Source organism: Podarcis melisellensis, assembly GCF_964234715.1.
Source record: "Podarcis melisellensis genome assembly, chromosome: 5".
NCBI lineage: Eukaryota > Metazoa > Chordata > Lepidosauria > Squamata > Lacertidae > Podarcis > Podarcis melisellensis.
This window is the reverse complement of record NC_138537.1, coordinates 76,519,522-76,807,879: the sequence shown is the minus strand read 5'-3', so window position 1 is coordinate 76,807,879 and position 288,358 is coordinate 76,519,522. Positions and strand designations below refer to the sequence as shown.

The window sequence follows — 288,358 nt, the reverse complement described above, 5'->3', positions numbered from 1 at the left end:
GTATTTCCAAGGTTGTACAATGTAATTCATATAACCCAACTAATGTGTGCATTGTGAGGGTGGGTGGACTGTCCAAACTGTACACATAGGTCTCGCCTTTTGAAAACAGCAGTACACAAAGAGAAAACAAAGCCTTTGACTGCCACCAAGCTTTCCCATCAGCAAACGTTGCTGCCACAAAGAGTTTACATTTCTAAAGAGCAGATGCTTCTTTTAATAATTAAAAAAACCCCAAAGAATTTCATTTCCTAAGTTCTACTTGACGCATTTGGTTTCAGGTAATGACATTCACCCATGTTGGGTGGGAGAAATATTTAAAAAGGTCACAAACAAGGAAGATTGTGGGGGGCAGCTTGACTGAGGAGCAACTACTGACATCCTGCTGTTAGTGGAGCTACACCAGGGGGCACCCACTTCAACCTGCCTCTGATGTTATCCAGGGTTTGAAAAGAACCATTGTGCATGAATATTTATGTACACAAAACAAAAGGTAAATTGATGAGCAACAAGCTGAAGACAGGACACACACAAAAAGGTTGCTTTCCATTATAATTGATAATGTGTAATCCTCTCACATCATTTTAAAGACAGGAAAATGCTTTTTCTGTTTGCCTCAAATTAAAGGGTCATCCCACCCACCCCGGCTTGGCATTTTAAAAAGTTAACTATAGAGAAGGGTGACTTAACTATGTCTCTCCAGATGTTATGGAACTACATCCCCCATCAGTCCCAACCAGCATAGTCAACGCTCAGGGCTAAGGAGGAGTTGTAGTTGTTCCTTGTTCTCCTTCCACCATCTTATTCCAACAGGCTGTTGGGAACTGACTGCTTTTAATGAAAGGGCTGGTGCCATGCTGTTTTATGGTAATTATCCATGTTTTTAATAGATAGAATATAAAAGGTAAGGAAAGAAAAAGGTAAAGGACCCCTGGACGGTTAAGTCCAGTCAAAGGCAACTATGGGGTTGCAGCGCTCATCTCACTTTCAGGCTGAGGGAGCCGGCATTTGTCCACAGACAGCTTTCTGGGTCATGTGGTCAGCATGACTAAACCACTTCTGGTGCAACAGGACACCGTGACGGAAACTAGAGCACACGGAAATGCAGTTTACCTTCCCGACGCAGCAGTACCTATTTATCTACTTGCACTGATGTGCTTTTAAACTGCTAGGTTGGCAGGAGCTGGCACAGAGCAATGGGAGCTCACCCCATTGCAGGGATTCGACCCTGCCGACCACCTGATCGGCAAGCCCAAGGGGCTCAGTGGTTTAGATAGAATATATTCTATTACTCTTAAATGTTTTTAAATTATTGCCTCAACCCATGTTTTTCAGCTGTTCCTATTTAATTTGTAAACCACCTGTCAGGGCATGCATATACACACACACCGTATTTTTTGCTCTATAAGACTCACTTTTTCCCTCCCAAAAAGTAAGGGGAAATGTGTGTGCGTCTTATGGAGCGAATACAGGCTGCACAGCTATCCCAGAAGCCAGAACAGCAAGAGGGATTGATGCTCAGCAATCCCTCTTGCTGTTCTGGCTTCTGAGATTCAGATTATTATTTTTTCTTGTTTTCCTCCTCCAAAAACTAGGTGTGTCTTATGGTCTTGTGCGTCTTATAGAGCAAAAAATATCTATATAAATATATAGATAGTGGTGGTCTCCTAAGATGGTTGGATGGCACCTTGTATGCCTGCTTCCGGCAACTCCTGCAGCCAAGCCGGTGCCAAACGTATTAGCTCTGCTTTCTTTTGGATCACGAGGCTGAGGGGGCAGGGTCTTGTCACCTGGGAAGTCCAGCCCCAGAGAGGTCATGTTGGTGCTGCTAACGTAGCAAAAACAATGTAGGAGGTAGCAATTAGGAGTTTCTCCAGTGGTTTGGCTTCAACCCTGGAGGTGCGCTGACAGGTCAGCTGCTCCTGCTGTAGAGAACACTTTTGAAAGTTATCAACTGCAGTCCAAAGGGACCCAGACACAATAAAGGCTTCTTATTCTGAAATCCCTCTCCCCAACCCCAACTAGCAAAACCAGAATAAATTAAAATAGCAAAAATTCCACAATAAGTTATAGGAAATATATGTATATGTACTTTTGTTTAATTTGTACATATTTCAATTGTACTGTTCAGTTTCTTCAGCTGCATAGTTTGAATAGTTTGGCTGCAGAACTTTAATTATTTTTGCATGGAATAGTAGGCAGGAGATAGGTCTGTGGCATTGCTCATAAAAAACGTATGTCAATTTTTTTTAAAAAAAAAAAAATGAACACACCAAAAGCCAAATGTGGAGAAAAATGTTTATCGGGTTTATTATTTTCCTTTACAAAAGAAATCATGTAAATGTAGCATACTGATTTTTCACCGCCCCAATCCAAAAATAACAAACGCACAACCTGCAAGTTTAAAGAACGATATACTTCAGCTTTTTATAAATTATTATATACAGCCATGGGTGACTATAATTGCATGTTTTGTCACTGCAGAATTTAGAGATATTGGTCAAGAGATAAAAGCACTCTATTACACAGCTGTATGTGATGGCACATTCCCATCTAATGGATCATTGGCCCATCAGCTCTCTCAGTATTCAAGATTGCAGCACCAGAAGTTCTCTCTTGCTAAAAATAGAGAGTATACCACATAGTTAAGAAAGAAGATACTGAATAGCTGTGAAAGAAATTAAGACAAAGGGAAAATATTGAATCGACCTGGAATTATGCCTTTTGGCTTTGATGCAGCATCCTGGACAGTTTAGTTTTCTCTTTAATTAGGAAGCTGTTGGGACCATACGGCTCTTATTAACCTATTCACCCTGTGCTAGTTTGTTTCAAAGCTGGAGAGAAAAGTCAGTGCAGCATTATGCTGCAATCAGCATTAAGCAGCAAGCTTTCCTTAATGCTGCTTTTCCATTAGCCAACAGAGAACTGGTTTTGGCAACGTTTCTACCAATGTCCCTCCTGTGAATTTTTATTTCCTTCCTTTTTTTAGAGCACATTCCCCTGAAGGGCAAAATCAAGCAATAGGGTTATTTTCAGTGTCCCACTGAAATGATGAATTGTGAACGCACAACTCCCATTTGGGGCTGTCTTGGAGATGTTTCCTTCGGCTTGTGCATTTACCAAAGCAAAGTTTCAACGATATTGTCCATACTTAGGAAGGCATGCCTTACAGGGTTGTATATTATATAACTGAAATCCTAGTATAATAGTCTAGGTTTCACTGTACATTAAATAACATGTAGATATATTTATCCATCAGAATTGCAAGAATATCAGAAAACTGCAACAAAGAAACTGGTGCAATTTAAAACCATTTTAAAAAGCTGTTTCATCCTATCATAAATATATGGCCCTTGCTATAGTCCCCCCCCTTCTTCTTCTAAATAATATAAATCCCTTTGCCATCTCTTACTTTTGATCCTGGCTTTTTTGTAACCAGGATCCATCATGCTGCTTTCCGTCTGCTGCTCATGCTTTGCCTCATCCTGCCTCCATCAAAAGGGATGCAATCTCGGGATACGCTTGCCATTATTGTTTCTAGGGCAGCTTTGCTTACAGCAAGTCCTACTCAGAGTAGACCTACTGAAATTAATGGACCCAAGTTAATCATGTCCATTCACTTAAATGGATCTACTCTGAGAGTAGGCCTAGCACTGGATCCAACCCAATGTCTTTAATTAAAATTATTAGTGGGACGTTAAGGGTGGTTTGTTTATGAAACTATATGTCCAATAGAACAGATCATTACAAGGCTTCCCCACTGCCTCTCATAAATTATACTACCAAAGGGAGTGCTAAGAAACTGGTTTATATAGGAAATCTCTATTATATATGAGCATCTCTATAAAAAATGGAAGAAAGGGTAGGCAAGTACAAATCTGCTGCTTTCAAATAAGCCCATAAAGAAAAGAGATCAAAAACTCAACCTTGAACCGAGGGGGAGGGGGGAGATAAATATGTTTACCAAACATTTCGTTCTATTATGCAATGATTAGGATTTACATTCTACACTGGAAAGAAAATTGGTTTCTTTCCAAGATTGGTCTTCAGATATAATGCATAAAACAATAATTATATACATAGATATATTAAGCTACTCTGTATGCTACATCCAGCAATTCAATTAATATGCTACATGGAGAAGACAAGAAGGGATATTCATCTTGAAAATTTAATTTTTAGTCATCAAAACATAATCCTCTTTCGTCATCAGTGGAATCCGCATAGGACTCTACTGCACTGTATATGAAAGGGTAGAGTTTGATTTCTGGTCTTGGAGTAGAGCAACACCTGCATTCCTCATTGTAATATCTGAGCAACAGCCTGTAGACATCCCCTGGAAAATGAAAAAAAAATCAAAATCAAAAGTTATTCATTTTGAAACAGCCAATTTTTAACAGCCTGCTCATAAACGTTTGAATTGTAAACACCACAGCTCAATTTCTTCATTTCCCAAAAATCTTTTCCTTGATTTAGGCCAGTAGTATAATAGCGGCCATGACCCTGCCTTGTTTATCATCACACGTTCTTCCAAAGTCAGTTGATGCTTACCAACAGTTTGTCCTCTCTCGATTAGGAAAGTGTGCATGCTGTAAATGTCTCTCATCAACTCAGCATCTCCAAAGGTAAAATAAACAACGTCTCGCCCAGCCTCTGCAGCTGCCAAGATTTGTATTAAGGCTGAAATAAATTGATACAAGAGAAACGGGTGAATACAGAATGAAGGAGTTCACTAGTGTCAATAGTGGAAAAGTCTTGGAGGGGGTGGTTGGACCCTCAGGATGAATGGAAGGAACTCAGGGGACTGGATCAGGATGACCCTGGGGAGTTACAAGTGGTGGTGGCGTGGTGGATTCTAAGCCCCATTTGGTGCCTGATCCTAAGGAGGGTCCCAGTGGGAGAGGGGACGGAGATCCACGCTCTGTAGATGGGTCACACAACTTGACGGAACTGTCGCCAGTTACTTTCCTGCCAGAAAAGCTCACTCCAGCTTCTGCAGCCAAGGAGCTGGCTCTGGCATCTTCCCCAGCTGCACAGGAGCCTCCCGACTTCAGGATAGATGATGGAGAGTACATCTGATGCTGAGCTTGCACCCACCTGCCTCTGCCACTTAGGGCATAGAGATGCCAGGGCACGCAGACCTCACCTAGCCAGCCCACTAGGACTGCCCATTTGCTTGCACAGTCCTGAGACCCACAGCCACTTGCTGTGTTAAATACTGTGCCCACTCCGTCCTTCAAAAGTAAGTTGCACTTATTGGTTCAACAACTTAGCTCAAAGTTAGTCATGCCTTTGCTTTCATGCAACCACTGTTCCTAGAATTCTGTGACCTCATTTATGTACTGCTCTAATCTAAAAATTAAAGACTGGAATTATGAGTTCCAGTTTGTCACCAGAAAAGGAGAGCTAGGACAACTATGGAACACCAAACAATCCTATTTTAACAGTGCAATTTTCCTAAATGATACAAACACTTGTTTGCTGTAACAGAGTCAACGTGGCATTAGCATTTTTGCACCGCGAACACATCTACCAAGCAGCCAATGAATGCAAAGGCTGTCTAATTTGTATACTTGCACTGCAAAACTGACTCATCCCACACTCGTCACACATCATGCAAAAGGCAAGTTTTCCTACTGGGAAGTTTACTACTAGTACAGCAGGACACAATTTAAAAGAGTAAGAGAGATTGTCCAGGTGTTATAAAACCAAGCAGCCTGTTTGAAGAGGCCAGGGGTTGCCAACTTTTTTAAGCAAGACAACATGTTTGGAATGGTTGCCCATCCTAAAATGGCTGACTCGGAGGCATGGCAAAATGGCTGCCATGTCCAAAGGAGCGGAAGTAGAGGCAGAACCACAAAATGGTGTGGGCATATCCCCCAATCAGCTACCTCGCCAGTGAGAAAAAGGCCTCTACATCAGCCACTGCCACACTCGAGAAGCTCTTTGCTCAGATCCTCTGTTCAAAATGGACAGGAGGATGAGTGTCCAATCTTGGTATCCGGTGAAATGGGGAAAAGCTTAAGGGCATGTGTGTTCAATGTAGGAAAAGCTGAGCAAGTGCAAACAGGAACACAGCAGGAAGAGCAAACAGTCTCTTGTGAATTGTGGATTTCTGAGGGAATATTTACTGAGATCTTTTGCAAGCGCTGCAGGAGGCACATGCGGGTATATTATTATTATTATTATTATTATTATTATTATTATTATTATTAATAATAATAATACCCCACCCATCTGGCTGGGCTTCCCCAGTTGGGTACCACACTTGCAATCCCTGCAGTATGGGAATGAAGAGCGGGAGCTAAGTTGTCGCCATGCTTTTTCCTAGTACAATATACTGCCTCCTCTGAGTAGGGAAGAATGAGCAAACTCAAAATTAAAGCAAAAACAAAATTAAACCTCCCATCTCCCTGCAGCAATGTAACTTCTTAACGTAGCTCCTTTATTTAGGGTTTGATTGTATTAAAGTAAAGTGGCATGAAGATAAGAGGACCCCTAATGCCATGGGATAAACAGTGCAATAGTTGCAGGCTTTCTATATTTCTAGCTTTACTCACTACTGCACCATCATACTATCCCTGACCTTGAACAAAAAATACATTACATTGGCCTTTATTTCCCTAGCTTAATTTATGAAAGAAAAGGTCACTTTGCAAGCTTTAATTACTCAGAATTTCAGCTAAGGTTGGCAATGTTTCAACTGGAAGACATAAGAAATAACTGGTGGGCAAGGAATTGCTATAGTGTGTTCAATTTCTGCACATTTTCCTGTGGTACAACGGCTGTACTTATAGGTGAATTTTATCTGCTTTCTAATTACTAAGAAAAAGTGGCAGACTTTATTTGGAGAGTGATTTTTATATTGTCATTATTACTGTTAATCCAAGCAATCATGTTAGCAGATGCTAACATTTCAGTCTTCCATCAATTCTGTGTACCGTATTTCCCCGTGTATAAGACAATGCATTTTGCTTTAAAAAAAAAAAAGGCAAAAATTGGGTGTCATCTTATACACGGATAGTGAACGCAAAGGGGGGACGTGCGATTAATGGCAGCAGCAAGCAAAAGATTGGCAGCGGCGATTGGGCATGTGATTGGTGGCTGTGGCAAGGCCTGTTGGCGATTGGCTGTGGCTGCAGCAATTGGGCAGGTGATTGGCTGCTGTGGCGAGGCAGGCAGGCAACTGGCGGCTATGGCAAGTGGGCGGCGAGGTGTGCGATCGGCAGTGGCTGTGGCAAGCGATCAACAGTGGTGGGCAGGTGAGTGAGCGATTGGCGGAAGTGACCTCCCCACCCCCACCCCAAAAAGCTAAACAACTTCCTTTCGGGGTCGTCTTATACAAGGGGGCATCTTATACACAAACAAATACAGTAAACAAAGCCAGTTCAACAAGTTTAGGTTAGGTAGAGCTCCGGGATTTGTGAAGAATTTTTCTGTATAACACATCATCTCAGCCACAGAATAGAATGATTCTGTTTGTCCCTAAGCCTTCAAGTGCCTGTAAAAGCTAAGGGTTCTAACAGCTACTGCATGCACTTATGGCTTTAACATCCCCCTTCCAAACTTCCCTTTGCCCCCAAAGTGCACCACTGCCAGTCATCCAGGGAATAAGTGTTACATTTGCATTTTAGCTTTGCGATTGTTTGTTACTTTGCAAACTTCTCAGAGGTTTGGGTTTTGTAAATTTTAGATTAAGTAGTTACAAATTGGGTAAATAAAAACACCTCACATTTTCTTGCACAAAACAAGGAAGCTGATTTCAGCAATTATCCCTTCTTGCCCACCCTGCTCTCAGGTACTCTGTTACATGTGATTCTAGTTACACGTAATTCGTTACAATATTTCTAACCTTTACCTTTCAATCTTGAATCGCCTCCAAAAGCACCACAGCCCCAGTTTCCAGTAGCCACTGCAGAAAGGTGATGTGGTGGAATACCAGGTCGAGAGAAACCACAGTAAGCCTGAAGAAAGAAAAATAGCTCATAGCACTTTGCCATTGGGATTTCTCAGCTGTTATTCTATCAACACCACAAAGAACTGTATTTAGTGAATCACTGCAATAAAGATTGTGTATGAAATCAAAATTCTTCATGTGTATTTCGTTTACGTTTCTTTCATGCTATCTAAACCTACCTAGCCCCTATGGCTCTTCTTCCATCCATTCCCACTAGCCCCAAACTTTCATGAATCTTAGGAAAAAAATACTTAAAACCAGCCTTTGGTAAATTCAACCCATTCGGAATATATTGTTTTGACTGAAGCGATTAAATTTCCTTGGCAATTTCAGTTCCTTTGGTGATGAATATGCACAACCTTGTATGGTCTGGGTCTGAAAATCCCAAGGAAAGCACTTTCTTTTTCATGGAAGGTGTCTGCTTTTCTTGGCTTCTTTGAATGCATCTTCTCTGCCCCTTCCCCTAGAAGGGTAAGTGTAGTGGTTAGAGTATTGGGCTAGGACCCAGGAGGCCAGGGTTCAAATGCTGACTTGGCCATGAAGGGTGACGTTGGGCCAGTCATTGCCTCTCAGCCTAACATACCTCACAGTGTTGCTGTGGTGATTAAATGAGGCCAGAGAGAACCACGTACAGTGGTACCTCGAGTTACAGACGCTTCAGGTTACAGACACTTCAGGTTACAGACTCCACTAACCCAGAAATAGTACCTCGGGTTAAGAACTTTGCTTCAGGATGAGAACAGAAATTGCACGGCGATGGTGCAGCAGCAGCTGGAGGCCCCATTAGCTAAAGTTGTACCTCAGAACAGTTTCAGATTTAGAACGGACCTCCGGAACGAATTAAGTTCTTAACCCGAGGTACCACTGTATGCCACTTTGAGAAAAAGGTGGGATATCAACGCAACAAACAGACAATAATTAAAAATTAAAGTGGGAAGAGAGCTGATACCCTCTTAGTCTTGGAAGGGAGAAGCTCAGCCTGTCACTTTCCTAGTTGCCCAGCCACCCAGATCACTCACAGGTTAAGGCATGTTTATGCTGATGCAAAGTTGTTGCAAAGAACTAGTATCACAGCTTGCCAGCCTCTCCTAGGTGGGTGGGTTTTCTTGGTCTCACAAGCTGGCAGGTGGAGACAGTGGCGTAGCGTGGGGGGTGCAGGGGGGGCCGGCCGCACCGGGCGCAACATCTGGGGGTTAGGGTTAGGGGGCGCAAATCCACAGGTTAGGGGGCACAAATTACTTGCCTTGCCCCGGGTGCTGACAACCCACGCTACGCCACTGGGTGGAGATAAATGCATATGATGCTTTAAAAAAAAATGGCAGAAGAAAAGAAGAAAAAATAACCTGGAAAGGCACTGAGAGTGGTGCCCCCCCTGCCCACCCCCCTCTCCTGTTCTCTGAAGCGAAGAAGCTGTAGACCAAACTGCTATACTGAGACTGTGGCTTAACAGGGGAAATCAAGTGAATTGGTCAAGCCAGGTTTGTGTGTGGGGATACAATGGAGGGAGTCAGGGACAAGGCAGCCACTGGCACTGCCCAAGATTCCTGACAATGGTTAAGCAAAAATTTGTTCAAACAACCTGAAATCACCTCACAAACAACCTGAAATTAATACATGACAGGTGGAATTGCAAGCACCTACAAGCAACCAGCATCCTAAAAGAAACATGCCTTGAGATTCTTAGTCTACAGTGTAACATAGTTTACATATTCCTCATAAATCTGTGTTTGATTTAGTTAATGAAATGCAAAATATGTCGCTCAGCAGTTGCTTCAAGTATGATCCACCACTTTAAAATCACCCCTATTCAAGGAGGAAGAATTGTGTACAGCATGAAAATGTATAAAATCTATCCTAATATATAACTTGTATCTTTCCTATCAACATGATGGAATGCATCAAGTCTGATGTCAGATGCTTAGAGCAGGTGATTTAGTTTTCCAATTAAGATGTCAGTAAAAGTTTACTAATTTTATAGGCTACTATCTATTGCAGTAGCCTATTTTATTCCTATCCGTGATAGTGCCTAATGCTACTTTTAATATGAAATACTAGTTTTACTCTCTTATTTAAAAAGTAAAATAAGTCTTAATTATGCTAGGCATTTTTGAAACCATAATCTTAAAGGGTATGGATCTTTCTTAGATGGAAAATATTAATTATTAAGAAATGCCTGTCACGTTAAATTGAACATGCTTAAGCATATATGGCTGTGTCATATCAAAACCCCTCAAGATTATTAGACAAATTCATATGCTAGCAATGAAGATATATTACAAAGGGTAGAAATAGCTTATGTATTTGTATTTTTGCTGCTTTAGACAAACAGCTGTGGCTAACAAGTGGAACCAATATTTTGCAGGGATTTAATATTTTGTTGCATGCTATTAAAAACTGTGTAAGGTGATTTAAGAAAAAATATATATCTAGAAATGGCTTTAAAGATTTATTATTTATTTAAAAGACATTTTAATGTGATGCTACCACAGTGGATTCAGGCAAACTGTTTTAACCAGACAAGAAAGCACTTCTGCAGTCATTTAGTGTTGGATTTTGGTGGGATCACTTTGTCTAAATTTCACTGCAACCTCAAATTTGGCAAGTTACACTTCTGGAGTTGGGTTAAAATGCCTTTAATTGATGGGTCAAGTCCCACAAGGGAAGCACATCCTAACTGTAGGTCACACAAGTAGCACTTCCCATAATTTCCAAACACCCCAAGCCTTTACATTGGTTTTTAAAAAGTATTTCACAAAAGAAAAGTGAGCACAGGTGAAAAAATGAAGACACATATGGCTAAAATTAGTGAGCACCATACTGGTACTTTTTAAGTAGAATTTATTTTTTAAATTAGGAAGCTACCTAGGAGTTGACCCATCACAACAACACATTGCATAAGGAATCGGTAAGCATGACTGCTTTGCAACCATTTCTGTGGATATTTGGATAAAGCTCCAAGAACGCAACTATTGAGTTCATTTTTTTTCAAAATGAAAGGAGGTATTTCAAGAGAGAACCACTTACCAACTTGATTTAACCTGGCAAGGTTCGATTTTAATCTTACTGTTGAAAATATGAATAACGCCTTGTGTGAACTGACACTGCAATTAAGCAGGAAGTCTCCCTTCAAGGAGTTGTTGACACTGCAAAAATTATTGGACAGCACAACTCAAACACTAATGAAATGGCTGCAAATAAATGATGGGCTTAAGGCTGCAGGATGGATTAAGGAGTTACTGGCCTTGTTGAGCTCTCTTCTAATTTTCTCAGGAGCAAACTGATCAAGGAAACGTCTGAAATGAAATGCATCTATGGCTACAATTTCTGTGCAGCGCCTCTGCCATTCATCCCTGCATTGGGTGGAGGGGGGAGGAGAAGGGAGAGAGAAAAAAGGGCAGTAAAATTAACTGTGCGATAATACTGCTCATATAAACAAGACTGAAAATGAGTTCATCTCTCCAGGGCTTTACCAGGGGTGAAAAAGCACAGAAATAATGTCAAAGAAAAGCAATGCTGTAATAGATCATAGGTGAACTCCGATCAAAGAGGGAGGGAGTGGATGTGGGAGGACACCTAAAGTTTCCCCACAGATTTAGAAATACATTAATTCTACAATGTGAATGTCAGATCCCAAATGTTAAATAATGGACATTATGTGATTTAACCACTAAGATTCCCTGGATGGCCAAGAAAAATAGACAACATTCGTTTTGTTTGCTGTACTGGTGCATGTTTCAAACACAGTCCTTTTCTTCTTGCCTTTCCTCAGCATAAACAGGCACTTTAAGTCTCAACTAGGTGACAGAAATTAGCAAAGCCTTTGTCCAGACACTTGGGCCTCTGTATCAAACACATGCTCCCTCCTAATAACTCTCTTGGGTTAATCTAATCTTAGGAGCAGTGCCAGAAAGTGCCCTCCCCGCCCCGCAAAAGGCAGAATTTTTGGAGAACGAACCATGAGACATCACAGAACCAGTTTCAGTGGGAGTTAAGACTTCTTTGCAAGTAGCAAGATCAAATATTCTTTGTTAAGACTGAAGCCAGAAACAGTATTACTGTCGTATAGAAAAACTAAATACACCAAGTAAAGGTTACTTCTTATCATCCTCTGAAGAGAGATTTGGGGACACGTTCTGGAAAACATGACACTGGTCATCTCTTTACTTGTGAGGAAAAGGTTGTTTAACTCTGAAATGCTCCAGATTTTCTCTTTAAACGTGCACCATCTCTGACTGCATGTATGTTTCCATGGTACTTTGCACTTCCAATATGCCTCAGAAGTGCCCCAAGTCTTTCCAAAGTAAAGAGGAAACATGGTTCTAAGTGGCCTGAGCGGTTTCACACACTGAGTCAGAGAACAAAAACTCAAGGTGTGAAGACATAGTAGAATCCCAAGCATAATTCTTCCTAAGAACAAGCTGGGCTTGTCTTGATAGGATGGTAGTCAAAATGGGGCAACTGAGAAAGAAGAGGGAGATGATTGTGTCCTTGAGTCACCCCTCCCCCCCAGCCCCGCAAAAAAACCCAAAAAAACTTAAGAGGGCTACCCTCCTGAAAAAAACAGCACAATGAGGACTAAACATGCTAAGTATCTATGGGATGACTACTGGAAAAGAAAAATGGAACACACAGGAAGGGAATAGCTAGCTGCCATCCTAAACAGAAGCACTCCTTTTATAAGAGAAAATGCGCTGTAACTTTTTGTTGCAGGTCCTCTGTATTGCGCAACGGTCAATTGCAGTCACGGAAAATGAGATCACAGCAATGTACCGCCCTGAGGATCTATTTTCAACTTTCACAATGTCAAAGCCACTCTTTTGCAAGAACATTACCTGGGTGTTTGATCTTCATGGCTCCTGGCCCACTGGTACGTTTCTGCATAGCCAGTATATTCACTATATTGCTCTGTACCTGGGAGGGAAAAGGTCACATTTTAAAAGCCATCAGCAACTGAGATTTTCCTCTCCTCTGTACAGTCATTCCCCTTCTGAACATGTGTGCATTAAGGATGATAGGAAATGTCATTTGAATAAGCAAAAGCAATGTAGTTTGGATCCAGAAAAGCCACATGCACAAATAAATCTATGCAAGAGAGCTGTCCCAGAATGTGTATCCCAACTGTTGAACAAGTTGCCAAACTTTGTTACCAACCATCTTTCTCTGTCTCTGCTAAACAAATCATTTTACTGGTATTACGGTTATATGCTGAAAAGGAAGTCTGAATGCCTTGCACATGGGAAATCAGCTTGTCAAAATCCAAAGTGAATAAAACAAGTTTGCAAAATTCTAGTGTAGCGGGGGGCGGGGGAGAGAGAGGAGGATAAAATTGTTTGGTTAGCAGTATTGTAATTCGCTGACTGCCTTGTTGAAACTGAAGGAGGTTGTCATGCTTGATCGGTATAGAAGGCCAGGAAAGGTTGCACTGTCTTGGGGCCTGAAACTGTCTGATGAGCTTAGAATAATCATCTATCCTTTCATATAACATAGTCAGGGAAGTGAGTTTCAGTCTGATTTTAAGAACCTTCTCACAATTTCTAAGCCATGGATTAGAAAGTTCATCAAAACCAAATAACGATGGTACCATACATATTATTATTCACAATACACTTGGATTTAATACTGGAATATGAAACCAGACAGATGATGAACAGCAATGCCTCCACTAAAGCATATGGAAAGGAAAACCTTCTCCTTTGTTAAGATGAATCAATTCATCTTTATTTTAAAAGGCTTTAAAATAATTGTAATTGTTCTTTTCCTCCGTTACTGTTTCTGTGCCTTCTACTTGGGACTACTTTTTATGTTCACCACAGCTACATAAGTGAGAACTGGGGAAGGGTATAAGAGGGAGGCATGAAAAAATGACAACTTTGGTGTCTTCCTCACCATTTGTGAGAAAATCTTTTTAAAGAAAACTGTAATAAATGCAACATGCCTATCAAATTGCAGTTTAGTGATATCGACCATGTTCATACGAACACAAAGTATGTTAATTTTCATTTTAGCAAGGTGTAATTACCTACAGCTGTCAGACTCATAATACATTTTCAAATTGCCTATGCAACATAACCTGTATTTAACCACTCTGAGATCTTATGATGAAGGGCAGAATATAAATAAAATATAAATAAATGAAGGTATTAAAGCAAAACATCAGACTTCAACTATTCCCTCTGACAACTCAGTAGGTGGGAAAAGCCTCTGCTCTGTGTTTCATATTTGCTACTGTGATGATCTCAAACAGATGCTGGACAATTGCAACAAATCTAATTTCTTTCCAATCTCTCCGTCTCTTCTGCAAATTTCAGAGGCCAGTTGCATCCATTAGGCCACTGAGTCAAGATGCATCATCGAAAGACTGTAATTTATTGGACAGATAGCTGCACACAGCAGAGACTCGCCTAAGCACAGATATGGAAGTAAGCCAAGGATCAAATGAGGATGATGAAATGGCTGTTTCCATTAAGGGAGAAGAACATTGCATCACAGATATTAATTAGAAAGTACTGTAATAAAGTAAAGTGCACAAAAAACCCCTGAGAAATAATGCTTCCTTTGTTTGTTTGGCTGCCCCTCAGAAATAAAAGCATCCATTTTGGATTCAGAAGCCCTAAAAACTATTTGCCTTTGCCCTCCAAACAGATTATATATTATATAAATATAACAGATTTATATATTTTTCAAGATTTAATTTAGTACATAGCAATCAACTAAGTTTCAACCTTCAGCAACAATCCATATAGCTCAAATCATGCTTAGTTGCTCTCTTCGTTTGGGAAAATATAACAAAGGGCCATAGTAAATACATATACAATCGCAATTTTTGGATTCAGTTGGAAACCTCTAACATCATATCTGGTACCTGGATCATATGTTTTTGCTGTTAACAGTAAAGGATCACATATATCCAAGTTGCCAGTTGTCTTTGTATTGTACTTTCCTCTAGGCTGGGTAACACTCAAGAGTTCCCATGCATCTAACCAGCTGCATCATTTGATTTATGGCTCATTTTTAACTCCCCCCACCCCAAGGAGCTCAAAGTGGCATAAATTGTTCTCCCTGCACCCCCATTTTATCCTCAGCCTAAGATATAGTGACTAGCCTAATTTCACACACTGAGGCTAAGTAGGGATTTGAATCTGAATCTCCCCGATTCTAAAATGAGTCTAAACACATTGGCTCAGTTCCATTGAATACATATCCTAGATTGCTGCCTTTTGCCCAGTGATACGAACTGGGAGTAAGTTTCTGGAGTTGTTTGGCACCAGGTTCACATGAGGTATGTGAATATTTCTCAAGTGTGAGGCTTACAAAAACTAACCTGTGATAATTAGACATTCATTGTGATCCAGGACTTCAGTAATGAGACGAGATACAATCAGTTCTGGATTGATTAAGAAGCGAATTTCTTCTTGCACCAGTCCTGCCCCAGTGACGCCACCTCCAACAAAGCGATTAGCAAAATCAACCTGACAGAGGTATAATTTTTGTGGTTACGGCACATTCAAACACATTTCCAACAGCCACAATAATGTAAACATCTGTTATACATGCTCATTTTTCATGTTCAGGTGGGGTTCTCTTGATCTTAACCACAAAATATTTAAGCAATGCTACCATCTAGCCTGAGCCATTTTATCATGCTCCTTTTTTGTTAGTTAGTGCTTGCTTGTTGTTTTATAATTCAGAACTCAGAATTACATGGCTACAAACATTTAAACCCTGATTTTTTTAATTTTTTGGGGGAAAAGTTTTTATTGTTAAAATAATTCAGCATTAATACACACATATTGCGAATATACAAGCATACAAACATACATTTCATACAATCCTTAAAAATATTCAAACATACCTACATTCAGTCCCACAGAAAATTCCTTTTCCCATCACCATCCCCAAACCCTGATTTTTTTTAAGATGACAAGTATACACAGAAAAGGTTACACCTAGCAGATTTCAATGAACTTCTTTCACTAGCACAAGGGTTATTAGCACTAGCACAAGATAACTGCCCCTCTCTCCTCCCCCATGTCATCCTTCATTCTGCTCTGGAGGGTTGGAGGACTCCGGCAGATTTAGGAGGCACATAGGACAGAAGAGGGAAATAATATTCTGTTGTGTGATGAAAAATCCTTGAACTGATGGAACCTTAGCTGTGGTGCTACACTGAATAGAACCCAATGAACTTAGGATCCAAAGGCGTCTTCACACATTATAACCGTACCTTGGATTCCGAATGCCTTGGCTCCCAAACAAATCGTCTCCCAGACAACTGAAACCCAGTAGTGAATGTTCCGGTTTTCGAACGATTTTCAGAAGCCGGATGTCCACCACGGCTTCTGTGGCTTCCAACTGGCTGCAGGATGCTCCTGCAGCCAATCAGAAGCCACGCCTTGGTTTGCAAATGGTTCCGGGAGTCGGATGGACTCCCGGAATGCATTTTTTTTCGAGAACCAAGGAACAACTGTATATTATTTACAGGTACACCAAAACATTTTTCAATGCCTGTAAATTTTAACCTGTGCACATAATAATAAATGCATGTTTCTTCCACATGATGATACACACAAAGTAGGGAAGTGGAACTGGCTGCAACCTCCTGCCACTTGGGCACACAATAGCAAACATGTAACACATGAAGTGGCCTAAGGAGATTTGTGTGTTTTATTTGCATTTCAGATGACTGCAATTATTTGTGTTTTAAAGGACTGATGAAATATTATTTGATACACTACATCCTTGGCCATCTGCAGCCTACCCTGGGGCACATTTAAGTTCTGTAATTAAATTCTATCAGCACTTTTCAGTCTAGGGAGATCTAAGTAAATGTATGACAGAAGACACCTGAAAGGAATGAGAGCTCACATTCACAGTGAAAGGAACAAATTGCCAGATGATAACAAGCTATACACTCTTGGCTTTTTTGTACAAAAAAACATGTGGGATACACATATAATCAGTGCCTTGTTATCTCTTTCAAGTAATGTTCCTCTACTTTATGAGTCCCTGGGGTCTCTGTCACTAGTCTGATTAAAGAGAAAAGTAGATCAGCCTGTTCATACAATTGGTCATTGCCAGAGGCTCTTCTCTGAGTGCCCCTGCCAAATAACACACAGTAGACATGGCTGAAGAGATAGCTTTCTCGATGGTGGTGTCCCACCTATGGAATGGTCTTCTACAAGAGACTGACTCGGCATTTATGTAGCCATCCTTTCAGGACCAGGCAGAAATCTTTTTGTATTTTCCCAGGGTTTCTAAGATTTGTGGTTTTTTTAGAAACGTTTGCTTGGAATTTGATCTGGTTTTAGATTGTGTCTGTTGTTTTACATTTCATGCTACTATTTTAATCTGGAGTTTTATAAATTGCCCTGATCAAAACATACTGAAAGGCAGGATATAAATTTATTAACTAACAACTGAATTGTTTAAAAAATAATGAGTTACAATAAAAATGCTGAAAGGCATTCGTGGTTGAACTATTGCTCAAAATATAATGCATAAACCTCCCAAGAGACCTCATTCTAATATTTAGTCTGAGTCTGGCCAAATAGAGGGATTTGTTCTGTTTATGCAGAATCAGAAAGCTACACAGCTGAAATGGGACTGACAATAACATTGCCGAGGTGAAATTGGGTGCATTCAATGCAAATTTGTACGGAACAACAAATGCATTATTAAATATTTTCCTGCCTCCAAGGCTACAGTTTTAAGTGTCTTGGGAGAAAATTTAATATTGCTTTGCAATGTTAAAACACACCTTGGTTTTAATGTATTTTCTGGCTCTTCAAGTGTAACAAAAGCTATAAAGCTTTATGCTTCAGAAGAAAATAATCACGACATTAGAGAATGGCCTCATGTTTCAAGAAGTATGAAAGAAAATCTGCCAGAATGGAGTGACCATCATAGGCTCCTTACCTATGTTTTTTGCTAGAACTACCCACTCCAGAGACATGGGAATGAAAAATGGATTGCCCAAGGTCTCACACAGACACAAATGAGAAGTTAAGAACTCAAAGCTTTTGAACAATTCCCAAATTAAAATACTATAGCTTCCTCCACTGTACAACAGCTATTACCTGAGCCAAATTATCATCAACTATAATTATATGAACCATTGTCTTATTATATTCATTCTGCATACTGTAACAGTGCTCAAAGATTATAATCAGGGTCAAACCCCATAAAATAAGGGGCTGTATGAGGGCTAACAGTCTCTCTTCTCAGAACCACACTAATCTAATTCATGATAATAAGCCAGTGAACTAGATCAGTAAATGGTAGAAGAGACAATATAATGAACACAATAATGAGATCATGTAATTTTGCCAGCTACTAACAATACACAAACAACACTATGCACATTCTACTTTTTGGGAGTTTTTTTAAATTCCAAATTGTAACTTATGCTACTCCATGCGTTTTCTTAGCACTACAAAATGTATTATGGACACAATTTTTCATTAGCTCTTAAAGTTGAGACTTTCCTCTCCCCCCTCCCCATCTGGCCTTCATTTGCCCTGCTCCTGATTATGTGTGTCTCAGGCACATTGTTTTTATATGCTCAAACGCCTTGCCAAAGTGCAGGAAATAGTTATTTTGTCTTGTCTGCTCTTGCTAAGTAGTGGCTGCTAGCTATGTTTTTCCCCTGGAGGCTTTCTAGAGCATGCTTTGTGATGAGGATCGGAAATCTGTGGCCCTCCAGATTTCAATGAACTCTCATCAGCCCTAGCCAACACAACAAATTGTCATGGATGATGGTAGCTGTAGTACAACATCTAGAAGGCCACGAGACACCCCCCCCCATATTATATGGGCATTCCCCCGTTATGTACCCCAGATTTCTGCAATCCACAACTACATTTGGAAAATGGAGTTCCCACCCTTTCTGCATTGCATAATAATTACTGATCCAAGTTTTCCTGCCCCATTTTACCCTAACAGGTCTAAAAAAGGATGATGGTCTGTAACATTTTCCTTTTTTATTCAGAAGTGAGAAACAAGTTTTAAACAGGAAGACAGTGAGACACAAGACCCAGAAAACATACGGAGATATGGGACACATAAGAGGTTCATTCAAATTTGTAATAGCAGTCCAGAGTTAGGAGATGTTACTTTTAAGAATGGCCTAAATATCAGAGAAATACCAAAATATGATATACCGTAGATTTTCTTCTCCTGGAATTTAATGCTATAACGCATCTAACTATAGTGTTCAGATAGGTTTATGACATATATGTTATTTTGGAATATCATTTGTAGAATAAAGACCGTTTTTTAAAAAAAGAAGTGAAAAACAAGGGTGCAAACTGGATTTAAGTAGATTTTGTTCCATTAATGGTCTACTATGGGAATAATCTTCTAGGAACTTCTCCCAGGCAAGCCTCATTACAGTGAAGGGAAACAGAACGAGAGCACATTAATGGACTTGTGCATCTCCCTGTGATTGCAATGAGGCTTGTACAGAAGAACAACCCACAATTAGTTTGGTGTAAATCCTATTACTCTGGCATCCTAAGGCTGCTGAATGGGTTTTTAAGTCTAAAATCAACTGTTATTAATGAAACAGGTACCAGCCACCCATACCACACTTCAGAATTCATTTCCCTCTTAGCTAAAACAACATCAAAATGCTTGTAGATATGGACAAGACGAAATCGTTATCAATCTGTTTTAGCTGACTGGCTCTCAGACCAAAGCAATTCCACTAGCAACAGACAATGCCTCTTGAACTACTGAACTGGTCATCTGCTGGGGCACTTCCAAAATAAAGGAAACAAAAAACAAAACTGTCAGCCTGTCACTTTCATACCCTGGAACCACCCCTCTCTTGTCGCTCTTCAATCTCTGTGTGACCTGAAGAACCTGGTATTCCGATTGTCAATCAAAAGGTTATTCACAGAGTACACATGTGGAAAACAAGGTGAGCTGGAGACAATAGATAAAGTTAAGGCTGTCAGAATAATCAATTCTGCTGTGTCTGTTATACTGCACACTAGTTTGGTACTTTCACATACAACCTAGGGCACAGCTGAATGATTCTGCTAAAATGCCCAATAGAACAAAAGTTTTGTTAGAGCACAGCACAAGCCAATATATTATGCTGCTTTTACCTGTAGCATCCCATGCCCGTTGCTCTCAATAGTGCCTTCATATGTGACATGCAACCTGGACAGCTTTTTCTGGGTTCTGTAATTAAATACAGAAATGAGGAATGAAACAATACCTTATAGAGAGAAAATACATTTTTTTTAAAAATCAATGTTATCATGTTGCAAATTTATAAGAAAAATGTCTCCTGTCAATCAATCTGTACTGAATTCTATAATAACATAAGATGGGTCGCACTTATGGTTAATTTTGATGAACCAATCCTACACAATATCTGCACAGTGAGAGGAATAGAAATCCAACATTAGTAAAACCATGTTGTTTGCCACAGTGTTGTAAATGTTTGCACTTGGTACAGACCGTGGAGATGACAGTTCCCTTTAATTGGAGCACTATCCCTATACTGAGAGAAATTAAATAAAACTAAAAAGGTTTGGCGGGAGTGTTAGCACAACACACATCATAGCAGTTTTGTGATTAGGCCCTATGGCCTTAATAAGTTTATTCTCTTTAAATACAAGCAAGCAACAAGTCCCATGAGAGAAGGGCAATCAAACTCCATTTTGGAATCCACATTGCTAGCATGTAAAGAATCAACAGCAGCTCTTGTTCCTTTACCATTTATATATCCAATTGAAGCTCTATAAATGCCTATTTGCTGGCACACAAAAACACCTATGGAAAGCATATCCACTGTTAACCTCAGAATGAATGCTGAGGTGAAAGATGAAAAATTGACACATACTGAGGAGCATGGAAAATCTATTTTATTTCTGCTGAAATGGAAAATTTAAAGCTTTCGGGTTTTCATTCAAAATGGCCCCTTTTTGCTTATTTAAAAACAAAAAGAAGCATACTACTATACTGCAAAAAAATTCTATTCTGTTTCCTTTTTTTATAATACTCAAACTTTTTGATTTAATACCCATTCTTTATCTAGACAGAAAATTTTACTCTGCATAAAATGGTATTCCTGGCATATTTAATCATCCTGTAGTGCAATTAAACAGACAAGTTTAAATTAAGCTGCATTAGTCATATCTATCTATTGATTTACTGCTCCTAAAAACCTTTATTTTGGCCCCTACTTGAACAAGATCCAAATGCTAACAGAAGAAATTAATAGGCTTCATAAAGCCATTTCTGGACAAAAGTTGAGTGCCTTGGCATTAATGCAAAGTTACATTAGTCATTTCCAGAAGAAACAAAAATTTAAAAAGCAGCTTTCTCACTGTGAAAGCATTTGACTGCTTAGCCTCACTCAGCTTAATAGGAAGCATGTGATCATTTATCAGCATACCGTTAAAGTCATTTAGAAAATAGCACTGAGACAGATCAATCTAATCTATAGAATGTACAAATATGGCCTTAGACCCTAAAGTGTTCTTGTGCGCGTGGAAAGCACTTCCGCTGATGGCAGGGTGGGCAGTTCCTTCTTCCTGCTGCAGCCCCCTCTGCCACATAGCATCCTGTTTCAGTCGTACCTTGGTTTTCGAGCAGAATGCGTTCTGGAAATCCATTTGACTTGCGAAACGTTCGGAAACCAAGGGACAGCTTCCAATTGGCTCCCAATTGTGCAGGCATATCGGAAACAATAGTTGTTCGGCTTCCAAAAGATTGTTCGAAAACCGGAACACTCACTCCGTTCGACAACAAAGGTACGACTGTATTAGGATTGTTTCCTTCCAACATGAGCCAAAAGGAGCAAAGTAGGTACAAGTTGTGATTCGAGGACCCGATCCCCGCTTGGGGAATAAAGACACGTGGACACAGAATGTAAGGTTAATGGGTAAGGTAAAGGCCACAACTTTATTGATTACAGCATGTGAGAAGGTATTGGCTTAGGCATTGGACCACGGAACATTAGACTCCACCCACTCGTAGAGGGGTGAGTCTGAGGAGGGGTTAACCACCAGTAGGGGAAGCCTGTTGATGCTAATCCAACTATAGGCTCTCTTCCTGATGTCACCGAGGGTCGTGCCATGGCCCCCGCCACACGGGCATCGGACAGAATCCACGACCGCCGGATTCCTTTAGCAGAATACCCAAAATTGTCGGGGAAGGCGATGGCCACACCTTGCCACCCGAAACACCAACAACACATTCCAATGCCTAACAAACACCCCCGACTCCAAACCTCGTGGCTGAGCTCTTCCCTGCGATGACTCCTGACTCGAAGAAAATGTGTGTGCAATGGTGGGGATTGCTGGCGCGGCTGCATTTCAGCAGCAAGACACACCCCCGTCGAGCTTCCCTATTGGGTGCCCAACTGAGGAGGGGCGTGGTGCCAGCCCTGGAGTTGAAGCAGGGGGCGGAGCGCCCCCTGCATGACGCGGGAATCATCTCCCGATCACAACCCCTCCCCTCCTGGGAGGAGGAAAGGCTTTGCTTGTGTTTTGTAAACAATCGTTTATGACCTACTGCGAGGTGCAAACATGGTTGAAACAGAAGTTACAGAGAACTTGATAACTTGAGATATAACAACAACAACTTTGTTTTATATCCCAAAGCCATTTTCTACTCTGTGAAACTGACAGGGATCAGCTTATGCAACCAACCTGGGTTTCCTGACAAACGCCACCCTACCTCACCCCCGGGAGGTCAGGCAAAAGAAAAAAACTGAAACGTTACTGGGATTTAGGTAGACAAGCTCTAATCAAAATGAAACTATTTTAAGAGAGATATTTTACCCTACCTTTCCCAATCTGGAAATTCCTGTAGACACTGTCTTGTAAATGTCACCAGTCCAGTGGGTTCTACAAGAAAACAAACCCAAGCAAGTATATAAAAATGTAGCACTTCATTTCATTTGGAAGATAAATCTACAAAGGATGTACCTCTAGCACAGAAATGTTGCCAGAGAAACAATATGTTGAATATTTGTTTTTTGTCCAAATAATTTTTATTGGCTTTCATGTAAATACAAGAACAACATATAACTAGCTGATTGCCTATATTAAGATGTTCATTCCTTGAAAGGGAGTACTGATGTTTTGATTTTTAAATTCCAAGTGAACAGAGTAGTGCAATCAAATAATAGATCAACAACAAATAATGAACAGAAAATAGAAAATGAATGGTGGTTGTAATCTATTTATATTACCCATCTTACTTCTCAATTCATATTCTTTTGAATTTAAAACTACTAGAGGAGGTGTGTTCTCCACACTTTTTTTGCTTAATTTTACACTCTGTGTGCCTTTATCTTGAGAGTGATTTTGAGGGACAGAAACCTATGAAGTGGTCTCTGGTAAAATAGAAAGACACATTTTATTTATGTAACCTTCCTAGGAAGGGAAAGCTACATCCTTCTGATTTAGGAGTGTTAACCTGATCCTAGCTACCTTTTCTCAATGAAGGAGAATGTACTGTAATGTATGTAAGCCTAAGCAACAATTTGACTTCTTCTAATGGATTAGAAGTGGGACAGTGATGGGCTCCAATAGTGAACCCTGCTAAGGTATGCATTTGAAGGTGCAGGATGAAAATAGGATTGATCTGTATGAGGGTCTGTCTTCTTCAGAAAAAAAGTAGTCACTCCAGTGTTCTCCAAAGGGGAACTCAGAAAGGGAGATAAACCTCATGACTCTGGCTTATTCCCGAAAATAAATCTGTGTGACAGGTAGAACTCAAACTAAACATGTAGATTGTTATGTGCAAGGGAATGGCTGCATCTTAGAAATCTAAAGAGGCATTGATTGCTGGTCTCTGTTAAAAGTTTTGGTGAACATAATTTAAAAAATTAATAGTGCAAACCCAATTAAGGTTGCAATCCTGTGCACACTTTCCTAGGAGCAAGCACCACTGAACACAGTAGGATTTCCTTCTATGCACAGAATTGCATAGAGACTATCTTACCCCCTGGAAATGTTTCATCTCTTGTGGTTTGCTATGATTTGGCTTACTAATTTGCTAACCTAATTCGTAAGGGAAGAAGACATGAAATATCTTAGCAAATGACTTTATGGAAAATGTTTGAAGAGTCTTGTTACCAAGCTAGAAATTCTAAGATATTCAAAAGGTTAAACAGAAGCTTTGTTTGTTTGTTTTCCAAAAGCAGTGATTTCTGCACAAACCTTGTGTTTACTCACAAGAGGACTGTCATATTATGAGATCATGTTTCACAAATTAAATGTTTGCCTTCTGAAAACAAAGCTCTTGGTTTTCAGCAACTCAGGAGAATGTTACAAGTGATTTAATTACTGTTTGTAATAAAATAAGTTTTGGGAATGGAATATTTAATTTCTTTTCATTTGAAAGATGAATTACTGTTGTCTTCTTATTAATTACATGGAAAAAACAAATATGCCATTTTGTCTCCATCAAAAAAGAGGCTACATGTTACTAATAAAAGGCTAATAGTCCCATCATTACCTTTAAACAAACGAAAATGAAAAAAGCACAAAATATTGGTATCATAAAAACTTGGGCAGTATAACAAGATAGTTCCACTGGAAAAATACAGCATGAGGAGGAGATGTGAAACTATTGGGTTACATCCAGTAGTTAGAGTAGACCTTTTGATATTAATGGAGCTAAATTAGTTGTGCCCATTAATTTCAATGGGCCTATTCTGAGTAGGATAGCATTGGAGAGAACTCGCTGTTTTTGCCAGACAACCACATGTATGCCATAATGACTAATTTCAGTTTGATTGCTAGCCTTCTTTTTGTATTTTCAGGTAATTTAGATTAAGGTACTATATATGTGTGTGTGTGTGTGTGTGTGTATACATATGTAAAAGTGTGCATATATAATTAGTATATCCATTTTTTAACTACTGCTCAACTACAGCTATACAGAAGTATTTTGAATATGACTGCATTAGCCATCCTGGGCCCTACAATCAATGGAGGCCCTGTTGGTGGTCATGACCCCATGACAAGGTCTTCATGGTGGTGGTTCCCCATTTGTGAAATGCCCTCCCTGAAGAGGTGCATCTGCCTCCCTCATTAACAAAATTCCGGAGGACTTTAAAAACATGTGTGTTCTCTCAATAATTTGATGGCTGAAAGGTACTGTTCTTGGAAATCTTGAAATTATTATGGGAGAATGTGACTGTTTTAAAATGTTTTACTTTTCTCTGTGACTCTTCTGAAGTAGCAGAAAAGGGTTTTCAGTTTCTCAGGCTTCCTTGGTGAACGCCCTTCAAACAACCTACAAAAAGCAAAGCGGGGGGGGGGAGATTATTATAATTCAGCAATTTACTAACCAACGGAAGCAAGGGATGAATTGAATGAACAATTAATTATGGCAATTCTTCAAATATGGAGGCTCTAGAATAAAATTTAACCTGAGTTAAAGACAGTCCGGTATTAGTACTGTATACATCAGTTCCCGACATATCAAAGAAACCACAAATTTCTTAAGCACTCTATTGTACAAAGATGCCTGAAAATGTGACATGAAGGCTGGCAACGTTAACCTTGCCATATGGGAATCCCTTGCAGACAATTGCAGAGCCTGGAGACTGTCAGGTAATGTATCCATAGCATTGACCAGAGGAAGAATGACCGCTGGGAGGAGCGCAGAGAGAAGAAACCCCATAGTGCACCTGTAGCAGCATGTCCAGATGCCTTCATCTGCTCCAGCTGCAACAAAACATGTCTTTCCTGTATTGGTCTCTACAGCCACAGCAGGTGCTGTAACCCCACAACTGTTTGACTTTATGCCTGAAGGAGTACTACTCCATTGTCTACCAAGATCAATGGACACCACCAACAACAAAATTACTTACAAGTTCCAAAAATTTAAAATGGCCTAGGACGCATAGTGACATTCTGAGCACACATTCTTCATGAACTCATTATAATATATCTGATGGGAATATATTAGATTTGTGAGTATATTTCTCCTGGACCACTCAGACAACTGTTGGGTTTTTTTAAAAAAAAATTATTTCATTTTATAATGTATATAAAGCAGAGAGAACAATTATAAGACGAAATTTAAGAGATGAAAAACAGAACTCTAAAACAGGCATGTAGAAGTAAGCTACACATTAGTTAAAATAACAAAGTCCAAGACTATCAAAATTATCAGATCATCAAGTTTAGTTCCAGATTGTCATGAAAATGATTGTTCGGCAGTATATGTCAAAAAGGAATGCCGTATCATAGAAAATGTGTCTTAAGGTTCCAGTCACACAGCTACTGAGTATTAATTATTTTTCTTCGCCTGATATTTTCCTGAATTGAATTAGAACTATTATGTTTGATTCCTTTCCTTTCAATGAACGGGAAAATGTTGTAATTTTCTTATTCCTGGAAAAGGAGCTACATGAATTACTTTTCCAGGTGCTATGCTGTTCCTGTGCGTAGACCATTTGTGTGAGCAGTTTCATACATAGTTAACCAACTGCAGTGACATCTGCATTGGCTTTAGTGGTAAAGAACTCAGAATCTAATTCTAGAATATCTGAAGAGCTATCTACATCCCCTCAAGTGAAAAGATTACTTTTACTGACTTATACCTCAATGGCGATGTTAGGAAGGAAAAAATTCACTACTCAAGAAACATTCCCAATTCTTCTTCTTCACTGCATTTTAAAGCTTTAGAAAACTGCACTCTAAAAAAACACCTAGTGTTTAAATAAACCCTTTTATGAAAACCAACCTAAGAGACATCCTCTATTTTTAGTCATTAAGGAAGAACATACTTCTACCTCAAATCATCATTTAAAATAAAAATAAAAATGTGTCATCTACCTTCCAGCAACCTGCCCTTACACTGCTTAATCTGATTTTAGAAAGACGAAAAACGTCTTTATGGGTAGCATAATGCAATTTGCCTGGAGAGAGAAATTGTGGGGACTTCAGAAGCAGAATGCCTCTAGTTGCATGTTCACTAAAAGATATCAGATATAGTAAAAGCCCTTTGGGGGATGCAATCTCGTTTTTAAAAACTATTCTTGAAATACTGAAATGTTAACTGGGAATGGAAAGTGACGTAATAGCATCCAACTAATTCCATTTGTTAGAAAGACAGACAAGCTTTTACAGTATACAAAACAAAAAGAACAAAAAGAACCCATTACCCTTCAGGTTTTCAGTACTGAAATGTATTTAGGTTTTTTAGTTTGCAGATGTTAACTTACATGAAAGGTACAATAAGGAAAAAATAAGGGTGGGTTTCAGCTAACAAACTCTGTCGGCAGATGTTCTGCACTTCCTCCCCACTTGTCCCACCCACCACATGTTCTCGCTCTCTCCCCCCCCCCCCAGTAGCTTTCGGGTCTAGGAGAACCCTGTGAGCCACCTGTAGGTGGGAAGAGAAGAGGGTTTGTTCTGCCTGGCAAGCCAAAATGCTTGTACAGACAGAATGTTTGTCACACTGCAATATTGAATTCTACTCTATAATTTTAAAGTAAGACCCACTTTAAAATAATTATGCAAATCAAGACAGCAATTTAAAAAAAGAAAAAGTGATTTCTTGTGGTTTAGATGACCTTGAAAATAACTATATTTCATGCTTTTATTCTCACAGTTTTTACACTGAATTGTTTCATAAATAAATAAAATATCAATTCAATTTCCATTGTGCTTCCTCTCTACTTTAGCTGATTTCTCTATCTCTCTGCCCTTTCAGGGGGAAGGGCTACTTCTTCCTTCTTTGGCCACTGTTGGCCCAAAAGAAGACCGGGGAAGAGGTCCTTTATACTGCTCTTCCATCAGCAGCTCCAAGGACCACCTCGTTGAGCATTCCACAAGACAAGAGTTGTTAATATCATCCATTTGATGAAATCTACATGCTACAATGCATTTCCTGCCAATGAGGAGTGAAGACAAACTCTAGTGAAATCCTTGGAATTGAGATGTTTTGCGTTGTTTTAATTGTTATACCATTTTTTTTAAACCAGGGTCTTTTCTTTGAGAACTTTTTATCCTTGAAAGGCTGTATACCAATAAATATCAATAAATAAAACCAAAGTTTGTGCACAAGACATATAGGTCATACTTGTGCAATCTGCATAGCTCAATTTTGTGGTGTACAACTCCATCAATCCTATTTTGCACATTTTACATTGTTTTAAAGATGGAAAACAGGAACCAGCCTGAACAGGCAAATCATCTTAGATATTATAGTTTCAAGAGAAGTTTACAAACACAAGAAACTGGTTCACTAGTAAGAACTTAATCATGCCTGCGTGTTTGTAACGAATGTCAAAATAAATGAGTCAGGACAGTCATAGTAGCTAGGGATGCTCTAAGCAATTAACACATTGATCCCCACCCCACCCACAACTCTGAATGACAAGAATATATGAGTATGTTTTATTACAGTTTCTCAAGCCACACTGCAGCCCAATCCCAAAGCAATTCCCTGATTGGAATTCAGATAATCAATTTACTAATGCAAGAATCCAGCAGAAAAACAAGTCATTTAAGAAATAAATCTCATTACGGAGCAGTCTAAGTAAAAGACAAAGCTCAGCAAGCCCAGCTTTACATTGCAGTAATTGATAAATTACTTGCAGCTGCATATTTCCCTCCAGTACGCCACTTTTGTCCAGAACAAGATGCTCTGTCAAACTGCCACATGGCTACTTCAATTTAGAAGAGAGATGTAAAACTTGAACAGGGCTGATCATTGCTGCAATCCACAATTTGTCTTTGACCTTCCAGCCTCTGAATAAATACAGCAGCAATATTAATCAAATTGAAGACATTTTAAAGAGAGATTTAAGCATTCTGAAATAATATGGAGACATATGAGAGAATGCCAGAGGTCTTCAAAATGCAGGGTATATTATGAGAAATGCAACCAAGGTTGTCCAGCTACTACTATGGTTCTGATTTGGTTTTGATCATGTTCTGAATATGGTGCTCCTGCTGTTATCCCCCTTATTCATCTGCTACTGGAAGGCTAGGTTTTATGCTGTTTTGTGCTTCTATTGTTACTGGTTTATGGCAAGCTTCCCGTTTCGAAAACTGTTTTTTATTTTATGTCCTGTTAGTCACTTTGACTTTCCTTTGCAAAGAAAAGAGAAAACTGGCATCAATTTCCAGGTAAATTTGTAATATTCTGATGCATAAATTCTGAAAATATTTCCCACAATTTTTTTAGCCCCTGCCTTGCCCAAGTATTAAGTAGGCTTGTCATTCCTTATTTTGCAGTTGATGCATAGGGCTAGCAAGAAAAAACTCCTATTTGTGTGGTTCATATTATGAAAGGAGGATTGCATTCAAGGAAGTCATATACTCAGAGGGGACTCACCAAAATCAATGAACCTGGTCAACGTAAGTCCATTACTTTTGATGAGTCTGCTCTGAGTAGGACTTAGTTGGGTGCAATGCAGAGGACTTATTTTAGAAATCATTTTCCAGCTACATCATAGCAGCACTTTGTCTTTTCCTCCTCTAACAACTAAGTACTGCTTTTCACATCCAGCAGTGAATTAGGCAGTCAATTGAGCATAAAATGGGTGTTTGCAGATTACTTTTTTTTCTTTTTTTACAAAATTGAGAGACATGAGAATTATTCACTACCCAATTAGATTTTATGCTTTCAGATGAGATAGCCTCAAAGCAGCTTGAAATGATGTCACACACAAAGTGATGTAGAAAACAAACCTTTAGTTATGGCTGCAAGTCTTTTCAAGTTAATTAAGTAAATGAGCTTCAATTTCTCTATTTACATAGAAAGTAGCTTAGAGGCTTTAGATTCCCCTGGCTTCAAGCTTAAGGAACACACCTCAACCATTTAACCTCACAGGCAATATCTTCTTCGGTTTATTGCAGTCAAGCAAATGTCAGGTGTAATATCATCTCCACACAATTAAAAATTGTCTTGTTTCATCTAAAAGTGAATTATTTCTTGCACTTTCCACATTGAAGCCATTCCCCCGCCACTGCGCTCCACAATGTGTGATAACCCATACCACACACTGCTGCTCATTGCTGCTTGCCAACACATTCATTACCCCTAACCACTGAGCATGATGGCTGGGTTGATGGGAATTGGAGTTCACAACAGCTGAAGAATACCACGTTGGCAACCTCTGTACTAGCCAATAAAGAACAACAGGCTATTGTATTTTTCATACAATTCACACTTGAGGTAGGTCTTTAGAACCAGTTTTAGGCCTACATACTGGACCACTCTGGCTCCTGAAAACATCCAGGTGTTTGAAACCAGTTTATATGTAGAGGGTAAACAGAATCAATTTTCATAAATATAATATGGAGCTTTATCCCCTAATCAGATTACTCTGAACAAATGAAAAAAAATCCCACAGAGAATACTCATTAATGTTATCAAATGGATGTTTATGGTAAGAGAGAATTACATTACAGCTAAATTAGATTGTCCAATCTCCCTGTATAAACACAATATGCAACATAATAGTTTCCTTTCTTAAAGCTATTCCATAAAGATGCATATATCTTAACTAGTGTACATTTCCCCACTCTCCCATTTTTTAAAAAAGAAGTTAACAAACTTTCCTTGTTGACACTAAAATGATGTCAGGGAGTATTGCTTCTGCTACCTTTAAACAAAAGAAGCATATTCTAGTTTTAAGCTTAATATTTGAATGAAAATTCATATTCAGAATTGTGTTTCAAGAAAAAAAAGAAGGATCGATCAGGAATTTTCTACTTGATGTGAATGCAATTTTGTTAATGAAATTTAAAAATGACTGAATCTAGGGAGTGAGGGCACAAAGGCTCTTCTGCAAGTCTTTTGGATCAAAATAAGCAGGGAGGGGGAAAGAGGCAGTTACAGTAATAATATACTCTCTGATCTCCAGCTGTATTTGGACTACAATTCCCATCATCCATGACTAGCTAAGGATGATGGGAGCTGTAGTCCAAATACAGCTAGAGACCCAAGTTTGGGAAACACTGAGCTAGATTAACAAAGGAAAGTAACCCCTCGCCCATTTCTGGGTTTGCTGCTATGTACAGTGGTGCCCCGCAAGACGAATGCCTCGCAAGACGAAAAACCCGCAAGACGAAAGGGTTTTTCGGTTTTTGCGACGCTTCGCTAGACGATTTTTCCTATGGGCTTGCATCGCAAGACGAAAGCCCATAGGGAAATCTCGGGGACCTTTTTTTAAATGCTGGCGGTGGGGAGCAAAGCCTTTCCCCCCCCCTCCGGACTTCAGAAGAGGTCCAGGAAGGCCGGCGGGGGTGAAAGGCTTTGCTCCCCACCACCAGCATTTTAAAAGCGGTCCGGGATAGCAGGGAAGCGCTTCCCGCTATCCCGGACGGCTTTTGAAGGCAGGCGGGGGGAGCAAAGACTTTTGCCCCCCGCCCGCCTTGGGAAGAGGTCCAGGACCTCTTCCCAAGGCGGGCGGGGGGCAAAAGTCTTTGTCCCCCTGCCTGCCTTCCCGGGGGCTTTTAAATCGCCCCGGGACAGCTGAGAATTCCTCCGCTGTTCCGGGGCGATTTTAAAATGCTGGCGGGCGGCAGCGCTGCCGCCCGCCAGCATTTTAAGATCGCCCAGGGACAGCGGAGGACTTTTCCGCTGTCCCTGGGCGATCTTAAAATGCTGGCGGGTGGCAGCGAAGGCTTCGCTGCCGCCCGCCAGCATTTTAAAAGCCCCCGGGACTGTCCCGGGAAGGCAGGCGGGGGGAGCAAAGACTTTCGCCCCCGCCAGCCTTCAGAAGAGGTCGGGGGACAGACTGTCCCCAGACCTGGTCTGAAGGCGGTTCGGTTTCCATAGGAACGCATTAATTGATTTTTAATGCATTCCTATGGGAAACCGTGCTTCGCAAGACGAAAAACTCGCAAGACGAAAAGACTTGCGGAACGAATTAATTTCGTCTTGCGAGGCACCACTGTACGTTTTGATGTTTTTATACAATAAGTTTGATACAATAAGAGTAGCTGTGCTAACTGATGTTCAATGCTGCCTTGAGCGATTGGGAAAGGTGGGGTATAAATGGTTTGAAAGGATTTTTCAGCCAGAGGTTCTCTCACAGATTCTAAATAGCAGGCCAGTCTTTTGAACTGGCTTTCAATAACTGAAGTTTTTAAAGAAACTACACGGGAGGGGCAACACTACACCCACTTACTCAGGTGTAAGCCCCACTAAAATCAAGAGACTTGCTTTTGAATAGACATGCATAAGATTGCTCTGTGAATTAGCATGATCCCCTTTAATTTATAAGACTTAAAAAAAAAATAAAGCTCCACATGTACACAAACCAAACAATCACCTACATTCCTAAAATAGTTATTTAGGCAAAATATTACACATGTGATATATCACAGGATTTTTTTTTTAAAAAAAACCAGAATACACCCTTCTCAAGTGGCTATTTTTACACCAGCAAATCTTTGATTTGCCTTTCATTCTTCTGCAAAAATCACAGAAGAAAAGCAATATGGAAACATTTTTAGATACTTATTATTGGCAGAAATCTAAGTGAGACTGGTAACAAAGGCCAGAGGTACAATGAAATTTGGAATGTCCCCTTGCAATAAAAGCCTGGTCCTTCACATGTTTACTCAAAAGTAAATCCAATCAAGTTCAATGGGGCTTACTCCCAAGTAAGTGTCCACAGGACTGTAACATAAAGGGGCCTTCCAGGCAAAGTAGCTTGCAAGTGTCATTCATTCTGAGACAGTATGTATGCCTGATTTATGCTCCCTGTTGTACCTCCTGTGTTGTTACCCCCTCACTGCTATTATCTGAAAGCAGTCGAATACAAGAAGAGAGAAAGTCCTTATGTTCCAATTCCAATACATAAAGATTCCTAAAAAATCTGTCAGCTGGATGTTTCAAAGCACCTTGGATCACTTGCTGTCATCAGCATGTAAGAGTACCAAGCAATGGTATACTTGAGAAGATTTAGGGGTAAATAAAATACATAGTGTTCTCAACCTTTTGTACCAAGTGTCTCTTGTTTTGATAAAACAGATTGATGGTCCTGTCAGATCTCAAGACACGCAACTGAGAGCTTTCTGTTTAATATGTACATATTAAATGTGTCATTTCATTTTATTACCTAAAATGGCCAGGCCCTACACAATGTAAAAATGATATTTCCTAAGAGAAGGAATATATCCATCAAAGGAAGGTGTAAACCTAATCTGCCAAGCACATCTTAGCATCCAATTGATTTATTTTTATTTATTTATTGAAAGCAGGTGCAGATATAAACGGAATGGTTGATGTTATTTTACTTAAGTGTTTACAAGCAACAATTTGATGTAACTCTGGGATCTGAGGATAGAACTCTCAGAAGCATCATCCTGGCCACTAATGGAAATAGGATGCTGTGCAAGATGGACCGTCAGTCTGATATAGCAGGGCTGTTCTTATAAATGGGGAAGTGTTGAAGGAAGTGACAAGTGAGGGGAAGGACCACTATTAGAATTGAAGCGGTGAGCATGATTAAATGGAAGGAAATTAGCACTCTAACAATAAAGATTATCTTCACCAATTGTGAACAGTTCTGCTCATTTTAAGCTCCATAACATTTCCATCAATAACTTTAGTCTCAGATCTACTTTTCCATATTTTCCAAATCTCACAAAACAGGTTTGTCAGGAATCTTTTCCTATTTTAATGAGATTCTTTCAGGAATTACCAATACAATATGGACAATTTCTCCCCTAGAGCAAGACACTCCTGAGTATCAGCTACTTAAACTGGCACCATACCTGTTGAAGTTAATATCTGGATAGCTAGAATATTCTGATTTCATCTTGGCATTTCGCCGGGGGAAAGTGCAGAAGAAGGCATTTGCTAGCAAACTAGCAGTCTGCTCCTGTGACATGGTGATGGAGTGGTTCATTTTTTGTTTCAGTAGAGGTACTGGCTAACAAAAGGGCAGAAAGATGGACATAATTAGTTTAGCAATTCAAAAAACAAAAACAGAACCATCACCCAGAACCCAGGAGAACAAAATTACATTTACTAATTTAGAGCAAAAGTAATTTAGGGGCCTTAGTGGGTTCTTAAATCAGCAGCACCATTAAAATCAAGAGCTGTTTATCCAAGATGATTGGGAAGCCTTGTTTGACGAACTGGAGATTTCTAATCAATAACAACAAAAAATGTCAAACAAAGCACCACTCGTCTGAACAAAAAGGAAGCATCCATAGGAACAACAGATGCAATATGATTAATCGTGAAGGGAAAATAAAACATCAGGAGATTGCAACAGCTGTATTTTACAGTCTCCCTGTCATAGATTAAAGAAAATGGGCAATTACAGCAATCACAGCAAAAGAACACGGCAGGATGATACACAGAACAGCATAACTAAGGTATTCTTTGATTTTCTTGCTATAACTGAGAGCAAAAAAATTCAAGCTTCAAGAAAAACCACATAGTCCTTCATTCAAACACTACCATTGTTATATGTTTATTCTATAAATTAGCTCCCAATACTCAAAATAGAGAAGAAAGGGAAATACACGAGCCAGATGCTCTGATTCTGGCTCATGGAGACCATGGTTCAATTTTAAGTGAGAACTGGGCAATTTAAAATTATTTTGTGCAGCTACTTCAAAATGCACAGTTAGAATTAATCAGTAAAGGGATTTCATACCTTTTCTACAGATTTTCCAAATCTCCTTATTCTTCCTTAGCTAAAATTGAGCTTTTCTGATTCATGAGAAATCAATAGTTTCGCCTTTATTCCATTAACTGAAGTGTAGCTATTAAAACTTAACTGTTTGTATCTAGGATGGCTTTTGGAACGACTTCTAGAGATCCATACATGTGAACAACTTTTAGCAGAATTCATAAGCTGTTCCAAGTTAGTAGTCTGAGCTACAACCAAGATTCCTGGATGGATTCAACTTAATGTATCACCTTTGAACAATCTTCAAATATGTATATTTCTAAAGGCAGAGGTGTATATACAAAGGCAGTCTGTGGCTCAATCTTGGTCCTCCGTGGCATCAGGGGTAGAGGTGAGAGGGCAACGTAAGGGCAGGGCAAGGGCAGGGCTTTGAAGGAACTATCAAGATAAGCAGCTGCCTTTGGAAAGATTGCCTGCATTCAGGACTCTTAAAGGAGAAATGATGTTTGAGCAGCTACCTCCCTTTTCCTTAAAACAAGGAAGCACTTTAAGGACTGGACATGGGCCTCCAGAAGGAGGAGAAGGGGCTGTTAGGGAGATCCTGTTGGAGGCAGAGGTGGGGTAGGGGGAGCAAGCCAGCAGAGGGAAGTAGGATGGGGGGGGGTAGAGTCCATGGGTGGCAATATTCAAAAAGGGGCTGGGCCAGAGTTGTCCCTGGCAAGAATAGTGAGAACAACAAGGAAAGACAGAGCTGAAGGCCTGCAGAACTTCCCTGGGTGCTAGGGAGGACGAGCTTTTTGCAGCTTTTTTTATCTGAAGGGGTTCGCATTGTTGCCATCACATGCTACCCCCAACTGAAGGATATAATGTCTAATGGACTTGGAGCTCTGCAGAAAAAGCATGAGGTCCCTGAGAAATATGAAGGTCTCAGCCCTTGTGCAATTTTTATACAGGATGGGGTCCAAGAAGGTACCAATGTTGGACAATCTCTTTCCTGCCATTAAAACTACTGCTTAGAGGTCCTTTGAGGTGACATGGGTTTAGAGGTTAGAAATGAGTCACTCCAGCCAAACAGCTTCTCACTGAATCTAGAATAAATATTGTTTGTTTGCCACAAGGGTTTGTGCCTGTATATAGATCCAAAGGAAACTTGGGGTTTTGAATTTGCCCTCCTTGCAGGAGTATTATCTTCACAACAAAACAGCTTTATATATATAATTATTTGTGGATCTCAGAGCTCTGCTGTTTTTACTTTTTAAAAATAATACAGCTGTCAAAAAGCCGTGTTAAAAAAGGACTAAAAAATATTCTACGTACTTTTTTCCTGAAAATATCTTTGTCAGCATTTAACTAAGCATAAATGTTGTACTCCAATATTTATTTATTTTTAAAGTGTATTACTGGGGGAAGGGGGGGAATGGGCCCCACAATTACACAATTATTACTTGGATACAAAATATTATTATTTAAATTGAAATTAATATGTTCACCTGATCAAATATCACTGTAAAATATTTCCGACTGCAATCCTAACCCCTTACCTTAAAGCCCCATTAAATTCAATGGGGTTTACCCATGAGTAGATATGGTTAGGACTGCAGCCTTACTTGTGCATGAAATGACATACTGTGTGCAAAATACCATCGTTGTGTTACACTTGAGTTTGTACAAAAAGTGACAAATCAATAATTTTCAGAAAGCACGGAGTTGCTTTAAGCAACAACAATGATTTCACAACCAGGTATCCTTCTGTACATTAGAAAGACCTGAACAAAAAGAAGCCACCAGCTTTCTGACTATTCTAGCACATCTCTCTAGTGTATGCAAGATTTTGATATATAGCTCAAATCAAGGTTCAGAAATGGGATAGGGAATTTTTAATGTCCTTTTATATTGTTATGGATGTGTGTTGTCTTCACTATTCCCTATTCCCTAGGCCTCAGCTCAACAAGGCAAGTACCACGTATAAGGACCTTGGCATTTTGACCTCAACCATTCGTGGTGGTGCACAGCAAATTAATCTGCTGCTGAAAGTATACTTAAGATGCGTCTACTAACCTGGGTGCAGATGCTAGGCAAACAGAGTGCAAGCTTCACCATATCGGGCAAAATGGACTGAAACAAATGCTGAGCCTCTGCATCTTCAAGCACCTAGAATGCAAATAAGAGGGTACATTTAGGCCCAGTATTAGGAATATGGTCTGCCAAATTAGTCTCTCTGCACAGCAACTGGCTTTTCAAGACAAAGTCATTTCTCAGTGCAAGCATTTTTAAAAGTCAAATGTACAAACATAAAACTCGGAAGTCCTTACAGTTCAGCCTCTAATGCTAGAGTAGAATCAGTGTTTGGCACCAAGTCAAACCTGAAATGTTTGACACTATATTTTAAAATTTTATTTCTGCAACAAAAGTGCATGGGAATGTACTAAAATGAAAGATTAAGATTCTCAGAATTTAGAAGGGTGCACACATCACAACAATCTCTTTAAGAACCATTCTTGGCATTCAACTCTTCCATCTTCCTGGAGAACATAACCTGGATTTCCATATACAACCTGGAAATCAAGACCAGACATTTTCAATCCTGAATATTTAACAATCCTGAAGTTTAAAAGTAAGGCTATTATTCTAATAACCCGCTCAGATGTTTGGAGTGTGCATCAGTTTGGAAGCAAAACAGGGTTATTCAAAATAAGGAAGTTGACTCCCTGAATATGCAGAAGTTCATAAATTAAAAGGAAAATGATTACAAAAAAACCCAGAAGTGGCCCTGAGAGCTTCTACGAATATGGAATGTTATGGGCAGAGAGATAAGAAAATACTAGTCTTTAACTAATTTCATGTCTTGAAAGGATAGTTCTAGACTCCCAATGAACACCAAAGACAAGAACTCTGACTCATTTTGAAGGAGAGGTGCACACTAGTGCCCCACCACAGTTATGCCCCCCCATCCAAAAGGTTAGGGGGAAGGGAAGCACAGTTCCTAGGTTACAGAGTATTCCCAACTATATTTGCAGATCCTGGAGGCAGTTTGCTTTGGGAAGGGGAAGGCTGTGGAAGGCTTTGCAAAGTAGTCCTGCTACTTTTTCAAATAGGTGTACAGTACACTATCCACCAAGAAAGTGTGGTATCTAGCAGCCAAGACCAAATGACACCAAATGTTTTTGTCCCTAAGGACTGGGGTTCTCTTCACTCAAGCAGACAGCCTGCTGTACTTGGCTCTTCCTTGCAGCCGGGACGGGGGGGGGGGAGAGAAATGGGGAAGGATTGGTGATGGTATTAAGATGCCCCCTCCCCAGTCTTTAAACTTTCATCATCAGCCTTGAAAATCCCTCTTCTCTACAACCCAACTTAACTGGCTTATGCTTACATTGAATAATGTCTATCTATCAAGTACCTTAAAAACAACAACATTCAAGCATGACAAACAATAAAAAGAACAAGGCTCTATTCACAATCTAATCAGACAACATGAACAAAAATAAAAAGGGAAGAAATGGAAGATGATACCATCTAAAAATACCAGTAAAATAAATTGAAAAACAAACAGATTTTTATCTTATGAACATTTCATGCACCACACAATTACAACTTCATATTTTGCAGCTGCATAGCCTAGAAAACTACGCTTTGAATTTTAGGCTTGCAGCAGCTGGTAACCACATAATGTTGAGAAGGAACAGTACTATTAGATTTAAGGTTTCATTTGAGGGTTTTTCTCTTCTCCATTTCACAAATCATCATCTAGACTGCAAGCCAGGAGCTGTATTGCTTTATAATATTTGTAAGATGCTTAGATGATATTAACAATAACATATCCTGCACAAGGCACATAGTTAAGAAAGTCTATTAATTCAAAGTAATTTTAAGTGGGGGAATGCATCTGCATAGAGAAACCATAACAGTTAGGAAAACGAAGAAGCTATCAAACTGGTCCAAAAGCTTTCACAAAATGTAAGAGCACACTAAAATTCCTCATTGCTCTCAACTATAGGCATGGGACACGAGAGTAATTTCAATTGTCAGTTGAGATGAACAAGTGTGGGGAAGTGGTTAGAAATGTCAGATTAGGAGCAGGGAGACTGGAGTTCAAATCCCCACTCTGCTATGAAGCTCACTAGCTAACCCTGAGAAAGCCATTTATCTCTACCTTCAAATCCTGTTTGTGAGGATAAAGTGGAGCTGGGGAAAGAAGAAAAAATATTTATGCCCCCTTAAGCTCCTTGGAGGAAAGGTAAAATACAAACGTGCCAAATAAATAAACGCAATAGATTTCAGATGCCAAAAAGCTATTACTCTCTGTGTGACCAACCCATGCCAATGAATGTTGACTTGAAGGGGGGGGGCTACAAAAAGATCCATGCATTCCTTGGCATCCACATGCATTTTCTTCATGGATGAAGACTTGTAAATTTTATGGCACAGTTCTTGCAATATTCTAATAAGTCTTCTGTTTATTTATGTATGACCTACATACTTCCACAGTGATCCCTATTTTTGGAAACAGATTTCTTTGTTACACAAATCGCATCCAATAAGAGTGTTTAGGCTGTAAAATAGCACTTTAACAGCCCCTAGGCTTTAATTGTAAGAGATAAATTCAAAACTGTGAATGTGTTCTGCCAAAGTAAACATATTCCCAAGTAGTAACATATTGGAATGTTAAAGGTTGAATTTGGATTTCAGGAGGCAATATAAAACAAATACATATAAATTTAATTCAAAGAAAGACATTTAACCTTAAGCATCTATAAGACTGTCAGCTTCTGATAGTTCTTCTCCTTTGGGTAGCACTTCCTGTCTTTTAAAACTGACACATGAATAGTAGCTGCCATGCTTTGTTGACTGCCACAAACTCTATAGTCTCACTCATCTGGTGACAGATTATGGCACTGGACTTTGTCACAGCTGTCAACACTTCAACCTTTCCCTTATGCAGCTCTGGAAGTAAATGCAGTAAGAGCACAGGAGACTTCCCCCTTGAAACAGAACCACAACCAACAATTTCAGAGAACAGGTTTGGAAAACAAATAAGAACTGCACTTGCTCTGTTTAAAATGGGTATTTTATTTCTTTTTAACTCACCTCCATCAAAGGATTCCAGGGCAGTATACGGAATTGCAAATAAAATTAATTCACACCACGTATAAAAAAATTGAAACCAAGAAATAAACATACAAAATACAACAAGACAAAACACTAAAAACGGAACACAATTCCAAAAAAATCAACTACTGTACAATCTAAAATGCCTGGGCAAATAAGGAGGTCTCTTGACACCTGCTTCATCCTGCTTTGGTCTGCCTGAATGTAAAACGGTCTTTCATTTACTTGCAGCAAATAAGTTAATCAATTAGCAAACTAGCACTTCACATTAGAATAAATGCATCAGGTATTAAGAATAAGGACATGTATAGCTTTGTTAAGGACCAGCCTCCAGAGGCTGCTCTTGCAGCATCTACCTAGACAAATATGGCCACCAGTCACTTAAAAATGAAAAGGGTTTATTGTTATTTTATTTTTATTATTTAATGAATTTATATACTGCCATGGAGCTCAGCCAGATCCAAAATAGGAAGTTATGTTGGATCTTGAACCTCTAAACGCAAGGGCTTATTTGGTTTAGACTTGCCACATAGTGCAACAAGCAGGTATCTGAAAGCAAATGTATGATATGGGTACCTTTATCAGAGCACGCTGATGCTACTCAGCTACTGAGTGGATCAATTCAGACTTGATGCATGCATGATAGTAAGAATTGTGTCTCTCCCCTCTCCTCTTGTGGTACAGAAGTTTTAACTGTAAATTGACCACAGTTGAGTATTCTGTCTGAAACCTAAAATGTGGTTATAATCTTAACTATGGTTGGTTGAAGCTAGTCAGCATCAAACACTACAGCTTCAACCCATCATACTTAAGACTAACTAGTGTGTCCAGGTTCAGACAATACTTATTCCAACTCTCAAATTAAAGCAAAAGCTTCCAAATTCCTCACTCAATAAGCAGCTGGAGAGGGATCTGTAACCTGAAGCGTCTGTAACCCGTGGTACCACAGCATAATGTATGAAGCAGTCCTTTGTCACCAATTACTGCTCAAGTTCTACCTTCAGGATTCAATACAGTGGTACCTTAGGTTACATACGCTTCAGGTTACATACGCTTCAGGTTGCAGACTCCGCTAACCCAGAAATATTACCTCGGGTTAAGAACTTTGCTTCAGGATGAGAACAGAAATCGTGCAGCGGCGGCGCAGCAGCGGCAGGAGGCCCCATTAGCTAAAGTGCTTCAGGTTAAGAACGGACCTCCAGAACGAATTAAATTTTTAACCCGAGATACCACTGTATTGAATACTGAAAACAAGAATATGCATTTTTCTTTAATGAAACTGGTATTTTTTTGAAACCTGCAGGAAAAGGGGCTGTTTGTTACTTTTTCTTCACATATAATAACACTACAGTACTGTTCATCACCCACCCCCCAACACACACACTTCCAACCACTTTTTATCCATATCCTATTATAAAACTGTATTGGTTGTCTCATCTTCTGAGCAACCTACACTTTGAAACAAAGTTGTATGATGGTATAAAACCTAGACTATATCTATCTTACCACCTAAGAGATGTCAGAAAACTGACAGATACCATTTTTTAAAACTCTCATTTTAAAGCAAATTTTATTTCTCAGGAAAGGTACCTTGTTTACACAATACCGTGTGCCACTCACCGGAGAAATTACTTGGGTGAGTCTTATCAAGGTTAGTGCATGAGTGATTGCTTACATGAAACCTAGTTTTAGCTCTGATCACCAAAGACCTGTATCAGCAATAGTCCTGCTCATTTTAATGGGAATTTGCTCAGGCAGATTACACTTGAGGACTGTGCTGAGGATTCAAGGAGCTCAGCATATTATAAACAAGAGGTTAACAGCTCTAGGCCGAACAACTGTGACCTGCAGCTTCACAAAAAAAATGTTCCTCGTGCAGTAAAAGTGGGCTTGGTAAGCAGCACCGTAAGTAATGATCTCATAATTTTATAAACTGATCCTCCCAAATGCAAACCCTGAGACACTTGACATCACAAAGGAGAAGCAAGGAAAGATAGCATGGGACAGAAATGCTGGTGTGAGTTTTTAAACTGTACAGTGGTACCTCGGGTTACATACGCTTCAGGTTACATACGCTTCAGGTTACAGACTCCGCTAACCCAGAAATAGTGCTTCAGGTTAAGAACTTTGCTTCAGGATGAGAACAGAAATTGTGCTCCGGCAGCGCAGCAGCAGCAGGAGGCCCCATTAGCTAAAGTGGTGCTTCAGGTTAAGAACAGTTTCAGGTTAAGTACGGACCTCCGGAACGAATTAAGTACTTAACCCGAGGTACCACTGTAATCTTGACAGACTAAACTAAGCACATGATGCACCACACAAAAATGGCTTCACTTTCTCCTCTGTCTGCCCCATTTTAAATCAAAGGATGCTTGCTAACTGATTGATATTCCCCTTAAGAAGATGAATGTCTCCCTCAGACCAGTTGCAATTGCATAAGCTCAAACACACACATTCCGTACTTTTAAAAATAAAAGGGGTTTTGCTTGCTGGACTTTTTATAAACTAAGTGCCATGACTGATTAGGAATTGTCTTTACATGTGGCCATTTACTGCCACAGCATTCTTTAACAAAAGGAAGTTTCTCCTGCTATGTTAAATGAATACAAAGCACAATTCCAGGAAAAAGGCTGTCTGCTGAATTCAAAATGAGTTGCTGTTTTCTGTTTGAAAACTGACTACAGTTTCCCCCAAAACGACAGTCACCTGCTTCTCGGTATAGCATAGCTTTCAAATTACAGTATTTTAAGCCATATGATTATTTCTGCATCAGAAAGACATTCCTTATTTTTAACACATTTCAGAACAGAATCAAACAAAATTAATAGGCATCATAAATGTAATTATAGAAAAGAACTTGATGTAAAAGTGTGTTCTCAGCTAGCACTGTCTCTCCTATCTCAACAGACAACCCCAGACTGTCTTTATTAAGGCAGATTATCTATTCACACAAAATCTGGTTATTTTCCTGTATCTTCTAGCGCAATTATCCCATCAATTTTCTAACTGAAGGAAGTCCAATAAGAAATGTGATGGGAAATTGCACTGGATAGTATGGGGCAACTGTCACCAGCTGCCAATGCCTCATAACTACAACTCAAATGTGTCAGGAAGACTACTCAATGAGCAGATGACGTTGTATAACCTCCGTGCAAGTTTTATATGAATGATCAACAGCCAGCTGGTCTGGAAACTCCCCCAGCAGCCCTTGATGCCCTGATAATCCTCAACCTGGCTTTCAAGCAGTCACTTGACTGGACAGCAAAAAAAGGAAGAAAGGATCAGCTCATTCTAAAAATATTTTTACAGAAGCTTCACTACCTGGTTTCATGGAGAAAATTCTTATTATCCACAGTCAATGAAGTGTCCATTTACAAAGCCTAGTCTACATGACCATGTATTAGCAGAGGCCACTGTGTAAAAAACACTTCAGCCTGGGTTCATTTCTTGAGATTGGAGGCAGAGTCATCAGAGCAAACCAAGAACCATGAAGGTGACTCCAGAAACCTGAATCAAATATCACTTGGTTGTATCCAAGACAGCATGAGTGTAGAGATGGCTTGCCCAAGAGGAGTTTCCTCCTCCCTTCTCTAGACTACACTCTCCTCAGTCCCCTGAAAAGCTTCTCCTGAGTGAACTCTCAGGAAAGTTTTGGGATATGGGGCTACAGTAGGAAGGGTAAATGGAGAAAATTGGTTGCGATTGCTTATATGTGCTTATTGGGCATTGGATGCATTGGCCCACAAATAATGCTAATTCCAATTTCTAACATTTCAGGTTAAGGAAATACTCAAGACTACCAGCACAATACAAATGCAACCTCTAAACCAGGAGCAGCCAGTGTGATGTTCTCCTGATAATGCTGGACTACAACTCCCATAATCTGCCGCCATTGGCAATACAGTGGTACCTCGGGTTACATACGCTTCAGGTTACATATGCTTCAGGTTACAGACTCTAACCCAGAAATATTACTTCAGGTTAAGAACTTTGCTTCAGAATGAGAACAGAAATCGTGCTCCGGCAGCAGGAGGCCCCATTAGCTAAAGTGGTGCTTTAGGTTAAGAACAGTTTCAGGTTAAGAACAGACCCCCGGAACAAATTAAATACTTAACCCGAGGTACCACTGTACTTGCTGAGGCTGGTGGGAGTTATAGTCCAACAAATATCTGAAGGGCACCAATTCCCTGCTCTAAACACTGAAAGTGTGTCAGTAAGCTCAAGTTATTTAGTGTTGTTGTTTCTTTACACATAAATTTTCTATTCTTACAAGTTGTTAAAATGAATTACCAGCACCACAAGAGGAAAATGGCAAGCTGTACCCATTCTCTACTTCAGTTATTGTATGAAATGAATCCACTAGGAAAACATGTACAGCTGTCAAAATGCAGCCACTATCTTAGAATGGTTTTCTGATTAGAAAAAGCAAAGAAAAAGACAAGGTAATCTTCAGAGTAGGGGGAGGAAATCTCATTGGATTATGCAGGAAAGAGCCTTATTTGAGGGGAGGGGGGGAACATTTGACATTTATCAAAACCACAGACTGACACTTGGAAAAGAAAGGAGGAGACAGCTTACACCGACAGAGGTTAATTTGACTCTCTTTAATTGTTTCTGAAAGCTAAAATATGTCTCCTGCCAATCCCAGACTGCAATGATCTCTCAGGTGTATCTTACTTGACAAGCAATGCTTCATTTAAATGATTTCCATAATTTTAAATAAAGTTCAAATGTTTTATGAGAGTGTATAATAAGAATGTATTTTCTTCATTTTAAAATGTAAACTTCTAATTTTTAAATAAAGCATGAAATCGTGCTCCCACCAGCTCCTTTCACAGTTTATATATTTCTCCAAGGCTCATAATGAACTCAGACTTGCAAGAGAGGTGAAAAATAATAATTAAAAAAGGCCTCTTCAGCTATGTTTGGAGAAAGAGAAGGATCAAGCAAGTAGGCTTGTATAGAGAAGACAGAGAAATGCTATTGGGTGACAGAAAAAAGCAGAATTGCTCAACAACTACTCTGCCTCTATCTTCACCCAAAAGGAAAGTAGTGCCCAACCCGGTGATAAGAGAATAAAGGGTGCAAGGAGGGAGATGCAGCTCAAGATAGGGAAAGAGGTGGTAAGGGAACACATAGCTGCTTTAAATGAATTAAAATATCTAGGGCCTGATGAGCTGCACCTAAGGGTACTATAGGAGCTTGCAGGTGTAATATCAGATCCTCTATCTATAATCTTTGAGGATTCTTAGAGAACAGTTGAGGTCCCTGCACACTGGATAAATGCTGACCCCATCTTCAAAAGGCGGGGGGGGGGGAACCGAGGTAACTACGGACTGGTGAGCTTGACATCAGTACCAGAAAAGGTCTTAGAACAGATAATTCAACAATTGCTGCATATAAATGTTAATCTGAGCCCTTTGATATCAGTTTAAAATGAAGTCCATCCTGAGACACTTGAAATCTCGACTTTGAACACATACTTAAATCTTATTGTTGCTTCATCTTTAAAATGCTTAACTCTCATATTCAAAATGCATATAGTCCACAAAGCAACCGTCTTTCAATTCTGGAGTTTAAAGAAGTTTGCAATTTGTTCAATAAAAAAAGGAATGTTTCTGCCCTTCTGCACAGGGGGGAAAAAACCTCCACTCTGCATCTGAAAGTTCAGTTTTATTAATACTGGATTCTGCAACTATAATATGACCTAGTATTTTTAAAGTGTACAAACTAAAATGAAACGGAGCATGGAGTAACAGGATAATATATTCTTGTGCCTTAGGTCATTCATTCCAAGCTTAAAAGCCTATGTTTATAGCACTGACCTCTCTCAGTACAGCTTGTTTCTTTTAGTACTGTCCAGACAATTATAAAAATGATTTATCAAAAAACCAGTCATCGGTACAAAGTGCTTATATATACTAGCTTTGCCATTTATTCTGGTTTTATTAATTGAAGCAACCATTTGATTAAAATTATATATGGGTTTTACATTCTACCTGACACGCCATCTATACATAGTTTGTAAGTCAGGGAACAGGATCTGCCTTATTTTATGTACAACCCATAGTCTTTGAAGGCACTCTAGAAATAATTGCAAAGAAAGCAAAAACACTGCAATAAATATCTGGATTTTAGCTAACAACATATATCAGGCACCATGTCCTACGCCAAACAAGTGAACAGACATGAGGCAGGCATCCAAATATGTATTTTACCTATATAGAGTTTTCTGCAAAAAGGCTATGGCTAATCATCTGTATGTGTTTATAAATACAGTTGTTGTTATTATTAATTATTAATTTATTATTTCTACCCCACACATCTGGTTGGGTTTCCCCAGCCACACTAGGTGGCTTCTAACAAAATATTAAAAATACATTAAAACATCAATCATTCAAAACTTTCCTAAAAAGGGCTGCCTTCAGATGTCTTCTAAATGTCATATAGCTGTTTATTTCTTTGGCATCTGATGGGAGGGCGTTCCACAGGGCGGGTGCCACTACCGAGAAGGCCCTCTGCCTGGTCCATGAAAACAAAAGTATTATAAATTCTCTTAGGACCAAACTCTGAATTACTACAATTGCATGGTTGCTGAAATAAAAATGGGAGGTTTATAAGACCCCCATGTGGTTGGAGGTGAGATTTAACCCTTTCCTGTACAGTCTCTATCCTGATGAATTTGCACCTCCTTTGATTTGCAGTAAGCCTTAAGGCAGGCTTCCTCAAACTCGGCCCTCCAGATGTTTTTGTGACTACAATTCCCATCATCCCTGACCACTGGTCCTACTAGCTAGGGATCATGGGAGTTGTAGGCCAAAAACATCTGGAGGGCCGAGGTTGATGAAGCCTGCCTTAGGGAGAAAAGCTGTCATTGGGGCCCAACACCTGGGGGCGGGGGCAGGATTTTAACCAGGGACGTAGAAAGGGAAGACTCAACCTCACTTCCCTGTGCACTACAGTCCCAATGAAAATTCCCCACAGCACTTTGTATTATGAGTATCTTGTATTATGTTAAGGTGTGCCTTAACATAAGATGAGCCTTCTGGATCATGCTAAGGGCCCATCTAGTCCAGCATCCTGTTCTCACAGCAGCCAACCAGATGCCCGTGGGAAACCCTCATGCAGGATTCAAGCACAAGAACACTCTCCCCTTCTGTGGTCTTCCATAGCTGGTATTCAGAAGTATTACTGATACCAGCTGCAGAGACAGAACATAGCCAACATGGCTAGTAGCCATTGAAAGCCTTGACCTCCATGAATTTGTCACTCCTCTTTTAATCGTCTGCTGACCATATGATTACAGCCTTTTTCTTTCAGGATCTTTGGAATACAGTGGTGCCTTACATACACTTCAGGTTACAGACTCTGCTAACTCAGAAATATTACCTCGGGTTAAGAACTTTGCTTCAGGTTGAGAACAGAAATCGTGCTCTGGCGGCACGGCAGCAGCAGGAAGCCCCATTAGCTAAAGTGATGCTTCAGGTTAAGAACAGTCTCAGGTTAAGAACGGACCTCCGGAACAAATTAAATACTTAACCCGAAGTACCATTGTATCTAGATTAACATTTTTATTAATCAGCTAAAAGCTAAACATTTAGAAGTTTTTGAAAATCTGCCAAACTTAACAAGTAGAAGCTATGGAACAATACAAATTCTCCATCTGGTTTGCTTCAGGAGACTAACTCCACCCAGTTAGTATTCATAAACCTTTCAGTTTCCCCTTAACTTTAAAAACAAAGGCCAAGACCAGTCGTTATTATATGAACTACTTGCATAGGCCTGTAATTGAATTCCAATCTGCCTTTATTGTTTTATCACTTCTTGTTTGCCACCCTAGGCTCCTTTGGGAGGAAGGGAAAGACAGAAGCAAGTAAATAAATAAAATAAATAGCATGCCTGCTCTGGATGGAATGCTTTCACTTCCTTTTGTAATTATAATTGTTTTGTTTTTAGAATTGTGTACTATCCTGCTGTAGTCCCCTTTGGAAGCTTGTGGTGAAGAGAAGGTAAGAAATCTTAAAATAAACATGACTTGTGCACATTTTGGACTATGTCCATCTACAGTGAAAGCAATGCTTTGACTTTTCCTCATTTAAACATGCATCTGAAATTAAAGAAGATTAGCAATATTCAGGTCTAGAGGAATATATTTTTTTTCTGTGGTGGAAGGGCTCCCTCTTCTGTTGGTCTTTTAAAAACATAGTTACGGTAATACATGCAAGCATATTGTACAGAAGTATGCATCTGGAGTGCAAGTTAGCTAACCCAACCTAATAACACATGTGTTTCAACACATTTGCCTCAAAATATAATCAACTTGTTTCAAGGCAAATTAATTTACATAGGTATAGGCCAAGAGCTCAGAACTCAAACCACAACCCTAAAACACCTCCTGAATGTTATGTCGATTCCACAAGAAATATCAAAATTGTGTTATTTTGACTAGAAACCATTCTTATAACCCCAGTAATGCAGACAAGGACCGAGGAAATAGTGACTTGTTTAAATACACCTAGAATCTTAATCGTTAATGTGAGATGTAGCTGGGGGACTTGCATGCTCCCTTCCCAGTTCTATGCCACAAGGTTGGGAGACTTTATATTCGAATAAATTTGGGAACAGCGTGGTTATCATAATCTACAAGTAGTGAAGTAGAGTGCAAGTTGAAAACCTGCATCTGATTTCACTATGTGGGGAGAGAGTAGGCTGGAGCAGCTATAGCATTTAACCAACGAAATGTTGCACCGTGTAATATACTCTTTTCATTCTCACTCCAACCAAATCTCTTATATTGAGCAGTTCCATAGCAGGCACTTGACCTTGTAACTACTAGTAGAAATTAATCCTAAGCTTTACTTCAATGTTAGATCAAGCAGATCTCAACACTCTGTGGAATCAAGAGGAGTAAAAGAGTGGCCTACATGTCAGACACAAGGCTATTTCTGCATATTATAAAACAAGATAGCCATGTCTGGTCATCACAGTAAGCCCAAGTTCTTCCATCTTGGATCTCCAGATGAGAATTCTTATTGCTCTCAGCCAACTTAACCAATAGGAACAAGCCAGCTTGAATCATGGTATCTTAAGCTCTCTTCAGACATTTACAAAAATATCTGAATTATAATCATGAAGTGGGGGCAAGATAAACTGCTTATCACTTCAGTGACAAAAGCAGTAATTTGTGCTCATAAGTGCACAGAGGTACATTAACAATGCTTATTTAGGGCAAGATATTGCTTGTAAAAACATAATATTTAATACATACTGGAAGAAGGACAGAGGGCTCCAGAATTGGTGTGCGGATTTGTTTGAGGTTTTATTAAACTATAACTTTTTTTAATGATTTTGTATGCATCGTGCTTGCTTACCTCAACTAAAGCTCAAAGCTAGCAAGTCTTCATTAGATTATCACACTCAAATTCAGTATGTTAGTGAAACTGGTTGTGTTTTTAAAAACCCACAAAAATACTAAGTAAGTGCTTTCTGAGTATCCAAGCAACTGTTAAATCAACAGAGTCATTTGTCTGATCTAAATATCTACGCAGCACGCGCACACACACACACACACAGATGGTAAGGGGAAACAGATGCACTGATGTGAGCTTGTAGGAATATAAAGGCTGGCTCCCACAGTGACATACAAGAGGGATCGTTCATATTATCCCTTTCAAGTGTGCATCAGCAAACTGAACAGGGTACAGTCCTCTTTAGTTAGGAGATATGGCAACCGTATAGGCAAACCGAATGCATTTCTGCTCTGAAAATAGAGCTTCTCACTTTGGCTATATATACAAATTATAACAGAATGACTATCAATAGCAGTATCATAGAAAAGGCTTAGCTACAACTCAAGACAAGCATTTAACATCCTGGTCTCTCTTCTTGAGATATACATTATTGACATATTGGAAAAATTCCTATCTACAGTTTTTTTCCAGATGGTCATATTATCCCAGCTGTAGCATGCCAGATGTTTTCCGTTTCAGTTCTAATTAAAGATATTAGTCTGAATAGCTTACAATTTTAGGTGTATGTTTAAGTACATTCAGCTAAGATCCTTTTTAAGTTTCTTACAAGATGTGCAAGTCTGAGAAATAGGTTTATTTTGTCCCGTGTTGTCATGTAAGATCAGTCATTTAGTACTGCGCTTTTCTAAAAGCCTTCCTCGTCTAATATTATCATGGTTAAATGAAGTCAACCATTCCACACAGACACAAAAGCAACTCACATGCAGACTAGGAAACAGAAATAGGAAGTAGGAAAAGTGCCGTATTCTCTCTTTCCCATCTAAGAGTCAATTAAATAGTGGAGAGTATATAGAGAGATTTAACCTCTCTCTACTTCAAGCCCATATGTTCTTATCAGAACAGCTGCTGCACAAGATCTGTCTCATAACATCAATGGCCCATTCCCATTGCTTTGCTTTCTGAGAAAAACAAGAAAGGGGTAGAATTATTATTTTTTAAAAAAAATCAAGGATCTTGAATGTCTCACCCATTGATCCTCCTAGCAAACATTCACTTGGAAAGCATACTGCAGCATTATAAACTTGGCATTTGGTTAAGGGGGCATGTCACAAACTTGAATTGCATATGACCTTAATCTTCTCCTAGTGACTCTCAAGGAACTTTAAGCTCGCCCAGTGCTTGTGTAAGGCTACTGTTGGCTCCTTATCACTGTTGACTTATTTCAAGTCAACAATAAATCCTTATGTGTCTCATTAATAGGACCAGCTCTGGGAGCTAAATTAAAATGGAAAGGGATCCTAATAGCATGGAGGCCAAAGGTTCTTCCATCTCTTATTTATGACTAGGGAATAATCAAGGCTGGGCTGTGTACATTCATCAGAAAGAATTAACGGGCAACATAGGCCAACAATGATCATTACTTTTGAAAAGCAATACTACTATAAAATAAGATACACCCTTAAAAAAAACCCAACCAGACACTATTCACTTAATGCTGCTCCTTGTGAATAGCAAAAAAATGCACTATTTCATTAATTTACCTTTCATTTATATAACTGTTAAACATCAGAGAAGAATGAAAAATAAATATTTGATTAAAGATACAGGCTTCTAAAAGCATTCATTAGTACTGATGATCTTTATTCTGTAACTTATTGGAAATCTATTACAATTCCTTTGGGAGGAGAAACAGCCAAATTAAGTGAACTGATACATTAGGAATATAAATTATCGGAGTAAATGTTTGAGATTTAATTTAGTGGAACGTGACACAAGTGAGCCATAAAATACAGCTCATTACTTCCAGCAGCAGGTAAAAGGAAAACCAACATTAGCAGATTAGATTGATTGATTGATAAGATGTCATTTTTACTAAAATAGATTCTCATCTTTAGAGGACTCTACTGAAAGAAAATAGCTGCTAGTACATAGCTACAAAATATCTTGCTCAAATGCTAGTGGAAAGGTTTGCACAATGCTATTATTAGTAAGTTCCACAGCAGTTCTCTTGTTTCCTCAAGCAGAAGTACATATTTGGATTTAGTATCACTTTATCACTCAACATTCTAACTAAGGTATACGTATTACCTTGAGGACAAATATCATTTTGAGGAGCCACTGCCATCACCAGCCTCCTTTCTGCAGTACTGTACATAGGAAGTACCTTAGTTGAATGCGTCTGAGGTGGATTTGTAGTAGACAACACAACTCTAACTCAGTTCTTTACTCTTCACTTCAGACTCCCGTTTCTTATCATAGGCACCTCCATAGTCCACTTACTAGTCCTTCACAAAATAGGCTCAAACAATCCAATGGGCCTCAACTTCAACATAGACAAAATTCCATTCCACCCCTACTACTCATACAAAGACCTCCTGGGCATGACCAGAAGATACCTCCTACTACATAAGAACATCTGTGCCTTCATATATACTTTCCTTGTTTGAGGGCTAACCCCCCACCAAAAAAATACCCAACCCCCCTCTAGCCCTTCATAGTCTAATTACCTAATAAATTGTGGACACTTTAATTGTGCATGTACACACATACAGAGATTCTGCCACCCTAACGTCCTGATGGATTAGATCCAACATTTATCTAGTCCAGCACCCTATTTCCAACAGTGGCCACAAGCAGGACCAAAGCACACTGGTCCTCTTCCTTTCATCTTCTCCAGCAACTGATAATTTAGATACTTCCAGCATCAGAAACAGCATGTAACAAACCATGATACTGAGACTAGGAGCCATCAATATCCTCACCTTCCATTCATTTGTATAATTTTCTTTTAAGGCCATCAAAGTTGGTGGGCATCACCATCTCTTGTGGTAGCAAATTCACAATTTAATTAACTGCTGTGCAAAGTGGTTTCTCTTCCTTTCCTGAATCTTCTGCCACTCAGCTTCATAATATTCTAATATTTGAAGAGGGAAAGGACTTTTCCTAAACCACTTTCCCCACATAATTGTATACACCTCTAATATGTCCCCCACTAACTCACTTTTTTCTGAATTAAAAAGCCCCAAACACTAACTTCTACTCATAGGAGAGCTTCAACAGCCCCCTGATCACTGTGGCTTCTCTTTTCTACTATCATATAAACACTAAACACAAGGGCTAGAAACTTCTTCATTTGTATTAAAAATCAAAAAAAGGTAGTAGATAGAAAATAGACGATAGAAGCTGCCATGGAATCTGGCATTTTGGGGTCACAGTTTATTATCTACAGAATGATCACAGTTACACGGATTTTAAGAATTGTACAGTGGTACTTTACTATTCTCCCTTGTCCCCTGTCCAGCCAGTTCTCTGATTTGAACTATTAGTCCCTCAAGCAAAAGGAAGCTAAGTCTACATGAAACATCTTGCCCTAATAAGAGTAGAAGACGAACAAGTCAAAGCATCAGCTATTGCTGAAGCTCTGTCAGCTTGCAGTATCACTGGGATCAAACTCTGCATTTCACTCCAGCTGGCATGTTCAAGTTAATCGGCAATCATCTCCATTTCCCCAAGGAAACTCTATTTCCATTCAATAGCTAGCATGCTCTGGAACTGCAAAGCTTTTGGCAGCTGCCTTGGTAATTAACAGAATACCTCAAAGCTTTTGCAGTACTTAACTCTTATGCATAAGGTCAATTCTCTTTAAAATACATGCCTGAACAGTCAATATAGTTCTTCAGTTTTTGAAGGATAGTCAGAAGTAATTCAAAGCTGTCAGTTAACTGTGCAAGAGTTTTGTGCATGTGCAAGTATGCAAAAAAAAAGATGGTTAAATAGGTCACCACCTTTTCTTCTAGTTTTAATCATTCAAGTAATGTCATGTGACCCAGTAATCATTTGAATGTGTCACTCTAGCTTCACTCCTTAAATTTCTAAGAAATTTCAAAATAATTCAAAATAATTTACTATTCTAATAAACCAGAAAACATCACCATTCTCTTTTTACTGAACCCTACTGCCTCTTCTGCAAAGGCCACTGAAACCATATACTACTCTCTTTGGATGACATTCTCAATCCAATCCATCATATTCTTGAACTTTTAAGTGTCTCTTGCATGCTTTATTGCCATTTATAAGTGTCTCCTATGCTTAACATTAGTTTAAAATACACAACTGCATTTTTAATAATAGAAAGGGGAAAGATGGTGGTCACATCCTTCTACTTTTCAGTATTAATGAGTGGAATCAAAAACAAAATGAAATATTTTCGAATAGTACAGCCTCCGTCGTTTCTTAGTTTTGTCCAATTTCACTAAGTACTCACTCAGGTGATGGATGTTACTGGAGAAATGTGCTGTATGTTTAACTGAGACATCACACCAAGTATGGTTTATGCTAACCATCGTTTAAAAAGAAAAACTACTGTTTTAGCATCCAAATATAAAGCAGGCAAACCATAGTTTAGGACGTGTCTGCTTCTGTGTTTCACCACCCCAAAACTTAATTCTCTTCTCCATGGTAAAAGAACACCTGGAGGGAAGCAATTGTATTAACTATGACTTGTCAATTCAGGCATCACGTTAATCTGAATTTAGTTAAAACTATGATTTGTAAACCCACTTCAAATCATGGTTTCCAATTCTGGTTTGAGGGCCAATCACAAACTATGGTCTGTCAATTAAGAGCTCATGCCAAACCATACTTAAAATTTGTTTAGCCATTATCGGCTACAAAGTCTTAATTGAGTCACAAAGTCTGTTCCCATTGTTCTATCTATAATTATCGCTTCTGCACATGCTTCACTAAGTGCATTCACTTATTTACTGGTTAACATTACAAATAAATTATATTACAATAATGACAAAGAAACAAATAATGACAAAATATATATTTACTTCATTTTCCAATATGAAAAACACTTGTTACCTTATCACAGAACTCAGTAAGGGCTGTGAAGTCCCATTTCTTGGCATATGCAACATTATATCTGAGAATAGCTTCCTATGAAACAAAAAGTGATAAAAAGGTGATCAGTAGGACAACTTGAATTTTGAGAAATCAGCACCCTCTGCTGGTCCAAGTAGTTCTGGACAATTTTTCAGCAATCCTTAGAAAACATACCCTGTCACAAGAAGATAAAGGAGAAGCAAAATTTCAGCAAACACAGAGTTACAAGAATGGACCCATTGATCCATTCAGACCAATACCTCCCACCCTGGGACAGAATTTCCCAAATTTAATTCATTCCCAGCAAAGGCCAATCCAACCCTTATTCTGGTAAAATCTTACCAATAGTAAATTCAGAATTTTTTTTTCAGTTACATACTTTTTACTGCTATTGATTTTAGTAATGGCACTTATTTTCAAAATCTTTGGTCAGTCTGATTTTCACAATTTGTGCTGATTTCATATCTCTTATTAATTCAGATTTTCTAATTATACACATAATCATACAGAAAGGCTCTTAAACAGGTTCATTACCGCAGTGCATGCAGAATAGTGTAATCAACACGTGGCGGTATTTCCTTTCCAGAAATTCTCTCCATCTCACCCCCAATAACTTTTTTAATTCCATTAAGTTCAAAATCCAGTCTGGGGATTTCGCATGAGAGCTTTTTAAACAGAGAATGCTGCCAGCCTGCATAAGCTTGTCTCCCCACCCCCTCCAATCCACATTGAGCCTTTGATAAGCTTTTGTGCCAAATCTCCAACCAGCTTTTTATGTTATTTGTTTTCTTTTGTTTGTAACTCTGCTATTTCAGGCAAAGAGCTCCAACCAGGTGCCCTGTGACTTGGGAACCAATTCTACTTGGGCTTCAGCCAAGGTGGGAACTGTATGTATTAAAACCTCAATGGTCATCACATCCCAGATTCTGCTCGGATATAAAAATAATGTCATCCCAGAGACTCAGACCTATGTCACTGTCTATTACACTGCTCCCCAATTTTCTTAACTCCCACTATCTCTGCAACATGTCCCTAAGGGTCACTCTTTTGACCCTTTTGAATGAGAACATAAAGTGACCGTCTGCTACATTGTGATAGGAATTTTGAGGTCTTAAAAGGTAAAGGTAAAGGTACCCCTGCCCGTACGGGCCAGTCTTGACAGACTCTGGGGTTGTGCGCCCATCTCACTTAAGAGGCCAGGGGCCAGCGCTGTCCGGAGACACTTCCGGGTCACGTGGCCAGCGTGACATCGCTGCTCTGGCGAGCCAGAGCCGCACACGGAAACGCCGTTTACCTTCCCGCTGGTAAGCGGTCCCTATTTATCTACTTGCACCCGGAGGTGCTTTCAAACTGCTAGGTTGGCAGGCGCTGGGACCGAGCAGCGGGAGCGCACCCCGCCGCGGGGATTCGAACCGCCAACCTTTCGATCAGCAAGCCCTAGGCGCTGAGGCTTTTACCCACAGCGCCACCCACGTCTTAGATATATGTTAAATGTTCATAAGTGTACCAACCAAGCAAAACCATTTAGATTCCCAAACTGAGCAAATGTTTTCTCTGCAAGATCAAAGTGGGAAATCTCCCCATTGTCTCTTTCCTCACAAATCCTTTTAAGATTTAAGACTTAAGATATGAATAGGGTGTGAGCCTGTGACCTGGCCCAGGAACTAAGTATTTATCATTACAAAAGACTGGCCAGGCTCCCCAGGGTATCCAATCAAGTAACCTGCCAGAAAGGAGATAAGACAGGAGAAAAACAACAATCGAATTTCTGTTTTAGACCGCCTTTTCTGTGATGTAGGTAGAGATGTATCTGGGGGGTGGCCTTAGGTTACACCCCTTCTGTGATGTATGTATGATGTATGGAGGGGTGGTCTTGAGCTCCAGGGCAGGGAATTTAAAATGTCTATATAAGGCCTTGCGTGCCATTGTTCTGGGTTCCTCCTCCCTCCTGTGTGTGGTGAGGGAAGACCCTGTTGCAATAGTTTAATAAAGATCAGGCTTACTAGCTGCTTTGCTTCTCAGTATTCTCTGGTTGGCCTCTGTCATTTTCTCCTACTAATAGGGAACCTACGTAAGGACCCTATATGGGCTCTTGGATACCCCATAAGGGAAAAAGGGCAGATTTTTGTTTACAACAAGAGTTTCCTCAGGCAAGATGGGGGGAAAATGCTGACAAAGTATACTATGCAATGCAATAGCATACAGACTGTCCAATAAAACAGTCTATTTGTACCAATCATTCTCAAAGTGCAGCACAGCAATATTACACTGTGCTATCTTTCATGCAGTAGGATCTTGCAAAATTGATGTATGTTCATTTAACTGTGAAGCATGTAGTCATTCATTTGAGTTCCACTTCATCAACATCTTGAACCACCTACCCCTTTTCTAGCAACTGTATCAAGATGGGGTCAAACAGTTATTTCTATAGATGACAGGATAGGGATACAATCATAAATGGAAGGATGCCAGACCGCCTTACAGAGATGTTAGCACAGGTGTGATCATGCTGCCACCTTGCTGAAGCTAAACATGTATGGGTCTTGGCTGTGCCTGCATGGCAGACCACCCTGTTCTGAGAATCTTGGAAGCTCAAATTAAGAATACTTAAAGAAAAAAACTATTTTTTCCATGAGGATTATCAGCTTTAAATTCCACCATAATGGATTACACATTCCAGCATGGTGAATGGCCTACAGCAAGGACGTAACAAGAACCACACATTGCCGTAAAAAACAAAGAGAGAACATGCTCTAATTATAAGCACATACTCGACACACCCAGTTTCTGTTTTTTCCAACAAAAGTAGTATACTGACATACATCTGAAAACAGCAGCACCTACAGGAAATTTATTTAATATACTTTCAGTGATTTTGACCAGTTTGGCTTTCTGAACATGTTCTTAAAAAAGAATCTACCCAAGCTGATGTACACCTTCCAGTTAAAGGTAAAGGTACCCCTGACTGTTAGGTCTAGTTGTGGACGACTCTGGGGTTGCACGCTCATCTCACTCTAGAGGCCGAGGGAGCCGACGTTTGTCCGCAGACAGCTTCCGGGTCATGTGGCTAGCATGAGTAAGCAGCTTCTGGAGAACCAGAGCAGCGTACGGAAATGCCATTTACCTTCCCGCCGGAGCAGTACCTATTTACAGCGGTGCCTTTGGATGCGAATGAGATCCGTTCCGGAGCCCCGTTCGCATCCTGAAGCGAACACAACCTGCCTCTGCGAGTGCGCGGGTTGTGATTCGCTGTGTCTGCACATGGATGTGACGTAATTTTGAGCGTCTGCGCATGTGCAAGTGGCGAAGCCCGGAAGTAAAGCGTTCTGTTACTTCTGGGTCGCCGCAGAGCACAACCCGAAAATGCTCAACCCAAAGTTACTTTAACCTGAGGCATGACTGTATCTATTTGCACTTGACGTGCTTTCGAACTGCTAACACCTTCCAGTTACTTCGTACTAACTCAATAATTTCCTGGTTCAAAAGGCAGCTGACCAATTGCTACTAATACATAGTGTTTTATGTGAAACAACAAGTTATTTGCAAGTATTAGATTTTTCAGTTTCTAAATGGCCTAATATTTTTAGGAGGTAAGAAACCTCTGCACAAAGTGACTATTCTCTACAGATCAGCATAAACATTTCGCTATTCTCTCTATATGTCACTGGTTTCCAGTTAACTGGTGGGTCACATCCTGACCTAAGGTGGGTTGTACTGTGATGTCATACCACTTTTATTATTATGCTTTTAAGACAAAGAGAGACCAGTATTCCTTTACTTTTCATAGTTGTATAGAGGATGGAATTTCAACTATAGCATTTCTCACTACCTGCCAAAATTTCTTCTTCTATACAACACTGGAGGTAAAAGGTTTTTGTCCTTTGCATCTGGAAAAAAGAAGAAAAAAAGATGGACATGTATAATAAAATATTCAACATGTCTCCCCTTTTGCAGATAAAAGACCTAGGTATGAAAAGGAGACTGATAATTAATATAGATATTGAAAATGAGATCAAGCGATATTTCATTCAGTTAAAAGACAAATGAAGCATGACAACAGTTGTGGGCTTGTTTTGGCTTAGATTGCTGTGACACAGGAACAGTATTCTAGCTAAAAAGGACAAAAGGGAAGCAGAATCTTACTCACAGTTCTAATCAGGGCTTTTTTCCACTAAAACTCACCAGAACCCAGTTCCAGCACCTCTCAGATGGGCACCATTGCCATTATAAGAGAACTCACAGTACCATTATAAGAACTCACGGTGAGTTCTGGCACCTCTTTTTTTCTCTTAGAAAAAAAGCACTGGATCCAATGCTTTTGCAGATTCAGATAGTCAACTGGTTGAATTGCTCTACAGGAATTAAAAGTGCTATTGACAGGATCTGTTTATTTTTAAAACCACTGAACTTAAATTTAGTATTTAAAAGTATTTTTCATGGATACTGGTGCCAAGCATTTTATTCATTCTAATGTAAAGAGATATTATTTATCAAAAATACTATATAATCAGACCACACAATTCTACTTGTTATGCATCTGATGCAACTGTAAATAGAAGCCTTAAAAGGTGATTGGTATGGGACACGGGTGGCACTGTGGGTTAAACCACAGAGCCTAGGACTTGCCGATCAGAAGGTCGGCGGTTTGAATCCCCGTGACGGGGTGAGCTCCTGTTGCTCGGTCCGTGCTCCTGCCAACCTAGCAGTTCGAAAGCACGTCAAAGTGCAAGTAGATAAATAGGTACCGCTCCGGCGGGAAGGTAAACGGTGTTTCCGTGCGCTGTTCTGGTTCACCAGAAGCGGCTTAGTCATGCTGGCCACATGACCCGGAAGCTGTACGCTGGCTCCCTCGGCCAATAAAGCAAGATGAGCGCCGCAACCCCAGAGTCGGCCACGACTGGACCTAATGGTCAGGGGCTAAAAGGTGATTGAGTTGAAACATGAGAAATATCATTGTACTTTCACCTGTTCTTAAACAACCTGTTTGGAGGAAACTAGCAGAGGAATATTTGCTCAGTTTTAGAATTTCCCCAAAGAGTTCTAAAGTTTTGATTTTGTTAAGCCACCCAAATCATAGGCTGTGTGTACCTTGCCAGTTGCCAAGATAGGAGGAAATGGTTTGGGTAATCAGCAGTTCAAACATGTCACCTCTCCAAATCATGAAGTCAACTGGATATCCTCACGCTTTGGGGAGTGCAAAAATGTAACCATACTAAATCAGGTCATCCACTCTCTAATATTATTAAGTGGAAACTTCCAACATTTCCAATTTTCTTACTATGCCAATAGATAGAAATCTCTTTGATGAAACCATTATTTCAAACTGGCTTTCAAACCAGTTTGTCAGCTCAGATGATAAGGTAAGTTATGGTTAGGCAAAACTGAAGAGAAAGTTTCCAAATTCCTCTTAGTCACAGTGCCGGAGGAGGAAAGGGGACCTACCTGCATATGTTGGTTCACATCATGCTAAATTATGGTTTAGCATGACAACCAAATGCAGCCAATTATTTTTTTAGAAAGCATACTGTTTTTCCGCCTTACCTTCAAATCACGGGAGCTGGTGAACTTCTTAAGCAGCGAAGTCTGGATTAATTCCCATCGACTCCCAGCAGTTCTTTCACCATTCTTAAGAAAATAATATTTAAGATTCAGCTTAGAAAATTATATTCAGGCTCACAACTAACATAAAAATAATAGTGAATTGGAATAGAATGACTGCCTACTTCGTAATTGTGTCACAATTATGGAGAAAAAGAGGAGAGATCTATTGGTTCAGTTTTAGAATTCACAGGAGTCCATAAACTGAAATTTGATACGGTAGCCAACAATTATTTTCGTTAACTAGTGGGTATACTATAGATGCACTTCTTAGCACATGCAATGTGTCTTACCCTTTGGCCTGAGCAAATATAGCCTGCTGCTCACACAGAATTCAGGATGAAGACTTACAGGGCAAATGGAATACCTCACCTAAAAGCCTGACTCTCTCAAAGGCTCTTTCCAAAAATTAAGACTGCACTCATCTCTCTAGGAGCTGTACATAATTAAGACTCCCACTTTGCAAAATGTAGCCCTTGTTTTCCCCTCAACTCCAACTCAGCAGCAATTCACAATTAATATTGTCTCACACAGACCTTTCCAACTTTCCTGCCATAGGAAGATTCATAGAATCGTAGAGTTGGAAGGGATACCAAGGGTCATCTAGTCCAACCCCCTGCAATGCAGGAATATCCGCTAAAGCATCCATGACAGATGGCCATCTAACCTCTGCTTAAAATCCTCCAAGGAAGAGTCCACAACCTCCAAAGGGAGACTGTTCCATGGCTGAACAGCTCTTACTGTTCTTCATTCTTTACACCAGGGATAGGCAGCCTAAGACCCAGCGGCCGGATGTGGCCCAATCACCTTCTCAATCCGGCACGCGGATGGTCTGGGAATCAGTGTGTTCCCCTGCTTTACACACATCTCACAACATAAAGCTTTATTTATTTCGAGAAACAATACAATATGTTTTCATGGCTAAAAAGACAAGTAGTGAATACCATCCTTTTTCCCACAAAACAAAAAATAAAGTCCACTCCAGGCTTTTCTGCTGAAGACCCTTTCCTATAGCAGCTACAGATAGCTTTTTCTTCAATCAACCTTGGAAGAACAATGCTGAAGGGATAGGTGGAAAATATCTAATTTCGTCCCTCCTCCGGAGGAAAAATTGAGGCCAGTTACAAGTGGACGCTGGTACCTGAATAGGGGCTGAGGGACTGGCGTTCGATTCTGGTAAGGTGGGGGCAAAGAGGAGAGCTGCAGACATAGGTAAGCACAGAAGCAAGAACAAGGACTGAGGAAAATAAAATGCTGCAGCTAGTTCCCATTCAGTCAGTGAATCAGATGAGTATGGGGAGATGTGGCAGAATTAGTGATTCAGCAGCAGAGGTTGATGCAACATCATAGTTTAGCTACTAATAGGGAAAATGCCAGCATGTTTAAACAAACAAAAACAAAGGGGGGAATCAGGAAAGGAGACCACAGACTAATTATAGCGTTAAATTATTGGTCACCAGGATATCAATGTTTGCGGACCCTTGAAATGCTTGGCTTTCACACATTTTTTCTGAAAGCTGTACAAGTACACTCAAGTTGGCTCTAAAGTAAGGTAAAGTAACTCTTCCAAAGATCAGGTATATCAAACAACTCAGTACTCGGCATTTTTTTGCCTTTGTGGACTCTAGAAAAATAAACTGTATTTACATCAGAATGACAACAAAGGTCTTCCATACAGCAAAATAGTATGATTATATGGTGTCTTTGTGTTTATGCTTAGTGAAGTCATTTAGCAGCAGATTCAGGAAGGACAAAAAGGAAGTACTTCTTCACATGCCACATAACTAATCAAGGACTTTACTATCAACAAAACGTGGAGATTTCCAGTAGCTTAATCAAATTAATCGGGAACTGTCCACTATATACAGAAGCAAGTTTGCTGAATATCATATACTAGTGACAAAGGGGGAGAATCAATCTCATGTCCTGCTTTTTGGAGGAATCAAACTGGCCACTGACACAAAGAGAACACTAGATTGTCTACATGACTCATAAAAGCAACGCATATGCTTTTGAAATCTTCCACTGCTCTGTCTGTAATGTTCTATGAACCTCTGCAAATCCTTTCTACGCTGTAAAATCAACTGCCGTGAACCTTTGGGATGGGGAGCTATACTTTAAAAAATGAAAAGTGTGGAATTACAAAAACCAATAATATCACCTCAAATTCTACCATAAGCCCAAGTAGCTAATAAACAGCTTCTAATATTTAGATATAATTATCTGGCTCAAAGTTTGTTCACTTGTTGCCCTGCTGAAATAGAATAGCTTGGAACCATGGATTTTTGTAGCCCATGGAAATTTATTGGCATGCACGTACAGTACTGTGTTAACTTTCTCAATGCAAGCTACAGTAGCGAGAAGTAAGGGTCGTTTATGGCAACTTTATCTTCACACATAATACAAACACTTTATCTTATTTAAGCAATCATATTTAAAAGTAGCAGACAGGAAAATGAGCTGTCATTCTGTCACACAATTATCTGGATTCATACACTATATGTAGTGCAATAAATCACATGCATTACAATAATCATCAAACTTGAACAAATCATCTAAAGCCACAATAATTTATGATTATGAATTTAGAGCATATCTAAGAAAACGTGGTGGAGTTTTTAGCCTGACAAAAGTTTTATCGCCCAAATTTTTAGCATGCCTCACCTCATCTTCTACAGGATATAAATTTTGTTCTGAACAAGGCATCTTAACATGCTTATTGTCCCACAAATCCTTATAATGTGTTGGGAAAGGTTTAGGCACTTCTCCTTCCTTCAAAAGATCTACCTGCAACAGAGAAAATATGTAAGGAGCACTGTATTAAATCTTACAAAAAGGAAGAAATTACCTGTGATCTTATCTGCAAGTACAATGCACATTAAAACTTAATATATACATATCCAAAAATACACAGGCAATAAATGTCCAGTCTATGCAATATGCAAGAATTTGCATTACACCAAAATAAACGTATTCAATACTATGCAAAAGTACAGTGGTACCTTGGTTCTTGAACTTAATCCGTTCCGGGAGTCCATTCTACTCCCGAAACCGTTTGAAAACCAAGGCACAACTTCCGATTGGCTGCAGGAGCTTCCTGCACTCAAGCGAAAGCTGCATCAGATGTTCAGCTTCTGAAAAACGTTTGCAAACCATAACACTTATTTCCGGGTTTGTGGCATTCGGGAGAAGATTTGTTCGACAACTAAGCCATTAGAAAACCAAGGTACTACTGTAGGTAGTTCTAACTTAGGCTGCAATGCTATGCAGAGCTACTTAACAAACAGCTCTCCCTCTAGAAGAACAAAGAGGCAATTTTGAGCTAAGTTACAGGCGGAAACATGTTTAAGTGCCTGCCCTCCACACTTCTGTGATCTCACTCATCCCTTCCTGAAGTGGTCGTCCTTTTAAAACAAAACATGGCAACAGGGCATGAACATTTACACCTGTGTGCAACAGGTAGTGAGCCCCTAAATGCTGCTCTTCTGAATTCTAGGGTCTACTATTCTCAAGGCATGGCGATCTAAAGACCTCCACAACCAGCTGAATCAATACTTAATCCAGACTTTATGAAGAGAACAATAACTGTCTAGCTTTAATTTACAAAGGAAGCTTTGTTGGTAAAGCAACTTGGATTTTCATACTCTGATTGTCACTGTATGATTGGCAGATGGCCTCAAATGTGGCAGACGAGTCCCACACATTGGCATTCTTCTCATCTCTTCAATTGGTGTCCCAAACCACTTTTTATTAGTTGGAAGTGGAGGAGGAGTATATTTAGCAATCTTCCTTCCTGGTCGAGGCGGCTTTAATTCACATTGTTCATTCCTGCCATTAAAATGAAAAATTAAATTATCATCTTAAGCATGCCTTTTTTGCTGAACAGAGACTCTTGGTGTCAAACATATGGTTTTCCCCCTCTAGATGTCTTACTAACATTGAAAACCAGTAATACAGTATGTTTGCATCATGTAAACTAGCCTGATGCTTTTTATCTAACAGAAATAATTTCATTCTCTCCAAAATATAAATAGAGGAACTATTATTACACAGTGGGGGCAAAATATTATATTCTCAGAGGCACTTATGCTCACCCCCTCCATAAAAATCCTTGTATTTTGGAGGGAGAAGCAAAATTTGCACTGCCACACACACAGGCTGAGCATATGAACATGCATATCATCCAGTAATGCATCATTTGGTAATACATTTCTTCTTGTCACATGACATGCAGCTCACAATTGCATGAGTGAACCACCTTTCTTGAAAAGTACTGTGTTTGAGGTGATATCAAGTAATAGGAAACAGCTATGATGTTCAATGATGTTTATGATGTTTAATCTATGATGACTATTTCACATATCCAAGTCATCACTTGAAGTCTTTTTAAAGAAAATTAGTGTTGAGTGGTGGGTAAGGGGATTTGCTGTACACTCAAAATGCTCACCTGCTGTCCTAAAACAATGGACACATGATAAACTCAAGTGAGAATATTAAGTTAATCTTGGGAGATGTTTGCAGGATACACAAAATTTATTCATTTATGAAAATAAGTTATGTACAGCTCTTCAGCAGGTAGCTCCCAAAGCAGCTAACAATTTCACACACACACAACCCATAATGGAACAAATTAGCTCAGTTGGTTAAAGCATGGTGCTGATAACGCCACGTTTGTGTGTACAATCCCCATATTGACAGGCTGCATATTCTTGCATTGCAGCGAGTTTGACTAGATAATTCTCAAGGTCCCTTCCAACTCTATGACTATTGACAATAATAGAATACCAACAGTCAAGCAATAAAAACCAGCAAAAGGGCGAAACATTCCATTCATGTGGAAATAGACAATCCTTTAGATTGTCACAAGCAATTTAGAGCTTTAAACATAAGCACCAACACTTTCACATGCATCAAAATGAAACTGTTTAGGGCCTGTTGAGATACTATGATCCCTGTAATCCAGTGGCGGGAAAACTCCAGATCACAGGTCTAATTAGGCATGGCAGGAGCCCTAGTTTGGCTTGCGGAGCCATTTTTTTCAAGCCAATCCAACCTGTCCTACACCTGACATCCTATAAGACAGATGCAAGGCAGGAAAGGATACGACTCCCTGCCATAAGTGGGATTTGCATGCACCACCAATCAGCAGATTGGTGATGCATGCAAAAACCATGTACCTTTGCCTATATGGTTTGATTTCAAACTGTACAAGCAAAGGAAAACATTCCAGCTGATAACATTGCTTCTGGTGATTGTCAGGTGGGTGGCCCCTTGCACTTGTCAAAATGACCCAAGGTGGGTAGAAGTCTGGATGATCCAATTTACCACCTCTGCTACAGCTGGTTCCATTTAGGCTCACAACTGTATTTTAAACAAACTGAAGTTTCTGATCAATCTTCAAAGGCATCGCACAAAGAAGGCCTTAAGGTAGTCTAACCTGGAAGTTACCAGAGCAGTGATATCTGTCCAGTAGGAGTTGTGGTTGCTGCACAAGCCTTAGCTCATGCAATAGCTCATGTTAAAGTAACACTGAATTAGACATGTTTTTATGTCTGTTTTCATAGATGTAAAGTTTTACTATATAGACAAGAATGAAATTCTAACTGCAGTGCTACTTGAGTGCAATAGTATGGAAAGAAGAAGGGGAGACAGATTACCTTTTCTCCTCTGTCCTGGGAACCCTCATGAAATGGGAAGTAATTTTAGAGTCCTTCCTCCCACAATGTTTGGCACCTTTGCATTCTGATGACACAGCTAGTGATATCCCAGGTGATTCAGTGGGCGTTTCACCCTGTTTGACTTGATTATCCATCCCTTCCAAGTGGAGATTAAATCGAGCACCTTCACCTCTCCGGGACTGTGACTTTCTTGAATCCAGGTCAGCATCTGCCTTTCGAAACCGTGAGGGTTTGTTTGGTGCTTTTGGCACATCAATGTCTTCTCGGTCCTCAAGAAGTGGGCTGGTTTCTTCATCAGCCTCTGAGCCCTGACAGCTGTTTTTGGAATTATCTACATCCATTGGTGAGTCAGGTTCACTCTCTTTCTCAAAAGAAGGAGATTCCCCCCAGCATCCTTGATCTCTTTTCTGAGTGGCATACAAATCAGGTGAGCAAGCATCACAGCCTGCATCTGAAAGTGGGCTCTCAGGCACTACATCCACCTCCTCTGACTCAACAGCTATGCAAGTTACATGCTCAGAGTTGTAGTTCTTAAACGGCTGCAAATTTTGCAAAGTTGCTTGCCTTTCTGGATCATAGTCTTTAGATGGCTGTTTTATATTTGCTACCTTCACAGGGCTGCCTGATGAAAGTTTCCTATGAGTACAGTTTTCCTGATTTTCATTGCAACCCCGGTGGGCCTGACTGCCAGTTTTATGTGTTTGATTAGCATTAGCATTTTTCAACTGGTCTCCAGTTTGGATTCCTTTCAAAGACTCTGCTTCTGAAAGCTGATCCCTACCTAGCTGCTCGGCTTCCCAATTACGCAGGGCGGCAGTCTGAGGCAAGGCCACATGCCTGGTATTCATTTCCACAGGTAATCTGGAACAGCCCTGCTGAAGAACATCCTCAGCATTTTTCACTTCGTGTTCAAAAACATTGTCTTGTTTTACAAATGTCATTTTGGGCTCTGCTTCTGTGCTGCAAGTTTTGTTTTGTGAGCTGCAAAAAGAATAACAACACAAATACAAATAAAATGTTGACCCATAACCAAAGGTAAAACTGATGTTTATCTTCCCACAAATTAACACTATAGTAATGCTTCACTATTTTAATAAAGTTGTTGCAATTCTTTGAGTCCAAGGCCATTTTCTTCAGTAGTGGCCACACCACCTTCTTTAAGGTATCAGGCATTTCCCGAGCGCAGGGCCCACCAGCTCAACACACCCAGTTAAATTTCAGCAGCCATCAGAGGCAGGGCTCAAAAGAGCAAGTTCATGCATTGGTAACCTCAAGACTTGATAATGCAATGCATTCAATGTGGGGCTACCCTTGCGCCTGGTCCAGAAGCTGCAGCTGGAGCAAAATGCTGCGGCTAATAATAATAATAATTTATTATTTATACCCTACCCACCTGGCTGGGTTTCCCCAGCCACTTTGGGTGGCTCCCAGCAGAATTAATGACAATAATAAAAAAAAAGCAATTAAACATCAGACATTAAAAGCTTCCCTAAACAGGGCTGTCTTCAGATGTCTTCTAAAAGATAGATAGTTGTTTATTTCCTTGACATCTGATGGGAGGGTGTTCCACAGGGCAGGTGCCTCTACCTAGAAAACCCTCTGCAGGGTTCCCTGTAACCTCACTTCTTGCAGTGAGGGAACCACCAGAAGGCCCTCAGAGCTGGACCTCGCTGTCTGGGCTGAACGATGGGGGTGGAGACGCAGTAAGTGTAGAATGAACAGAAGCACCATGCATATTTTGATTATGAGTCCTTTTCTCTCCTTTTGTTACATTCTGGATAAATAAATTACCCCTGTGTTCTGTTTTTACCTTTTTGACTCCACTGTTTTGGGTCCTTTATTCTCCATCCAAGAGGTAATCCTCCTTTGTTTGTAAACTAGAGGGGGGAAAGAAGAACCACAGTACAATATATTGCAACAACCAGCTTCCTATTTTAAAACCAAAAGAGCTACAATATTATATTTTATAATTGTCTTGGCATTTGAATTTTCTGCAAACTGCAAACTTGTTTCATGGTGCTTTAGCTAACTCTGGTAAGTCAGTGAGGCATGCTCAAAAGGCATTTTATTTAATAAAAATGTGTACTAGAAATGGCATTTCTTGGGTCATCTCTTCTCCAGTTCTGTTCATGCTTTACTCAATGAAGGTAAAGCAAATTCAGAACTATTAACTCAGATGCTATTTTCAGGTTATTACTAAACAGAAAGTGGGATGAATTTATATGTACAATCAAATAGTTTGTACTATATGAATTATTCAAAAATAAAACTGTCCAGAATTGATACAATGAAAAAGAGACCAGTGCATTTGAAACAATGCCTTGAGAAACTGTTGTACTAAGAAAAGCTAAAAAGAGCACTGCAAACCAAGAGATTTCTTCAGTAACAGAAGCTCCACTTCTGCTTCAAAAGGAAGCTCCACTCAAATTCTCTCGGACTCGCGCCTTACACACCCAAGTGTGTATAATTCTGACACCTTCACTACACTGTATGGATTCCATGAAATATGTATGCTCTTGTCTATGAAAACTCATGCCATAATAACTGGGTCATTTTTCAAATGCCACAAGACAGTTATGCCACTGTATACCAACAATGTATCCCTTCTCAGGCTGAGAATTTTTATTCATAACTTTGAGTTTTACCAAGCAACTTTCTTTGTACAATGGTATCTCGAGTTAAGTACTTAATTCGTTCTGGAGGTCTGTTCTTAACCTGAAACTGTTCTTAACCTGAAGCACCACTTTAGCTAATGGGGCCTCCTGCTGCTGCCGCGCTGCCAAAGCACGATTTCTGTTCTCATCCTGAAGCAAAGTTCTTAACCTGAAGCACTACTTCTGGGTTAGCGGAGTCTGTAATCTGAAGCGTATGTAACCCGAGGTACCACTGTACTAGATAGTTCCTATCTTTCATCAATCTTGATTGATCAAATAATAATTATCTTAATACATTCTGGCCTTCCTAAACACACATTACCAGGGCCTCAACAACTAATCTAAGATGCTAAAACAATCAAATTCAGAAGCATACCCTTTGTTCCAAGTACTCATAAATTGACTAGTCAAATACTGTTGTCAGTTAATTCTTGTCAAATGAACACCAAAGCCAAGAATGCTCTTATATGGCTTCCCTTTTAATTGCAGCATGTTCTGTAAAGTCTCTGTCTTGTCAAACTGTGACATTATAAAAGCAGGACAATGTTTTTCAGTTTTTAAAGGCAATGTGACAAAAGCATCAGAACTTGTTTTAAATTACTGCAAGCGACTATGCCGAATCTGTCTACTTTACAGCCCAATCCTACGCACGTTGAGTAAGAAACGAGCATCACTTTATTCAGAGGGCCTGTTTCCATCAATTGGTAGAGCACAAGACTCTTAAATCCCAGGGCCATGGGTTCGAGTCCCATGCCGGGCAAAAGATTCCGGCATTGCAGGGGGGTGGGCTGGATGACCCTTGGGTTCTCTTCCAAGTTGCAGCACGTCTCGTGGACCACAGCCTTAAACCCAAGCGTGATCCTGACATAAACGGCTTGGAAGGGCCGCAACCTTTCTCCCAAGCAGAGCACAGGGATCAAGGCTGGCACCGTAAACCCAAAAGATCTTGGCTTTTGGGTGGAGAGCGTGATGGCAGGTGTGGCATTGGAACCCCATGCAACTGATGTGCGGGAAATGGAAATGCACACACCCCCTTCCCCACCCCACCCCCAGCAAACCAGATGAGAAAAGCAAGTGAGTAAGAATGGCCTTTCCCCCCTTCTTTTTGTAGAGAAAGGATCCCCACGGCGATGCAAACCTTTGTTCCCCACTGTGACTGCGGGGCTGGCTTTGCTGCTGCTGGACCTTTGCTCCCTGCTGAAGGGAAGAGGCGGCTGCCACTGGGTCACTTTCCTCTTCCAGGAAGGGGGCTGCGCTTCTTCCTCCGAGCCGCTGCTGCTGCTGACGCCGACGGCAGAGGGGGCGAGCGGGGGGTCCGACCTGATCCTTTTCCTGGGGGCGTCAGACCCCGCACTCATGCTTGGGGGGAGCAGCACCCGCCCTCCGACCCTCCTGCGCTCGCCTCACACGCCCCGGTGGATGTGGGGGATGACGACAGGGTCACCACCGGGGGGAAAGCGGGCCCGGGGGCGGCGAAGGGGCTCCGTGAGGGGGAAAGGCGACGGGGAAAGTTCCCTTCCACATTCTCCCGGCTGAGGGGAGCGAGGCGGGCACCCGCACGCACGCACGCACGCACGCCGGCCCTCCCAGCCGTTGTGAGGACTTCTTATGCCGCTCGAGGCTCCGCACCGCTTCTCTCTGTCAACCCCCAACGACCCCCCGCCTCTCTCGGACACGCTCCCCAAGCTGAGGGAACCAGCCTTCGTCGACGGCCTCCCTCTCCGCCCGCCGCTTCCCGTTTCCCGGCCGAGCCGGAAAGCAAGAGAGCGCCGCCGTCGTAAAGCGGAACTAGAGACGCACGCGAAGCGGCCTCGCGCGCCGGCGTCGCGGAGTCGCTTTACGTCAACCGCGGCCTTGGCGCTGAGGAGGTCGTCGCGCTCTCCTTTCCCGCGCCGGCCTTGAGGGAGGAAGGAAAGAGCGAGCGAGCGGGCGCCGAGGGAAAAACGTCCATTAACCGCCGCTGCTGAGCACGAGGAGGGGGAGGGGAGAGGGCTGCTGAAGCCCCCCCGGCAAAAGTTCGTCCTCAATGGAAGGGGGAGCCGGGAACTCGAAGGGCTCCGGGCTTGGCGGCCTCTTCGGCGGCGCGGCGATGGGTGGGCCCGGCTATTCCCACGCGGACCTGGCCGGAGTCCCTCGTGAGTGTTTGGCGAGGGGAGCTTCTTCATTCGTTTCGAGCGTCGGGTTGGGGGTGCCCTATTTTATTCATCCCTCTATTATAACAAGTAATGCGGGGGGGGGGAATAAAATGATGATGACGACGACGATACATTGGCAGGATTATTGTAATAACCTGCAGTTTTATAATAGTATATATTTAAATTAGATGAGTAAATATGCAAATTAAGTTAATTTGGGATATGCAGAAGATAATAAAAATAAATTTAAGGAACCGCAGAAAGAAGGGGAAGGAAGTCAGGCTTTGAAATGTTAAAATTAGTGAAATGTATAAACCTGAAAAGTATAAAGGAAATTTTAAAATCATAATAACCAGCTTTGGCCATAGAATACAATCAGATAAAAGACGTAAAACTGACCGATGTGGGGGCGTAGAAGTCTATGTACCTTGAAAGCTTGGGAGGAATATCACATAGGATTGAACAGAAGGCTGGTGCTGTTTCTTGGAGCTTGTATTAGATCCTTTCTTTTATTTTTTCTACTGTGCAGTTTTGTACAGTTTAAAGTGAAGGAAGTGGGGGGGGGGAATGAAGGTGCTGGCAGGCAGGTTTGTGGGGCTGCAGCTCGTGAAAGTTGTGAAGGAGGGAAAGCAGCTTAACTCTTCCAGGTGTATTTTCAAGGTCATGGAATGGTAGAGTTGGAAGGGGCCACAAGGGTCATCTAGTCCAACCCACTGCAATGCAGTGATCTTATGCCCAATGTGAAGCTTAAACCCACGGCCCTGAGATTGAGTCTCATGCTTTACTGACTGAACTATTCCTGTCCTGTAAGCATCAGTGGTGTTTCCACCAGTCATGAGGCTGAAAGTGGTCCCTGTTTTAATTTGGGTTTGCCAGCATGATCAAATGCCTCCTTTCTTGATGATCAAATGGTCTGAATAACTTTTGAGCATTTCAGAAAAAGTATCTTTTCCTGATGTATTCCTGCATGTGGCTTTTCTACTCTGTTGTAAGTAGAGTTTCAAGGTGATAGTTCTACATTAACACACAGATTTCTTAAGTGTGGCTACTTAGCCTGAAACTCATGTGTACTGGCTTTTCTCTCCTTTCATTCTCCACACTGCTCTCTTCTGTACTGATCAGCTTCATAGGACAGGCATGGCTCACACTATGAATATTATTTCATTGAGTAGGGATTGCTTGGTAGACAAGCTAAGCATGGCTCACGTTGACTTAGCACAAGAACACAGCTGCTTTACTTCTCTCTAGTCCTTTATTTGCTGCTGCATTACCAAGCATTGGTGTGTTGTCTGAATCAGCTCATGTTTTTTTCTGGAAGAGCTCACATGATAGTTCTAAGCCAGTCTGGCTTAGCGTTTTGTGCAACCCAGGCCACAATGTACATTTGAAAGTTAACACTGTTTTAATTTTTCATCTTTTTCTTTCTTAGCCCTTAACTGTCATATGAACTTTTACATCTAGTTATACTGAAATTTATCTTTTGTTTTATATTTTATTTTTTTGCAGTGACTGGAATGAATCCTTTGTCTCCATATTTAAATGTAGATCCCAGATACCTTATACAGGTGAGATGTAAATGCTTGTTCAAATTATATTACTATATAGTTACAACTGATTGCTAAATGTTCATTTAAGAAATTTATGTAAAAGTTATGAGTATGTGTATGTAACGTAAAGGTAAAGGGATGCGGGTGGCGCTGTGGTCTAAACCACTGAGCCTCTTGGGCTTGCCAATCAGAAGGCTGGCAGTTCAAATCTGCTCAACGGGGTGAGCCCCTGTTGCTGTGTCCCAGCTTCTGCCAACTTAGCAGTTCAAAAGCACGCCAGGGCAAGTAGATAAATAGGTACTGCTGCAGCGGGAATGTAAATGGTGTTTCCGGGCGCTCTGACACTTGTCACAGTCCTCTGTGTGCCAGTAGTGGTTTAGTCATGCTGGCCACATGACCCGGAAAGCTGCGGAAAAACACCAGCTCCCTCGGCCTGAAAGCTAGATGATTGCCGCAACCCCATAGTCATCTTTGACTGGATTTAACCACCTAGGGGTCTTTACCTTTTTACCTATACAGTAGTACCTTGCGTAACGTAACCCTCTGGTTACGTAAACTTCAGGATGCAAATGCAGCAAACCTGGAAGTATTTGTCCAGGTTTCGCCCCATGCGCAGAAGTGCTCTATCGCGCCGCACACATGCGCAGAGCAGTCACCTCTGGTAGTGAACACCTCGGAATCTGACCGGAGCTCTGGAATGGATCCCGTCCACAAACGGAGGTACCACTGTACATGTGTAAGTAAATGTTGGCCCAGTTTGCCATGGTTAGCCATGGAAGGTTAAACCGCAAGCACAGATTCTACGAATGTGCTAAGCCAAACCACAACTTTGCACAGGAGCAAATGAGACACTTGTCACTTTGGAATCAACCCATGCGCAAGTGAGGTCATTGTATAGTTCAAAAAAGATTTTGACCAGTTTCCTCATCAAGCGCTCCAAATTGAGGACAGGTCCTCTCATATTTCAGTAAATGAATAAGGATAAATGGATAAACCTTAACAGAAGAGTTAAGGTTCTATGTTAATTTTATTCAGAAAATATCAAATGGCCCATTTTCAAACAGCACCAAACAGTTCAGAAAGATAAATATATCTAGATGTTTAGCCCTTAAGCATGCACCACCCACTCTTATAAGCTAGAAGAGAAGTTGGGAGCTCCCTTTCACGGGGTTCAAACACGCAGTGTCCACTCGAGAGTGCTTACAGTGTTCAATTGTCTTGTTGCCATGCTTGCTCTTAAAGATCTACATCCACACAATCCCAGCTTCTTGCAGCTTCTAGGTCTGTAGGCTAGTATGGGCAGAACTGAAGTGTGAATTCTCTCTAATCTGGGAACCAGTGATACAGAGGGTTTTGTTTCTAAACTCCAGTGGTGGTCAGCTGTCTTTGTCATCTCCATGTCTGTGACAGTGTTACACTGCTGGAAGATAAAAGTACTGTCCATGTTAGCTGTCTGTCAGCTCCTCTGTTCTGGAGGCAGCTGATACCAGTGGGGGACAGTATTGTGCTTCTTTGAGAGTGTGCTAAGCAGTCAATATCCTGCTCAGTGCTAGACTAGAAGCTTACACACATGGTCAACATGCAGTGGCTTGAATTTCTGGTAGATTTATTTACCATGTATTATTCTCTTATGGACCTTGTTATCTAACCTTTCATTTGAGCACCTGATTAGCTCAGAGATAGCAAGGCTTCTTATTTTTCTCTTCAGTAACACTTCGTCATAAATGTCAACGCAGTCAAATGCACCTGTTTTTATAAAGCAAACGAGTTTTTAGCCACAAATGTAATTTAAAAGGATATTTCCATTTCAGGACACAGATGAATTCATTTTACCCACTGGAGCTAGCAAAACTAGGGGCAGGTTTGAGCTGGCATTCTTTACAATTGGAGGATGCTGCATGACAGGTATGGGTAACATTTAATTTATATTGTGATGTTCTGTTTTAAAATGGATAGAATTTGTATGTGTGTGGGTGAGTGTAGTGTATAAAAATATATTTGTAATGTATCAAATTTAGCCAAGTCTCCAGTGACATCTTGTCTAAAGCAACACAAACTTGAGTGCATTATAGTAGCAAATTCTAGAGGGGTAGTGTGTTACTCTTTTGTAGCAAAAAGAGTCCTGCGGCACAACAGAACAGAGTCTTCTAGCACCATTGAGAGTGCCAATGATTTACACTGTTTTCACGGTGATTTCCAGGCCTTGTGATCTAGGTTGTATCTCTCCCCCATTTACACTGTTGATACTTTTTCTGTAAGCTTAGGGCTATTTATTTTTTAAATGCCATTCCCTTTGAAGGCATTTCTGAACATAATCATCAAATTGTAACAACAGTTGCAAGGCCTTCATTGCCAAAAATGAACAAGGAACATTTGAGTGAAGGTTTGGGATGTTTGAGACTGTTGTTGATTCCCTAAATTTCAGCGGTAGTCAGCTGTCCGTGTCATTACCGTACCTGACAGTGTTACACTGCTGGGAGATGAAAATATTGTCCAGTCTGTCTGTCATTGTCACCGTTCTGGAGGCATTTTGGCAGCAGGGTGGGGCAGTGCTGTGCTTCTCTGAGAGTGTGCTGAGCAGTTAATATCCTGCTCAGCACTAGAATGGGAGCATACACATCAGATGTCTATAATGGCATTTATGTCTGCAGTATAGCATATGCTGTTTAAAAATGGCATTTGTGGTTTTTCTGAACATATAAACTTTGCAGTTTTATAACAGGTTATCAAAGATTCTATGCATAGACTAATAGATACTTTTTTCTGATGTGGCATGATTTGGTATTTTTCCATCTCACTTTCCTATATCTTCTAGGGGCTGTTTATTTCCCCTCCACCCCAAGGTAGAGAATATAGTAGGTAATTGCCAATGGGGTGTGATGGTTACAGGAAGAGAGAATGTAAGAACAAAAAATAGAGCAAAGAAGGATTGGGCAAGTGACTCACGCAGGCCACATTCACTATTTTGCCTGTAAAATGCAAATTGCCTTCAATAATACAACATATGCCTGTTATATCTGCTTCAGTAGAAGCGTACCATTATTGTAGTTTATTTTTCCATAGACTTCATGTTTAATTGGTGAGCTGTTTTAATCCTTACTGGCATGTGGGTTCAGTTTTCATTTCCTGTGGTTAATCCTGATGTCCTGCCTTTTAGGAGCTGCATTTGGTGCACTAAATGGCCTGCGACTGGGCTTGAAGGAGACACAGAGCATGGCTTGGTCTAAACCTAGAAATGTACAGTAAGTACATAATTCCAGATACTTTTCAGCTTTCAAGGGTTGCTCATTTTTCATTTTGTTTTCAGAAGAATTCATAAGTATTCATGGTCTTACAGCCTTCCAGATACTTATTTGCTTGCATGCCTTTAATTTTGACTTTCTATAAGTGTAAGTGAGATATCATTAAATTGGCCTTTAGTGCAGTCAGGATAAAATTACACTTCTGTGTAAGTCTTATAAAGCCTTTTGTGCCCATAAAGCTAAAGGACTAAATACCAAATCTGGGGTGTTTTAGTATTCCTGACAGCAGATTGTCACTGCCCTGAGTTGTGTGAGAAGTCTTGAATTAGGATGAGCTCAACGTGTGGTGGTGATCACTTCATTAATCTTAAAAAGAAAGTAATTGAGTTATTTCTGAGGAAACACCTTTTTGTTCTCTTTCTATCCCCTCCTATCAATTTGTGCATGCTTACATTATTAATTAATTATTGATTTTATATACCGCCCTATACCCGGAGGTCTCAGGGTGGTTCACAGACCAGATCACCGTAAAGAACACAATATATATACTGTAATCAAAATAAAAACAACCCAATAACACACACACCCCACCAAAAAAAGCCACATTTTAAAAGGGCATAGGATGTCAATACATGCACATATTCACTTGGTTTCTATAAGCTTTACTTTCAAATGAAATTTCTTGTTCTTTCAGAGAAATCTTGGCCAAAAACAAATTATGCTGGGCATAGAAGATTCAAATTCATGATCCTATGGCATTTAAAAAAAATGTATATTGAACAGATTGTTATGTAGAAAGATAGCAATCATTAAATCCTTTAGACCAGCAGGTGGCAGCAAACTAATATTAATGCTCTACTGGACGTTCAGGAAGATGTGCTGAAGGTCAGTTATCCCAGTCACTCCATTCTTAGCAGTTGCAAGGATAAATATTCTCCACAAAATGTGGCTCATATGTGGCCCTCATTTGTAAAACTGTTTTAAAGGAAAACTATAACAATATAAGATTTATGTATACAGTGGTGCCCCGCAAGACGAATGCCTCGCAAGACGAAAAACCCGCAAGACGAAAGGGTTTTTCGGTTTTTGCGACGCTTCGCTAGACGATTTTCCCTATGGGCTTGCATCGCAAGACGAAAGCCCATAGGGAAATCTCGGGGACCTTTTTTAAAATGCTGGCGGTGGGGAGCAAAGCCTTTTCCCCCCCTCCGGACTTCAGAAGAGGTCCAGGAAGGCCGGCGGGGGCGAAAGGCTTTGCTCCCCACCGCCAGCATTTTAAAAGCGGTCCGGGATAGCAGGAAAGCGCTTCCCGCTATCCCGGACGGCTTTTGAAGGCAGGCGGGGGGAGCAAAGACTTTTGCCCCCCGCCCGCCTTGGGAAGAGGTCCTGGACCTCTTCCGAAGGCGGGCGGGGGGCAAAAGTCTTTGCTCCTCCCTGCCTGCCTTTCCGGGAGAGCGGAAAAGGCAGCGCTGCCTTCCCGCTGTCCCTGGGCGATCCTCCGCTGTCCCTGAGCGATCTTAAAATGCTGGCGGGCGGCAGCGAAGGCTTCGCTGCCGCCCGCCAGCATTTTAAGATCGCCCCGGACAGCGGAAAAGTCTTCGCTGCCGCCCACCAGCATTTTAAGATCGCCCCGGGACAGCGGAAAAGTCTCCGCTGTCCCGGGAAGGCAGGCGGGGGGGAAGCAAAGACTTTCGCCCCCGCCAGCCTTCAGAAGAGGTCGGGGGACAGACTGTCCCCAGACCTGGTCTGAAGGCGGTTCGGTTTCCATAGGAACGCATTAATTGATTTTTAATGCATTCCTATGGGAAACCGTGCTTCGCAAGACGAAAAACTCGCAAGACGAAAAGACTTGCGGAACGAATTAATTTCGTCTTGCGAGGCACCACTGTAATCCTTTAATTATCCATCTGTTAGTACTTCTTATTAACATTTTCTAGAACAATGGGGTACAGAAACTGTTAACATTTTGGTGCGTGATCCCAGATGAAACACATACCTTCAGAAATTATTATTATTATTTATATACTGCAACATTGTCACCGAACTAGTGAAGATAGGTTTCGGAAAAATGGCAAGTGTATCCTACACAATAGGGAAGTTATATGTTCTCTAAACTGGAATAACCCAACTGCCTCTCAGAATCCATGACATACCCTTTTCCTCGAATCATCAGCAATTCCCTTCTGATTCTTTGTGATTCTCAGCACTGTGGAACTGCTGCTGCTATTGGTCTGCCTCCTATAGCATCCATACCGGATATAACAGTTGCCTCCCATGTTTCTTCCATTTACCTCAGTTATAGCAATATTCATTGCTCAGACATCTTAACTACAGATTCTGTTAAAGTATGGTGGATTAAAAAAGGACACCTTGGCCTGCATTAACGCAATTGGCAGCCCACATTACCTGAATGATCAGTTGAAGTATATTCTCCCATAGGATCTCACTAGTCCAAAAATTAAGGCTCTGTGCGAGTATTCAAGCTACAATGACTATACAGGTATGTAGCTCGCATCTTAGGTGGGGGTTACGTTCCTGGCCATTGTGTGTATAAAGAAAATCTCATAAAGCCAGGATCCCATGGAACCAGGGCCTCTGCAAGGTGGAGGTCTGCTTGCCTGGCTATGGGGAAGTGGCACAAGGGCTCTGACAAGGTCCCAGGGCCCAGTAAGTGCTTGCCCAGCTTTGGGAAGGAGGAGGGAGAGCTCTAGGACCCTTCCAGAGCCATAGCACCGCCTTCCCAAAGCCTGACGCCTCACTTACCTGACTTTGGGAAGGAGGCGGAGGACTGCTCCACCTTCCCAATGCCCGGTAAGCCCACAATTGAAGCTTTGCGCAAGAATGTGGGGAGAATAAATAAATAAAGTGTGTTTCCTCTGTGCTCCATTTATTATTCCCCCTCCCCTTCCCCGCAAAGCTGCAATTGCATAAGTAAAATAAATGTAAGACGTAAGTCACCTGTACAGCATTTACTACTATGAGTTAATAATGAATCATTAATTTTATAGCAAGTAGTCCTGAATCTCCTGGGTTAGTAGAACCATAAAAAAGAAACAGAAGGGAAATTGGCATGGATGTTCATTCAGCACATGTGTGTGCAAGTACTAGCAGCTAGCCAGGATTGTAATAAGTAAATTATATGGCAGTTCTGCTTGGGCAGGAGCTTGCACAGTGGGAAGAACATCTTTCGATTTAGTTTCACTTTTCTTGCTCTCTGTAAGGTGCACAGCATGCTGTGAGCAGATGACACCTTGCACGCTCTGAAAGGTACCTTTGTCTCCTGTTCATCATTTGTCCCTAGGTTCCAGCGGTAGTCAGCTGTCTGGGTCAGTATCATGCCTGTGACGGTGTTACACTGCTGGGAGATAAAAGTACTGCCTGTTTTATCTGTCTGTCACTGTCTCTGTTCTGGAGGCAGCTGACACCAGTGTGGGGCAATACTGTGCTTCTCTGAGAGTGTGCTGAGCAGTTAACATTCTACTCAGCACTAGTCTGGGAGCATACACACTTATTCAGCATGTGATTTTAATTTCTATGGTAAAGGATGTTTGATCTCCCCCCCCCCCCCGTTTTTATAAAGTTTATAAGAAGTGATATTTAAGGATGTCCAAATTAAAATGTGTATAATTTAGCACTTGGATTTTTGCATGCTTAATAGTCTTCCAAAGGACAAGCTTCTTAATGCAATCTAAACTATTTAGGCAGTCTTGGTATAATGTCCTCTAATAGCAAACTCTCTTGTTGAGTGCTGACAGAACTGTAGCCAAATCCAGGCTAATGTAGGCGCATCAGCATATTCAGAGGAACTCCCAAGGCTTGTAGAGGTAGGAAAAATGAACAAGAGCACTCCACACTGCGCTGTGATCTCATTCTTAAAATATGTAGAGCAGTGTACTGGTAAAAATTGGTAATCTAGAATTGGCTCAGTTAACATGGTTGCCTTTGATGAAAGCACTTTTCTTTAGAATGTAATAAAATCAGCCTTGCATTTTGATTTAAAGAATTGCTTGATGAATATATTCAAATCAGTTGTCTGTCTTGGACGGGGAAATTATCTAGCTTCAACAGGCTCCCAAAGCTGTTTTCTAAATTCAAGCCATATCTGAAGGGGGGGGAGAAATTGGATTATTAAGGCACTGTACTGCATCTTTAGTAGCTACCTTTGCATAAAAATACTTCTTCATTCCTAGGCAGCACTCACCCCATTCAGAATTTTCAGTCCTGATTTCAGATTCACCCAAATATGGTTGCTTCTGGAATCATGTTCTAATGACCATTTAATTGATATAGTAGAACTAAGAGAAATGTCTATATAAACATGTGCTTTGGGTAGTTCATTTAGTTTGTGTCCCATGGAATCTGTTCAGAAGCTTCAGTTATTCAGACTAATTAATGGGGCAGAAATGATTATATTATGCTTCATAGCCCCAATACAGTGCTCTTCATGCCACAAGGCAAAGCGCTTCTGAACCTGAGGGACTTCCAGGGGCTGTTTTTGAATTAGGTACAAGGCTCTGGTATTTAAAGGGGGCGGGGAGATAAAAAGAAAATTCACTGTGGGTATGATCAAGCCATTATGCACACCTTAACTAATTATTTGGATCACAATCCATGTTATGTGCACTTGCTTTCTCCAGAACCTGAAACATGCTAAGTATGTTGGCCTACAGAAAAATCTATGGATCTACTTCTTTAAAAAAGAAGTGAACAATAAATCTTTTAGCTAGGATGCTTATGGAAATAGAAAACCTGGAAAAAATATTGCATAACACTGAGCTCCAAATTTGCATTTGAGTTACATAACCATTTTAATTAACCTTGGCACGTAGTTCCACCTGCCTTAAAGCAGAGCAGATTTGTTCAAAAATGCAAATGAATTTAACTTGTCCTTTCAAGTTAGGTTCCTATAGTAAAACCTGTATTGCTGGTATGCTAGAGATCAAACGTTTGTAGAGCATTTGATTTCTCCAGGTAGAACAAGTTTCATTTAAGCTTTCCCTTTCTCACTCTTGCCTTATGAAATGCATGGAACAGATTCTAGGACAGAAGGTGTGAGCAGAAGAAACTTAAGTTGTCTTTGGTTCTGTTTAGGCCTTGAAAACAATATAGCCTATGATAAAGCAGTACAGCTCAATCTCTTTCTCTCATTACTTCCTTGTAGGATTTTAAATATGGTGACAAGGCAAGGGGCATTATGGGCCAACACTCTTGGATCTCTAGGTAAGTAAGTTTGTTGTGTAAATCAAATCTACATGGGAAATGTCAATATCATTCTTTGTAACTCAGTTGAATTTTTGAGTAATCTTGGAAGTCTACTAGAATTAGAATGGAAGTTTTGTCAAGGATTCTGCCTTCTTCGGGTTTGGAAAGTCATTGCACTGCATTGCAAAGCATAAAATGAATCTAGGGCCTGCTGACTAGGGTGCTTGCCTTCCCTTAAATGAGACTTAGAGGCCTGAAAAATCTCCCTTTGTCACAGAAGACTTCGGCATCTTCAAGGATTCCCTCCCCGCTTTCTGTCTGCCCCCATCAGCAGAGAAATCATAGATCATGGAAAATTGCCATTTGAGCTCAAAGGTCCTAAAGTTCAAGATTCCACCCTTGCAAGTGATACATTAACAGACACTTCGCAGCTGTGTTTGTTTTCTTGAGTAACATTTCCTTGTTTGTCATAGTCCTTTACCCTGACCTGTCTAGTGACAAGTCTGCAAATATTTTAGAATTCAGTTCCTTTCTGGGAAGAGAATCTTCAGTTGTGGGCTTTAGGATGGGTGGGTGAGTGTGGCTCTACTTCCTAACCAAAAGACAAACTGCCATTCTTAGTTTCCAGTATGATATTAGGAAGTTTAAAAGTCACCCTTTTGAAAAAGTTATAGTGGGCCCTGTTTCAAGTGTGTTGCTCTTTTATGTTCAGTATTTGTAAAACATTGCAGGTCTGCTCATTTGGGCTTGCTGCTGACCACCCTTATATAATACAACTGAATAATGTTGGTAATACTTTTCAAAGCTTTTGGCCCCAATTGATTGATATTTGCATTTGGCACTTGTGTAGAACCATTCAGCTGATCCAGTTGAAACACTTTAGTAGCAAGTTACCTTTCCCTTCAGAAGCTTCAGTGCTTTCATGTCCCCTGGATCTACACATTCTGCCATTTCCTTACGTTACAGGGCTGCATTTTGCCTCTCTGATTAACTTACCTCCTCATTTCATCACCCAAAGTTAACTAAGTTTACAGAAAGGTTTCATGCCCTCTTCTCACCATTGATATTGCTCTGCACATGTTCATACCCTGAAAAGCCTCTCTGGAGGCTTTGCTTAACAACATGGAATGGCACTACTGGGGGTGAGAGGGTAATGGGAAACTTTCCTTCATTGATCTTAAGTCAACTTCCTTAAAATGCAAGCTCAGTTTTGGGCACTTTCCCCAAGAGAGAATGATACTGAGACCAGAATCTTACTGGGTTGTTCTGTGTTGGACATGTGCTGCTGTTGTTGTTGTGTTTGTGTTCTCACTGTTGACTTTAATTCAATTCCAGCACTGCTGTATAGCGCATTTGGAGTCATAATTGAAAAAACACGAGGCGCAGAAGATGATCTGAACACAGTTGCTGCTGGGACCATGACAGGCATGCTGTATAAAAGCACAGGTACGCTGGCAAAATTACCTTTATTCATTTTGGTTCTGCATACAGGAGTTGGGTCAAAAGTAAGCTTATCTGTTCTGTGTGTGCTTAATGTCATGTTTACTGACTTTTGTGATTATATATTCTTAAGAACAAGGCATGAGCCATGTGAAAACTCAGTTTCCCTTTTCCATATGCATTAAACCTTTGTCTGAAATCCTAATACAAGGGCTCTGCCTTTAATGAGTTCTGCCTTCTGATTAATGGTGATAGAAACTGTTAATCCAGAGCTAAAAGAAACAAACAGTTCCTAAAATAGAAATTGGGGGTAAATATGAGAGAATGCTTTGTTTTGTGTGGTAATATTGAGGGTTAAAAAAAAGGCAATTTGTCTTACTGTGATAAGAAAAGACAGAATAAATTTAAGTGTGACAAATATTCTAAATATAGACTTTAGCTTTTCAGTGTTGTAACAGCAGATTACCCAAGTAATTGAGCTGCACAGTGCATATAGTCTGAGAAATGCATTGACAATGAAAATGACACCAGAATTTGGTCATGAACTCCATAACAGTTCTCTGGCAGTTGGCTATAGTTCATCCAGAAACTGTAAGGATTAGTGTAAAAAAAGACATCCTACAATTTTAGCCTGACAGGATAGCACTATATGTAAGATACTGTAAATGATACTGTAAATGATATTTGAAACACAAAAAAACTCTATGCTTCCCTTAGGAACAAAGGAAGGGTTGTGCAGCCTTAGGTTATATACCTCAGAACCCAATGCAAAAATTTATTCCAAATTCTCAAGTGGAAACAAATATGTTAAGAGACATTTGTACTGGCATAATAGATCTGCTCTGTGTGCAACAGTTACAGACAACAAAAGAGCTGAAGAAACTAGGCCATGGTTTTTTACACAGATTTTAACACACTGGAAGCAGTAAATAGGAAACCAGTTTATCAATTGTAGAGCAGGCTCCTTTTTAAAAAGTCTGTCCATCTTTTCTAGCTAGAAATATTTACCTGAACTTCTACCTACTACAGCTGTAATAGATCAGTCTCCAGGTCCAGCCTTGTCCAACATTATCATAAGCAATAAAGCTATTTGTTCTATTTGTTTCAACATTAGTTAACTTTCAGGGCTCCTCCCAATTTTAAATGGCAGATTTATGTTATTGACACATGCTACTGCAAGTCTTATCTTAACAAAGTGCCATTAGATTAAATATGACTAGTATCAGAAAATCAATTGAAATTAGTGATGCATTAGCGAAAAACATGAAAAAGATCTGTCATCATTTCTGAGTGCCAAAAGTACATGGATCTATAGAGAGGAAAAAATGTATTCAAATCTTGGTTTGTGCTTATCGAAAAGTTCGCCACTTTGGTTGCATTTCTATGAACAGTCTTTGCTTTTTCCAGTTAATATTTGCTGCCTGTTGCCTTCTGTCTGCCGTATAAATTAAACTCAGTTAGAGTGGCAGTAGGATTTGGAAGGGTGTGTGGGTGTATTTCAGAAACTAACTCCCCTGGTTTGGAAAATGAGGCATTAAAGCTGAGCAGCCCTCTTCGTCTCCATTCTCCCCCAAAAGATTGAACTGGGAAACCTTGGAAGCTAATTCCCATGCAGCAATAGATTCTTTTGAGCCTGCTTAGAAAGGTTCAGGAGCATCAAGATTTAAAGCTGAGACGCGGTTTGCAGAAGCCTACACCAGGAGGGACAGTTGATGTATCTGAGCTTTCTTAGTATAACTCACAGCTCTTTCTGAGAATTCTGCATGAGAATTTAGAGGAGGAAAGCTAATTATGAGGGAAACCCAACGGAAATTAAATCATCACTACTTGGAAAATATATTTGTGGAACCAGAATGTGTGGTGCTTTATAACTATGCCTGTATAATTGGGGATCTAATGAAATAGTTTGTATTGGTGGTATTATTCTGGATATATGCATGCTAAATAGAAACAAGCAATGGCGCAGGAACCAGCTAGCTTGGGTTTAATGGAGGTATATGGAAACTTCTAGGTTTTGGGAGTTTGATAGCCCTGCACAGCAATTGTTTTTTTATTTTAGAAAGTGGATGGTTCTTGTCTGACATGCTTGGAGCTTTCATCAGGCATGAAACTGGGTGTTTTTAGCTTTCTCGCTTCTTCATCAGTGAAAATGGCATGATTTGTATTGAAAACCATTTGGTTCTATTCACACAGAGAGGGTCCCACCATTGTCAATTGTCCCAATAGATTATAAATTTAAAACATGCTACACCTGTAGGCTAGAGTGACCTGTTTACTAGAACCATTGGAAAACAGCACTTTTTACATTTTTACACAAAACGTTTTACATTAGAAGGCTGATTTATGTAACAAAAACTGCCATGAAATAAGAGCAGATGGCGTGCCACCCACACCTGGTATGAAATGCAGAGGTGTGTGACTTTGCATTTATTTTATTTTTAGCAATCCCATGATTTGGAGGGGGGATTTCCAATGGCAATCAGGAAGCTGTCTTTGTGGAGGTGCCCTATTCTGGCAGAAGTTGGTACTGGATAGGCCTTCCCAGTTGGCAGGCTCTGTAAGTGTCTGCTTTCAAATATTGCAGCCTGCGACTTTTTAAGTCATGTTTTGACATTCTCCTATCTCAACATGTGTATGTAAGAGAAAGATAATGACAGCTGCTTGTTTTGGGGGATTCAGTAAAGTGACTTGCTATCCAAGGCTAGCAGAATTGACTTCAGAGGAGGGACAGGAGTACATTCGCCTATCGCTGAGCAAGCAGAACTGAAAAGGGTCAAGAGTTGTAAGCCCTGTTACTCAAAAGACACTCTTTCTTCTTTTTGCCAAACTTGCTTTTTAAAAAAAACAACAACACATATTCACCTTGATGTGAATATTTTCAGGCAGGAAAGGCAAACACTGCCAGCTGTGCAAATGCAAACTGAATTTCACACAAGTGACTTGGTTGTACGTTGGTGCTTAGTTCTGCTGTTCTCCTTTGGGGTGTTCCATAGCTGGGTATTGGACAACTACATTGCAGTGCAAAGGGTTTCATTGCAGGGCTTTACACATTATCAGAAAAAATGAGAATTGGTTTTCATCTCCATGAGCAAGTTCTTCTGGTGTGTTACACTGGAATTAAGCCCAAACTAGACTAGCTTTTCCCCTCTGTCCTACTTGAAAATGCAACTCTTAAAAGAGTTAAGACTGCATTAAATGTTCTTTTGTAGTTCCTGTTATTTCATGAACTGCTTTTAGCTATATCACATATAAAGTCACGACACAAAAATCCTGTCACATAGCCCGTTGTAGTCTGTATGTATAGATGGGATTTTCTCCCTGCTCAACATATTATTTTTTATCTATCAGTGCAAAACGTATTGGCTTTGCTGCAAACTGCTTTTTTTCTAAGGTACCTCGGTAAAACAAATCTAAACCTATAGAAAGGGGATTCTGGTACCATAAAACTAGCTTTACACTAGCCACTAGTTAAGTATAATTTCCATAGTGGTAATTTTGGTAGTTTATTTTACCAAAAACAACCAAGGTTCTTGTGGCACCTCAAAGCTTAACAAACGTATCACGGCATAAGCCTTCATGGACTACACAGTCCATTAAAAAAAGTCTTTGAAGTGCCACAGAACTATTGTTTTTGTTTTCATATATTCATATTCCAGCTAAGGCTGAAATTTAATATATTTGACCCTTTTCTGTATGTAAGTGGAATTGTTTTTTATTCTTCACACCTTGTGTCATGAACGTAAATGTAGCAGTCATGGGTCTGTGAGTTAAAACACTTAAAATTTCTTACTAATAAGTGGCTGAGCTTGTGAACCTCTGTTTTAAGATGTTGTTCCCATTGAGGTGTGTCAATATTTTCCAAAGCAATGGCAGTTTTTGTGATCTCAGGTAGTGTTTTTACTTGTACAAATGTTCTAGTACGGCACAGCCCATGCAACTAAGCCCCTGACATTTATTGGCTGATCTCTTTTCTTTACCGCTGCTGTTTTCCACAGGTGGACTACGAGGGATAGCGAGAGGTGGCGTTGCAGGACTCATGCTCACTAGTCTCTATGCTCTCTACAACAACTGGGAGCACATGAAGGGCTCAGTGCAGAGGCAATCACTCTGAGCAGCATTGAGAACTGAGAATCTACACATGTAGTGCAATCAGACTTGAAACCTTTCAGTACAGCATGGAGCAGAATGGAAACAAAGACTAGAAAACCTCACTGTGACATGGTTATCAGAACCAGTCTATCCTTCCAGCTGCCAGATGGTAACGTGCTAGTATCTGTGAGGGTGTGATGAAGTTGTCAGCTGAAGATCTTGTTTTGGCAGCATGTTCACTTTTGCCTGGGCTAGTTATTTTACTTTACATAACCCAAGTTAATTGTCTGTCCCGTGGTGAGGTTTATGTACCTATACTGTTGCTTGATTTGGTTCTAATAAAAAGTTTTTGCCCCTACAAGCTTTTGCCACTTCTTTAATCCTCTGTTGGTAATAGGCAACTTGTTCCTTGTAGCAGGTAACTGTGCCTCAGTACATTAGAGTGATTTTACAACTTGCACAACTCAATTCATTTGCTTTATAACTTTTCTGAATTGTGTTGTGTCCAGTATTGGGGAACAAGATTCCACCTTCTGGCCTCTACCTAAATTAATCTGCTGAGTGAGGTTCATTTGACAATGCTACCATAATCTAGTTTTCCTCTATAGAAACATGTAAAAATATAATAAGGAATGAAAAATATAAAGCATCTTGAGTCTGTGTTGTTCTTCTATTTCAGGTTTAACCAAGCTAACAAATTCTTTGTTGGGTTTCATGTTTATATTTTAAGGTATTGTCAGCTAACTGAACCAACCCCTTGACCCATGGCAATTATGGTGCTGGCGCATGAGCTCTATGCTGCCACATAATGCACAACCCTGCTGCTGAGCAGACAGCAGGCCCAACCGTGCCTTACTAGTAGAGTTGGGTGTGGTCTGCAATTCCAAATGATTCAGCTTTCTAAGAAACTTAACTCAGATTGAGTTGTCAGTATTTTCTAGTATACACATGCAAACCATATAATTATACAAAGTCTGCACATGTCAAACTAAGACATTGCCACTGTTTCTGTGTATGTAGCCTGTTTATAACATTTTCACAAAATCTCCCATGAAGAAACAGAAGTATGCAAAGACGAAACTTGGTTTTTGTTCACAGCAATGGTTTAATGGAAAGACTTAATCAGCATCAAGAAATATTGAACTGATGAAGAGAGAGCAATTTTTAGGACTTGATAAAGACAGTAGGCTTGGCCTCCATTTTCATTATTTCAGGTCAACTATCTGAGGTTTGTTAAACATTCAAAAGCCCCACATTTCCATTAAATGGCTCAAACTACTACTGCAATTAAAGGAGTGCACTGGTTAAAGACAGGTGACAATAACCCTTTTGCTACTGAAGGCCTAAGTTTATATAGTTTTCAGTAGTTTAGATCAATCTACTCCACACCAGTCAAAGAGCACTTTAAGATGATTTTTTGACAAGGATCAGAGCTTCTCAGAAATGCCTTAATATCCTGTGATACAAGGCAAGTGGTATTAAGTTGTACTTAAGCAACATTTTCTTTACCCCAAACACCTAAATCTACTTAATCTAAATGTATCAATAATAGTATAAAGTTAAGAAACATGGAAGTTAAATTTGCATTAAATAGCAATGTGCTTTAGAATACCTAGACACCACTTGAATCCTGGTCAATTTCCACAACTTAAGGTTGGCACCAAGTTACTGGGAAGCTTCTGATCTTGTTTGACATAGGATCCATTCCAAGAAAATAAAACATTTTAACCACTTGGTATGAAGCTCTAAAACAATTGTTGCATAAGAGCAGGATCACTTTAAATATATTGGTCTGAAATGTCTAATGTATTTACAACCAGGAGTTGTTTAAAATAAAGGATAGGTTTGCTAAATAAAAGGAGTTTTCCCTCCCTGGGGTCTAAGTTAAGAGTTTACTTCTAAATCCTCTACTCAGCAGTCCTGGAACAGGAAGCAAGAGTCTTTTGTGCCATGTGTACTCCAAATTTAATCAGGAAGATATTTCAAAGCACTGACTTCCATGTGACCAGCCAGGGAAAGATCTTCATTTCACCCCTAGGATGCATACAGTTGCTTCTTTGCGGCATGAGTCAAATCCACAGCCCAAAGTTGACAACCATAACTCAGCTACATACAGCTTTAAAGTGAAGTTTGGAAGAGGCAGATGAATCACCCACATAAATTCGGTAGATTGCAGTCAGTACAAATGTGCGATGATCAGCAAAAAGGTAACTCTTCAAACAGTCCAGGTTTTTCACATCTAGAAATGCAATCCAGAATTGTTACATTAGAACAGAAGCTACACAAAACACAAATCTTTTTTCAAATGCACCTGTATTATTAGATTCAATTACTGGAAACAGTAATATTGCTGGAATTGTGCAACTACACCCATGATATCCTTGGAAGGTTAAACACACTCTGTATCAGCAGATCCTAGTGGGCTATGTACTTTGCAGTGTACATTCCTGAAGCAACTGACCTGGATAAGGGTTCATAGACCAGTGCAACAGTTAGTCTATGCCTACACAATGCCATCATATGCACATTAAACTTTCCCCTCTCCCTTCAAACATGCCATGTGGCTAACAGAAGATAAACCTACAGAAACTCCAGAGCAAGGAAATTCCCTCTTCTGAAGGTCAATGTGGGCAAACTGTCACAGAGCAACTGAGTAGTGGCACCCAGCATTGCAGATGGTTATCACTACCCATTCCATCACAAGAGTATTCAGTTTCGAGAATACGACCACCTTTTTTCATCACAAAAATCTAAACTGTAGGTTGGCCAAATATAGAACTTTAAAAACTAGTCCAAGTCTTGCTTAAAGATCCAAGGAACACAGGGCAAAATGACTGGGTTACAATAATGATTCATAGTTCAAGGAACCAGGGATGGTAATGTTTGATCCCTCATGTTTTTAGGAACTTCGGCTGCTTGAAACCTTGGAGGTGAACAAACAAGCTTATCAAAGGAAAGGTGTTAAAGACTCTTGCTAAAATGAGAAATGGCAGCTGAATTGTTACCTGTAGAGGATTCCGATATAGCCATTTCTCTCTCTCTCCATTCAGCTTCATACATGCAAAGAGGTCACACACTGTAGGAAGGCCGTAGTCCTGGAATAAAAGGCAGATTTCTCATTAAGCTGCACCTAGTGTGGACCACCATGCTAATCCTGTATTTTTGAACAAGCAACAAGTGGCGCTAAAAAATAATCTTAAGATGCTAAGACTGCTCACCAGACTTTCAAGGAACTTGTAGGAGCTATTAAAAAAATGTAATGCTAAAGGAGCCAGAGACAGTTGAGTGTTAATACATACATGTGCCTTCTTGCGTTGCAGCCATTTGTCTTCTGCAGGAGGCTGACTGGAAGAGTCTGTGTTCGCTGAAGACAACACCCAGCTGTTTACATTAAGAGGGAGGTGGAATGGTTCTAGAAGCTCCAGAAGAGAACTCTTGCAACTCACTTCTGCTTTCTCCCTGCTTGCTTTCTCCTCTGCACCCAATGCTATGGCCTCTGGCTTGGCTAGCCAGGCCGATAATGGGGTTTCAAGCAATTCTTTCAGTGGTTTTAGAATATCGGGACAGTCCTGTTCGCTTGCAGAAGGGGCCGGTTCCTCCCCCAGCTGTTGAGAAGGATAGAGCCAGATGTTCAGGGGAGGTTTAGCTTCACCAGGCTCAGTGATGGAGCTAGGTGTTTGTCCTACTGGCACTCCATTTTTATCCTTGCCTTCCTTCTGAAGAAGCCACTTGCACAGAGCTTCCTTCTCACAGTTTCCATCGCACACACACTCTGAAAAGCTAGAACATGGCTCATTGGCTCTGCATACATCTTCGACTTTGAAAGAGGGCTGCAGAAGCCAGGCATCATTGGTGGACAATTTCTTCCCTTCCAGGTGCTCACCGAGGCACCTGAGATTGCCAAGGTTTTCTATTTCTATACCCTTGGCCTGGGTGCCACAACAATTGTTGCAGGAATCTGCTTTGGGGAGCCAATCGCTGATATTGTATTCCTCCCTAAAGGGCTTAAACACACATTCCCACTTCTCCAAGGCATTCATGTTTTCCGATTCAGAAGGCGTAAGCAGCCAGTCGGAAAGATCCATCTCTTCTTGCTCCAGGAGCTCCAACTCATCTATCTTTTCAATGGAAAAAGAGGAACTAACTGTGGAGGTGGAACTTTTGCGCCGGCGTGAATCCATTTTCTCAGGAAATCCTTCTTGTTGGTTCTGCAGGAGCCAATTCTCCAAGTTTCTCAGATTTCCCCAGGCTTGCTCCAAGTAACACATTTTGGGAGACTTTAAATCCTGACAAACAAAATTGATACCAAACGTTAAAAACTTCCAGGAAAAAGTTCAGTTAACAAGATACCATTTGCACCTTGGTGTAATGAAGAAAATGTAAAATGAGACATCCCACCAGTTCTAAAACTTACTTTTTCCCAAGTACTGTAATCAATTAGAATACTTTACCTGGTTGGTCCCTGGTGAATGTGTTTTCAAGAGCCAGTCTTCGTAGTTCTTGCTAGGAACATGTGGACCACAGCAGGCACTGTCAGGTTTACTTCCAAGAAGCCAGTCAGAGAGTGGGCACCCCACAGTTCCAGAAGAAGGCTTCTGCTAACATCACAACAGCAAACTTATTGTTACACATTCAGTTCTGGTTAGAGATCACCAGGAAAAAACTACCACCACCCCAAGGGGCAACCAAACCATCATAGGAGCCTGACAGATTTATGAAGGGATTCTTTCAACATTTGAGCAGGAAACACTTTTGGAATCGGATTTGTTGTGAATTTGCACAGCATGCTCAGTTTAGACCTATTATCAAGTGCCCTAATTGGTGGGTCATGGCATGATAGCTATTCACAGGAAATACATAGAGTTCTAAATACTGTAGCAACTCCCTGCAGATGAAAGGCATGCTCGCTTATGGTGCATGCAAAAGGTAATCACCCTGAGAAGTCAGAATAGGGGTGGGTCTGCTGTCCAGATCCTGAACTTCCCCACCTCCTGCTAGCAATTTTGACGTGGGCACAGCTACCCACAATCACCATGAGTTCGAACTACTTTTCGGGTAGTTTGGATTCAAACAGTGCCTGCACAAGCCCTGCTTTTGGCAGAAATCGGGAACTCTGGAGTTGTAGCCATTCCCAGCAAGGCTTCCATTTGGCACAAAGTTGGAAAGGCACTGAATGCAAGTCCCACTTGCTAAATGGCAATTTGAACTCTTTCTTTGCAGCCACTTCTTTTACCTGCTCCACTTCTGATGTCAGATGTGGGGCAGTTGGGCATGTTCTGGAAGACATTCCCTGTTCCTGGATTGTAAGGTCACAGCAAGCGCACTTGGTCCTATACCTCTAATCAAGCCTTCTGTTAAGTCTCTTAAGTCACAGAACCCACAATGAAATGCTGGTAGATACTTCTGTTCTGCTGCTATCATGCAGTAAAGAACTTTTAACTCTACCTGCTCAAGTTTGGCTGGCACAGGGCAGTTCTTCCCAGAAATCCACGGGGTGTAGTCTTCTTCATCATCAGAGGTTTGCTATTTTTAAATACACAGAGAAAGTCAGAATTATGATAAACTTACTGGTTGTAACTTACTTCTTACTGAGCTTGTCATTTTAAAACTCTGCAATTTTCCAAGCCAATAACATGTTGAAAACCATGAACTTATGCAGCCCTTCAGGATTGTAGCAACTGATTATAGGCTTCCAAGTAGCAGATACACAGAACAGATCCCACACCCTTGAGGAAATCCTCTACTCACCATTGTTGTGATTGAGCCAAAAGATGTGATGGCCTCACGAAGGAATGGCATATTCGCCTCAAAGCTCAGAATGGAATTTTCTTCTGGCTGGAGAGTTAAATTGCCCAGTCTGTCAAAGGGGTGGGGTGGGGGGTGAAGAGAAAATATGCATCAAGCACTCAAGTTGAAAAAGCAAATGACCACGATCATTTTCCATAGTCCCAAAATGAAGCCACTGCTCATTAGATTAAAAAGTTGAGCAGATCCTGCTGAAAACATGGCCTTTGTGACCCATTTTGAACTGTGCCAAGGATATTAGGCCTCTCAGGTGCTTATGAATTTGATCAACAGATCAAAACCAAGACACACATAGGTGAGTCACTTTTCAAGGTCACAATTTTTAAATCTGTAGTTCAATATTTTCAAGACACATTACGAAATTGGAGATTCTATTTTGCAGGAAAATAAATTGTATGCAATCTCATACCACTGATAATGGTGTGAAACACACCTTGTAATTTTAGTAATTCTAAGCCTGGCAGTCAGATGAATTCAATAGATTTGCTTACCTCTCCAAACACGATGAAATTTGATTGGCAAGGTCGTTACTGTGAGGCTGCTCCAGCTGATGGATGAGGCAATTGAATTGTCCTAACAACTGTAAGAGACAAAAGGACTATTCGTGACTTCACTATGAACATCAAGAGCCAACTTCAGAAAGGCTCAATGTGTTCTTATGCCAATCACAATTAGCACACACTCAAGGCTAAATTACTGTAGTTCTGAACCAAGAGTTTCAAGCATAAATTGAACTAAGTGTACGGTTAGGCCTTACCCAACAGAGTTGCTGGGCCTGCTGTTGCAAGGCTTCCTCTTTCAGCTGCTGAATGAGATCCACCTGCTCAAGCAACCAAACTTCACGGCTCCGCAAGCATTCCAGGTGGCGGCTGATGCAGCTGTGAATTTGAGCTTTCACCTGTAAAATAAAAAAATGCTGGATTTGGTCACTGTTCTTATGACTAGTTCTAAGCCACCAGTGTCTGAAGTAGAATCAACCAAAGCCCATTTAATATCATTGTTATGCCAAGTTGTTTGTACTTCATGCAGCGGTGGGCCCCCATTTCAACGTGGAAAGTTTCAAGAGATAGCTAGCACACAAGTGACCCTCCTCCAAGGCTCCCAACACTGCCACAAGATGCATTTATAGTATTCCTCCCTGGCATCGATGAGGAATGATGAAGTATTCGGGTATAGTAAAGCAGGAGGTGCTGCTACATATGTGATGCTTTAGTATACATGGAGCAGCATCAAGATGATAACCTCCAGAATCAGCTATGGGGTTTTTTATTTATTTCTTCCCCTTCCTGTCCCCCAAATACCTCTCTCCAGTTGTCTTTAACTTGCTGTTCAGCCTTGACTACTCCAGCAATTGCTGTCTCCAAGTCCTTCTTAGCCTGAAGACACTTGACAAGGGGTTCCTTGCTGCTGGAGCTTGCACTTGTCTCTTGGGGTAGACTCATCCTTGACATTTCTAAAAAGAGAAACACAAAAAATAATGTGCCAATATGCCCCACTCAAACAAGCAACGGAGGATGAAATGGGCAACAGACTATGCAATATTTTCACTATTATAGATAACTTTGCCACCCACCCAGCATATGCTACCACTTTGTGTTCAAGGTTGCTTGCAACCCAAGTCTGTCTTAATTGTGCTGTTAGTCTTTTCTTTCCCACCCCTGACTATGGTCCTACCTCTGCATTTTCAACAGATCTACACTTCCAGTATTGCAACCCCTAGACAGCCAAACAGAAGAACTCTTGAGACTGAGAGCAGAGGTTTAGTGAACCAGGACTGGATGTGTGTTTTTTGGGTGGAAGCAGCAGCTGCATTATCCAGCTGGCTTCAGAGATGGCTTCTATCATCTTTGCACACTCCTGCCTTGCTCACAACAAGTTTACCTAATGCTCATGACCACAGATTATAAATTCAAGTTGTACATAGGCTTCCCAAAAACTCTTAAAATATTCTTTCAGACACCCACAATACTAGCACATTCCTAGAGTCAAGTTACACAACCAACAAACTCAAATATGTTTTACAGGACTTCAGATTGTAATTGGACAGAATGTTTCAATAAATGTTTTCCCCTATTAAAGGAAATCACCTGCACTTTCCAGAACCCAGCAGGGACCAGTTTTTCAATACTAGCCCCCAGTTCAATTCCACAAGGCCATATTCCATGCCCCTTGAAGCACTGTTGTTGTTGTTGTTCCATTTGGGTGATTAAAGCAGCAGTCCTACACTTACTTAGAAGAAATTCTATTGTCTGCAATAGGCCACGCTTTTGAGGGAACATGCATATTGCACTCACCTTTTTTTAAAAAAGTTTTCAGCCCCATTACTTTTTATTTTATTACATTTTCACCCCTCTTTTCTTCCATCATTGAACTCAAGGTGACACAGATGTGGTTCCCAGCACACAGAACTAAAAATTAGTTCAGTTTAAGATGCCTCAAAGACATGGGCATAGCCAAGGGGAGGCAGGGGCCTGCCCCCTGATATCTTCTTTTTGGAGGAATTTTTACCAGTGATCTCCCCGTAAAAGCTCAACAACTCCCCCTCCCCAACAAAAATCCTGAGCATGCTCACAGCCAGTCTATGCTACTGGCATTCTTTCGAATGTAAATCCAGCAAAGAATTCAGACACCAGCTTTAAGAATAATAGGTGCCACTCGGCCAAGTTTTACTCAGTGAGTATACTCAGAGCTTAACGAGCATGAACCTTGCTCCAAGTAGCAGATCAGCGAAGCAGACGTAGCCTGTAAAGAAATCAAGACTTCTGGCCCCTGCACTCCTGAGGAATGTGGAAACGAGCAGCAGCTTCTGTTAATATTAACCAGCACGCGAAATGAAACCAGGCAACCTCGGCAGCCCAGTGCTACGCTTATTTTCCCGCTAAGATCCAGGAGGCTTGCTCGCGTGTGCAGTTTTCAGAGGCTTCTCTGTTTCGTGGTATCGGAGGCGGCCGGCCCTGTACACATTTCTCCCGGAAGGGGGCTTGATCCCAATTGTGCATCCTTTGCGACCATTTTGGCTGCCTTCGCTTCCCTCCCGCCCTGCAATCCTGCATACCTTATGCACCGGTCTCTCACGTTTCTAGGGAGGACGAGGGCCGCTTCCTCCCGAGCCAGGGGCCGGCGCCTGCAGCACGAGATAACGCTATCCGCCCAGCGCAAGGCTGCTTTAAAAGCGCCTGCTTCCCAGAGCACATTCCGGGCCCGCCCCCCCGGCTCCTCCCCCGCTCCCGCCCTCCTCGCCCACGTGGCCAGAGCCGCCACAGCTGGGACGGAGCCTTGCACGTCTTCGCGAAGGGAGGGAGGGAGGGAGGAGGCTTGAAAACTGCCCAGCAACTCTCGCGGGGAGGGAGCCCGATCCGTCCTGCAGATCGGGGGCGAAAGGCCAAATGCAAATACAAATGGAACCGAGAGGCACGTAGGCTTGTTCCAACGAGGGGTAAATCCGCCTCCTAAAAGAGGATCTGCCACTAGGCGCATGCATGCCTTTATAGATTTACGACTATTATTATTAATAATAAAATCTGTATAGCGCCCTATACCCGCAGGTCTCAGGGTGGTTCACAGGACCATCTCTAAGATGGTTTGGGTGCAGCCAGAGCTATTGCCATATTCCAACCCTAAGGCTTGGTTTAGAGGTTATTATGCATGTTTCCTTTTATTTATACTGTACAATGCTTCTGCACAGTGTTTGAAATATGGGATCCAGCAAAGTGTGCAGAGATAGCCAGCTCTCCTGAGCCGGAGGAGATCTGGCACGAGAGTTGGGCCACAATGGCCACTGTTTGAAAATGATGCGAAAAGCATTTCCCGCAAGCATGTCAAATATAGCCACATTGTTTGTCCAGTAGAGATTCAGAGATTTGAAAAGGTGTCCCTTTTCAAATTATTAAACATTCATGCACAAAACTGTCTTCAAACTATAAAGGTAAGGTAAAGGTACCCCTGCCAGTACGGGCCAGTCATGTCCGACTCTAGGGATGTGTGCCCATCTCACTTAAGAGGCCGGGGGCCAGCGCTGTCCGGAGACACTTCCGGGTCACGTGGCCAGCGTGATGAAGCTGCTCTGGCGAGCCGGCACCAGCGCAGCACACGGAAACTCCGTTTACCTTCCCACTATAAAGCCATACCTATTTATCTACTTGCACTTAGGGGTGCTTTCGAACTGCTAGGTGGGCAGGAGCTGGGACCGGAAGACGGGAGCTCACCCCGCCGCGGGGATTCGAACCGCCGACCATGCGATCGGCAAGCCCTAGGCACTGAGGTTTTACCCAAACTATATTGCTGGCCAAAGGAAGATATGGCCTTACAGCTATGAATGTCCGAAATGTGAAGTAGTGCTTGCATACATGTGCTATAAACAGGATTACCTACGATGATGTTTAATGAAAAGGTTAAAAAATTCAAAGATAGCAGATGCCATCTTTTGGAAGCTTAGAAGGATACTGGTTTCAGTGTTAGAACTTTAGAAACGGCATATCAGGAAAGAAAAGTCTTAACATAGTGTTATAAGAATTATACAGGCTCTCATAAGGGAAAAAGAGCAGATTTTTTTTTACAACAATAGCTAAAGACTACTTACTGCACACACATGCCTTCAACATAATGGGAAGTTATCCACTAAAGAGAGAGACACAGAAATGTGGCATTCTTAATTAGGTTTCAATCTTGAGACTACCAAAAGGTGTGCATTAAAAGAGGCCTGTTTCTTCAAGCCTTTGTTATGCCAAGCGCTTCCACTACGGCCCCCCCAAAATGCAACCACTGGCCTGATCCTATATGCATATTTGAAAGGCATGCAGAGCTTCCTTCCTTCCTCAAGGGCAAAACACATGCTTTGCACGCATGTAGAAAGTGCCACGTTCAAGGCCTGATTGAAAGGATTTCAGGAAGCAGGATTGAGAAATATTTCTGCAGGGATTGGCTAAGGGGGTGGAGGTGGGGTGTTGAGCTGCATCAGTTGCTGTTGGGACTGTAACTTGCACCCCCCCCCAACCATTAGCCAGCTTGGCAGGGGCTGATGGAAGTTGAAGTCCAAGTGTCTAGGTTTCCAAGCACAGGTTTCCTTCTACTGAGCTAGATGGATCTATGGTCCAGCTCGGTATGAGACATCTTTAAATGTTGCGAGAGAACATGCATAGGATTAGGTGTCCAAACCAGCCTAATAAGTGTGGCTATTAGAATTACCATCCAAGGACCAGTGGTACAAAATCGCACATGGTGGTGTGCTCCTGTTCAGCCTTCCAGCCAGCTTGCCAGACCATTTTCCAGGGCACTCCATCCCCCACCAACAGCCAGCCAGCAATCCATGTGCGCAGAGCATACATTGCCCTCACGTAGCTATTAAGAGTCAACCCTAAGGAAGCACACTCTCAAAAGATTCTCTGTTACTTCTGCAAAGCATGGCGCTCCCCCAAAAACTTGCTCCCTGTGTAAGCAGTGCTGTTTTTACTATGGAAGACTCCGTGTTTGGAAGAAGTTCATTTTTAGTAAGGGGTAAAGGGGACCGCTGACCATTAGGTCCAGTCGTGGCTGACTCTGGGGTTGCGGCGCTCATCTCACTTTATTGGCCGAGGGAGCCAGCGTACAGCTTCCGGGTCATGTGGCCAGCATGACTAAGCCGCTTCTGGCAAACCAGAGCAGCACACGGAAATGCCATTTACCTTCCCACCGGAGTGGTACCTATTTATCTACTTGCACTTTGATGTGCTTTCGAACTGCTAGGTGGGCAGGAGGTGGGACCAAGCAACGGGAGCTCACCCTGTCGCAGAGATTTGAACTGCTGACCTTCTGATCGGCAAGCCCTAGACTCTGTGGTTTAACCCACAGCGCCACCTGCGTCTCTAGCACATTTTTAGTATATAATAAATTCTTTTTACACTTATTCACACCTCTTTTCTTCCAAGAACTGAAGGCAATATACGTAGTTCTACCCCAGCCACCCAATTCTATCATCTCAACCAGCCTACAAAGTTAGGCTGTGAGGGCACAAATTTTCTGAGGCCATCAGGTGAACGTTATTGCTGAGCACTCCAGACACAACAACACACCAGCCTTCTCTCAAATCAACAAGTGTAGCATAGCATACATCCAAAAATCAAATATAAACTATTAGCTCAACTTTCACCATTTGTACTTTTGCAGCCAACCCTGGGCATATAAGTGGTTTATACCCCTTCCTATTTCTTTCTTTATTTTACTGCAGCAATGCTTGAATGATCAAACGAAACAAATTAAAATGCTAAGCCAATTAAGGCTGCAGATAACATAAATCTTTTGTAAGTTTGTCTGCTAAGTATTTGTGGGACAAACTACAAGCAGTTTTGTCAAATGTAGTCCTTATTACTCATAATCAGCATTTAAATAGACCTGCATTACTCAAGAATGTTTTTTTTAATTGCTTACAAGATGACAGTCCTTCTTGCCTGTTTAATGCAGGTGTTCAGTTAGATCATTCTAGGTTTAGTTTGTTTTGCCTGAAGAATCATACTAATATCCATCTGCCAGCTTAAACCACAAAATGTTGCAATATATCCCACTGTTATGCCCTACCTGACAAAGCTTACATAATTCAAGCACAGACATGTGTATAATGGAATTATTGCTTGTTTGGTACTACTTGGAAAACAAAATGTGTGCTGCAAGGGGTTGGATTACCCTCAAGGTCCCAACTCTACCATGCTATGATCTCACTGGTATGTGAGGAGATATCAGAGTTCTTGTGATATTTGACTTCAGATAGGGTTACGGTTGACTTCAGTTGTTTTTATTTTGATTCTGTATTTTGTGGTTTTATATTCTGATTTCATCCTGTGAACCGCCCTGAGACCTGTGGGTATAGGGTGGTAATAATAATAATAATAATAATAATAATAATAATAATAATAATAATAATAATGGCAGCATGTTCACACATATCACAAGCAGCATGTAGACTTTAATAATAGGAATGTTACAGATTACCCACTCATCAAGACAAGGAAGCAGATATCCTACCCCAGCCACCTTTCCCAAGTTTCTCCTATTCTAGGGTTGCCATTCGTCCGGAATTCCCAGACATAGCCAGAATACGGCAGTTGGAAATGGTGTCTGAGTGGAAATAGCTTGAGTGTCATATCTGCCAGAAGTCTCCTTAAAAATAGCTCAACTTTTGTGTCCAAATTTTCGCCCTTTGAAATATGGCAACCCTTTTCATTCCAAAACACCTCCCACATATGAGCTCTAAGCTACCTTGCCTTCTGAAATGTATCTTAACTCCATAGTCAACTACAGTCAACAAACTATAGATCCTATAAGTCACGAGACTTCCACAAAAGCTCAAGGACTGTTAATGATTGTAGGACCAAAACACAAGAAGAAGAAGAAGCTGTGTTACATATGCAGACAAAATGGGTCAGGATGTTCCGAAAAGCAACATGGCTTTTCCTTGAAACACACAACTCACTGTGCCAAAGACTGAAAGCAGACGTATACAAGTTAGTTCAAACAACCCTCTATAATGGAACTAGAAGATATTTTAGGTTCATTACAAGAGGAACTGCAACTCTTGCAACATTGTGTTCCTGTTTCATAGAATATATCATTTCTAAAGTAGGTTGTGGAAAGAAGCACTTATTAGCAATACCATAGGCCTCCCGCCTCCTATATTCTGGCACTGTGTTATGTTAGAGAACCTAAATTTCCAGCATAGCTAAGTCCTCCCCTTCCCATCTACATGAGCACAAATAGTTAACCAAGTAGCTGCATGCAACCACAAGGAATACTGTATGGATACAACTGCTTTACATGCACCATTAAGTATCTCTGTGTCAGATATTCCAGTAGCAGCATCATTTTACAAAACCTAATTAATGCTCTGTTCGCTTGAAACTAAAACCAAACACTTCTTCCCATATAACTTTTTCCTGCCCAGCTTCTTAAAAACAAAGAGCACAAGACAAATAAAAACTATGGGTGGAATCCAACTTTGTGAGCTTGGACTGCCCCTCATGCAAAGACTCATGGTGTTCATGAGGGGTTGGAGGAAGGAGGGGAAAGGAAAGACCAAGCCAACTTACCCACACATACCCACACACCCACATAGTATTTATGTCAGTCACTTGGGGCCTACAAGGAAAGGGGGGAACTGCCCAGTGAACCCTATAGTCAAGAGGCTGTTTACAAGCTAAAGACATTCCCTGCTCCATACAACTTGCACACGCCAGACAAAGACTATCAAAGCAAAAGGAAATTAACACTGACATTCTTGACAACTGTCTGTCCTAACACTGATAGTATTTTCTAAGGTTGTAACTAGGAACTGGAGTGTCCCCATCACAGCTAGTACATGCATTGGGTTATATCCTTACTGTGTGTGCAGCAATGGGGGGGGGGGAACCTTTGAAATACAGTGTGAAGTAAAATAAACACAACCACTTCATGTTACCCAGTGCTCCTCTAAGTTATTTTAATAGAAGCATAATGCTCTGTGTGGCTTTCCAACAAATCATTCTGAAGGGACTGCAAATCCAATCCCACCTTCAAAACATGTGGTGCCTGAAAGGTTTTGTGGTCACATTCTTTGCATGCTCGTAAACACAAGATTATATTCTTACAGAATCATCAAGTCACCTACTTTATGACTTGCCAGTTTTCCATTATCTATGTGTTTCTATTAAAAAGAGACCAAAGGGAAAAAACAACTTTGTTCTATTTTGACAACCTTTCCTCTTAATCCAATACAAGAGAGAAAAACATAAAACACATGTAAATAAAAGCTGCAACATAAAGCCTCAGGAATTTCCTCTAAAAACCCAGAAGCTTCAACAAAAAGCCACTTGCCCATGTCTCAACAACAGGACTCAACTTTTAATAAACATATATCACTGAAACCAAGTATACTTCCTTTTACCCCCAACACAGAACATTGGTGGGAAGAAACAAGACAGGTTGAAGATTAATTGGTTCTTGAATTATAGATGTATGGTTTTGTTGTTTCACAAGAAACTAAATCTGCTGGAGCATATACCAGTATTTTAAAGATGCAAACTCCGGAAGGTGTGGTAAGTGGCTTTTATACTAAGACTAAGATTCAGAGACTCTTAAATGCATGCACTTCCCAATTTTCTACACACATCACTTCCAGCATTATGACAAAGACTAGTCCCAATTCTAGCTTTTAGGAGAATAGTAGGCAATAGGGAAGGCTGCTGCTGAAAATAATTACTCCTAACTGCTGTGCAAGTGAAGCTTCCAGAGATGCACACAGGCCACTGTGTCATCACTAAGGCAGAGCTGGGATTTCATGTTCCTTTCCTAAATTTCCTTTACCTTGATACCAGGGTGAGAGAGTATTAAGCAGAGATGAATCTAAATGCCGTTTCACTTAAAGAAATTTATCTCCCTTTTCAAAGCCCAAGATAATCTTATATCCCACAACTCCATTTCCCTCTAGCTTTCAGCATGCAGACACTTAATCGCAAACATTTAAATAGTTCTTGCTGTCATGCAGTTCTACATTCTTGCTTCTTAGCAGGGGCTGAAAGTTCTCCCTGTGCCCAACTGTAGTGATAAGCATATTATATTATTGTTATTATTTATACTCCACCCATCTGGCGGGGTATACAGCCCTGCTGTATCTACCATGGCACTCACATCTGCAACCAAATTATTTTGAAGACAAGAATTGCACCAGCCACTGTAACCTCAAAGCTTTCAGTAATGCACCAGAGAGACTGGTGCTGCAATCATACCACACAAGGAATTGCAAGGTGTGGCTGCACCTGCCAGGGAAGTTCTGGCCTTTTTGAGAGGCAACCCCACCCACTCCATAACAACCGTACTAGACAACGATGGCACTGTGTAGCAACTTTCCCCTATCCACATCAGCTACAGCTTGCCACCACCGCCTCTTAATTCCTAATATAAGTAACCAACTAGAGAAACACTTAACTCTGGCTTGATCATGTCCAATGTTTGGATTTATATATAAAAGGCAGAGATCATGATTCCACCCTTCCTATGTGGTACAGGGCATCATAATTCCAATTTTGCTGATGTGGTGAGGCTAGACTGAGGGATAAGGATAGCTGTATATTCAAAATCATGTACCAAGGTGGGTTGAAGGTTGATTGAGATCTGGGCAATTTATGGTAGACTTGCAAGAGTTGGACTCTCAGATTATTTAACGATAGCAGCAGCAAAGCTCCCACCTCATCCTCAATTAGATGGCTAAAATGAAGAAAACCAGGTGGAGATTGCTATGAACCCAGTTCTGCTACTGAAAAGCAACAGGCTTGTCATTCCTTAATTCTAAATATATAATTTCCCATCCTGTCCCACACAATGTTCCAGTTGCTGGATCAAGCAAAAACAATGACAACGAAGGAAATCCTGTAAGACATAAGTCCGCCCAGCATTGTTTAAGAGCATCAATACTGTGTAGCCAATATATGAATCCAGAACCTCTCGCAGGAAAGAGCACCCAGGAGACCCAGGTTCAAATCCCCCACGGGTCCTGAAACTCACTGGGTGATCTTTGGCCACTTGCTGCCTCTCTGCCTAGCCTACCTCACAAGGTTGTTGTCAGTGCTTTTTTAAAAGGAAAAATATGGTACTGGTACTGACCATGAAGTTGTTACAGTAAGTGCCACACTTTTAAGATGAACTGTTGGGGGAGCTGCTGGTACTGCATACCATTGAGTACCCCAAAAACACTGATTGTTGTGGGGGTTAAATGAGCAGAATGGGGGACAGCTCCATGCATTTTGAGCTGCTTGGGCTATGAATGCGATCGATAAATGGCACTAATACACAGGTGAGAATGTGAGCCACCTCGCCACCGGTTTTCTTAGCCCCCCAACAACACCCAAAACATTTTTTTTAATTTTATTTGGCGGGGGAGGGGCTTATGTTCAATCCCCAACCGCAGAAATACCAGACACTTTCAGGATAAGGAAGCAACGCAGGGCCTAAGCGTTACATTTCACGGTGAACGCCAGGAAAGATTGACACGCGTTGGACTCTTCCCACGTGCAGTTACGTAACCGGCTCCTGGGACGGAAAGCGGAGGGCAATATAGGTCAAGGCGAGCCTCTCCGCCTCACCTCCCTCCACACCCTCATGCCGGACAGCGGCCGAGGCCCTTCCTCCCAACCCGCGGCTCCCACCTTCTGACTCACCGGGCAACCTGCAGGCAGCGGCCGGCGCAAAGGCGAAAATCCCCGACGAGGCGACTTTCCCCTCAAGGAGCTCAGGCCGGAAAAGAGGGTTCGCAGGGTGGAGCGGGGGCAAGATATCGCGAGATTTCCGCGGAGGCCCGGCGCCTTCGGGTGACGGTATTCGGCCGCCCCCTCCCGTTGGTTAGCGGCACCAACGGAAGCGCCCAGGAGAAGGGAGGCATGCGCACTCGCGCCTCCAGAAGCCGCTGACCGGACTCAATTGTGGGCGACGTCGCTTCCACCTCCTCTTTACGTAAAGCAGGCTGGGAGGAGGGAAATAGCGCGTAGCTCAAAGAATTAGACAGGGAGGTTGTTTGGTTCAAGGCTTTCCCTTTGGCCTTGGCCTTACTAAGCTTTTTTAAAAAATGCATAGCTGTCCACTTTTCCCATTTCTTGAGAGGAATCCTATTCGGAGTAAGGGAATTTCCCTTAAAAAAGGGAAACGTTGACAGCTGTGAAAATGTGCCGTGTAGGGGTTGTTATTATTTGTTATTATATGATGTGTTTTGTGTTGTAAACCCCCCTGTGGCCTTTGGATGAAGGGCGGTATACAAATTTAGCAAAATAAAAGCAAACGAACAACCATTTCCTAAGTGCTTGTAGACTGAATTAAATGACAGTTAAATGTACAGTGTTGGAAAAACAAGCTTGCATTTACTCATCATTGCCATGATATATGTGTCAACGCTGCTTTTTAAAAATAATTTTCATTAATTTTCAATTTCAATCCAATAATAGCCTCATTATAACAGTACAAAATTAGAATACAATTACTAATACCAATTGTTCAAATACCGAATTCTGTATATAATTAAGGTGGCCTCCCACATGCTAGAATTGATGGTTTGATGATTTTATTTCTGCGTTCCAAAATCTTACTAATTTCAATTGCATTCCAGTCAAAATAATAAATCCTTATACAACAACTGCAATATTAATAACGTCTGTTCGTGTTGACACATTAAATGATTTATAGAACTACAAGTGAGGCAGTCAAACTATATCCTTGCTCTTCCTGTGTGTGGCAATTATTCTGTCCATGGTGTTCCTGTCCTTGTAAAATGTTACGTCTATCTTTTCCCCCGTTGTTGCTGTTCATCATGACTTGAGTGACATGTCAATGCTGCTTTGTGAATGGTTGCTGTCCTTATTTCAGATGCAGGGTTGTGTGTTGAGTGTTTTTTTGTCTCCCTCTAACCTCTCTTTTTTATTTTTCTCTCTATATATACCCTGAAGGTAATTTTTACTAGCTTGCAATAAGGCCTACTTGCCTGCATTTTTCCTGCCGGTCAAGGAAGAGGGGAAACCCCATTTCTGGAGCCCGTATGCAAACACAAGCTTTCTGCCTTTCATTGACATTTTTTTTTAAAGCCTCCTGTTTGAGGAGGATACTGTTCTGCCTCCGTTCTGTGTTTCCATGGTGGCTGCTGAGAAAGAGGCTTTCCTCCCTCTATTCAGCGCAGAAATCAACAGGCACCTCCAGTCCGTCTCTGGCAAATTCAGGTTACACGATTATAGTTGATGGGGAGCTCTAACACAAGAAACACGCTTCCTCAAAAGACTGGGTGGAGAAATGGACTGGAAAGTATGTGATAACACTTGTTTGGCGCAACATCACCTAATTTCACACACACACACACACACACACACAAATAAAAATGAATGCTCCTTAAATAGCCAACTTCCATCTTAAGGTAAAGGTAAAGGGACCCCTGACCATTAGGTCCAGTCATGGCCGACTCTGGGGTTGCGGCGCTCATCTCGCTTTATTGGCCGAGGGAGCTGGCGTACAGCTTCCAGGTCATGTGGCCAGCATGACTAAGCCGCTTCTGGTAAACCAGAGCAGCACACGGAAACACCGTTTACCTTCCCACCAGAGCGGTACCTATTTATCTACTTGCACTTTGACGTGCTTTCAAACTGCTAGGTTGGCAGAAGCAGGGACCGAGCAACGGGAGCTTGGCAAGTCCTAGGCCTTCCAGTGTGAGCCAGTGTGGTGTAGTGGTTAAGAGCGGTAGTCTCGTAATCTGGGGAACCGGGTTCGCATCTCCGCTCCTCCACATGCAGCTGCTGGGTGACCTTAGGCTAGTCACACGTCTTTGAAGTCTCTCAGCCCCACTCACCTCACAGAGTGTTTGTTGTGGGGGAGGAAGGGAAAGGAGAATGTTAGCCGCTTTGAGACTCCTTAAAGGGAGTGAAAGGCGGGATATCAAATCCAAACTCTTCTTCTAGGCTCTGTGGACGCCACCCCCATCCCATAACTTCCATCTTACCAGCCTGCAAACCAATCAGGATGAAGCGCCCCAAATATTTTTCAGACCTTATTTTCCATACATTTCAGATGTAATGGTAAGTTGCACAATGGTCTGCGGAAGAACTTGCTGGGAGGCATCCCGCCACAAACCAAAATAGAAAAAGGCGTCTTTGGAAAGTCAGCTGTTCTAGTTGGTAGTCTCGTTTGTCAGGATTGCAGGGTTGGCCCTAGGTTCAAATTTCAGCTCAGCCATGAACTCAAATCTCATTTCCCAAATCTCATTTCCAGAATTCCAGTATTAAAATAAGCACACATTCCTACATTTGCAAAGGATTTTATTGATATCTCTGGACTTCCCTTCTCCTTTACAAAAAAAAATCCTGCATTCTGATTGCTTCAATCCAAGGAATATACGCAGATGTCCTAGTAAAGACAGTAGGCTTGTTCTGCACCTGGCACCCAACTGGCCCGAAGCTCACGACCCCATGGACTTCCCATGTCTCTCTCCCAGTTTGGCAAAGAAGTGGGCCACCTGAGTCTCCCTGAAAATAAAATATCGTCCAAGAGTTGAAACATGTTCTTATGCCGGTGAGGGTTCAGTAGTAGACTTGAGTGTCGATTTAGATGGGATGCTAAATATCCAGGAGTAAAATCTTCCAGTTTTTCAGGGTTATTAGCAATGTTTTTAGCATCTCAAGATCACAGTGTTGGCTGCATGAGGTTAACTCTTCCTCTGTGCTATCCTCCCAGTTAAAAACATCCACCCAAAATGTATTTGCCCCACATGGCAAAACATAAAGGTATCCATTTGATACCTGTATGTATTGACCAACGCAGCAAATAGCAATAGGAGGTACAGGAGGAGAGTTAGGCCACAGTGTCCCAGTGCCATAGTTCTGAAACACTCCTCAGCCCCTAGTATTCACCCTCTAAGAAACTATTGGGGATCCTATTCAGAGATCTTCTTTGTCATACATACCTGGCTTGGTCTTGAAACAGTCGTATTCTAATAATAGGGTTGCCATACTTCCAAAAGTGAAAATTTGGACACAACAGTACAGTGGTTCCTCAGGTTACACACGCTTCAGGTTACAGGCACTTCAGGTTACAGACTCCGCTAACCCAGAAATATTACCTCAGGTTAAGAACTTTGCTTCAGGATAAGAATAGAAATCGTGCAGCAGCAGTGCGGCAGCAGCGGGAGGCCCCATTGGCTAAAGTGGTACCTCAGGTTAAGAACAGTTTCAGGTTAAGAACGGACCTCTGGAATGAATTAAGTTCTTAACCCGAGGTACCACTGTAGTGGCATGATAAGCTCTTACATCTTTGGCTATTGAAGTTGCAAATTTTTCAAATCAACAGTGACAGGGAGATTTGTCTACTGATAGCACCTAAAAACAGATTTGTGTGGAAAGGCTCTGCGTGAATAGCCCATTTCTGTACCTGGCAGGCAGCTGAAGACCTTGCTGTATCTTTCAGTCCAGCACAGAGCATTGATGTTTGGATTTTGCTTCCCCAGAACTTCTTGAGGTGGCATGTGTTGAAATCTATGACTGGCAACTTGGCCTGATTCAAAACCTCGGAGAGAGAGAAGTTTTCATCTTGTCCACCTTCAGTGCATAAAATAGAAGAAGAGTAAGAACCAGAACATTTTTGGAACCTTGAAGATTAGCATTTTGTGACTTTGCATTACACTGGAAATGGTAAATACTTCAAATTCTCCATCTTCTACAAGTCCTTAAATTCTAAAGAAAATGATCATGTCAGGCCTCAAACCTGTCTCAGAATAACGACACTTGTGTTAGAAGGCCTGGTGTTTAGTCCTAAGCATGTGTGGCTGATTTGGACTTCTCGGTTGTCAAGGAAATGCACTCTGCACATGTTTAGAAACTCTTTAACATATTCCAAGACTCAACTCAGCTACCAAAAACGGATTCCAGGGCCAAATTCTTCTAACTTTGCACAAATTAAGGCTGCAAAGCTATAGACACTTATTGAAAACAATGTAATTCTTATTGGTGGCACACGACACTCTGAAATACCTCTCGTGCCCCCCCAGCCAGTCACCCAGCAGGAGTGTCCCGGACGGAGAAAACTGCCTCTTTTTGGCAGGCAGGCATAATGGATAAACCTGTTGGCGGTAATCTCTTCCACTGGCTTGACCAAAGCAATGTCATACTCTAGCTCGTTTAGCTGAGGGTACTGAAAACGTTCGTGCCGATAAATTCGCTTCACCCGGTAGCTTCTTTCTGTGGATTCTGGGTAGTTAAGGTGATGCTTGCCGAGAAGAATTCGCCAGTTGGTGACATCTTCTTCCTGTCCCCTGAAAATGATGCACCGTAGAGTTGGGTGTGTTGTCTCACATGCCCCCCACCCCAATCTGCTTTTACCTGCCTTCATACTTAATAATAATAATAATAATAATAATAATAATAATAATAATACAGTGGTGCCTCGCAAGACGAAATTAATCCGTTCCGTGAGGCTCTTCGTATAGCGGTTTTTTCATCTTGCGAAGCAAGCCCATTGACAGCTTAGCGGATTAGCGCTACAGCTGTCAAGCGGCTTCCAGCGATCAGCTGTCAAGCGGCTTATCAGCGGAACAGCTGATAAGCGGCTTAGCGGCTTAAGAAAAGGGCGAAAAAAGCGAAAAAAACCCGCGGGGGGATGCAAGATTTTTTTCGTCTTGCGAAGCAACCCCATAGGGGAATTCGTTTTGCGAAGCGCCTCCAAAACGGAAAACCCTTTCGTCTAGCGGGTTTTTCGTCTTGCGAGGCGTTCGTCTTGCGGGGCACCACTGTATATTATTTGTACCCCGCCCATCTGGCTGGGTTTCCCCAGCCACTCTGGGCAGCTTCCACAGAGACCAAAAATACACTAAAATGTCACACATTAAAAACTTCCCTTAAGATGTCTTCTGAATGTCAGGTAGTTGTTTATCGCTTTGACATCTGATGGGAGGGCATTCCATAGGGCGGGTGCCACTACTGAGAAGGCCCTCTGTCTGGTTCCCTGTAGCTTTGCTTCTCGCAATGAGGGAACCGCCAAAAGGCCCTCGGCGCTGGACCTCAGCGTCCGGGCAGAACAATGGGGGTGGAGACGCTCTGTCAGGTATACTGGGCCGAGGCCCAGAATTAAGTCTAATTCTCTGCCCAGACTAGTATCGCTACCATCAATGAGCAAAACCGCATGGGCACTCAGAAAAAATTGTTCCCACAAGAAGTTCCAAGTATAGTTTTTCACTGGGGGACAAGTTAATAAAACCACTCTGTTTTCCACATGTAGAAAAAATTATATATGAACAATTATACTGGCCAATGCAGGTTCCCAACCCTTTTGCCACATGTGGAGGTGGACATTATACTTAAGGGATAAACAACAGGCAGGAGGAAAGCTGTTTAAGTCTTTCCTCTGCCCACAGCTTCCCACTCCTTCATCTCCTCTCCTCCAATGGCTTTCCCACAAGACAGGCTCAATGACCAGAAAGAAGCTTAGCCAGACAGAAAATAGGGGGAGAAAAAGTGACGGAGAAGAGAAAAGTTAGTGTGTGGATAATGTCATTATATAGTTTAGCCAGCAGGTGGCACTGTACTTAATTGTCTTTGGGTGGGGTTAGGGGTTTCCTGTGAGTGTTCTGTACTTGTGTAAGGAAGTCAATAATGTTCTTCCTGACTGGTGAGTCCTCTAAGCATTGCATGACAGTAGGTACGCCCCACCTGCTTTATCGATGCCAAAAGGCATACCATTTTGCATGAGCCACCCACATTGTTTTGATCTGCCTCCACAAATTCACACACAGTAGGTAACTTACTTCTGGAAGCAGTGGGCAGCAGTGAGAACCCAGTTTTTGTGAATGAGGGTGCCACCACAGACATGGACAAATTTATCGCTTGGTTTGGAACGGACCTGGGAAGGAAAATGGAGGGAGAAAATGCAGAGCTGAATCACAAGAAGGAATTGGAAGTAGGGCAAGAGTAACCTCTGGAACAGCGGTTCCCAAACTTTCCCCTCCACAGACCACTGGAAAACTGCTGAGGATATTGGGGAAAACCTTAATAATTTTTAGAATCAATTGTAAATGGTCACAGGCCAGAGTTTGAGAACCCTGTTGCACAATATATCACATGTGAAATTGATTTTTAAAACAAGGCATTCTTTTTTTCCTACTGCGTACATAAAGCAAGTCGGGTATGTGAAGTCTTTCACAGCAGTCTAGCCATTGAGCCAGGCCCTTTTTCGGGATACTCCATTCCATTGCCCCTCTTTTCCTTTTCTTTCTTTCCCAACTTCAACATTCAACCAAAATGTTGAGATAGCTGAGCATGCTCAATTCGCATTGGGCTGTTTTGGGTTCTCACCCCTAACCCCACCTTAGTTTTTGTTTTTTTAAAAAACACTTTTCTTTTCTTTTCTTTTCTTTTGCAAACTTTGGCATTCCCCTGCTGATAGGTCCCCGTGGTGCAAAGATGACGCAGTTTTCCCTACATGACAACTGGCACTTGGAGAATTCGGAGCACTCTTAGTACATAGGGCAAGTGTGACCTGCAACAAAATATTGCAGTGTGAAGTACAATTTGCTGTGGTGGAGATTAAAGAAGGAAGAAACAGATACAGTGGTACCTCAGGTTACATACGCTTCAGGTTACGTACGCTTCAGGTTACAGACTCCGCTAAACCAGAAATATTACCTCCGGTTAAGAACTTTGCTTCAGGATGAGAACAGAAATCGTGCTCTGGCGGCGCGATGGCAGCGGGGGGCCCATTAGCTAAAGTGGTGCTTCAGGTTAAGAACAGTTTCAAGTTAAGAATGGACCTCTGGAACAAATTAAGTACTTAACCCGAAGTACCACAGTACAGTAGTACCGTACCTTGGAAATCAAACAGCTTAGTTCCCAAACGTTTTGTCTCCCGAACGTCACAAACCCGGAAGTGACTGTTCTGGTTTGTGAACTGTTTTTGGAAGCCAAACGTCCAATGGGGCTTCCACAGCTTCTGATTGGCTGCAGGAGGTTCCTGCAGCCAAGCAGAAGCTGCACTTTGGTTTTCGTTTGTTTTGGAGGTTGAATGGACTTCCGGAATGGATTCCGTTTGACTTCCAAGGTACGACTGTACAAAGAAACCAGTAATTCATGTCCACACCACCCTGGGAGCAAAACAATGGGCAGCTAGCCACTCATCTCCCAGCCATGCTGAACAGGGAAGTAATAAAATTGGCTGAACCTACAAACAGGAAAGTGTCAAGCAAATTTAGAAAGGGCCTTTGCTGATTTGAACTTAGTTTCTGATTGGAACTACTTCTGGTTGGACCTAGCTTCTGAATTGACAGGTTGCAGACCTCTCTTGTAGACCCCAAGCCCTCCTCCAAATTTTGTGCGTGCCCAAGGTTTGAGAATCACTGAAACATTTCGTACCTGTAAGGAGACTTGCCACGGCCAAGAATGAGGCCTCGCTTCATTGCCGGCAATAATCTTAGCAAATATGTTTGGTTGGAAATACGCAACACCGCAGTTTTTAGGCCAGTCTGAAATGCGAAAGAAAAATAATGGGGTCATACAGAAAAAGCAAGGGGGATATTTAAGCCAGTGATAGATAGATAGATAGATAGATAGATAGATAGATAGATAGATAGATAGATGATAGATAGATAGATAGATAGATGATAGATAGATATAGATAGATAGATAGATAGATAGATAGATAGATAGATAGATAGATAGATGATAGATAGATAGATAGATAGATGATAGATGATAGATAGATGATAGATAGATAGATAGATAGATGATAGATAGAAGATAGATGATGATAGATAGATAGATAGATAGATAGATAGATGATAGATAGAGATAGATGATAGATGATAGATAGATGATAGATAGATAGATAGATAGATAGATAGATAGATAGATAGATGATAGATAGATAGATAGATAGATGATAGATAGATAGATAGATAGATAGATAGATAGATAGATAGATGATAGATAGATAGATAGATAGATGATAGATAGATTAGATAGATAGATAGATAGATGATAGATAGATAGGTAGATAGATAGATAGATGATAGATAGATAGATAGATGATAGATAGATAGATAGATAGATAGATAGATATAGATAGATGATAGATAGATATTCACGGTTCCCAACTGTGCAGAGAAGAGTCCTTTGTGTGTACAGAGGGGTTTTTTCAGTACAGTACAATGAATGGGGTATGTGTGCAGGGATAATAATAATACTGTATTTGTATGCCACTCATATTTCCCCAACCACTCTGGGCGGCTCCCGACAGAATATTAAAAACATAATAAAACAAGTCTGATCGTGGTCCTTTCCACATGCGTTAAGACCCCTATTCCCCTCACAGAGTTAACTGTTTTCAAAGTGCCCTGGGAATAGATTGATTGTTAAACCATTCCTTATGCATATCCCGACCTTTTTCTGTGTCTATCTGCAGAAAGAAATTGAGTATGTGTTGGAGGTGTGAAATCTCCCATCTTTTCCAGTGGAATCCCATGCATGTCTACTTCAAAGTAAGCCCTGGTAAGTATTATAGGATAGCATCCCTTATCTTAATGTCACCAAAAGCTCCTCTTGCTTAATTGCTCTGCAAAAGCTTTCTGTTAAAGGTACAAGAGCAAGACTAGGAACAAAACATGGCAATCTTGTTCATAATTTGCACAATGGTAAGAATAAACTGAACTAGATGATGCAACGTTCTGACTCCGTATAAGCAAGTTTCCTGTGCTCCTATGTAATAACCACGACCAAGAAATGACAATCCCATCTTACCTAAATCCAGGCGTCTGGGAAGAAATACCGCCTGTGTCAAAGACACCTTGGTCAAGGAAAGCACAGAAAGCCAAGCAAAGAATCTGTCCAAAATCATCGCCAAAAGAAAAGAAAAAAAGACTTGATCCAGGAATTGTGCAAAGGGAAACTGAGTTTGCATGTGAACAGGATGGCTGGGTCCAGCGTGAGAGAAGAGGGGACTGCTGCTCGTTGTTGCTGTCACTGTTAATGCACTCAGACAAAGCACAGAGGATCAAAACAATGAGGTCTAGATGCTTCTGCATGGACGCGACACTCCTTTCTATGGCTGGCTGCAAGAGAGCCGTTCTCATCAGCAATTTTACACCAAAAGGCCCAAACAGGTCAGGTAGCAGCTGCTGCAAGACATGGGGTATGCACAGAAGGATTGCCAACTGACCAGGAAAAGAAATTAGTCAAGTGTTGACCATAACTCCCACATGCGGAAGTGAATGCAGAGATAATGTTGCTACTTTCTTTATTGGCTCAGCTCTTGCGCTTTTAAGAGCAGATTAATCTGCCCTCATTAGCAGGAGGAAGCTGTTCACTGACTCCAGATAACGCTCATCTCCCTGCAGTGAAAAGCTCCAGCTTGCTACTGCCTGGGCACTGGGTTGCAGTTAAAGGCAGAAGAGCCAAAGCTGAGTTTAAAGTTGGCAACCCTAAGTGTACGCGATCAGTCATACGCAGAGGAGAAAATGATAGGATTTATTGCAGGGATTTTGGAATTAGAGGGGGAGGATGATAAAGAAAATGCCATTGATGCTTTCCCTGTTAAGAGAGGGGACAAACTTTTTTCATACATTAAAATAGGTGTGCTGAGGGAGGAGGGGGATCATGCCCACTAGTTCTGCCTCTAATCTCCATATCTTTATCTGAATGTCAGAACATGCCTCTGTATATGCAATTACATGCGCATAGGCTCTGCATCAGCATCCATGCCTGCAGTCAGGAACCCTGCAAAATTCAGCACCCTAATTGCAGGGGGTGGATCTAAACGCTGGGGGAAAAACATGCTATAAATAAGTCAGAAATTAGATGGTTTTAACGAAAGAAAAAAAATCCTATGGGAAATGTCGTTTTAAACTATTCCTGCTCTCTGGTGCCATCTGGTGTTGAATGCTTAAAGCACATTCATTTTGTCGTTTCTTTACTAATGTAGCTGGGAGCCTGTGTGCATACAACTTATGTGCATATTCAGGATCTGTTCCCACTCTCTCATGGGATTGGGATGAGGACAGCTGGGTACAATTCCATGCCCCTTTGCACCATGGGCATAACCAGAATTTATTTTGGTGGGTGGGCAGGCTTCATGTTAGGTATATTTCAAAAAGTAAAAACCAGGACATCCTGAAAGTTGCTGAGCTGTTTTTAGACAAACACCAAAAAGACACAGAACTTCCATTTGTTATTTCTTATTCATTTAGGGGGCAACTACCCCCATGCCCCTCCTTGGCTATGTCCATGCTTTGCACACATTGAGCCTCCTGCACACTGTTCTTGAAGGAATAAAAAGGGACTGTGTCTAATTTCCTACACCCACATTCAGTGAATAGGAGCACAATCTCCAAACTGTTCAGTTGACGGTGCTTAAAAGCTTTCTTCAAACCTTCCTGCTGAATGTGGGAAGGTCAGGAGTAGCAAAGAGGGGCTGGGTCAGTGAGGGCACAGCTGTTGTACTCGGACTAGGGGAAGCGCTCTGTGTAACTCAAAAGCTTGCACATTGCATTTTCAACAATGCTTGGCTGAAGGTGTATTCTTTTTTACTCACCGTTTGAATTTTGCTCCAGTGGACCAAAACAACTACAGTGGTACCTTGGTTTAAGAACAGCTCAGTTTATGAACAAACTTAGATTAAGAACGCTGCAAACCCAGAAGTAGGTGTTTTCCTTTGTGAACTTTGCCTTGGAAGCAGAACATGTTTCGTTTCCTGTTGAGTGTGTTCCATTTGTAAACTGAGTCCCCCGTTGCTATGGGAAAACCCGCCTTGGTTTAAGAACGCTTTGGTTTAAGGACAGACTTCCAGAACTGATTAAGTTCGTAAACCAAGGTACCACTGTATTTGGAACTATGGAACATTATAGGTCACTTGCTAGAAATTCATGACTGTTCACCAGGTAAACACTAGGTGGCGTGAAGAAGCTTCTTCATATTTCTATGAAGGCGGTAAAGCCAATTTAATGCACTGGCAGCTCTTGACCCAGATTCGTTAAATTACACTGCCTCTAACTGCATCAAGTGTTCGTGTGTAGAGGGAAGGAGGAGGGCTGGTTGCTGGGTGGGGAAGAGCCAGCCTGATTATGCAGCTGAAGAGGCTGCTGTGAAATTGTTGGCAAGCTACAAAGGGTAGCTTCATTTTCTTATTGCCTATGATTTGCCCAGGGACAGTTTTTCCTCATTTCTGTCTCAAAATGCTACAGTTATTTCAAACATTGTTGAAGGTGGAGCACGCTCTGTGATTTATTAGGAGTCTGATAAGCAGACAGGTGACATCTGCTTAGCTCACATATTAGACATGGGATTAATGCATCTAAGACTCGCAAGCTGCAGCCCAGGATTCTGCAACCTCCATCCACCCTTTTTCTGCGTGTGAGTTTTGAAAGGTTGGGAAATAACGACAAAGTGCAGCATATAATCTTCTTCTAACTGGTTGAGCCGGGCCTACGATGGGACATGGTATCTTCAGGGTGACAAAACACCCCATCAGTAAAAATGGGTGGAGATACAGTGGTACCTCGGGTTAAGAACTTAATTCGTTCTGGAGGTCCGTTCTTAACCTGAAACTGTTCTTAACCTGAAGCACCACATTAGCTAATGGGGCCTCCCACTGCCGCCATGCCACTGCTGTGTGATTTCTCATCCTGAAGCAAAGTTCTTAACCCAAGGTACTATTTCTGGGTTAGCGGAGTCTGTAACCTGAAGCGTCTGTAACCACGTCTGCATACAGTACCACTGTATGCAGTGGGATCAAGTTATTCAGCAGTGCTCTGATGTGGTGAAGGCTTCACATCTCTATGTATATAAAAACCAGTTCCTAATATTATCGGGTGACTAAGAAAGGGAATCCTGGGTCAGGATTCACGCAGATGAACGTTCTCGAAAAGTTTCTATAGTTCAAAGTAAATGGGCTGGATGGGAAGACTCTGCCACACACACTCACAAAGTCACATGCCTAGAAGGAAAACTAAAGCGCTGTTCTCGGGTACAGTGTTGCAGTCAGAGCACAATCTTCCACAACAGCCATGAGGCTCAGAATCAACTCTCAGGGGCCTAGCTGAGGATGTTTGCAAGATGTCAGCATGTACAGGTTTCAAATCCCTATAATATGCCCAGCTCCTTTGTACACACTGGTCACAATTTAAAAAGCGATCAAACTTGTACAGTGGTACCTTGGGTTACATACGCTTCAGGTTACAGACTCCGCTAACCCAGAAATAGTACCTCGGGTTAAGAACTTTGCTTCAGGATGAGAACAGAAATTGTGCTCCGGCAGCACGGCAGCAGCGGGAGGCCCCATTAGCTAAAGCGGTGCTTCAAGTTAAGAACAGTTTCAGGTTAAGAACGGACCTCCGGAACGAATTAAGTACTTAACCTGAGGTACCACTGTATCCTGCCTTTTCCTCCGAGGTCAGGTTATATGAGGGCGTTATCCCAATTTTACCCTAAAACAAGCCTGTGAGATAGGTTAGGCAGAGAGAGAATGTCAAGCCTAACAGAGCAACCCAGTGACTTTCAAAAACGTGAGTAGGGAGTTGAATGTTTTCTCCACAGCACAAATATACTTTAACAACTGCATCACATTAGCAGTGGCAGCTGATGGGAATTATGCTTTAGATCCCCAATAGGACTTCCCGCCAATGCGGCAGCTCCTCTGCACGGACCTTGCTGTGCCTTTGCAAAGGCCCACCGTGACAGGCAATGCAGAAGGAAACCCGCTATAGTGCCAGAGGATCAGTATCAGCTGATCCACATGGCTTCCGAGATCTGCCCTACTGAGCAGGTGACACGATTATGGGTGTTATGATCATATGATGCCTGGGCTAAAGCCCTTAATGGCTTAGGACCAAGGAAGGCAAGCTGTCTCCATATCGACCTGCTTGCACAGAAAGATACTTGGGTGGCTGCTAGAGAGAGTGGTGCCCCCCCCAAAAGACCTGTGGAACACTCTCCCATGAGGGGTAGCCCCAGAGCTTATGTTACTGTCCTTTCAGTTGCACCTTTAAATAATTGGCTGGTCTGCCCTAGCTGACGATGAAGGTCTATGACACAGCTAGGCTAGAATGTGAATCAAAAACCGAGAAACCAGAAAGAATAATTACATCCAAAGTAACAGCAGGATGGCAAAGCAACTCCCCATCCAAGTAGAATTGAAGGATTCTGGGAAAAGGTGAATCTACTCATCGAGAACTACTTGTTTAAAAAGATAAAGGGATCCCTGACCATTAGGTCCAGTCGTGGCCGACTCTGGGGTTGCGGCGCTCACCTCGCTTTATTGGCCGAGGGAGCCGATGTACAGCTTCTGGGTCATGTGGCCAGCATGACTAAGCCGCTTCTGTCAAACCAGAGCAGTGCACGGAAACGCCGTTTACCTTCCCGCCAGAGCGGTACCTATTTATCTACTTGCACTTTGATGTGCTTTCGAACTGCTAGGTGGACAGGAGCTGGGACCGAGCAACGGGAGCTCACCCCGTTGCAGGGATTCGAACCGCCAACCTTCTTATCGGCAAGTCCTAGGCTCTGTAGTTTAACCCACAGCACCACCCGCGTCCTTCTGAAAGGTCATCACTTGTTTATCTACATCAAATAATTTCACACATCAGAGGAGACTGAAAAAGTATTAATCCAGTAAGCATCCCAGTTCAGAACATTTATTTTTCTAAAAGGCCATCCTTAGGCTTCAGAAATGCATAAACAGAGCCATGTTTTTATGGGATGGGGCTTTAAAAAGTATCTGCTATTTTCAACATTTAGGTAGCCATGGCTTGGTGGGATGACTGTGAGCCTGTGCAAAATTCAGGCACGTGTATTCCCTCCTTCTGGGAGGGTCATGAAGAGATGGAAAGCTTCCAATTTAACCATAGCTTAGGGTTATGTCTGAACCCTAAATTGTGGTTAATCTTAACTTTGGCCAGCTTTATAAACCACAGTTTGGCGTTTAGTGCATTGTAGTAAACCATAGTTATGACTAAACCACAGTCTGTCTAGGTTCAGACATAACTTTATCTTGTGGTTAGTCAAAAATGGAGGTAAAGGTCTCCCCACCCCCATTCTTCCCCACTGCCAACCTTAGGCCGGTGTGTGTGTAATGGAAGCATGCATGTCTGAGGCTCACCCTCATAAACCATGGTTTAGCGTTATGTACAAATGCAGCCAGCACATAGATGAGTGTCTGGGTGGGTTTTTTGACTTCCTAAATCCCCCCTTGAAAATCCTTTATGCTTTAATGCTTTTCAAAAAGCAGCAGGAACACCCCTGGAGAAACTCTGCTGTACACGTAAGAGCAACACAATTAATAACCAAATGACCTGCAATATGCAAAATAAGGAAACATCTGTTTTATTTACTTTTCCCAATTAGCAGACACATTGCCTTGCTGGCTTTCCTCATCAACTGCCACCTGTTTCAGTCTGGTGGACATCAGCTCAAGAGGACAATTACATTTAATGCCAGGAAAACAAAAGTAGCCATGTCGCATAATGACAGGTTAACCTGAGATTAAAATTCATAGTAAACCAGGCATTTGTGACTCTTCTCTGGTAACACTGGTACAGTTGTGCCTTGGTAACAGTGTAAGCACTGACTCCCCTGTGTATTTAGGATGCAATTCCTCATGGCTGAAGAAACTGGATGTGATGTTCTGCAAAGAGCTGTGCCAACTGCACAATGATCTGCAGTGCATCCGGTCTAGAGGAAAGACTAATTGCACTGAAGTCACAGGTTTTATTGTACACAGCATTGTAATTCAATAAGCTATCTAGTAACAAGGAGTGTACTCAATTATGTGCTTTCATAAATTACTACATGCCATCTGTGTAAAAGGTATAAAATGGAATTCTAGTATTTAAAACTACCTGTACAATGTTGCAGTAAGACAAATGCAGGGACCACTAAGTCAGTATTTTCTCTCTATACATGGTTTTAAAAAGGTTCTTACAATTCATACATGTACAGGGAAATACAATGATGTGCTTCAAGCTGTCGTTCAGAAAAACACAGTATTTGCTTGAAGTATTATTCAGAGCTAGATCACCTGGATAAAGCAATACCATATATAAAATGCAGGTATTTGGGCTTTCTTTTTCTTTTAATAGATCTACAGATTACTCAAAATAAAGTGGTACAATTATTGACCTCTTCAAGCTGAGGGTAGAGGAAGAGAATAATATATTTTAACAATTTATATAATTCTGTAGCACTTTAGGCTACAGGTTGAGGAATAGTAGTATTTTATTTGTTTATTTCACTTAAGCATATTTAAACTATGCAGCAAGGAAGGGGTCAGGAAGACATGAGTCCATAGCTTTAAGACAACTGATTAAACTGAGTGCCCCCCCCTAAAAACAATACACACATCCTCAAAAACACTCTTTAAGTGTAGCAAACTAGCACAGCAGGGAGGAAGATTTAACACAGTTATCTCTCTCTCATGAGCTAGTTCAATGCATGTTGTTAGGGTTTATTCATGTGGAAGAGCATTCAAAAACAAGAGCCCAACCCCACCTGTAATCTGAAATGAAACAGTCCAAAATTCTACTACTTCATTCTGAGTAACATGTAGATCAGGGATATATGTACTAAAAACTGTCCCTGGAGCCTCTGCCTTGCAGAGTTCTATTTTAGACCAGCTCACAGTTTCCAGTTTGATTCCAAAGGGACTCCATATTGTATACCCGTGTTTATCTGCAACTATTTTTTTAAAAAAACAAGCCAGTCTTGCAGTCTGCTGGGAAAGTTTATTCCACTGCTGTGCTGGAACGGGCACAGCAGCCTGGATTTCTTAGGCAATGCATCATTGTTCTGAAAGAGGTTTTCTTTTCCTGTTTAGCCGGCAGCTCCTCAGTACTTTTCCTAGAGATCTCTTCCGGTTCAGTCTGAAACTGTTCTATCTGAATTTCAAGGTGCTTCTGGATGGCCAAGCCAAGGACCTCGGGGTCTACAGCCGCACCATACACTTCCCATGTCATGCCTTCATCGTCCCACCTCACCTCCCTCACCGGAGACTTCTCACCCTCTGCCTCGGGCTCCAGATTAACCTCTGGGAACACGTGAGGGTGGCCTTCTGCTGCGACCGAGGGGCTCGTTGCTGCAGATTTACATTCCTTCGTTGGGATGGTTTGTACCTCTACATCTCTGCACTCAAGAAGGGGCTGCAATCCCCGGGTGAGGTCATTCATGGAGGTCATCGTCCCTGTGTCCTTGGTCTTCAGGACAGTGTTGACGCCGTCCTGGCGGCTATTCAACACCACGTACGTCGTCTTCATTTCCTCTTGGGCCCTGCTTGGTTGCATGCAAGGCTGCATGTGCATCATGTGCTCCCCACGCACACTGCAGCAGCGCAGGATGCGCTTTGCATCCAGACCCGACTCACTCACGGACGACACGAGCTTTGGAAGCGTTGCCGTTTCAGCAGCGGGCAAGGACTGGCAGTACCCGGGGGTCACTTGTCCTTTCCCCGATTCACTAACTGAGCAGACCAACCTTGGGATGAACTGAAGGGAAGGGATGGGCAAGGAATGGCAATAGGCCGGGACAGTGCCCTCCATCTTCATCGAAGACTCCGGCCTCATACCGTAAGGAAGAGCAGTACTATTATGGATGGCCACCATGCCAGGTGGGTACATGCCAGCTGCAAAGTTGCTATACACAATTCCACCCTGGGCGTACATAGCCCTGTTTGAGAAGTGGTCTCCAGGCATATGCGGCCCAAGAACAGCTGAGTGATACGCTCCAGGGTCCGCAAAAACGTTTTGCGATACAGCACCATTGTCAAAGACACTAGTGGGCACATCTTGGTCTCGAGGCAAACTTGGGGCCCGACTCATGTGACTTTGGAAACTGGGGGCATTTTCACACGTGTCTGATCCATATCTCGGTCTTGGGAATGCTACGCTGCCTGCCGCAGCCCCGTAACTGCTGCTGGAGCGCATAGCAGAGTATGTGGCACTTGTCTCCATGTGGGGAGTGGAGCTCTGCTGCTTACAGCTGCACGTTAGGTCAGAAAGGCTTCTCTGGACAGCAGCACCCAGTGCTTCCATCGTGCTCAACTGCTGCGGATTTGCATCACAGGTTGCGGACACATCCTCAGCGGTACTGCTCTTGGTGTGTGTCCTAGGGCCAACCCCTCCCGCAGAAGCTGGGGGTTGCTCCACACCCAGGAAGTGGTTTGTGCTTTTGGTGGTGCTCTGCACACTGTCGCTTGGAGACAGGCTGCTCACAGTTCGGAGAGTGGATGCAATTTCCGAGCGGGTTGAAGACCATGCAGAGCTAGGTGTGCTTCCCAGGTCGTTCTCCCTCGCCTGGGCTTGGCAGGCAGAGCTGCTGAGGCTCTTTCGCAGCTCCTGCCTGCTGTTGTGTCCCTCCTCAGAACCCACTCGCCCAACGCCGGCCAGATTTGTGGAGCTCTTTGAGAGAGGGTGATAGTTCAGGTTGAGAGTGCTGTGGCAAACAGAGTTCAAGGTTTCCTGATGGGGGTGGAGTTGGTGGCTGTTTGTTTCCATGGCACTGGAGAGTTCTAGGGCAAGAAAGGGGGAAAAAGAGACAATTAAAAGCAGCTCACGTGTTAAAACAGCTTTGCGCAGGTTCTAAAATAAAGTCACACCCAAGGCCGTGCATATACTGTACTCACATCCCCTGTCCAAATAGTCCTGGGAACTGTAGTTTATTGGGGATGCTATGAGAGGGGCAAACCACTGTTCCTAGGATTTTGTGGGAGGTGTGGAAAATGTAATATATAGTGTATATACAACCATATATGTATAGTGTATATGCAACCATATATGTATAGTATATTTAAATGTATAGTGTATATGCAACCATACTACAGCTCACATATGTCGTAATCCCTGCTACTTATTTGGCATTTTAACAAGTCAAAAGCTTCTATTTTGCAAGAGACTTTTCTTTTTAGATGCCAGGAAAAACCCACCTGTTTTTTCAGGTTTTAAATTATATTTTAGTGTTCAGCTGTTTTTAATTTTGTTGTTTGTTTTCAGCTGCTTTTTTGATGGTTACAAATTAGTCTGAAAGCCACCTTGACAGCTTTTTAAGTCAAAAGGTAGGATATAATCCCTTAAATATATTAAGGTGGAACTTTCGTGCCATGGAGGCAACATGATAGGAGAATATTCACTTAGGAGTAAGATTAAACGTGTGTGTGTGTGTGTGTGTGTGTGTGTGCACTCCTGTGTGGAGACTACATTTAGTTCCACGGCTGACAGGTTCACAACCAATCGCAGTGTTATGAAACCAGTTTCCAAGCAAAAAATAATAATATTAACATTGAATTCACTCTTAATATGGTACTTATGTTTGGAAATCTGCAACAAATCTGTATTTGGGCACAGCAAACAGGAAACATGCAATTTGAAGTGGACATGTTATGACTTATGAGTACCAAAACATTAGACAAGCAGAAGAAGGATTAGGATAGAAATGGAATTAACATCCACTATTTTTGGCTTAGCTTCAGAAGCGGATCTGAAATGCGTTTGCTAATTGCACTGAACTGCTTTGCTTGAAACCAACAAATGCATGTGTGCGTGTGTGTCTACTCTATGAGTTATGATTAAAGCAGTGACCTATTTAATGTACTAGTAAATATAGAATCTGAATTATTATTAGATTTTCTGTTTTGCTTGCTGATGTTGATCTGGTGGCAAATTACTGAAATCCCTGGACAATCTTGTAAAAAAAAAATTGTTGTTGTTTTTTCAAAGGAACTCTGAATAACCTGCAGGGTCTGAATAGCAATTTGGAAAATGGAAAGTAGGTAGATGAAATACATAAGGATTTAATTAAATTATGGAGAATTGGGAGGAGATTTTTTAGAGCGTGTGTTGCTGTCGACAAAGAGCTTAGGAAAGCCTAGCAATGCACCAGTGCTAATCTTTTATTCAAGAGTAAGCACTGGCAAAGTTCATCTTTAAAGAATTAAACTAAAAGTTGTATTTGACTGACGCTTCAGATAAAGAGCCACGTTTTCCATCTCGACATGAAAGATTAAACACACTGGAACAAAAACAATATCCAGACAGCAGAAACCAATAAAAACCCCTTTTTATTTTCAAGAAATAAATTTGCTGTATATTTTATAAAGTGTATAGCAGGGATTGGAACCTGCTAGTCCGGCTTCCAGGTGTTCAACTCCAACTCCAGTATCAACTTCATTCCAGCATGGCCAATAGAGAGGGATGGGGAGAACTGTAGACCAGCAACACCTGACAGGCCACCATCCATTCTTCACCCCCGTTGTGTAAAGGCTTAGGAAATTTCATAGATAGGCCAAAGTGTTGGGTGGTGATGCCAGAAGGGGTAATAGACGCCCATCTTCTCCTTGCCTTCTCTTCCTCCCAACCTGCCTTCCTTGCTTCAGCTTCTCCTCTACTCAGCATGCCCCTTCATGCTTAATAATAATAATAATAATAATAATAATAATAATAATAATAATATGCTGCCAATCTGGCTGGGTTGCCCCAGCTACTCTGTGTGGCTTCCAACACATACAAAAACACAATAAAACATCAAAGATTCAAAACTTCCCATACAGGGCTGCCTTCATATGCCTTCTAAAAGTTGTATAGTTATTTATCTCCTTGACATCTGGTGGGAGAGCATTCCACAGGGAGGGCACCGCTGCCGAGAAGGCCCTTGTTATGTACTGAAGTTCTCACCCTGGGCCAGCAGGGGGATACTGTAGATAGTTTTCACTCAGGTCCACATATGCAAATAAGGCCCTCTTCCCTGGTTCCCTATCCTATTCACGAGGACAGTTCATCCATCCTGATGCATTTCATACCCAGCTTAGAAGCTGGCTTTGGTAGAGAAGGCTTTGGGCTTGCCCACATCTGAGCGTTTTTCAGCTGTTAATCCACTTTCACTGCATTCAAACAAGACCTGAATACTCCACACCTGTAGATATTTGAATTCATATGTGATTTTAAAAAATTTAACAGCCTGTTTTATTTTTGAAAGAGTGTGTATATACAACAATAAATACAAACAACCCATAAAGCATTTGAGAGATGCTCATAAACAACAACACATGGCTAATCTTTTGAGGTTCTGCCTGTAAGAACAACAGATTGATCAAACTGCAAAGTCGCTGCTTTTTTAATACGTGCAAAGTCAGGCCAACAGGCTACAGACATTGGAGAGCTGGTTGCACAAAGGGAGAGTTACTTTGTGCTCTACGTTCCTTAGTCTTAACTCCCAAGCAGATAGACTGGCCTTAGAGCAGAATCTCCATGGCCATCCCTATAGGATAGTACTTCCCTCTGTATATTGCATGGCACCACAGAAGTAAAATAGGCAAGAGGTCAGAGGCTGGTACAGATATTTAGGACAGAGCTTGGCAGGTCTCAAGAGTTCCCCCTCGTCCCAAGTTCAAGTAACTTACTGCAAGTGTTGTTGCTTTATTCTGGTAAGGTAGGAGGGTTTACTATTCTCACCCCACAAATGGCTTGTCTAAAGTTATTTTTCTCTAGGCATGAGTTTCTTTTAGTCTTGGGAGCCCCACTGGCAGGGACTGGCAGGAGGACACTGACAAGTGTGCCATGGGGGGAAAGGGAGCCGGAGTCTGACTCACTAGAGGGGGGCAATGGTTTGTGGGGAGTCTATACCAGCCAAGAGGCAAGAATCAGAAGCATGGGGCATGTCAGGGCTGGAGGAAGAAAAGACAGGCACACAAGTGAAGGGCTAGGTGCTTCCTCACCCTCCCCTGCACCACTGCCTCCCAGAGCCAAGAGAGAACTGAAGGGGGAAGAGCAGAGGCAGCTTCCATGTAGGCTTAGTCTCCGGCTACATGCGTGCAGCCCATTGGGGGAAGGTATATAAACCAGAGGAGGGGGAGTGGTCCCCAGTTGCTGCAACTGCTCCATAGAGCATGGACCTGGGAATAGCTGTCTAGCCATAAGACTACATACCCTCCAACATTCCTCGGATGAGAATGTCTTTTGGCGCCACACTCGTGTGAGAGCACAGCGGCACTGCAAGCGCTGGCTCATCCTCCTCCTCAAGCTCAGTGGCGGCAGTGCCGGAGGGGGGAAATGGGACATTATGGGATCAAATCAGAAGCTGGGATGGCTTCTGTAATTCCGGGATGTCCCAGGAAAATCGGGATTGAGATTGGGATTGGTGTGTGTAGATATCCAAAGCTGCAGAACTGACTGCAAGTCTTATCTTTGACAATAAATCGTTAACTATCTGCTATGTGCATTGCTTTTGCTGAGAAGCACCCCTGACACCCACAAGCAGAAACACTTGAGCTCTGAAATCTGGTTTCCCATCAAACTCTATGCCAAATCTTCTGGGCTCCATCCAACAAAATGATCCCATTAGCTTGAGTTCTCCTGTGGGGTTTTGGAGTGAGCATCACCTAGCCACCCCATGCAACTGGTAGAAGATTGTGGCTTTAAATGCTGGGAAGCCCTCCAAATTTCAACCAATTGGAAATAAAATTTCCCCATTCCATATGAACCGAAAAAGTGTGGGAAACTCAGGTAAACAAAATGGTGGGCAAAGCCTGCTAGAAGTCAAGAAACCAATACAGTGGTACCTTGGGTTACATACGCTTCAGGTTACAGACTCCGCTAACCCAGAAATAGTCCTTCAGGTTAAGAACTTTGCTTCAGGATGAGAACAGAAATCGTGCTCTGGCGGCATGGCGGCAGCAGGAGGCCCCATTAGCTAAAGTGGTGCTTCAGGTTAAGAACAGTTTCAGGTTAAGAATGGACCTCCGGAACGAATTAAGTACTCAACCCGAGGTACCACCATTTTCAGCATCCACAGAGGATTCACAGGAAACTGTTTGCCTGCCACATCTAAGGAGACTACTGAGACCTCCTTCCAGAAACAATTACTGACTTTATAACAGCAGCATCCATGAGACAGAAGCCTGTGCAGAAATAATAGAGGGCAAGGAGCTCCACTTTTAACACCAAGGCAACCACATGCCTCGTTTTACACCAAGAAGGGCAGTGTGATTTTAATTTGCTTATAAGATTGGCTCTGGTAGAAGGCTGCTGTATCTAGGTTCTTATCTGTTCGTAAGCTCATTACAGACACCCTGATTACAACCAGCAACTTCTGGGAAGCATTGCTTGTGATGAAAGAAGTGTGCAAAAGAATCCACAATTTGTGAACTGCACCGAAATCTCTCGATTATGCAAACCTCAGTTTCACCACTATTTAAATAATACATCTCTTCTAACACAAGTACCGGGGGGGGGGAAGGGGGGACAAGTATTTCTTGTGCTCTGGACCTGAAAATAAGAAAAGTCTGCTCGACGTGTATGGAGTTCTAAAAACTTTCTAGAAACTACAAAGGGGGTGGGGAGAGAGATGATATTGAGCCATGAAATTCATTGGGTGGTGATTCCGTTCATTTTCTGTAGGTCACAAATTGTGCATGCAGGGAATAGGGGGTAAGTCACACCCCACTGCTGTCAAAACCTACCAGGCTAGGCCTTGTAATTTAATAGCTTGTCCAGACTTCTATGCAGCATATTTACAGTCTGGACAAACTACTGAGAAGGGATAAACCATCAACAATATCATTTCAAGCCCTCAATTTAAAAATTATGAAACATGCCTCCTTCCCCACAAAAATCTGAATAATAAAACAGGAATTTAGTCTATTTTAAAACTGATCAGTACTTCACTACAGGTAATTTGCACCTTGTGGGCATTTAACTTGCGCACATTCAGCTTTTTGCACTTGGCAAAAGAAATTGGAAAAGGGGGAAGGTACCTGGAGGAAGAAACTTTGGCAATCCTAAATAATAATAATAATAATAATAATAAATAATAATAAATAATAAATAATAAATAATAAATAATAAATAATAAATAATAAATAATAAATAATAAATAATAAATAATAAATAAATAAATAAATATTTATACCCCTCCCATCTGGCTGAGTTTTCCCAGCCACTCTGGGTGGCTCCCAATCAAGTGTTAAAAACAATAAAGCATTAAATATTAAAAACTTCCCTAAACAGGGCTGCTTTCAGATGTCTTTTAAAAATAGGATAGCTGCTTATTTCCTTGACATCTGATGGGAGGGCATTCCACTACTGAGAAGGCCCTCTGTCTGGTTCCCTGTAACCTCACTTCTCGCAATGAGGGAACTGCCAGAAGGCTCTCGGCGCTGGGTCTCAGTGTCCGGGCTGCCACTGAACCCAATGCACTTTGACTGTACACAATTTTGGCTCCGGGTGCCATCTCCGGAAGGTAACCCCAGTATAAGTTGAGAGCCACCTGTGTACGACTTTGAAGGCTCCTTAATCTAATTGTGATTCTGTTTACTTAATCACAACAAGGGGATAAGATTTCCCACCCATCCACCCCAAGGTTTAATTCGTGTTTGCAAAGCATTCCCAATATCTTTCTTGGAATGTTATGTTTATACAGCGCATTAAGACAAAGCTGGAGGGTGGGGAGGGGTGATCTCTGACTAAAATCAAAGATAAATTCCCCTCCTGCCCCTGCCACAAACTAACACGATAATTTCATCCTTCCGTGTTCATAATGAGATTTGGGCGACACGACACGCACAAAAAAACTATTTGAGTTTTTGTTTTGTTTCATCAGCTATTGCCAGCTGCATATCAGCATATGGGAATCAGCCAACTTTTCTCCCTCCCTGCTCCTGATGTGTCAGGTGGGGTGGCTAATCCTGAGGATTTCGTACACGTAACCGAAAGGATTACTCAAGTGTTTTGTTTTCCTGACAGGTAATATAGTTTCTCTAATTTAAAAACGAAAAACAAAAATGACCTGAAGTTTTGTCTCCAAATGCAGCTGCCTTTAAAATGTCCTTCCTTCCAGATGGTAAATTGCTACTAATCAAATCACTGCACTAGGTTTTATTTAATGCTCAGACTGACCTTCCTCTTACTTCTAGCTGCACTTGAAATAATCTTGTTCGAGCAAATAAACCAAAGGCAATGTGTGTTTAAATGTAGGTCAGCAAGAATATTTGCCCGTATCCTATTTCAGAGCTTGCAGGCTTGTTTTTTTAAAACAGAAGAACAAGCTTTAAACTGGAGGCTCCCAAATTGTGCTCCACAAGCTCCATTCAGGTGGACTGCTGAAAGGCTGGAGAGCAGCTGAGAACATTTGCACTTGGTTAATTTTTCCCCATTGACAGATATTGAGGCCGTTTTGGGCAGGGCTGGGTTATCAGACAGGTCATCAAGGGCTCAGACTTGGCCCCATAATTTTCATAACATAGCACACTGATTCTGCCCCCCCCAAAAAAAAACCAGTTAAAGGTGACTGATGAACCTGACCTGACTTTCACCTCTGAAAACCCAGCCACATCCATCACACTAGACAGGTATAAAGGCTGTAATTCAGAACTTTCCAAACAGTGTGTCGTGACATGTTAGTGTTTTGGCTGCAATGTGTAGGTGTGTCGCACGAACGCTCCCTGTGCTCCCCCCGAGGCTGCAAAGGGAGCGGGCAGCCCTCCCGGTTTGCTAGTAAAACTGAATTACTGTGTCGCGAAATGATACGTGTCTAAAAAGTGTGTCCTCAATATGAAAAGTTTGAAAAACTCTGCTATAATTGTTAAAATATGGGTTATGTGTTCGATTTCTTAAACAAAACTGTTAACCAAGACCTCTAGTAACTACTCCATGAAAAAAGGGAAGAGGGACTTTTGCCTAAAGTTTTTGTTACACCTGGGCATCTCTGTTTGATTTAACCAATTTGATTTAACACATGCTTCCTTCTTGTCCCTGCATATCATACTGTGTAAGAGACTGTAAACTGGGTATAACATACATATAAGAGGTTCCTTCGGTAGAGCATGAGACTTAATCTCAGGGATGTGGGTTTGAGCCCCACGTTGCAGCCAAAACACATGCAGCTGTTAAAATACATGAATTGGCTAATCATGCCATATTATGCAAAGCGAGAAGGAAGTTTTGGAAAAAGTCAATTATGCAATGAGGGTCATTGTAAATAAACATAACAAAACACCAAAGGGTTTCAGCCATTATGGTTTGAACTAGAATTCCAACAGTTTCCCAAATCATGGGCATGATTAATGGAGATTCCTCTCCTTTTAAATGTATGTCGTATTACTTAAATCCTCTGAATAGCTCTTTATTTTATTTTATTATTTTATTTATTATTTACAGAATTTATATACCACTCTATAACCAGAGGGTGCGGGTGGGGCTGCGGTCTAAACCACAGAGCCTAGGGCTTGCCGATCAGAAGGCTAGCGGTTGGAATCCCCACAAAGGGGTGAGCTTCTGATGCTCGGTCCCAGCTCCTGCCAGCTTAGCAGTTCAAAAGCACATCAAAGTGCAAGTAGATAAATAGGTACCACTCCGGCGGGAAGGTAAACGGCATTTCCGTGCACTGTTCTGGTTTGCCAGAAGCGGCTTAGTCATGCTGGCCACATGACCCGGAAGCTGTCTGCAGACAAACACCGGCTTCCTTGGCCAGTAAAGTGAGTTGAGCGCTCCCCCCGAGCTTGGCAAATTCTACTTTTAGAGGAGTTATTGGTGCATGTTAGAGAATATCTACACTTTGTTGACTGGGAATGCTGTGGGAAAGTTGTTAATTAAAGAACAGACAGTGAGCAGACGCTTACAAATATCAAGCCTCAGTTTTCATTTATCAGAACCTTTGGGGATTCAGAATGACCTAATAAAAATACCGTATTCACTCAAGCCTAATGTGCCATCAAATTTAATGTGCACCTCAATTTTCAGAACCTTGAAACCAAAGGAAGTATTTGCTGGCGGATGCAAATGTGCCATTGAATCTAATGCGGTAAACGGCTCCTTAATCTGTGATAGCCCTCTTTTATGTTCGGACACTTTGTTGCATAAATTTAGCACCTGTACTAAAAAAGAAAAAGGAAAAAGCTGCTTACTTGTGGTGAGATTCTGCAATATTTTGAAGATGAGTATTATGAGTCAATTCTTGGTTTATTTTTTTCGAAAGGCAAAATGTTTTGTTTTGATTTTATGTAACCCACTCTGGGATCCTTTTTGGATGAAGAGTGAGGTACAAATACCATAAATAAACAAAATAAGACTAAAGCTACCCTAGTAATTACTAGGCCAATAAGTTTTCTTGGCGGTTCTTTCAAAACTTTACCTGGGCTTCTTGCTGAATAATCTGGAAGTTTAGATCAAGTTTAATATACTGTCATTTCAGAAGAACAGATAAGTTTAAGATGTGGGGAAAGGTTGACTGACCTTATATTCTCTGTTGCCATATGATTAAATATTCTGAGAGCAAAGGGAGCTTTTTATACAGCACTTGCTGAGCTTGAGGCAACTTCTGATAGGATTAATCTTCACAGATTATGCTGAAAGCTTTGGAACACAAATATTGAGAGGTGGTCATTTGTTCTTTTGGAAGCCTTGAGAGTGAGAAAGAAATAAAAGTTAACTGAGTTAATCCCCTCTTCAAGGTGTTGATGCCAGGGTTTTGCTTATTTTTAGATCTCTATCTAAAGGGTACTTTTCCTTTTTTAAAAACAATGCAATCCTATACAAGTCTGCATCCAATTACCATTTGCTCTGGTTGCAATGTGCTCCCACCACTGGTTTTTGCATCTGTGTACATACATTACCCAGAATGAAGATAGCCTGTGGTTTCTCGTGAAATACTGCCGTTTGATGCATTTTCCCCAAGCCAGCTTTGATCCAACTTGAGAACTGCAGCAGAAAACTAACCAGGCAATTCACACTAGGGAGGCAGTGTGAGATCAGGGCTGCATGGGCTCCATCTCACCAGATTGGCCGCTACCGATTCATATTTCTTTCAAGAAGGGTCATAACTGCAGATGACTGGTACTAAATGGTTGCGATTAAAGGAGGGGGGAGGGGCTTGCATAGGACTGTGTATGGTCTAATTGAGTGATCCTAGTGTCTCCAACGTGGCACCCACGGGCACCATAGTGCCTTCACACACACACCTTGGTGCTCACCAAGGCCCCTGCCCAATATTTTTTATTTTTCATGGGTTTGGTTTTTTTTGGCAGGGGTGTGTGTGTGTCATTGTTGGGTGTTGCCTGATTTTTTTTTTAAATGTTTCATTTGGTCTGAGATACTTGTGTTTTGCTTGATTTCTCTTTTTTATGACTGAGCAGCACCAGCTTTTCTTCTGTGAAATGGGTATATTCTGGTGTCCACGTCAGTTTCTTAGATTTGTGTATGTGTCCCCTGGGCTCCAAAAAGTTAGGGACCCTGGGGTAAGCAGTATAAACATCCAGCCAGGATACTCATGCAATAATCATTGCCTGTGGAGCATACTGTGCTTTGGACAGCCTAACTCAACTTCAATGACAATTGTAAAAGTCAACACAAGCTAGGAGACAAACTGCTTCTCTGGATGATGCTCCATCTAACTGTGGTCTAATATTTCACTCCAAGTCAAATGAATTTGGGCATATTGCTCCCCTTAGCCCTGATATTTTCAAATCCCCACCCCACCCTTGTCACCCCATTGTGAAATATTAGACTGCAGACACCTCAGTGCCCCTCCCTTCTGTTTATGCTACTCTGTAAAACACATTGTAGATGCTATAGGAAGTAAAGAATTGGTGGTGGCAGGTGAGGGGGAAGTCTGCTAACAAGAAGCCCTTTGAATGGGGTATAAAGGTAAAGGTAAAGGGACCCCTGACCATTAGGTCCAGTCGTGACCAACTCTGGGGTTGCGCGCTCATCTCGCTCTATAGGCCGAGGGAGCCTGCATTTGTCCGCAGACAGCTTCCGGGTCATGTGGCCAGCATGACTAAGCCGCTTCTGGCGAACCAGAGCAGCGCACGGAAACGCTGTTTACCTTCCCGCCGGAGCGGTACCTATTTATCTACTTGCACTCTGACATGCTTTCAAACTGCTAGGTTGGCATGAGCAGGGACCGAGCAACAGGAGCTCACCTCGTCATGGGGATTTGAACTGCCGACCTTCTGATCGGCAAGTCCTAGGCTCTGTGGTTTAACCCACAGCACCACCCTGCTCCTTGCCACCCTAAGGAAGTCCACTGCACAAGAAAGAAATGAAGTTTAAGGGCTATAACTGACTGCTGATGCTGCCTCAATGGAAAGGGAAAAGCCAGCTGGCAAAACCAACTTCTAGCGTCAGAGCAAAACAAAAAACAAAACACTGCCAACTTTCACTAGCCCTGTAAGAACGGGACACAGCAGTGGACCACAGGCATGGGATCTTAAGAGATATTTCAAGCAGCCTAGACCTCCAGAAAGTCAGTTGCACCAATATAGAATGTTAAGCGTCATGACCTAACAGCAATAATGAAAAAAACTCTGCTATCCATTGTTTGTAATCATGCAGGGAGGTAGAAGCGAAGCTGTGGGTCCTGGCTTGCTGTAGACAGCTAAGAATTAAATCAAAGTGCCAGCTATGCAGGGAGCACTGAGTAGCATTAGTTGGATAGAGGTGGTGGCTGTGGTAGTGAGAAATATCATTTCCCCCACATCAATTCACCTGGCACCACTACTGCTTGTGAACATTAAAATTGCCGATTGAAAAAGAGTAGAGGTAGGAAGGGAAACTGTAGATAAAGAAGAGCTTCGGTGTTGCTTAGCATTGAGATCAATAAAGTCTGAATGTGCACGCACTTGGGTTGTTGCTGTTTCAAAAAAGAGAGACCTGCTAGTGTGCCGTTGAAAAGGAACACCTGCAGCCACATGAAAGACCTCTTCATCAAACTGTAATCTTTTTGTGAAGTTGTCTAGTTAATCCCTTGTGCAATTAGAAAAGTGGAACAGGCTGAGTGTAAATTAAATTGACACCAGCTGCTGTCCAAGGAATATGAAGTGGTGTTCCATAGCTACAATGAAAAGGGGCTGTGACTACAACTGTACAAAAGGTCTCTTCTCGCATTCTTAAATTGGATTAACAACTGTGTCAGTACTGGTGAAGTAGCATTAAGTTATATGATATATCTGGTTTTTTACTACTTGTGTTAAATCTATACTTTTGTACGACAAGGCTAAAGCTGCAGCCTAAACCCTGGCCAGAGAGCAGGGAGGGCACCACTGTGTCCATAGCCCTGCCAATCATGCTGGTTGGGGTGGAGGGTGCCGGTGGGTGGGGTGGAGCATGGAGCTGGTGCAATGACCAGACCCAGATCAGGCCCAATGACATCTCACAATGCCAGTGGGGCCAGCTCAGGATCCAGCGCACTCTGGGCTGCTGCAACCCCCTCCTGCACCTGTTTGCGGGTTTTCTGTGGGCTGCTGCCAGTAGGGATCCCACTGGAATCTCCAGGCTAGCAGAGTGACACCGGCGTCACTTTGCAGGTGGAAACTCTGAGGACACCTCTGCCCAATCCACACACACACACCCCAACCTGCACAAAGGGGTTTTGGCATGCACTGCCCAGCCATTTTGCTGTGCTAACATGAATTGGCAAGAATAGGTACCATCTATTAGCGAGGAGGGAACTAACAGAGACTTAATGGGAAGGCTAATAAATCTACACTGGAGACTTAAAACTGGTTTATCATTAACCCTTCTTCAAACGAACCTGTGGAAATTGTACTTCTGTCAGAATCCAACAACAATTCTTAGGATTCTTTGAGGGGAGGGGGCAGCATGTGTTGAACTTATATAAAACCGATCCAATTTTATTGTGTAGCCTTTGTTCTCAAAATAATAAGTGAGACAGGACCTCCAACTGGAGAACTGGTTCAACCTCAGCCTTCTTTCAAATTTCAGTGGCACCCTGTGTGAGGATAAAATTCGATGCCCTCCCCGCCTATTGCCTTATGCTCGGCACATGCACAACATCCTGGTTGCAGTGCCCCCTTCAGCTCAGTGTGAGGGAACCGTTCATGCTGTTCTATATCCACCCCTGCTTCCTGACTTTTCCTAAACTCTTCCCCATTTCCCCATCATTTATACCAAATAAATGGAAGTTTAACAGATGCCCTTGTCTGAAATGCATGTGATAACTGAGTTTAAGCTCTGTGGACCCCTGGTTTCAATATCCACGTGTTGGCATTGGTTAAGGAAGGTGGTTTAGAGCAAAGGTGGGCGACCTTTTTCAGCCTGTGGGCTGCGTTTCCTTGTGGGCATCTTTTCTGGGCACCACATGCCAATGGTGGGCATGGCAGCCAGAGGCAAATGTGGATGGAACAGTGGAGGCGACTGTTACTTTTACTTCCATAACAGGCCACTAACCAGCCATGCAGGCACCAGTGGTTTCTACACACTTAAACTCTCCATCCTCCACTTGGGCAAAAGCACTTGAGGGGTGTGTGGAGCAGGGCTTGTGTAACTTGAACTATGAAACCTGATTAAGTATTCAAGTACAAATCTCTTATACTTGAATGCAGATGATATTGTCCAGTGCTTAGAATGAAAAGGAGGAATGGTGAGAGTAACCCAGTGGGGAACCCCCAAGGGAAGAAGGCTCAGAGCTTGGGGATTGGTGGTGGGGCAACCATGAGAGGTCAGAGGGAGAAGAGAGAGAAGACTGGGAGGAGGAGGTACCAGAAGTTGAAGGGGTAACATGGCTTAGTGAGCTGGGAGAGTCTGTGGCAGAGAGAAGTCCAGAATCAGGGGCAGAAGCTGAAGCAGGAGAGTGGAATAAGGGAGGCCAAGATGCAGACACGAGTCAGGCTGGTGAAGAGTCACAGGTGTTCCTTTTTGGACAAGGTGAACTAGAACTATAACACTCTCCTGTTTAAAACTAACTTTTCAAGCACCGGTACTGTCAGATGAAGTGTGACTTTTTAGCAAAAGGGGTTTGATACTTGATTTTCACATGCAGCAGAATCACGTGGTGAATGGACTGTGCTATTCAAAGTGCAGGTAGCAATTGCATATTTGAGTGCTTCCCCACAAAAAACGAACCACCAATGTCCAACATCCTGAACACAGAAAACTAGCATATCATGGAGCATAGTTCTAGGCTGGCCTTCTCCCTGGTGCCCTAGCTTTCTATATACAGAGATATTCCCACCACAATAGTATAGTCTAGGTGGGTGGAAACTATATGACCTGGGACTCAGCTACATTAGTCAACAAACAACATTTTGAGTGTGTTATAAACATGCAACACCAGATGGCGGTGGAGAGCAAAAAAAATATTGATGTGATTTTTACATAGCGTTTTTTTATTTTGTTATAACAATTTAATTTCTGAATTTTTAATAGTGTGTCCCCCCCGCCCCCCGGTGTGTAGATTCATCCCTGATCCTGCTGCATGCACAGATCAGCTTTTAGCTGGTATCCAGACACACTACTTAAACAATAGCTGTGCCCATATTAATTCCCACTAGTCCAGCACAGCAGTTGATGGGACTAATGTCAGTGTGGAAAACCCCACACAATTTGCAAACATTACTTCACTGTATTTCTGGATTAGCACTAATTTACTGAACCAGTGAAGTTAGAAACTCTTGTATGGGCATGGCTACAGTATGAAATTAGTAAGTTAAATGCTGTACTTATTAAACTTGGCAGGTAGGGCATTTAGGGCTTTGTAGTATGTTGTGTGGCATATGTCTTCCCACACACCTGATCCCTGCAGTCCACATAGTTTAGAAACAATGTCCACACAGGTGACTGCAGGACCCTCGTAGGCTCTACAGCCTAGCTTCATAGTGTTAGCATTGGGAAATCTTTTAAATTCCTTCTCCTGCACTGCTAGGAAGGACGTGCACTAAAGCACTGCATTGCTTAGCCTTACTTTTAGACTTGGTGCAGATGTGCACTTGAGTACCATATGCGTGATGACTGGAAGTTGGATGTGTGCGCTGACTACACTACCAAGTGTTATCTGAGACGATACAAAGGCTCAGTCTGCCATGTTAGTCGCCTATTGACAGATCCAAGCCAATGAGTATAGCTGTCAAGAGTTGAGCGTGTATGTACTACCCCTTACTAGAGTGAGTCCAATACATTTTGGCACCTGAGGCAAACCACAAAATGGTGCTTTCCCCCTGCCAAGGAAGGAGTAAGTGAACATGGGGAAGAATAAAGATCTACATTGGGAACAAGAGGGTGAGTGAAGAAACAAGGGGAAGGGGAATCACGTCAACATTACCCAATGGTTGAAGTGGGAATCAAAGACCATTGTGGTGGGAAAGGGGCCTGCTCTGAATCATGCCAGGTGGATGCAGAGCCCAGAAGACCCCAAGCGGCAGCCTTCCACCATTTCTTCTCTAGGGGTGGGAGACCAGCAGAACCTCCTATTTGCCAAGAAGCTGCTATAGAGGTGGCATGGGGGGAGGGGGCTGCCAAAGATGTGGCAGATCCAACCTCCAAGGAGCACACCAAAGCTATTGCAGTGGCAGTAGCGGCAGCAGCAGCAGGCAATTCATCTATTGGAGGCTGGATCTGTTGGCCCTCTGGATCCTGGGCCTGAGGGAGTCACCTCACCTTGACTCATGCATGAGCCAGCCCTGTCTCTTAACCACCATTATGTAGAAGATAGAGATATACCATTGTTAAATTAAAAGTAAGCCTCTTGTTTAAATTGACATTAGGTACAGCATCTTAAAAAGAGGAGACATCACCTTGCCAACAAAGGTCCGTATAGTTCAAGCTATGGTTTTCCCAGTAGTGATGTATGGAAGTGAGAGCTGGACCATAAAGAAGGCTGATCGTCGAAGAATTGATGCTTTTGAAGAAGATCAAACCAATTCATTCTGAAGGAAATCAGCCCTGAGTGCTCACTGGAAGGACAGATCCTGAAGCTGAGGCTCCAATACTTTGGCCACCTCATAAGAAGAGAAGACTCCCTGGAAAAGACCCTGATGTTGGGAAAGATGGAGGGCACAAGGAGAAGGGGACGACAGAGGACGAGATGGTTGGACAGTTTTCTTGAAACTACAAACATGAGTTTGACCAAACTGTGGGAGGCAATGGAAGACAGGAGTGCCTGGCATGCTCTGGTCCATGGGGTCACGAAGAGTCGGACACGCCTAACAACATCTATCTATCTATCTATCTATCTATCTATCTATCTATCTATCTATCTATCTATCATCTATCTATCTATCTATCTATCTATCTATCTATCTATCTATCATCTATCTATCTATCTATTATCTATCTATCTATCTATCTATCTATCTATCTATCTATCTATCATCTATCTATCATCTATCTATCTATCTATCTATCTATCTATCTATCTATCTATCTATCTATCTATCTATCTATCTATCATATATTAGCCAGAATGATATTCCAGCAAAGTTATAATGGAAGCATTGGAAAATAAAAAAGTTACTTTTTGCAAGCTGCTGTCAGGTTAATCTAGAAACCACATAAGCACCACAATCCTCACTAGGATGCCCAAATGCAAAAGAAGAAGACTCCTGTACCTTTAGTAGTTGTATAGAGAGGAGAAATTTTGGTAGCACAGCTCTTCTCACCTCTGAGCATTAAGCTGCATCTGCTGGAATTCTGCTATTAAAGGTGGCATGGAGAGTCCTGTCTTTCTTTGCATCTGGCCTCTCTAATCCCCAGTGGAATACTAATTGCCACCATCCTCTTAAAAATAATATCTTTCCTGGAAATAAAAAAATGTGTAGAATATACGTATTAAAAGTAACATTTTTAAAAAATATGAAAAAATGATAATTGTGGCAGGGGGAGCATGATATTGCTTCAATCTTGACTTATTACAGGATTTTGAATACAGTGGTACCTCGGGTTAAGTACTTAATTCGTTCTGGGGGTCCGTACTTAACCTGAAACTGTTCTTAACCTGAAGCACCCCTTTAGCTAATGGGGCCTCCCGCTGCCGCCGCACCGCCGGAGCACGATTTCTGTTCTCATCCTGAAGTAAAGTTCTTTTTTTTAAAAAATAATATTTATTAAAGATTTTCAAATACAACAGAAAAAGAAAAGGAAAAAAAAAGCATCCACAATCAAAACCTTAATTTCATGAACATCTTTCCAGGACTTCCCCTCCCCTCCCCCTCTTGTATTCCACTTCTTTCACATAGATTCAACAAGTTCTTACCCCAAATTTTAAACTTATTATCATTAACCCAATTTAAAGACAAGATTTTTTCCCATCCCCTAAAATCGACTTAGTCCCTTCCACGAGTTCCCCTCTTTAATATACAGTACAGATTAGAATCAAAAAAAGATAGAAAAAGAATAAAATATAATTTAACACCCTTTGGATTCCAAATTTCCCTCCCCCCCTTTCCCGGTTGCGTTCCCAATGTCCATCAATGTCTGCCGTCCTCCTGGAGCTCCCAGATCTAAACCATAGTTCTTCACCAATCCACTTTGCCGTCTTTTTAATAATCTTTGACGTCTTTTTAATCATCTTTAGTATCAAATGTCCAATCTTGGAAGGAGTCTAATTCAAAAATGTCCATTTTTTCCATCCAGATCTTTGTATTTAAGAGTAAAAACTCCATTTTTTATTTCTTTAGACCTTTCAGATCTGAATGTCCCAAATGTCCAATTCTTGTTGTTCTTGTTATTCTTGTTGATCTCTCTCTTCCTTCCCCCCCCCCTGCTCTACTGCACAAATGTTCTAATTCCAAAAGCTTCTAATTCCTCTGCAGAGGCTTTGTTATTCATGTACAAAACATTACGTCAAGTCCCTTCCATTCTTCAATAGATAAATCTATTGTCTCCTTTAGTGTGTAGACCTCTGTAGACAAAATAGTGTTCCATTTCTGCAGTCTCCCAGGAGATAAAAAGTCCTTTTCCAATTCCATGCCAACAATACTTGTAATGTCCCACAGCTCCTCTAGAGGGATTATAGTAACTCTGTTTCCTTCCAGATCACACCCAACAGTCAAAGTAACTTATTGTTCCTTATTTTAAACAATTTATATCCAATTTATAACAAATGTAACCAGCAAAGTCCTCGTAACAAAGTTCTCTTTTACTCTTCCACTTGACATCTCCTTTGACAGCTGTCAAAACCTTTCTCCTCTCCCGGCACTCTCACAGATCGCTCCCGGGGTTTCGGGGGGGGGGGGTTCATTTCAGTTCAGATTCCACTTTTCTCCTCCAGCCCAGTCTTATAATTTTCCATCGCGGAATTTAGTAACTTTATCAAAATAAGGTTGCGCTCGATCTTAGTTGTCAAATCCTTTGCTTTAGCTCCTCTACAACAGGGGGGAGGTTGACTTCCTTTTTTGCACCTCCCCCCGCTCGCTCCGAATTTTAAAAAAAAATTATTTTTCTCCCTTTTTAATCCAGGTTCCAATTACTCACGGGTTATTCTTTTAAGTCCAGATTTTCAATGGAAGAAGTCAGCGCTCTCCATCGAATGGCAAGCGGCTTCGCTCGGCAGGGGAAGCGGAGGACTCAAAGCACCCCCCCCGTCACCTGTTCCGCAGCCTTTAAAAAGGCTCCTTCGCGGGTCGGGGGGGCGCAAAAGGTGCCAGCCGAGTCACCATGTCCATGGGTTTCAGCGCCCATGGTTTTTGAGGGTCCCCGCGCTGAAGTAAAGTTCTTAACCCGAAGTACGATTTCTGGGTTAGCTGAGTCTGTAGCCTGAAGAGTATGTAACCCAAGGTACCACTGTATGTTCCACCAGTGAAAGCTGAGTAAATATGCATATAATTTTGTTGTAATGGTAGCCCCTTTTCCACTTTTATATATGGCTTTCACTTCCAAGATGCCTCCTTAACTATCTGTTAAAGTACCGTTTGGGCGTCTTTATTATGTACTCAGTTATACAGCTGCAAATACAACATTTTAAGTGTGTTTTAAATGCATTATACAAATGTGACACTAGATGGTGCTGATAAGCTAATGGCAAATCCCATATATACTTTATGTTTTTTTTGAAAAGGCATTTTCACAGCATTTTTAAAAAAATATCTGTGTAGATTCAGCCTATTAGGCACAAAACAGCTGTAAGATTTGACCTAAAAATTCATTGGTTACTAATACAGGTATCTTTTGGAAAGTTGCCTGTTGCATTCAGCAACAACTCTTTCCTATAATTTAACATTTCAAAGGTGCAATTTTCCTAAAGAAAACGTGTTTGACTTTTCTCCTGCAGTTCTCTAGTGAGCACAACACAAACTGCAAAATCTTGCAGTATTGCACCTTTTGGAGCAACGAGTGTGTGTGCATGCAGTGTATTCAAGAGCAAACTGCATGTAGGGTTGCCAACATTTTTACCAGCTCTGTGCTTGCACCCAGATTAAGCAGATATGCTCTCTCCCACCATATGCTTTCTATGCTGGGAAAGCTCTGCTTGCTAAATCTCTGCAAACCACACTGCCCTTAAAAGCAGAGGAGCCAATGCTGGGACCCAGAGGGGTTGTCCTCCTGCTCCCAGATAACCAGTTCACACCCCCAACCCCCATTGTTGGACCCATGTATTTAGAACGACACATATTCACGCATCATGCTTGCTGCTCTTTATGAGCCCTCCCAATATTGTTTTTTTCCTGGTTCCAGCAATTAAGCCAAAGCTGGTTAAAGAAACACACAGGGCAGTAACTGAATGCACACCCCCTGCCAGTGCACAATCAATACATTTTCCCATCTATAGTATCTGCCGTCATAGACTACATTTCCCCACCAGCAAAAGAACTCTCTCTCATTTAAAGTCAACAATACAAAGATCTCAGAGATCCATCTCCAGATTGCCATTTTAAAAAAGCACCAAAACTTTAGTGAATTCCATCTAAGGAAGAAACAACGTGGAAGTGTCAATTTTCATTCCAGAAGGGGGCGTAACAAAATGTACAGCACTAATATTTGCACAGTGTATAGGTCCCAAGTCCCTGAGGCCCTGGGTGCCCGAGCACCCACAAATTTCCCCATGAAGGGGCCGGGTTCCCAGAAATTCTGGTGCCAGGGCCATGCATGCTGCACAGCACCCATGGCCTGGGCATCCCCCAATCGTGGGGCCACGTTGGCACTCCTGGCACAGCGTATCTCTTGATGATAATTCTGGGGCAATTCAAAGGTTATTGGTTGCGACCCCATAGCAAAAAAAGGGAGTGCTTGTTCCCTCCCACTTCACACAGACCACATTCAACAGCAATACTTCAACATCCTGTGCTCTTTTAAAATGTGTTTTTTTGGGGGGGGCTAGTGGGTTGTTATTTTTATTTTTATCATGTATTTTGTGGTTTTATATCTTGATCTTATTCTATGAACCACCCAGAGACCCTGGGGTACAGAGTGGTATATAAAGTCAATCAATCAATAATAATAATAATAAACAACAAATAGAACAGGTAGAGCATATAACCTCCAGCGCCCCAGCTGAGCATCCCTAAAACATTAAAGAATGGAAACAAAATCACTATACAACACAAGCACAGCAGAGACTTGACTCCGGCCGCATGGCCCAGCACCAGAGGGGTGTTAACTCAGTCCCACAACCTGTGTTTTCTGGAACCCTCAAAAGCAGACGAGGGTGCCCCTGAGCATGTGCAAAGTACACCCCCCCCCCCACAGTGGCCTAAGCTGGGACGAAGATGAGGACAAGAGGCGGACAACCTGAAACGCACAAATCAAACTTTGGAAATCCTCCACGGGACGAAAGGGATAGTTAAGCAAAAGCTGGCACACATCTGGCAAGGGGGGTCGAGAAAAGACACTTGTGAATCCGCGTTGAATCCGGCGAGTTTCCTTACTGGCGTCTTAAGGGGCTCTTTTTTCCCGCCACCGCTGGGAAAAGGAAGCCCATCATGGCTAAGGCAGTCACTGCTAGGTTTCCCTGGGAAAACCTCGACAGCCCCTTTCCAAGCGCACGCTTTGTGTGTAAAAAAAGAAGAGAGGTTTCTCCGACGAGGTTTCTCCCTCTTTGATAGAGGGCAGAGGGAAACAAGCGCCGCCGGCCTCCGCAGACCTTACCTTTCCCTCCAAGTCACGGAGGTTTCACATCCAGGCCGCAGACGCCTCCAGCTCTTGGGGGATTCCCACGAAGGATGAGGATGCTCGCTAGGCGAAGAGAGAGAGGACCGGAATGGCGCGCGATCTCTTGCTCGAAGTCTCCCTTTGGGAACGGCCACCAGGGGATGAGGCTGAGGGAAGGCGGCAAAACAGCCCTCGAAGCGAGAAGGGAAGAGGGCGCGCGGGAGGGGAAAAAAAATAAAATAATAATAATAAATAGCCCGAGGTGTTGTGTGTGTGTTTTCCCCCTCTTCACATCTCCAGGTGAGCCACTTTGGGAGTGCCTGCCACCCCCAAGGCTGTGAGGAAACAAAATGGAGACTGGCAGCCGAGGGACTAGAGATAATCCGGTTGCCTCATCTGATTACTGGGCCTGTGCAAGCTGAGGGGAGGAGAGAGGGAGGAAGGCAGGGAGGAAGAAAAGGGTCAGGGAAAGGATAAAGGGGCACATATTTGTATGTATATATACATATATATAAAAGAAGAAAGGGTGTGTGTTTGTGTGTACGGAGGAAGCGGCACAGACAGGGCCGGCTCTACCGTTAAGCAGAGGGAGAGGGCCGCCTCAGGGAGCTGATTTGGGCTCTCATCCAAGGGCAAGGAGCTGCTTCATTCTTTTATTTATTATCGCCTTTTACCGCCACCGAAGGGGAAGGCGGCTTGTGGGGTTTTCGGCCTCGGGTGCCAAAATAACTGTGATGGGCACAGTCACAGGAGGCAGGGGTGCATTTGCAGCTTCGCCTCATGCAGAAAAAATGTTCGATGCCAGCTCTATGGATAATGAGAAGTGTTCCTTGTCCTTCATATTCTCAGGAGGTCGCTGTGTTTTGCAGGAGAGCTCTTCTCTCACGTCCCTAAAATATCGGAAGCCTGCTCCGTGGCAGGGCTTTCAGCCCGGGCGCCCATGCTCACAGAGTGGCAGCATCCCTGTCAAAAGACAATGGGCACCCATGATCCCTACTTTCTGGAAACTGTCGAAGACATTTGTTTCGGCTAGCTTTTCCAGCCGGATGGAAAGGTCTCTGCCATATGCAGTGCTTTTTTCTGGGGGGGACGCAGGGGTACCCCTAAACATTTTGTGAATCTGACCTCATTGAGGGTCAGTATTTCAATATGAATAGGAAAATGAGAGTACCCCTAAACATTTTTTAAGGAAAAAAGCACTGGCTTTAGGTTTAAAAACAGCACAAAATGAGCAGCTGTCTTTAGCTGGTTTTTTGCACCCTTTAAAAAACTATTCTTAGCCTTAGATATATTTGTAAATTGACTTGAGGTGCATGTAAAAGGCAATTCAAAATAATTATTATAATAATAATAATTGGGTCAATTCAGAGTATATCCAGGTGGCTGGCTGCAAAGGACGTTGGCGTTCCTGTCCATTTCATATTTGTGCAGAAGAGGCAGTTTGAAGGGCTGAGAGAAAAAGCAGGCCTCTCCTGAAGTTCCCTCTCCCATGCAATGCTGAAAGTTACACCTTCTTGTCCTCCTCCTCGTCTTGTCAGCCTCAGGGGATAGGTGGGAGGAAAGAAAATATTACAGTAGAGCAGAACTGAATTTGAAGGTGGAGGCAATTTATTTTATTGCATTGTACTCTTCTGCACACAGAGCAGCTAACAACGTTTGTAAAACCACCTTACAAGCAAAATTTCCTAAACCACACTTCACCATAAAATATGACAACTGCATGTCATGGGGACACTCCTGCCATGCCCCAAAGGCTTGCTCAAAAGCCTCAATTAAGATAAAGTGAAGGACAGCTGGATCTGTAATGTCATATTCTCTTAATTTGAATCCTTCTCTTCATTCCCAGCCACGGGTGCTGTTGGAGTGAGGCATTTGTTAGTCTAAAATGCATGCCGTAAAAGCAGGACTGTTATTTAGCAGTTCGAAAGCACGTCAAAGTGCAAGTAGATAAATAGGTACCGCTCTGGCGGGAAGGTAAATGGTGTTTCTGTGCACTGCTCTGGTTCGCCAGAAATGGCTTAGTCATGCTGGCCACATGACACAGAAGCTGTACGCCAGCTCCCTCAGCCAATAAAGCGAGATGAGCGCCACAACCCCAGAGTTGGTCATGACTGGACCTAATGGTCAGGGGTCCTTTTACCTTTTTTATGGTGGAAATTCCCTAAAAAGAAGGAACTGGGGAGGAAGCAGAATATATAAATGAATAAATAGGCATTTTTAACTGGAAAAACCAGAATAATCAGGAATGGTAAAATGAATGAAAAGAGTTCACATGGTTATAGGGACGAAGGAGTCCAGTGAGAAATAAAACATCATTAAATTTTGGATTAGCGGCAACCTTAATAGATGTGAGAGCATACCCACAGTTAGTTTCCCTAATCTAGTCATGCCATCCTTGTATGGTAGGTGGCTTTTCACTTTATTCCTCATTATTGAGGTAGCTTTGGGAGCTGCTGTATCACTGGGGACCACAGCCACGCTGCTCCTGTAATCTAGTAAATGACTTTATAACTGAGCTACCTGATCAGCAGATTCACATGATGTATCTTGATGCTGGACAGTAAGTACCACTTCAGAATGTGAATGGGGGATGAAATGTTTGAAAGTTCGTTTATGCAATGTACAGATACAAGCAAAACCAGCACGACGTGGAAAAGGCTAGCCTGCATCCTGTTTCCGAACATGCTGGTTTTGAGTGTGCACATTACATAGAAGCATTTTGACATGAGGCTTCTCCCCCACCCCCACCCTGACACCCGCTGAAAAAATTCCCCTCCAGTCTGAATAGTACATTCCAGGAATAATTTCACCATGTGGTTCTTAGAATCATAGAATCATAGAGTTGGAAGAGACCACAAGGGCCATCGAGTCCAACCCCCTGCCAAGCAGGAAACACCATCAGAGCACTCCTGACATATGGTTGTCAAGCCTCTGCTTAAAGACCTCCAAAGAACGAGACTCCACCACACTCCTTGGCAGCAAATTCCACTGTCGAACAGCTCTTACTGTCAGGAAGTTCTTCCTAATGTTTAGGTGGAATCTTCTTTCTTGTAGTTTGGATCCATTGCTCCGTGTCCGCTTCTCTGGAGCAGCAGAAAACAACCTTTCTCCCTCCTCTATGTGACATCCTTTTATATATTTGAACATGGCTATCATATCACTTCTTAACCTCCTCTTCTCCAGGCTAAACATGCCCAGCTCCCTTAGCCGTTCCTCATAAGGCATCGTTTCCAGGCCTTTGACCATTTTGGTTGCCCTCCTCTGGACACGTTCCAGTTTGTCAGTGTCCTTCTGCATGTGCAGATTGTTTTATTGTGATGGTTTAGTTCTTGGCCTCACTTTGAAAAGGGACTACTTTCACCCCATTGATTGCCACCTGATCTTTGAATTTAATGGCCTTCATACTCCAGCATCTTCCCTTTGCATGCACTCTGGGTAAGCAAAAAACTTACCACCCAGTTGTCTCTTACGAAGGTCACAGCAGTCATGGCCCTGCTTGTGTGCTGGCTCATGATGGCCCCAGGCTCTGTGATCTGAAGAGCATGGGAAAGCTTCTACCATTCACATTAGAGCCCAAACCCATTTAAGCTGGTAGAATTGCACTTGCACCACTTAACGTTCGCCTTGAGGCAGGCTTGGTGTGTTTTTAAAAAGTCTGATTTATAAAGTGAAAATAATGTAGGCTTCCAGAAAAGAAAAAAAAGAGATGCCATTTTGTGGGCAACATTGCTTGTTTGCTTGAATTCCACCTGCCACGATTAATTTTAATCAAGTCCGGGAGGGAGGCATATTGAAAGTGTTTTAATGTTATTGTCAAAAGGCTATGTTGCTAATTTTAACTTTATACAGTTTGGAACATCTTGGTCCATTAATATTGCCTTGAGAACATCAGCCACACTGAACCACCACCACCACCCTATAGCCACCATCCAAATGGGGACCCTGCTGGTTCTCATGCTAAATTTTGCACTGATAAGTCTGGGCTCTAATTGCAAGTGGTTAGGGCTGCCATACATCCTGGACATAGCCATGATTTGACCATTGCAAACTGTCCGGACGAAAATTGCTGAAATGTCTGGGGAAATCTGGACATATGACAGCCCATGTCAGGAGTGTAGATTTTGGTGAATTTCCTTTAAAATACCTCAAAAGCTTCATGAGCCATAGCCCAGCGGGTCTGCATTGCATCCAGGAGGTCCCATATTCAATTCTCAGCATCTCCAGGTTAGAATCGTAGAATGGTAGAGTTGGAAGGGATCCCGAGGGACATCTAGTCCAACCCCCTGCAATGCAGGAATCTCATTTAAGCTTCCATGACCGATGAAATATACTCGGAATCGAGAGTGGATTTCATGCTCTTTATTCAGCTCATAGTGGTGAGAAGGAATGGAAGTTCCCCCACAGTATCTGCTTTATATACATTATTTACACAATGGGCTGCACATGATTGGCTAATTCCAGGATTCTCCTGTAGGCCAATCAGGTTGTGGATTCAATTCCATCTGGAGCTGGATTGGGTGGCTCCTGCAGACCAATCATACTGCTGCATTGTTCTAGGACCAATCAGACTGCTGGATTCTGAATCCGATTGTTCTAGGACCAATCAGACTGCTGCATTTTGGATCCTATTTTTCTAGGACCAATCAGACTGCTGCATTCTGAATCCGATTGTTCTAGGACCAATCAGACTGTTGCATTTTGGATCCTATTGTTCTAGGACCAATCAGACTGCTGCATGTTGGATCCTATTCAACTCAGTACATAACAACCGATGACCATCACAACCTCTGCTTAAAAACCTGCAAGGAAGGAGTATTCATCACCTTCTGAGGGAGTCTGTTCAACTGTCAAACAGCTCTTACTGTTAGGCTGTAAAATACTCCTGCCCCCAGCCAGGTGGTGGAGGTAATACTGAGCTACATGAACTATTGGTCTCATTCTGTACAAGGCAGGTTCAGTTGAACAGAAATCCTGTGCTAGTTGGTGCCTTAAGGTTGCCAGGTCACACCAGAGAAGAGAGACAAAATTATTGGGGGTGGGGAGAGGAGATGCATAAAAACTGTAGCTGCCCCATCTTCTGATTCAGTAAGAGGCTGAAAGGTACAGAGGGAATTGGAGGTTGCAACTTGGCAGCCATGAATCCATATGCTGCATCTGTGTTAGTGCTCCTGGACAAAAACCAGGCTGCTATCTGGACACAAAGGGTCACACACGCTGCATCAGATCAGATTCGAATGTTATTCCATGTAACTGAGTCATTCTCTTCCAAGGTCAAGTCTGCCACGTGTAAAATGGGACTACTCATTCACTAACTCCCAGAGACACTGTGAGGATGAAGCTGGTGATTTTTTTTAAAAAATAAAAGCACATTGTGCTAAATAATAATAGCAAAACAAATACAGTAGTTGTAAAAAAAAACCCACAACAACATTGTTGTAGATGATTAGCACAGCACTGCCACCCCGTGGATATGCAGAGCACAATCCAGCCAGACTTAGTCACAAAAAAAAGGCTCACAAGGGGGGGGGAGCAATAGGGTTTCATTGTGAATCAGGACCAAACTATGCATTAAAAGTGCAATTGCAATTACATATCTTTTTTAAAAAAAAACAACAACAACCTAGCATTTTGGGGAGTGCAGTGCATAGGGAGGAGCAGGGAATTAACACACACACACACATGTTATGGCCCCCTGGAAACTGCTAATTCCTCCAGAAGGGAGGAAGAATACAGTGGCACCTTGGGTTAAGTACTTAATTCGTTTTGGAGGTCTGTTCTTAACCTGAAACTGTTCTTAACCTGAAGCACCACTTTAGCTAATAGGGCCTCCTGCAGCTGCCGCGCCGCCGGAGCACAATTTCTGTTCTCATCCTGAAGCAAAGTTCTTAACCCGAGGTACTATTTCTGGGTTAGCAGAGTCTGTAACCTGAAGTGTATGTAACCTGAAGCGTATGTAACCCGGGGTACCACTGTAATCAGCGCAAATAGCAAGACAAACAGTAGGTTCTGGAGAGGAATTTCCACTGGGACCATGGCACAGAGGAACAGGTTAATTTCAGCTTTACTCCTGCTACGATATTGAGGTAGATCTGTGTACATGCCTGTTTTTCATAGGAACCAATTTAAGTCCAACATTTATTTGCCTCATTATACCTTTATATTTAATCATAATAAATAAATAGGTACCATAATACCCACCTTCAATTTTTGCAGAATCTTACCACAAGTAAATTGCCTTTTTTTCTCTAGTACAGGTGCAAAATTTGTGCAACGAGGTGCCCAAAGCAACATTTGAGGGCTATTGTAGATCCTTACATTTCAGGAATTTTAATCTTGGAATCAATTTATTTAACTGAAACCTTAAGTCCCATTGATTTCAATGGGATGTGTTCGTACACTATATTTTCTTGATGAGCAATTAAGATTAGTTCTTTTAAAAAAATATATTCACTTAATGTGTGTCTTTATTTATTTACAATGAACAATGCCTGTCTTTGAAGAGCGGAGGAATGAACATGTCACCCATCTTAGTCCCACAACAACCCTGGGAGGTAGGTCAGTCAAGAGAGAAAGGCTGACAACAATATTTTCCAGTGAGTTTTGTGGCTTTGTTGTTGTTTAGTCATTTAGTCGTGTCCGACTCTTCGTGACCCCATGGACCAGAGCACGCCAGGCACTCCTGTCTTCCACTGCCTTCCGCAGTTTGGTCAAGCTCATGTTGGTAGCTTTGAGAACACTATCCAACCATCTCATCCTCTGTCGTCCCCTTCTCCTTGTGCCCTCCATCTTTCCCAACATCAGGGTCTTTTCCAGGGAGTCTTCTCTTCTCATGAGGTGGCCAAAGTATTGGAGTCTCAGCTTCAGGATCTGTCCTTCCAGTGAGCACTCAGGGCTGATTTTCTTAAGATTTCCTTTGTGGCTCATTGGAGATTTATTCAATATACATCACTTCAATTAACCACACCTCTCTATGCAGCAGGGGTGAGAAACCTCAGGCCCCAGGAGCTGAATATGCCCTTCTGTGCCTTTCCTATCTGTGGCCTGGGGAGAGGAGTAATGGCCTGGAGAAAGTTCCAAGGGTCAGACAGAGACGAAATTGTCAGTTTGCATTTCTTAGTACAGAAAGTATTGATTTGGTGTGTAGAGGTCTTGCCTGTTCTGCTTAGTTCAAGAGGGTTCTGGTTTCTTTCTATGTGAAAGAAGCAAGCAGAAGGCTCTTGTTTGGGTTATTCCTTCTGGGAAGCTGAGTACAGCTGGTTTAAACTGGTTCTGTTATACTTTGTGTCAAGATCATGTTGACTATAATAGTCAGGCCAGGAGGAGCCTGGGTTTCACACTTTCTCTTTCTAACTCTTTGTTCTGGTGTGGTGTTCTGTTCTGTATGCTATAGTGTTAAGGTTTAGTCTTATTATAAGTTCTTGTTAAGTTTAAGAACTTACGCTAAGGTTATGCTAAATATTTAGAAGCATAACCTGCCTGTATCCCCAATAATACCAGTTCCAGGATGGTATTATGCCACAACCGTCAGTGTGCCTATACATTTGCTGGTCAGTCATTTAGAGGTAACAATGTTTCATGGATAGGGTAGCATTACAATGTGATCTGGGACTGCAAGCTGACCCTGGCCTGTGATAATCTGCAGGGTTGCCTCTGTGGCAGATTGAAGCGCAGTTCACTGCATTTATGCAAGCAAATCTTGCTTTAATCTATCAGTTTTATATAACCTCCCCTTACAATCATAACAGAGATTAATACATGATTATTATTTTTTAAAACATGTCTCTGTTCTCCTTTTGTAAGCAACGTCCCTCAGCTGAGAACTGAAATTCTTTCGCATGGGTGGAAGAAGAATAAAAATGAAAGTTATTGTGTTAAGGAGTAGACATCTCATCTTATCTCTGATGAAAAGGAAACTGAACACATATGGACTAAAATTCAATTGGGCCATTACAAACCATCATGACCTAGATTCCACCTACTAAAGCAACTCAGAATTTGTCCATTATTTGACAACCTTAGGTTTATTTGTATTTCTTTTTAAAGTTATTTCTGGAAACAAGGCAATTTCATTAATAAATACCTTATTATTGTTTAAGATAGATGATTTATGTCAGTGGCCCTTTGTGGCTCACTGTGACTGCACTCTCCTCTCACCATGCAACCTGATGAGGACATTTTCCACATTCGTACAGCACCAAGCACTCTCCAGCTGGCCAGTGGTCAGGGTTGACATGGCACTGAAGAGCCAGTTTGGTCTGGTGGTTAGAGGGTTGTACTAGGGCCAGGGAGACCAGAGCTCAAATCCCTGTTCAGTTACAAAGCTTACTGCATGACTTTGGGCCAGTCTTTCTCTTCTGCTCTCTCTCTGTCACTCTCCCTACACCTACCTCACCTTGAGCTCCTGGAATAAAAAGGTGAACCATAAATGCAATAATAAATTGTAGTCTAGCAACATTTAAAAGATAAACTCCCCACCACCAACTCACTCTCTCTCTCTCTCTCTGTTTCCTTTGCTGCCTCCTTCCTTTTTAACCAGGGAGTCTCTGTTCTTGCTCCCATCACAGATTCTCCAAGTTCACAGCAATTTTGGAAGAACAGGAACATATATGCAAGCAGAGGAGGCAACTGAGGCAACCATCAAGGGAATAGGCAGGGAAAGGTCCCAGGCACAGACTGAGCCTGGAAGAAGCTCACAAAACAATTGTTCAGCCCAGTGTTTCAAGAATGCCTTTTCTTAAATAATTGTTTTATTGACAGTAGCAATATCCTGATGCAGATTTCTAGCTGGCTATTTGTTAGGATCTGGCATAGGAAAAACTGCCTGCTCCGTATTTGTTTGTTTCCTTGTTTTAACCCTCATTTTTGGGTGGGTGCAATATTTCAGAACGACACGAGGCGGTGCTGTTGGTACGTCTTCTGTACAAATGCCACTGTAAGGAGATGACTGTCAAGCTTTAAAACTTTACGAGGCTCTCCCAACGCCGGATTTTCCGCTGTGGATGCCTGATGTAAAAGACTCAGACGAATTGCTCTTCCGTGGCCCTAGTCAGCAAGCTGTTTTACTGGAGGGCCACTTTGAGAAGGGAGTGGGGGCAGCAGCAGGCCAAGGCGACAACTTCCGCCCAACTCCTTTTGGAGCAGGTGCTTCTCATTGGCCACACATCTCTTTTGCCTCAAAGGTTGGCAGTGGAGAGCACGGTTTGGCCCAAGCGCCACCAGCTGCCGATTTATAGGGTTAACAGCAGCTGGAGCCAGCCATGGAAGCCAAGCCACACTCAGCTCCACACTTGGCCTCCACCATTCCTTGATTGTTTGAAATATTGGAGGGGAGCAACATAGCCCCTGGTGTGGCGTATATGACCTGCTGCCCTTAGGAAAACCCAGCTGGGTCTAGCCAAAGACCCATCTAGTCCAGTATCCTGTTCTTATAGTAGGTAACAAGAAGGCTGCAGACAGGACTTGATTGCAACAGTGCTCTCTCTCCAATTTCAGTTCCCAGGAACTGGCATTCAAAAGTACACTGCCTCCACCAGTAGATGTAGAACATAACTGCTATGGTGCAGTGGAAGATGTCCTTTCATCAGCGGATGCGATTGGCTTCTGCATGTTGAAGATGGTGGAGTCAGATCAGAAGGTTGGCGGTTTGAATCCCCACGATGGGGTGAGCTCCCATTCCTCTGTCCCAGCTCCTGCCAACCTAGCAGTTCAAAAGCGCACCAAAAAGTGCAAGTAGATAAATAGGAACAGCTGCCGTGGGAAGGTAAACAGTGTTTCCATGCGCTCTGGTTTCCGTCACGGTGTCCTGTTGCTGGCCACATAACCCGGAAAGCTGTCTGCAGATAAACGCTGGCTCCCTCGGCCTGAAAGTGAGATGAGCACCGCAACCCCATAGTCGTCTTTGACTGGACTTAACTGTCCAGGGCTCCTTTACTATGGAGAAAGGGCATGGGAGGAAATCCTGCTTCCATTCCGCTTAGCCTGGATCAAGGTTACGTCAAACCATCAAAGAATCTCTTATTTTTCCACTTACTTGAGAAAAACCAAACAGCATATCCCAAAAGGGCCTCAGAGGCTTTGTTTCAAAATACAAGGCAAGGCAAGTTACGCTTCTGGCAGTTGTCCCCTCCATGCCAATGTTTTTTGTCAGGATGCTCTGAGGATGCCAACCCTGTGCTTTCCAGGAAGGAAGGGGTGGCTGCTGGCAGGGCCCACTTACATTGTCCCTCTCTTAGATTCCTTAGACTTGCCAGGTCTCAGCAGCCTTTGAAATCTCAAGGAGCAACTTGGTGACCAGGAGGAGGAGCTGTTTATTTATTCAACATCCACAGGGAGACTAGGAGGAGAAGTAAGGAGCTGTGCAGTGCAGCCAGTCCTTGCTGCCTCCCTCCTTCTAATCTCAGGTGATCCAGATCCATGTGGGAAAAAGTTATCAGCTGGCACCTGAGGCTGTCAGGGAAGGAGAGACGTTGGGGGTTTGCTTGGGCTTTTATTTATTTTTTTATTTGCTGCTACTGCCAGCCCCAGCCCAGATGCAACTGCCCCAGAGAAGAGGGAGAAAAGAACAGCTGCTAGGAAGAAAGGACTCCGAGAGTTGAAAGCTCTGTTGGGTAGATGGGAATGATGAAGCTCTGGGCTGCACAGCTGGAACATCCGTGAGAGAGAAAGTATCGCTTCTGTATTCCTAGGACCCATGTCTGGTAAGTAGCGGCACATGGAGCTGTGGTGCACAGCTGGGGCAATTTTGCGACTGGAGAAGGGGGTGAAGGAAGAGGAGAGCGCAGTGCAACTTTCATAGAATTTTGGAGCTGTAAGGGACCACAAGGTTCCTTCATTTGGAGTCATGAAGCTCCTGTCTTTGAAAGTGTCACTGGCTTGGGCAATGCTGTTGAAAGAGGTGTTGTAGGGGGAGCAGGTGAGATCTGTATTTGCCTGTGCTTAGGAAATGCCTGGAATTTCAGCCAAGACAACCTCTTTGGAGGTGCCGATGTCTCCCTGGTGGAATGCCAGCAGCCAGGTTTAATCTCCCTGTGCAACGATTAAGCTGCCAATCTGCTTTAATATGGTATGATATTGTTTCATTAAAGTAGGCACTTCATGGTTGTCAGATGCTTTGAGAGCTCTTTGGCAGAAAACCGTCGCAATAACGAATACTAAAAGTTGCACACCATGCACTTTTCATCTTGTGGCCAGGCGCAACTTGCAAGGGAGGTGAGAGTTCCTGTATCACGGAGAGGTATGCAGAAGCAAGAAACTGATCAGAAGTAGCTCCCCCCCCCACTGGTGTAGCGTGGGGGGTGCAGGGGGGGGCGGCCGCACCGGGCGCAACATCTGGGGGTTAGGGTTAGGGGGCGCAAATCCACGGGTTAGGGGGTGCAAATTACTTGCCTTGCCCCGGGTGCTGACAACCCACGCTATGCCACTGTCCCCCCCAAAAAAAAAAACATGACAAGCTGAACCTGCTGAAATTCCTGCTTCTCTACACCTACTGGAGATAGAGGCAATGGACCACTGGGCTTTGTGCTTTGGAATTTTGTAACCCAGCTGTTACAGCCACAGTATTTCAGAGCAGCTTCGACAGATACATTCCAAACCCACCCGCTTCACCTGTCTAGGGTCTGGAGCATCCTATTTCAAGAAACCTTAGATTAGAACAGGGCTAGCTTTGCAGATATTTGTTGGACTCCAGTCCCCATCAGCCTCAGTCATCGTGGCCAATGGGCAGGGATGATAAGAACTGTGGTGTAATGCCTTCTGGAAAGCCACGGGTCACCTACCCTTGGGTTAGAAGGAGAGAATCCCAGAACCTTTGCTGTCATTTTTGTCTATCAGGATGTTGCATCTGTATTTGAATTCTTGCAGTGCTTTTACGTACACTGTCCTGGGAACATGCCTGAAGGGTGGACTAAAACACCCCTTTGATAACGTAGAACAAATAAAGCCTGTGCAGCTGTTGTAGTTTTCAATGCTACCTGTTTCTCCCCCTTGCATCATGTGCTGGCAGTGCTTTTTTTCCTAGAAGAAAAGGTGCCAGAACTCACCTCAAATAGACCTTTACACTACTAGTATAAGTGACTCCTGATTTACATGGGGGTTCCGTTCTGGGCCCCTGGGAGCATACACGAAATTACTTATAATGGGGAGCACCCTGGAGAGTCCTAGTGGCTCACAAGGAGACCCCCTCCCCTGAGCCCAAAGAGGAGGAGAGGAGGGTCTCCTTGCCAGCCAGAGGCTTGTTGAGGCTAGAGATGCTATTCTTGAGGATGGGGAAGTGGGAAGAAAATCGTTTTTGGGTGGGGGAACTCTGCAGGATCCCACCCTTCATTCTGTAGGGAACCCATGTTTCACTCATTTCAAGACAATGATTTGTTTGTTAAGTTAAAGATATGCTTTAAAACGTCCTTGTCTTCTAGCCCGTTAACAACGGCTTCAAAGCAGAGCCGGCCATACTGTTAGGCAGAGTGAGATGGTTGCTCAGGCAGCTGATTTCAGATGTCATGACGAGGCAGCAAATTGTCAATGAGCTTGAGAATATGCAGACTTCAGCTTACAGGAGTTTGGGATGAGAGGCCAAAGCAGATAAATGAATACACAATAGATATAAAATTGTGGTGTGGATCATCCCAAAGTCCATGGAAAGGGTATTGCCGCAGGGCAAGAAACTGTGTGAACAAAATGGACCCTTTTAAATTAAAACAACAACAACACGTATTACCTAACTATTGCCTGGAACGGAGCAGAAACAGAAATACAGTATGTGTGCAAATTCATCCCTAAAACTGCTAGCACCTTTGCAAAGCTAAGCAGGGTCTGGTATGGCTGCAGATTGGATGAGGGACCATGTGTTGAAATTCCTGCATTGCAGGGGGGTGGATGACCCTAGGGGTCCCTTCCAACTCTACAATTCTATGAAGTAACACACTACATGCTAACAGTACAACCCTATATATGTCAACACAGACGTAGCCAACATCATGTTCAAGGGGATTTATTACCAGGAAAGCGGGTATAGGGTTTTAGCCTAAATCAAGTGTGAAGGACCACTAGGGACCACCCCTCTATACCTTACATTTCCTACCTACTCGGATTCAAAATCAGCTCTGGCTTCCGCTGGATTGCTGGCAGAGACTCCGGTAGAGTAAGATGCAGCTGCACAAATTGGCATTAAAACGTCTTGCATCCTTTGATAAAACGATCTCTTGATGAAGGGAAAAGAGGTGGCAAGAGAGGGGCAAGTTGGAGCTCCTCTCAAGCCAGAGATGGATGGAGAGGACTCCTGGAGGAGGAACCTGGATGGCTAGTGACATCAAGCCTTTGTGTGAAGGAAAGAGGCATCCTGAGCCCATGAAGGGGGTAAGGACAAACAGGGAAGCAGATCTCAACCCCTTTACCTAAACGTTTGCTTACCTGCAAGCCTGGGACGGTCCAGGAAGGGAACATCAAGAGGCTTTCCACCTTCTTCGTGCCTCCCTGAGAAAACGGCTGAGTCAGAGCTGCTAGAAAAGGGATGGCCATGCCTGAACAAGTGAAGAAAGGACTGCACTTACTATTTGCAGGAGAGCTTTTGAGTGGGTTCCCTGGCATGGACTGGGGTATTTAAAGTGTGCTTTAACACCTAATGCCTGATAAAAGCTGTTGAGCATTCCCAATTATTGTGTCCATTTGTATAGAGGAAGAGGAGAGCAGCGGGAACGGAAGAAGTCCCTTTGACATGCCCTGCCGCTGGATGCCCACCATTAACCATTAAAACTTTTCGAACAGCTAGCATCCTGGATCACGAAGCGAGATGTTATGAACAGCTATTAAGTGATCATATTTTATTTAAGTGAATTGCTTGCTGGTGCTTAATGATGTTTTCTCAATATCTGGAAAACAGCCCATTGTTCTTAACAGCTCATTAAGGTTGAAAACTGCTATCCGCCAGGAAACATCTCCCATGCAAGATGGCATTGAAGCTAGAATCCAGCAGGATGTGAAAGGATAAAGTGGCAGTTTGGAGTTGAAAAGTGGTTTTTGACAGAATGGTCGTGCAGGTGAGCATTGCTTGAGGCATGAGCCTTGGTCAGGGATTCAGCCTTCCTCTGAGATTTAGGAGGAACACATTCTTCCCGTGGACAGTATAAGACAGTTGTAGACAGATTTGCCTATGCTCCCCCATCTATGAAGACTTCTGATTGGTTGGTTGCCTTGTGACAGGTACAAAGCTACTTCCCCTCCCTTGGCTGGAGCAATGCTGGAGGAGAAATTGGCACCAAATAAAGCACATTTTTTTAAAATCCAAACATTTAAACAGGACATGCCAGGGGCCTGAAAACCCAGATATGATTTGAAACCCAGATATGAGGGTTATTACAAGAAGTGGAAGCATTGGCTTTGGTTGTTCGGTCAATCAGTATGCACACTTCTGACTTTTGTAGTTGGTTTCGGAGGATTTGTGATCTGTGGTTTAGTGGAGCAGGAAGGGCAGGTGCAGAATTATTATTATTTTCGCAGATGATACCATTGCAAGACTGGTAATTGCCAGTGCTGTGACTTAGGGGCAGGGGAAAGGAATGGAAAGGCAGGCCTGGCCTGGCCTGGCACACGGTCCTTCTGTTAGGCAGGCTTAGACCAGTGGTTCTCAAACAGTGTGGCAGGAGAGAATGGCAAGTGTGGCAAGAAGATTCCAGGACAATCAATATTATATTTTAGGAAAGAGTCATGTTCTTATGTAGCTGCATTGTTTCATACTTTCCAAATGTCCCGTGATCATATTATAAAGCAGTTGTGTGCTATGTTATAAATCATGGGTAGGCAAACTAAGGCCTGGGGCCCAGATCCAGCCCAATCACCTTCTAAATCCAGCCTGCGGACGGTCCAGGAATCAGCGTGTTTTTACATGACTAGAATGAGTCCTTTTACAGTATTTAAAATTCATCTCTGGGTTATTTGTGGGGCCTGCCTGGTGTTTTTACATGAGTAGAATGTGTGCTTTTATTTAAAATGCATCTCTGGGTTATTTATGGGGCATAGGAATTCGTTCATTATTATCTTTTTCAAAATATTGTCCGACCCCCCCCCACCAGTTATGAGGGACAGTGGACCGGCCCCCTGCTGAAAAAGTTTGCTGACCCCTCTTAGAAATCAAGCACTTCTATGAATTGTTTCTTTTCGTTCTGCAATGTATTTCTATTCAATAAAAAGTTTGGTGTGGCACAAGCAAATCTTTATTCTGAAAGCGTAGCCCAGAGAAAACGATCAGCTTAGACGGTGAGCGGGCCAAGCTCAGCCAGTGAAATTGATAGTTGATTTGGACTGTGGCCCCTGACCAAAGTCCAACATCCTAAACACTATATACCAGCTCATGCATATTTTTACTCTCCTTTGGGGTATAGCAATGGACTCTCACAGGGTCATGAGAAGCTATACCAAGTCTGTTATGTACTGAGTTGAATAGGATCCAAAATGCAGCAGTCTGATTGGTCCTAGAACAATAGGATCCAAAATGCAGCAGTCTGATTGGTCCTAGAACAATTCAGCAGTATGATTGGTCCGCAGGAGCCACCCAATCCAGCTCCAGGTGGAAGTGAATCCACAACTTGATTGACCTACAGGAGAATCCTGGAATTAGCCAATCATGTGCAGCCCATTGTGTAAATAATGTATATAAAGCAGATATTGTGGGGGAACTTCCATTCCTCCTCACCACTATGAGCTGAATAAAGAGCATGAAATCCACTCTTGACTCCAAGTATATTTCATAGTCCATTGGTTCATTGAGCTCAGAACTGTCCATACTGCCTGGCAGAGGCTCTCCAGGGTTTTAGACAGGGCATGTTTCCAGCCCCCTTGAATATTCCAGGAATTGAACCTAGGACCTTCTCCGTGCAAAGCAGATGAGCTATGATGCCCTCCAGATGTTGTTGGACTGCAACTCCCATCATCCCTGACGATTGGTGGTGCTTGCTGGGGCAGATGGGAAATGTAGTCCCACAACATCCGGAAACTGATGTTCTGCCGAAGGCTGCTGCTGCCTGTCTCCTCCTCCATGCCCAGTGCGCATATTTGCAAATAAACGGATGTTGCCAAATACTGCAGAATTCCCATCCAGAAGGAAAACGCAGCAATGCTCTTGGAACGTCACTTTGCTTGGGGAAATATGCAGTGAATAACAAAACAATGCCCTGTTTCTCAACAACATGCGGGTTTTTAAAAGAGGTCATGCCCATTTCCCCCTCTGCACAGAAGTTCCCACATCATTTTTTAGTGCTAGCTGCCTTCCTGATTTATAACGCCTCATTCTTGGATCAGATAGGGCAAACTTGCTCTTAAAAACCATTGAGCCAAATGCTGCTTTCATTGCCAGTGGCGTAAATCCTAAGCACTTCTGCTTGGACTCTGCAAATTTACTCCGGAATTGCACCACCGTGAATTAAAGTGCAGCTTGGCCTTGAGCCACATGGGTGGGTCAGATATGTTTAAGGATATGATTAAGCTGTGGGCAAAGAATTGGTCACGTCACACTTGCGTAAATGTCAAGTTCTGCACCTCTTCAAGCGCACACAGGGCAGGCTGTATTATGCTGTACTGTCACAGATATTGTAGCTAATGGTACAGGCAGAGGGATTATTCCACTGCTCATTCTGTCTACCAGACACCTTATTACTGCTGTGTGGACTCTTGATTTATGTTTGGGCCCTCGCTTCCACTTGGAAAAGAAGACACAGCACGTGGCACAAAGTGTATGCAAATCTTACGTGAATTTGTGTCTTCATTTGCAAGTGGCTAAAAAAATATTATGTAAAACTTGAAATTTAGCCATTGAGAGGCCTAAACAGTATCTTATTATTGTACAGTGGTACCTCAGGTTAAGTACTTAATTTGTTCTAGAGGTCCATACTTAACCTGAAACTGTTCTTAACCTGAAGCACCACTTTAGCTAATGGGGCCTCCTGCTGCTGCTGCTGCGCCGCTGGAGCACGATTTCTGTTCTCATCCCAAAGCAAAGTTCTTAACCTGAAGCACTATTTCTGGGTTAGCGGAGTCTGTAACCTGAAGCATATGTAACCCAAGGTACCACTGTACATTAATCTATGCTCCCTGCTGGCATCTCTGGGTGGAAGTATACATGACAAAGTTCTCTTATGCTCTTCCTTGATCACCAAGATCTTCAGATAGGGCATTTCTGGTGGCTCCCCATGGCCCTGAGGTTCAGCTGGCTTTTGTGAGGGACTGAGCCTTTAGTGTGGCAGGCTGTGCCTTATGGGAACTCTCTGCAAGTAGATGTCCATCATTAAACCACCTAGACATTTGTGCTACGCATGGAAGGTGAACTGATTCTGCTACTACACTGTTGTAGCCGAGGTTGGGGCCTTGCATACAAGAGAACGACCCAATTCCTGTGACTCTACTGCCATGTACCAGCCTGCTGCTCATTCACATTAAACCATAATTTGGTACTCTCACCGCACAAGAAACGTTAACCAACTTTAATTATGCAGCCTGAATCTCCTGGCTTGTGAATGAATCCCACCTGAAAATAGTGACAGTCTGGAAGTTCCATGTTCTAAATGTAAGCTTCCATTGTAAAATGAACATCTGAAATCTTTTGCTCACTGAAGTGTTGGTGTGTGTGTGTGTTTTGCTCAATCAGAACAAGTAGCTGCTGTTGCTGGAGGTGTGGTCGGAGGCATCCTTCTATTGCTCCTTCTTGGGATAGCAGTATACCTCTTTTGGAAGAACGTGTACTTCAAGGCTTCTTATGAAGAACTTACTAATCCCGCTTCCCCAGTCCAGGCCCCAATTCGTCTGCAGGAGCCACATGTTGCAAGGTAAATAGTGTATTTTATTTTACAGTGGAACCTCTGGTTACAAACTTAATTTGTTCCAGAGGTCCGTTCTTAAGCTGAAACCATTCTTATCCTTCTGGTGTGTGATTTCTGTTTGCATCCTGGGGCAAAGTTTGCAACCAGGAGCAGCTACTTCAGGTTAGCGGAGCTCATAACCTGAAGTGTTCGTAACCAGAGGTACCGCTGTACTTTATTTTTACGTCTGCTGTCAGTTATCAGATTCTAAACCATGGGGCAGAACATGCAACAAGAGACCCAGATTGTCAGTGGCTAACCCATTCCAGTGATCCACTGTTTATAGATCCTATGAACCAATTATCTTTGCCACTGGTTGTGTAGAACCAAATGGTGAAAATGTGTACCTTTTGATGTGCTTTATTTATTGTTTATGACTTTTGTTAAGTTAGTAATTATGTAAATCTTGCCATTCTGTAAGCCACCTTGAACATTGTTTTCACTATGGAAAATGATGATGATGATGAAAATGTTCCGGAAGGCCTGCAAACGCCATCTTGGCTGTCAAGATAACCCCGAAACTACCATAATTGATATCAAAGCAAGTGAATAAATATATGTAAGCTCATTCTTACATATATTTGAAAGAATATTTGAAATATTTGAAAGAATGAGCTTACATATATTTATTTATTCACTTGCTTTGATATGTGCTTTGGCTTGCTTTGATGCCCTGCTTATCTGTGGATTTGGGAAGCTTGGTGATTGGACTAGGGACGGGAGCTAGTCGTGAGATTTTGATACATGCCACCTATGCCCTCATCAGCAGGTGAACTGATAGGAGGTTCTGGCCAAATTGACATAGGCTGTTTTTGTGCAAGGTAATGATGCATAGATGCTTTCTTGGGCAAGTCATTACAACCTCTTGCTGCTTTGGTGTCTATCCTGAGTCTGTGCTGTAAGTGCACTCCTTCTTCTAATAAAGAACTGGAATTGAACATGTTTTGTTTTGTTTATTTTATATACCACCCTATACCCGCAGGTCTCAGGGCAGTTCACAGAATAAATCAAAATGTAAAACCACAAATGTAAAACAACAACCCAATAGCACACACAATAGCACACACAATAGCACACATTATTCCACTGCTCTTGGCATGACAATCCTACTTTCAATAAAACAGCAACATACACTTTTTAATGTGCTAAGTTGTATCTCAGTGTTTCACATTTGCCCATATAAGATGACAGAGAGTAATTTATTAAATGACTAATTCCTCTGCTTGGGGTGGGGGGAAATACTACACTGACAGAACACGTGGATGTGTTTCCTACTATTGCTAGTAGAAAAACAAACTAATACAAGAAACATCTTTTTTAAAATGTGAACACAAAATTAACAAGAAACTAACCAAAATGTTTTATATAGAATTAAGACTAGATAGGGATATGTAAAGACATATTTTGTTTGAAACTAAACTGCCATGAGAGTTTATGAGGCATCTCAAATGTAAGTAAATGCTGTTATGAGTTGCTCATAAAGGCTGCTATGAGTTGACATCCTTTATGACATCCTTCTTTGGTATCCCTGCACCTCACTCACACAGGACCTCCTTAGGGCCTGTGGATCAGGACATTAGTCCCACCTCTGGCTCCAGCATCACTCAGGTAACAATAAGTGGATTGTTGCAGTGTGGTATGCCTCCATTCCATTCCCCCCTCCCCTCAGTTTTCCATTCTTCCTTCCAACAGTCAGTTAGCATCCTGTCCTGAGCATGGTCAGTCTTTATCGGGCTCTTCTTGGTGTGGTGTGGGGTCTTTTCCCCTCTTAGGTTCCCCCCCCCAAAATACTTTTGATACTTCTGTACACATCAGACTTTCTCCAAGTATTCTCTTTTTTATGAGGGTGCTGTTTTCGCACGACAGCTAACACTTGAAGATCTAAGATGATAGATGATAGATAGATAGATAGATAGATAGATAGATAGATAGATAGATAGACAGAGTTCAAATTCTAAATGAAATGTATTGTTTATGTGGGGGGAAACCTGATCATCTCCCACTCCCTTTAAAAATTATTCTGATTTAGGGTAGAAGGGTTGCACTGCTTATTGTCTTAACTGTTTTTCTTATTAATAAAAAAAAATAGTTCCTTAAAACCAAGGAACTCTTTTTTTGTTTAAAAAAACATTTAATTTGTTTACCGTATTCTTTCCATTTCCGCTAGATGTGTGCATGTGTATAAATGATAATGCAGCCGTAGAAAATGTCTAGAAAACAATGGTCACGTTCCATCTGAAACCAAGATCGTCTACCGATTTCAGCGGAGGAATTTAAGCGCATATTTAAATCAAACAATGAGTTTATTTTACACCTTTTTTGCTAGCTTGATATGACTGACTCTGGTAGTTGTCCTTTCTACAGGACGAAAAGCGTCCCCTTCATCGTCCCACCAAAATTTCACAGGCAAGCTTGGATTGATATGATAAATGGAGAACAAATTCAGGAGGATAGTGACCTCTATGTCACCCCTGACTCTGGGCCTCGATCTTCTTTCCATTCCTTAGGTAGGTTGATACTATTTGAATGAGTAAACTGGAATACAGAGTGTTAGAAATCTGGAAGCAGAATTGGAATTTGTCTTAACTACAGATGGGGGTCTGTTGTGGGACCAGTGAAAGGTTGTGGAGGCTGTATACTGTTGGTGGAAGGAATAATGCATAAAAGGCATCAAGTTTCCCCCCAGATGAACCTAGTGTTGTTACAGTTTGAATCTAAACCGTTGTGCCAAAAGGTCAACACATAGTCTTACTCGTGTAATAATAATAATAATAATAATAATAATAATAATAATAATAATAACAACAACATAAAAATACATTCACTGTAGTTTCACAGTTTGCAGAGACGTGCAGGTTTGTACAGGAACATTTCATTTTGTAGATCTGATCTTCTTAACTCAAAGGATCTGGTTTGTTTCTTCCTCTCTGTGAAGCTGGCGCATACCTTGTCGGAGCCATCAACCCAGAGCTGTACAGATTTCCTGAAGACAAGAGCGAAACAGACTTCCCAGAGGGTAACATTGGTCGGCTTTGGTTCTCAGTGGAATACGAACAAGAATCGGAAAGGCTCCTCGTCTCCTTGATCAAAGCCCGGAAGTTGCAGTCTCCTTCTAGCTCCTGCAACCCTTTGGTGAAAATCTACCTGCTGCCCGATGAGAGGCGCTATCTGCAGTCTAAGGCCAAGCGCAAAAATCTCAACCCCCAGTTCGATGAGAATTTTATTTTCCAAGTAAGCTTTCATGTCAGTGGAATATTACATTGATGCAGGCCTGGCCCTCCCGTGAGGCAAAGTGTGGCAACTGCCTCGGGTGGCAAATTCTGAGGGGCAGAGCATGGCTAGAACTGTGTGTCATGTGGTCTGTCCTACAACCCCAAGCTAGCTTTCTGCCCTACAGTGTGGTGGAGGACTCTGTTCCTTCAACCAGTGCTGAAGTAAAATGCAACTACCAGTCTTGTCTGATTTTGTGCGCAGAATGGGGAATGCACCATCTTGTCCTTTGCCTCAGGCAGCAAAATAGCCTACGCTGCTCCTGTTTTGATGTGATGTTGTAGATTCTTGCCTCCCATACGCCTGATAACTGAGATCCAAACTATACATTACACACACGCTTCTCTCGCAGTGGTCAACTGGGAGATTATTTACTGGGGGAAATGAGACCGTTTAACCTCATTTGCAATGTTCTGTTTGCTACTATCCAGATTTCCAGTAGCGCCTTATACCAAAGGACACTGAAGTTTTGTGTCTACCATGTTGACAAACAGAAGAAACACATTCTCTTAGGCCAAGTAATATTCCCTTTGAAAAATGAATCCTTTACTGGTGATGGCAAAGTCATAGTCTGGAGAGATCTGGAAGCTGATACCCTTGAGGTAGGTGATTCATTAAAGCTTAAATCATTATCCTACCTTGAGTGTAGATAGGGGTGTTCTAGAAAACTCAGCACACACTAAACTGTCAGATGGGATGAGCTAAGAAACTGTAAAAACACAGGGCAATCCTACACATATGTACTTCCCATTGAGTTCAGTGGTACTTTCTCCCATGTAATTAAGATTGCCACCTTGTGATTCTTGTATAGCCTGATTTGTATAGCTTAAGGGTACAGTTCAAAATGCAGATATTGCAATTGTCATTTGGCATGATCTGGCCAAGAAATGATAAGCATTTTATGGTCCCACCCAAAGTTCAGCTCCATCGAAGTCAACAGGATGGAACTGTTTCCTGGCTCACCCCTAGATAACCAGCCCTCACATGAATTCACATGGTAACTAAGCCCTTTCTGTGCTGCAAATTTAATCAGTCAGAATTAAAGTGAGAGCAGCCCCCTCCCCATAAATGAAAGCAGTAACCTGAGAATAAGCATTCAGGAGGTCAGAGATCCTAGTAGAAATATTTTTTTTCTTGTGCTTTTGAGGTTGAACAGCTCTATTATGAGTGGAGAGATTGTTCCTTAATAAATTTGAAATGGCAGTAGAGAGTGGGAGAAAAGGCTAGAATAAATGCACATTGTACAGTTTTGGAGCAGAGGGAAATAAAAACACAATCTCTAAGGGAAATATATCTGCACAGATTTCCTTCCTGGATTGGGAGCTGTGTGCACAGTCAGTTTTCTGGAGCAATATTCAGATGCCCATCCAAAGCTGATACAGATCTGGTGCGACTCCATTTGCACTAGCTGATGTTATGAGTCCTCAGTGTTGAGTCCTCAGGGGCTGTGGGGGCTAGAATCCCAGACTTTTCTTTTAAAGCTCCAGACATAGCTGTCAACTTACAGATTTGAAAATAAGGGACCAGCAGCCTTGAAAATAAGGGACCTGCAGCCTCACCTGTTCCAGGCACTCCAGTCTTCCTGTCCTCCTGCAATCTGGTCAAACTCATGCTGGTAGCTTCGAGAACACTGTCCAACCAACTTTGTAACCAGAGGTTCAACTGAATAGAATCTGAATCACATGCACCACAAGGCCTATGCAGCCTCAACTTAAGATGGCTCCCCGGCCTGGCTTTGCACTGCAATGTTTGCAGCAGCACGTGCAACAAAATGGCGTCCAGCATTCAAAAAACCCCTCAGCTTGCATTAACTATCCACACACAAGGCATGCAACCTCCACCCCCCAGTCGTTCTTAGACTTCTTATTGGGTGAGCAACACAGCCAAGCAACACAGTTGGAGCCTCCCTCCTCCCTGGCCGGCAGGGAGGGAGGAAGAGGAGCTGCTTCCTTTGAAATTTAAGGGACATTTAAGGGACATCCATCAATAAGGGACAGCAGCGGGACATGGCGCTGGAATAACGGACCGTCCCTTCAAATAAGGGACACTTGACAGCTATGGCTCCAGATCAGGTGTGGGCAACTTTTGGCTCTCCAGATGTTGCTCAACTCCAATTCCCATTAGTCTTAGCAAGCATGGCCCATGGCTAGGGGTGGTTGAAAAAGTTCAGCAACATCTGGAAGGCCAAAGGTTCCCCTCCCACCTGTTCCAGATCAACTAGTATCCTTAATGCCCTTTCCTCCTGGGAGCGCATCAGACTTTTCCTTTCTGCATGTGCTCAGTCTGTGCATGAACCTGCCCCTTAACAGGAAAAGCGAGGTGAGGAAAGGAACCAAACTCCTGGTGCCAATGACAAGCACTACATATTCCTTCTGCATTTGTAAATGAGCAGGCCTGGATGGCAAACCTCTTCGCCTTTTCCTAAGATATCTCTAATATCTATTGGGCACTGTTGCACATCACTGCTCACATCCACAACATACACTTTAAGTGCACGGTTTCCCTATAAGAATCCTGGGAACTGTACTGTGTTAAAGGTTCTGGGAATTGAATCCTGTGAGCAGTAAGCTACAGTTCACAAAGACAATATATGGTGTCAATATCCATGGTATGGGAGAATAACCCTGCTCTTAAACTTAGTGGAGTGAGGAAAAGATTTGCTTCTTAATACTAAATTCTTGATAAAGTGCAGTTTTTACAGTGCAGCTGACCAATATTCTTCTCTACCCCAAAGCTGCCTTCTGAACATGGTGACCTCCAGTTTTCTCTCAGCTACAATGACTATCTGGGCCGTCTCACGGTGGTAGTCCTGAGAGCTAAGGGCTTGAAGCTCCAGAATGAAAGACATGCTGTCGGTAAGAAACACAAGGCTTAATTGGGTTTTGAGAAATTAACCCTAATTACTTCACATTACTTGGGTCTCCAGCTGTTTTTGGACTATAGTTCCCATCATCCCTGACCACTGACCCTGCTGGCTAGGGGTGATGGGAGTTGTAGTCCAAAAACAGCTGGAGACCCAAGTTTTGGAAACCCAAGACTGAATATTTCTGATATCAACACTGTCAGGTACTGGGCAGAGGAGGAATGGTGGAGACTGCCTCCCCAGCCTGACCCTTCCAGAGAAGAAGAAGACACTTCAGAATTACAACAGGGGTTTGAGGGAGGTCACAGCTCAGAGGCAGATGAGGGGAAAAGCTGGGAAATAATGGGAGAAGAGGAGCAAGAAGCTCCAGCTGATGGACACAGTGTCTTTAGAAAGCATTCCAGACCTGCCCCCTCTCCCAGAACCCAGCGAGCACTGAAAGCAGGAGAGCAGAGAGCTCAAAGGCAGAGAACGCTTTTCAGCACCCGTAATGATGACGCATGGAGAGAGGGAAGGGGTGGAGACTCACTCGGGGCAACGCCATTATTCCATGAGGCTGCATTTCCAAGCTTCTCTCTGTGAATATTGAATAAAAAGCAGTTGGTAAGAACTTTTCCTTGTCTTATCCGTTCCTGGCAACCTGCTGTGGGGGTTGGCTCCTCTGCCGCCTGACATCCACTGAGATAACGGAGGTTGAATTCCAAACTGTAGTTCCTTGAGGTGCAACACTTGGGGAAGGGGTTGCGGGTTGTGGATTTGTGTTCCTCTGAATGCTTCCAACCTATATCAAGTGGTTTACCCTCATTCCAGGTGTATTTGTCAAAGTGTCACTAATGAAGCATAATCAATTCATCAAAAGCAAAAAGACCACAGTTGTTCCTGCATCCTCGGATCCATTGTACAATGAGACTTTCAGCTTCAAGGTGGACCAGCAGGAGCTGGATACAGCAAGCCTGAGCCTGTCTGTGCTCCAGGATTCAGAGGCAGAAGGTAAGGAGCTGTTTTCCACTACTATCATCTGGTTAAAGGTAAAGGTAAAGGTACCCCTGCCCGTACGGGCCAGTCTTGCCAGACTCTGGGGTTGTGCGCCCATCTCACTCAAGAGGCCAGGGGCCAGCGCTGTCCGAAGACACTTCCGGGTCACGTGGCCAGCGTGACATCGCTGCTCTGGCGAGCCAGAGCCGCACACGGAAACGCTGTTTACCTTCCCGCTGGTAAGCGGTCCCTATTTATCTACTTGCACCCGAGGGTGCTTTCGAACTGCTAGGTTGGCAGGCGCTGGGACCGAGCAGCGGGAGCGCATCCCGCCGCGGGGATTCGAACCGCCGACCTTTCGATCGGCAAGCCCTAGGCGCTGAGGCTTTAACCCACAGCGCCACCCGCGTCCCTGGTTACCTGCATACTATTCTTGCATAGCATCTGATGACTTTTCTCCTTTCTCCCTCCTGTTTTAGAAACTTCACTGGGCCGTGTGGTTGTTGGGCCTTACATGTACACCAGGGGCAAGGAACTGGAGCACTGGAATGAAATGATCAGTAAGCCCAAGGAGTTGGTGAAGAGGTGGCATGCTCTGTCTCTTAGCACCTGAAAGGTGGTGAGCACTCTTGCAAGGGATACCTGTAGCAAAGAGCTTTCTGCTGTGCTGTCTCAGCATGATGTATTCTCAGCATCACAGATGTTGGGTGACCTAGTTATCAAGACAGTTGACAACGTTGCTAAAAGCGCCAGATTTCACCTCAGATCTGCTCAGTTGCAAAGTGGAATTTGATCCTTAAAATTAGGAGAGCTCCCAAATCAGCGTGAGAGTGTTGGCCACATATACCATAGACCACTGAAATTTCATAGAATTGCAGAGTTGGAAGCGACCCTGAGGGTCATCTACTCCAATCCCCTGCACTGCAGGAATCTCAACTAGATTCTGCATGACAGATGACTATCCAACCTCTGCTTAAAAACCTCCAAGGAAGGAGAGTCCACCACCTCTTGTGGAAGTCTGTGCCACTGTTGAACAGCTGTTACTGTCCGAAAGCTCTTCCTGATGCTTAGTCAGAATCTCCTTCCTTGTAAATTGAATCCGTTGGTTCAGATCCTAGCCTCTGGAACAGGAGAAAACAAACTTCATCCTATGTGACAGCCCTTTAAATGTTTGAAGATGGCTATCCTATCTCCTCTCAGTTTCCCCTTTACCAAGCTAAACATACCCAATTCCCTCATCCGTTCCTCATAAGGCTTGGTTTCCAGACCCTTTATCATCTTGGTCCCCCCCCTCTGTACACATTCCCAGCTTGTCAATATCCTTCTTAAATTGTGGTGTCCAGAAATGGACACAGTACTCCAGATCTGACCAAGGCAGAATAGGGCAAGAACATAAGATTCTACTGGCTTGATCCCTGTATTTTAAACCCTTGGTTAGGAAGCACTGTGCCATTAAGAGTTTCCTTAGCAATATCAATTAATCAAATGTATTAGGAGGTAAGTGCATTAAGGATATAATTGAGCACAGAAGGCATGTTATGAAAGCTAGTTGGAGGCACCGCATCTGCAGCGTTCTGGTTTTGGAATCTCTGGCCTCATTTATTAGAGCCATTTCCATTATCTCACTGGTCTGAGGCAGGTGGACAAAGTTTCTGCGCTGTTCCGTCTCAGATGGATTCTGCTTCAGGTTGGCTAAAGGATTGTTTCATCAGTCACAAGCAGCATGATCATGGATTATACTAGTGCAGGCTTGCTAAATCACCAGGCTGTGTGCATGTGTTGTGCTAATGCAAAATGGTGAAAAGGAGAAAAAAGGGAAGCATTATCCAAAGTTCCTGTTTGAGTCTAGTCTTTCTGTTTAGGTCAGAAAAAAACCCCCCTCAAGCTGTGACCATTTGTTATGTTCTCCTAAAGTCGTGCGCAAGCCACTTTTTAAAAAATCAGAAAAGGTAATTTAATTTCAGTAACTCACTCGAGAGTTCAGCTCGTGATATTTTCTAATCATTAAATTATTCTTCAGTGAAGGAAAAACAGAAAATGAGGAAATGAAACAGGCTTCCCTTTGAAGCAGGATGCAGTGTTAATTAATGTGAAGCATGAAAACACCAGACTTCAATCTTGGTTTCCATTGTAATTCTGAGTTGTATCTGCCAAAGTCATACTTGGGATGTGTGCACATTGCAGCCAGACAATTTATTTTTTCACTTTGTTTTCAAGCTGGTTTTGGGGGGAAACACATCATATATGTGTGTGTGTGTGTGTATAGTTGATTAAAACAGTGAACTAACAAAAACAAAGAGAGAAAATGAATAAAACTTTTTTTTAAAATTACAGACTCCATATGGGAATGTGACCTCTACTGTTGGCAGCAAAATGCCTCTGAATACCAGTTCCTGGGAATGAAAGGTGGAAAGTGGGGAGTTGTGCTCAGGTCAGGTCCTACTTTTGGGCATCTGGGTTGGCCATTGTGAGAACAGAATGCTGGTCTAGATGGGTCATTCGCCAGATTCAACAGAGCTCTTACATTCTTACAAAGGAAGTGAAAATCAAGTTTATTTATGTGCTGTTCTTATTGTTAAAGCAAGCCGAGAGCAGTTACTTGGTTTTTGCTTGAAGCACCGGTCATGTCTTGAGGTCAGTTATGCTTTGGTTATTAGTCTGTAATGTTTTGCATTATGTTAAAACAAGTGCTGTGAAACCTTAGAAACAATGCATTTCCCTTGTCCCTTTCCGGTGTCTCTCTCTTATTATATATAAAAATACATTTTACGTGATTAAAAACAATTTGAACCAATGTGTTATTCTGGTAACTGTAGTCTGCTTCTCGTAAGATGCTAGACTCTGTTTAGTGAGTTGGTGTCAGTTTAGGGCTGCTTTCTGCTGGTTCCTTATCATAGGACTGAGTTTGCCCTTAAGCATTGGCCTGTTGCAACACAATTAATTGTGAGACCCACACCCTCCCCTTTGAGCATTTTGAAAGCTGCCTCATGATGGATAGGAAGAATCCAATCAGAGACGTTTAAAGGAAAGTCCTTGTATATTCAGGGAAGCCACTCAGATGGCAAAAATTGCACGCCAAGTGGTTAACGGCAGCCAAGTAATTGCTTCTGATTGTGGTGATAAAGCTTCTCAGAATCTCGCTCTGCATTTTTCCTCAAGTTACAACCCACACTCAAGGGAGTCATGAGACAGAGCCATTCAGTGTGTGAGAAAAGGTCTCTAGCTTAGCCCATGCTGACTTCTTGTTGCTTCAGTTGTGGGCATTTGTTCTCATGTGACTGAAATGTCGGTGGGCCACTACAAACCATCCAAAGTTCACAACAACTAGAGGTTCAAGGATACACCGGGGGGGGGGGAGGAAATGATTGTTAAAGCAATTTAAGGCTTGCTGGGTAGAGGAAATGATTGTTAAAGCAATTTAAGGCTGTAGTTTAGACATTGATCCCCTGCCCCACAAAGAACAAGCCTAATAAATGGATCTGCTTTTGTGGCGGTGGTTAGATTTCTATTAAATGAAATATAATTTAAATTGTTTTCTTTCTTTCTCTGAATGTTACTATAGAAACAAGTGTTTGCTTTGGAACACGTCTGCAATTCTGTAGTGACATTTAACTTCAATCCAGGAAATGAGAGATTTCTGGTATGAATGCAGAAGTGTTAGTCAACAGTTTTATTTGATTTGTTAAAAAATAGCTGAAGTCACAATCTGCAAGCCCATGAAAGGCTCTTCAGAGGAATAAAGAAAGATCAGACTCTGAAGTACACATCTACTTTCAAAAGTGAATTTTATTATAAATATCACTGTGCAATGGTAAAAAATGGTAAGAAAATTGGGGTTCATATGGAAGGGTGGAGTAGGGAAAAGTAGTTTCTTAGGTAAGACATTTAAAATGTTGACTGGATGTTTTCAAAATACCCCAATAATTAATCTTGCTTCTAGAAGAAAAATAATGGCAAGAGCAATATTAGTCACAAAAGCTAGTTTCATAATAATTACCAGAAGGAACTTGCACAGAAATAATTGCTGCTCATAAATAATGCAAAGGGTATCTATAAAAATACAAAACCTGGGATATTTTATAAATCATTAAAAATAAATATTTCATTTCAGTATATATATTCAGAGATCAAGATGAAAATCCAGCAAATTGAAAGTCTTCTCCAAAGGGTAGCTATTTTCATCCAGTACAAAATGGCTCCTGATTTCCAAAATATAGGATGCTTGTGTGTCTGTGAGCAGCGAATGACACAGATCTGCTACTATCATACCGTATGTGGTCTCTAAAGAAGGCACTGCAAGAAACAATGAATGGTTCAAACATTATTATCACACGACACCTTTCCAGTTTACACTGAAGATAAGCTATTCAACCTGGACAAGCCTCCTCATACAAGAACAGGAAAAATAGGCCCTAACAGGGCTCCCCAATAATCTTTCTTTTAGAACAATATGAAGCATTTTGTGACTTTCCGTAAAGCAGGGTAATCCATTCACAACTATCTAAAATTTAAAAATATAAGTGTTCAAAAAGAGTGACATTGGATTCTTGGTCAATACTGAGGAAACCCCATGACTGTATGAGGGGGCACAGTGGATGCCTGCAGAATACTCACAGAAGCACCACCCCTCTCTCCTGTGGTTCTCTAAAGTAGAAGGGCTGATACACTGTTCAATGGCATTCAGAAGATGCAAAACTGTAGTTAACAATTCACTTAGCGAACTAATCTACAGCCTGGTCAACACATAACATCAAACCATTGCTTGGACTATGGTTTGGTGCTCGTGAGTGCTTTACTCCTTCCTCATTTGTGACCACACCTCAAGGCCAAAGCTGGTTTGTGTGCTTTTGTTATAAAAGCAAGCCAAAGTAAAACAAGATAGCAGGGGTGCAAAGGGGCAAAAGGCAAATGTTGTTTTATACCATTTTTTTCTCATGCTAGAGCCAATATCTGCCTGCCAAGATATTGTGAAAAGCAAAGGAAAGAGGCCTGAGACGGGGATAAGCACAAGATAAGAGCTCTAAGATTGTCAGGCTGCAATATATTTAGAAAACGGAGTGACGTTCCCAATGGCCCAGTTTACCCTCCCAGACCACATAACCCTCAACTTACCTACCCATGACACCTGTGTTTGCATGTTGCAACAAGCCAGGCTGGTTTGTTTCCCCCCCACACATGGCAGAGCCAGGAGCAGCAAACTACGGTTTAATGGAGCGTGCAAACCAGGCCTCTGCCCCCAGGGTGGAAAAAGTTCCCAGAACAGTTGGTATGTCTCTGTCGGAGAAACACCTGAATAAACCTCTCCCAGTTTAAGTTTAATGAGGATTTTTTTTCAAGGACTGGCATTAGGGAGAAATCCCACTTCACATAGGTAGAAGTTGAATAGCCGCAAACATTTAACCACTAAGTTTTGTCTGCTTTTTTTATTCAGTTACACAAATACAGTGTTACCTCGGGTTAAGTACTTAATTCGTTCCGGAGGTCCGTTCTTAACCTGAAACTGTTCTTAACCTGAAGCACCACTTTAGCTAATGGGGCCTCCTGCTTCCGCCGTAGCATGATTTCTGTTCTCATCCTGAAGCAAAGTTCTGAACCCGAGGTACTATTTCTGGGTTAGTGGAGTCTGTAACCTGAAGCGTTTGTAACCTGAAGCATATGTAATCCAAGGTACCACTGTAATTCATAGTGCATTACCTATAGCCTTGTTCAGCCACTCTGCTGGAATATTGAGGAACATTTTCTCCATTAGTTCTGACGCCACTTGAACGGACACATCACATTTCCCATCCTCTATAGTCATCAGTGCAGGTCTAAAGGGGGAAACAGGAAAAGTGCTGTCAGTGCTAAGTCAAGTCAAGGTTTATTACAGCAAATAGTCAGCATATTAAACCAGATTTTCTGCATAATTCTCTACCTAAACAATAAGAAATATCAATATGGGGTTTAACAATCAATATACTAATTAAGCGTACTTAAAATACGTGTCTTGTCGGTGCTTGTGTTTAATGGCTTAATTTTCCATTAAACCTGAGGATAAGATAATTAAGAGTATTATCACATTCAGTTGCATACTGTTATCCATGACAAGTTCTTTTTTCTTGCATTATCTTGATTTAATGACTCGGTAAGGTACCTTGATTGAACAAGCAGGCAAAATTTGCTTCTACACAATATGCTAGTGTATTGTTTCAGTAGCCTTTCCTTGTATTTTAAAGTGGTAATATATTTATAAGACACTTTAGAAGCTGAATACTTACAGCCAGAGTGACTGCAACACTATTTGGATATTCCAGACATGAGCAAGAGGGGAAACTATGATTAAGTGAAGAATTTTTAATTCCTTCTAGATCTCATGTACTTGAATATCAGGGATTTGGGCATTTTAAATAATAAAATACGTATTAGGAAGAACAGTGTGAAATTTCTAAAAAGAAAAGCCTCTGTTCAAAAGGTTGCCACAAAATTATATGCTCATATTTTCAAGCCCCTGTAATTCCAGATGAACAAGGATCCGTAGGCATAAGCTCAACTGCATTGTTGCTTAGAGAGAAGATCTCTATATTGGAAGAATCTTTGGGGAAATGCAATCAATACCTTTGTTCTTTTGACTCAGCCTCTTATGTAGGGAGGGGAGTACATATATCTGGTTATTCTGAGGTATTATAAGTTAACCACAATAAAATACAGTTTGGGGAGCTTATCAATTGCAACTCCCCTGCTCTAGAGCAGACTTCCTCAACCTCGACCTTCCAGATGTTTTGAGACTACAATTCCCATCACCCCTGACCACTGGTCCTGCTAGCTAGGGATCATGGGAGTTGTAGGCCAAAAACATCTGGAGGGCCGAGGTTGAGGAAGCCTGCTCTTGAGAATCCCCCCAACCACACAGTTGAGTGCTTATTGGGAGCTGCAGGGGAGAGAAGTTATGGTGCACTAATACTGTTAGTATATTAAGCTGTATTTAAATGAAACAGTTTAACTATAGTGCAATTAAAAACTTGAAAATATCAAAGGACAGGCACCTGAAACTTGCTATGAGTCTTGTTCTCTACCCTATAACTGAAATGATGATCTTGGAGACCATCCAGTGTCAAAGAGGGCTGTGCCTAAAGACAACACCTTATATTTCCCAAAGAAGACAGTACCACTCATTTATTTTAGTATTAAATGGCATGAACACCTCCATTTGTTGTTCAAATACACAAAGGCAGAACCTAGGGGGGAGGGGAGAAAAGTAGAGCAATAAGACTAAGCTTTTTTTAAAAAATAACAAATAAATACATGTTTGCAGCTGACCCTTCAAACAGGTCATGTGATTCAGAATAAATTCAAGGGGGGGGGAGAAGTATACTCAAGCATATCTAACTTTTGGCTTCTTGAGTCAAGGACGTTCTCAGCTTTGAAGTTCCAAACACTTGACTAATGGTGGTGCTTAATCAGTTCGCTCTCTGTATGCAAGCAATTAAGGTGAACCAAATCGGTTGGCAGCTGAGCAGCTATTTCAGTCCCCCACTAATACTTTTAATCAACTACAAATAAATTGCAATTTCAAAGAGAAGCAGGTTGAGATGCTTAATTTCGAAATATACTAAATAATTAACACAGGACACTGGCTTCTAACTACAGCATTATCAGTTCCTGATAAGGTCACTGGGAAAGATTTCACCAAAAGTCATGCTCTTATAAAGTTAAAACCACTACAGGAAATTAAAGGCTTGTAGATGTAACTATTGGGATGTGGGTGGCACTGTGAGTTAAACCACAGAGCCTAGGACTTGCTGATCAAAAGGTCGGCGGTTCAAATCCCTGCAACGGGGTGAGCTCCCGTTGCTCGGTCCCTGCTCCTGCCAACCTAGCAGTTCGAAAGCACGTCAAAGTGCAAGCAGATAAATAGGTACCGCTCCGGCGGGAAGGTAAACGGAGTTTCCATGCGCTGCTCTGGTTCACCAGAAGCGGCTTAGTCATGCTGGCAACATGACCCAGAAGCTGTACGCCGGCTCCCTTGGCGCCGCAACCCCAGAGTCGGTCACGACTGGACCTAACGGTCAGGGGTCTCTTTACCTTTAGATGTAACTATTATTTGGTTTTACTACAACAATCAGATTTTAACTATTACAATATTTTAAATTCCATTTTTGGGAGGAGCGAGGCGGAAGGCAGGATGTAAATTCACATACCCACACCTGAAACAAAAACTTGACATTAATATACATACAGGGAGAGAAAGAGAGATGCAAGGCACACTTTTACATTCTGAACTGCCTGCCATGCCATTATTTTCAATCCTTGCTGCAGAGTTTAAAATAAGCTGTAGAAACCTAAGGAGCAATTAAGTGGACCAGGAAAGAGAAATGTCATGTTAATTTAATTGTTGCATGCAGTTCCTTAAACTAGACAAGAATCCATAATCATAAATGCAAATCCGATCCAGTATTTGCCTTCCAACAAATCTAATAGGCAAAAGAAATATTGGTAGGTGATAAATTCATTTAAGAAACCCTTTCAAATAGGATTTTCATAATAGGCTTTCTATACTTCTCTTGCAGACAAGTACAAAATTATGTTGTACAAAATTCAGTGTATAAGACTATGGACAAACCTGCCATTTGCCTCTCTTTACAGTAAATTGTCTCCATGTGAATGCTAACTGCAGAGTTGCTACAAAGCCCTTAACAGTTCTGAAAGAGACCACCTCAAATATCAGCTATTCCTATATATAATAAAGTCAGATGCATCTGTGGATTTTGTGGGGCGGGGGTTTCCCACGTACATAAACTATCCACTACTGCCACCTAGTGTTTGTTGTGAGGTTTCTCTTCCAACTGAAGTTGCTGAATTATTTCAGCAAGGTAATTGGCTTCTTAAAACATGATGCTGTTTCTAGTTTTTAATGAACTGCTGCTCCAACAGTTTTCCAGGGGTCTCTGTGTTACACTGGTACCCATAAACCTTTTGGACTTCAGCCTCAAGCTCTGTCAGCAACTTTTATTACCATGGGAATCACCAAGACAGACAGATAAAAATGGAGATTTCTATCCAATGAAATCATCCTGTTTCTATATCCTGTTTCTGCCTGTGCAATGGAACTTCCCAACTCCTCCCCCTGCATGTACACCAAAGCTGTTCTTGGGGGTTCCCTTTGGAAGAGAGGAGTGTAAGGGGAAGTTCTGTTGCCCAAGCTGAAGTCCTTGTGTGACTGGGATGGACTTTGGCTGAAACAACCCAAAGATCACACTTTGTAATGAAGTAATAGTAATTTATACAAATATATGCATTAACACTTAGTTCTGTAACACTGACCAAACACAGTTTCTGTTAGACTGAGGTGTTTTTATCCTGTTGCACCACAACATTGTTTGCTTGGTATAGGGAAGGACATAAAAACTAAACTAATACTTTAAATGGGAACTTGATGGTCTTTCGGGTTTATACACCATAAACATGTTCAATATTTAAATGGTGTAAACAATGCTTATATTAAAAGGTTGCATTTATAACCTGGCCAGCTAATCTTGTAATTCCCAGAAAGGGGTGTGAGACACTTGGCTCCTCCACAAGGTGCCCATTGCTGTGGGCTGCAACAGGATGGGGATGTCAAGGCACACAGCTGTACATTTGCCCTTCCATGGGATTCGTCTTCATCTACCAGAAGAATCTATTACCCTTCAACCCTCTGTGAAAAACTAACACAAAGTATTATCAGTTTTTCTACTACTCATTTATACCAAAGCAGTAAGAGTAGGGTGACAGAAAACCACAAGCCCAGTGAACGTAATTGACTCAATCTGACCCTGGGAGCATTTCACCAGACTGGATTGATTCCCTTTAAAACAATGTTATGGAGAGAATGTAGAAGTATAAATAAAATGTATCCCCTTTCACAATAATACACCTGCGGGCCAGTTTAATATATTAACATAGCAGCTACCGTCAACTGATTCTCATTCACTCACTTACACATTCATTCATTCATTCATTCATTCATTCATACATACATACATACATACATTCATTATACACACACTTTTTTACCTGTAGAATATCTTCACTTCATTAGAGGGTAAGCAGCTAACACACTGTTTGTAGATCTTGTTATCATCTATCTGTAGTTCAAGTCTACATTTTGCACAGCCCGCATAGGTGATCTGAGTAAGAGAAGCAAATATCTGCTGCAGTGATGTTTTATAATCAAAGACAAGTTGTCCATGTGGAGAAGAGGCAACAGCAAACTTCAACTCTGAGATGCAGGCTTTCACTTGGATCATTCCTATGGAAACATAAAGGAGTTGTCTAGTTTCTTCTGCCGCCAAGAAAACAGGTAAATCATTATTGCCAACTGAATAATGGTAGCTACTTGCACTATCATGTAAACTAATTTTAATTTTATTCTAATCTTAATCTTAGTCTACAGTAATCTCCACTGAGTTCAATTGGATTGTCTTTAAGGTATGTTAGATTGCAGCCTAAACAGCTCTTCTTCACTGAACCAAATTAGATCAGCAAGGACATAGGGAGTGACACGTGGACCTCTCTTCTCCTAAAGGTCCATATACTTCTTGAAAGAGCATTAAACATATTTCCCTTTGGGTTGGCATTCAATCACCAGGATTGCACAGATGTGGGACAACTCTAATTTAATTAGATACTTGGTATTGTGTGCTCCTTGTTTTATTTTTAATTGCTGTGATTTGCCCCCTCAAAGCTCTTCAGTACAATTTAATAAAGGAGCAAGAGAATCCCACTCGCTTAAAAAGAGGGAGGAAAAAAGAATGAAAATCTCACCAGAACATTTCTCCTCCAAAAGTGCAGCAAGAGTAGTTATACCCATCAGTGATCTGACATCCTTCTGAAACTTCTCTTTGAACTCAATAGCTCTTCTATCATCATCGAAGAGGCACTCCAAAGATGTCCATGGTGTTGTATGCAATTCGAGTTCACCAGAGATAGGACTGTGTTTTACAAATAGGTATTTGAATTCCCATATGTGGTCTAAGAAGAAAATAATAACTCCACTTAGAATTTTAGATTCTAATTCCTTGTTAATAGCCACAGAAAACTTTGGCTGGAATAGTGCACTTTCAGAGATGATGAAATGAGGAATACCTTCAATGCTATATGCAAAAAATAAATACACAGCATTTCGAGTGTTTACAAACCAGATAAATTTGCCTAGTTTACACAAACATCTTGCTTGGGAGATGCTATGAGTGGTGGAGGAAGTTACATCAGGACCAACCCATCCTACTCACCAAATGCATCTGTCCCATGTATGAATGTAAAGCAGGGGTGGAGAACCTGTGGCCCTCCAGATGCTGCTAGACCCCAACTTTCATCAGTCCCAGCCAGCACGGCCAATGACAGGGATGCTAGGAGCTGTAGTCAAGCAACATCTGGAGGGCCACAGGTTCCTCAGCCAATGAAAGTTTGCACAGGGCCAATGCCTTTAGAATCCAAATCACATAGACCAGGGGTCAGCAAACTTTTTCAGCAGGGGGCCGGTCTATATTTTGAAAAAAACAATAATGAACAAATTCCTATTCCCCAAAAATAACCCAGAGATACAATTTAAATAGAAGCACACATTCTACTCATGTAAAAACACCGGGCAGGCCCCACAAATAACCCAGAGATGCATTTTAAATAAAAGGACACATTCTACTCATGTAAAAACATGCTGATTCCCAGACCGTCCGCGGGCTGGATTTAGAAGGTGTTTGGGCCGGTTCCGGGCCTTAGTTTGCCTACCCATGATCATAACTTTTCCCTTTTCTTGAGAGGAATCCTATTTGGAATAAGGGAATTTCCCTTAAAAAAAGGAAAAAGTTGACAGCTATGCCAATGACATAGACATATATCATATGGCCAATTCCCACACAGGTCACACATATTGCATGGTTTGCGCTTGCTTCTACTGAATGACTATTTCATTACAATCAAGCTGAGAGAAGGCAACCGCTAAAGGTCTCCTATCCTAGTGTATTCATAGCTGGGAAGAGATTTCAATTTCCTAGCTTAGAGATCATAACCAAAACCACTGCACAACATCTCTTTACAATCCTTGCAACAAAAGATAGTGGTATTTCAATTTCAATACATATGAACACTTCTTTATATACAGAATAAATGTTACTATATCTTCTGAGGAATGTGCTCAAGATTACACTCTCACATAATTAATATATTTATAATGAAATAATGGCTTGTAAATATTTTGATTTCCAACAGAAATGACCTCTGTATGCTGATCTATTTTCCTATGCTCAGTAGTACTATGAATGACCACCACATGCTGCTCTATGGTGAATCAGTCATAATGCTCAGTTGTCATGACCTACAGCCCTGGTTGGCATGAAGTAAACTCCTGATCCTGGTAGTCTTGATAGGAACATTTAGGATTTTTCAACAGAGATGGATATTTGGACAGTTAAGAACACAAGTCTTATCTTACCTTCCAGATATAGTTCTTTAATGATTAAACACAAATTGTTTGAAATTTCAAATTACTCACAAAACTAACTGTAGACTAAATTGCAAGGTTGAATGACAAAGAAGGGCACAATGCTAGATTTCTTTGCCTTGATTTAACAAAGCAGAGCTTGAAATAAATGCTATAAAAAGCAGTCAGCTACCTGCAGTTGTTTAAAGAGCAGAAATCTTAATATTTTTGCACAGGGACACACAGGAGAACACACAAGATGACCCTGCAATATACATGGAAATATATCACATAACGATAGGCAGTTTGCTAGTTCTAACATAAATCAAGACTACTGTGTGAATTTGTGTTGCTTAACACAAAAGCCTTTAACTAGTTAGTAACGATTTGGAAACAAACTGAAACAGTTGCAAAAATGATTGCTATTGCTATGTCAGAAGTAAGAAATCAGCCATATATTTGACAAGCATTTGTATTATACAGTATGAGATAGCCATTTCAAACAAAAAGGAGATTAGGGTCAAATGCTAACATACTGTTTGCTCCCTTCTGTTGCCCTATGTCAATGGATTACACAAAGAATTCCACAAATATTGCATTAAAACAAGTAGCGACTTTTTACCTCTTTTCCTTTGAAGCTGAGGACAGTGAGCCGATAGAGCACCCCATAACACCAAGACATAATGCTGGTCCTTGATTTGTTCCACTGTTAAAATAATTTTTCTTTTTGTTTCTCCTTTGTAACTGTATGTAGATTCTAAAGATAAAATATTGCAAACGCAAAGGTGATTTATATAGAAGTTGAAGGGGGAGTAGTTGAGGGTACTGATGTTAGGTAACGCAGAAATTTGACACATAAAATTATATGCAAGAGGGGAAAACTAACAATTCAGCTAAACATGCATCAGGTGGAACCTGGTTAACTACACCATATAAAACAATCATATTTTCAGAAACTATTATGAACCACAATTAGGAAGTGATACAAGTTAATGGTTGATCAACATTTCCTGAAAATCTTTTCCCAAACATTGAGTGACCTGGCCCCATCAAATATATTGTATTTATATGCTGTTTTAGACTACAACACAATGAACTACTTTTGGTTTTGACCTTCCCCCTTTGAACAGCAGATCTCCATGCCAGATCACAATGTACTTTGAAAGTCCCCTTGGTTTTGAAAAGGGGTTACTATGTGGAACATAAAGGGATGTTTTTAAAAAATAAGTCTTTGGGCACATGGAATAAGCCATATAGTACTCTGCATCCTGAACATAAAAGCTTCCTTTCAAACAGGATGAAAATTCATTAACAAGCAGCAACTCTTTTATGTATGATGCTACATATATAAATGCAATCAATCCATGAATCAATCAATCAATAACCTGTTTCCAAAATGAACAAAATTGAAAACAGGTATTACAGTGAATACTTTGAGTTAACCCTTAATCAGTTTCAGAAGGCATTTCTTTCAGAATGTCAGAAATATCTGTGCGTTCTGAGGATCTCACTTTTGGAACAAGGAAGGTGCTACATAGATTAAAAAGATGAACTGGTGAAAGGAACATGCCATTATTTTTGCTCTCTGAGAATGCCAGGTAATAGCTCTCCCATCATACACTCATTTTAGGAAATCTAGACCTATCGTCAATTCTTATCTATGTTATTAATCATTAATGCTGAAGAATCTGGGACAGAGCACACGGCTCTAACGTTAGCCATGTGAGCCACCTCACCGAAATCACTGGCTTAGCTTCACTAGTAAGGTATGTTGTTAAATCAGATGAGCCCTCAATACCTAGCAAATGGAAACATTATTTATAAGAAGCGAAACTTCAGGTAGCCTCATAAATCAAACAATGACCATTTTCTTATCTATAGTATTTCAGGTACCATGCTCCACCCTTCTCCTTGAGAGGGTTCTGCAAAGTCTTTTTAAGTATTTAGTGAGGACAGAAAGATGTCACAGAAGAAATAGTTGTATTAACACTCTTAGTGGCTGTTTTTGCTCAGACAGGTAAGTCAGAGGGAGGTATCTTTTCAAGGTCTACTCTTAGGTTTTTAAAATCTGTAGCCAGGGAACTATCATGTCCACCTTATTCTTTTCAATCTCAAGATACAGCCCCAGTGAAATATAGGATTAAAAAGTCAACTGACCTGATAGCACAGTGATGTTGATAATTTTCACTATTGCGTGCACCAATCTATCTGGTTTGAGTTGATCTAGTTGAATATGTTGTATATTGTTCAAAGTCTGGGTCTGCCTTTGGGGGAGAGCTTGAAGATAGGCTTGCTTGGAAGACACATATGCCAGCAAATCCTGGAGAATATTAACATCCACTATATGCGAGACTAGAAAAGAACACATATAAAATTTTAAAAATACCTCTAATTTTTGGGTAGGGGGGCTGTATGTTTCACCTATGGTAATCCCAGATCAAAATATCACTTGCAAGCATATCTAGCAATGTTCTTAACTTAATTCAGAAATAATAATTTAAAAATTATGTACTACTTAATGCCAAAATAAGCTTCTAAGCAGTTAGAAATAAATTTAAAAGATATATATTCAATGCAAATACAATCTCAGAAGTGATAGTTAACTAAGTTTTATTCAGGTAAGCCCATTGAAATTAATGGACCTTAGTCATGTTCGTGAATTTCAGCAGCTCTACTGAGTAAAACTTAGTTTAATACCACTCAGAAGGCACTCAAAAAGGCACAATTTGTACATCAGGGTAAAACATAGTTTTGCTCCTCTCCACTAACCAGTGGGAACAACAATCCATTTTGTTGTATCCAAGCTTATACCATAGCTTGTTTCATCCAAAGAAACCTTGATTAGTAAACCAAACACAAACCTTGATAACACCATGGCTTGTTTGCTGTGGAACAAATCATGATTCTCCAGGGATCATGGTCTGCTGCTACTGCTGGCTAGAGGGAAGGAATGAAAGAGCCTTCTGCACATCTGCCATGTGGTTTACCATGATGGGTGAATGCTGCCACTGTAATTCATGTGTTTAAAAAAAGCATCATTTATCTGATGAGTATGGTGTGTTTATTCAGGATTTTTTTTTAATCACACTGGCCCTGTTCAATTTCTTTCTACGAGAGCATCCTCAGCTCTTCTCATCAGCAGACAGAAATTGATGCTCAATCACATCACCTGCACCCATGCCTTCCCTGAACCTAATGTCTGAACCTAGATTGAAATTCAGGTAGATATTGGGATACAGAAGTATTATTGGGGACAGCAGGATAGGGAAGAAAGTAAGTGGACAAGCATATAACATGCACATTTCATGTAGAAAAATGTTTGATTGAGCCATAGGTATGCCACACACATTCTAGTGCTCCTCGTGCATTAAATATTTGGATTAAATTTGTCTGAAGGGTATGAACTTTAGTAAAAGAATTGATATTGTCAGGGAACTGCCATCAGAACAGGGGCGGGAAACAGAGGGGCAGTTGTGTTACAGGGAGCCTCCGAAAATCTTGCGAAGCAGTTCCTCTTCCGGTGATGAGGAAAGCCCCACCTCCAGTGGGGAAGAGGTGAAAGGACCAGAGGATGCTATTGGGAGCCTCAGTGCCGCTCCTGGCCAAGTCGGCCAGGAAGGAAGCATGCCCCTTCCGTCGCCCACCCTGCGCAGAAATCTAAAGTGCAAAGAAGGAAGGAAATGGCTGGGCGTAATGAGACTTTTATGTTGGGGGAGGTCCAGGACACAAGCACTCCCGGATTCTGCTAGCGATTGAGGTAGACATGAACTTGTGCCTCTGCACTGGAAATAGTTTGTACCAAAATAAAACCTGTAAAAGACAGGTCTGAGTCCTGCCTGGTTGCTCACAAGCAACCACCACTGCCATCTGACAGATATTATGCAACCATTTCAAGAAAGTTTGGGAAACACTAGATTTAAATTATTAAGGAAATCATGAATTGGGACAAGAGTTCACTGTATGCAAAGTATTAAAGCTCACATTTGTTCGGATTAATTGTCGAGCAGCTTCCAAGATTCAATAACTGACTAGTGAACGTTGACTGCAGCAATATTTCTCCATTCCAGCGATTCTCATTTATAATCACATCTGCAATGAAGAGAAGAAACCTCAGTCCAGGTCACAGGGGGGCGGGGGGGGGGGCGGACAACAATGACACAGACATATCCCACTTCAAATCTACAAACTGGACTAGCCCCTGTTCAAAAACTGAAAGCCACCAAGTTGTTCAAGCTTTGCATGACTTTTTATATATTTAGTCTGTCTGAATTGGACAAAGATATGTTAATACAGTGGTACCTCAGGTTAAGTACTTAATTCGTTCCAGAGGTCCATTCTTAACCTGAAACTATTCTTAACCTGAAGCACCACTTTAGCTAATGGGGCCTCCTGCTGCTGCCGTGCCACCAGAGGCCGATTTCTGTTCTTATCCTGAAGCAAAGTCCTTAACCTGAAGCGCTATTTCTGGGTTAGCGGAGTGTGTAACCTGAAGCGCATGTAACCTGAAGTGTATGTAACCCGAGGTACCACTGTATTAAAAGTCCAGCTTTGAATCCAAATTTTGGCTTCAAAACACATTGTGGAGAAACCTTCACAAGTGCCCGTTTCTGTTAGGGTGACAATAAATACAGTTGTGATGGGAAAAAAGAATAATTTTTCAAAGTTGAGTCTTTGGAGATAGCATAAGAGTTTTGCCAAGCCTCCAATTCATGTTTTTATGAATTGAGCCACCAACTGTTTTCTTTCTCCTCCATCATTGTGGCAAACACTGATCAGCACTTGACCTCCAAACAAAAATCAGAAACTCACTTCAAACGCTGACTTTGGAGGGCAAACACTAAACGCTTTTCAATTCCAGTGCAACAGCAAATCATGCTTATCGTTAAGCTGCAAACTGACAGTGATGCCACATGCAAGGGAAGGAGAAGTGAGTGCAAAGGTTGTTTCCGATCATCCAAACTGAGCAGATGCATGTTGAGAAAAGAAAAATCCCTTATTTAATTGTGCTCCAGTTCAGTTGCTGCCTTGAATTGAGGCAGTATTAAAAACAAATGCAGGGAGCGGAGGGAAATAGATTATACATTGTCATGATATTGTTTGATAGAGGTTTCTTGGATGTTCCTAATAGATAGGAAGCATTAATTGTAGGGTGGGGCTGGAGAGCAACTCCTCTACCACATCTCTATAGCTGTAGTGTAATTTTTATAAATGTGCTTACAATAGGGAATGTGTTTCAGGAGACACTTAACGTTGTACCCGAAACTCAGCAGAAAGGTATATACCATCAACCAGTTCACTATCTAAAATACTTCCTATGGAAAATGTCATAAATGAACTGATAAGCGCCATTTTAACCCTCACCTGTGAATAGTACGATATCGCCAGGAAACATTGTAAGTGACCAAAATGCTGCCGCTCTCCACAATGCAATCTTTCGTTGTACTTCAGACTGATCAAAAACGACGACTGTGGCTAGGGGGACTCTTGAGGACAATTTAGATCCTGGCTTTGTTTGTATTTCTTTAATATGGCAAGGATGTAGAACTGTGACTAAGACGGTGTACTTCTGACCTTTGCATAAACAGTCTTTAAGCAGGGATGGGTGTTTCAAAACTTTCTTAAACCCTGAAATTCTCAGTTGCTCTATTTGTGGAACTGCACAAACTGGAGAACAAATCAATTTGGCTTTCTTTGATTGCTGTTGGTCTCCAAGTGTAATGTAAGTTGCCGGTGAAATATCTTCAGATGTTTGAGATCTTTTAGCAGAGTGGCTGACTTGAGAACACACTATTCCTTTCTTCCATGGTTCAATATAATGTACCTCTTTCTTAGGTTTATCATCAGATGAACACAGATGGTCTGTAGGCATACCAGCATTTTCTTGAAAGCTATTTTCTCTCAAATACGAGTTGCTTTTCTCGGTACTATCAAAGTCAAACAGTTCAAGAGAGCTATCTGCATCAGTGATATTTGCACACAAACCACCATTTTCATTTAACTGAATATGCAGTTCTGGGGATGCTTCATCTTCCCTACAAAGTCCATCCAATTCTGTTCCACTCGCCTTTGTAGATTTGCTTTGTGTTTCATTTTGTCCTATAGCATGCCCTCCTGAAAGCAGAGCAACTTGGCTTGAAGTCAGAATACTAAGGAATTCAGTGTCTGTTGAAACTGGAAGATTTGAATAGACATTTAGTGGTTTTCCAGTCTTTGATTCTTTCATTACTTGTGGGAAACATCCCTCCAAGTATTGATTCAAGAGCTGGTAAGGAGCACACTGAACATCTGATGATTTATCATCCTGTCCTATAGACTCCAGACCTCTGCTAAACTTTTCAGTACTAGAAGCCAAGGGAGGAATAGTAAGGTGGTTATGCATCTTACTGGTACCTTCTTCAGCATCTTCAGATTGCTTGCTTGGTTCACCTGCTTTTATATCAATGAGAAGCTGCTGATATGGAAGGTGCTTAGCTTCATTGCTGAGTAATTTTACTCTTCCAGCACTACAGTCTGTCAAAATAACATCAGTCAACCCATATTCATTTCCACCATCTGGGGGGAAGTGATCTTTGGACTGAGCAGTCAATTCTGTATCATTTGGTGTCCGATGATCTACATGTTCAAGACATATACATTTTCTAGTACAAAGTTTAAAAGTGTCCTTAGGAAATGAAAAGCAGAGTTTCTGCCATTTTTCAGCAGTAGATGCTGAAAACCTCTCCTCTTTAGAAGTTTTTAATGAGGCTGGGAGACTAGGTGCACCAAAGAAAATATGAATTTGAGGTGCTGCAGACATGCTGTTCTTTCAGTTTTTTGATTATGAAGAAAATTTTAATAAATATAATAGTTCATTTAACACATGGTGCTTAAAATGTGATTTATAATCTTCATTTTTCAAATAATTCATTAAAGGGTAGCAATATTAATATTTCATACAAATCACCCAAATAAAAAATTCCATCCTACTTATTTGGGAAGGTGGTTAAGGATCCCTAATAAAACGTTACAAACTGAGATGTATCATACAACTGAAAGACTTAATAATAATGGTACAGTTGTGTTTTAAAGAGCCCAGAACACTATGGTGTCCAACAGCCATTTCTTACATGTGACTTTTATGGGGTGTTCCTTATTACTTTTTGGTCCCTAGCGAAGAGTCACAGTGAACCTGGGAAACATGCTTCAACAGCATCAGACTTCTTAAGGGATATGGTACTATTGTCTCTAAAACTGAGCTGTATTTGTTAACTTTTAGTTAAATATCCAGGTTTATTAAAAGGCATGAAGACAAGGAGATGACAACATCACCAATGAAATTTTTCAGTCATGTTTCTATGCTGAAATATTATGATTTTCATATTATTCAAATCTGGATGTTCACTGCTACTTGGCACTTTGGACATCAGCTTCTGCTCACATCTGGCATTTTTTCTGAAGTGATGGCAAAACACGCACAATCATGAATGCTTCCACTTGAAATCAGGAGCCCAAGATCTCTATGTATTCCAGATTTTTGATCTTCTGTAAAATATTTTTAAAAAACAAGCACAACCAACGCTCAATAAAATTCTTAAGCATTTTTTACTTAACACATAAAACAATTATTTATATTCTACTGTATTTTCCTTCTTAAAGAGGAACCCAGAGCAGGTTACAATAAGAAACATTTCCCTCTCATTTAATCCATATTCTTAGTTGCCCATCAAAGGTCACCAAATCCTTAGAAAACTATGAGTAGACTCTACACTGTAGCATGACTGTATGAGGCATGTGTGTGTGTGCGCGCACACAAACACACACTTTATAATCAATCCAGTTCTGGAGCAATATTAAACATACCCTAACATATTTATTTACTCTCTGTCCTAGTATAGACAAGTGTTTTATTTCAAGTGGAATCTAAAACTGAGATTCTTTTTTTATGAAATAAATTTTTTATTAGATTTCAATTACATTCTAATAATAGCCTCATTATAACAATACCAATTTATAACCCAGCATCAAAGCCAAAAATCAGGTGCTCACTCTCATTACCAAAGCAGTTCAGTTTAGGAAGAATCAGAACAAAGGGACACACCAAAAGTGAAAGAGGACTGTGAGATGCAGTGGGCAGGATTAATTGGGTATGGGTGCTTTAGGCACACATTATTTATTGTGGCTTCAAGGATCTTGTGGGTGAGCAACTGTCCACATTACACTTTAAAACAGTTCCAAGTTCAACAGCACAGTGAAGAACATGGGTTGATCACATCCAGCGGAAACAAAAAGAATAACCCAGTATTTATAGATAATTTATAAAGAGAAAATAATGGCAGGGATGAAGTAGACAGAAGGTAAAAAAAGAGAAATTGAGAACACTATTCAGTGTTGCCTAATCCAAGCCTAAGGTTTTCAAATAACATCTGTAGGATTTAAATGGGTCTGGTAAAAGAAAAAGATCAGCCAAGGTCATCATGAACCACAAACTCTGAGAAAGATGCAATACTGCTGGAAACAGCAGTGCCAAAGCAGAGATTAAAGGTCATGCAGTGTTTGACAAAAGTCATGATGAAACTAGTAGGCACTGGCCTACTATCAACAGGATAGAGTTTGCTACCTCTGAGTTGTAGAGTTCAAAAGTGACAGAGGAATGACAAGAGTAAATAATTTGTTTAGGTCAACCCCACAGAGCATAGGTTTGAGACCACTTGCCCCATTTGTTCATTAGTATATTACATTTAACTTACTTCTGTTAATTTTATCCAGCCTTTCTTCCCATAGGGCAGTGTACACATAGTAAAAAAAATAAAATCAATCCATTTAAACATTTAAAACCAATAGCCATATAGAAGTAATATCAGTACAAGAGTTTAAATATACAATGAATTGTAGTTGGAAGGGATCCCAAGGCTCATCTATCTAAATGCCTGCAATGCAGGAATTGCAACTACATCATACATGACAGATAGCCATCCAACCTCTGCTTTGTCTTACCCATAAAGAGAAAGTAAAATATACAAGTGGGAACTGCAACAAAATGTTGCAGTGTGTAGTACTAATATTCAGGGTTCTAGTCAATTCCTCATCCATCTTTACAATTCTATGATTCTATGATCTCCTCTTGCTTTTGGCCTCCCAGACAACATACATGTAGCCTCCTATGGCTGCTGGGTGGCAGAAGGGGGTTGTTCCTAAAGCTTTCCCCTATAACTTTTACAAACCTAGGGGTTCCTCTAAACATGTTGATACCTTTTTCTTTCTCAGTGGCACCATTCAGATTACACAGCCATCATAACTCAGCACCTGAGAATACTATTAGTACTTCAATAGCACTTCAATTCTTTGCTCATTCCTCCTAACTTAAAGAACTTCCTGAAAGTAGGAAACAAAATACTCCAAACAATTAGAGATAGAGCCTCTAGAGCATTAACAACTCTGGAGAAGCTGTATTGTGCTTGATTCTGGAAGAAATTCATTTCCCCCAAATAGTAGGGTTATCATTATATTGAGGCACTACCTAAAGCATACTAACAAAAACAGGAGGAGCTGTACTACACACCGAGAGATATATACTAAGCTACTTTCTGTAAACAGCAGGGAATGTTTCCCACTAAATTAAGTTCCTGCAAAGGTCAATTCAGAAATAGATCACCTAAGTAAAAAAAGCACTCCATGCTTGACCTGACAAAATCATCATAATCTCAGATTTCATTAAAACACACTGGTTTAATTTAATCTCTGATTTAATTTTTAAAAAACAAGCCCTTTCAATGGAGGAACAGGAAAGGGGAAGAAAGAAGAACGCTGGTTTCACTCAGCATTCCTACAGGTTGATACCACAGATGGGAACAAACTTCTTCAGTGGCAGCACTCCAAATCACTGCTGACAGATGTTCATTCAGACTGCAATCTCTGAATATCAATGCCAAGATTGTGGGGCTCTCTCTCACATTAGCTACCTGGGCTGAGGTTCATGCAATTCTTGCTATGTAGAAGCAGGCTACAAAAAATTCACCCACTCCCAAGCCATGTCTACTTTCAATGAGATTTTGTATAATCAGAGGGGAACTTTACATTATTTATAGCTTTGCATCTTCTACACAAAGACTGTAGCTAAATCTATACAATAATAAAAAGAAAAACTGTTGCTTTGGAATTAAATGTTTACAATCTGGGGATACAATCTTGCATTTAATGCTATGCTTTTAAACTAGGTGAGCACAGCAGAACTAAGTGTGTACAGTGGTACCTTGGTTCTCAAACTTAATCTGTTCTGGGAGTCTGTTCAACTCCCAAAATCATTCGAAAACCAATGTGCGGCTTCCAATTGGCTGCAGGAGTTTCTTGCACTCAAGCGGAAGCTGTGTTGGCTTCCGAAAAACATTTGCAAACCAGAACACTTACTTCCGGGTTTGCGGCATTCAGGAGCCGATTTGTTCAACAATTAAGCCGTTCAAGAACCAAGGTACCACTGTATACCTGAATCCAAATAACTGGATTCATCCAAGAGACTGTTGATTCACCTGAGCATCTTGCCCCAAAGATGATAAATTTGACACTGCACAATATAATTGCCTAGATTAGAAGGAACAATAGTTGGTTTTTAATCAGCCCTGCAAGTACTCACTCGTTCAGATTAGCAAGAACAGTTGAGTTTAGAAGTAACATTAAACCACAAGACATAAGAATAAACCATGGTTAATTTAAAACAGGAAACAATGCTTGAACATGTGACCATGCAGGAGGAAGAAAGAGGAGGGAGGTGCGTATGAGCTTGATGCTCACAGAGGCTCATTTCCACGTTGCTAAGCAGTGCTTTGTGTTTCATCTCATGGAGGCCTATGAGGCATTCATTGACCCTTGTTATAAAATCAGAAAGGACAAGTGTCAAGCAGGCACATCATGGCACAGACCCAGTCAAGCACCTTGCCCACACCCTCAGCTGAAATCAACCGATATCCATCTAATCACCTGCAACAAGCACAACCTAAGCTGCCTTTTGGTATAAACCCCAATATATAGCCAAGCCAGTAACAATGCAAGTTACTTTATCTGAAAAATGCGTTTTTAAGGCAGGAATTATTTATGCAGCAATCCTAAAATTATTTGCTCAAATGCTTCTAAAGCCTTAAACACATTTCACCTTTCATTTGCTTTTAATATCTAATACACAGAAGAATATGGGATAACAATTTTAAAATTATGGAAGAAGAGAATGCTACAGTAAGGCTGTTAATAAATGTCAATTGCCCTGCATTTTTATAGTGACATACAGCAATCAGTTTTTTATATTACATTTAGATGCTGTACTAAAGTAAAAAAGAGAGATAAAACCTGCAACTGACATATACTGGTTAGAACTAAAAGGCACATTTTCATTACCTTTGTTAATTATTACACCATTTCTTAATCTGTTCCACTATAAGTGGCCAATAGAACATTAGCTTTTTATCTCTGAGGTGGTCAGAGTCTTACTGATGGGTCAATGATCTCTTAAAATGTGACTAACTGCATCAGCAAGTTTGAGCTTTGCTATGAGCAGCAACTGGTTGTTGTAACGGCTCTTACTACACAATTAGAAGCCATGAAAGAAAAAAAGGGCTTGCACAAGCAACATAACAAGATAGAAAGTATTTTGACAAAAGCACTGCTATAACATCTCTTTCTTTCTTTCTTTCTCTCTCTCTCTTTCTCTCTCTCTCTCTCTCACACACACACACACACACACACACGAGAATCTGTGGGGGGTTCTATTTTGTCTAGCAAATTATCTTTCGGCACTTCAAAGACCAAATTAGAGATCAATGTTATAGTTACCTCTTAGCAAAACAATTAACAGCCTAATTCTATGCAGAATTAGGCACACCTAAACTTAGGGAGGCCTAACTGGCTGTTAGAGGTTACTTATATAACGCTTACTGTTGTACACAGAAGAACAGCTAGAATGAAAATGTAGTATGTGCACAACCCACACGTTTAAAATCACAATTTGAGGACAAAAGAAACACTTGAGATTTCAAGCTGAAAACTACTCAAGGCCTTATTTAAATTTGCATTCTGGGGGTGGGGGGGAAGCAAGTGAGGTGGAAAGAGTACACGTGATTCAGTCTCCAAAATGAATTGATTTCTCCCAACCTATTTCTACTCCCAGCCAAACAACTGTCCCACCACATGTGCCAGTAAGTGCCAATATCCTGGCAGTCCCTCCAGCACATGAGGAAGGAGCTCAGTGACATATGAGCCATCCAATTTGGTGTCAGGTACCATTAACATGCTAATACCTCCCTCACATTTGCCAACATAGATTGATGTTTGTCTTGTACCACAAGGTCATCCAATCCTGCTCTTCAAGGGTCAGCTGCAATTCTGTTCCCACCATATAGTTATGCCATATATATACACTTTTATTCCTAGGCATCGATCATGGATCTGATTAGGTGCCTTGCAAGTAGTAGCGAAGATAGGGGCAACCTGGGCTGTCCAATATAAAGGCAGAAACTGAAAACCTTGGGCATTCCAGTTCCTGGCTGAAAATTATTGCACATGTTCTCAGATCAGGGGAGATCAACCTTTTCAGCCACTGACATTTTTGGACCCATTGGCACATTTGCAAACTGGAGAAACTGTCATGGGCATTACAAACAGTTTCTGATTTAGTTTCCTGCAAAGATATATTAGTGACTCACAGGAAACTGGTCAGGAAGAAACATTTGCATTTCAAAGAATTCAGTGATGTGGAGCACTTTATCTAAAATGTGAATAGACATCTTTGGCACAATCAAAAATATTTACAGTTATACAATGTCAAGTGTTCTTGGTTAAAGTGTAATGCATAGTCAACTTACGCAATGGAAGTGCTTTCTACTCAAGATAGATTTGGGACAGAGTTGTGTCCAGATGTGTTTGGGGAACAAACAATGGATAAGGATTACAGCATTTTGAATGTCAAACCGATTGCTGTACTTGGGGTCATGAAATATTTTGCTCTAACAAAAAATTATTTTCAAATTTTAAGAGATGTTACATCCTTTTTTTATTTCCTATGCAGCATGTGTGAACACAGCACATAAATGTCCGTATCTGTACGTGCTGCTAAGCTTATGTGCACAGGCTCCTCCCTTGGGAAGCATTTACTGCTTAGTGGCACCAGTTTTATTATGGGGCCAGCTATGTACAAATTGTTCGTAAAGCAAAATACACTGGCTCCAACACCACTATCTAGAGAACAGAGTGGACCCCAAGAATACAGAATGAGGCTAAATGCTCCCTGAGGCAAGTATAGTGGTATCTCGGATTAAGAACTTAATTCGTTCCGAAGGTCCGTTCTTAACCTGAAACTTTTCTTAACCTGAGGTACCACTTTGGCTAATGGGGACTCCTGCTGCCGCCGCACAATTTATGTTCTCATCCTGAAGCAAAGTTCTTAACCCGAGGTACTATTTCTGGGTTAGCAGAGTCTGTAACCTGAAGCGTCTGTAACCTGAAGCGTCTGTATCCCGAGGTACCACTGTACTTTCTTGACAGATTTTGTAACACTGTAATCTACATTTACTTGCTTAGCTTTTCTTTTTGCTGAATTCGAAATGTGGGTGGAAGGTCTCACTAGCTATTGACCTCTGAGATCTTATAAAAATGAACAGGTGCTTTGTTTCAGTCTTTCTGTAACAACTTACTTATGAAAAAATCCATGCAGAATGTAATTGAGCTTCCCCTAGAATGGTAGCTTAAAGTACTCACTCACATTTAAATGTGAGGCAAATCTGTGGAATACAAGGAATAAAGCTGGAATTGTCTGCATTAATAGTTCTGAACAATATTTTATAAGTTAGCTTGATATGTAGCTAATTTTCTACAATTTTGATTGACAATAAGCCTCATTGAACAGGATGGCTCATTTTAAAGTGAATACAGGCAACTCCCAATTTTCACAGGGGTTACTTTTCAGGACGCCATACATTTAAGTGAAATCACATATATTTGAAACACGTTGAAAAAGCCTGCAAACACCCCATTCTGCCCTCACTCTTTTTTGTGATGTTTTTGGGTTACTTCTGGGTTCAACGTGATGCGCATATGAGGAGTTGCACACATACTGAACATGCTTAAAGGTAAAGTTGCCTGTATGTAGGGGCAGCATATTTATTTACTTGAGTACAGCCTGATTTTCTCCATAGGATGGACCCAAAGTAAGTTACTTCAGAGAAGAACTCAAAAGTAAATCAATAATATAATCAAAATTACCATAAAATTAATATTTTTCCCCTACGGTTTTGAAAATATTTTCTAACCCCTCCCCCCCAGATGTTAGTTTTCCTAAAATGATTCTGACTGAACCAACTGAGTCTTCTGAGCCAGATTCACAACTGAAGTGTCAGAAGAGGTTCTGAGGCTCACAGCCAGTCATCAGCTTGACTTCTGATAGTGATGGCATAAGGAGTAAGACCTCACCAAAAGGTGTGAAGCAGGCATTCCCATTTATATTTCAATCTCTATGTCTAATTGTAGCCAAGGTTTTGATTGCTTCCAAACAACCTGTTTATTGAGGGTTCATTTTCATGTTTGCCAGGTTAGACAATGCTGTGCCAAGCAAGCATGCCCACAATCTTGTGACAGTCTTGAAGCATCCTCCCCCCCCCCCGCCCCAACTCACCTCACAGAAAGTTGAATACAATTCAGTAGTCACTGCAGCTTAACTCAGATCAATTCACGGGATCATACTATTAAACCTTTTTCAAAAAGGCATTTTCACTGTAAACAAAAAATAAAGAACTTGGTTATCTACTTGCTTGTTATCGGCATGTGAATGTTAGCAGTTTCAACAAAATGTTCTCTGTTTATATAAACAGTTCTGCTAATTGTTCATTTTAAATAGGAAAGAAACCAGTCTGCCACTACTGGCTTTGGGCTGTTTCTAGCTCAAATGCCACTTATCTATAAGACATTTGGAATCAGCAAGAGCAATGTTGATTTCTAGAGCTGTTTAACTTTAAGGGAAAAAGAATACATTATGTAGCCCTTCTCAGAGACATTTTTTACCATTCAAGTATTTCATGCTTTGGGTGACCCCTCATCTATGACACAACTGTAAAAATTAGCAATGTTATTTTCCAAGATGTAAAAGACCAGAACTACTTTTTAAAAAAGAGTCAGCTATCATAACACTTTATATTCTTCATTGGGTGGGCAGGTGGATGGGACAAATGCATACTTAAGGCTGGCAGATTGAATATTCAGTGTAGGGTGAGGGGACCAGCATATCCATGTGCATGTCAGTACCTGGCAGCCCTGCTGACCTTGAGGCCTGTGAGTTTCCTCAGGCCTAGGAAGGGGAGCAAAACACCAGCTGGGGATGAAATATGTTAAGTTACTCAAAAGCCAGAGAGAATCTGTTGGCACATAGTGCGGCCCTTGTAGAATTTGTCAAGAATGTATAACTTGCTGTTGAAATGGAATACTCAGGATGAAACGGTGAAATCAGCTATGATTAAATGGGCACAAGATGTTGGACATAATATTATGGCTGACTAGGAAGAAGAAGAAGAAGAGTTTGGACTTGATATCCCGCCTTTCACTCCCCTTAAGGAGTCTCAAAGCGGCTCACATTCTCCTTTCCCTTCCTCCCCCCAACAAACACTCTGTGAGGTGAGTGGGGCTGAGAGACTTCAGAGAAGTGTGAGTTCACGGCATGTAATGCCTAAGAGAGAATATAATGAAAATGATTTATAGGTGGTACATGACACCAGTCAAGCTCGCAAAAATATATCACTTCCCTGATAATAAATTCTGGAAATGTAAAGAGACTGAAGGTACATTCTTTCACCTTTGGTGGACATGCCCAAGGATTAAGGCTTTCTGGGAGATGATCTATAATGAAATGAAAAAGGTATTCAAATATACCTTTCTGAAGAAACCAGAAGCCTTTCTCCTGGGCATGGTCGGCCAATCGGTGTCAAAGAAGGATAGAACTTTTTTTATGTATGCTACAACAGCAGCAAGAATACTTATTGCAAAGTATTCTTTGGAAGACACAAGATCTACCCACCCAGGAAGAATGGCAGATGAAGGTGATGGACTACATGGAACTGGTGGAAATGACTGGCAGAATCCGAGACCAGGGAGAAGAGTCGGTGGAAGAAGATTGGAAGAAATTTAAAGTTTATTTACAGAAACATTGTAAAATTAAGGAATGTTAGAAGGATGTTGGAATGAAGTTACGTGGTTTTAGCAGAAATGTTATAAAAGATTAAGTAACAATAGATTGTTAATTGGTAAGAATGTAAAGCTACATTATATTAAGATAAATTATTAGGATAAAAACAAAGAAGGAAAGGATTTGCTGAAATAGCTAATTGAACTAGAATACAAAAAAGGGAGGTGTGAGGAGGTCAAGGAAACAAGCAAATGAAAGATAAGTTATGGAAGGATTGATTTGTTTTTTTTTCTTAATTGTTTTTTATTTCTTTGTTTTTTTTCCCTTTTCTTCTTTAATTTTGTAACCTTTCAAAACCTTAATAAATATTAATTTAAAAAAAACACAACATAGTGGGGCCCTTGTTGTATGAGAGACAAAGAGGAAGAGAGTGGGTTGCTGTGAGTAAAATACAGTGGTACCTCGGGTTAAGAACTTAATTCGTTCTGGAGGTCCATTCTTAACCTGAAACCTGAGGTACCACTTTAGCTAATGGGGCGTCCCGCTGCTGCTGCTGCTGCTGCATGATTTCTGTTCTCATCCTGAAGCAAAGTACTTTTTCTGGGTTAGAGTAGTCTGTAACCTGAAGTGTCTGGAACCCGAGGTACCACTGTATGGGTTGGGAACTATTGCTAATACCGTTGGTTGTTTAATCAGTTTAAGTGTTTTGCTTGTTTTTACGTACATATTTGGTTAAACTTAAAATGTTACTTTCTGTTGCTGTAGTTTTGCTTGTTTAACTTATGACAGCATTATTTATTGGTCCTGATTATAATATTTTGTAATTTTTCTATATTGTTTTTCACCATTTATTTTTATTACTTTGTTCCCCACAGTGGGATTGAAAACATACAACTAAGAGTGGACTATAAATACTGTAAATAAAAAATATAAATAACTAAATAACCCACACACCATCAGCAAACCTAGTAATAAGAGAACTAAGCAGATGGATCTTCTAGAGGCAGCATTACAGAAGAAAATGAATTCTAGGGGCTTATGGAGCTTAGCAGCTACTCACACAACAACCAGCTGTACCAATAAGCAAGTAAACAACTTGCTTCTTTATCTTGGTTAATAGAAAAACCCTGTCTCATCTGCAGTTATCAAGTGCAATATTGTGCTGGTAAATTGTGCTCTAAAATTATCAACTCCCAATTTCTTTTGCAGAGAATAGTCAGTAGTTTTAACTGGCATTCAGCAAGAATCACAAGTGCCTTTTAATATTTGCTTGAAGATACCAAATGACTCTGTACACACTCCAAAAATATATACTTCAATTACATTTTTATAGATATGTTCCAAAGGCCAGATCTAAAATCTAGTCAGTGCAGATTGTGTTAAGAAAAGCAGAAGCAGATCCCTGGTTTTCATTAAGGATTGTTCCCATCTGAGGGCTGTTGCCTGCCTGCATACCATGTCCTTGAACTAGGGAGTCCTGTTGCAGTGACATCAGCACATAGTTAAAGTTAACTATGATTGCCCTTCTAATCATGGCTTGTGGTGGGTTCACAAACTATGCTTAAAACAAACCATGGGGGGCAGGGGGCAATGTCCCTTTGCAAACCATGTCCCATTATGTCTGCAACAGGTTGAGATGGTAGAAAAAGAAGCAGTTTAGTTATTCAGTTTTGTTGTTATAGCAGCTCTTGCCTTTAAACCCCCTGTGATCCTTTAAGTGAAAAGATACATTTTACAAAGTTTTTCTTGCTTGGGATTTGCAAGATGACACATGGTGGAAGATGTGGTTTACTCATGCTTCAGTCAAACTGGCTTCTCTCATAAACACAGACTTGATTTGAAGATGCTTCCTCTGCAGAATCAACATGTCTTTAAGAACTCCCCACTGAACTATGGAAGATCGCTCTTACAGTGGAGAATATATAACAGTCAAGAAAGATATGGTAAAGAAATAAAACCATAGTGAGAGAAGACTTTGTCGGAACCAGGCAATAGGAAGCTCCCTTTCATCTGGAAAATGTATGCAACACTCTTAAATACATAACCAGAAAGTTGTAATGCCAAAAACTCCAGTTAGAATAACACAAAAAGAAAAATGTGTGTACTCCAACAACTCAGTCCAAAACACTCTTGAAGACAAATACTAAAAGGGCAAAGCAGCTACTTGCTTATATAACTGGCTTGGCCACATTATGGTTTGCATCAACCTACAGCAAGTAACATTATTTCAAAGGAGATTATTATGCATTGCACAAAAATATGGCCATTCATGCATTAAAAAAAACAAAACATTATGCTTGTATTGTTGTATAGTGCCTGAATATTTTACATGAATTGGTGGAATGTAAATGTGGTTATAAAAGGAAAGTAAGATGTACCTTTTGTCACATAAGTTACTGACACATAAAACTGCACCTCAATATTTGTCAGTGGGAACTGCCAACATAATGTAACCTACACAACAAAATGGAGAATAGCAAACAACAAACTATAAAAACTCCAGCCATTAAATCACTCTGAACACATCATCCCACTCCTCTTTCTATGTACCAAGAGACAACTATACTTACTTTTTGAAATACATGGCAATAGTCTAAGGATGCTATAGCCAACGTGTTTTTATTAATATTGCTTCAAAAGTATTTCCCATTGCTAAAAATGTTATTTGTTTTTCATAAAATTGGTTAGAACAATCTCCCTACAATCATAAACTAATTTAAATGCACACTGTTCTTTCCAGTTCATATGTATTCCCAGCCCTGTAACCTTAGTTGATGTTGCAATATCCAGGCACATGATAAAGAACTTTAAGGAAAAATATTTATGTAAAAGGCCATAGCAAGCAAGCAAGCAGTAAGGGAGTACAGAGTGCATGAAACCAGTTTATGCTGGCCAACAAATCATATAAGCAACACAAGTTTAAGGCAAGGGCAGTGTTTCAAACTGCCAGGTACAACATGTTGAGATTGATATTATGAGCTAAAATATAGGCCTGTAAAAGTCAGGGCTAAAGTATTTTATAATGGTCTAATGTTTACACATTACCCAATTGACAGAGCTTTATTATAAATATAGTAAGAAAAACTAGTGCAGTGCTGATGGAGTTAGATTTGGAGAGCTAAATTTAAATTCCACGGGTCAATTCTCTGGTTATGGCCAAGTTATTATTTCTCAAACTCTGGGACATATGTGTAAAATGTAGGTCTTTCAGAACCAGGGTTATATGGTCCTGGCGACTGCTCCAGTCACCAGTTTAGATGCTGCATTCTGGATTAGTTATAGTTTCAGAGTCACAGATAGCCCCACGTATAGCATGTCACAGTAGTCCAAGTGGGAGATAACCTTACATACACAGGGCTGTGTGCACAGTACAGCCTGTCATTCATAGAATTGATGTAAATAAGACATCATTCTTATCTCCAATGTGGGCTACATTCTGCAGAACTGTCTCCCACATGAAACAACAATATTCAATTATATGGCAAACTCAAGAAATGTGGTTAATTCCAGTTACCCAGTGAACAAAATTAACAAATTCCTGCATTTCCCAGGAAATGTGCTACGAATGGATGAAACACTCCTGGCAGCTTTCTTGTTGACATATCTGAATAGGGCACTACTTCTGGAGTTCGCTGGTGGAAAGCAAATTACCTGATTGAAGAGGTACTTATTTCCCTTGGAACATTCCTTGTGCTGTTATTGTTTCAGTCTAACAGCCGGCTGGTAGGCTTCATCCTGTCCACTAGTAGGTGCCCCAGTCTGAAAACTGAAGCTCTTCCTATATTTGAACCACACATGAGACAGGAGGATTCCAGCTTGCTGTTTCACGGCTAGATCCCTTCCTTCCAAGTCTTGGCAAGCAAACTCTAGCTAAGTCAGCAGTTGGAACGTTCAGGAGGCTGGCGAAAATTACTTACTGTCATTGCCCTCCCCAGCATCTCTCTTTTTTTCTGCTGTTTGTCTTCTCTGGAAGAGAAACAAGAAAGCCAGCTGTAAATTATCTAACCTAGTGAGACAATCTTTCTATACAGTATTTAAGCCAGGCTGCTAAGTCTCCTTGACAGACAAAAAGAGCAGCACCAGCAGCTGGAACTTTATTGTATATTAACTTTCTTTTTGTTTTTTTCTATGCTTGCTGAATTATTGATTTCATTTTCTTTGAATTTATTCTGTAAACTGCTTTCTCCACTGACCTCAACCTCTGTGTTTTGTATTTAATAGTAAGTGGATTTTTCTTGTAAGCCGCTTTGGGCAAACTCAATGTAGAAAGGCAACATATAAATAATGTATTAATTTATTATCCATCAAAAGACCTATTGGTTCTAAGTAAGCATGTCAGTCAGCTGTTTACTTGTAAAAATAATAATCTGCTACTCTCTTTGTGTGCACCATAAGCAAACCACACACCATAAGCCATCTGCCAAGGTATGGAGGAGGAAAAATAACCATTTCTTAGACTAGAAGCAGCTCCAAGAGAACACACACAGTCTTAAAGGTGCACCGTCACCAATTTTGGTCATTTGCACCACAGAAAAACAGTGATTCTAGGCTATTTTCCTAAGGGAAGAATTTTTCCAGGATTGTTCCAGGCCTTCTCAGTAGTCGTCTGAAGACAGCCCTGTTCTGACGTTTTAATGTATTTTTTATCTCCTGTTGGAAGCCGCCCAGAGTGGCTGGGGAAATGGGCGGGGTTTAAGTAATAAATCATTTATTATTATTATTATTGTTGAGCGCACACTGTGATATGTCCTTCCGTAGGATGTCAAAAAAATATAGAACTCTGACTTTTAGAAGACATCTGAAGGCAGTCTTGTATAGGGAAGTTTTAAATGCTTGATCTTATAAGTTAATAAGTTTCAGCAAAACTCTGGATCAAAAAGTAAAGGGTCACTTGCAGGGGTTCTTTTGAGCAGGAACTCTGGGGAACGGAGTCTCTTTACTTATTTAAAATTAATTATTATTTGTCCGGGGGGCTGGAACGGATATACATGTACCCAATGCCCGAGCCAAAAATCCACCTGTATCCGTAATCAATAAAACTGTGGTCATTTCTAATCCAGATCATGGTCTGTTTGAGTTGTTTAATAACAACTTACATTTTGCCACTGCCTCGCACTGCGACTGGGCCCGCAATAAACAAAGCAAACTTCCTGGCGAGTTTCCCCCTACTACCTGCCCCCCGATAAAAATCAAGAAAGCAGCACTGGTCCCTCATGGATGCGGTGTGCGAAGTGTGAGGCAAGACATTTCCAGGAGAGCCTGAGGGAAGCCACCGCCGAGCAGCGCAATACGGGGGAAGGCCTCAGCCCGGGAGAGGAATGCAAGGCGGCCCTCGGTGCCTGTCAGAAGGACCGAGAGGCCAGCGAGGCCTTCCTTTATTTACTAAAGCGGGGAGCCTCACGGCAGCTACCCTCCCAGGCCCACCGGCTTCGCCCGGAAACAGCCGACTTACCACCCCCGAACATACACCCCAACGGTTAAAATACAACCGCCGCTGCGCGCGCTTTGCTAAAAAGGAGGCGGGACAAACCGGAATCCCTCACCCAATCAAAAAGCTCTCTCTTACCTCAGACCCGCTTTCCCTCCGCCGCCGCACCGCGCAGGCGCGCTTCCAAAAAAAAAAAGCGCCGCCCGAGAACACGGGCTCCTCCCACAGCCGCCGAAGGAGGTGGCGGTTAGTGGAATGGGTGCGCCTGCGCAATGGGAGGAGGTATTACCACGACCCCTTCCCCTCCCCACCCTTTGGGCCCGCCCCCTGTTTGCCTCCCGCGGAGGGGCCCATTTAAAGGCAGCGGCGGGGGCCCGCTTGCCCTTGTTGTCGAGCCATTGGTCAGCAGCTTCCCTCCTCCTCCTCCCTTTGCTCCTCCCACCCCTTTTTCCCCGCCCTGCCGCGTCGACGCCCTTCAGTTTTCCCCCCTCTCAGAGCGGCGAGCGCCAGCCCAGCGTCTCCCTTGCCCTTTTGCCGCCGCTGAGGTAAACCGCCGGCCGCCCCCCCTCCGCCCCACGAGCCCCTTTTCGCCGCCGCTACCATGTACCGCTGCCTCGGGGAGCTCCTGGCGCCCGTCCGCGCCGCGGGCTCGCCGGCGCTGTCCGGCGCGGAGCCGTGCGCGGCTGCCCTGCTGGCGGGGAGCGGTCCGGGGAGGAGGAGGGCGACGACGACGAGTCGGGACAACGGCGGGCGCCGCCAATACAGCCAAGCGGTGTCGGCGTCGGAGGACGACCCCAACTTCTTCAAGATGGTGGAGGGCTTCTTCGATCGGGGCGCCGGCATCGTGGAGGACAAGCTGGTGGAAGGGCTGCGCACCCGCGAGAGCCCCGAGGAGAAGCGGCACCGCGTCCGCGGCATCCTGCGCATCATCAAGCCCTGCAACCACGTGCTCAGCGTCTCCTTCCCCATCAAGCGGGAAAACGGCGAGTGGGAGGTGGTCGAGGGCTACCGGGCGCAGCACAGCCAGCACCGCACCCCCTGCAAGGGAGGTGAGCCTCGCCTCCCCGAATACCCAGCATTTCCGTGTGCGGCGTAATGTTTTCTCAAAACTTGGGTTCTTGTAGGACTACAGCTCCCATCGTCCCTGACCACTGGTCCTGCTAGCTATAGGGATGATGGGAATTGTAGTCCAACAAGAGCCGAGAACCAAAGTTTGAGAAACGCCAGCAGTGTGCTGTAATATGGCCTGGGGGGACCAGAGTTCGAATGAGCCACAAAGCTCGCTGGGTGGCCTTGAGTTTAGCTGCTTCTTTGGGGATCACTCTTAGCCGAGTAAGATTGTCTTCCATAAACACGGTTTTAACAGCGAGTCCTACCTCACAGGGTTGTTGGAAGGAGAGGAACCATGCACACCGCATTGAGCTCCTTGGAAGAAGTGGTGGTGTACTGTATAAATAATAAAAGCCACCTTGCCAAGCTGCTTGGTTTTCTTCCTCCCGAGTTGATTGATGCGCCTCCCTTTCTGAATGGCTCTACCTGAGCCCCAATGCAGAAAAAAAGGCCATCTCAAAGCCTGTTCATTAAAACCAAAGAAAACAAGAGGGGGTGGGGAACCCTGAGTCACAATGAATGGGAAACAGCATAGTCCCAGCCAAGATAACTAGCGCTGTATTCTGTGTCCCAGCCAAAATAACTGTGTATCCATTGTGGCTTGGAAAGTGCACAGTGTTTGAAGTGGCGCATGACTCTTAGCTTTTTTTTTTTTTTTTTTTTTGCAGCAGTGGACCACTGTAGGGGGTAGCCCAGAGATGAGTTTTCCTCATCAGTAACTTTAGCAAAGTAAATGCCTTCCTACCATCTTCCCCATCAACATAGTCTGGAGTTACCATATGCATTGGGTGTGTGTACACCATGTACTTTGCTACTGAAGTAAACAGGTCTGCTGAGTGGGTTGGCTGTAATGTAGTCATTGCCCCCTTGAGAGCTTTCCCTTCTAATACGGCTATTGTGGTTTCAACAGCTGAAAAAAAGATTAGTTTTGTGCCTGTTTACTCAGGAGTAAGTCCCGTGTAACCCAAAAGAACTTTGGAGTAAACCTGCATATAAGATGAGGCTCCTTGGATTAGGTCACTTGCACATACGTGCTCAGCACTTAATTTATCACAATTATTGTACCTGGGATGACTCCATTAGAAAGTATAGTTGTTAACAGGAAGTACCATAGTACTGAATTTGTACGTAACCTACCTTCCTGTGATGTATGTGATCGCGGATTCCACTTAGTTTTAGCTTTGTAACGGTATCTTGAAGTAGTTTAGGATGAGAGAGACTGACCCATGGTCACCTGGTGAGGTGTGTGTGGTTTTGTGTCTCGGATTCTCTCATTCTAAAGAAATGACTTGCATAAGTCATCATGAGTTGGAAGTGAAAGTGGGAGCAATCTCTTAACTGGTGAAGTTGGCACAGAACAAAGATGTGAAAAGCTCGCCTGCTAAATTTCTGCCAACCAGGCAGTTTCACACATGAAAAGAATAAAATACATGGCAGCTAACTATTTTGTGCAGGCAAATGTGTGGCTAGCCTGGCTGCCATGTTGGCATCACTGGCATTATGAAGGGAATCTGCATTGCAAGCAGAAGGTTCTAGGTTCAAACCCAGGCATTTCAAAATAGGGTTGGGAGAAACTTCTACCTGAAATCCAGGAGAGCCACTAGCTCTATAAGGCAGCTTCCTATGTTCCTATTTTCCACAGTGCCTTGGATCCTGCACTGTTTCGGGGTATTGTGGAAGAGAAATGGCACCCACCACAAAAAAATAGTTAAGAATATTTGGAGAAATCCTCAGTGGGCAGGGAAGGGAGGAAATATCAAAAAATTCCCATTAAAAAGCTGAGAAATTCAGCTTTGCTGTAATAGTACATACCAAGAGTAAGTACCTTCTCTAGTTTTGAAACTCTTGTTCTAGGCTCATTTTCCTACAGTTTAATTACCCTGAGCAGTTTCTGAATTCTGGGCGCAGTACTACACCTAAGATTTCAGATTAAAAGTGGGAGGAAAGGAGGACCTTATTCTGCCTCCCCGCTTCCAACTACTCTCTGAAGACTGGAGAAGAGACCCTCTTTAGAATATTAGGGAGGTTGGCAGGAGAAGGACTAGACCAGGGGTCAGCAAGGTTTACTTCGCTTGAGCCGGTACACTCCAGCCAAGATCCCTCCGTGGGCCGGATCGTGTGAGCTCCGGTGCCCATGGTGTCCTGTGTCTGTGCAAATGTATTTTCCGGTGTCTGCGTCTGCGCAGACACAATTTTTGGCATCTACACATGCGCAGATGCAATTTTGGGTGCAGCGGAAGCATGTTCCTGCCCCGTGCTGTGCTGGTTTAGCGCTGCGTGCGGGGACTTGCCGAGCGGGCGGCTCAGTTCGGGGGTGGCTTGTGGGCCAGTTAAACAACCCCCGTGGGCCACTTGTGGCCCATGGGCCTTAGGTTGCCAACACCTGGGCTAGACTATGTGAAAAATGAACATAATATTTTAGCTGCAGTTCATTCATTTTCAGCTTTGTATTCTTATAAAAAAAAGCACGCTTAGACATTCCGTTGTTGCGCCCATAACCTAGGTTTAAGGTGCCATTTAGCTCCTAGCTTTCATAACTCAGTTTCTAACACTGGTCTTCTTTCCTACACTTCTTACAGAAATTGTTTTCTAGTTTGCTAACTACATAAAGTGTAGAATTCTTATGTGCTTTTCCATAATTTTTTTCCATATCACCTATATAATTTAAGTAGTTACTATTTAAAAATTGCTCCTTCGGGTCATATGCTGTATAGTAGGCAGTCTCTCCTGCAGAAGAACTAATCTATGATTTACATACTCCAGCACCATATCTATATCCATGTCGTTGGGAGTAAATGTGCCTTGAGGGTATGTAAGATGGAAGTAATTGTTTGTGCCTTGGGAGGCAACACTTAATTTCTTTGGGAATTGGAGGAGGAAATGCTGTTTCCAAAGGCAAACTGTTGAGTAATCCTGTAGGGATTATTCAGTATTAGGTGCCTCACTCCACACATGAGAACATAGGCTCATAGAAAACAGAGGAGTAGAGCTTTGGCATTTATCATTAAGTTAAATAAGTGCCTTTTAATTTTTTTGTCTGTTTGCTTGTGTGATCAGGGTAGAACTATAATGCAATCATATACATGTTTACTCAGAAGTAAGACTTTCAGCATGGCTTATTCTTGTGACATCTCATATGTTCCATGCAGATTAGTTGAGGAAGCCAAGGATCAGAAAGGGGACAATTTGCATCCTCATGAGGAGGCTTTGTGGAGAGGTTTAAACGTGTCTGCCCAGTACTGAAACTACTTTAATTAAAAAAAAATAGATATTTGGACTGCTGTAGCTAGAAAAACATAATTGGGTTGGGGGGCAGATTGGACCATAATGCATGTGGCAGTCAGTTGCCCAAGGGCAAATCCTGCAAAAACTTAAGAACTCTAAAAACATCCTTTCTATGGTATTCTGTGCTCCTGATGAGGTTACATTGGTACAATGTGCATTTTGGCAATCAGAGAATTTAATCTCTTGTTCCGAAAGAAAATCATTTCAACATTTTCCCCTCATCTCAGCCCTATGACAACTGAACTTCCTCCAAATTCTTGCAGCAGCTCACCACAGACTTCTTTCCTGTTGAGTTTTATAAAAAGATCCTTTGTGGAGTAGAGGAACTTAGTGTACAAAGTTTCAAAGAAGCTGGTTATTTATTGGGATTGTCCTCCTTGAAGCTCCTGTGATTTTTGCTTAATCTTCAGTGGCTGTATCAGCCTCAGATGTAAGTACAAGAGCTGTTTGGTATGCCAAAATCATGCTCTTAAGTTTGGTAATGCAGAACAGTATGTATGTTTATTCTTCAGACAGTGGAGTTTACAAAAGAAATTGAAACATCCAGATAAATGCTCAGTAAATCTGAATAACAAATGGAAAGGAAAACCTATAATACAGCATATAAATACTAGCAGAACCATATCTAACGTAAAATCTTTTCCAAAATTGGTTAACATCACATGATTGTACGAATAATAGTGAGTAAAATAACTACTCCTTTGGAAGAGAACTGATTTATCCTTTAGTGACCAGATATTATGGTGAAGATAACCTCAGAGATGCACAAAGCAACTGCTGTATTCTGCTTGCAGCTCCTATGTCTTGCTGACATAGTAGTTTTGCAATATTAACTTTTATCAGTGTTTTATTGAGTGGCACCTAGTTACCAATAGAGCATACAGTATTGCACGAGAAGCTCCATTAGGTTGGATTGGCTTATGTGTAAATGCAACTGAGATCCTAAAATCCCCATTCTACACTTTAGTAACCTGCTCCATACTCAAGTTTCCCCAGAGTTGGGAAGTCATCATTCCTATGATTTTCATGCATTAGTTCAACATTTTCTATGTAGAGAAAACAGTGGTAGAAAGTCAGCTGAAAAGTAGTGATGTTGTATATATGTACCTTTGTAGTGACTGCTGGAGGTGGTAACCAAATTTATATTATCCCCTGGGTAAGTTTAACAGTCATGCCCCTAGCTCTTTCCCTTTCCCTCCAACTCTTTGTCTGCTTCATTTGTTACTTATTTGCAATTATTAAAAACTTAGTAAGTTTAAATTTAAAAAGTATATGGAAGGAGTGGGATAGTGATTATTGTAGTGAGTATGACAAAAAGCACAGATCCAGTTTTAGTTTGTGCTACCCATACAGCTGCCTCTTGAGATGCGTTTTTCCGAGTTAGTAAGCTAAGCTCCAGATGTCCATAATGTGCCCTAGAGTGGGAAGTATCTAATACTTTTGATAGGCTTGCTATGAAAGCTTGTTGCTGCTGGTTGACTCCTTGAAAAATAAAAACTTGCATCCCAGAGGAGACCTCTTTTGTAATAGGATCCAGACAGTTCCTTTAGGGGCTTCCAAAGGTTTGTGTGCATTTAGGGAGATTTGGGACAGCTGTGAATATCTGACCCTTTCCCCACATCAGTGCTACTTTTTAAGAAAAAATAATAGAGTGGGGTTTACTAGTAGAAAAACCCATGCCCAAATAAATCCTCACTCTGTTCAGCTAGGGATGGTGTTCACATCCTGCGTGGACACCTTACTGCAGAAGTCTGACCTTTATATCCTAGTACTTAGAAAAACTAGAAGCAAAGCTTTTTATGACTTCACTGCTGTGTACCGACAGATGTTCATATACTGATTCTTGATACAGCATTGATAATTTAAGGAAAATTTACTTAGAAACAACCAGTATTGGGGCCTACTTATGATTTTAAAAAATAAATACGCTCGATCCTTTGGGGTAGATAGGATAAAGTAAATGTTTGAGCTTCAAGTAGATGCTTGGATACTAAACAAAATTTGGCTTTGGCTGTTTGCTGTCAGCATAGCTGAAAGAAATCATTAATCTAGGACGGAACAACTACTAAGCTGAAAGATAAGACCTGCTGTTTACCAGGATCAGTGTTAAATACTCAGAAGATTAAAGTCAAAAGGTCAAAAGTGGTGGATTTTTTTAAAGGTTTGCATACATTGAAATGTTAATCAGTCAAAGGATTTTGAATTATTTTTATTCTTTACTAAGGTTATGATGTTTGGTGAAATTTTGAGTGCTTCACTTGTTAATTTTTCTAAAAACAAAGGTTTTTTCAGCTGCTTGAGGCCCTGTAATTGGAGATTCAAGGCCACTGAATTTGGAACATTCTGCATGCAAAACATGTGATCTACCATAGAACTGTGGCTCTTTTAAGGAGCTCATACTGAGTATTTATGAAGTGCTTCTAGGGCAGTGTTTCCCAACCGGTGTTCCGCGGCACACTAGTGTGCCGTGAGACGTTGCCTGGTGTGCCGTGGGAGGGAGGCGGGTGAGTCGGGCGGCGAGAGGCCTTAGGCGCCCTGCAGAAAGGCGTCCTCTTTGTGGGTGGGTTCTCCCCCCTCCCTTAGCGCATCGTATTTAGTTGGGGATTCTGGAGAGGGGGGCGGGGGCGCGCTGGCCCTGAGCGGAACAGACGCGCCGTCGTCCCCACCTCCCTCTCCTCAGTAGCTCCGAGCCGACTGACTGAGGGTGGGACGCGGCCAGCGGCGTCCTCTCTCTCTCTCTCTCTCTCTCTCTCTCTCTCTCTCTCTCTCTCTCGCCTCCCAGCACCGCTTTTCCCGAGGCGGGCGCGCGCCTAAGGCTGAATGGGAGCAGCCTGGAGGCTTGGCGGCCTCTCAGCGGCTCATGACGGGCGGCCCTGAGGCGGGAGGTGCTGAGCAGGGGCTCTGCGAGAGGGCGCGAGGGATGCGTGGTGGTGCCTGCGCGCGCGTGACTTAAGAGGGCGACCTGCTGCCTCTCCCCTCCCTCTCCTCATGGGCACGGAGTCCCCGGCACAGCTTGGCGCTACTACAGCTACAGCTGCTGCTGCTCCTGCTTGGATGAAGGCGGCTGCTTCTTCCTAACGCCCAGCCTCTGAGGGACCGCAGTCTCCCGCCCCCTTTTTTTTTTTGGCGGGATGCTGAGGTAAAGGATCCCCTCGCGCGCGCGCGGGCATCTCTTTGGGCAGGGCGCGTGTGGAGGCTTAAGGAGGGGAGTGTGGAGGGGTTGCCGCTTGCGAGGGGAGGGTTCATATTGTATTGGGCTGCGGTGTGGGCGACACGGCTCTCCAATGGCCAGCCCGCGGAGGAACATTGAGTTGGAGCATTTCGAGGAGAGGGACAAAAGGCGCACTGAATAAAGTATTTTATAATTTTTCATATTTCTGTTTACTTACTATTTCATAATAAAGTAATTATAAAATACTTTCTTTGTGTTTATTTGATTCCTATTAAAGAGAGTTACTTTATATATAGTCAATATAGGCACAGAGTTAATTTTTTAAACATTTTCTAATGGTGGTGTGCCTCGAGATTTTTTTCATGAAACAAGTGTGCCTTTGCCCAAAAAAGGTTGGGAAACACTGTTCTAGGGAAGCAGTTTTCAAGCTCTCTCTTGTTGTTGACAGCTTGGTAGTCTTGGTGGACCACTTTATAAACATTTTTCTTTCATACCAACATCATTACAACCAGTGCTGTAGTATGAAAATTACAGTGCGGGACTTGGACCAAGCTGCTGAGATTACCCTTCTGGTAATCTTTTTTTTTTTTGGCAGAAAGTAGTAAACTGCATCAAAGGATAATCATAAGCTCTAGGGGAGGGGTAAGCAACCTAAGGCCCGTGGTCTGGATGTGGCCCAATTGCCTTCTAGGTCTGGCCCATGGACAGTTCAGGATTCAGCGTGTTTTTACATGAGTAGAATGTGTGCTTTTATTTAAAATGCATCTCTGGGTTATTTGTGGGGCATAGTAATTTGTTCATTTTTTTCTTCTTTTCCAACCACATGGTCTGAGAGATGGTGGACTGGTCCATGGCTGAAAAAGGTTGCTGACCCCTGCTCTAGGGGCTATAGTGCCTTGTTTGCTTATTGGATAAATTTGTCCCATCTAAAAGTACTTACCCCCATGGGGGGGGGGGGAATCGTACAGAAGCAGCCTTTCCATCACTCACCAGAATCGTGCTCACACGGATGATTCATAGACCACAATTTGACAAACTTTCTTCTATGGTGATCAAAGTACTTTAACACATTATCTTAATAATCTAAACAACTCTGTAAGGTAGATAGCATTGCCATATCAGAGCTGGCATACTGAGATATAGTAATGCACCTAGTGATTTTGTGGTTTGAAGCAACATGGTGTTCTGACTCACCCCCCCCCCAAACTCTCACATATACACACCCTGCTCTACCATACTTGTGGTGGGAAGCAGATAGAAACTGCTGGGTTCTTTTTTATATAAGTGACTAATAAAAGAAATCCTGTTTGATGTAACACATGGCACATAATGTAATTCATTAATACAAATAATATAATTTATATAAAAAGTCATCATTTATATAAAGAAATGCAAAAATTCCCCAAGATCTCACTTTGCCTGTTTGCGTGCTTTGAGGCGGTGCTTAACGGGAAACTACAGCTGTTCTTGTTAATCATATAGACAGCTGCCTAGAGAACTAAATGTATCCACTACAGGAAGTAGGAGTTAGCAATGTGCAACAAACTTCTGACTCTGTCTGTACGTCTCATAAAAAGTTTGTTAGACCAACAGTTTCAGGACCTGAAAGTAAACTCTTGATCCTATAGTGATGAACAAATCTGTGCTGATTCTTTTGTCAGCAAGAGTAGATGATTGACTTCAGATCCTGTTCAAACAGGGGATCTTAAATCCTGTCAGCCTTGCATATTGGTATGTAATATATTTAAAGTCGTAGCAGTTTTAACCAATACTAGATTAATAACTGCAAGTGTCTGCTGGAGCACAACATAAAAATTAAAATGTGAATGGTTACATGTTTCTAACAACATAATTTTATATCACTTGCTGCCTTTTGAATTACTGCTGATATTTAAATCTCAAATGCTGTTTGTTTACTCAGTGAACCATATATTCTTTATAGTGTGCATAAAACAAAACAAATTTGGAAATACTGATATAAAGGTAGTTTGTCCTCCCATGAACCTGCTCAACAATTAAATCCTATAGATTTCTAGTATGGACCCCAGCATTCTGAACGTTTTGCCTTCTCATCCATTCTTAAATTGAGTTTGGCCTATCAATAAAGTGATGCCCATGTATGTTGGCAGTCATGTACGCTTCAGATTACACTATACAGTTTTTAAAAAATGTATATAATAGGGAAACAGACAATTTCAGATTGGCAGACTCCAGTGTGATTCTTTAATTCATTGATGACATGACTTGTCCTTATGTGCTGTGGGGTATTTTAATGCCATTTCTTGCCTGTTGCCTAATAAGATATTGGCTGTCCCTTCCCTAAGGCTGTGTAGAGGCTGCTGCAATGGGCAATAGTGATCTGACGCTCCGTTAGCTTCATACGATTAGTTTCATATGGTTATGAGTGGTCGTAGTACTTACGGAAAGGGACACAGGTGGCGCTGTGGGTTAAAGCCTCAGCGCCTAGGACTTGCCGATCGAAAGGTCGGCGGTTCGAATCCCTGCTGCGGGGTGCGCTCCCGCTGCTCGGTCCCAGCGCCTGCCAACCTAGCAGTTCGAAAGCACCTCTGGGTGCAAGTAGATAAATAGGGACCGCTTACCAGCGGGAAGGTAAACGGTGTTTCCGTGTGCAGCTCTGGCTCGCCAGAGCAGCGATGTCACGCTGGCCATGTGACCCGGAAGTGTCTCCGGACAGCGCTGGCCCCTGGCCTCTTAAGTGAGATGGGCGCACAACCCCAGAGTCTGTCAAGACTGGCCCGTACGGGCAGGGGTACCTTTACCTTTAGTACTTACGGAACATGAGTCATAAATCAGTGATAGAGTACATGGGACTTTCTGTATGGAAAAAAACAAGTTCAAGAAAGATTCATCTTTGAGACCTTGAAGAGCTGTTGCCAGTTAGAGTAGATAGTGCTGTGCTAGATGGTGCATTAGTCTGGCTTTGTATGGTGGCAACTTCAATTGCTCATGTCATAAACATAAACAGAAGGGCCCTGCTGGATCAGGTTGAAAGCCCAACTAGTCCAACATCTAGTTCTCACTAACCAGATGCCTATGGAAATCCCACAAGCAGAAACAAATTGGCCAACTTGTTTTGTCCTGTGTTCATACTTAGAAGGTTCTTATTGTCAATGCAACCATCTTCACTTTTCCTTTCAATTAAGATTTTATTACTAAAAAATACCTAATGTGTATATATCTAGCAATGTCTAAATAGTATTAAATCCAGATCACTCAAGTGTGGCTTGGTGTATAGGGAAACCAAATACAGTGGTACCTCAGGTTAAGTACTTAATTCGTTCCGGAGATCTGTACTTAACCTGAAACTGTTCTTAATCTGAAGCACCACTTTAGCTAATGGGGCATCCTGCTGCCACCATTATGTCCCCATCATTGCCATTTATTGTCCCTTAAACTTGGTTACCTTTTAAATGATCCCTCTTTCTCTACTTTCTTATGTCTGTGATGCGTGTAGCAATATATGTTACTTTAAAAAAAATCTTTTTCTTTTGAGAGTAGCTAACCTAGTTTGGGTGTGTTGATATGGAGACAGCCATAGGGGGAAAATATGTGAAATATATATTTTAAAACTCTATAGTTTATTCTTCCTTTCATAAGCAGAAGTCACAGGATTGCTCTCAAGTTTGCTGATGATTCCAGAATAACTTTCACTAACTGTTCCATTGCAAAGGAGGTGAATCAGTTGTTAATAAATCACAATGTCTTTCTAAGTTAACTTGCATTTTTGGGTGTGCCAGGGAAGGAAAATCCCTAAACAAGTAAGATTCTTTGCTGGTTCAAGTGGAAAGTATTTTGCATAGCTATGAGTCATTTAAGTCTTTTACAGAAAAGCATCTTGTCTCCTCGTCTTTGAGTTTTAGGAGTTATAACAGTATTGTGCACAACCAAATAAGAAATGTTAACTTTGCTGTGTAACTTTCATGTAGGGGCCTTGCCCCTGCCCTTCAGCACTTTTCCAATGGAGCTCTTTGTTTAGCTTCATAAAACAGTGGGTAATTTTCATAGCTTACTTGGTTAAAAACAAAGTATCAGTGAGCTATCAGTAACAAGATCCTCCTGCCTTATTTCTTTTTAGTCTTCTGGTGTTCCGTCAAACAGATAATGCCAAGATACAACATTTTAACCTTTTTGGTATGCTGATGCAACAGATTGGGCTGTTTAAAATTACATGTCATGTTGATAAACCTAGATGCATTGCCAAACACACACACTATAGTTATTTCCCTTCTTTGCTGATCGGGAACAAAGACTGATACCTTCACCAGTGATTTGACTGAGAGGTTATTTGAACCACTGTCTCCCCTAGTCACAGCTTGACTTATAAGTGATAATTTTGCAGGTACTTTGAGATGGTATTGCAGAGCTAAGCTGCTCATTGGAGCACACGTTCTTTGTGGCCCATTATGGTCTCTTGTCAAACTACTGTGCAGTTTTCTGTAGTACTTCAAATGGGAGTTGGGAAAAGCCATAGCAAGCTCCTAGCAGTTGGTACCGCTACAATCTATGAGGGTGGCAGTTTGCTGTGGAATCTTATTCAGTAGCTGAATTGAATGGGTCAATGATGATGATGATGATAATTTATATACCACTCTATGCCCACAGGCTTCAGGGTGATTCACAAAATAAAATTGCAATATAAAAATGTAGACTACATAATCGTAATAAAACCAGAAACCAAATAATGCCCCCCCCCATTTTTTAAGGGCATTGGATGACAATCAACCAAAGCCCTGGTTAAAGAGGAATGTTTTTGCCTGACACCTAAAAGTGTGTAATGTAGGCACCAAGGGAACCTCCCTGGGGAGAGCATTCCACTGCAAACAAAGGCCCGTTCTCATGTTGCCACCCTCCACACCTCTCAAGGAGGAGGCACACGAAGAAGGGCTTCAGAACATTATCTCAGCGTCCCGGTAGGTTCATATGGAAAGAGGTGGTCCTTGAGGTATTGCAGTTATGAGCAACTAGCTTCCTTGCACAGAATACCTGAAGCAGTTTTCTAGGCTCTTTTAAGTACAGTAAAGTCTATACTTGCTGATATTTAAACATCCACAGCACTTTAAACATAAAGATATGGCTACTTAACTCCTACATATCAATGCCCCACCATTTCATTAATGTATTATTTATCGTCCATTTCCCTTTTTGCTATATGCACTACAGCTGCATCATATTCAATAATATTTAATTTGTTTTACTTAGAGATGGAATTGATTGCACAGAAGCTGCTTGCACTCTGGACTAGTCAAATTCACTTGGGAATATGACTCACTTGGGAATATGACTACAATTGCTAATAATGGCCTTTACCTTCATGCACTACATCTGTAACCTACTATTGCTGAATTAGCTCCAGTTCCATAGTAGGGTGTAACAAACGTAGCTGCCAGAGAGACATTACATACAGTCTTATTCTATTGAAGATTAGTTGTGTTCCGTATTCTGTAGTGCACCTAATTGCAGATGGTCCAAAGCTGAATGGATTTTGTCTCAAATTGCAGTTTATGAAACTCCTTCATTTATTGAAGTTTGGTCATTTAAATAAATGAGATAGTTCATGTAAGTACTGTATACTTATTTGAGAATTAATTTTAATAGGCTCTAGCAATGCTGAAGAATCCCTGATATTAAGTTGTTTAAATACCAAAGAAATTGAAGGATCCCCTCCCCCAGGTCATTAAAGGATTATCAAGTAAACATTTGATTCTAGCACCAAGCAGCTGGAAATATTCCAGCCTTAATTGTGATTCAGGAGAGCTACATATACAAGGGGCTTGCACTAGTTCAGCAGGTTTAGAAAAGTTTTTTTATGTGGGTTTGGGGGTCGGTGAATGTTCTACCTCTTGGAAACTGTCTTTTGAGCTCACATACTACTCCCATAGTTCTTTGGGTCCTAGTCTTTGGTTCCAGTCAAACTGGAAAGAATAATAAGTTGAACTGAAAACTAAGACTGAAATTAATACTCAAATTAATATGTATATCCTTATCTAGGGTGCCTAGGTATTGAATGATTCTAATGCATATACAGTGTAGTTTGGGTTCTCAAGTATTGAATTGCTGCTTTTGCTTTCTAAGGGTATTGGTGGCATTTTCAGTACAAAACAGTACAGTATCTCACTTTAAAAAAAAACCTGCCTTGTGAATCCAACTTGGTAAATTTCTAACTGCTGGAATGAACTTGTCGTGACAGTTACTGAACTTGCTACCTTGCTCAGGGGATTGGGCAACCCTAAGCGTGCTAGCAGACAGCAGGCATGCCTCCAATTAATGTGGTTCCGAAAGACTGGAATGATGAAATGTTGACTCCAGCTAGAACAAACACTGCAATACTGTATGCCCTTGTACATTCCAGGCATGTTATCATTAAAAAGTGGTTCATCTCTTTCCTCCATATGCAGTTACTAGCTTGGCTTCAGAAATGAAGGCGAATGTAAACTGAAACATTTCTGCTCCAGCAAATGATACCAGAGTTGTCAAGGGAATACCCATATTCAGAATGCAGCAACTACGCAGAACAGTGTGGATGGCTCTTGTTTCATTGTACTGTCTCAACTATCAGTGGTCCTGCACTTATATTTTCTTAATGGCAACAACATCACAACTTATGGTTCAAGTAGTTCCTTGAGAAAGGCAGCATGTCCTGTCTTAACACAAATTTTTCATGTATTATAGTTAAACAATTAGTTTACATTCTAGATGCAGAATTGAAAGAGGAATCATTTGAGCTGATTTTGTGTTTCTTAAATACAAATGGAGTTGCTAGAAGCCACTTTTGTACAGAATCGAAATCTCATTTAGCTGACCTTTCTTTGCAGGCTTTCTCTAAAAATATATATATTGGCTAAAGTGACACCTTCCAATTGTTTGTTTCTCCCAGAGCAAGTGTATATCAAGAGGAAGTAATTCATAGGTCATTGCTCAGCCCCTTTCACAAAAGGCAAAGGATAATATTTTTTTTTAAGATTCTGTTAAGTCACTGTAATATCAAAATGAAGGGGGATAATTCTTTTTCTTTAAAGTAGAAATTATTCATATTGTGGCTTCAGGTATTCCAAGCAAGCAAAACTAGCCTCTTGAGGAACAGCTTCCTGCATATGGTAGTAATTTCCAAACCACACACTAACAACCAAATGTGAAGACAGCATTTTGCTCCAGTGCATAAGGGCTAGAATTGGAGTATACCAGTTCTTTGCCTGTAACACTGCAAAACAATGCCAGAATTGCAGGGATGTTAACCAATAATAATAATTTTATTACTTACATGCTGCCCATCTGACTGGGTTGCTCAGCCACTCTGGGCAGCATCTAGCAAAATACTCTAAACAGTCAAACATTAAAAACTTCCTTAGAGTGGGTAGCACAAACATTCAGGACAGATTGTGTCAGGAAGGGTATTCAGTTTTAGTCCTTGAATCCACACACAGCTTTATTGTGGTCCATAGACCCAAAGTACGCAGTATTTTAGTTCTTGGATACCTTTGCTGCATACAAATTTGGGGTGTTTTTTGTCTGTCTCCAAAGAACTGAAAAATTGCTTGTGTGGGACTTTTTCACAGTGATTCTTTTGCAATGCTTCTTGTGCAAATGGCACTTAATTCTTAGCCTTTGAGGCTTGTTTCTACTTGACTATGAAAACTTAAGTTGGCTTATTGTTTTCCTTACAGGTATTCGGTACAGTACAGAAGTGAGTGTCGATGAAGTGAAAGCTTTGGCTTCTCTAATGACATACAAATGTGCCGTAGTGGGTAAGTGATGTTTGTAAAGCTCCATGTACGTTCAGTCATTGCCAGTGCTATTTAAGAATTTTGAGGCCATGTCAAACTTAAATCTCAGGCATTACATTAGAATATGAGATGGGCTACTTGCGTATTTATTATATATAAAATATTTAATTCCAACTGTTCTTCATTTGATGTTTCAGTGAAGCAGTTATCTGCTTAAAATGAGAAGAAATTTAGGTTTAGCATTGAATTAGCATAGCCTTTATTTAAGCACTTGCCTGTTAGCCATGGGCAACAAAGAGTTGCATGCAGCTAGGGAAATTGGCTTGTGGAGAGAATATGGATCACTTCAACCCTCTTCTGTGCCCAGCATGGAAACCAAGCTGACTGCCAGAGAAGAAAAGCCACCTTCACACCCAACCTAGAAATATAACTGCTGCAGGAATGACAGAACTCATCCCTTCTCTGCCGTATCCCAGCAGTCTAGTAAACATTCTTTGCCAGTTAGTAACTTTTGTGAACTTTCTAACAGGGCTAAATTAGTGGGATGTGTTGGGAGTAGAGAGGGTTTATATGGGGAATAACCATATTTACTGATTAACAGGATTTGGGAACACACCAAATCAACCTACAATTTATATGGTGCCAAAGCTGCCTGTTAAGCCCCACTAATTCATAAGTCAGACTTAATTCATTGTTTTAAAACAACCACATAGGCTAGTTTAGGTGTTCTCTTCTTAAAGAGGGATTAGGATTATACCTCAGGGTTCTATAGTGTTTCCTCTGCTTTCTTTCCCAGCTTCGAAATGTGGGAATTTGGGCTCGGCAAAATTCTTCACTTTCTATGATTTATCTCCATATATTTGTGATTCAGTGCCAGTAACAATCTGCATTGCTTTTAAAGGCTTTTTATGTTGCTGTACGCCACCGTGACGTTTTGCAAGAGGGCAGTATATATATTATTTTGTTAATAAATAAAAATAGAAAATGCCAAATACTCATCACCAGTAGTGGCAGGTTCTGTTTTCCCCATCATTTACCCCTACTCTTATTTTGCAAGTTTTGTATTCTTGTTTAACTTAAGCACAAACATTTGTTTTCAGACGTGCCGTTTGGTGGTGCAAAGGCTGGTGTAAAGATCAATCCTAGAAATTATACAGTAAGTTCCAATCTGACAGAAATCTTTTAACCAGCATGCTTAGGTTGGGTAAGTTTGAGAAATAACTCTGCTATAGTAGGGGTGGAAATCTTGTATTCTGTAGCATGTTGAGGAATGAAACATAGGCAATGTATTCACAATTTAAGGTTTTAAAACAAGTAAGGTGTTTCAGAATCTCCTGTGTAAAAGGTTACATTGCTTAAATTTATTTACAGGGGTCCACAGATTTTGGCTGACCTTGTTAGCTAACCAAACATTTAAATTCACCAAGACACTGCTCTCCCCCCCCACCCCCGGAAGAGCTGGATGTTTTCACTGTTCCTCAAACTCATTGCAAGGTTGGGGTCAATCCCATGTCTCCTTCCTGCTGTTCCAAGTTTAGATCCAGATACAGTGGTGCCTCGCAAGACGAAATTAATTCGTTCCGCAAGTCTTTTCGTCTTGCGAGTTTTTCGTCTTGCGAAGCACGGTTTCCCATAGGAATGCATTAAAAATCAATTAATGCGTTCCTATGGAAACCGAACCGCCTTCAGACCAGGTCTGGGGACAGTCTGTCCCCCGACCTCTTCTGAAGGCTGGCGGGGGCGAAAGTCTTTGCTTCCCCCCCCCCGCCTGCCTTCCCGGGACAGTCCCGGGGGCTTTTAAAATGCTGGCGGGCGGCAGCGAAGGCTTCGCTGCCGCCCGCCAGCATTTTAAGATCGCCCACGGACAGCGGAAAAGTCCTTCGCTGTCCCTGGATCGCTGTCCCTGGGCGATCTTCCCAAGGACCTCTTCCCAAGGCGGGCGGGGGGCAAAAGTCTTTGCTCCCCCCGCCTGCCTTCAAAAGCCGTCCGGGATAGCGGGAAGCGCTTCACTGCTATCCCGGACCGCTTTTAAAATGCTGGCGGTGGGGAGCAAAGCCTTTCGCCCCCGCCGGCCTTCCTGGACCTCTTCTGAAGTCCGGAGGGGGGGGGAAGGCTTTGCTCCCCACCGCCAGCATTTAAAAAAAGGTCCCCGAGATTTCGCTATGGGCTTTCGTCTTGCGGGTTTTTCGTCTTGCGAGGCATTCGTCTTGCAGGGCACCACTGTATTGGATTAAGAGGTTACTCCCATAGTTGCACTGCATTTACAAGGTGCTTGGCATGTTTCAAGCACAATGTAACTGGGGGATGTGTCCCCTACACCAAGCAGAGTTGTTGTAGTATGACTAAGAGCACATAAGCAAAGGAAACACAAGTATTGTTGAATGTTTTTCTTGGTAAAATCTTTAACATATGACATTAATGGTTGATGTCTTGCGACCTGGACCTTAACTGCTTTTTTGTTATAGGATAATGAATTGGAAAAAATCACAAGACGGTTTACCATAGAACTCGCAAAGAAGGGCTTTATTGGTACGTTATGCAGCAACTGCTGTAACAATTGCTATGAGAAAGATGGCTCAGCAGCATTTTCTGCCTTTATCTCTCCAGAAAGGTTTTAGTAGTTGCTTAGCCTGCTTTGAGTAACTCATGCACCACAGTGTAACTGTTGCATTTATCACCTCTAGGTACATGCAGAAATGCCAAAGTGCTTTGTATCTTTCCTCCAACAAATCTATCAAGTTAGACTGTGTCTGGGCTGCACCAGTTCTGATTGCAGATTCTTGTGACTGAATGCCGAGAAGAGTTTTAGCTTCTCTTTGACCTGCTGGTTCCCAAAGCGCCAAGAGTTATTGTTTATGGAGGTGTACCCAGTCATGCCAATTCCCCCATATTGTTTGAAGTGGTACAGCCCAGACACAGGGTTACTTCCCTAGTGAGAATTGAGTGACTTGCCAGATAACACCTTCCATCCAATCACTGAATAGAGCTCTCATATTTATAATACAGTGGAGTTTTATTTAGTAACCTGTCCAATATTGGGGCTCTCCTTTATCATGTGGGATGGAGGAAAGGGCATGCTGGAAAAAGGGAGGATGGGAATCTTTCGTTCCATTAACTTACTTTCAGATTTAAACCATTATCTGTTCCTTTTGAAACTCCCCTTGCCTCTTTTTTTCTCTAAGCTTAAGCTACTTGATCTTTACTTAAAACAGGGATTGCCAATATCTGAATCCAAGAGGTTGACTTTATACTTTAGCCCAAGGTCCATAGTATATTGCACTGACATATACACATCTTCTGACCCACTCATAGGCGGTCAGACTGTACCATAAGAGCAACATAACTTTTCTAGTAAGGGCTTTGCTGTGTGATATTTGGGTAAAAATTTACCAAACCTTGATTAAATCTTAGTGGAGCCAGTTGCAAAACTGCTTTATGGCTCAGATCTAGTTACTCTTGGTCATCTCTACTTGAAAAGAAAGATTTTGGCATACTCCAGCGTATTTAGTTGCTTTTGTATATTTTTCAAATATGCCAAGACCTTGTTGATGTGGTTGTGGCCAGGGTTGCACATGTTTGCATGTATATGTAGCATAGACTTGTTCAGCAGCTGTCACTTATTTTTGCTTTCTTTCCTAATAATTCTGAACACTGTATTTGCTTTGTACAGAGTTAATGCTTTCATTCTATGGCCCCAGAATTGCACCTGAGTAGCTAACAGCTGTGCAAACGTAGCAAAATAGCTCTTCTTAATCTGGTCAGTTTGCTATTCAGAGCAGTTTTGTTACTGTTAGCTTTTTCATGCTGGTCGAAGTTGTGCCAGTTTTAAAGGAAGTTCAGGAAGGAAATTGAAGCTCCACCTTGTAGCAACCAAAAAACAAGGCTTTGTCATAGCTTTCCAAAATAACCCGATGGTTTCAGAAATGACTATCTTATACTGTAAGTTTCACTAGTGTGTGAATTGTTCTGTTTCCATTTTTTTGATGTGAATTCCCCCCCCTCCATAAAATTTTGAATGGCTTCTCATAACCAGACATAACTCTGTAAAAGGGGGCTTGTCCCTACATGAGAAATACTGCAAAGAACTGAACTGCTTCTGGTCTAACAGGAAAATAATTCTGCAAATGAATTATTGTTATCTTTGCCTTGTTTTCCTGCTTAAAGATATTTCTTCAAAAAAACACTGTACAGTGGTACCTCGGGATGCGAATGGGATCCGTTCCTGAGCCCCATTTGCATCCCGAATGGAACTCAAGACGCGACAGCACGTCTGCGCCAGTCGCATTTCTCTGCTTCTGCGCATGCACATGCGCGAGCGGCGAAACCTGGAAGTAACATGCTCTGTTACTTCTGGGTTGCCGTGGAGCGCAACTCGAACGCACTCAACCCGAAGCACATTCAATTCGAGGTATGACTGTACAGGGATTCTAGGCTGCCAGTAATCCTAAAAGCACTTGCATGCCAAAACCATGAAGAAAATTAGAGGAAAGCATTAAATACCTTTTCCCAGAGTAAACCGAGTAACACAAACTTGGTCCTGAGTCATATTAACGTGAGACACAAACATCTCAGTAATATGGAGCATGTGAAAAGCCAGGAATGGTTCCACTTAACCTCACATGTGGCTCTAGTATACAGTGCTGCTGCACTGGTGTATAGATGATGATAATTAATCATCTGATCCAGAAGTCTTCCAAGCAGCCTCCAAAATGTGGGTGCATCATAAGAAATATTGATTCATTGTTTATAAAGCACAAACCAGTACTGTACTGTACTGTATTGTAGTTCAAAGAACGGTGTAAGAGTTGCTATGATATTGATCACATAAGGTTGGCTGTAAATTGATACAATTGAGACTTGTGTTTGAATTGTGTTGATGGTTTTAATCTTGCCTGCAGGGCCTGGTGTTGATGTGCCTGCTCCTGACATGAGCACAGGTGAGAGGGAGATGTCCTGGATTGCAGACACCTATGCCAATACCATAGGACACTATGTAAGTTCTGAGTGAAGGCACACGCTTTAATTTAGGTAGAATTAGTCAACCCATTCTGCCAATTGTGCAACATTTACCATTTCTATAATCTTAAGCACTATGACTAACAGATTTGTGATATTTCGCATGTGCAATACAATGCAGAAGGCTTGTATCACTTTTTAACAAGCCGGCACCACAGTCATTTGTTTTGCAACTTGAGTCTTATTCCTGATAGAATTTTGGCGTTAGTTTTGAATGTACAAAACTAGTAAAAGCTGTTATAGCAGTTGCTTGATGCTTTTATATATTGCAGAGTAAAACAATTGTAATTGCCTCTGTTTCAGTACATCTTTGGGCTGTTGTTTCATTCTAAATTGGTGGTGTTTAAAAAATTTGGGTAGCTTCACACATTGATGAAGTTAGTGTGGCTACATTCTATGAGCCATAATGTTCCCATAATATACAGCCATACTTGAGTTTTTCTATTGCATGTACACATGAGAAGCTAAGGCCTGTTGCAGCTCCCAGGTACTTGTGCATATGATAGTACAACCTGTTTCCCCAATCTTAATTCTTGCATTATAGAGTCGTATACCTAATGTTACTCTAATGCAGTGCCTTCCAGATGTTGTTGAACTGTAACACTCATAATCTCTGGTGAAATTATGTCCCATGCTAGTGGGACTGATGGGAGTTCTGAGCCTAACATCTGAATGGCATCCAGTTGTCTACCTCTGCAGTAATGTATAAACCAAGGAAAAATCATGCTAAGAAAAGGCTGGGTCAAATTCTGTTCTGTTGTATACTAGTTCTGTGTGTTCAGGGAGCCTCTTGAATATTGCTATTCAGGCCTATTCATAAAATGAGATTCAGGCCTCTGAGCTACTCATTCCTGCAGCCACCAACTGGAACCAGTCAGAAAATAGTAGCTGGGAGTCACACAGGAATCTTGATTATTGGGAAGATATCATTGCAGTGATGGGGAAGGCCTATTCCTGAGATTTTGTCCAGCTTCAAGTTGGAGTAGTACTGGCCAGTGGTCAAATTCACTCTAAAGCTGTCTATACAGTGGTACCCCGAGTTATAAACGCTTCATGTTATAAACTCTGCTAACCTGGAAAAGTTACCTCGAGTTGGGAACTTTGCCCCAGAATGAGAACGGAAATCATGTGCCAGCGGCGCAGTGGCAGCAAGAGGCCCCATTAGTGAAAGCTCACCTCTAGTTAAGAACAGTTTCAGGTTAAGAATGGACCTCCGGAATGAATTAAGTTCATAACTAGAGGTATCACTGTATATTTTTATTCATTGTAGTAGAGGTGGACCTTAGTCTCTTAAAAGAAAAATAATTGTGGTGGTTATACGTCCTGCAAGGCTGGCTTTGTTTTCCCTCTTTCCATTTAACACTTGCTCATCTCTGAATAACAGGGCACGAGAATACAGAAGTATGCCTCCTGGTAAAGCAGTTTGAATTCCCTGTGTTTCTTTTTCAGGATACAACAGGCTGGCCTTTGAGAGTTCTTAATTATTCATGCATGAGAAAGCTTTTGAATAATTCCACAGCTCCTTTGGCTAGATTGCTGTGAGTTAGCATTTTGCTTGTTCAAGGTGGCTATGGAAACAAGTTTCTGGAGCAGCTTCTTCATTCGGCCTGTTACATTCAATTTATACTTTGTTTGCAAGTTGAGTGGCAAAATGATAAAGATTCTAATAAACACAAAGTAGAAAACAATGAGAAGTGTTAAGACTTAAAATCTTTCTTGGCCCACAAGCATGTTGCTGTGATTAAATTCTACTGTGGCAAACTTTTTAGTATTCAGGGCAGTAGACCAGTGTCCCTGTACAGTTTTTGTTTTCCTCTTTTATCTTGTGATTCAAGGCACTATTTCTAAGAGATTTTTTGTCCCTGGGAATGTTTGCATGTTAGTTCTGGGCATCGGATGCCTAAAAACAGGCAAAACATAAGTATTGGGGTAACTTAGTTAATAATTCTCTGCAAACCTGCAGGTTTTAAGTGTCAGTTGAAAATCTCTAGCTCAGTAATTGTTTCATGTAATGTGTTGCCCTAGGAATTAGTTTGAGACTTGGTGTTTCAAGGTTAGTCAAATTGAATTGTAAATCCAGTTCATTTTCAGTTCAAGTATTGCCTAACTTTTTGAAGCAACAGTGTGGCATGCCTCACGTGCATTTAAAGTGAAAAATCTTAGTTCTGTAGTCTTGTATGAACTTCTGCTTTCAAAAGTGCATACATAGGCATGCATGAAAGTGTTTTGTGGGGTCCAAAAGCTTGCAATAAGTAGGAGTTGGCAGAGTCGTTCATTGTATATTCAAGAAGAGTTTTGTCACATGCTACTGATAGAAAACTAGTTAAAGCAATCTTGGGTAACAGTTTGCAGTTTAATTTCCCATTCCCAAAAACATGAGTGACATCTTAGCTGTAAGTCAATCTAGTTGGCTTTCTATAAAACATTCTGATGGTGATCCTCAAATGTTTCCTGCTGTAAAATCACAGTCCTTTCCCAGTTCAGCACAGACACCTGAATCATGACAAGCTAGAAATGGCCAAGCTGCTCTGCAGCACCCATTGATTCTGTTGTAGGTGCAACAGCTCCCAACCAAAGTGTTGGGTGCCAACCTGCCTGTGGAGCCACAGCTGCTTCCAGACCAGTTGAGTCATGCAGTATCTTGTCCCTGTTCATGCCCTGTGCTCTAGGTGTGCCAAGCACAACACTCCACACTGTTGTGTGATACAGCAGGTTTATGGACTAGGTCCTGTGGTTGTGGGATTGTAATCCCAGATGCACTTGCTATGAGAAAAAAACACTAATGCTCACTTGTGAATGAAGCAATTCTTATATGAGTCATCAGCAAAAGAAAGTTTTATGCTATGAGTCAGATGTTGTTCTAAGGCGTAGCAAGAAGAAGAATGCTGCCGAGAGTTTTAAAGGGCTCCTGCAAAAAGTAGATTTAGAAATGAAGAGGCAGTTGAAAAATGGAAGGAAATGGAAGTTTGTTGATAAGGAAGTTCAAATTGTCCAGAACATTGGTAATATGGGGAATAAGCTTTCCGTCTGTCGTTTGTGGGAGGTGTTCCCTCCAGTGGCAGCCCTGTGTTATGGAAGCACACAGTGAACTTGACACCAGACTGCCAGTTTGTTGTGGTGGTCTTTGTGTTTAGCTCACCCTTTGTGTAATGAATACACATGTGCTAAACTACAAATTAACCAGCCAGCCCCTCTCTGCTTTGTTTTCATTGAGGGAGCAATGAAACATGCTTCAGCTGTTTTAAAAGAATCTGAAAAAAGAGGATGAAACAAAAAAAGTTCAGAAAGAAGTATATAATTAGAAGAGTAACCCTGCTATGCATAGGCTCGGATATCTGCCTGGGCTTTTAACAAATTAAAGGATTATGCTAATAGTTTTCAAATAATTGTATTTTATGTTCCCGTTGCCAGATTATTTTAAAGGTGATTAAACAGCTTTGGCTGATTTAGTTGTAAACTGCCCATAGAAGGTTCAGATCCTCTTATGTGCTATTGCAAAGTTGACCCAAAGTCTACCCAAAGTGGATAATATTTTAAGTATAGTTTAATTGGGATTTCTTATAAGCTTGTTTTAATATAGCAGGGTAGCAAAGCTAGACTAACATGCTTTTTAAGATACATTGAATCAATAAGTGAGCTATGCGGAAGCTGTTCCGTTACCTAAAGGGTGCAAATGACATTTATGAACCATTCAAAACTTGGGTGTACCCATTCACAAAAATCACTGGTGTGTGTCATTACTTGTCATGAAACACTGCTGTGAACCAAATCCACCCCTTCAGCAAATGCACACTGATGTAAAATCTAAAAACTGTTTAAAAATATGTCAAGGTGATCTTAAGTAATCTGGTATCTCTTCTTTCTGGCACTTACATTAATATTTCTGCTAAATTTACTACATGGCACTTTGCTGGGCAGTAAGCAGATCCTCAAGGCATCCTATGTCATGCAAATGCCTTTAAATTGGTGAAAGTACAGTATTGTGATAAACTGATTTGTTTGCAGGAGCAACAACTAGATATGTTGACTTCAGTGAAGCTAAAACACAAAAAAATTCAGATGTTTTGACATGTTTTCCATGGGAATGAGCCTAACTAACCTTTTTTATTACTTTTTAGGACATTAATGCCCATGCTTGTGTCACGGGAAAGCCAATAAGCCAAGGTGGTATACATGGCCGTATCTCTGCCACAGGCCGTGGAGTCTTCCATGGAATCGAGAACTTCATTAATGAAGCATCATATATGAGTCTGTTGGGAATGACTCCAGGATTTGGGGATAAGACATTTGCTATCCAGGTAATTTTGTCTAGAATAGTAACCACACTGGAGAGAAAAGCTCTAACTGATAATATGCATCTCATGGGATATTGCTAGAACTTTAAAAAACAGACGTGGCACACAATATGACATTCAGATTCTGCTAAACCAGACACTGTAATTGACATTGGTAAAGAGGTCTCCCTCCTTTTCTTTTTTCCTTTTGTATTGTGTCAGATCATAAGCCTGCAGGAACTGACTTCATAAAAAATCTTTGCATAATGCTTAGAAAAAATTGTGTGCGTTATATATCAATCATGTTGGAAGTAGTATCTTCTGTAGATAGGTCCTTTTTTGTAAAGCAACCTCCAGTGTATGGGGGTTTCATGAACATACAGTAGCTGCTGTACTGCATTCTAGGTCCTGTGCCACCTGCGTAGTCTGAAAGTAGACAACTTTTTATTCATTTATTAAAAGCATTTATAGCCTACCCTTCATCTCAGTGGATTCCAGGGTGCAGGACAAGCTAGTTTCCATAAAATTTCATGAACAGCCAAGCATAATAACATAACAATAAGAGCAACCAAAACCATGGAGCTGGGTAAATGCCACAAATAGTACTTCTCTTTCTAATATGATTGTATCAGTCAGAGTTTTGAATTTTACAGTTACCTAGAGTTCAGAAACTTGTATTTGTATTGCTTGCTAGAATCCTTTATTTAGAGCTACGTAGAATCAAATTTTAGATTTGTTAAAATGGAAAGTTGCCCTTACTAAATATGGGGTTGTACTAATGAGTTACTGTATTTTTGCCAATTAATAAGCGAGAGGGGAATTCTGACCTGTGAAAACAAAGGGATGCCAACACTGCCGCTCTGGAATGCTTGTGTTGGCAGAGCTGAAATGGGGTGTGCCTGTGCCCAAACAACCAGGGAAATAATAAGGGGGGAAATGGAGACAGGCAAGCTTTGTCCTTGAATAAAGCTGGAAGTAGGTTGCATCCTTTTCCCTCTGAAGTAACTGATTTAAAAATTAGCTAAAATGGGCTGTACAGACTGCTAAACTGTCAGGGTTGGAGTCTGGCGTAGGTCAGCAACAAAACAATAAATCAACTGAACCCAGTGAAATTATTTATTCAAGGAAACCAACCACAGCTCTGGCCTACTTGTCTCTGAAACATTTTCTAGGAGGTCTTGCCCCAATGAAGTAATTGCAAGGACTGAAGGTCCACACCTTCCCAGTGCCCACTAGGGCTCCTCCTCTCCAGGGTCTTTCCTATGCAGTCTCAGCTGCATCTGCACGCAACCACCCTCTGCTCTGTTTGTCTCATTTCTCTGTGAGTTATAAAGACCACGTGGGATTGAAGCTAGTTGGAGCAAGAGCAGAATACTCACTGGCTTCTGCCTTGGAGTCTAAAATGTGCCCTGCAGCAGCCTCTTCCTGTGCACTAGACCCTGTCACCTCTTCTGCTTCTGACACCGCCTCCCAGTCTGCTCCTTCTCCCTCTGACTACTCCTTGTTGTTCCACTAGGCTCTGATCCTTCTTCCCCGGGGGATTCCTTAGGGGTTCCCCATTTGGTACATCCCACCACTCCTCTGCATCCAGCCAGGGCATGGCATATGCTAGTGCAAATTTACTTGCATCCTAAGTAGTCATTCCTAGTGCAAACATCTAGGATTGGGTTCCAAAACCATATGAATTTTCCTCTAGGAGAATCCAAACCTCCTTTTCTCCAGCTTAAAGAGTTCAGCATCAGCATTCCAAACTACTGGGAAGAGGAAGAAATATTCTTGAAACTGAGTATCTTTCAGTGTAACCTTTGTGAAAACTAAACACAGTGGTTCCTCGCAAGACGAAATTAATTTGTTCCGCAAGTTTTTTGTCTTGCGAGTTTTTCGTCTTGCGAAGCACGGTTTCCCATAGGAATGCATTGAAAATCAATCAATGTGTTTCTATGGAAACCGCCTTCAGACCAGGTCCGGGGACAGTCTGTCCCCCGACCTCTTCTGAAGGCTGGGGGAGGGACAAGGGCTTTTCTTCCCACCCCCAGCATTTTACAAAACCCCGGGATAGCAGAGGACTTCTCCGCTGTCCCGGGGTTTTTTAGAATGCTTCGCTGCCGCCCGCCAGCATTTTAAGATCGCCCCGGGACAGCGGAGGACTTCTCCGCTGTCCCGGGGCAATTTTAAAGCCCCCGGGAAGGCAGGCGGGGGGGAGCAAAGACTTTCGCCCCCCGCCAGCCTTCAGAAGAGGTCCAGGACCTCTTCTGAAGGCCGGCGGGGGGGCGAAAGTTTTTGCTCCCCCCCGCCTGCCTTCAAAAGCCGTCCGGGATAGCGGGAAGCGCTTCCCTGCTATCCCGGACCGCTTTTAAAATGCTGGCGGTGGGGAGCAAAGCCTTTCGGCCCCCGCCGGCCTTCCTGGACCTCTTCTGAAGGCCGGAGGGGGGGGGAAGGCTTTGCTCCCCACCGCCAGCATTTAAAAGAGGTCCCCGGAGATTTCCCTATGGGCTTTCTTCTTGCGAAGCAAGCCCATAGGGAAATTCGTCTTGCGAAGCAACTCGCAAACGGAAAACCCTTTCGTCTTGCGGGTTTTTCGTCTTGCGAGGCATTCGTCTTGCGGGGCACCACTGCTCATTGCTTTAATGGGTGATGGTGAAATCTTTCATGGACTTTCAGCTAATTTCTTATATCCCCAGTAACAAACATGGCATCCCCTGAAATATGAATACTGTACCTGACCATAAGGTGCACATAGTTTTTAGAGGAGGAAAACAAGAAAACTAATCTGAATCACAGCCTCCTTGAGAGAAGCGTGATCCCTGCAGAGGCTTGGGATGCTTGGGAGGGAAGCTGCGCATCCACCAGCCATATCGTTGATGGGGCGCAGCTTCTATCCTAAGCCTCTGCAAGGATCGCTCTCCTCCTGCAGAGGCTTGGGAGCCTTTCCTTCTCCCCACTTTTTTCTCCCTCTCCCCAAGCAGCACAGCCCCCTTTTCCAACCTCCTCCTCTCCATCCCTTTCGCCCAAACTCCTCCGGCGACGTCTGCAATTTCTCCCCTTCGCTGCTGCCTCTCCTTTGCCCTCTACCATGACTCTCCACTTGCAGCAACCTACCTCCTCTCCCTTCGCCCCGCTTTTCAGTCCCCCTCCTCTCCATCCTCTTTCTCCCCTCTCTTGGCAACTGCCTCTTCCCGCCATCCTCCAGCCAACATCCCCGAAGCTATTGGGAAAGGGGAGGCCGTCGGCAAAGCCTCTCTCAAAGAGAGCGCGAGGCAATGTCGCACAGCCTGCCTGCCTCTCCCAAACCTTCCCGGGGCTTCAGGGGAAAGGGAAAGCTGCCAGCAACCCGGGAGGGTGGGCCAATGGCATGCATCGCACTCAGGTGATTTGGCTCCAGGGACCACACATTCGCTCCATAATACGCACAGACAAAAAGTGCATCTTATGGAGTGAAAAATACGGTAGGTTGTGATTTAACCAGCAAAGGGTTTGATATCTCCCGTTTATTTGTACAGTGATTTTGAGCCTAAATATACTTCTCTTCTTAACAGGGATTTGGCAATGTAGGATTGCATTCTATGAGGTATCTTCATCGTTACGGTGCAAAATGTGTTGCCATTGGAGAAAAAGATGGTGCAATATGGAATCCTGATGGACTTGACCCAAAGGAGTTGGAAGATTACAAATTGGTATGAAAAACTGGTTCTTGATTTCATTGCAAATTTGTACAGCAAAATTAAACAACATATTGGCAATGGAGAAGGTACATTTGAGTATTTTGATCAATAAAATAGGGGGGAAAGTGTTCCATAAATGTGTGTCAGGACTACTCAATATACAGAATTTAACCATAGATTTGTGACTGCTCAACTGATGTACTTCTGACTGGAAAGTATATTCTCTGTCTAGTGGGTGTTTAAACCTCCAGGCATCAATTAAATTTAAATTTTCAATCATTGCAAAGAAGGTTTGTGGTAATTTCCCTTCTTTTGACTCTGATTTCCTTATTGTTCTGTCCATCTCTAAAGAAAATGCTCCATTCATATCTCCTAACATAATAATATTTTGGTCCATGTACTCCCAATAGCCTGTTTTTTAAATCTTTAAAAAAATCAGCCTTCTTTTCCTTCGGGGCTTATATTCCTACAATTACAACCTTTCCCCCTGTAAATTTGTGTCGCAATCACTCTTCCCAATTCATCTTTAAATAACAATTGTGGTTCAAATTTGGGCCTAATATAAAAAGCTACTCCTCGTTGCTTGGTGCTGTCTGATGATACAAATTCCAAACAATGTCCTTTGTTTATCAGTAATCTGTCTTTTAGCAATATGTGTTTCTTTTTAAACCAAATTGTATCTAAATTTTGTTTCTTTAAAATATGTGCTATTTTATTTACTTTTACTTTTCCATTCGATCCATTTACATTCCAGCTTAATATTTTCATATCTGCCATATTGGTTAGGTTTCAAAGTCTTGTCTTGTCTTTTTTACTTTTCTTTTTCTTCCTATTTTTATCTTCTTCCTCCTCCTGACTGTCTACACTATCCTCTGATTGTTCTGGGTCCTGTCCTCCTACTGCACCTTCCAGAGCGGGGTCTGTACCTCCAAAATCTTTATGATACTTCCTACAGAATTTCTCTACCTCCTTTTCATCTCTGATTCTATGTTTATAAGTTAAAGAGTTACCTTCTGGGTACTCCCAGTGGTACCTGGTGTCATTTCTTCTGAGAGTACCTCCAAGGTCTTTAAATGGGGCCCTTTTTTTAAGGAGACGGGGAAGGACTTCTTTATATAAAATAGTTTCTCTCCCCCCAATTTTGAATTTATTATTATGAGTCTGCCATATTTTGTCTTCTATCCACCCCAAATTTAGGTGTATCAGGCAGTCTCCAGGCCATTTTTGGCCCTTGCTTGTTTGGCTCTAATTCTATGGAATTAGATATAGAAGCAGATTGGATTATTGAAACTTCTGTTCTGTTTGAATTCACTGGAATGAGCCATTGACTTCCCTTTTGTATCCAAACAGCAACATGGATCGATTCTCACCTACCCAAAGGCACAGCCCCTGGACTGCCACATTCTTGAAGCAGACTGTGACATCCTCATCCCAGCTGCCAGTGAAAAACAGTTAACAAAGGCCAATGCCCACAAGGTCAAAGCAAAAGTAAGTGGAGCCTGCAGAATAAATGCTTGATAATGGATCCAGAAGTTGTGATCTTCTTGCTATGGAAAAATTGTGTTATTTTTGATCAAAAGTTTTTCTATATTCAGCTGTAATATTTTATTTTATTTTCCAGATAATTGCTGAAGGTGCTAATGGACCCACAACTCCTGAGGCAGATAAAATCTTCCTGGAAAGGAATATCATGGTTATTCCGGTAAGGTATATAATTCTTCCATGCCAAAATTAGCATTCATTTTTTTTAAAAAAACATACCTGTTTTACATGCCAAATATCTTCTGGGAATATAAAACTTGCCAGTAAAAAAATGTGCTATCATTTTGGAGCGCATTGAAATTTTTAGCAAAATTCCCAATGATTTGTACCCTATGAATTTCCATTTTCTCTATAGCAAGGGTGGTACAGGGGAATACATCACAACTTGATGCATAACTTTGTAAATTGATAGTTAAAAAAGAAAACCACAGAGTTATAAAATTACTCAAGGACTCAAGTTGAAAATGAATTTTGGGCAAGGAATCCATCCTGGTTGAAGATTAATTGTATCCCATACAAATAAGCCCACTCTGATCAGATTTATCTTTCCTTTCACTTCTGTATTTCCAAGCTGTTACTCATAACAGAATGGGGTGTTTGCAGGCTTTTTCAGTGGTGTTTCAAATATACACGATTTCACTTAAATGCGTAATGCCTTCGAATGTAACCCCAGTGTAGGGAGGGGGTGTGTGTGTGGGTGTGCGTGCCTGTACTGTCATTTAGCCTAGTTTGAATGTAAAGAGAAAGAAGTGCAGGCTTTTAGTACAACATTCCATTTCTGATCACTCACAGCCACATTCTCACAAGCCCCTAGTCCGCGTCCAAAGGAATGGGGAGCTTCTATGCTGCTGCTCCTCCTCACTATGGCTTGACTTGGAGCAGTGAGAGAGTACTCCTTGGACAGTGCCAGCCAACCTTAAAGTCCCACAGGCAGATGATATATATGCTAGCCCTCTATTCCCTGCCACAACACACACAACACTATCAAACCTATAGTTATGTAAATCCAACTAACAATAACACCCACAACGTAACTGGCTGTGTTTAACTATGTGAATTCTTTATACATCATATAAACATATCTCTTTTCACATTATCAAATTAAGTAGAAGCCATTAAAACCAACATTTTGAACAGAAAATACAAATAGATCAGTTCTTATATATGTAATGTCCAAATAGAAGCTTTTTTGTGTTCCACGTATGTCTTTATGAATACAGGTGTCGGACGCGACAACTTTAAGAAGCAGTACTTGTAGTAAATGAACTTGTTGTTTGTAATGTTCCACATATGTCTTTGCAAAGTGTAGTTGAATGCAGTTGCTGTATGCAGGTATCAGACGAAAGATACGAAAGATCTTAATATATGCCTTTGCAAAATATAGTTGCTGTATGCAGGTATCAGATGAAAGAACTTAAGACAAGGATTCCCGGAATAATACTTTGTTTTGCCCTGCCGGGCTTCGTCAGCCATGCATACTCTAAATAATTGCTTCTACTTAATTTGATAATGTGAAAAGAGGTATGTTTATATGATGCATAAAGAATTCATATAGTTAAACCCTCCCACAACCCGGCAAGAATGCTGGCCTTTGCCTAGGTAGCAAAGGCATAGCTCCTGATTGACTCCCCTTAAGTCACTGCATTCCAGTTGTTAAGACAACTAACAACTTGGCTTGCTTTATCACCTTGGGGTTTCCATCTGCTGTTGGTATCTTTTTGGCTTCCAGTACACCAAACATTGCACAGCTGCAGGAGGTAATACCTGAACAATCGTCTTGATTTTAGGAGTAGGGGGGGAATCCCCATGAAGGGTAGTACAGGCGGCAATGTCATGGAAGGGAAAGCTCACATCTGAAATACATTATGAGAGAGTCCAGCAATGGGGTGCAAGAAACCACCTTGGGGATTTGGGGGGGGGGGCACTTAACACCCTCTGGCACTGCCTGTGCCTGTAGCATGTTAGCAGCCAGTGCAAAGATGTTATACTCTCCAAGGTCTGCTTCTGACTGCTGCCTCCTCAGCTCCCTCCGCTTCAACCCCCCAACCCAATTTAAATGCAGTCAAGATGAGGTGGAAGAAGCTGCAAAGGTGACACCCAGCAACTGAACCCGATTTGAAGTGTGTTATGCTCAATGAGTGTTGGTATCTGTAATAGCAGCTAAACTGGATTTTTCAACCAGCTTTATTTTTCATTTTACAAAGTGGTACTAGAGTTCGTGATATTAACAATTTCTGTCAGTTGCAAAGCGTACCTTTCCAAATTACCATCTTTTGCAGTTTTGAAGTATACTTTACGTTGCCTACAATGCATTTTCTTACCAAAACCCCCCAATCTTGCCCTATTCAGGATCTCTATTTAAATGCTGGTGGTGTAACTGTGTCTTACTTTGAGTGGCTGAAGAATCTGAACCACGTCAGCTATGGTCGCTTGACTTTTAAATATGAAAGGGACTCAAACTACCACTTGCTAAGTAAGTATAACAAGTACTGCACACTTTATGCAGATTCAGTAATAAATTGTATCATCCTAACTACTAATAACAAACTCACTTTCTTTAGAAGATTTCAAGTTTTGTGAATTAGTTTATGATATATTCTGACAGAACCTTTTAGTAGAACTTGTTTTTGTATGGCATAATGCATTACATAGAATAATACTGCCAAAAAAAACCCTATGTAAATGCAAATTAATAATACTGGAGAATTAGATTTTCTGTTCTATAGTGAAAGTTTATAGATAAGTTACTGGCAATACTGAAAAGCAAATTTCAGCTTAAAAGTGGAAGTAGATACATTTTGCATTAATCTAGAAGTCTCGTCACCTGGCTGGCTGTCTGTCTTTGAATCGCTGCAGAGTTCTGTCTTCCTGCAGCAGAATTGCTTCAGTTGAAATATAGGAAACTTAGAAGTAGCAAAGCAAGTGCTTCTGAGAGAGGCTGCTGAAACTTACCTTCTGAGTCAGCCAGGGCTGCACACTCATTGAATACAGCAGGATTTACTTCTGACTAAGCAGGCATAGGATTGGATTGTAACTGTCTGGACTGAAACTTACTTCATTTAAGAATCATGCATAAGAAAGCAGCATGACTTATTTATTTCTCCCTCCTTCAGTGTCTGTCCAGGAAAGCTTGGAAAGAAAGTTTGGGAAACATGGTGGAAGTATTCCAGTTGTGCCTACTGCAGAATTCCAGGATAGAATATCTGTAAGTAGCTGCTGCAAGATTTTGCTCATTGCATATCTGATAAATGTCTGTTGCAAAAAAAGAGAAACCAATCTGTGGGTGCAAGTTGTATAATTGTCAGACTAGAGTAAAAATATCTCACTACTTATAGTATGAAGGACATAATATGTGTTTTGCTTAGCTTCTTTCAGTGGGTTATAGTTCCAGATGTTGCTGAATTTTGGAGGGGAAATGCAGTTTTTATTATACCTACCCACAATCTTTGTTAGTCCATGGCAGCTCATGTTGAACATGTCGCGCTGTAACAAGCCCCAGCTGAGTACTAGAGGTGAGAGCTGGCAGACTCCCTAGATTGAAACAACTTAAAAGTCAGACTACATCAGTATGGCTGCTGTTGGTGGGTTACCAGTAGGTTGACCCTAAAAGGGGTCTCTACTTGGGGGGGGGGGTCCACACAAGTGTAAGGCACTACCTCTTGATGCTTTCCTTTTGGTACCAGCCCAGATGAATGTATTCTGACTAGTGAGGAGGAAAGGAAGGAATTTATTGAAAGTATGGGGTGGGAGCACTGCACTTTCTAGGTGAGAGATAGAGTGGGGACCCTAAACGTTTGACAAAGTGCTGACACAGGGATGCAGGAAGATGCTCTTGTGCTTATTGACTCTGTGTACTTTGTTATGCTTGAATTGATACCATGGTACTACGTGCCTTGGCAAAGTTTCCATTGGGGAACAGGAAAGAGTGTGAGTGCCCCATTCCAGTGATCACAGGCAATGGGACAGTTGGCAAAAGTGTACGGGGGTCACTGTGGGAGATGAGACTATGGATACCTGCGTCCCATGCCCCATAGCAAACTTCTCTCCTGTCCACAGGTTCCTGGTAGTTGTTTCACTGTGCCTTCTGACTTTGTAGTGCTGTTAATTAATGCTAGTGACTTATCCATGATTTTTTTGTGGGTGAATGGGCCGACCTGGGATGTATTGTGGAGACCTGGGAGGGTGGGCAGAGTAGATCTGACTCCGATTTGTCCTCCTGGATACTCCACATAGACTGGGGAATTGTCTTACTCACCACGAAGGTGCGTTGCCTTTTGATGGTCTTGGAAGGCCTTCAGCTGGGACATAGAGACTGGCTGGGAATTTGCAGCTTGCCATAATTGTTGTCTAACTTTGAATATTTACTGACGAAGTGTACTGAATTACATGCATGTTATATACATCCAGGATAATCTATTGCTTTGCTTCCTAGATAGAAATTCCAGGGGGAATAGCCTTGTTAGTATGTCAGCTGAATATAAACTGTTAAATAAAACACATTTAGGTTGGTTTGGCTTTGGCTAGTTTCCCTTTCTATCCAGCAGTTAAAGGGGTATACAAAAAGTGGCATAATATATCAATCCCTTAAGCACTAATATTAAAAAAGTACAAATCGGGGTCTGGCTGGTTTCAGACTGACTACTCATTGCAATTCTTTTCAATATAGGGTGCATCTGAAAAAGACATTGTCCATTCTGGTTTGGCCTACACCATGGAGCGTTCTGCTAGGGTATGTATTATGTAACGGTGGAAGCTTTAAACTTGTGTTGACACCTTATCTCCAGAGGTAAATTGCAGAGGCACATAATAGGGTAAAATTGTTCCTCCTCACTCCAATTTCTGGGTTGCATTAATCAGCATTGGGTAACCTACACAGAACATTAAATGAACTCTATTATTTTTCTAACTTGCTGATTAGCAAAAAATATATATTCTACCAATAAATATAGCAACAAGTAGTGGAGGCTGTTCTGCCTGGTGAAGTGCCTGGTTAGTGTTGCTTTAGGCTGCCCTGTTCCCTGTTGTAAGCTCAACAGTAAGCCCTTTTGAGCAGAGTGTGTACATGCATATGATTGCACTGTCTGTCTCAGCTAAACCAGAGTGAATACACCAAGGCAGCTCCTCGTTTCTACCATCTGTCTGGAACGGCAGGTGACTTAAAATGGTTTGCTCTGTCATCAGTTCTGTGGTGTGTTTCTCAGCCTCTTCCAGGATCAAAGTAGCTGAATGTCAATGCCCCAACATTTAGAAAGAATGGGTAGGTCCCTGTGCTTAATAAATTGTAGTATTCAGTTACCACTTTATTGGCTACCTTGTGCCATTCAGAAAATGAATATGAAGCCCCAGCTAATTAAGGAGCATTATATTCCTTATTCAATGACTTCTCCAAGTCAGATCAATATTAGCATTGTATGTGTATTCAATAAGAGCTCAGTAAATATTTTGTACTCACATGGTAACATTTTTGTGTTCTCTAGCAAATCATGCGTACTGCTATGAAGTACAATCTAGGTCTAGACTTGAGAACAGCTGCCTACGTCAATGCAATTGAGAAAGTCTTCAAGGTGTACAATGAAGCTGGCGTGACCTTCACATAAACGGATAGTCGTCTGCCAAGGTCTGGCACCCTGTTGCATACCCTCTTCAGAAAGCGTATTTCAAGTTTACATATAACCACAGAAACCCCTCTTTTCTCACTTAACTATAGCGGATATGATTCTCTGTTGGCTTCAGTTTGAGTTAGTCTTTCATCATTAAAAAAATAAATAAATCTGGGGGTTAGTGCTTCATGCCGAAAGATATCTAAAGATAACCAGTTCATATGCACTTGTTTTGGGGGAAGGGGGGAGGTTCTAAGTATTCTTTGCCATGAAACTTTAAAAAAGGTACCTTTTTATTGTATGAACCTGTGGTTTAGCCACAATAAGCAACCTAGCAAAGCTTCAGATCACACGAGTGTGTGCTATTGGAGCAAATAGCCAACTATTCATGCACTTTGGTTTTCAAACAATAACTCTCCCAGCTTTGGCACTTTGAATAAAGGCCTTGGATGATCAATGCAGTGGCATTATCAGCGACAGAACGGGCCTCCTGCAGGGAATATCTTTGATAGGATTCTCATTTTTACACTTAGCAGCATCATATACCTGGTTCCCCTTAGGCAATGTGTGTTTCTTTTTATAATCTGTGCTCCTGTTACAGGGATGCCTTTAAATCATGTACTCATCCTCTACTCAAGCACTGCAAGGTGCACGTAAAAAGATGGGTTCCGGGAGCTAGTATTTTTATAAGCTGAAGCAGTATCATTGTTGTACAGGCACCCAGCGAAATTATCTCGTGTGTTTAATCTTATCGCAGCATATTCATTAAACTTGTTTTTTAAAAGAATTGACATGTACTTGAGCATAATCTTAGGTAGTCCAAAGAACTTGTGTAGCCTCTTACTCAGTTGTGTTTTATTGTCTGAGAGCTTTTAGCGTTCGCTATTGCCTCAATGAACAATTAAATCATTGGCAACAAGGAGGCAAGCTGCTACTACAAACTTTGTGTAGTGTCCTAACATGCTGACTTTGTTCTCTCTCTTTTTTGGCGGTTTGCATATTCTGAACATAAATAGTTTAATACAGAGAGGGCCTTGAAGCCAGGACTCAATCACAGTTTTGAGGATTCTTGGTAGGTATTTTGTCCAGAGGAGTCCTATAAAAGTGCCAGGTGTATTTATGTAATGAATATGAATGTTTTTTTTTTTAAAAAAAAACACCAAACCCAAGCCTTCCCAGAACTCATGCTTTTTTCTAGCGACTTTGTAACTCATGACATAACATGGTAACAAAAGCAATTATTAAAAGTTGACCTTTCCAAACATATGCTGGTTTGTGTTTTTCATAGCTTTTCACAACATCACGAGAGCTGAAACGTTCAGTGTAAATAGAATGAAGCTGGATTTGGAATTAGACAGAGAACTTTTCAGGCATCTTTCATAGTACTGGTAATCAAATTTGTACAATGTGTAAACGTTCCTTGGTTTTAATTGGGATGATACAAAGGAGTTACTGATGCATTTTATTCCTGACGGCTGTTCAACGTATGCAAACTATTTTTGGTGTTATAGATATCAAGTGTTGAGCAGACATGTGTGAACAGTCCCTTGAGTTTTCTGAACTCTCTCTTTCCTTAAACTTTGCATTTTGTCCTGAACCGTTTTTCACCTTAATTTTTCAGTTCTTGTACCCTTTCCACTTCAAACTACTACTTATTCTTGCCAGTGACCAACAGTTCCCTAGTTTGTCCAGCCAAAACTCTTACCGCTGTGTGGCATAATCATGCTAATGCATAGTTTCCCTCAAAACTTTGAAGTTTTTCTAAATAGTTTTAATGAAATGGATCTTCACAGTGGGGTGGGGAGGGTCCCCCACTCACATAGGATGTTGTGTGGGACCTGAGGAGTATTTAGCTAGATGATGCATAGTTAAAGCCACATATTACATTTTATGTGTGTGCCTACATGCTTATGTGTGCATTTGAGTCTCGCATAAAATGTATATGCCCAGCGAAATTATCTCGTGTGTTTAATCTTATCGCAGCATATTCATTAAACTTGTTTTTTAAAAGAATTGACATGTACTTGAGCATAATCTTAGGTAGTCCAAAGAACTTGTGTAGCCTCTTACTCAGTTGTGTTTTATTGTCTGAGAGCTTTTAGCGTTCGCTATTGCCTCAATGAACAATTAAACCATTGGCAACAAGGAGGCAAGCTGCCCTAGCGCTTTCTGCGAAACCAACCTCATGAACACTTCTCAATACGGTCGTATTGAACCAAATGTAAAACATACACCTTGTTAGTTATAATGAAACAAAGCTTTAAGATTTAATGAATTTAATGAAATGTATAGGGATTTATAGCTTCACTTTTAATGAAGGTGTAAAGAATATATGCCAAACACCTGAATAATTTCTGTCCTTTAAATGTATAATAAGAGAAAACAGTATACGAAGGTGCTTCAGGTTACAGACTCCGCTAACCCAGAAATATTACCTCTGGTTAAGAACTTTGCTTCAGGATGAGAACAGAAACCGTGCTCTGGCGGCATGGCAGCAGCAGGAGGCCCCATTAGCTAAAGTGCTGCTTCTGGTTAAGAACAGTTTCAGGTTAATAACAGACCGCCAGAATGAATTAAGTACTTAACCTGAGGTACCACAGTAATAGGTTTAAGTTGAAACGTTCTTCTCTTCTTCACCTTGTCCAAAGGCTTTGCCCCAGGCAGTTACCTGGCTTGTTAGGCTTTGTGCAGCCTTTTCTCCAGTATCCTGTGCAGCCTTGCAGGTGTCATCTACCACTTCAAAACAAAAAGGGAAACAATTTAAGGAGGTGAGAGACAATGGCTGACTACATATGTGGTTTGCTTTTTCCATAAGATGTGGAACTGTATTGGAAGTGCAAGTGTGCATGTGGGGAGGAAAGTCTACATGCTGTTTAAGGAACCCGTTCACCAGATGAAGAAGCTGGCTTGCAGCAGTTCAGATCTAGTTCACTATTGTCTGCTCTTGACTGACAATGGCTCTGCAGGGTCTCCGCCAATGGCCTTTCCAATTACGTTGGTACATGAACCCTTTTTTAAGCTAGATTTGCCAAGGGTTACACTTGACATCTGCATGCAAAGTGTGTGCTTTTCTGACTGAGCTTGGAAAGGAGCTGCAGAATGCTTATTGTGCGGGCTGCTAACTTGATTTCAAAAACACTAGCCACCTGGGAAGGCTCAAGGGTAATATTTAGCACAGTGGAAAAGAGCTAAATTGGATTTTTGAGTTTTCTGTCTCCTGTTGTCATATTTGAAGAGGTAAAAATCTGGACACGAAAAGTTGTAGAGCGTTTTTTAGGGCAATCGCCCGATAGCCCCTCTGCTGCCCAGGTCGACCGAGTCTGAACCAGAGCTGTCCGCGCACACACAAAACCCCCCAAACCCAGGACATTTGTTTAAAAATGTAAAAATTTCCCCCAGATGGGTATGTAGGACCCCTGAAAGACATGTCAAGAACTTCCTGGATGTATGGCAACCCTATAATACAAGTTACTTGAACACAGATTTACTATTTGGAACAGAAAAACTGTTCCCCACTTAAGTCTGTACTGGAGGGGTGGGGGAAATCTGAATTTAGAAGGTATGCACCAAGTCTCTTCTACATTTATAAGCCATCCAGATACCACACATTTTGAGAATTGCCCAGGTTATTAGAAGAATGCCTCCTTACCTTTCTGACCAGCTTCTGTAGCCTGGTCCATTGCTTTCTGCACAGCCTGACCTGCTGAATTAACTGCAAGTAAAAAATAAGAATAAATCACAGAAATAGAAAAGTTACAATTCTATGAATTGTACCAAGCACATGAATGGTGTATCCAGAGGGAAAGACTATATAGAACAGGATCATGGAAGACACACTGGCTGGCTAAAATCCGTAACAGGAGCAGTTCACAATGCAACATTTTGTTGTTGATTCCACATGTTGTAAATCATATTCAGGAAGAGAAACATAGCTTATTACACTAGCTCTGCTGAGAGATTTATTTGCTTTTGGTTCTTCTGTATCTCCCTGGCAGTGGCTATTTCATCAGTCTATCGGAACTGTTCCTATTTTTTTTTAAATGAGCTGCAGCCACTTTAGTAAGGAAGTTCTATACACCAGTAACATTTTAAGAGGCATTTCAGTTTTGCATTCCTGTGATAGTGAATACACACTTCAAGGAACTTGCATAAATCCTCCATGTTGCCCCAGGTCAGAAGATTTGCCAACTTTTCTCACCAGATCATGGGCCTTTTATTGCTTTTTGACCAAAGCAGAAAAATATCAGCTGAAGCATTTCCCGGCACGTTGGGAAAACTCCATTCACAGAATTTCTGTTGGCCCAGGTGTTCAAAGCACAGCAGTCCAGCTCAAGAAAAGAAAAGACGGGAATCCAGCATTTCAGAGAGAAAAAGCAATTTACGGTCTCTATCCAAACTCTTTAGAAAGACTGCCAGTTTTTCAAGCAAGCCATTGCAATAGCTTGAACAGAAGCTGGATTTCTAGACAATAGCTGGTGATATTTCTCCACATAACTGCAGAAAGTGTTGCCTGATGGTTTTTTGCCGGCCAGGCTGTTTTCGGGTCAGTTGGCAAACCCTGTTGTTTATATAATGAGTTTTATTTTGGAATTCTAAAATGACATTTTGTGCCTTGATTACTAGCCCTGGTATAAACACTTGCATGGAAAACTTGAACAGTTATGAAACAGAGGGGTCTTTGTTTGGCTTTCTAGACCCATGCCCTTCCATAACTTTTATTTAAAGGTCAGGATAATTCCTGTCGGCAGTACATTTCTTGACAGACAAATCAAACCTTTTTTATATGTATAAATAAGAAATCCAGTTTGAGGTATTGAATTATCTTCACACATTTTTGTTAAAGTTATGCAATGCCAGAAAACATTTTTCCTTCATTGTTTCCATTTTCAATTGTAAAATAAATATGGGCAATCATGGGCATAGGCAGGGAGGAGCAGCTTCCCCCCTTAAATCAATAGAAATCAATAAAAATATATATCTAACTGAGGTTCTGCCCCCCCCAAAATCCTGGCTAAACTCATGTGGGCAATCCATACCCCCTTGTAGGGACAATACAGACGTTAACTTTGTGGGGAGGGGTATTTTCTCAGAAAGGCAAAATCCAAAGTGCCTTCTCATGAAATCCATGAAATCCAAGAAATCCAAGATATCTATTCCAAAGAGGCTTACTAAGGCAGAAGAAGGAAGTTGAACATATATGGCAACAAAAATAAAAATAGGTTCCAGGGAGCTTTGCTAACATACCAAGAAAAAAATGACCCGATCTGTTCATGTGCAATTAATACCCTTGCAGCCTTTTTTCCTATTACACTGGAGCATGATCAGCAGGCAAAATCATTGAAAGTTGTCTTACATGAGATCACACTACTTTTTCATCAAGCCTAGTGCATTTCTGGACTCCTGTGACTCAAGGGTTTCAGGGAGAGGTCGTTCACCTCAAAGCTATTAACAGCATAGAGAATAAATTGATAGTAGTAATACCTGCACATCAAGTTGCTGTTAAGACAACAACCCATCCCAAGTCTGATGTTGGTGTTACTTAATGATAGATCTTTCTGTGACTGAAAAAGTAGAATATAGACTGGTGGTTTTACAAGAACAAAGACATAACCTCAGTGTCTTTACCTGCAACCTGGGAAGCGATCCCGGTCATTGTTTTTCCTTCCTCTTCAAGATTCAGCTTAAACATTTTTGCTTTTGTGTGGATGAGATCTCCTGCTCCCTGATTTGTAGATCCCCAATCAGTTGACGGATGGTCACTTTCTCAAATGCAGTCCAGCCCTGTTTTGTTGCTTCCCAAAGAGTTGGCTCTTATAGACAGGCAAACTCCTCCCAGCTAGGATCCAGAAAAACCCACAGAGCTCTGTTAGTCACCAAACTCCTGACTTCAAAGGAAGTGGAGGGATGTTTGGAATTACTGTATTCTTCCCTGCAAGGGAGAGGGTGGGGTTTGGCACTTTTAAAATCTTTTTTAACGAAAGTAGTTTTCCACAGCTGCAAAACAAGAGTGGTTGTGGACTGGCCTGGCCAGCCTGCTGTTATGAAATGTTTCCATAATGATGGCTTTCAGAAGAGCCGGAGGTTTTATAAGGCCAAATAACGGTAAATTTCAATGTATGGGAAGGGAGAAATGACACCAGTCCAAAGATACTAATTACTGTGTTTGAAAGCACATAAACTTCAAATCAAAAACCTGTGACCAAACTGGATGCAGCTGGGCAGGAGATTAATTCAGCCATCTGTTTTTGGGGTGCAAAAATGGCACCAGGCAAGCCTCTGATCTGTGACCAAAAAACCATGTTCAGTCTGGTGGATCACAAATTGTGCCAACCTGCTTGAATTTTTCCTTTCTGGAAAATGCTCTCAGTTGGGTTCGTCAGATGGAAGGTCTCCTCCAGGGAAGAAGAAAGATCACTCTGTGTTAGACAATATTTTGCTTGCAGAAGGTTCTCCGCTGAGGACCAGGTAACAGCAGGTGTGCACAACCTCTTGGTCGGGAGCCGCTGCCAGTCAGAGTAGACAAGACTGGGCTAAATGGACCAATAGTCTTGACTCTGGTGTTCACATAAGGCAGCTTCCTATGTTCCTGTGCTGAGGCTCATTGTATGGCAGATGGATTCTGCCTTTGCAAATGGGTGGCTTCACACAATCCACCCTTGTGACAATGCTATGTGATGAACTTCTCGTCTCGCCTCCATGCTAGTCAAGGGTACCACTTGTGTGATGGGAGAGTTGGGACTGGGACAGGTGATACCTGTTGGAAGATGGTGCTGAAAAAAAGATGATGAGCATTATGTATATGAGGATGGGCAATGACTCATTGCAGTTATGCCACTGTTCCAGGGTTCTTGAACTAAAATCCAACCTTTGGTTGCGTTAAGTCTCACCATTCACAAACTGGCCCATGGGGGTAGCCAGTTGAAGTCTATGGACTTTTCCATCTCTAACTCTTGGTTGTTTCTGACAGCAACAGCCAGCTGGCAGAAACAGTTACCAGGATACCTCACCCTTTTCCTGCTCCAGACACAAAGCTGCAGGCATAGGATGGAAAGTGCTCCATAGTCAGTGAATCACTTCCTGCCTGCCTGCCAATTCTCAGTTTCTGGTGCATTGGTTTTTAGTGCCAGGGCTTAAGCCAAACAAATGGTTTTTAGCATAGAAGCCTTATTTCTGAATCTGTTGTTCTCAGGTGCTCAGAGGGCAGAATTAGAGAGCTAATGGGTGAGAAATGAAAGGAAGCAGATTTCAGGTAAATGTTAATCTTCCTAAAGGGAAAAACTATTCAGCAGTTTAATGTTCAATCCAGAGTAGTGTTCGTTTATTTTTCCTTCCGCTGATGTTCCCAGTGTTCAATCCGGGCATCTTGGGCTCATACCTTTTTCTTTCTATCCAAGAAGTCAAAAAGAGGTTATCCAATTATACCAAATCTATTATTTTGGTTGGTGGGCTGCACATCAATTATTCTGATTATTCCAGTAGTACCACCATCTCCCCCCACCCCTGTTTTCAGGTATAGAATAACCCAGTTGTTTAGGGGTTCTTCGGGTGGGGGCATTGGCTGAGGGGTTGGGGAACAATAGCCAATACATGTGGTAAAATGTATCTTACGTTTCACACTGGAAAGCTATTTTTGTCTCCCGAACACCTTACATTCTATGAACATGCATTCCTCCGGCAAGTCTTGGATTTGAGACAGGGGAGAAGACTAGAAATCTCAATAACATTAAAAATACCTATGAGAAGGTAGGCATTTTGTTCTCAGAACCCAAAGTTCCATTGCTCTTTATTGATGCTTGCTTTCTATCTTGCTTTCTATGGTGTCCAAGGTACACTTTTAGGCAATGTTAGGTATGCGTACCAGCCAGCCAGACAACTTGCCATATCGCTAAAACAACAGGTTATGCTTTTTTAAGAGTCCTTGAGGTAGGTTGACGGGCAAGACAGCCTCTTAACCTTTTCCAGTTTTTCTAGTTTTATGTGTACTGCCAGATACTGATCAGATGCCCTGAGAGTGACAAAATGCCCATTTCATACCTAAAAACAAAAATGGGGAGGGGAAGAGAAGAAAAATCCCCCATACTTCCACAGTTTCAAAATTCAGCATTCATTAACAATGCACTCCTAATACAGAAATAATATACTCAGAAATAAGACCTAATGAGGCTTCCCCCCCCCCCAGCCAAAACTCACTGGAATTCAGTTCCAGCACCTCTCAGGTGGGCGCCATTGCCATTAAAAGAAAACAAGGGAGGTGCTCCTGGTGAGTTTTCTAGAAAAATAGCACTACTCACTCCCCAAAATTCTCCCAGTCTCTTAAGGTGGCAGTTGGCAAGCATCAGTAATTATTTATACAGTTTCGGGTGAAGAGAAGAGTTTTCTTTCATGTTTACAATGCATATTGGAAAGCATATCTGCTCAGCTTGGTATGTGATGCAGCGATAAGGACCTTTTAAGTGTTAAAAAGAAGGGAGAATTTTGACAAGTGTCATTTCTCTGATCTCAGTGCTTGCCGCAGTATGGGATGGAGCATCACAGAACAGCTAATACAGCAGAATGTTGTGTGGGTGGTCCAAAATAAGCCCACCACTCATGCAATATTATTATGTCAATGACATGTTGTGTTGTGCACTATTATTGAATCACTGACATTTCCCTGCCCCCCCAAACCCTAAAAGCATTCTGAAGTAGGCCCCTAACTGCTGTCTTCTGCGGTGATGCTGGGATCCAGTCCGACCATTAGGCAAAATGACTGCTCCCACACATGATTCTGGGTGTCATGAGAGGGCAAACAATAGTTATTTGATTTTTCACCACTCTCTTTTTACTGTCCAGGAAGCAAGAGCCACTTGCTTGGTTTTCGGGCTCAGCTAGCTGCCCAAATATCTTGCCTTGGTTCAGATACAGTAGTACCTCAGTTTAAGAACAGTCTTGTTTACGAACGATTTGGTTTACGAACTCCGCAAAACCAGAAGTGGTGCTCCAGTTTGTGAACTTTACCTTGGTCTACAAACGGAAACCGAATGGTGGAAGCACACTGGCGACGGGAGGCCTCATTAGGGAAAGGGCGCCTCAGTTTAAGAATGGACTTCTGGAACAGATTAAGTTAATAAACTGAGGTACCACCGTACTTTGAACCTTGATTTGGGAATAGGAATGGAGGGATCTGTCCATTTTAGTTCTCTCAGTTTCTCTTCTTCCCCATCTTAAATTCAGTTTTCCACATTTCTGCACCAATTTACGGATTTTGAAAAATGAAAATTCACCAGTGTTTTACTACAGATTTCTCCTAATGCATGCTTATATGCAGTTTTGACTAATGTACACATTTTCTGAAGGAGCTTTCCCTACTACAACACATGATTTTCAGTAATACACATTAAATTTTATGCACACTCCCCCCCCCCCAATATATACATTTTTGTAAGCATTGCTTGGGTGGAGAACTACACTGCAAAATTGAGTTGTGTTAATTTTGAAGGATCGTTGTGTTTTGATTCTCATATCGTTTTGGGAAGCACAGATTAGGTATGTTTGCCTTTCTATTCAAACTGAATTGAACTCTCCCTGCTTCCCTATTTAGGAAGGGAGGAACTGCCATTCACTGCCCTACCTAGCAGAATGCCTTGGGCTGACTCTGTGCACTTAGAAAACAAATTCTACTATGGTCAGTTGTCTTGTTCCTACATGTGCCTTAATCTCTAAGATCAGCATGCACTGCTTCACAAGTTGTGGAAAGAAAACACGGCAAACCCTGAAAATTATATTCTTAGGCTTCTACTCCACACTGTGGCTGGAAAGAGAAACTGCAGTAACACTGACATGCGAAAATGTGCATCAGTGTTGCTTAACCTGAGGCGGTTTGTGGAATCTGCAGGGCATCATCACGCACACGATGATCTGGTCAAAGAGTGAGAAATTGACATGGGTGAACTTATCCTCAGTGGCTTCGTATACCACACAGAGGGGGGAAATTGGGTCTATTACAAGCAGGGCTATTTGTCCTGGGCATTACAAAATAATAACCTGTCTAAAAGTATCTCAAAATTTTGCACCACAATAAATGACACAAATTTACCATTTTGGGTGTGTGCTGTGGCCCTCTGGCCTTCCCTTGTCACAGCTTAGTCTTTTAACCTCTAACCCAAAACTCGCCTCTGAAAAGCATTGATCTCTCCGTCACTCACACCAATCCTCCCATCCATCACTGGGTCCCCATCACATTATGCATCCAGCTCAAAGGCCCTGCCCAGGTTGTCCCACTCTTTGCTATTTGTACGCCAGCATCCCCACCTCCAGTGGGGCAAATATCAGATTGGGGAGTCCTTAGATAGACAAAATGTTGCAAAGGGAAAATGTTGACGCTCCATCTCCCTTTCTCTGATCAGAATGGTGACTCCCCGGGGCTGCTTTGAATGTGTTTTTGATTGATTGATTGATTGATTCAAAGAAAAACACATACACCAAAAGACTGGCAGATCTAAGGGCCTAACTTTGGCATACAAGGTGTCATGAACTGGCAGGACAACAGGGAGGTGGAAGAGGATCCCAGAGAGGGGTGTAGCCGGGACTGGGACATACCAGGGCAAGCTAGGGATGGGGAAGGAGAGGTTCATGTAGGAAGTACTCACAGGGTGACGGAGGATGATGAGAGGATGGGAGTCAGTGCACAGAAACCAGAGCAGCAGGACCTATCACCAGAGCCAGAGAGGCCCCTGTCTCCATGAACACAGTGGGCTCTGAGGCATAGGGAGCAGTGGGAGGGGTGCTCCAAGAAGCTGAGGCAGGCAAGGGCACCAAACCCAGCTTCCTAGCTGGCCAGGTGAGACTCGCTAGCTCCTCAGCTGGAACAGGCTTGGAACAGGTGAGGGTCATATGCCTCGTCAAGCCCAGATGCTGCAATCAGCATGCAAAAAGAGAAGCAGAGCTGAGGGGCTGTGTTTGCTCAACTGCCCATGTTGATAGACCTCAGCTTGGATGCTCCAGGATTTTTGCGGGACTGTGCTTCGGACACATGGATTGACCCTGGACTGACTTGCTGCCAGGTAGGCCAGGGGTTCAGGACAGAAGGGCCCAGGTGCAACCTCTTGCTTCTTTAGGTAACTGCTCAGGGAGTAGGTGATGGGTGAGATCTCTGCTGGAGAACCTGGAAAGCTGCTGGCAGTAAAAGTAAATGATTCTGGGCAAAATTGCTTAGTGTAATTCAGCTAGCTAGATCCATAAGAAGCTATATCTTGATAGTAGATCTCCTGTGCCATGCCGAATTTATTTTGTTTATTGAATTTATATACTGCCCTATACCCAGAGGTCTCACACCCTGAGCTGAATGGCTGAAATGTGGTTTAAATAAAACCAGGGACTTCCTTGCTCCATGCCACATGATGCCCAATCTCAAAGTGCCCCTACAATGAAAGGAGGTAGGCATGGAGGGTTAGGTGGCTTGGACAACCACATATTCACCTGTGATTTTATCCTTGCAAGTTACTGTCAGCTCCCATAAGGGGGAAATGCAGCATAGAGCTCAGTCACATGTAAGCACACAAAGAATTGAGATTGTCATGCATTTTTTTATTATTATTAACATTCAAGTCAAGAAAAGGAAAGACATGAAAGGTAAAACAACAAATCGTACTTCTGCGTTGACAATTATGATTTACGGGTATTGCTATGACCTGTTGGTTGGTTGATTGTGTTTCGTTGTAAGAGAGCGAACAACAAAGTGTTCCATTGCTATCCTGCACCCTCCTCAATAAACTTTGCAGTTTTGCAATAGTTGCCATTGACTGCCTTAAGAGCCATTCTTATGACTGCCTTAACATTGCATCACTGCAGAGTTTTCAATACAATTACAGACTTCCCTGCTAAAGAAAGCAGTCTGTTTCAACTAAAAATAGCGCAGCCTGGAAGTGCACAGTGCAATTGTTGAGATCTCAAAAACTGATTCCAGGTGGCAATGGGTTTTTCTGCGCATTCGCGATAATGCGTATCAGAAATGGTGGTAGTTCTTCCAATTGTTTGATCCTGCTTGGAGAACTCACAATGCAGTGTTGCACTGTCAGGCTGCACACCTCTAGCTCCGTGGCGGAGCAAACTAACACAGCATTAGAAACCATTCCACCTACTGTGTTTTAAACTATATATAGATGAAGCCCATTTCTCAGATAAAGACCAAGAAAGGAGTTGATCTATTTCAAAATACATCCACCAGAAAACCTTCACAGGTTCAGTGGTAAAAGACATTATGTGCAGAAGTGCACACAAGGTGCAGGTTGGCTATGCACAGTGCAGTTGTTCAGATCTCAGGAAGACAAGCAAAGTTGAGCATTGATTGTTATTTGTTCAGTAGTGATGGCAAATTGCAGATTATTTGTGGTCCTATAGGGTGGAGGGCTAACCAACCCACATTTTCTTGCAATGGGAAACATTCCAAGAAATGCACTACATGGCATGCTCCTGGAGCCTAACAATTTTTTGGACAGGGAAAGTCAATATGAATAACTTTGGAAAATAAAACCCTTCTCTCCTGGGTCAACAACTAGTGTTGCCAGAGGGGGACCAATTTAACAAGAGAGTAGAAGCATGGCACAAAGCTTCACAACTTATCTACCAAAATGGCTTCCTGCCAAAATCCCTCTGTCACTGATGCTGCTCATTTCCATTCCTCTTTCGCCTCTAGGATTGGAAATTAGGAGGGTCATAAACGTACTGATTAATTTGGCCCAGGGGCAGCCAGTTGACAGCTATTTTTTTTTTTTTTGAGAAAGCAGACAAAAGGTGAGTTAATTCCATCCTTGGAATGACTCCTGATATACTGGTGGTAGTATGATGTCTTGACTTTACAAGAATGAGGTGTGAGACTGGCAGGGGATATGAAAATCTTATCTCGGGGGCAGCCCTCTTTTTTCATGCCATATGACAATCACAGGTGCCAAAATGCCCCGAACTAGGTAGTTAGACAATTCAGTTGTCCAAATCTGGCACGTTTTTCCTTCTGAAGGAAGGTGGTGATATGATCCTTTTCTTTTCTTTGGACTGCAAATCTACAAATCAGAAAAGGGGGCGTGGAGAGAATATATTTCATGCTTTCCGTAAGGATAAGGATTACGACAGAAAGGAAGAGGGAAGTGTGAATCTGAGGATGCCAAATGTTCTTTTGTCTGATTTCAATATCATGATGGCCATCATTTCTTGAGTCCAATTTTTTTCTCGAGGTCGGTCACTCCATCTTGAGCTACCTTGTACACTTGGTCCACAGCTGTAAAAAGGGAAGGAAGGATGTTACTAATCGGGGTTTCCCAAGCACTTGGTTCCTAATGTGTAGCTTCAATGTGCTGCCCAGTCTGAACAACCACTGCCTGCAAAAGCAGGATAAGGTAAAGGTAAAGGGGCCCCTGACCATTAGGTCCAGTCATGGCCAACTCTGGGGTTGCAGCGCTCATCTCGCTTTATTGGCCGAGGGAGCCGGCGTACAGCTTCTGGGTCATGTGGCCAGCATGACTAAGCCGCTTCTGGCAAACCAGAGCAGCGCCCAGAAACGCCGTTTACCTTCCCACCAGAGCGGTATCTATTTATCTACTTGCACTTTGACTTGCTTTCGAACTGCTAGGTTGGCAGGAGCAGGGACTGAGCAACGGGAGCTCACCCTGTCGCGGGGATTCGAACTGCCGACCTTCTGATCAGCAAGTCCTAGGCTCTGTGGTTTAACCCACAGCACCACCCGCGTCCCTAAAAGCAGGATAGCCCACTTAATATTCTTTGACTCCTCATGTCCCAGCTTCCCCTTTCCCTAGCCAGTCAGAGATTAGGGATGGGATCTTGCTTTGAGGTCAGTTGTGATGTTGCTGCATTTTCCCTGCACTTGGCAGAATCCCGGTGTGCACGCCTTCCTCATTGGGATGACACTGGCAAAGACTGAGTCAGCTGCCATGTTCACAGAGCTATAATTTTCAGAGTTCCCCTGGGAAAAGACATTATGTTTACAAAGCAGATGCTTGGCTACCACTGACCTTATGCAACCTACCAAGGGTTGTATACACATATCATAAATGGAACAGGCACAGCTCATGCTATAATTGACAATCTGCTTTTAAGCTAGTAGCAATTTTGAGTCCTACCTTTCTGACCCGCCTGGGTAGCTTGGTCCACAACTTGCTGCGTGGCCTGTCCCACCTTGTTTACTGCAAGAAAGAGAAAAAAGAGATTTATTTAATTTTAAAAATCAGTTGTAAAAAGGGAAGGTACTAGGAAAATCAAAGGGAAATATTTATTTTATTCTTATTTATATCATAGCTTTCTTTCAGGATGTATTCTTCTCCTGGAGCAATTTATAATAAAACCTGTGCAAACTGTAGGGGTGAGAAAATCTGTAAATTTGGGTTCTTTCGGTTGCTAATTTTTCCCATCTTAAGTTCATTTGTTAAAAATTTGTAGAAATTATAAGATCAGTTTGCAAATTTTTTTTTTAAGTCCTCATGAAAATTCACCATTTTAGTGTGATTTCGCCTAATGTACACATTCTTCGTATGCAATTTTGCTTAATATGCATATTTTCACAAGCAGTCCCCCTTATATAACATTTTTGTGCATTATTTTCACCAATGCATACATTATTTGTACACTTTACAATAGCATAGGCATTTTTGTACATATTGCTTGACCGGAGAACTGTGTTGCAAAATTTGAAGAAGTGGCAAATTTTGAAGGATGGCTGCATTTCAGTTTGTGTATTGTTTCAGGAAGTGCAAATCAGTTTGGCTCAGCTTTGGATGTGATCTGAATCACATTTCTCCCCCGCCCCCAGCAAAGTGTAACCCCCACCAAGCTGAAAATATCAGCAATACTTGAGGAAACCCATGGTGTGTTTTTGCAGCCCCATGCATGCATGCAGAAGCCCCAGAAGGGTTTTAATGAATCCCTGGCACATTTTCCGTTTGTAGTTGATGGGTTGTGAGATCCTCTTGGTGGGTCCACAAGCTGTGTGGTCCTGCATCATGAGGTTAGAATCGTGGTTCAGATTGATAACTTTATCAGTCACGCATCAGCAGACAATAACAAGATGTTCTTTGAGTGCACACTGAGTACATAGATATCATAGGGAAAACAAGATCTTCCTTATCACAGCACCTGGGTGAATGGCTGTGACCTAGCAGATCAGTGGCATCTGGGGACATGAATGTACATATTTTTCAGAACTGAGTTGTTTTTAGGAGAGAGGAAAGCAGTGACATCACAAGTGATGGGGTGAGCAGGAAAGGCTATTTAACTTTGGTACAGAAAAGAAATCTCACTATTCCTCTGAGCGTACTACAGTGATGGCTAGCTCACACCACTCCCCTAATTGATGCTGGGAAAGATTGAGGGCACAAGGAGAAGGGAATGACAGAGGACGAGATGGTTGGACAGTGTTCCCAAAGCTACTAACATAAGTTTGATCAAACTATGGGAGGCAGTGGAAGACAGGAGTGCGTGGCGTGCTCTGGTCCATGGGGTCACAAAGAGTCGGACATGACTAAACAACAACAACAAACATTGATGCTTGCATTGCTATTCCATTTCTCAGCCTCACCTATCTCACAGCATAGCGTAAGAGCCAACTCCTAGGGGCTGAGGTCCCTTTGGGGGGCCCCATAAAATATTTGAGCCCCCCCCAATTGATGGGCATTGCCATTCGAATGGTGTGCATGTACCACTTCATGTGATCATTTATGTGGGGCGGGGCTCACTTGCCCCCCCCCCATTTTATTCAACTTGTCATGAGGATAAAATCGGGAGTGGAGTACATTGTTCTGAGCTTTCCAGAGGAAACATAAATAAACATAATAAAAGTAAGCTGCATCCACTTTAGCGCTCAGGACTATTAAGCAGACCATATAATGTCAATCAAGAAATGCCATTGTTAGATACCTATTGCTGAAGGGCTAACCTGTTCTTTGATGAAGGTCTTCCTGGACTGTTCCACTTCATACTGCACATGGGGGGGGCATTATGAAATTCAGCCTCCTTCAAGCATTTAAAAACAACTACTTATTTATAGAAGTCTAAGGCTGCATTCAACAGCACAACCTTCATCTGCCTCAACTGCAACAAAGCATGTCTCTCCTGTATCGGTCTCTACAGCCACAGCAGGCACTGTAACCTTCCAATATTTTGACATCACCCCTAAAGACACACTCCTCCATTGTCTCCCAAGACAGACAGATACCAACAATCCTAATTATAATGCTAGCACTTCTACCCCAGATTTTAATGTTTCTTTTATACTACATCACCTTTTGCATTATGGAACTGTTGCTTGTTGCTCAATATACCACCATGTCGTGCTAAATTTGATATGGTAGAAAAAAACCGTATGCTTGAATACTGCCTGAAATTTCTTCACTTGAGACTACACCACAGAACTCCCACAATTTGATGAGTTAACTGGTTGTAAAATTGCCCCCCCCCCCGGAGCCAAATAACCTGGAAATGTACACTAAACTTCTGCTAGAGTCCGCTGTTTTTCCAGTAGTGGCTTTTACATTGTGGGAAAGATTGCATAAAGTGTGGAAATTATCAGATAAGGAAATAATAATAATAATAATAATAATAATAATAATAATAATAATAATAATAATAATTTATTTGTACCCCGCCCATCTGGCTGGGTTTCCCCAGCCACTCTGGGCGGCTTCCATAGAAACCAGGAAACACTAAAATATCATACATTAAAAACTTCCCTGAACAGGGCTGCCTTAAGATGTCTTCTGAATGTCAAGTAGTTGTTTATCGTTTTGACATCTGATGGGAGGGCGTTCCACAGGGCGGGCGCCACTACCGAAAAGGCCCTCTGCCTGGTTCCCTGTAGCTTTGCTTCTCGCAATGAGGGAACCGCCAGAAGGCCCTCGGCACTGGACCTCAGCGTCCGGGCAGAACGATGGGGGTGGAGACGCTCCTTCAGGTATACTGGGCCGAGGCCGTTTAGGGCTTTAAAGGTCAACACCAACACTTTGAATTGTGCTCGGAAACGTACTGGGAGCCAATGTAGGTCTTTCAAGACCGGTGTTATGTGGTCTCGGCGGCTGCCCCCAGTCACCAGTCTAGCTGCCGCATTCTGGATTAGCTGTAGTTTCCGAGTCACCTTCAAAGGTAGCCCCATGTAGAGCGCATTGCAGTAGTCCAAGCGGGAGATAACTAGAGCCTGCACCACTCTGGCGAGACAGTCCGCGGGCTTCATATAGATGTTAAAAAGCATGGGGGAGAGGACGGAACCCTGAGGTACCCCACAAGTGAGGGCCCAAGGGTCTGAACACTCATCCCCCACCACCACTTTCTGAACACGGCCCAGGAGGAAGGAGCGAAACCACTGTATAACAGTGCCCCCAGCTCCCAAACTTTGTGAAAATGGAATAAAATGCTGTGTGGATGCAGCCTAACTTGCTATGCCAAAGAGTTGAAGAATCATAGAGTTGGAAGTGTCCTAGAGTCATAGAATCAGTTGGAAGTGTCTTCAATCAGCAATCCACTTTTTCAGAGGGGTGCATTCTGATTTACAAGAAGCAGAGACCAGGAAGGAAGCAGACCAGCTTGATGCTACTGAGAATGCATAAACCAGCCCTGAGAATGAAACTCCTTTTCATTGGGCATCTGAAGTGAAACCAAGATAGATGATAGATGATAGATGATAGATGATAGATAGATAGATAGATAGATAGATAGATAGATAGATAGATAGATAGAGTTTCTTACCAGCATCCTGCACAGTCCCTTCAGCTTGTTGAGCAAAGCCCTTAAAACATGGTTGCTTTCCAGACATGGTTGTTTTCAACAGCTTCTGTCCTTAACCAAATTTAAAACATCGGCCTTCTAAACATTCTGTGGCAGTGTCTCCAGCCCATGCTGGTTTTATATACAAACCAAGACACCCCCCACGCTCACTGGGCAAATATTTTCAATAGGTGGAGCATTCAGGTGGCTTAGCATTTTAAGCCCAGATAAACGAAACTGAAGGCACGTGTCAAAATGCCAAATTCTTCGCATTTCCCAGGTGGGAGGTGTGTCTCAGCAAGTGTTTTCTTTCTGCATCAGTGGGAATAGTGCTCATCCCTTCTGAATAGAATCTCGGTGGAAAATAACTGAGCAAATGGCGGGCACGTCAGCATGGAGCAACATAGGGGCAGTTGTGTGAGAGAGGCACCAATGTCCGTTCGTATCTGGGCCTGTGTATCCACAATACTGAGGTAATCAATGTGGTGCCCCCCTTCCAACTCCCCTTAACCCCCAACTATTTGTCCTGTTGGATAGAGTACACCACATTATACACCAAAGTACACCACATTGGCTACTCCTGCCTTTGCAGAAGTGTCCTCAAAGGTTGCATTCTGATTTTTTGCTCTGGCATATGGATTTCATTTCTATTGCACTAAACATTTACAAAGTACCATCCTTCGAAAATGGGTATAGGAAACTAAGGCCCTTCCTCCTTGTCCTAGGCCTCCAAGAACACAACACACTGGTGCTCAGATGTCTCTGTGCAGGCCCCTTATCCTCCTTTGTGCACCATTCAGGGGATAGATGCAGTATCTTAAATGGCATAGGTTTGGTTAATTCATTTAAGTCTTAACAGTCTTTTGTATGCACACCCTCTTTAGGCAATTTGTGCATATTACTTTACTTGCTTCCAAACTCTTTCCTTTTTATTGATTTATTTAACAGAATTGGTATACCATGAAATGCAAGAAACTACTAAAAACCACTAAGCCGTCTTTCCCCATTCTGGTATGGTGGTGAGCCGAGCCTTATTTAGTGGTTCTTCTAATCCAGTCATGCAGCCAGCAGAGTTTGTGTCAATACTTACCTGAGCTTCCGTTCGCGGGATCACCGGTATTGACTCTAGCAATCGTATTGCCGAACTAGGGTGTTTTAGTAAATGAGGCGTGTTTTGCTCACCATTTAATGCAGCGCTGGACAGGCCATTAATGTCTCTCATCTCTTGACTCAGAATTTTAAAAAGCAGAGAGAGCAAACAGCCACCTGAAGCCAGCAAACAAATATGAAGTACAGTCCAGATGTGTCAGGTGGCGAGGAAAGGAAAGAACCCGACAGGCAATGCATGGAGTTCTGAGAACAGAAGGCAACAGAAACAGCTTGCTGCTGGCTTAATAAAACACACAGGTGGGGCATTAAGGCACCATTGAGGCAGCTGTCTTTTGTGTTGACCTTGAGCTGAGAGGTTCCTTGGAAGCTAAAACAAGCCCTGGATTTGGGACATTTGCCCACTTTGGAACTTGGGGAGACCTGAGGTGATGAAGCAGTTATACAGTAGGGAGGAGCCATGTCTTAGCAGCTGAGCACATATTTTGCACGGAGAAAACACCAGGTTCAAACACCAGCATGTCAAGGTAGGGTTGGCAGTGATTCCTGTCTGTCTATACAGTTGATACTGAGCTAGACAGACCAGTGGTCTGACTTAGGCCACATCTGCCCCATATATTTAAAGCAATGCTACAACATTTTAACAGTCATGGCTTCCCCCAAAGACTCCTGGGAACTGTCGTTTGTTGAGGGTACTGAGAGTTTTTAGGAGACTCCATTCCCCTTCCAGAGCTACAGTTCCCAGAGTGGTTTAACCATCAATTCCTCTTCCCAGGGAATAGTAGATATGTGAGGGGAATAGTAAAGGTAAAGGGACCCCTGACCATTAGGTCCAGTCGTGACCAACTCTGGAGTTGTGGCGCTCATCTCGCTTTACTGGCCGAGGGAGCTGGCGTACAGCTTCTGGGTCATGTGGCCAGCAGGACTAAGCCGCTTCTGGCGAACCAGAGCAGGGAACGGAAACACCGTTTACCTTCCCGCCAGAGCGGTTCCTATTTATTTACTTGCACTTTGACGTGCTTTCGAACTGCTAGGTTGCCAGGAGCAGGGACCGAGCAACGGGAGCTCACCCCGTCGCGGGGATTCGAACCGCTGACCTTCTGATCAGCAAGCCCTAGGTTCAGTGGTTTAACCCACAGCACCACCTGCGTCCCGTGAGGGGAATAGGAGTGTCCTAACAGCTTTCAGCACTTTTAATGAAATTCAGTTCCCAGGATTCCTTGGAGGAAGCCATCATGTGGTATAATTGTGCATGCACATCACACATACAAAGAATTCTGGGAACCATAGTTTGTTAAGGGTGCTGGGAATGGTTGCCCTGTTAGGGACAAACTATAATTCCCAAGATTCTTGTGTTTTGAATTTGTAGTGTGTACACACTCTTAGTATACGGCAGCTTCCTGCGTTTTGGATCTGTGTTGAAAAGCAGGCAGTTGAGCACCATACCATGTGTCAGTGGGGTTTCGTTGTCCTGGCAAAGATGGTGGGACAGTACACAGAGACCCCGAAATCTGTGAATTGAGGCAAGGAAATGCTTGAGGAACCCCAATTTATCTTGCCACACCCAGAGGCTTTTCTTTTGCAAGAAACACCACTAGGCACACACATCTGGCTTGTTTTTAAGTTGCAAATGAGAGGAAATATATGACTCACGCTGCTTGTTCTGGATCGTCTGTTTTGTTTTAATCCTTGGCTCCACCCAAGAGCTACTGAGCAAATCACATCAAATCAACTGTGAGTGGTCCCTGTTAAGAGATGAACACTGCCCTGGCTCTGCTCTTGCTGATTTGCAAAGGGAAGAAACATTTTGCAGAAGCCTCTTCCAGGAACATGGCGACTTGTGTTTATCTTAGGGATGCAAGTAAAAGATGATGGATCCAAACGACAGCTTTGCATCCTCTTTGAAGTTTAGCTTCTATATTCTACCTGCACAGATAGCTTCCTGGATGCCACTGGAAATCCCTTCCCTGCCAGTCTGAGGATTGCAAAAGAGGCCCTCCCCACTTGCTCAGCTGTATGACAAGCAAGGCCAGCCAGTGTTTGTGTGGGCAGGAGGGCCATTTGGCCTGGACCTCAAGTTCAAAGGGGGCCTCAAACTCAGACAGTTGTTAGTTGTTTGGCAAGCTCAGCATTATTATGATATTTATATGCACCAGACCACAATCTGATACACTTGTCTTACAGCTGCAAATTTAAGCAAATCTGAGATGCGATTTGCAGTGGCGTAGCGTGGGGGTGCAGGGGGGCCCGGCTGCACCGGATGCAACATCTGGGGGTTAGGGTTAGGGGGCGCAAATCCACGGGTTAGGGGGCGCAAATCCACGGGTTAGGGGGCGCAAATTACTTGCCTTGCCCCGGGTGCTGACAACCCACGCTACGCCACTGGCAATTTGGAGGAAGGCACACTGATATAGATTTTGTCATATTCAAGAGTTTAAAGCATTCCTAGATATGAATGAAAAGGGATCAGCTTTGGCGGCACAAGATTAGACTGTGATGAATGTGTCCTCTTCGATCAACTGATAATATAAACCAACCACTCACTCATTTCCCCCCATCTCTCTAATTTTTTAATGCTGGTGTGGTATGCCTCTTATTAACTATTATAACCAACAAGACTCACAGTCAGAATGATGAATAAACTGAGAAGGCGCAAACAAAGACTTAGTTGAAACAAGTTGTTTTATTTTGTCTCTCTTTTTTTCTTTAAAAAAAAAAGTCCACCATTTTTAGGGATCTCAAGTGCTGATGCTAATGGGCAGAAGACATTAACCAGCAATTCCAACCACGACTGTGCTATATCACGGCTACCAAACCACACGCTCAGAAGGCTTTGAAGATGGGGAAGGAAGGAAGCCACAAAGGAGATGGGGGGGACGGGGACAGACAGAGCTCTGCTGCACACAGTTTCCCTAAAACAGATGGTCAAGAGTCTGCTAGACATCTATGGTATGTCGTTATGAGGCAAGTGAAAGACTGTAGTGCTGAATGAAGTTAGCCTAGGGGATGAGTGATTTCCCTGCTCTGGTGGCAGCTAACATTTCTGCATTTACTCCTGGGATTCCCACTTTTCACACTAGGAGGGTTAATTTCCTTCATTTTCGCCCTGGGAAGAAGAAAAACAAGAAGAAAACAGGTTAATTTGCCCCCCACCAAAATCCAAGTCGACTCCGAAGCCAGAGGAGAAAGCAAGATCTCTAGACACATGCAGAAAGTTTTGAAAAGGAGCAGTAAACATGCCTCTGAATGAACTGTCATCAAATGTAATGAGTGAGTAGACTGTAGGAGGGGTTCCCCACTCTGCCAGGCAACATACATGTTGATATTCATGATCAGGCATGTAAGTGGTTATTTTAGGGGCACCATAGGAATAAACAAATAATAAAGTGAAAAGTGAATGGGTGGGATCAGGGGAAGGGCATGTTGTCCTTTGCCTCAGGCAGCAGAATGTCTTAGGTCTGCCCTGATGTTGACTCACGGGATGCGTCAGTCGGGAGTCGGGGCCAACAGTGGGTGGGACAGAGTAAGCCTATTACACAGCGTCGTATAACTTTCTTTCTCTGAAAATCTGGCGTTGAATTTGGAGGCTCCTGCTTAGGCAGAATGTGTTTCTAAATGAATGATCAGTGAAGAATCACAGACCCATTCAGCAACCATTCAGAGGATGCAATTCCCTTGTAAACAATTCAAGTTGCAAATTAACTCTGTTTGAGGGTTCTGTACATGTAGACTGGCTCTGCACCGCCACCAGCAGCTAGTCCCTGGTCCGCAGCAGCTGGTTATCTCATGCTCTGCTACTCACTTGCTCTGAACTATACCAGTGAGTGGAGGGCAGCTGCTGGAATCTCCTCTGATGATTGGCTTGCAGACAAGGCACCTACCCACATTCCTGGTTTATTTCTCTTCTTTCCTTTTTGTATTTATGGGATTCTCCACTGTCAAATGGGGTTGGGGTGTCAAATGGAAATCACCTTCATCTGTCTCTCCAACCTGGAAGGACACCATGGCACCATCGGCGGGGTCCCCAGCTGAGGACTAACATGAGGACTTGGTGTGCTATCACCAAGAAAGCTCTTGGGAAGAAGGACACAGACACACCCCAAAAGCCACCTTAATTGGTGGCACATGAGAAATGAGGTGGCACTACCTGATCAAGAAATGGTGTGGCAAAATAATGGGGACAAGGTGCAGTAAGCACCCCAGATACCTGAGTTCATTTGTTTTATTCATTCCTGGAAGGGGGAAAGCTGGCAGTTCAGATATTGTTGGACTCCAACTCCCATCGTCTCTGGCCATCAGCCATGATGACTGGGATGGATGGGAAACGGAGTCCCACAAATCCAAAGGGCACCACACTAACTGCTCCTGAGATATACCATTCCCCAAAGTGTGCTGAAGGTACCTTCTGAGCTTTGCATCAGCTAAAGTTCTTGGCTTGTACTAAGGATCCTATGAGCTAGCTATTTTCCCTCCGGCTAACTCTCTAGGTTGTGTTGTCCTGGAACTTAGGTTCACCAGAATGTGGCACAGTTAATTTTATAGGCTATAATGAAACTGGATTATAAATTTTCATTCCGTGCAAAGTATTTCTTCAAACACCCTTTTTGGTTAAAGTGATAGCTTTGGTATATTCATATAGGTTTGGAATGGAGTTAGGAATTATAGCTGGAGTTTCTTACCTGCCCATGGATAAATGATTGATATTGTGTGTGATTGATGTTCGAAAAAGAGTTGCACTTGAAACTTAATTTTTAAAAATGGTTTAAAAAAATGAAATTGTGAAAAAAGTCGATATATGCTAAGATTTAATATATGCACAAACAAATACGCCCAGTGCATTATCAAGGGGTCACTTGGTCCAGAAAAATGCTCCATCAAAGTCGGCTCTTAAGCTACAAACTACTTATTCTAGAATCATCTCAGTAAGTAGTTTGAGGTTAGTAAGCAAAGACTGGAAACAGATAGTCGTTCTTTTTTGACCCCACCCCGAGCTGCAGGCAGTTTGCGCTACGTACACTGTTCTACTCTGAAATTTGATAGAAAAGTTATCTAGGGTTTTGCATCATTTGAGAAATCTGTAAAACCCATTTGCCGAGATGCAGCACTGGGGCTGCATACACACCATACATTTAAAGCATGTGAGTTTCCTGCAAAGGATCCTGGGAACTGTAGTTTGATAAGAATGATGGGAATGGTTGCAGTGTGAGGAATATACTACAGTTCCCACGATATTTTTTTTTGGGGGGGTATGTTTTCAAAGTATGGTGTGTACACAGCCTGGGACAAAGTAAATGTGCATGTATGCAATGGGGAGAAAATCTGACCCACTTCCAACTATTGGGCAGGGTATTATTTTTATTTTATTTTATTTTGACGACGACTGTCTGCTTCCAGCCAGACAGGCCAGGAATGGGCTTGTAGCTGGAAAGACAAACAAAAGGGGAGTATTTTTGGCATTATGATCAGCAGAGAAAAGATCTGAAATCACCTGTATGCAGAAAAGAAATGGAAACCAGCTCAGCACAGAGAAAGTAAGGAAAGAGCAATAGATGGCGAGAAAAAACCCAGACCAGCCAAGGATTCTGGGGTTAGCTGGGCTGTGGCTGTGCTTTACCTCTGCACTGATTTCTGTGGCTTCCACTGGGGTGTCATCTTCAGCAGTGGCAGCAGGCGGCTCTTCAAATTCCACTGGGTGCTCTAAGTCCTCCTGCGGGACGTAAACCACAAGGCAGAGCATTAGGAAGACAAAAGCAGACCCTCCAACATTTCTCCGGTGAAAATAGGGACATAATAATCCATCATAATGATAATTTATACCCCATCCATCTGACTGGGTTGCCCCAGCGACTCTGGGCAGCTTCCAAGATATATAAAAACACAATAGACAGTGGCGTAGCATGGGTTGTCAGCACCAGGGGCAAGGCAAGTAATTTGCGCCCCCTAACCCGTGGATTTGCGCCCCCTAACCCCCAGATGTTGCTCCCGGTGCGGCCGGCCCCCCCTGCACCCCCCACGCTACACCACTGACAATAAAACATTAAACATTTAAAAAAACCTTCCCTATACAGGGCTGCCTTCAGATGTCTTCTAAAGGTTGTATAGTTACTTATTTCATTGGCTTGGTGGGTTGCATAACTCTATAAAGGTAAAGGGGACCCCTGACCATTAGGTCCAGTCGTGGCCGACTCTGGGGTTGCGGTGCTCATCTTGCTTTATTGGCCGAGGGAGCCGGCATACAGCTTCCGGGTCATGTGGCCAGCATGATTAAGCCGCTTCTGGCGAACCAGAGCAGCGCACAGAAACGCCGTTTACCTTCCCGCCGGAGCGGTACCTATTTATCTACTTGAACTTTGACGTGCTTTCGAACTGCTAGGTTGGCAGGAGCAGAGACCGAGCAACAGGAGCTCACCCCATCGCGGGGATTCGAACTGCAGACCTTCCTAGGCTCTGTGGTTTAAGCCACAGACCACCAGCGTCCCCTACATAACTCTATACCCTCCAACATTTATCCGGTGAAGATAAGGACATCCTAAGGAAAAGCGGAACTTTCCGGGATCAAATCAGAAACCGGGACGGCTTCTGTAAACCTGAGACCATCCCTGGAAAATAGGAACATACTGCAGAAGTATAATGAGGATCTATTGCAGAGTTGTTGGTTTTTTTTATCATCAGGAAAAAAGGCTGAAGTGAGACTTCTCTGGATCCAGATCTCAAAAGATCTCTGCCCACTTGGTCACACTGCCTCTCCTTAGCAGGGTTATTGCTGAATCCCTTTCAAGGTTATGCAACGTTCTTGCGAAAAAAATGAAATCTGGCAGCTTTCCAACCAGCTTGCTGTGCAGACATCAGCCAGGCAAACTGTGTTTACCTCCCCACAGTGTCACCTGCTGATTTCTGAATGCCAAGCTGTTCAATGTTCAAGAGCAAGCCAGTCCATTATGGCAGTGGAGGGGGCAGGGGGAGCTGGCAACCTCAAAGGAAAATCAGGCTGGCAATGGAAGGCATTGAACCAGCTCCCCATGACCAGACCCCCGGGCAGCAGCAGACCTGGCTGGCTGGGCTCACATACCCATTTCCTCTTCCCGGTTGGATGCATATTCATTGTTTTTCCTCAGGCGAAGGGGCACTTTGGTGTCCGGCAAGAACAGACGCTCTGTTCAGCTTGGCCAGAGAGATGACATAATAACTACAGGGGTCCGGACTGTTCTAGAAGGTTTCTGGTGCCGCTCGAGTGGGGTGTTAGAGGCAGGGGAACGGATACAGTGGTACCTCAGGTTACATACGCTTCGGGTTACACACTCTGCTAACTCAGAAATAGTGCTTCAGGTTAAGAACTTTGCTTCAGGATGAGAACAGAAATCGGGCTCTGGCGGCGTGGCGGCAGCAGGAGGCCCCATTAGCTAAAGTGGTGTTTCAGGTTAAGAACAGTTTCAGGTTAAGAACGGACCTCTGGAACGAATTAAGTACTTAACCCAAGGTACCACTGTATTTGCTAAACAGAAACTTTACCATCACGGCTGCTAGAGCCTATGTTACAATGCTAGATTAGTTCCATCTAGTTCTCACAGCCCCTGTAAATAATGGTCGCTGTCCCCATGGTGTTTTCCCCTTCCTCAAGCCAGTAGGTCAGTATATTTATTGTTTTGAGAGTAGGTCATTGCCGATCGCTGAGCCACGAGGGGGAAGCTTGGCTATTGTGCCTGCTTCCTCCTTCCTCCCCTGCTGCTCCTTCCTAGCACTTCCTCCTCGTCCTGTTCCTCGTCCTGTTCTGTTGCAGCTCCTATATCTCTATATCTCCATATATACATAGGTAGATCTGAGACACAGGCAGACTAACACACCACAGGGAGGGCCAATGGAACCCTCGAAATTGCACTGACATTCCTCTTTGGCTCCTGAGACATGCCACACATTCTGGTCAATTCTATGGCCTTTTAAATTTGTGTGGGGTGTGTGGCGTTTATTATTATTATTATTAGCATTAGCATTTTGTTTCTTTATGTTGTAACCCGCCCCCTCCCCCCGTGATGTTTGGGTGAAGGGCAGTATATTGACTGATTGCTCAAATACTACGAAGCCTATGAATCAGGGATGGGGAATTTGTAGTCCTCCAAATGTCGCTGGCCTACAATTCCCATCAACCTTGTCCACTGGTCATGCTGGCTGGGGCTCATGGCAACTGGAGTTCCATCTGGAGGGCCACAGCTTTCCCATTCCTGCAATGAGGACTAGAACTTTAGTTTTCAAAATTAAAACGGGGGTTTATCGAGAAGCCGAGTCCCAGTATCCCATTCTGTGCTTTTTCTGGCGGTTGCCTACAGTTGTGTAATGCATACATAATTTCCCTCTAACTGGACCTTGTATGTTTACTGTTGAATTCTTGTAATGTATGGTTTGTGGTGGGTTTGTGGTGGTGATAATATGTATTCAAGTAAAGAACTAGATGATAGATAGATAGATGATAGATAGATAGATAGATAGATAGATAGAACCCGAAATATTCAGGTTCAGAAATGAAACATGCACACTGATAAATTGCCTCATTTGGAATTTCAAATTTGAATCTGAACACTTCTGAGGACTAGACTGAGGCTGAGGATCAGTAAGAAATCTGAGGACTAGACTGAGGCTGAGGATCAGTAAGAAATGTCACTCGCTGTCAGGGCTAAGTTGGGTACATTGGACAACTGTGCATATTTTAAGCATTCATTCCTCTGTAAAGCCAAGGGGGTTTGAAACACATTCAAAAAGAAGGAGCAAGTACGGGTGAAAGAAGAGGAGCAAAACCCATCCTATGTCTCCTTAATGTGCTTTTAAGCTGTTTTCCCCAGCCCAGATAGTACAAGTAAGCTGGGAAGAGAGGGAATTGCTTAAATCTATGGAGCACAGCAAGGTAAGGAAAGGTTTTACGCTCTTCTCTTACATGCTCCTTTTAGGGAAATCTCTCTCTCTCTCTCTCTCTCTCTCTCTCTCTCTCTCTCTCTCTCTCTCTCTCTCTCTCTCACACACACACACACACACACACACACACACACAAACACACAACCCCTGCTTTATACGGGAACAGGGCAAGTGTGTGTTTAAGATGTCCTGTTGCTGGGTGAAACCCATAATGCAATGACACAGAGCCTCCTCTGTAGTGGCCCCTTTTTTATGGAACCCCCTTCCTTTGGATGTGCGGCTGACAAGATTGCCATCAGTCTTTTGAACCACCCTCCTCCATCCAGGCCTTTGATTCAATAAGGCCAGTGAAATTAGCCGATGTCCATCTACGGTTCTTGATTTTTTCAAATACGTTTTACACAAGTTGGGGCATTTTGTTGCTTCAGTTCATCAACCTTTGGTATGGTAAACCACCCTTGGGAACAGGGTTCATGGAGAACGGCTTAAAAATCAAATTAACATATAACTAATTAATCAGATGCCTGCCATTGCCCAGCATGCTCAGCTCGTATCTAATGAGGAGTGACGTGCTTGAGAATCTTCTTCTGTTTGTTTCTCAGGCTGCATTCTGCCCACCATGATTTTACTTCTCTGACTCACCAATCTATTTTTAACCAGGCAGGAACAAGCCTCTTGAGATTTTCTCTTTCTCTGAACTGGAACAGTAGCATCCGACACACTTCCAGGATGAAGGAGTGTCAGCTTGCATAATATATATTTAATTTAATTCCTCTCTCTCTCCTCTCTTCTCTTATAACTTCACAGGGCAGTGCTTATGGTTGTATCAGACAGGAGCCTCTCCATCATTCCTTTATCTTCACATGCCCTCCCAATATTTCGCACTGGCTGCCTGCAGACTGTCACTATTTTGCAAGGGGGATTCAGGCACATACCAAAAGCTTAGGTCTGTAGAAGTGTGGCTGCCGAAAGTGGATTTGCTGCATCCTGTGTGGGCATGCTTTTCATGTTGTCCTCATCCAAGTGGCAGCTGTATCTCAAAAATGAAATACAAAAATTGGCCACATCCACAGGTAAAAAGGATACCTGAATGCATGCCCACAACGGACCTCAGTTTTCTGAGACTTGGCGAGGCCACATGTGTAATTTTTAAATATTAGCCCACAGTTTTGTGCAAGTCTGGTTTGGTGGGAAATTTGTGTCTCAAAAATTGGCCACACACAGAGGTAAACTACGACCTGAGCTCATGCCCGCAGTGTAACTTCCAGAAGTGGCAGAGGATGGGGTCAGCCACAATACACACACATTTTTAATCCACTGAAAAGTGGCATTTCTGAAGATGGTGAGAATATGTTCCTTTGCCTCTGATGTTGCTATCTTTACACAGGCAATAAGATAAGATAGTTGTCTTTGCTCTGTGTCTGCCACTGCCTGCACCATGTGACTTTTAAATGTGATCCATAGCTTTCTATGCGAGGAAAAACTCCAGCCAGTTTTGTTTCAGGGCTATGTCACAGAGAATCTACTGAATCAATTGTTCTTAAATTGTATTTTAGGATATATATGTGTTATCGCCGCGTGTGATGTGATTTTATCACTTATTTTTTGACGTGTTCTGGTCTTTGGCTTGAGCCTTAATAAATCTGTAATGGAACTGAGGCGATGCAGCAAAACAAGGCCAAGCATCTGCTGTCTGTCTAATTGGTCCAGCGTCCGCGGCTCACTTACAAATTGAGCAAGCATTGGCTGCTGAACGCGTGGTCGGTGCCTGCATTGCAGCAAGCAAGCTTTGTGCCGCATCATCTGAATGGAAAAGTTGGTCGCCGTTCCGAGACGAGAACGGTTAAACGGAGGTTGTTTGGCACTGAAATTCACACATGCCAGTGCAGGAAAGAAAAAGCTTTGTGTTTTCCCTGAAGCACAAGCATCTTCTCTCTTTGTCAAGATGCTAGGCAGAAAATGAAGACTCTGTAAGAGGAGTGTGTAAGAACTCTGGACAATGATGGTGCTATCCTCCCCCCCCCCCCCAAGAAGAAGCATGATATAGCCATCCTGGGACTGATAACACCTGCTCTTTCCCCCCATGTCATCTAAAGCTGCTTACACACTAAACCTTCAAAGCACATCTGAAGGGCTTTTTCTCCCTCAAAGAATTCTGGGTACTGTAGTTTGTTAAGGGTTGCCAGGAATTGTAACTCTGTGAAGGATAAACTACAGTGCCCAGAATTCTTTGAGAGGAAGAATATGCTTTAAAGCTATAATGTACACAGCCCAAGGACATTTCCCAGAGTGCTAACCATCAATACCAACTTTCCTCAATCTGGTTTTTGACTACAACTCCCATCAGCTCCACCCAGACTGACCAGTGGTCAGGGACAATGGTAGATGTTGTATGAAGTATCTGGAGTTCACCAGGTTTATTTCTCAGATGACTGAAGGCTGAGAGGCGATGTTGTCAGGGGTGAGGAGTTATTAATCCATCCGGCCTGCTTACTTTCACCTACAAATACCCCACCATGGGCTTTACCTGGCAAGTCCAGTTCGGGGAACATGTGTTTGTGATGCTTAAGTTTTGGCCTACCTTTTGTACAACCCCAGTGGTGGTGACAATGGTCTCTGCTCCTTCTACGGTCTGCTTTGCCACAGTGTTGACACTGGCCACTACAGATTCCCCCACCAGGTTGGCTTGTTCTTTGGTCTTCTCAGCAACTAAACATAAAATAGAAATAGGCAGATCTGATGAGCTACAGTGCAAACCATTCTCTCTTTTTGGGGGGCGGTGGGGGGGAGACCTAATTATAAACTTTTGGTAAAAGTCTTGCCACTTCTACTGAAGCAAAAGTAAGTGGCCTGTTGATATGGTTGTTGGTGCTGCCTTTTTTCAAAATTGCGGCTTGCTCCAAAAGTGGCAGTGTTTTCTGTCAGCTCTCGCAGAATCTCATAGAATCATGGAGTTGGAGGGGACCCTGAGGATCATCTAGTCCAACCCCCTGCAATGCAGGAATATGCAGCTGTCCCTTATGGGGATCGAACCTGCAACCTTGCCATTGCCAGCACCACGCTCTAACCAATTGAGCCATTCTGTTGGGAACAAGTGTAGTCAAAGAGTGTAAGTGTAGTCACAGGTATAAGAAAAAAACACCATTCATGGAAGTGAACCGAAGGCATAAAATGGAACCTGCTAATTCAATACATAACATGGGAATTTGCAATGATCTTACCTGAAGTGACACTCTGCACTACGCCCTCTTTGGTTTTGGTCCCTGTAAAATGGAGGAAGAGGTATTTTCAGGCTTGTTTTCATTGATCCTTGTGCTTTTCTTTTTGTAAAAAACAACAACAGGGGTGGGGGAGCACCTTCAATTGACATTACGGTAGCATGACAGTATGTACAGCAAAGGCATACTTAGGCAAAGTGCAGATGAGTCATTCATCCCCACACAAAAGGATCAGAGATTCCTGAATCCAAGACAATAAGGCACTTCAGATAAGTGGCGTGGTGAGAGCCCATACAAATGTACAACACAAAAGCCTTTTAGAGGGCATCTTTTTTTCCGTGTGGGGAGGTGGGAATAGAAAGGAGAAAGGTTTTGGGGGGGGCGTTTCTAGACAGTTGCTATTTTGCAGGGAGAATTCGATCACATTCCAGAAAATTGATGTTGCACAATTAAAATGGATTTGGCCCACTTGCACAACAAACCCACCTCCACCCACCTCTTCCCCTAAGCTGGACATTTTTTTCTTTGGGCTTGACTTTGGGTAGTTTTGCATAAGAGGTTGGTACCTCCTAAATCAGCTAAGGCTGCATCCACACTAGGGAAAGTGGAGAAGCTTGGTTCAGTTTGCATTTTGGGGCAAACTTACTTTGCACCTTCTGAAATAATACAAGAACTGAAACACAGCCATCCATCAAAATGCACAGCTATTCTGAATTTTGCAGTGCACATAAGCCAAATAATGTTGACATACATGCACATGCTGAGGTAAAAGCATCCATAAAAATGCATCTATGTTAGTGAAGATAAGATACAAAAACACACTAATTTAGGGGAAATTGCTTTGTTAAAATGTGTGTATTAGGCAAAACAGCATATTAGGGGAAATTCGCATTCAAATACTGGTGAATTTTCGTAAGGGCTTTTTTAAAAAAATCACAGAAATGTGGAGAACTGAACTTAAGAATGGGAAAAGGAGAAAAGGAGAGAAACTGAAACGGACAGATTCACCCACCTCTAGTTCACACTAGGGGACTCAATCAATCTTGATTATGATTACGATCACAGATCAGTTGCTATCAAAGAATTCTGCATATCATGTTGCATATCAGTATGTATTGCAACAAACTAGGTCTGATGTAGCATGAACAAGTTTTTTGGGGTTTTTTAGCAAACAAACAACTACTGGGAGTGTGCCTCAAACAGCCAGCTCATTTGAAACTGATCCTCAAATCTTTGTTGTTGTTTTAAGATTTTCAAGTGACCTGTTTTGCCAGAATTCCAAATATCACTAGATTTGATAGGTAGAGGCCAGTAAAACTTGAAAATAGGTATTTGTGGGAGAGGGTTGCTGTGTGTCTGTGTGGCGTAACTGAAAGCGTGGACTTTCAAGTTTATCCACGTATTAAATAAAAGGAGTCTTTGGACTGTATGAAAGTGGTATAGTGTTAGTTTTTAAAATAATAATAATAATAATGGAGGGGAGTATGAATACTATCCACAGAGTGGTATGAAATCTTCCACCACAGATTTGCTTGGTTGTGTTAACACAAGCATAGTGTGATTTCCTCCCACCGCAACCACACATTTAAATGCAGAGGTAGCCCTTCAAACATTGGTCAGCTATAGATGAGCTCAAACTTAAGGTATACTGTTGTTGTTGTTTTTTTAAAAAGAACTAATAATAATAATAATAATTTATTTATACCCCACCCATCTGGCTGAGTTTCCCCAGCCACTCTGGGCGGCTCCCAATCGAGTGTTAAAACCAGTACAGCGTTAAATATTTAAAACTTCCCTGAACAGGGCTGCCTTAAGATGTCTTCTGAATGTAAGGTAGTTGTTTATCTCTTTGACATCTGATGGGAGGGCGTTCCACAGGTCGGGCACCACTACTGAGAAGGCCCTCTGTCTGGTTCCCTGTAGCCTCACTTCTCACAATGAGGGAACCTCCAGAAGGCCCTTGGCGCTGGATCTCAGTGCTGGGGATTTGAATTTGCTGCCAGTTGACCGCAAAGCCAAAAATCATCTGGCCAGGCAATTTTTTTCTCACAGCGCCCAGGGTGGGTATGTGTCTTTGCGCATGCGTGCCAGAAGTGAGGTGAGGAATGGAGGAAGCCCACAATGCCTGCCCAGCCCTCGAAGCCTCTGGAGAGCTGTTGCACCCTCATGCCAGCCTCCCTGAGTGGCTTTATGGAGCTCGGATCTGAGGAGGGTGGCATGGAAAAGGGCACAATAGCCACGTACCTCTTGATCCCAGCCTCGCCACCTTGTGTGGCCGGGGTCAAAGGGCGCATGGCTGTTGCGTCCTTCTCAGGCCGCCCTCCCTGAGGTACTTTGCAAAGCTGAGATCTAATCAGATCCCAGCTTTGTAAAGCAGCGAAAGGCTGGCTCAGGAAGGGCAGTGGGAGCAGTGGAAACGCCCCCCCAAAAAAATGTGCCCAGAGGATTTGCCCCAGCAGCCCTCCCCACACTGTGCCCCTGAGTTGACAACAAAGCTGCATCCATGATTTCTCCTCCACATTTCAACTTAATTCTGGGATTGTTAATTTAATGAAGGGCAGGCTAGAAATGGAAATGACAAATAAATAAAGTGGGAAGGGGTGGTACGTGGATAAAGCTATTTCAGCCCTCAAGGAGAAGCAGATCACTCACCCCACCCCCGGTGCTTTTTTTTTTGGTAAGCCTGGAAGGGAAACTAAGCCTGTAGGAATAACAAAGGAGCATAACAAGCCCTAGCCTGTCTGGTGAGTTGACTGAAAACGGCATTGTGAATCCGTGTGCATCATTTGATTCTCTTTGAAGGTTTTAAAGAGCATCTAAAGGTTAGCACAGCCACACATGGACGCCGCAGCCTCGATCCACTGCCATCCATAGGAATTTAAACCCTTGATGAATGCCACGGCCAAACGAGCGCTGTGCGTAGCCTTTTAAAGGGTCCAGCAGGGCTGGTCCACCCATGAGGCAAGGTCAGGCAACCGCAGGGGCCGTGGATCTGGCCTCCAAGCAATGCCTTGCCCCATGCGTCTTGCATTTTGAAACAATGCACCAGAGCCAGAGTAAACGGTATTGTGTACATGTTTGATGCATTACAGTATTTTAATATTTTTTGGGAAGCCACCCAGAGTGGCTGGGGAAGCCCAGTCAGATGGGCAGGGTATAAGTAATAATATATTATTATTATTTATTACATGGCCTTACTGGCACCATCTTCTTCAGATTATCCGGGAGGGACTAGCAGCAGCAGCAGTGGGTGAGGAGTCTCACACAGTTACCAAGTTAAAAGTCCCTGCAAAAGCCAGGAGAAGGCAGCTCTGGGGTTGCTAATCTGAGCTTGTCTGGTCTGCTCTGTGTTCTTTAAGTACCACACCCAGTGAGTCAGGCTTCACGCTCGCCTTATGCATGGCATGAAACCCGACCTGCCAGCGCAAAGCTTTGCCAGCCAAGTACAGCTGTTGCCAACCAAAGACAAAATGGGTGTTGTTCCAGCAGCTTAAACTTTTGCCTGCAGCTTGGGTGTATAAGGTTACAAAGTCAACCCATTCCCCGCCACAGCTGGCTGTCAGGAAGCATGCTCTCTCTTCTTTCTTTTTTTCATAAATGAACTTTTGTGTGTGTGTGTGTGTGTGTGTGTGTGTGTGTGTGTGCAAAACATAACACACGCAGAGTGGAGCCCTTTTTTGTGTGCTAGGCCCGGAAACCTTAGGCAGCTGACAGCCATTTTGATTTCCCATAATGCTGCTGGTATAGCGCTGCTCTGGGGCATTGTGGGAAATTTTAATAGTAGGCCCAAGCCACCTGGTGCCCATTGCAGCTTACATAAATGGATAAGCGCACAGGATCTCAGTGATACAGGAAGGCTCCCCCACAGAATGGTACTTGGCAGAGATCAAACCTGGAGCCAGCCCTCAAAGAGATCCTCAGAATGCGTCGACACCAGGGTCCAGTGGCGTAGCGTGGGGTGCAGGGGGGGCCGGCCGCACCAGGCGCAACATCTGGGGGTTAGGGTTAGGGGACGCAAATCCACGGGTTAGGGGGTGCAAATTACTTGCCTTGCCCCGGGTGCTGACAACCCACGCTACACCACTGCCAGGGTCTATTGATGAAGGAGAATGAAGGCTGTTCCCACATAACTTTACCCTGTGGTAGCATTTCTGCTCTCATCTTCACTGTATTATTTCTCAGTGTGGAATTTCTTAGTCCTTGCTAGCTCTCCTTTTCCAGAGATTCAGGCTATATGCCCTGCCTTCTCTTCAAATTTGCCCCAGGCCAGAAATTCAGCTCCCAGCTCTCCCCATTGTGCAATCTGTCCATAAAACTTTGCTCTTCCATCTTCATATTTTTGTTATGATGAGTTTTGGTCTCTGTGAGTCCCTTGCTCTGCAATGGAGATGTCCTAAAATACAGCATGGGTGGAGAAGGGAGTCTCAAGAGCCTTAATGGTCCACAGAAGAGGCATCTCTTAATCCATGCTTTAAACTCCCCGTTTCTGCTCACCAGCTAGGAACATCATTTGGCTGACTGGTCTCTGGTGGTTAAGGAACAGAGCATGACAACAGCAAGTACATGCTGCCACTGAGGGGAGATATCCTGGCTACATTATCTGAATTGCTCCTATTGGATATTAGAATCATGAAGTGTAGTGTTGGAAGGGACCATGAGGGTCATCTAGTCAACCCCATGCGGTGCAGGAATCTTTTGCCCAATGTAGGGCTCAAACCCATGACCCTGAGCCTCACATACTCTCCAACATTTCCCCGATGAAAATAGGGACATAATCTTCTTCTTCTTCTATTATTATTATTATTATCATTATCATTATCATTGTTATTATTATTTATTAAAATTAAACATTAAAACACTCCCTATACAGGGCTGCCTTCAGATGGCTTGAGGATTGGATAACTCCATACCCTCCAATATTTATCCAATGAAAATAGAGACGTCCTACCATACCCTCCAACATTTTGAAAATAGGGATATCCTAGGAAGAAACTGGGCATTCTGGGATCAAATCAGAAACTGGAATGGCTTCTGTAAATCCAGGACTGTTCCTGGAAAATAGGGACACTCTAGGGAGGCTCTGGTCTCAGGCTCTAACTACCTGCAGAGCCTATCAGGTGAGCCACTTACCACTTGGCAGAACGAAAAAGGCCAAGGCCTCGTAAACAGCACCACAACTCAAGCTGCAGTGCAGTCAGATTTGTGTTAACCATGCGAAGCAAAAAGAACTCAGCTTTGCGTGTGTGCCCTAGGGGCGGAGTATGCAAGTTAGGCAGAGAGATGCTGTGTCCTCCTCCTGCAGCAGCAGCAGCAGCAGCAGCCTTTGCAAGACCAGCCGCTGCTCTTCTCCATCTCTGCAGTGACTCATCAGTATTGCTACTTGTGCATAGTCAATAGGGATCTTGAGGGATATGCCAGAAATCCCTTTCAGTGCAGCAAAAAACTGGCTGCTAATAAACGGCATGATTCGATGCCAAGGCCAAGAATATCTCCAGGCAAGGGACTGGTTTGCTAAGATCCCGAGGGAAAGAGGGACTTTCCCCTCAGATTGGGTCAAAGAGCTTCTCCAGGTTAGGCTGCAAACCCCACTCCCAGTTTGCAATTCTTCAGTGTCTCAATGGAAGTATGTTGTGCTAACATTTTTCATAGATGTGGCAACTTCCAAGGTCAGACTTAGCTAGTTAAGATTAAATCAGAAAGAAGCAGTATATTTTAAAAGCACTAGTTTTGCAGCTGTTAAAACATGCAGTTAAATATTATCTGCATGCCACCCTTTTTTTTTTAATGCAAAAGTATTTGCACCCTTTGGATACTACATGGGCTCGTTTTTTTGGTTCACAGGAGCCACTGGTACAATTTCTCCCATTTACTTTAATGTTTGATGTTTTTGTTTTTGCAGCCACGCCATGCTCATAACAGCAAATGAGGGGAGTCAGGCAGGAGAATTGGAGAGTTGCCTTATTTCCTTCTTTAGTCGGAGATTTAAAAGTCCGTGGCTGGAATCCCTGAACCATCCACCTCCATTGTTAGAGGCAGGTTGCTCTCAAATGCTGGGAATCTCAAGTGAGGAGAGGGCTCTTGTGAGCAGGTCTTGCTTGCTGGTTTCCCACAGGCCTCCGGTGGGCCACTGTGAGAACAGGATGCTGGACTAGATGGGCCCTTGGCCTGATCCAGCCAGCTCTTCTTATGTTCTTAAACCTACAGCCAGTGATATATAGCCTGACACACAGCAGGAGGCTTGTACTGTTTTCCTTAAAAGATGCCTCAATGCAGGGCTTTGTCATGGTCATTAAAAAAAAAACCAAATACTAAGCATTGGATAGGCAGATGAATCTTTGTCATGTTGGGAAGTCAGCTAGATCCAGAAGCAGGCAGAGTTCCTTCGTGCACCTTCAAAAGTTGTGCAGAAGCAAGAAATTTGTTAGGTCATGCAAGGCTGAGGAGAGCTGCCCCTGTTAAAAATACCCTTGTATAAAGTTGTGAAATATACAGGAAACTTTTTTGCCAGCATCTGAAGGCAGCCCTGCATTAGGAAGTTTTTTTAAATGTTTGACGTTTTATTATGTTTATATATGTGTTGGAAGCCTCCCAGAGTGGCTGGATGGGTGGGTTATAAATAATAAAAATATTATTGTAGGTTTGAGAAAAGGCCATGCTTTTGGGTTACCCCTCCCAGACACAGCTAACAAGAAAGGCGATGCAGACAACAGTGTGGTGACCACTGCAGTTCTGAAAGGATAGCCGCTATTGCAGAATTGGAGTCTTAACACATGTGTCTAGGCCGGCCCTACCATTACACAGAGTGAGTCAGCTGCCTCTGGCAGCAGATTACGGGTGTCATGAAAGGGCAACACATTGTTAAGCAATTCTGTTCATTGTTATTGTACTTTTCCTCCCGGGGGAGGTGCTTGTGGGGTTTTCTGCCTCAGGTGCCAAAATAACTTGGCTGGTTTTGAAGAGGTGTGTGAGTGTGGGTCTGTGGGTGTGGTGTGGGTTAGCTGCTCCATCTTAGGATGCAAAATGTCCTGGGCCAGCCCTTATTGAAACCAGACCACAGTAAGGATGCACCACCACTGATCAAGTCTGATGCTTTTGCTCAGAAGGATGCAATTACCATGGCTGAGCAGGGAGGATATAGAGCGCCTGTAATCAGAAAAGGCAGCCTACTGTGCCCAAGAGGGCTGGAAAATACTTGATAATCTACCACTGACAATCTAGTTTTAAGCTTCCTGATGCAGCTTCAACATCTCTCACAGCTCTTCGGTCTTTCTCCTCCAATAGCCCCTCTCTGGCACTTTTTAGTACTGAAAAGCTTCAGTTACGAATTACTGTTCTTTGTATTTAAAACGGACCATTTCCACCCGCAACAATGCATTACTCAGGAGCAGCTTTCAGAACTGGTGGCAGAGCACTATATCTAAAGGCCACGTCAGATCATTGCAGATCTGAAGGGCAGAGATAGCAAACTTCAGAAGCAAAGCTATGAATGCAAACCTTTTCGGTCCTCATGAAATTTTCAGCCTGAATATGCAGAGCTGAATAGAGAGGATTCTCCTGGGCACTGGTTTTCAGCTGTTGTTTCTTGACCCACAATGTGACCATCTCCCTCCCATTTCACATGACTGTAACGAAGCAAATGTGTTTGCCAAGGTGATGAATGGGCACTTCCGCTCTAAGAGGATGAAGAGGGGAGACAAGAGAGGGGACCAAAACAGAGAAAGGAAGATGGATGCCTGGGTGTCCAGAGAGGGGAGCTGAACCATAATATCTAGACTGTCAGCTTTCATTTAAACCAGCATTTGTACATCCTGAGATACAAAGCAAAATGCACACACACTATTCCTCTTGTTTTGTGTGTGAGAAACTAGCTTGCTCCCTCTTTTGGTGTTCAAAATTTTCCCTCCCCCGCTGAAAAAAATTCCTGTGGACACCCAAGGAAGAAGAATGGAGATACCTCAAATATAAAAAAGTGGATCTTGGGAGCATGTGACTGAAGTGATTGAGGACTACAGTACTAGAGTAAAATCACCAGCAGCACTGAGAATTTGAGAGGAGCCTTTCATGTCATTTTTCAAAGTGTTCTGTGAAGACTTTAAGGAGGATGTTGCAGCCGTAACATTTTGCTTTTGAGCTGGGTGAACTTATTTTCTATTTTGCTTTGAAATGGAAGAAGCCAGCTCTGATAAGTTACTGACTGCCTTTCTAACTCTGGCCATTGGAGATCCTGGCAAATCTGCTACTAACAGGATTACGAGTGGTTGCGGCTGAGTTTCAGAACACTGGTTTGTTGCAGTTTCTATGAGCTTTCAGACATGCTCATGGCTTTTGGAGGGTTGATGCTTCTATTATAGAGAATAGCAGCTTGCACCCTTCTGGGTGCAACAGTCTCCCTGTGGAATGGGAAACATCGAAGGAACTTACAGTGCAAACTCATGCATGTCTAGTCAGAAGTCGAGGTCAACGTAGCTTACTCCCACAGTGATGAGGTTGCAGCCTTAAAAAAAAAAGGCTACAAAAAAGGAAAACAAACCCCTCATCTAGTCTCAGACCATGGCCATGTTCATAAATGCTTCTCCACTGTGTGCCTGGCTTCAAGGGCAACTTGGCTATCTTCCTTGCAGGGCAAATTGAAGCCAAATTCCATTGAGTTTCTAGAAAGAACAAGAACTTCTGCAGCCCTTAATTGATAACACAAGCTACTACTTTGTTGTCAGCCAATTAAATGCATCAGAGCAGCTCCTTTTGCTGGGAAAATGAGACGCAACTAAATACAAAAACCAAGGCAAGGCTGAAAAGCACACACACACACACACACACACACACACACACACACACACAAAGCACCCACCACCCACCGTGGCAGCCACTTGACCCCCTTGCAAATCTTCCTAATTGCAAATTCAAGTGTATCCCTATTGTGTTTTATGACTTCCTTGATAATGTATGTGGGCTGGAACTGGTCTGTGACCAAAATAATACATTCATTCATTCATACCCCTTGCAAATCTTTGGGAAGACCGGTGCATCATGAAAGGGATGACCTATAATGACTTAAATGCTGAATCATAAATGATCTCCCTCAGGTTTGCCACCCGTTTTCCTACCTCTGCTCCTAGAGCAGAGGAGTAGCAGGTGAAGCTTTCTCCTGGAGCGGAGCTTTGCTTGCTTGCACCTCCATCCTTTGCAGAGGTACCCAGAAATAAGTCCTGCTCCCTGGATGTATTCCAAAGGAAGTGCAGACAGAGAACTGCAGCCTATACATCAGTGCATTTCAAACCGTTGCTAAAAGCACAAGTCTAGGGGAGGTTGGCATCCCTCTCACCATGCCATGTGCTTTGTATTTCCAAAAACTAGTTCATCAAGGGACATGTTATGGGACACCTTCACTTTACCCTCTTTGAAAATATGACTACCTGCCCCTGGGGTATGGAAAAGGTAGCATCATTCCCCAAGGTCACCCAGCAAAGGTGGATTTCTCCCCCCCCTCCCCTGTTGCATTGCAGCAACAGCCACTCCTAATAGGAAGAGATCTCTTAGTAATAGGAAGAGACTCTTACCTACATACATCACCCCTTCTTTGGTCTTCTCTGCAGCTTCGGTCACTCCCTGCTTGGTCTTTTCGGCGGCCGCCACCACACCCTCTTTCGCAATGGAAAACCCTTTCTTAAAGACATCCATGCCGGGCTGCTCTTGCGGTACCTGCCGAGAGGTTTCCCCGTAGAAAAGCTTTGGGAGATGGAGTGGTTCTCTGCCGGCTCTCTGCAGTGCCACTCTCCTGCTCACTTTCTCTAGCTAGAGCCTCCTCCTGCTCTTATCCCTCTGCTAGACGAAAAGCAGTGCCTGGTGGACTGTATCGTCCTTGCCAGCTCTTATTGATGAGGTACGTTGCAGCGTAGCCAATGCCTGCGAAGTGGCTGGTGCTGAAATATTAATGATATGGATTTGCCTGGTAAGGTTTTAGAGTGGTGTTGGGGGTGGGGGGTGGGGAGAAGGATGCCGAGGTAAGTGAGAGACTTTTTGGAAAGCATCCAGATCATCGCCTTTAAATATCTGCTGCAGTGCTCACTCAAGGACACTCTGTAGATGCTTTTCAGCTGGAGAGGGGGGCTTATTTATTTATTTATTTATTTATTTATGCAGCCATGCTCCCGGGAACTAGACTTTTTTTTTTTTAAAAAAAGCAAAGATCTCGAGGGGCTTAGCATGTGTAGCAAACAGGAGATGCAGAGAGTGCCTGGATTCACAGCAAGCAAGCAATCTGTCTCATCTTTCAATCAGAGTTGCGTCTGAGCCAGGAATGACCAGGGCTTTTAGCTGCAGAATCTTATCATAGTGCCCAAAGCTTAGGAAGGCTCTACTGAAAGGCTCATAGCCTGCTATCAGCCCATCACACACTTCGGATTAGGGGCGAATGAGGATTTCCAGATCCCAGAGCAAGGGGTCCAGGCAGGCCCTGGCCCACTTCTCGATTCAGAAGCTGAATGCTGCTCTTAGCACCTGACATGTCCCCTTGCCTCTCTAGCCTCTTCCCTCCATGTTGGCCCCACATCCTCGGCCTTTGCGCATTGGACAGAAAGAGAGACCTGGTTCATGCACAATGTTGAACCATTGTTGTTGTTTAGTCATGTCCGACTCTTCGTGACCCCATGGACCTGTCTTCCACTGCCTCCTGCAGTTTGGTCAAACTCATGCTGGTAGCTTCGAGAACACTGTCCAACCATCTCGTCCTCTGTCGTCTCCTTCTCCTTGTGCCCTCCATTTTTCCCAGCATCAGGGTCTTTTCCAGGGAGTCTTCTCTTCTCATGAGGTGGCCAAAGTATTGGAGCCTCTGCTTCAGGATCTGTCCTTCCAGTGAGCACTCAGGGCTGATTTCCTTCAGAATGGAGAGGTTTGATCTTCTTACAGTCCATGGGACTCTCAAGAGTCTCCTCCAGCACCATAATTCAAAAGCATCAATTCTTCAGTGATCAGCCTTCTTTATGGTCCAGCTCTCACTTCCATACATCACTACTGGGAAAACCATAGCTTTAAGTATATGGAGCTTTGTTGGCAAGGTGCTGAACCGTAGTTTGCAATAAACTATGGTTTAATGCTCACAAGTGCTTTGATGCTACCCAGCTGGTGCCCACCCTTTAGCAGTGGTACTGCTGTCAATCACTCGCTGTAGTTGCTGCTGTTGGTGCACGCTCTGAGTGAGGAAGCAAGCAACAAGAGGAGCAGAAACCTGAGCACTTCTGGTTGTATCTCCAGAAGATGATCCAACTGGGAGAGGGAGAGCCAAGCAAGAAGGTAGCAGCAACCTGTGTGAAGGAGGAGAAGGCCCCACTGTGAGTATCTTGATCAAGGGCCCACTCCCAAGGCAAATCTAAAAAAAGGTAGTATAAGCACTGATAACTGGGAAACACTGGCCTGCGAGCACTCCAACTGGAGAGCAGCCTTGACCAAAGGTGTCTTGGACTTTGAAGAAGCACAAATTCAGGAAGAAAGGGAGAAACGTGCTAAGAGGAAGGCACCCTTGGCAAACCTTCACCGTGATCAACTCCTGCCCGGAAACCTATGTCCCCACTGTGGGAGGATGTGTGGATCCAGAATTGGCCCCTATAGTCATGTACAGACTCACTGTTAAGACCATGTTCATGGAAGACAATCTTACTTGGGTACGAGTGATCGCCAATGAAGAAGAAGACAAGGACCTACTGGCACATGGAACCAGCGCTGCTTGAAGAACACTTGAAGTTTCAGTTCAGGTGAAATTCACTCTGTGTGCAGAATAGCTCTGAGAAGCTTTATTTTGGGCCACCTTGAAATTCCTCAAACATTCTGCCTGAAAAGGAACACTCTCCCTCAAGCAATTGCCAGAGTCCCAGTGCTGGAGACCACAAATGCCTGCCCTCTGCCTCCCTTTTGAAAAAGTGACTGGGTTCAGGAGCTGCCATTTAAATTTCCCATAATGCTCCAGAGTGATGCTTCACAGGAGTCATTGTGGGAAATTTAAAGGGTGGCTCCTGGACCCAGTTTGGTGCTGCCACAAGGTAAGCCAGAGGAGACCCTCTGTCACTGAAGCAGGGGGGCTTCTCAAGCTCTCTGTTCATTAGGGCTTCTGCGTAAAATAAAATTGAACAACAGGAGGTATAGCAATAACTACCGTACTTTTCCGTGTATAAGACTAGGTTGTTTTCTTTTAGAAATATGCTAAAAAGTCGGGGTTGTCTTATACATGGATAGTGCATAGGGTGGACCTTTGATTGGTTGCTGCCGTGGCTGTCAGTGGCTATTGGGCGTGTTATTGGTTGCTGCGTCAATGGCTGGTGTTGATTGGCTGATGCTGCGGCAATTGGGCGGGTGATTGGGTACAGATGAGAGGCGGATTTTGGGGCGCGTGTGGGTGAGCGATTTTCGGCAATCCACCCTAAAAAAAGCTCCAAAACTCTGGCAATCCTCCCCTAAAAAGCTCAAAAACTCTGCGCCATCTCCCACCATTTTCTTGAGACGGAAAAGTACGGTAATCTCTTTTTTATTATTAGGCTTCCTTAGGTGCAGAATAAATAATTGGGTCCTTGAAAATGTGGCTTCTCAGAACTGGACAAAACTGGAAGTGTTAGCAGAGAGGCCTGCTAAGGAATAGAGAATATGCCGCAGTATCATGAAGAATAATGACCCATAAATCATTTGCGCAATAAACACATAATAGGAGTTTGACTTCCCGGATAGCTATGAATTCAATCTTTTGCTGCATCTCAACAGGAGTCTAAATGAAAAATGACACACAGAGAGAGACGACTCTCATGCCTATGCTGTATGAGCGATATTCCCCTCTCTCATATGAACAGGTTGAGCAGGGTAATATATTAATGGACAATGGCGTCTTTTACAGTGATGGAACTCTCTCCTTCTCTAGTGACCTTAAGGAATTTGAAAGCAGAAGTCCTGGAAGGAGAACTGTGGTGAGAGGCCCACTGCTAAAGGTCTGTCAGAAAGGCTGTGGCTCAGTGGAAGAGCTTCTGTTTTGCAGGTTCAATCTTCACCATCTCCAGTCAGGACTGGGAATATCCCCTGGCTGAAACCCTGGGCTAGATGGACCCGTGATTTCATAGAATCATAGAATTGTAGAGTTGGAAGGGACCTTGAGGACCATCTAGTCCAACCCCTTGCAAGGCAGGAAGATGCAGCTGTCCCATATTGGGATTGAACCTACAACCTTGGCATTATCAACCAAATGAGCTGGATGGAGAGCCCTACAGAAGCTTCTCTTGTTCCTAAAGGAATCTTTTTGCAGAACTTAGGCCAGTTCGTTAACTCAACGGAACATAAGCTGAATTGACTTTGTCTGGATCCAAACCAAGTTTGTGGACACATTATTCCAACAGGTCAAATTCTGTGGTTTCCAACTACAAGATATAATTTGGAAGTTTGGTCCTGAATACGCATATGCATTTTTGCATTTGAAAATCCCTCCTCTTTCAAAACACTAAGGAGGAAATGAGCTGAACATTATATTCTGGACACCAGGCAAAGAGTCCTCTGTGATAAGCACGGAGAGAGATGAATAAATAAAATATTGATCCAAGTTGAGATTAGAGCTGCAATCCACTAATCGACATATTGCTACTGACACAATTAGTTTAAAAGGGTTTTCCTTTCCTTAATAGTCTTTTCTCCTTTTGACCTTCACTAGCTCAATATAAAAAGTCAGGAGCTAATAACCAAGAGCAAAATATGAGTGTATCAGCAAAGTAAAGATTTCAGAAAACATTTCTGAAAGCCACCCCTGAATTCTCATTCTCAATGTTACAGCCAAAGCAGATACTCACAGGGGAGTCTGTAGGAACCCAACTTCTGCCATGTTGGGTTTGCCCATTATGCAGTGACTTCTATAAATAGAGGCTGTGGAGTCAAGGCAGATTACCTGGTTTCTCCTTGTGTTGGTGCTGCTGGAAGAAGGGACAAAATACCAGATGGGTCACGTGAATCAGCCCAAAGATATTACATGCAAGATCCATGTGCTTGGGGGGATATTGGAGCACATGTTGACATCAAATGTTAGACATGTTGATTCAGAAAAACAAATGGACTTGCATGAGTTGGACATCCGACTTGACACAGGTTAAATGACTTCTATGATATTTGCTGCCTGAGTACAAGTAGCCTTGCACATGGAGGTTTAATAATAATGTTTAGCATTTGCGAGTGGGAACTGCAATGAAATGTTGCGGTGTGGAGTGCTTCTCTCCAGCATTCTAGCAACTCCATTCCATTTTCCCCTTCACTTGTCCCAGACTGCCTCCAACAGTGGAGTTAGGACAAAACCATTGTGGCTAGTAGCCCTTGATAGACCCCATGAATCTATCTCATCCTCTCTTAAAGCCATCCAAGTGGGTGGCCATCTCTCCCTCTTTGGGGAGTGGATTCGGTCATTTAACCATGCACTGTGTGAAGAACTTCCTTTCTCCTGTCTGAAATCTTTCCTCTTCCAGCTTTGTTCGGTGGCCACGATTTCTAGTATTATGAAAGGACAGAAAAAACTTCTCTCAATCCACTTACTCTGTACTAGGATTTGCTTCTCATTTCCACCTCTCTCTGCTGTTTACGTGGACCAAGCATAGGAGCCAACTCCTAGTGGATGAGGAGTCTTTGCCCCCCCAATAAAATATTTGGGGGGCCGCCACCTCCCAAGTTGATGGGCATTGCCACTCAAATGGTGTGTGCGCACCACATCATGTGATCAGTTATGTGGGGTAGGGCTTACCTGCCCCCCCTATTTTATTCAAGTTGGAAACCCTAGGACCAAACCTGAGATTATATGGTGATTCTGTAGACAGAAGTTGGGATTTTCTGCATGCAATGTATTGCTGCACCAATCAGCTATGTATCTAGTCCAGGTCATAAAAGGTAAAGGGACCCCTGACCGTTACGTCCAATCGTGGACGACTCTGGGGTTGCGGCGCTCATCTCGCTTTAGTGGCCAAGGGAGCCGGCGTTTGTCCGCAGACAGCTCATGTGGCCAGCATGACTAAGCTGCTTCTGGCAAACCAGAGCAGCACATTGAAATGTCATTTACTTTCCCGCTGGAGTGGTACCTATTTATCTACTTGCACTTTGATGTGCTTACGAACTGCTAGGTTGGCAGGAGCAGGGACTGAACAACAGGAGCTCATTCCATCGCAGGGATTCGAACCGCCGACCTTCTGATCGGCAAGCCCTAGGCTCTGTGGTTTAGACCACAGCGCCACCCACGTCCAGGTCATACCCTTCACCAAAGGTGGAGACTTGTTGTCCTCCAGATGATTATTAGTCTTCAACTCCAGTCCTTCATTGGTCATGCTGGCTGGCACTGACCATCTGCCCTGGACCCTCCTTGGTCTGAAATGGATCCAGATCTGCAGACAACAAAATGGCATTCCTCACAGACATCTTCCCTTCTTTGCCTGATTTCCTGGAAGCTTTGCAGAGAATTTTTATCCATGCGCTGATGGCTGCCACTGGGACTCCACACTCAGAGGCTCATGCACATGCACAATTGATTTTTGGAGATGGGTGAAGGAGGATTCTTGCTAATGCAACTTCCATTGGATTTGCGATAAAGGCTAATTACAGGTCTTCATGCTTGCATATTCCTATCATTTGCTTGGTACATAAGAGACCCAAGAGTTTTTAAAGAGAACTGACCTGCTGCACTTAGCACAGTTGTTGAGTTGAAGTCCTGGCCATCTAAATCAGTGGTAATGAAACAATGCTACTTAAGGAGGGGAAAGCAAACATGTTCTGCTCTGAAGAATATTAAAATTCTGCACCTAGGCAATCCAAATTCTGCCCCAAGAAAAGCTGGATTCTGTGAACAGTATAAAATATGCCTATTGAGCACATCTGCATAATTCTCTTTGGATAAGTTGGGTTTTTTGCTGTTTGCTTTGTGAGGCATCATAGCTGCTGGGAAATGTTATATGCCTCCAGCTTCTGAGATTTCTCAACACACTTTCAAGCTCATTTCCACACTAAAAGGACTAGAAACTTAAATTAATATTAAGCAATGGATGCCCAGAGTCTTGGAAAGCTGAATTCTGAAGCCAGTCCTGCATTCTGCTATGTTATGTGCTTCTGCTCACCCAGTGGATGATGTTTTGTGACCCCTTTCTTTGATGGATCCCTTTCTTAAAAAGTCTAGATTGCACTTTACAGGGCATACAAGCTGGAAAGTTAAAACAGTAATACCTATTGTTTATACAGGAGTTTCCCTAAGTGCTAGGGATCGTCACATAGACTTCCTGAACTATCTTTACAACAATTTTGTAAATTGTTGTAGCAGGTGTGGGGTCAGAGCTGAGAAAACGTCCTGTTTGAGAGTATCCAGACATGCCATATCCTGAGGTGAAATTTGGACCAATGACTTCAAAGCTCGTTCTTTCAACCATTAGACTACATGCAGCAAGTGGGGTGCTGTTGAGCAAGATCTCAGCCAGCAATCTTTCCCAGCCCTGCTACCTGAGACTATTTGAGTTCAAATTATCTACAGTATACATTTAAAGTACATTACCAGACCCTCCAAGTGTCCTTATTTTCTAGGGACATCCCTGATTTAGAGAAGCCATCCCGGTTTCTGATTTGATTCTGGAATATCCCACATTCCCTTAAGATGTACCTGTTTTCATTGGAGAAATGTTGGGGGGTATGGAGTTATCCGACCCCCGAGCTGTCTGAAGACAATCGTGTATAGAGAAGTTTATTTAATGCTTAATGTTTTATTATGTTTTTATATATGTTGTGGCAACCCAGTAAGATGTGTGAGGTATAAATAGTAAAATTATCATTATGGAATGGGATGAACCTATTTTCATCAGAGAAATATTGGAGGGTATACCCTCCTTCAAAGAGTCCAATGAACTGTAGTTTGTTAAGGGTGCTGGGAAATGGGGGTGGGCCTCTGTGAGGGGAATTCCCTCAGGATTCTTTGAAGGAAGTCAGGTGATTTAAATATGCTTAGATGTGAGTGAGAAGGAAGGAAGGAAAGAAGGAAGGAAGGAAGGAAGGAAGGAAGGAAGGAAGGAAGGAAGGAAGGAAGGAAGGAAGGAAGGAAGGAAAGAGAGAGAGAGAGGGGGGGGGGCAGGCAGGTGGAATGAGTCCACACTTTCTAAGTCAGGTGTGTAGGTGGTAAAGCCACACAACATTCCTATATATTCACCGAGAACAGCCGAATCCTTGTTCCAGTTCTGAGAGCATAAAACTCCTTTAAATTAGTCAAACTATATGCAGAGAAATGGTGACCCTGAGGAATTGACATAAAAAATACATCCTAAAAAGATTCTGGCTGGTAGGGCTTTTTTTTTTGTGTTTTTACATTTTTTCCTCACTGACCTTATTATCAACAGCGATGTAATAACATCCTTTGTATATAAAAAACTTCCCATGCTTTAGCTTGTTATAATCCTTACATCATCAGCCCTGCATGGCAAATCGGTATCATTCCCCACACCCATTTCACAGACAGAGGAGACTGAGGCTGAGAGAAAGACTTTCCTAAGGTTATTGAACTGATGTTCAAAATTGTATTTTTTATGTTGTTGTAACCTGCCCTGCGATCTTCTGGTGGGAAACTCTATAAACAAAAAGCAAGCAAAATTTAAATGAGGGGGGGTTACTAGCCATGATGCCGTACCTCCACTATCAAAGGCAGTACGCCTCTGCAGTGGCATAGCAAGGTCATGTGGTACCTGGTGCAGAAAAATTCTTGTCAACCAGATTGAAATTATTAAAATAAGGAAAAATAAGATGCTTACAGTTGCAAGTGTTATTTTATGGTTTATTTACTTGTGAGCACAAGCACTTTAAACCTTTTTTTCACGATGGGAATTTCTTATTTTAAAAACACGTATTTTTGAAATTTTGTCACCCCCCTCAGTGATGACACCTGGGGCGTCCCACACACCCCTTCCTACGTCACTGTCTGGTTGGCCACTGTGAAAACAGGATGCTGGACTAGATGGTTGAATCCTAGGTTGGAGAGCAATGAACCAGGGATGGTAGTGTCTGAGAGAGAGTTGTGACTGGGCTGGAAGCTGGAGACACAGACAGCCTTGACTTTGTCTGTGGACTGAATCCCAAAGCTATGGCTTTGGTGGCGGTGAGGTCTTCGCTGGAAACCTAATGCGGAAGCAAGATCTGTTGGAGTCTTAATGCTGGGAGCTCATCCATCATGCACTCAGACTGAATATATGTGCAAATAAAACCATACACCCAAAAGACAACATAGGCTCCATGGACCTTCATTCCAAGGAACTGAACCCTGGAGTGAGGAGCATGCAACATGTCAGTTGGAGTTGCCCTGTTCCTGGTATCCACTCCCTCTCCCAGACTGGTCTCCAGAAATCCTGGAAGAAAGAGGATGCATTTCAGTTTCTAAGTGCGTTAAAAAATGCAGGCTCAGGGTGGCCACTAAGACATGACATAATGCACACAGTGTGTCATTTCCCAAAGAACAGCTGATCAGGTTAGTGTTGAACAGTTGTCACGGAAGGAAACACTATTTAGGAAGCTAGATAAGAGCCTTAAAGTCTCTCTCTACAGACAGAAGAGCAACAGAAAACTCCTGACTCTAACCAGATACAACTAAGTCCAGCGCTACCTAGTGGCCAAACTATGTAATGGCATCTACACAAGGATGGTGGAAATTTAAAAAATAATTTTTATTTATTTTTATTGAACAGAAGGAACTTAGGCAGACTTAGGGTGGTAAATGAGATGAAGCAAAATATCAAGCATGAGAAAGCAGCATCCGTACAGAGAACTGTATAATAGTTGACAACGCAATGCAAATTGAGGGGTGTAAAGTATAGCTTGCAATAAACAGAAGATGGTGGATTATTCCTGGAGAGATTCATTTGTCCCAAATGTCTTGTGAAACTGGGGGGTGGCAATTTTATCCTAACAACTTCAAATCCCCAATCTTTCTAGCTTCTATATCAGTGTGAGCCAGACTACTTTAGAGTAAATGAACAGTGCAGCAGGTGGAAGAGAGTTTTGTCAATGTGATAGTATGGATGGGCAGCTCAGGGAATGATCTTTCCTGTGAGAATGGCATGTTTTAAATGTGCAAGAGTTTTCATCTTTGAAATACTGAAGGTTGTAAGATGGTCCTGCGATCAGCGCCAGATGAAGGGCAGTGTGGGTGGTTCCCCCATACAGGGCCCCTAGTTGAAGGAGCACAAATTATTAGTAAAAATAATAAAACCTACATTTATATGGGTACTTGCTCAAAGTTAGGGGGCGGGTGCCAAATTTTGTCCTCTCTCAGGGCACCATATTGGTCTGTATTTGGCATCAAAATCTTGAAGCATTCAAGCCATAATGAGGCCACCATCTTGCTAAAGCTAAGCAGGTGTGGGTCTGGTCAGCCACCCTGGATGGGAGACAGCCTGAGAACTACATGTAGGTTGCCTTGGGTTGCATGATGAAAGAAATGTAGGATATATAAGGTAAGGAGATAAAGAAATAAATTGTGGTATTTGCTGTAACCAGCTTGTACTAGTCTTTAAACAAGGCTGTGTGTCCCCACTGGAGTTCAGAAAAGGAGCAGAGAATATGGAAATGGCCAGAGAATTCAATTTTCTGAAAATGTCAGCCTTCGCTTCTAAAAAAAAGCAAGTTACTAGACCTCATGACTACAAAGATATAGCCAAAACTATGTAAGCAATAGCAGCTGGATGATTTTGACTATTTGCTTTGGGATTTCAATGCCCTGCATAGCTCCTTGCTCCTTCCCATGAATAGCAAAACAGAAAGCATTATGCAAAACCGTATTATGTATACAGGCTTCAGGATCTCTGATCCTGTTTTCTTGGTGCAGAATTTGGAAATCCTGGGCACAGGATGTTAATATGGTTGAGTGCAAAGTAAATGTAGCCCTGCTTTTATGTCACAGCAATTTCCAGCCTGTTCTGTGGCTGCATCGGGCTGCTTAGTGTGTGGCATGCAGCTTGGGAAAACTGCTCCATCACTAAATATTTTCTTTTCCTTGCCTCCTCACGAAAGCTAACATCCTTTTCCTGCTCCCCAGTAAGAAGGCAGCTGATAAAAGACCAGTTCTTGTCTGTTGATAATTTCAGAAGCTAGTAAGGAAAACACACCGAAGTCCCCGTCCCCCCGCCCTTGAATCAACCACGACCACCCCCTGCCTCTCTCCTACACACAAACTCACACACCACCTCCCCGACTGAGGTCTTCGGGGCCCCCCACAGGAACCCACATTGTCTGATGACCTTTAACATTTCCACTGTAGCTGGGAGGGCCGATAGCGTTGCTTCCGTTCTTTGTTACGTGCCATTCCTTTTTCCAAGCTTCAGCTTCAGGAATGGTGCAAAGGGGATTGCAGGAGCAATTTGATTTGAAGTGCAGGGAAGTGTAAGAGCACCAAGGAAGGAGCCCATGATGATAGCTAAGGTCTTCTTCCTCTGTGGCACCCTAGTGCTGGCGGAGTCAGACCTGCATTCAAGATACCCTGGGCATCCAGATCACAAGCAGTGGCCCCAGGACCGCAAGATGCTAACAGACCCACAGCCATCTTCTTGGCCAGAGGAATATTGGGGGAAGGAACACATCAGAGAAGAAGTCCTCCACCCGGCTGCCACCATTGTGACTGACGATGTGAAGGATTATGATGATGCCAGAGAACATCAACCTCATCATGAGTAAGTATCGGCCAAAAAGACTTTCTGTGACATCTATGTTGCACCCCATTCATGAGTAGACACATAGAAGGTTGCCCTGAATATGTCAGCTTCACTCAGAATAAGTCACATTCACCAGGGTAAGTGTGTATAGGATTGTATTCATAAGGAAATAATTCTGGAATTAGAAGGTTAGTTGGAGATTTTAGATATGCATTCTAGGAAGGGGTGCAGTTTATTCTAGAACGTCACTGGAGCACACAGCCATAGATACGGAAGCATCGCATATTTTTAATTATTCTTTTCATCTTGTAAGCCTATTAGCAACCAAAAGCAAACAAATGGGTATTAATGGTAGCAAGGGAACGAGATGGTTTGTTTCTGTTCATTGCTTAGACCTAACTTGTGCAAGCACATTAAGTTTTACAGCCATTCACCTACAGTTTAAACACACACACACACACAAAACTGATGAAGAGCTAGCCTTGGCTATTATTTGTAATATTTAGTGAAACTGGAAATGTATTTGTTATAGTGATTTATATTTCACCTTTTACTCGAGGTGGCTCACCATTTGAAAACAGAAGCAATCAAATTCGGAATAAAGCAAACAAGAAATTATTAAACAGTGTCAGTGTAAAACAGGGCAGAAGAGTTAAATGTGCTGTAGAACTTGGAGCGTTGTTCAGCTAGAATCAATTACTGGTATGTCTTTCATCTTGACTTATTCATCAAAATCAATGGGATGTGCCGTGTAATCCTATACATGTCTACTCAGAAGTAAGCCTCTTGGAGTTCAACGGGATTTACTTCCAGACGGGGTTGGTCCACCCATAAAGTGGAATCCCATGGGGCTGCACCCCTATAAGTGCCCTGCCACTGCCACAGAAGGAGAAGCTGCTGTGGCAGCTCCTGGCAAGGTCTCGTGAAATCTCAGGGCTCTCCAGTACATTTCAGAGATGTCCAGGGCATGTAAAGAGGTCCTTGGCTGATGAGATATAAAAACCAATGTAGAAAGCTTAATGAATTTTTCATTGCAATACCTCTTAGTGCAGAGCTGTGCCTGCAGCAGAAGCAGCCGCAGCAACAACAACCAACTCTTTATATTTACAACTCTGTGCTGCTAATGTTTGGTTCCTTTGCTTTGAAAGTCTCAGTTACCATAGGTAAGCACCCACCTTAGCTGAGAAATGTGGAAAGGGAAATGTGGAAAGGAAATGTGTTTGTGTCTCTTACCATCTTAGCTTACTGGCTCTCAAAAAAAAAACCAAAAAACATGTTCAACATGGTTCCCCTTCTGTGTTTGCCAAGGGTTTAAGGGTTCTCGGAACATGGGCTCATGGGAGAGGGTTGATAGAACATGGGACTCTTAATCTCAGGGTTGTCGGTTCCAGTCCCATGTTGGGTGAAAGATGCAGGAGGTGGGACTAGAGATGACTCTTGTGGTCCCGTCTGTTGAGATGTACGGCAGCCCCATATGAAGCACTCGAGAGTCAAGCTGCATTTTAAGCAGGGCTTTATTCCAGTTGCAGTCTTGCATCATCATAAAGCAGTCTTCTTACATCCAGGAATCAGCATACACAGGTGGGATTACATACAGGGGAGAAGTCAACCATACCTTTTTATACTAGCTGGCTATAAACCAATTAGGCAACACCCCGTGTCTCCTAAGGCTGACCCATCACACGATACTGAGTCAGCATTTCCACT

General features: G+C 42.3%; 11 protein-coding genes and 2 long non-coding RNA genes across 30 annotated transcripts in view; 5 read left to right on the top strand and 8 right to left on the bottom strand.

The window, feature by feature from the left end:
- Positions 1-2,283: 2,283 nt before the first annotated feature.
- Positions 2,284-69,652, bottom strand: PARG (poly(ADP-ribose) glycohydrolase). The gene is made up of 18 exons (XM_081913551.1): positions 69,073-69,652; positions 67,091-67,157; positions 65,260-66,261; positions 63,247-63,430; positions 62,267-62,389; positions 59,546-59,629; positions 53,984-54,058; positions 36,603-36,695; positions 33,676-33,833; positions 25,140-25,219; positions 22,758-22,818; positions 20,065-20,140; positions 15,276-15,423; positions 12,787-12,865; positions 11,196-11,304; positions 7,856-7,961; positions 4,549-4,677; positions 2,284-4,333 (listed from the first exon to the last, which is right to left on the bottom strand). The coding sequence occupies exons 1-18, from the start codon at positions 69,290-69,292 to the stop codon at positions 4,176-4,178; spliced, it is 2,952 nt and encodes a 983-aa protein (XP_081769677.1). The 5' UTR covers positions 69,293-69,652; the 3' UTR covers positions 2,284-4,175.
- Positions 69,653-69,807: 155 nt separating this feature from the next.
- Positions 69,808-85,950, top strand: LOC309371161 (mitochondrial import inner membrane translocase subunit Tim23). Its single transcript, XM_081913838.1, has 7 exons — positions 69,808-70,069; positions 71,576-71,634; positions 73,428-73,521; positions 74,774-74,858; positions 80,020-80,078; positions 81,396-81,506; positions 85,496-85,950. The coding sequence occupies exons 1-7, from the start codon at positions 69,961-69,963 to the stop codon at positions 85,609-85,611; spliced, it is 633 nt and encodes a 210-aa protein (XP_081769964.1). The 5' UTR covers positions 69,808-69,960; the 3' UTR covers positions 85,612-85,950.
- Positions 85,951-86,674: 724 nt separating this feature from the next.
- NCOA4 (nuclear receptor coactivator 4) lies at positions 86,675-102,701 on the bottom strand. Of its 4 annotated transcripts, none has more exons than XM_081913651.1 (10): positions 102,551-102,701; positions 92,696-92,847; positions 92,152-92,292; positions 91,886-91,974; positions 91,338-91,446; positions 91,035-91,112; positions 90,041-90,187; positions 88,889-89,875; positions 88,595-88,684; positions 86,675-87,828 (listed from the first exon to the last, which is right to left on the bottom strand). In XM_081913651.1, exons 2-10 carry the CDS (start codon positions 92,843-92,845, stop codon positions 87,823-87,825), a joined length of 1,797 nt encoding a protein of 598 aa, XP_081769777.1. In that variant the 5' UTR covers positions 92,846-92,847; positions 102,551-102,701; the 3' UTR covers positions 86,675-87,822. The 4 variants fall into 4 exon arrangements, with proteins under 4 accessions (XP_081769777.1, XP_081769780.1, XP_081769779.1 ...); XM_081913654.1 differs by having other exon boundaries at positions 90,041-90,184; XM_081913653.1 differs by having other exon boundaries at positions 102,539-102,562.
- Positions 102,702-105,208: 2,507 nt separating this feature from the next.
- On the bottom strand, positions 105,209-111,829 carry LOC309371183 (chymotrypsin-like elastase family member 1; the record flags this gene model as incomplete). Its single annotated transcript, XM_081913870.1, has 6 exons — positions 111,638-111,829; positions 110,255-110,364; positions 108,655-108,749; positions 106,886-107,166; positions 106,287-106,453; positions 105,209-105,385 (listed from the first exon to the last, which is right to left on the bottom strand). Exons 1-6 carry the CDS (start codon positions 111,795-111,797, stop codon positions 105,209-105,211), a joined length of 990 nt encoding a protein of 329 aa, XP_081769996.1. The 5' UTR covers positions 111,798-111,829.
- A 5,388-nt stretch (positions 111,830-117,217) lies between these two features.
- On the bottom strand, positions 117,218-141,006 carry GPRIN2 (G protein regulated inducer of neurite outgrowth 2). The gene is made up of 2 exons (XM_081913666.1): positions 140,680-141,006; positions 117,218-120,386 (listed from the first exon to the last, which is right to left on the bottom strand). Exon 2 carries the CDS (start codon positions 120,370-120,372, stop codon positions 118,609-118,611), a length of 1,764 nt encoding a protein of 587 aa, XP_081769792.1. The 5' UTR covers positions 120,373-120,386; positions 140,680-141,006; the 3' UTR covers positions 117,218-118,608.
- Positions 141,007-150,932: 9,926 nt separating this feature from the next.
- On the top strand, positions 150,933-168,424 carry LOC309371039 (synaptotagmin-15-like). 3 transcript variants are annotated; one of them, XM_081913411.1, is made up of 12 exons: positions 150,933-151,027; positions 151,201-151,379; positions 153,888-154,032; positions 154,350-154,485; positions 158,312-158,489; positions 160,887-161,029; positions 161,458-161,753; positions 162,224-162,394; positions 164,527-164,647; positions 165,466-165,645; positions 166,110-166,249; positions 167,965-168,424. In XM_081913411.1, the coding sequence occupies exons 3-11, from the start codon at positions 153,943-153,945 to the stop codon at positions 166,241-166,243; spliced, it is 1,449 nt and encodes a 482-aa protein (XP_081769537.1). In that variant the 5' UTR covers positions 150,933-151,027; positions 151,201-151,379; positions 153,888-153,942; the 3' UTR covers positions 166,244-166,249; positions 167,965-168,424. The 3 variants fall into 3 exon arrangements, with proteins under 3 accessions (XP_081769537.1, XP_081769538.1, XP_081769539.1); XM_081913412.1 differs by lacking the exons at positions 150,933-151,027; positions 153,888-154,032; positions 154,350-154,485 and having other exon boundaries at positions 151,034-151,379; XM_081913413.1 differs by lacking the exons at positions 150,933-151,027; positions 153,888-154,032; positions 154,350-154,485; positions 158,312-158,489 and having other exon boundaries at positions 151,034-151,379.
- A 974-nt stretch (positions 168,425-169,398) lies between these two features.
- SHLD2 (shieldin complex subunit 2) lies at positions 169,399-200,291 on the bottom strand. Of its 12 annotated transcripts, none has more exons than XM_081913586.1 (12): positions 199,762-199,898; positions 198,113-198,161; positions 196,574-196,649; positions 192,696-192,793; positions 183,428-185,587; positions 182,048-182,155; positions 180,224-180,418; positions 178,689-178,823; positions 176,413-176,619; positions 175,663-175,897; positions 171,325-171,440; positions 169,399-169,923 (listed from the first exon to the last, which is right to left on the bottom strand). In XM_081913586.1, exons 5-12 carry the CDS (start codon positions 184,860-184,862, stop codon positions 169,751-169,753), a joined length of 2,604 nt encoding a protein of 867 aa, XP_081769712.1. In that variant the 5' UTR covers positions 184,863-185,587; positions 192,696-192,793; positions 196,574-196,649; positions 198,113-198,161; positions 199,762-199,898; the 3' UTR covers positions 169,399-169,750. The 12 variants fall into 12 exon arrangements, with proteins under 12 accessions (XP_081769712.1, XP_081769713.1, XP_081769702.1 ...); XM_081913587.1 differs by lacking the exon at positions 199,762-199,898 and adding an exon at positions 199,648-199,662; XM_081913576.1 differs by lacking the exon at positions 199,762-199,898 and adding an exon at positions 199,292-199,641 and having other exon boundaries at positions 197,847-198,161.
- GLUD1 (glutamate dehydrogenase 1) lies at positions 200,091-236,290 on the top strand. The gene is made up of 13 exons (XM_081913680.1): positions 200,091-200,672; positions 214,873-214,953; positions 216,033-216,088; positions 217,398-217,461; positions 219,831-219,925; positions 224,067-224,246; positions 227,759-227,896; positions 229,235-229,372; positions 229,506-229,586; positions 231,776-231,899; positions 232,540-232,631; positions 234,093-234,155; positions 234,904-236,290. The coding sequence occupies exons 1-13, from the start codon at positions 200,225-200,227 to the stop codon at positions 235,021-235,023; spliced, it is 1,680 nt and encodes a 559-aa protein (XP_081769806.1). The 5' UTR covers positions 200,091-200,224; the 3' UTR covers positions 235,024-236,290.
- Positions 236,291-237,296: 1,006 nt separating this feature from the next.
- LOC309371180 (uncharacterized protein) lies at positions 237,297-240,925 on the bottom strand. The gene is made up of 4 exons (XM_081913869.1): positions 240,652-240,925; positions 238,676-238,738; positions 237,629-237,762; positions 237,297-237,416 (listed from the first exon to the last, which is right to left on the bottom strand). The coding sequence occupies exons 1-3, from the start codon at positions 240,713-240,715 to the stop codon at positions 237,635-237,637; spliced, it is 255 nt and encodes an 84-aa protein (XP_081769995.1). The 5' UTR covers positions 240,716-240,925; the 3' UTR covers positions 237,297-237,416; positions 237,629-237,634.
- Positions 240,926-246,570: 5,645 nt separating this feature from the next.
- On the bottom strand, positions 246,571-252,939 carry LOC309371195. Its single transcript, XR_014168887.1, has 3 exons — positions 252,748-252,939; positions 249,138-249,200; positions 246,571-248,278 (listed from the first exon to the last, which is right to left on the bottom strand). It is a non-coding gene; the product is annotated as an uncharacterized lncRNA (long non-coding RNA).
- Positions 252,433-254,152, top strand: LOC309371253. Of its 2 annotated transcripts, none has more exons than XR_014168972.1 (3): positions 252,433-252,602; positions 253,046-253,238; positions 254,015-254,152. It is a non-coding gene; the product is annotated as an uncharacterized lncRNA (long non-coding RNA). The 2 variants fall into 2 exon arrangements; XR_014168973.1 differs by having other exon boundaries at positions 254,012-254,152.
- Positions 254,153-256,536: 2,384 nt separating this feature from the next.
- SNCG (synuclein gamma) lies at positions 256,537-275,906 on the bottom strand. Its single transcript, XM_081912209.1, has 5 exons — positions 275,549-275,906; positions 265,995-266,036; positions 265,355-265,482; positions 259,487-259,579; positions 256,537-256,978 (listed from the first exon to the last, which is right to left on the bottom strand). The coding sequence occupies exons 1-5, from the start codon at positions 275,667-275,669 to the stop codon at positions 256,958-256,960; spliced, it is 405 nt and encodes a 134-aa protein (XP_081768335.1). The 5' UTR covers positions 275,670-275,906; the 3' UTR covers positions 256,537-256,957.
- Positions 275,907-286,183: 10,277 nt separating this feature from the next.
- The window catches only part of MMRN2 (multimerin 2), a 24,663-nt gene continuing 22,488 nt past the window's right edge, over positions 286,184-288,358 (top strand). The window contains exon 1 of the mRNA XM_081913550.1: positions 286,184-286,669. Within this exon, the coding sequence (XP_081769676.1) occupies positions 286,407-286,669 (263 nt within the window). The 5' untranslated portion in view covers positions 286,184-286,406. The remainder of the gene's footprint in view (positions 286,670-288,358) is intronic.

Bases quoted from the DNA above. Each gene is read 5' to 3' on its own strand.
- SHLD2 (XM_081913584.1), bottom strand. From the start codon at position 184,862: ATGTCTGCAGCACCTCAAATTCATATTTTCTTTGGTGCACCTAGTCTC. The intron at 178,824-180,223 runs GTCAGTTGACTT...TTTTATCTTTAG, and splicing joins CAACATCACTGTGCTATCAG to AATCTACATACAGTTACAAA. The intron at 171,441-175,662 runs GTAAAAAAGTGT...TTCCCCCTTTAG, and splicing joins GAAGTGAAGATATTCTACAG to ACCTGCACTGATGACTATAG.
- GPRIN2 (XM_081913666.1), bottom strand. From the start codon at position 120,372: ATGGAAACAAACAGCCACCAACTCCACCCCCATCAGGAAACCTTGAAC.
- NCOA4 (XM_081913651.1), bottom strand. From the start codon at position 92,845: ATGTCAAGGATGAGTCTACCCCAAGAGACAAGTGCAAGCTCCAGCAGC. The intron at 91,447-91,885 runs GTAAGCAAATCT...CCCCTTTGACAG, and splicing joins ATTTCATCGTGTTTGGAGAG to ACTGGGCAATTTAACTCTCC. The intron at 88,685-88,888 runs GTATGTATTAAC...CTTTTATTCCAG, and splicing joins TGCAACGCAAGAAGGCACAT to GACTACGGCCTTCCTACAGT.
- SNCG (XM_081912209.1), bottom strand. From the start codon at position 275,669: ATGGATGTCTTTAAGAAAGGGTTTTCCATTGCGAAAGAGGGTGTGGTG. The intron at 266,037-275,548 runs GTAAGAGTCTCT...TCCATTTTACAG, and splicing joins AGAAGGGGTGATGTATGTAG to GGACCAAAACCAAAGAGGGC. The intron at 265,483-265,994 runs GTAAGATCATTG...TTTTATGTTTAG, and splicing joins AGTGCAGAGTGTCACTTCAG to TTGCTGAGAAGACCAAAGAA.
- LOC309371039 (XM_081913411.1), top strand. From the start codon at position 153,943: ATGGAGAGGACTCCTGGAGGAGGAACCTGGATGGCTAGTGACATCAAG. The intron at 154,486-158,311 runs GTGATCATATTT...TTGCTCAATCAG, and splicing joins ATGTTATGAACAGCTATTAA to AACAAGTAGCTGCTGTTGCT. The intron at 161,030-161,457 runs GTAGGTTGATAC...CTCTCTGTGAAG, and splicing joins ATCTTCTTTCCATTCCTTAG to CTGGCGCATACCTTGTCGGA.
- GLUD1 (XM_081913680.1), top strand. From the start codon at position 200,225: ATGTACCGCTGCCTCGGGGAGCTCCTGGCGCCCGTCCGCGCCGCGGGC. The intron at 217,462-219,830 runs GTACGTTATGCA...TCTTGCCTGCAG, and splicing joins CGCAAAGAAGGGCTTTATTG to GGCCTGGTGTTGATGTGCCT. The intron at 231,900-232,539 runs GTAAGTATAACA...TCCCTCCTTCAG, and splicing joins CTCAAACTACCACTTGCTAA to TGTCTGTCCAGGAAAGCTTG.
- LOC309371161 (XM_081913838.1), top strand. From the start codon at position 69,961: ATGGAAGGGGGAGCCGGGAACTCGAAGGGCTCCGGGCTTGGCGGCCTC. The intron at 80,079-81,395 runs GTAAGTAAGTTT...ATTCAATTCCAG, and splicing joins CAACACTCTTGGATCTCTAG to CACTGCTGTATAGCGCATTT. The intron at 81,507-85,495 runs GTACGCTGGCAA...TGTTTTCCACAG, and splicing joins CATGCTGTATAAAAGCACAG to GTGGACTACGAGGGATAGCG.
- PARG (XM_081913551.1), bottom strand. From the start codon at position 69,292: ATGAGTGCGGGGTCTGACGCCCCCAGGAAAAGGATCAGGTCGGACCCC. The intron at 59,630-62,266 runs GTGAGGCATGCT...TATTTTCTTAAG, and splicing joins TATATCCTGTAGAAGATGAG to AATGGTGAAAGAACTGCTGG. The intron at 33,834-36,602 runs GTTAGTAGACGC...CCCTTTTGTTAG, and splicing joins TGCCTAGCATCTGCACCCAG to CCAGTACCTCTACTGAAACA.
- LOC309371180 (XM_081913869.1), bottom strand. From the start codon at position 240,715: ATGTTTAAGCTGAATCTTGAAGAGGAAGGAAAAACAATGACCGGGATC. The intron at 238,739-240,651 runs GTAAAGACACTG...TTTTACTTGCAG, and splicing joins GATCGCTTCCCAGGTTGCAG to TTAATTCAGCAGGTCAGGCT. The intron at 237,763-238,675 runs GTAAGGAGGCAT...TTTGTTTTGAAG, and splicing joins TACAGAAGCTGGTCAGAAAG to TGGTAGATGACACCTGCAAG.